Source organism: Schistocerca nitens, chromosome 11 (assembly GCF_023898315.1).
Source record: "Schistocerca nitens isolate TAMUIC-IGC-003100 chromosome 11, iqSchNite1.1, whole genome shotgun sequence".
NCBI classification, from domain to species: Eukaryota; Metazoa; Arthropoda; class Insecta; order Orthoptera; family Acrididae; genus Schistocerca; species Schistocerca nitens.
The window spans coordinates 69,650,875-69,889,554 of NC_064624.1; the positions used below are offsets into that span (position 1 = coordinate 69,650,875).

The 238,680-nt window shown below is 42.9% G+C and overlaps 1 protein-coding gene and 1 non-coding gene across 4 annotated transcripts; both read left to right on the forward strand.

Annotated features, from left to right (window-relative positions):
• Window positions 1-356: 356 nt before the first annotated feature.
• Window positions 357-115,232, forward strand: LOC126213138 (speckle-type POZ protein-like). 3 transcript variants are annotated; one of them, XM_049940757.1, is made up of 4 exons: window positions 357-446; window positions 82,681-83,254; window positions 87,099-87,245; window positions 115,117-115,194. In XM_049940757.1, exons 2-4 carry the CDS (start codon window positions 82,692-82,694, stop codon window positions 115,160-115,162), a joined length of 756 nt encoding a protein of 251 aa, XP_049796714.1. In that variant the 5' UTR covers window positions 357-446; window positions 82,681-82,691; the 3' UTR covers window positions 115,163-115,194. The 3 variants fall into 3 exon arrangements, with proteins under 3 accessions (XP_049796714.1, XP_049796715.1, XP_049796713.1); XM_049940758.1 differs by lacking the exon at window positions 357-446 and adding an exon at window positions 31,216-31,306 and having other exon boundaries at window positions 115,132-115,232; XM_049940756.1 differs by lacking the exon at window positions 357-446 and adding an exon at window positions 31,216-31,306.
• A 99,090-nt stretch (window positions 115,233-214,322) lies between these two features.
• Trnap-cgg (transfer RNA proline (anticodon CGG)) lies at window positions 214,323-214,397 on the forward strand. The gene has a single exon. It is a non-coding gene; the product is annotated as a tRNA-Pro (tRNA).
• The last annotated feature ends 24,283 nt before the right edge of the window (window positions 214,398-238,680 follow it).

Sequence of the window (238,680 nt, forward strand, 5' to 3'; positions counted from 1 at the left end):
ATAAGCAGTACTGTAGCGCGTCGGTATCCCAAAAACCCTGGTTCCCTCGACTCCGGTGCGGGAGGTAGCCTACTCCAGTGGTCACAGTCGTTTCACAGTGAGCGTAAAATTGGTTACATTACGTTAAAAGTAGTTTCAGAAACATGTTACTTTATTTTTTTCAGCTTGTCCGCAATAACAAAATTAGGACGCGACAGTCTTCGTATTACATTCGCACGTTCTGCGCGGGGTCACTGGAAGCGCTGCCCCCTGTGTGAGGCCCCCGTAGCAGACTGCAGTTGGTACCTGCCGGCCTCGCAGCCGTTGGCAGCACTAACTGCGTGCCACAGCCCAGGCGTCTGTCGCATTTGTAGCGAGTCGTATCCAGTGTGACGTTCTGCGTTGGGGTTTCGTGCTGCTGTTTCTGCGCCGAGAATTTCTTCTGCTATACCCACACCCTTAATAAGGTAAGGACGACTGTTTTCATGCGATCCCGCAGTGTTGAATTATTTTCTTTGTTTTCTTTTGGTTTGTTTTTGCAAAGTCACGGTAGCTGTAAGGTTTCATTTACGTTCACTATGGAGACTATCGCTTATAAAGCAAACCGCGTTCGTTTATTACCCTCTCAAAATACTAACGAATTTCGTATTACAAATCTTGTTATTTTAAAGTCCTGCCGACATTCCAATTAATTCAGCTGTTTTACGGACTTTAGGCATGAGTGAAAAGCATAGGCTCGCACGAGATTTCTACTCACATTGGAATTTTTTTTCCCGAAATATAGGTTCGTATTTGTACACATGTGATCCATAGAAGGATTATTCTGCGTGTTAGGATTAACAGAACAGAATGACGGAACAATGCTTCTGCAAGTAGATAAAATGCTATGCCAACTTTGACTATTAAGGAATTAAACAATTACTTTCCGTCAGGATAGTGCGTAGACCTTGGGACAGTCTGATCCTAATCCTAATGGTTTGAAATCAAACCAAGCTAGACGCATTTTGACAGTTCGATAGTGGAGCATTGAATCCGGTATTTCCTGAAGCAGTCAGCTCCACGAAAACTGCCGAATTTAGTACAACTAATCTGTTAGCTTGTTTCTCCCAGTCCTGCATTAGCAATCGTCAGCACGTTAAGTCACGCAAATGTGTTTCAATACAGAACGCTGTTCCATTGAATTTCGATATTTTCACTTTTCTAGATTAATGTTTTTGGTGACAAGGTAGTCTGTTGGGTAGTCAGTAACACAGATTGTTATCGTCCATTTCGTCTTTGTTCTATATCTGTAAGTGCGGAAATTAATGAATTATTACGTTGACCTAAAATTTTCCTCTTGCTAGAAATGTTGTCAAAATTCCCGGCGTTTAGTCTCCACTTCTGTTAATAATCGTGCATCTCCAGGCAGTGACTGTGCCGTACACTTACCAAAAAAGTAGTCTGTTTTCTGATAAGGGGGTATCTGGATGCGTGAAGCAGTGCCCCACGTAAAGGACCAGTACTGAAACACTTTGGCAGTAAAACCAGCCATCCTCAGAATCTTTTCTGATAAGTGTTTGTCAGTGCTCAGAACGATATCAAAATACAGAGTATCAGTTACAAATCTCACTGCAGAACTCAACTATTATATATATTCTTGATGGAACAGTCCATAGCTGTACTTTCGGTTCATAGCGTGCACAGGCAGTTCACCTGTGGACTGCTCCATCAAAAAATAAGTTGGAAGAAACTGAAGATTCATATACATGTTCTTGTCAAACCAAACGGGTGCTGCTGAGTAATACTTTATTAGGAGAAATAAAGAATTATTCAACTGTTGCGGCTTTAAGAAGAACGCATTGTTACATGTGTAGGTGCTTACAGTATAAAGTGTGTTGCTGTTGCGTAGTGGAAGGAATACAGTTTATATCACAGCAAGCGGATCTCTTGTCATTAATACGTTGGGAGTAATTTCATCGTCTTTAGTGTAAGTAAATGAAAAATAGCAATGCAGATGGTTGTAGACAAGCTTCCACAAAGAAGGGCTGATACGATAGCCACTTCCCTGAAATATGGGTTGTGTTGACAAATTGGTCTGCATCCATAGATACATACATTTATCCTTGTTGCATACAGCATTTATACATTTCGTAACGATGTGGGATGTGTCACTTGAACATAAGTTTTCCTTACACAAAATAGTAAATATTTTTATGGTTAATACTTCATGTCTAAAGATTCATTTATTTAGTTGGAGCTGCCCTTCAGGAGGGTCGACAGAAGCGTCCGATCCCACGCATCGGCTTTGACCCGTGACATAAGTGTGTTGTCGTGTGTGACGTCATGACGGCGCGGAGTTTGGTTTGAGTGTGGCGTGTTTGTAGATGTCGTCGTGTTGTGGTTTGTTGTGCTCTCTGGTGGTATGTTCAGGGTTTTCGTTCGTGTGGTGCAATGGGCTCATATTTTGACTAAAGTTCAGTAAAGTTCAGTCTTGATCACACCATTTATGTTTCAATGAAACCTATATCATTGAAACATAAATGGTGTGATCAAGACTGAACTTTAGTCAAAATATAATAATCTATTGATCACTGTATTCCAAAAATGTTTACCAAAATTGTAATGGGCTCAGTTTGCATTTGCTCATTATACAGAATTGTTAGTGTCAGCTGTGTTTGTAGTGGAATTCGTTTCAGTGAGTTAACGATTTTGTGTTAAGTTTAATTTAGTGTTCGCTGTACGTCGTGTGGTAATTTTAGTAAAATTAATCGGTTGTTTTTGTTCAGGAATGGATATGACGGATAAAATTAAGTGCGCAGGTCAAGGGAAGTGTTCGATCCCGATGTGTGGCTGTGTATCAGGAGATGTTTTTGAGCTATATAGGCCAAGGGAAGTGTTTGATCCTAATTTATGGGATCGGGAGCTCCTGTTTAGCTATACAGGTCAAGGGAAGTGTCAGATTCCAGACGATATTGTTGGGGAGTTTTGTGGTGTCGATTTTTTTCGTCTTTTTGTGCGGTTTTGTATGGGGGTGAGCGTCTAAATTTGTTTATATTTAGTTTGCCCCCACCCAAAAACACCCCATTTCCCGCGCTTGTCCCATTAGTGTCATTAGGCTTCTTGTGGAAAGTGTGTGTGTGTTTGTTTTTCGATGTATGTTCGTCCTCACAATGTGTACAAAACGACTTCATATGCGCCATATTGGAATCGTTGTTTATGGTCGTTTCCGCCATATCTGTGACGTCATGGGTCAAAGCAGATGGGCGGGATCGGACGCTTCCGCATTTCCATAATTTTCTTTTCTTTTAAATGTTGGTTAGATATCTGCTGGATTTTTAATGCTATTTGGCAAATGAACAAATATTTTTGTGGCTACATAATTCACACCTTTTTGTGACAAAGTGAGATTTAATCCAGAGTAGTGAAGATTGTTTCTTCTAGTGTTGCAGCTATGCACTTCGCTGTTACTTTCGAATTGGGGTGGGTCATTAATGACAAATTTCATAAATGAATATATGTACATCGAAGGTACTGTGAATATCTCAAGTTCATTAAATAAATGTCCACAAGGTGTTCTTCGGTGGGCTCCAGCTGTTAGCCTGGTCACACCCTTCTGTGCTATGAATACTTTTGCTCTTAGTGACGAATTGCCCCCAAATACGATACCATGTGTAAGCAGTGAATGAAAATAGGCATAGTAGGCAAATTTAATGATGTTCATCACCAATATTTTGCAATAACCGAAGTAGCGTAAGTAGCTCAACCTAACTATTTCAGCAGATCATCGATGTTTCTTCAAATTCAATTTCTCATCAGTGTACACATACAGAAATTTTGAATACCCTGCCTTAGCAAGAGACTTGCGTTCATAGCCTATATTTATCAATGTTGTTACGCCATTTACTGCACAGAACTATATTCACTGTTTTTTCTCAAAATTTAATAAGTGTCCACTTGCAGAGAACCACTTAGTAATTTTGTGAAAGACATGATTTACAATTTCCTTGGGTGTGATTACTGTACTTGTATCATTAGCAAAAAGAACTAGCTTTGCATCTTCATGAATATAGAGTGGCGAGTCATTAATGTATATTAAGACCAATAAGGAAACAGACTGAACTCTGTGGGACACCGTTCTTGATACCTCCCCAGTTAAAGGACTCTGCTGGTTTTGGCAGACTATTTGTAGTGTTAATTTCAGCCTTCTGATTTCTTCCAGTTAAATATGAATTAAACCATTTGTGCACTGTCCCACTCATGCCACAATACTTAAGCTTGTCTAAAAGAAATTAATGGTTCACACCATCAAAAGCCTTTGAGAGGTCACAAAATATTCCAATGGATGAAGTTCGGTTATTCAGTGCATTTAATATTTGATCAGTGAAAGCACATATATAGCATTTTCTGTTGAAAAGTCTTTCTGAAAACCAAATTGACATTTAATTAGTACATCATTTTTACAGATAAGAGGTTCTGCTCCTGAATACATGACTTTTTCAAGAATTTTGGATAAAGATGTCAGAACTAAGACTGGGTGGTAGTTGTTAGCATCAGACCTATCCCCTTCTTTATGCCGTTGTTGAACAACAGCGTATTTCAGTCCATCTGGAAAAATTCATATGTGGCTGAGAATCCTACTTATTTGTTGGGATCAAGCTTTCAGTACTCTGTAGCACAGCAAGAGGTGTAGGTTGGTGTGGAATAAGAAGATACAGTTGAGAGACGGATAAGAGAATAAACGTGAATGCGAAATAAAGGGTGGGGCTACGGGGTTCGTATGTAGCATGTACTTCATCATAAGAGCAAACCAGATGTAAACAAACGCAAGCGGGATGATTGGTCAGCAGCCGTAGCTCTCTTAAACTGGTGGTGCTCCGCTCTTGGAAGTAGGTCCAACTTAAGTGTTAGATAGCTTATTACTATGTCAGTGTGGAAGAACCTTTCAGACATTCTGACGTATTAACAGCCATCAACGTCTGTCTTAATCGTACTTTACCTACGTAACTTTTATCTTAAATTGTGTACAGTCACAGTCCGTGTAACCAGTACTTGTGCTCTGATTGTCTCGCTGTTCACACGTACCGCGAAAATGGACGACACTGCTTCCTGCTTCGTAGTGAAACACGCGCGTGGAACACCGTTAATGGCGAGAAACAAGTAGTTAATGTTCTTCACAAGATTACAGGCAAAAATCAGCTTTTGACTGTTTTTCGAGTAGGACTATGTATCAGAAATAAGGGAGATGTTAACTACATGCGTGGCGTGATAGACAGGGTCGTAGACTGACCATCATGTGTGCCGGCGGGCGGTGGTTCTACGCTCCACGTGGTGCGTAATTTTCTTTGTTTGGTTTGAATACCTAAAGCATTTAAATATGAAACTCATCACATCTACATATACATCTATATGGTTACTTTGCAATTCACACTTAAGTGTCTGGCAGAGGGTTCATCGAAACGTTTTAATACTACTACTACTACTACTACTACTCTACCATTCCACTTTCCGTTCGAGCTCTGATTTCTCTTATTTTATTATCATGATCATTTCTTCCTACGTAGTTGGGTGTCGACAAAATATTTACACATTCGGGAGAGAAAGTTGGACATTGAAATTTCGTAAATAGATCTCTCCTCAATCAAGACTGCCTTTGATTCAGTGACTCTCAGCCCAACTCGCGTCTCATATCAGTTACACTCTCACCCCTATTTCGCGATAACACGAAATGGGCTGCCCTTCCTTGAACTTTTTCGATGTCCTCCGTCAATCCTACCTGGTAAGGATCCCATACCGCGCAGCAATATTCCAGCAGAGGATGGACAAGTGTGATGTAGGCTGTCTATTTAGTGTTCTGAGAACAAAGCGCAGTCTTTGTTTCACCTTCCCTACAATATTATCTATGTGATCTTTCCAGTTGCTCGTAATTGTAATTCCTAGGTTTTTAGTCGAATAGACAGCCCTAAGATTTGTGCGATTTATCGTATACCCAAAATTACTCGGATTTCTTTTAGTACCCATGTGCATGACCTCGCACTTTCCTTTGCTTAGTGCCAGTTGCCACTTTTCGCACCATACAGAAATTCTCTAGGTCATTTTGTAGTTGGAATTGATCGTCTGATGACTTCACTAGACTGTAAATTACAGCGTCATCTTCAGACAATCTAAGGGGGCTGCTCAGATGTCTCCTAGATCGTGTAGGTAAATCAGGAACAGCAGAGGGCCTATGACACTACCTTGCGGAACGCCTGATATCACTTCTGTTCTACTCGATGATTTACCGTCTATCGCCACGAACTGTGACCTCTCTCGGAGAGGGAATCACGAATCCAATCACACAACTGAGACGATACTCCATATGCACGCAATTTGATTAATACTCGCTTGTGAGGAACGGTATCAAAAGCCTTCTGGAAATCTAGGAATATGGAATCGATCTGACATCCCCTGTCGACAGCACTCACTTACTTCATCGGAATAAAGAGCTAGCTGTGTTGCACAAGGATACTTCCTGAATCCGTGTTGGTTATGTATCAAAAACTCGTTTTCTTCAAGGTGATTTATTATGTTAAAGTACAGTATGTGCTCCAGAATCCTCCTGCAAATTGAGGTCAGTGATTTGGGTCTGTAATTAAATGGGTTACTCCTATTTCCTTTCTTGAATATTGGTGTGACCTTTGCTACTTTCCGGTCTTTAGGAACAGACCTTTCGTCAAGTGAGCAGTTGTATGTGATTGCCAAGAAAGGCGGTATTGTATCTGCATACTCTGAAAGGAACCTGAGTGGTATACCATCTGGACCGGAAGACTTGCCTTTCTTAAGTGATTAGAGTTGTATCGCAACACAAAATATACCTACTTTTGTCACTCATGCTAACAGCTGCTGTGGTTTTTCAGTGGCACCATCGTCGGTAACTTCTCCATCGCTATCGCGCAGTGACGGTGTTGACTGTTTTTTGCCACTGGTGTACTTTACATACGACCAGAATCTCTTTGGGTGTTCTACCGCGTTTTGAGACAATATTTCATTGTGGAAACTATTAAAAGCATCTCGCATAGACGTCCGCACTAAATTTCGAGCTTCAGTGAAACTTAGCCAGTCTTGGGGATTTTGCGTTCTTCTGAATTTGGCATGCTTTTTTCGTTGTTTCTGCAACAGTGTTCCAATGTTTTTTGTGTACCGTGATGGATCAGTCCCGTCTCTTATTAACTTAGATGGTATGAATCTATTGCTGTCGATACTGTATCTTTGAATTTGAGCCATATCTTCTCTACACTTACATAATTAGCTTGGGAGGAATGGAGACTCTCTCTTAGGAAGGCATCAAGCGAATTTTTATCTGCTGTTTTAAATAGATATATTTTGCGCTTATTTTTAGTGGTTTTGGTTGATATGGTTTTGAGCCATATATGGCAATTAACTTGTGCATCACCTATTTCAAGAAAAATACACATCTTGTAGTTCACAATTGCATATCACACAGAAAATTTCTGGTTTCATTGCAAGTATACATTCTTAATTACAGATATATTATAAAAGATTGCAAAAGATGGTTGAAGATAAAACATTACGTGATTAAATGTTTTGGAGAAAAATAAAATATTACTCTGTTCGAATATGCCCATTGTTTTGTAGGACAGACGTGGTCTCACATGAGCCAGAGTGATAAATGTCGCAGAAAGATGGAAGACAATTTTGATGGCGTCGAGCACGCTGTACAGATGGATTATATTTAGAGTTGTGGTCGTAACACTGCAGTCTGAACACGACAGAATTGATATGGAGCCAAGTTAAGGGATTTGTCGCGAGAAATAACAAGACATTACGCTGTCAAACGTACTGCAACTAATGCGCGAAGCTTTGTGACGCGCCACTGCCAAACGATGGCGAACTGCAGAACAGCACGTCACGAAAGAGGAGGAGGAGGAGGAAACGTGGACATTTTTCTGGCTTGGGGTTCTGTTTCTGATAGACTCGTTATCAACGTAGCTGCACTGAAATGTGTTCAGCGGTGTCCGATGTGGTAGGAGTTCAGAGATTACCAGACAACTGACTCCGATACCTTCAGTGGCTTACGTATTTGACTACATTGCGCTAATACAGTGCGCTTTTCCGCCACACACAGCTCATGTAGAAAAATTACCCTCGTTAGTCACGAATTTTCATCACTCCCCCTTTTAATTACGATAGTATGTTCGCTAATATCGATGGCGTTTTATACTTTCCGTCCGGTCACCTAAGGAGAAAATCACCCGAGTTTTGCCATACATTATTTCCTTCTGTTTAAAATTCACATCCAAAGCTGTGTTGTCCTCTGCTCGTCTCTTTCTACGCCTGAACTGCCACTGCTCACTTCAGTGCACGTTAGCTGGACCACTTGCCCGGCCAGCGCTGTCAAAGCTAAACGCGCCGGTAAAGCTGTTGCCCCGTATTACAGCACAAGTCGATACGCACAGCATAAAACGAAACCTCATTATCGTACTTGATTGCACTTGTGACCGCTTGGCATCTGCTCCACCTGAAACTAAATCCACAGAGGTTCCAGCAAACGCGGAAGAGTACATAGTGTAATGTTTACATGAAGTTTAATGTGATGAACGGAGTATATTCCGATGTCCAAATTAGCAATACATTCAACGCACTTTGCCGTATATATCATGCCTTCCAAATTAAAATCTTAAACTGCTAGGGCACAACCACGTACCGTAAAACAAGACTCCCCACCGAGTGTCCTAGCGATGCCACACAAGCTTTGACCTGTGCCGTAGTTTCACGGAGTCGTGTGAAGTTAGCACCCCTTTTTCGAGAAATATACATTTTTTTCATAGTTCTTGATAGATGTGCCATAGTTCTAGAGTTCTTTATACAAAATTTGCATAGTTCTGCAGAATGTAACGTAGAAAACAACAATACTGGAAAAAAGTTTCGTATCGAAAACATTCTTTGTCAATTTCCGCAAAATGTAAATAAGTACAAGAGTTCTGAGCACAGTTTTTAACAGAGCCTCAATAGTTCTATCGAAGATCCAAATAACATTTATTTGTGCAGCTAATAGTTTGCGAGATAATTGCAGTTTAAGGAGAAAATCTTTTCACTTACTGTGAAGTTGGCACCCTTTTTTCACAAATGTATATTTTTTCAGAGTTCTAGATAGATATGCCATAGTTCTAGAGTTCTTTGTAAAAAATTTCAATAGTTCTGCAGAATTTAACGAAGAAAACGACAATACTCGAAAAAATTTTCGTATAGCAAATATTTTTTGTTACTTTTCCCAAAAAGTAAATTCGTACAACAGTTCTGAGGACAGTTCTGAACAGAACCCCAATAGTTCTATCGAATATCGTAAAAACAGTTTTTTGTGCAGCTAATACGTTACGAGATAATTGCAATTTAAGGAGGAAACCTCTTCACTTACTGTGAAGTTGGTACCCTTTTTTTTCAGATATATATATATATATATATATATATATATATATATATATATATATTCAGATTTCTTGATAGAAATGCCATAGTTCTAGAGTTCTTTGTACAAAATTTGAATAGTCCTTCAGCATTTAGCGAAGAAAACAATAAACGAAGAAAACAACAATACCCGAAAAAATTTTCGTATCGAAAACATTCTCTGTCAATTTTCGCGAAAAGTAAATTCGTGCAACAGTTCTGAACAGAACACCACGAGCTCTATCGAAAATCATAATAACATCTTTTTGTGGCGATCATAGTTTATACGGTAACTGCTTTGATGTTAGACCCACTGTCTCCACAGAAAAAATAAATTCGTAGAACAGTTTTGACGAACAGTTCTAGATATCACCCCAAGACTTCTATCGATAATCATAACATTTTTTGTAGTTATAATAGATTGTAAGATAACTGATTAATTGTGGGGCTCAGTTACTCTACAATAAATTATGTCCAGTCGTACGTTCTGATGACAGCTCTGGATAGCATTGTAAGAGTTCTATCGAAAATACTAGTAACACATTCTGTGCAGGTAACTGTTACGTAGTAACTGCATTTAATAAGGAATGCTTACGAGCATTTCCCGTGAAGTTTGCACCCCTTTTACGAGAAATATACAGTTTTTCATAGTTCTTGACATGTATGCAATAGTTCTGGAATTCCCTGCTCGAAACACGAATATTTCTGCAGAATTTCGGGAAGAAAACAACTCGGCAAAATTTTGGTATAGTAAAAATTTATTTGTCAGTTTGGAAAAAATAAATTTGTATAACAGTTCTGTTGGCAGTTCTGGATAGCACCCGAAGAGTTGTATTGAAAATGATAAGAACATTTTTGTGGCGATAATAGTTTATACGATAATTGTTTTAATCTGATACTCACTTTCTGTACGAAAACAAAATTCGTAGAATAGTTCTGATGACAGTTCTGACTAGCACCCACAGAGTTCTACCAAAAACTATAACATTTTTTGTGACGATGACATTATATGAGATAATTAATGTGGGACTCACTTTTGTCATGTAAAAGTAATAAATTCGTACATAAGGCCTGATGGCATTTCTTAATAGGACCCTAAGAGTTCTACCGAAAACTGTAATAACGTTTTTTGTGGAGATAACAGTTAATGAGATAATATCATTTACGAGAGACCCACTTGGTCTACATTATAATAAATTGGCACAACCCTTTTGCTGACAGTTCTGGGTAGCACCGAAAGAGTTCTTTTAAAAACCCTCATAACATTTTTATGGTGCCAATAGATTATGAAATAGATAGTGTGTAAACTCTGCAGTGGGTGTGCGCCGATGTGAAACCTACTGGCAGATAAAAACAGTGTGCCGGACCGTGTCTCTAACCCCAGGCTGTGACGAAGGAATATCGTCACAATATCCTTAATTCCAGGAGTGCTACTTCTGCAATTTTCGTAGGACAACTTCTGCGAAATTGGGGACGCAGGAGATGAGGTACTGCTGGAAGCACAGCTATGACGACGGATCGTAAATTCTCACTTTTATTTTGGAATTAAGTGAGACATAAACAATGTTACAATGTGCAGTGCAGTACACAAGAAGCTCCTTTATCCGGACTAGGTGGGACCGGAAGTAATCCGGATAACCGAAAATCCGGATATATATTCTAATAAATACAAAAAGTTTAAATGTTCAGCACTGTACAAATGCCGGTACACCTTCTTAAGACTGACTGTAGTAACTGTAGGTGGAAGCGTGGGATGTGCACGCTTAGATGATTCAAAGAGAGAAGGCTAGTCAGTGCAAAACAAACAAACAGACAGCTGAGAGAGCAGATACATTCACACGCGCCACTAACCAGATGGTGTCACACCTGTCGAGAAGCGCACCAGAGGTACAATGAGCTGTGGTGGAGCGTTGTTGGCGTGGTTACTATGCAACTTACTTGATGGGCATCAATACACCGTTATATTAATGGACAATACTTGAGAAACAATGTCATTCACACACTCTGAGCTCCTTAATCACTCAGTACTAGACTAAATTACCGGCCTATTGACAAGCAGTCTATTTACCTCACCGACTACATATCATCGTGTCATAAGAAAAAAAAGAGAAAAATACCAAGGGACACAAAATATGAATCCGGATAAACCGGAAATCCGGATTAGTGAGGACCAAATAAACGAGGTTCTTGTTCACAATATTCGAACTCCTTATTAACGTTAATACTGTATCCCCTCAACATAATAACATCTCTATCAGTCATGTACTGAATTAGGATTTAAACATACTACTTAGTTCATTTGTACAATATATTCATTCAAATATACTTACATTTCTGTACATTGTAAAGACTTTTGACTCTCGCTGTAGTGTAACTCATCAAACTTCCACACTTCCTTTCTAACTAGAACAAATGTTTGCAACAATATTAATGATTGCAATTTCAAATTTATTCGTTACACACAGCACATGTTTTTATGTATCCTAGCGTCTGGTGCTGTTACCACCTAACTTTCATCCATGAGGGTATTGGGCATATTTTTAGCTGTTATTGGGCCCTGGATGTCATGAGAGTTCAAAACAATTACTGTTTTACGTAATAAAATTCTTCTGGTTCTTCCTGATTCTAAAAATATACATTTCATGTACAGTAGACTATCTCGTCATTCTCGTGCTTACATGTCATTTCGTTTAATTTAGGCGCCGCAGTTTCCGTAGAACCTCGTTTATGTAATATCTTTGAAGAACTTGTCGACTGTCGTATGTGCAGGAAAAATGTTTACATGGCATAAAATAAAATCAGAATGCGTTTCAGCAGTTGCAATATGTTTTAATGATGGAGTAAAAATGGTTCAAATGGCTCTGAGCACTATGGGACTTAACTTCTGAGGTCATAAGTCCCCTAGAACTTAGAACTACTTAAACCTAACTAACCTAAGGACATCACACTCATTCATGCCCAAGGCAGGATTCGAACCTGCGACCGGAGCGGTCGCGCGGTTCCAGACTGTAGCGCCTAGAATCGCTCAGCCACTCCGGCCGGCCTGATGGAGTAAAGATTAAAAACAATGAGCAGAACAGGCATTAAAACTAGAAACAACATGAAAATTGTGCTGGTATGGGCGCACAGGCAACATGTCACATAAACTGAAAAAGCTGCTGAAAGCATGAAAAAGGAGGCCAGAATAACAAAGAAAAGAAGTAAAACTAAAGAAAATGGAAAGAACACGAAAGGTATCAACATGATTATGGAGCAGGAATGGTTTGCAATGTCGTCATTGAGAAGAAAATGACATACAAATATTTAGTTTCAATTTTCTGTAATCAACGTGTTTCCTTACAGAGATACTGTTAAAGCTACATAAACAAGGCTGTGGGTGAATAATAATATAGTGCTTGCCTACACACTGGACCACATTATTTAACAATGGATTAAATATTTTAAACTGCAGTATGTCATGTTATGTTCTTAAATTATTAGGAGAAAAAATTGATTCTTAAAATACATTTTTTTTAAATAATCAAAACATGAAACTGGTAAATATTACTGGTTTGCTGTTTCAACAAGGTAATAATTCAGAGAATAAAATTCGTTTTTATCTTTTATTGGAATAGCGTTAAGTACATTGAACCTAAAATAACAATTACGTGTAATTCAGTATGTAAGAAAAACATCAATATTCACTGCACAATGTAGTCCACAGATTTACAATTTTTTTCACCTATAGCTCACAATCTACCAATTCTTTGATATCATTCGTGGATCTATTGACAGTCTTGCATTATTAAATTTCAAAGTACCAGTAAAAACTACAGGCCGTGATGTACAGGTCCCCTTAACAGCTCTTCTTCAGGATACACTAAAACTCAGAAGGAAATACATATGTAGGGAATTCAGTAATAAATAAGCATCGAATTTATGAGGTGTGAAACAACCAAGAAAAATAAGTAGAAAAATATGTACGTGAAGTTTAGCGCATAAAATGCTCTTATTCTAGTAACTAAAACAGGAGGGCTGTGGTTCCAGAAACAAAGAAACTAAGAATTAACATAAGAGATGTATTTATAATATTTAGATATCAACTTTTAGAAATTGCTTACCTTATACAGCAAAGTTCCTATGTAAAAACTACTTGTTTCGTCTCGTCGGTCTTGTAGCTGCCATTTGAAAATTTTCCTGTTTTGACATACATGAACAGGTGTGGAGAAATTATCGTTTCTTTTGAAACTCTCTGTACATCTTTATACAGGTCTCGTACTGCTTCCAGTAGGTTCCATCGAAGACATATGCCGTGTAGTGTTTGATGGAGCTATTACAATGAATGGCACCAACAAGAGTGTACTCTTGATTGTTGACTAAGATTTCTTTCGTGATCGTTTGCAACACACATTTATTCCTCTGATTCGGAGAAAACTGATCTTCAGTTAGCGGACAAGTTGTTATACTAGTATCCATCATCAAGTAGCATCCGAATTTCTTTTCTTCGACTGCTTCTCCTTTACATTTCTTGCATTTTATGATAGTCTTTAGACTTCCATTTGTGGCATCTACAGGCTCTTGCATGAAATTATAACCAAGTCTGAAAAGCACATACGTATCAACGGAAATATAATGTTGTTTCACATAGCGTGAATATAGGCACGTCAGACACGATATCTTTTTGTTGCAAATCGGGATATCTTCTAATATTTGTCTCATATAATTCCCCAACATATGACTCTGCATTCAGAGACAATATTTTTCGAGAGATTGCTCCTTTTTTTAGGAACGGTATCACATATAAAATATCAAATCTCTGCTTAAAATGCTGGGAGTTTATAATTTTTTTGTCCAAAACATCCAAAGCCAGATCCAAAAATGGATGGCTCGCCATTCGAATGGTACATTTGAAATCATCACTGAGTGATATTGCTTGCATGAAGAAGGTCATCAAAGAATCGAAACCGCACTTTCCCTTCAAGTTGTAGGAAGCAGATTTGAATTTGCTTGAGGACCCATTTGGGAAAAGTGACAAATTAATGTCTATGAATTTCTTAGTCGAATTCCAGTTTGGGCAATCATCTAAGTAGTTTTTCTTGCTCTTAGTTTGCATGCTCGATGTGACAATGATTTCATTTTGAAGCTTTTTCAGCATTGCACTCTCCTCCATTTTATTGTTACGGGTCTCTCGGTTTTCTTCTGTTTTCTAACCACAGGATGAAATTTCAGTGACATCCCTGGTGAAGTATGATTCTCGATAGTCTTTTGTGGAATGAAATATCTCTAGAGTCCAAATTCGGCAGTAAATTATTATCTGAAGAGCGCTGAAAACACACACTATCACTCTTGACTGAGAGACTTTTGTTCTCCGCATTCATAACAAGTGAGCTCGAAGTAGGAGAAAATCGTATTCAAAACTATTAAAAATTTTGTTTAACTCTGTCTCATTGCCATCTTTGTGTTGGGTCTCACATCATAAGGTATTGTTCAATGTGCTCCCAGAATTATCGAGTATATGATTGCTTTTGGGGTTTGTTATCTTCAGCTTCTTATTCTTTCCTCTCCAGTTTTTTTCTTCATGGTAAGGCAATGATGCTTCAGTTGGTTTGTGCTTCACAGCTTGCTTTCAATCTTGTTTTTCCATCATAAGTGGCGCTAACAGTTTTGTTTCCTCACGCAGCCACTTCAAATGTTGAAAAATGAATTTGTCTACTCGTAAAGGCAGCATGTCAAAGCCCATTGTCTTTAATTTTGAAAACTGTCTTTCAGTCGCTGCTGACGGACGAATAGATAAAGGAATATGGAAAGAAGGATACATAACAGCTGTCTACAGTGGTATATAGTACATCAACTCTTTCAGCATCTCTGAGCATTAGGAATGTTGTACGGATTCACATAAGAGATTGTCATCCGTAGTCTGATTCACGATGACTTCAGCTTCATTGTAGATACGTTTTGCCCTATCAATCCACGCGTTTGCAGTAGATTCCTGAGTTCAAAATTGACTCCAAAAGACAGTCATCATTCCAGAATGAGATTTTCACTCTGCAGCGGAGTGTGCGCTGATATGAAACTTCCTGGCAGATTAAAACTGTGTGCCCGACGGAGACTCGAACTCGGGACCTTTGCCTTTCGCGGGCAAGTGCTCTACCATCTGAGCTACCGAAGCACGACTCACGCCCGGTCCTCACAGCGTGAGTCGTGCTTCGGTAGCTCAGATGGTAGAGCACTTGCCCGCGAAAGGCAAAGGTCCCGAGTTCGAGTCTCGGTCGGGCACACAGTTTTAATCTGCCAGGAAGTTTCATATCAGCGCACACTCCGCTGCAGAGTGAAAATCTCATTCTGGAAACATCCCCCAGGCTGTGGCTAAGCCATGTCTCCGCAATATCCTTTCTTTCAGGAGTGCTAGTTCTGCATGGTTCGCAGGAGAGCTTCTGTAAAGTTTGGAAGGTAGGAGACGAGATACTGGCAGAAGTAAAGCTGTGAGGACCGGGCGTGAGTCGTGCTTCGGTAGCTCAGATGGTAGAGCACTTGCCCGCGAAAGGCAAAGGTCCCGAGTTCGAGTCTCGGTCGGGCACACAGTTTTAATCTGCCAGGAAGTTTCATATCAGCGCACCCTCCGCTGCAGAGTGAAAATCTCATTCTGGAAACATCCCCCAGGCTGTGGCTAAGCCATGTCCCCGCAATATCCTTTCTTTCAGGAGTGCTAGTTCTGCATGGTTCGCAGGAGAGCTTCTGTAAAGTTTGGAAGGTAGGAGACGAGATACTGGCAGAAGTAAAGCTGTGAGGACCGGGCGTGAGTCGTGCTTCGGTAGCTCAGATGGTAGAGCACTTGCCCGCGAAAGGCAAAGGTCCCGAGTTCGAGTCTCGGTCGGGCACACAGTTTTAATCTGCCAGGAAGTTTCACAGTCATCATTGTTTCAACATCATCACTTTTCTTGTCATCTCTTTTCGTCAATATAGGAACGACGTGGACCACCTCTGATAATGTTATCAAAGTGGCGCTGATGTTCCATTGATGAATATTCTTGACTGCACTCATCAATACCAAGATGTTCACTCAACGCAACAACCAAAAGTGAGTGCAAAGCACTTTCAATATCACGAAAATCTGTCATCATGTAAATATGGGCCAAAACTTGAAGATAAAGTTGTTTGACTTGTGATTTACCTCTTGAGAAGCATTTACACCTCGAAATCATGACCCTAAAATTGTTTAAATCTATTCTCAAACAACACAAGGGTAGAATTACTCTTTCATGCAAAACAATATGACTATAACACCTATTCAAGTACTCTGTTAAGTCCGAGCAATCGGCTATTGGTCTAGAAATGGCAACCAACAAAGCCTTACCAAAATCAGTTACCATGACGTTTGGTCTGGGAGCTCCAGATCTGACGATTTCCATAAAGAAAAATGACAAGAATGATGCATCATGCGTAGAGGATATCATCTGATAAGTTGGGCAACTGATTGATGAACTATTGATGATATTTGGATCTTTAGTAGTGACCTTTACTTCGGAGATGCACATGTACTGATACAGGATATTTCCACACAGTCAGCCCTGTCTGACAGATCCCCAAATCGTGAAATAACTCGAAATGCAACGCCACCTGCAACAATAAAATTCACAGTCCCCCAAAATACAAGCAAAGCTGGGAAGCCAAGCAATTTAAATGTGATTCCCAACTGACACATACCAGGAAAAACCTTGAGAATGACGCTTAAATAAACAGTTGCCCCAAATGGAAGATCAGCTGGAAGAACATGCAATTTAAATGTGACTCCCAGCTGGTACACATCATCTGAAACATGAATCGTGTACACTGCTATTGATTTGATGACAATATTTGTGCAACTGACTTTGACCTTTCAACCAATATATACAGAAGAATGGATCCAATCCAACTGCGTGAATTTCATCCCGATGGGTTGTATGCTTTGCGATTTGCAGCTTTTCAACAGGCTTAATAGTTGTTATACCAAATCGTTTGTCCCTTTCCTCCTCTTTAGCCTTTCTCAAGACATCAGCATTTGGTAAATTTGGAGGAATCACGTTTCCGAAATACATATTTTTCGCTTCATCATTTCGCCAAAGAGCTGCAGGCATCCTGTTATCAACCAATTTAGCAACTACCTGTTGTCTTCTCGTGCCACGAAGTTGTCTTCTTTTCAGGTGATTACTATCGTCTGAAAAGTTTGAAAGTCTGCAGTTCAGAATAATATCGTTGTCCTTTTTTGGCTTCTTCAGAGCAATCCCTTCGAAAGTGGCTCCGCATTCTGTACATCTACCTTTGATCTTCAAGAAGTACTTTGAACTTGAACTTTCACACCTTTCGCGTATATGAAAGAAAATGCACATGGAATTTTGTGATGTTCATAAATTTTATCAGCCATCAAATCGGTCCATTTCCCTATTTCCAGTCTTGAAGGCTTTCCAACTTTCCTCTTTGTTGGTTTTATGGTAGACCACTTTTCTGCTGACAGTAGTAAGTCAAATTGTTTTATCATGTCCTTGTTGCACAAAGAACCAAAAACATTCCACGTCTCATCTTTGGTGTCGTCGTCTTTTTCTTCAACGAAACATTCCAGCCTGAAGGTGTTTCTAACAAAAGTAAGCAGATAATGACGATCTTCTTTAATTGTTGTGTAAATATGTTTTGAAGACATTTTCGAGCCGATGTCGGTCATGGCATCGGACCGTTTTTTGGAAGACCGGATGAGACGAAGTGAATTGAATGCCTCTATCATTGATTACATTCCTCCATGATGAGAAGACGTTTCAATTCTGGTAGATTGTACATTTTTATGGGTATTATGGTCCATAAATATCACTTACGCAACAGCACCGACTGCGCAACAGGCACCGACTGCAGAAGAGCTCTGACTGAACGAGCATAATGATTATTCGCATGAGAGTGAGTAGTATTGTTACGTTTAGTCATTAGGGGCAGATCAAGGAGCGAAATGCAGCGCTGGCGGGCGCCTTCACACGACGCGGCACACGCCACCCAAAAAGTGCAGCTGTTTTTGTCATTAGCTTTGATGCTACCGCGAGAAGCTTTGATGCTACCTCTATCGTAACTGCTATGCTGTCGTCATTTGCCGATTGCTTAGAAGACGTAGTTCACGTGTTAATTGTTTCCAGATGTAGTGCCACGACTTTTGCATTGTTGCTGTGCTTTGTTTATTATTTTTTGGTCTTGAGAGGTCTCAGGGACGTATCATAGTTTTTATTATCCTTCCATCGGGCGCAGCTGTTCAGATTCATACATGTCGAAATTTTCTGTAAATTAATTTTCAACAATTTGCAGTATTGGCGCCTTCTCGTTAATAGCTTCCCTTCTCCGCATGCTTTTCATTGTTGTGTGATTCTGAAAATTACTTGCCAACAATTGGCAGCACTGGCGCCTTCTCGTTATAGCTTCCTTTCTCTGTATGCCTCTCATTGTTGTATGATTCAGTATCGACGCTAATGCTCTCTTGACGAGATATGAGCCGATTGCTCGTTTTTATCCACTGTGTCCATTCGTATTTCATTTCAGCAATTAATTTATTTGTTTATCAACGTAGTAAGTAGTAAAAAGCTAATCCAGAATGTAAAATGCTCTTAAATTCTGTTTGAACTATTTAATCGCCAGTGTCCGCTGTCTGAACGTCAAATATCGAATTAATACACTGCACCTGGTTGCGTTATTTTATAGGAATTTTATTATTGTAAGTGGGATGTACAAGATCATGTTGAAGAAATCCAAAGCATATTGTTCGAAGAGGATAATATTATTCGAAATTTACCTGGACCAATAGGCGCAGCCAAAGCAGCCTTTGTGATGCTGTAATTGCCTCATAGATAACGATATTTGTCTATTGTAGTTTTGTATTTCAATCAGCATTTTGAGAGCGTCAAAGCTTCATTTCAGCGTGAGAGAGGGGTAAAATCAATAGATGTTATTGGAAGATCTGTGTGGAACTGATGGGGATGGCATTGAAAAATTTCACCTCGCAAATGAACATAAAACGTTTCAAATTTATTGTGGAGTGCCTTAGATTTTACAGTCGCGCTGTTCGTGATGAAAGGAGACAATTAGACAAGCTAACAGCAATTCGAGAAATATTTACTGTGTTTGTACGCAAATAGCAGAAATCTTATACCCTCGGAGAAAATGTTACAGTAGACAAAAAGCTGGAAGGATTCTGTGGAAGGTGCAGTTTTCGCCAATATGTACCTATCAAAACAAACAAGTATGGATTTAAAGTTTATGCTTTTGCGGATTCTTAAGTATTTTACCTGTACAGTTTGGAAATATACGCTGTGTTGCAACCAGAGGGATTTACTAACTGAGCAATAAACATTTTGATGTTGTTCTGTGACTGTGTAAACCTATACATCAGTCAGGTCGAAATGTGAAAACGGACAACTGGTTTGCTAGTACTGGAATGGTAAGAGCTATGAAGGGACTATTTTTCTTTTGTAGGCACGATGAAGAAAAACAAGCGCGAGATTTCTCTAGAGTTTGCTATCAGTAAAAGAAGGACTGCCCAAAGTTCCTGTTTTGGCTTCCACAAGACTTAACTCTAAGTTTCCTCTGTACCTACAAAGGGGAAGTGTGTGATCCTGGCACTACGTTTGCATGAAGATAATTCAATAAATGCTGACACTGCAGAAAACTGAAGCCATCCACCGTAAATTTTACAATAGCGTCAAGTGTGGTATTTTCACAACGGATAAGCTGAATGCTTTGTACAATGCTGCAAGAAATGTGCGCCGTTGGTCAATGGTTATATTTTTGTAATGATCAATACGGTTGGAACATATGTAGAAGCGATTTATTGTGGCAACAGTAAGAATTGTATCAGAAGGAAAGGGTTCCTGAATCAGCTATGTTATACGTTGTTGTTTTCTTCGCTGTATTCTGCAGAACTATTGAAATTTTGTACAAAGAACTCTTGAACTATAGCATATCTATCAAGAAATCTGAAAAAATATACATTTCTAAAAAAAAAGGTACCAACTTCACAGTAAGTGAAAAGATTTTCTCCTTAAATTGCAATTATCTCGCAAACTATTACCTGCACAAAAAAATGTTATGTTTATTTTCGATAGAACTATTGGGGCTCTGTTCAGAACTGTCCTCAGAACTGTTGTACGAGTTTAATTTTTGCGAAAATTGACAAAGAATGTTTTCGATACGAAAATTTTTTCGATTATTGTTGTTTTCTTCCGTAAATTCTGCAGAACTATTGAAATTTTGTACAAAGAACTCTAGAATTATGGCTTATATATGAAGAACTCTGAGAAAAGATACATTTCTGAAAAAAAGGGTGCCAGCTTCACAGTAGGAGCTTTTACGGAGTTCTTAATTAAGTTGCAATTACCTCTTAAACTATTACCTGCACAAAAAAATGCTACTAGGATGTTCGATAGAACTCTTCGTGTGGTGTCCAGAACTGTCATCAGAACTGTTGTACGAATATATTTATATTTTCTGTAGAGAAAGTGTGTCCCACATTAAATCAATTTATCTCGTAAACTATTACCGCCATAGAAAAATGTTATTGGAATTTTCGATAGAGCTCTTGGGGTTCTGTTCAGAACTGTCCTCAGAACTGTTGTACGAGTTTAATTTTTGCTAAAATTGACAAAGAACGTTTTAGATACGAAAATTTTTTAGAGTATTGTTTTCTTCGCTAAATTCTGCAGAACTATTGAAATTTTTGTACAAGGAACTCTAGAACTATGGCATATCTAACAAGAACTCTGAAAAAAATGTACATTTATGAAAAAAAGGGTGCCAACTTCACAGTCAGTGAAAAGATTTTCTCCTTAAATTATAATTATCTCGTAAACTATTAGCTGCACAAAATAATGTTACTTGGATTTTCGATAGAACTCCTGGAGTTCTGTTCAGAGCTATGCTTAGAACTGTTGTACTTATTTACAATTTGCGAAAACTGAGTATTTTCAGTACGAAAATTTTTTCGAATATTGTTGATATCTTCGCTTAATTCTCCAGAACTATTCAAATTTTGTACAAAGAACTCTAGAACTATTTCATATCTATCAAGAACTCTGAAAAAAATATACATTTCTGAAAAAAAGGGTGCCAACTTCACAGTAATTGAAAAGATTTTCTCCTTAAATTGCAATTATCTCGTAAACTATTAACTGCACAAAAAATTGTCACTTGGATTTTCGATAGAACTCTTGGAGTTCTGTTCAGAACTGTGCCCAGAACTCTTGTACTTATTTACATTATGCGGAAATTGACAAGGAATGTTTTCGATATGAAAATTTTTTCCAGTATTGTTGTTTTTTTCGTTACATTCTGCAGAACTATTGAAATTTTGTGCAAAGAACTCTAGAACTATGGCACACCTAACAAGAACTGTGAAAAAATGTATATTTCTCGAAAAAAGGGGTGCTAACTTCACACGACTGTTTCACGGGACTCTCTCTCTACTCCCAGTGCAGAGGCAGAACACAACACTGACGTTTGTTTCCCTCCCACATTGTTGCTTGGAAGGCAGGGTGTGCTGACACGTTTCTGCAGCTGAGACTGAAAGGGCAGTTTGTGATTTGGTGAAGTGATGGGAACAAATTAAATAATTACGCATACTGCATTTTGGTGAGTGGTTTATCCGGCATTTTCGTCGTCGGTCAAACATGGGCAGTGGTACCAACACGAACGGTATTTTCTTACTGGTAGTGTGGACACATTTTGTAGGGTACTGGTCCATATTTCCTTTCACGAAATTCGTACAGCAAAAATCGTCATGCGCTGTTAAATGTGCATTCAGTCTGCGTCGGAAAACAATATCTTTACTATTCACTCTTTAGGTGTCTCTGATCATGTGATCTTCTGATGCAAACCTGTTAAGTGTTATACGGAACCCAGAATTCAAATGGTGGTTCACTCATCAGTATGCAAATGTACAGACAGTAATAAATTTGTCATCGGAATGGAAGTTTCATTTTTAGCCACGTAATGCATACGAAGTTGTACGGAGAATTTTCCCGTCATCTACAACTAGCGGGAAGTCAGTGAATTCTCCCATGACTTCAGTTGTGTCGTGTTGTGGTTGGTGGGATACAGCAGTCGCAGTAGACGCCAGGTTACATTCAGTTTCCGCGAAGCTTAACTGGTGCATTTCGTAGTCCTTACTTACTAAATTGCACCCCACGAAACTCTTAGTGACACGTTTTAGGGTACATAGATATTGGAAAACGGAAACATCCTTCGCAATTGTGCAGTCCAGGCATGCAGTGCGGAGCATTGGACAGCGTTTCCAGTACCTGGAGCTGGAACAACGGTTCTGCTCGCTTGGTCGTCTGTGTTCCTGTGAAGACAAACAAAGGAAATGGCGGAAGACCAGACTTGATGTGGGCCGTCAAGAATGGTTTAAAAAAAAAAAGAAACTTATCACACTGTTACTCCGTGAGTTGACGACATTTGCACGTGACCGTTATAATTATTTATCCATCAAAAAAGTAGTCATTTGTCATGGCTGCTACTGGATATGAGGTCCTAAATTCCGTATTATGAAACAGCACCGTTTCAAGGCAACAGTACATGGAAGATATGTAAAAACACGTCACTTTCTTTCGGAGGTGTTATAATCAGACGTCATATGAGGTGACTCGCGTCCTACCATCTCACCTTCACGTTTGCAAAGGTTCTGGGACTTCTTTATTACGTTGATTGCAGTTAGTTCGTAAATATTCGATATTGTGTACACATAGTAGTTCCCTTTCTCTGCCGGCCGGAGTGGCCGTGCGGTTCTAGGCGCTTCAGTCTGGAACCGCGTGACCGCTGTGGTCGCAGGTTCGAATCCTGCCTCGGGCATGGATGTCTGTGATGTCCTTAGGTTAGTTAGGTTTAAGTAGTTCTAAGTTATAGGGAACTGATGACCACAGATGTTAAGTCCCATAGTGCTCAGAGCAATTTGAATCATTCCCCTCTCTCTCCGGGCGTGTGCGTATCAGGTCTGCGTTGTCATTGTCAATAATTTACAAATCTACATATTAAGTGTGAAAGTCGCAAATGCGAATAAATATTCACACGTTGATCATCTGGCAAAGCTAATTACCATTCAAAATAAAAAGCATAGAACTGACTGACACATTTGCAACAGAATAAAAAGATGGCGTAGTCTCAGCTATACATAAAATTTAGCCACATGTAAAGTGAACAAAATACAATTTACGGGCTAGTTTTTCTAGGCCACTTCTTTCCCAGACAAATATCTCCCATTGAATTACCTCTTCAACCACCTGTATTACGCTTTTCTTGATTTTATTACACCAAATGCTACAGATAGTGACGTGTTTTCGAGAGATGCTAGCTGTGTTGTTTCGAAACGGCTTTACTTACTGGACACAAGGTAAGTGAGCTGATGGTTTACCTCACTTGTTAGAATGGCTGCCCCCCCCCCCCCCCCCCCGCTTTTTTTCTGACTACGGACCAACTCCACACATCAGTTTTCAGATGTTTTAAAAATTTTATTTTCTTGAAAAACTTGAATGAGCAGGATATTGGAATCTGTGCAGGCTGGCTTAAGATTCTTTTTGCTTGTAAATCAGTTATTGGTCTCACTTTTGGTGTTGATGTCGGCGTACTAGCAAAAGCAAATTGGCACAACTTTTTCAGTAAGTTTCGGAGCTAATTCTTGCCAACATTATAATTTCTCCCTTATCCACAGCCCGGTCCACATGAATGCAAAACTTACGGCGTCAAAATAACGTCACGTTTGCAGAAACTCCTGTGAACTGTAGGTTGCCCTTAACACAGCTGCAAGATCACACCGCAAATGGTTCAAATGGCTCTGAGCACTATGGGACTCAACTGCTGTGGTCATAAGTCCCCTAGAACTTAGAACTACTTAAACCTAACTAACCTAAGGACAGCACACAACACCCAGCCATCACGAGGCAGAGAAAATCCCTGACCCCGCCGGGAATCGAACCCGGGAACCCGGGCGTGGGAAGCGAGAACGCTACCGCACGACCACGAGATGCGGGCGATCACACCGCAGCGCTAACTCTACGGAAGAAGAAATACACTACTGGCTATTAAAATTGCTACACCAAGAAGAAATGCAGATGATAAACGGTTATTCATTGGACAAATATATTATACTAGAACTGATATGTGCTTATATTTTCACGCAATTTGGGTGCATAGATTCTGAGAAACCAGTACCCAGAACAACCACCTCTGGCCGTAATAACGGCCTTGATACCCCTGGGCATTGCATCAAACAGAGCGTGGATGGCGTGTACAGGTACAGCTGCCCGTGCAGCTTCAACACGATATCACAGTTCATCAAGAGTAGTGACTGGCGTATTGTGACGAGCCAGTTGCTCGGCCACCGTTGACCAGACGTTTTCAATTCGTGACAGGTCTGGAGAATGTGCTGGCCAGTGCAGCAGTGGAACATTTTCTGTATGCAGAAAGGCCCGTACAGGACCTGCTGCTGCGGTCGTGCAGTATCATGCTGAAATGTAGGGTTTCACAGGGATCGAATGAAGGGTAGAGCCACGGGTCATAACACATCTGAAATGTAACGTCCACTGTTCAAAGTGCCGTCAATGCGAACAAGAGGTGACCGACACATGTAACCGATGGCACCCCATACCGTCACGCCGGGTGATACGACAGTATGGCGATGACGAATACACGCTTCCAATGTGTGTTCACCGCTATGTCGCCAAACACGGATGCTGTAAACACAACCTGGATTCATCCGAAAAAATGTTTTGCCATTTGTGCATCCAGATTCGTCGTTGAGTACACCATCGCAGGCGCTCCTGTCTGTGATGCAGCATCAAGGGTAACCGCAGCCATTGTCTTAGAGCGGATAGTCCATGCTGCTGCAAACGTCGTCGAACTGTTCCTGCAGATGGTTGTTGTCTTGCAGACGTCCCCATCTGTTTACTCAGGAATCGAGACGTGGCTGCACGATCCTTTACAGCCATGCGGATAAGATGCCTGTCATCTCGACTGCTAGTGATACGCGGCCGTTGGGATCCAGCACGGCGTTCCGTATTACCCTCCTGAACCCACCGATTCCATATTCTGCTAACAGTCATTGGATCTCGACCAACGCGAGCAGCAATGTCGCGATAGAATAAACCGCAATCGCGATAGGCTGCAATCCGACCTTCATCAAAGTCGGAAACGTGATGGTACGCATTTCTCCTCCTTACACGAGGCATCAGAACAACGTTTCACCAGGCAACGCCGGTCAACTGCTGTTTTTGTATGAGAAATCTGTTGGAAACTTCCCTCATGTGAGCACGTTGTAGGTGTCGCCACCGGCGCCAACGTTGTGTGAATGCTCTGAAAAGCTAATCGTTTGCATATCACGGCATCTTCTTCCTGTCGGTTAAATTTCGCATCTGTAGCACGTCATCTTCGTGGTGTAGCAATTTTAATGGCCAGTAGTGTATTAATAGTAATAGTAACCTCAGAGTTTTTCAGATGATCCAGTTATCTGTAATGTATTGTGTGCAAGAAGCTGCATAAATATTCAGTCAGATCTTGATAAGATTTCAAAGCGGTAGAAAAACGGCAACTTGATTTAAATGTTCATAAATGTAAGACTGTGCCTGCACAAAAAATGGTATTCTATGACTATAATATCAACGAGTCACTGTTGGAATCGGCCGACACATAAGAAGTACCTGGTATGAAATGGAATGACGACATTTGCTTAGTTGTGGGTAAAGCTGGTGACAGACTTCCGTTTACTGGAAGAATACTCGCGGAGATCAGTCAGCCTACAAAGGACTTTGCTTACAAACCACTCGTACCACCGGTTCTAGAATGTTGCTAAAGTATGTGGGACCCGCACCAAATAAGACTAACAAGGGATACTGAACTTATACAGAGAAGGGCAGCATGAATTGTCATGGATTTGTTTGATCCGTGGGAGTGTAACGGAAGTACGCAAGTTACTGAATTTCCAGACTCAGACAGACCCAAACTATCCCGAGAAAGTCTATTAACAAAGTTTCAAGAACCGCCTTTAGATGGTGATGCTAGGAATATACTTACAACCCTCTGCGTACCGCTCACATAGGGATCGTGAGGATAAGATTACAATAACTTCTAAGCGTACAAAGGCATTCAGTCATTCTTCCCGCGCTCCATACGTGAATGGAACAGGAACAAACCCTGACAACTGGTACTGTGGGACGCACTCTCTGCCACGGTCGTTTGCAGAGCATGTAGATGTAGATGCAAATGTAGATGCTGTTTAGCATCGTATTATCACAGCGTCATCCGTAGTTTCGGGCAATTCTCGTTCTCATTTTCTTTTCTTTTTTCATCGCAGTGCATCTTAGTTATCGTTACATCACAGACGCAGGGTTTCTGCTGCAGATTCCTTCTGCACTTTCTCGAGCCGGCCTATTCATCCACAGTTGTTCCTACTTGTACTTCGGTCGATTCCAAGTTGAGCTCCCATTTTCTCTTTCTCAAAATTACCTAATGTTGTTTCTCATTTCAGCTCGCAAGTACTGTGGATTTCTATAAAATGTTAAAGATTCCAGTTTAAGTGGACTGCTTGTAGGTATTTGTTATGATTTCCTAAGGCTTCTGTGCATGTACTGTATCTCTGCAACATCGAGCGTTTCCTTAACTGTACTTTCCAGTTGGAAAACTCCTGCTGTTTATTCGCTCCCAAGTGTCTCTATAATGTCCGTACTTGGCTTACATACAGGGTGGCGCACGAAATGTGTTAACATTTTGTTTTTGAATATAAACTTTGTCAATACAATATGAAAGGAACATATACTACAATGAGGAGCCGTCTATGGAGATTTGTTCTAACTGAGCACATGCTCAATATGTCCGCCATTGGGGAGCCAATTTTGTCCGTCATTGAAGCAACCTGGAGGACTGAGTGAAATGATCTGCACGTTGAAATGCTCGTGTAAAAACTCAGTCCAGACCTCAATCCATGTGACTTTCTTCTTTGGGGGTACCTAAAGGAAAAAACTTCCCCAAAACGTCCACTTGATTTAATGGAGCTCAGAAAACTTATTTTTCAAGCTTGCACTGAAATTACGGAAGACGTGTGCCGTAGGGTAATCACTAACTTCAGTATTCGTTTGAAGGAAGGTCGGAAACGAAATGGTGGCCATATTGAGTATGCGCTGAGTTGGAACAAATCTCCATGGACGACTCTTCATTATAGTATATGTTCCTGTCAGATTGTATTGACAGTAAAGTTCATATTCAAAAACAAAATGGTAACACATTTCGTGAGCCACCCTGTATGTTGCCACTGAACATGGGCATTTGTTTTAGTAGATTAAAGAATCCCCTATGATCACCATCAGTCACATCCCCCATGCTCCTGTTCTAGCCACCTGGCAACCAGCCTTTCCCGCTCACTCTTTCCTGTTCTCCTTCTATCCCACTTAACCTGTTTCCTGCCTCTCCAAGTGCCGCGAGGTTTGAGGCGCCGTGTCACGGATTGCGCGGCCCCTCCCGCCGGAGGTTCGAGTCCTCTTTCGGGCATGGGTGTATGTGTTGTTATTTGCATAAATTAGTTTACATTAGTTTAAGTAGTGTGTAAGTCTAGAGACTGATGACCTTAGTAGTTTGGTCTCTCACGAATCAACACGCACACACGCACACACGAACGCGCGCGCCTCTTCAAATTTCGCAGTAACTTCAACAGCGATATCGTCCTTGATTTTGATTGCTAAGTTCTGAACGTTTCTTCCATATCATCAGTTTCTGAGCTCAGTGATTCTACTGTAGTCGTTAAGGTGCCATATTCGGCAACTAAATCTCAGTTCAGCTCCTCCTTTGACGCCAGCAAGTCTGCAGTCTGCCTTTAACTCTTCGCTATGTGCTTATTCTTTTTATCGGCGTGGCCAAATTGGCCAATCATGTTCTGCTCAGAGCTACATGCACTGCTGCCCTCTGTTCACTTATCGTTGCTTCAGCCTCGCCCGCACTCACACTTAGTAAATTGTGCACTCGTCCCCAAACACTGCTAGCTGTGAGTGGAATAGGCTGTGCATGTCCTAAATCTAAACATCTCCGCTGCACCACTGAAGTCTGGCTCACTCATTTGCCTCGCATCGGAGGAACCTACTGTTTCATTTTGCACATTTTCGTGGCTAAAAGTGGGGAGAATCTATCTCCTACACGTCTCTGTACCTTCGCAGTCTCTTTTTTGGGCATTTCGTCTACTGACTCCTCACCACCTTTCTTCTTTTCTCCTCGTACTGCTTTTCGAGCGACTACACGTAACTATTTTCGAATAACGCAAATGAAAATCTTATACAAAAAAAAAACACTACCTGAAACAGTCACTTAAATAACATGCGAAATTTTTACTAAGTTCATCACACTGGCTAAACAAGAGTATTCATCACAAGCAACCTAGTAGAATGAAAATGAGCTTCACACGCAATTCCCAGCGCAAAATCATCGTCACACGAGCATTAATTACATTTAAAAAACTCCCCAATCAAAAGGATTACAACGAAAAGCTCCCAAACTACCATAAACACACTTCACACAAAAGTCAAAACAGACATCAAAGACGACACTGTTTCATAAAGCAAGCAACAACGCTGATCAACCACAATGAAGTAATTGTGTGAGATCTGTAGAAAATAAAATTTACGTGTTAGTACACCCTAACAATGTCACAGCATCAACATAAGATCCCTGGGGTGACCGAAATCCTGTGCAAAAGGGTCTCGCCATTATGAAGGCTACCTTTTGTCCGCAAAATTCAGATTTAATGGCAAAGTCGGTGTTCCGAATGAAACCTGTTGCTGACTTCAAATACCAACAGCCACCAGGCAAACAGAGGTTATTTTCGTTTTCGTTTCATTGAGCACGCACCAAACACACAAACTTAGATTGTGGCTGAAATTCGTTCAACTACTAGAAAAATAGCCGAGAAAACCACCACCTGTCAGGCTGTTGTATGAGCTAAGGAATGAAATATCCTCGTACTGGATACACAAGACAACATATTACAATTTTATTGATCGCTATTAAGGGAGAGGATAAGAACTGAATGATTTTAGGGATCTTGACTAGGAAGCAGAGTGGTGCTGTGAGGTGGTATGTAAAGAGCCACTCGACGTTTACGTCTGAATTAAAACACACGAAAATATTAAATGGTGCTTAAACTTCGACATATGGTACGTGTCTCTCGAATGCAGCCTCCAAATGTGGAACCCAATCTGCCAAATATGGGGTAGGATTTACTTGATGCAGACACTGACCATATCCATACATTATATAGTTTTGAAGAATGTTTGCTTATTCTGCTTTTAAGTACACTGAGACAGAGAGCAACTACTTTAGACAGTCAACTTCTGAGGACAAAGGCCCGTTGCAAGAATTCACTATAAATCCAATAATTAGACAGTACAGTTACCGAGTAAGAGCACCTCTACTCTGTACTTGACAAAGAATTTTAAGTTCGGTTTTGGCCTCTAATATGAGACACACTAACACCTGTGGGGAATGAAGTGGTTCTAGCACTACACATTCCACCCTCCAAAGGGACTTCACAATTGAAAATATTCTTTCCACAACAATATTTATGTCTGGTACAGCAGGAGCAAAACTCCCAAGCGTGTCTATATTTTTACATGAAGTACCTGTACTTTTAAGTGTATTGAATACATCGCACAGTCTCTCATCTGTTTCCAAATTAGCTTTTTCCAATTCCTCAAGTTCCTGGGATACAATGTTGTTCACGCATCCTATCTCGTCTGAAATGTTGCACATGAGTCTACTGCCTTAAGAATTATCAGAAAATTTAAAAGTTCAGCCCAAGAAACAGTATTTTTTTTTTGGTGTTATCCAGTGAAATGATTTCAGAGGTTGAAGTGGAGAACTCTACTTTTCCAAACAAGTCACAAAAGTGTCTTAGAATTGGTAAAAGGCTCGTATTTTGACTGAGTGAAAGTACCTTCTTTTCCAAGTTAATTAAAACGGTATTGATTATTTCTTGAAGCAAGCTGAAACCGTGGTTATTTCCAACTTTTGGATTGAATTTAAAAACATTTTCAATTGGCATTGTGTGAAATGAAGCCAAAGAAGTGACTGTTGGTTTTCGAAAATTTGTTTCAGCAACGTGGGACACCTATTCTGAGATAGAAAACAAGATTTCAAAGGTTCAATAACTTTCGTAACTCCTGGCAACAATGACAACCATCTAGTTTTAATACTGCCAAGAACTTTGCTGTATCCAGTATCAACGAAATCACAGAATGATTTCAGTTGGTCCGCACGTTGAGGGTAAATGTGTGTCGTCCTCAGTGTAACTTATTTTAAGTTAAAGTAGTACGTGAGCCCAGGCACCGATGATCTCAGCATTGATATACCTGTAACCTCCTTTAACGAAAACTTGTCACACTCGTCCGTCATTTCTGGAGTAGCAAATGATCGACACGAATCGCGAAGCTCGCGCGTAAGTGACTGGCACTCAGCACGATGACGCAAGATGTTGTGTTCACACCTCTCCTCATCCCGTGACCAAAATGCAGCGTCTTTGCTCCATCTTTGCGTTCACCAAAAGCGGTAATGGGAAATCGGTTTACGAAATCCGGTTTTTGGGGCGCCAGGCGAAGGGGGTGTGTGTTGCCAGCTGTATAGCGCGGCTCGAGATAACTGACTGTGGCGTGGATGGGACGCAGGCGGTCCGGCAGTGCCGACACAGACGTAGACGCCCTGCTGCAGCCGTTCGCTCGCCTGCCGCGCGAGCTGGCAACGCCGCCCCGTGACGTCAGCGCTGGGGGGGGGGGGAGGAGGGGGCAGCCTGCTGTCTGTGCGGCCCAGTTGTGACGCAGCAGCCTGGAGGGAAGCAGCGTGCGACAGTCCTGCCTACCCAGACAGAGCTTGTGATTTTGCGTGCTCACGGGAATACGACAGAAAGGTAAGGCAGGAATTTATGGGAGCGGCGGATGTTCTGCACCCTTCTGTGTGGTTTTTGTCGCGTAACTCAGTGCTCTTGTCTAATACTTTGTCTTACTTTAAAAAATTACGACCGCTACGAACAAAGGGGGTGGCTAACAGTGTGTTAAATTACCGTTTTGAGTGTTCAGTGATTTATTGGTCGTTACTTACGGCCTTGCTCCAGTCTATGAAAACTTGAGCGAGAATAACGTGGAACGAATGGAAAATAACGCCACATTCAGTCGGCTAGTGTTTCGATGTGCCAGTGTAGATTTCCACGGAATTCACGTACAAGAGGCATTTAAAATGAAAATCTCGCGTTCTTGATTATGTTCGTAGGACGCAAGTTTACGAAAACGATCAAACGCAGAACTTTGTAGTAAGCCAGTTTTAGTGCGACAAGGCGTGTAGCGGCTTGCAGACGTGGCAGAAATTTATTTTTTTAATGTTTCGCGTAATGTGGCCAAATTCAGACATCTAAAATGTTGTCGTGATGTACTCATTCAGAAGTATAATCTTAAATTACGGCTTTCACACAGTAAGAGAAGTACCGCAGTTGGAAACATTGCGCGTCGCGAGGTAACGTGACTAAGGGCGCCGAAATACGCGGACGTTAGTCAGACAGTATTTCACAATGAGGGCAGTTACCGACTTCCAAGAAACTGCACGCTGTTCATGGAGTCAACTTAGGCATCAGACGTATCGTTGTAATTTATCAGTACCTACCTATTCGCGACGCAGTTTGCAGACAGTATCCCCACACCCCGTAGGGTATCTGCAAAAATTACATCGTCGTACGGCCCACACATCAGTAGACATGACGTGTCAAAAATTTAGACGCGCGATAAACGGGCTTTTCTTTAAAAAGGAGCGCAAATTAAGCAGACTGTGTTTACCCAGTATTTCAGAAAGAGCACTTGCTTTCGAACACACGTTAAGAACAATTTCAAACCGTTTCTAAACTTTATCTCGCTTACATGCTTAACGTCAGATGTTACACACGTAAACTCGTCTGCAAAGTAATGAGACGTAGCAAGCTGTTTCGTGCGTGGGCGTTGCGGATCCTGAAATCCGTTCGCGAATCACAACTCGTGGCGTCACGCCGACACGCTTGTGGCGATGAGACACAGCACTCGCGTTCATTTCCGTATTTTCACAATTTTCTGAAATTAAGGTTATGCTCAACGAGCAATCTGTAGCTTTCCCCAACACCCTCATTACACAGAGGCGACCATTTGCGTAGTAGTTGGCGAATTCTTGAGAATTTATCGTAATGTTTGTGCTTCACGAAATAAACATTTCGTATTTTTTATCGCTCTGTCACGTCTCCTCGTCTGTGATTTGCTGATGAAATATTTTTTAGCACTCTACAACGCTGCATCGCTTTGTTTGGCTGTTCTCGTGTTACTATTTGCCTGATGAGAGAGCCCGGTGTGTCGACAAAGCAACGCGTCAGCGATCTGTGAGCCGCGCCGTGTTCTGTGCGGCCTGCGCTTCAGTCGTGTATTATGTGAGGGAGGAATGAATGTCGGTGATTCTGACGCCGTCACTTACCAGCTTCTTTGTTTGACGTTGAAACGACACGATTAAAGTGCAGTGTAGATTTCTATGTGCAGCCTGTAACGGCGGCAGAATCTAGATTTAATTTGTGCCATTTCCAGTGCAACAATTGCGAGAGTCGAGGTAGATTTGTTCTTAGTTTCCGTCAGAGGGCTGAATCACGTCAAAATTATAACATTTGTGGGGGCATTTGCTAATTATGTTTGACAGAAACCTACAGTAAACATTATTTCGTTTAGCCAGATACTGTTACAGAAGCCTTACCCGTTATTTATGGTAAGTCACAGTTTCGGAATCGTGGGTGGCCACTGACGTCGCATTTACAGACACTTCGGCATGACAAAGTACTGAAGACGACCCGTCTTGAAGAGTTCAAAAATGCCATGTGTCAGTTAGACTGCACATCGTCGTAAAACGCAAATTTGAATACCAAAACCATACATCGTCGTAAAACGCAAATTTGAATACCAAAGCAATAAAATTGACAATTTTTTCTTCGCAAACAGGTAGATCAACACGACGACTGTTCAGTGTGCTCCCCTCATCCACTGCCAGCAAAGAACGCGTGACGTCACGGAAAAGTGACTGTCGTCACACGTGAGGGACAGGATGATTTGATAAAAGTTGCACGAATTTTATGTATAATAAGTAACCTGGAATCGGTGCTCTAAATGCCCTTCACTTTCGTGACGTGGAACTATGTGTGGTGGTTTTCGTATTTATACTCGCCTATCACAAAATATACAACGCAATTGATGCACGCCGTATTAAAGACCTGTGCAAAACGTATCGTGTGTAGCGAGATAAGATTTGCTGAACTGTAGAAAATTGTGGCGTTCACGGATGGACAGTAGCGGCAGCCAAAACAGTTTCCTAAAAAGGCCTCCATTTAATCGCGATTGTGTGGAATCAGCTGTTTAGGTCACACATAGCTATCCAATAATAAGGGAGTAAGGTCACTCGTGACTTGGGAATGTGTACAGTGTTTCCGGGTGCTTTCAATTCATTAGGTGTTCTGTCCACCAGTAAAATATGTGATAGCTGCATAAAATTTCAAACCGTGGTGTCTCACATGATACTTGGGCTGGCAGTAAACGTGACTCAGCGTGGAGACGGTGGCGAGGTGTCGCCCTGACACGTGGCTGAGGGTAACCTGCGTGCAAGAGTAACCGTGCTGTACCGGTGTGCGGACATTTGCCACGATTTTAGCTGCTCCGAAGGGTTGGTTCCCTTGTCTCCCCCCCCCCCTCCTCACCCGCCGCGTAGTAAAGCTACTTACTGAGCCTTTCCGCTGATTTACTTAACATAGGACCAGAATTTCTTTGGATTTTCCGCCACATTTCTAGAGAGACTTTCGTTGTGGAAACTATTAAATGTATCTCGCATTGAAATTCGCACCAAATTTCGAGCCTCAGTAAAACTTCGCCAATCTCGGAGATTTTGCGTTCTTGCCTTTTTCGGTGCTCCGGCGGCAGCTTTCTGTCGTTTTGTGTACCATGGGGTATCAGTTCCGTCTCTTATTAATTTATTTGGTACGAATCTCTAGAGTGCTGTCGATAACATTTCTTTGAACTTTAAGCCTCATATGGTCTTCACTTACATAGTTTGGAAGGACTGGGGAGTGTCTCTTAGAAAGAAGTCTACCGAATTTTTAGCAGCTTTTATAAATAGATATATTTCGCGTTTAGTTTTGGTGAAATTTTTTACGAAATTGAGCCTCGCCACGACTGTGTCTTCACTAATCCCTGTATCCGTCGTGATGCTCAGGATTATTTGTGGCTAAGAGGTCAAGTGTGTTTTCGTAACCATTTCCAATGTGGTCTCGTGAACTAATTGTTCAAAATAATTTAAAGAGACCATTTAGAACAATTACAGAAGTTGTTTTGTATAGGGTCTGAAAATGAACTTTTGACAACATGGAAGGTAGATTGAAGTCGCTACCAACTATAATTGTATGAGTAGCGTACCTATTTGAGATGAGGCTCAAGTTGTCTTTGAACTGTCCAGCAGCTGTTTCATATGAGACCGGGGGTCGGTAAAAGGAGCCAGTTATTAATTTATTCAGGTTGTCGAATAAAACCGCTGCTCACCCTAAGTCACAGGAACTATCTGCTTCAATGTCACTTGTGAGTTTATGGAGTATGTCGTTCTTCTTTTCAAACGTTCACATACCCATTTCTTCTTTCCTTATTGTCTTTTGGGCATGCAGTTGTAGTAATTAAAGTAGGCACAAATGCAGTGACCTAAAACAAATGGCCGGCCGAAGTGGCCGCGCGGTTCTGGCGCTGCAGTCTGGAACCGCGAGACCGCTACGGTCGCAGGTTCGACTCCTGCCTCGGGCATGGATGTGTGCGATGTCCTTAGGTTAGTTAGGTTTAACTAGTTCTAAGTTCTAGGGGACTAATGACCTCAGCAGTTGAGTCCCATAGTGCTCAGAGCCATTTGAACCCATAAAACAAATGATTAGCGTACATTCGCACTCTTTTTACATCTTTCCGTTCTTGTTGTTCCCATGGCGATAGACTGTTTCTATCTCAATAAGTAAGCGTGAAAGGAAGCTACCGTACAGACAGAGGGATCTGTATTTATACTTGGCACAACTAATCACATACTGACTTAGTCGTCGGTATTGCTTTAGTTTCCCAAAAGTTATAAATGTTTCGATTTCGGAGAAGCAGCTCTGTATTTCCCCAAGATGTCGATGAAGGAGGTCCCTTAGTACTGGTTGCATCGAGTAAGATGTGGAGACGGCGGTTCGAAAGCGGACAGAGGTAGTGTGAGGAAGGGCGGGATCGCTAGTCAAGCTACCTGGCGAAGGGGCAAGTGTGGCAAATGTCCGTCCTTCGCTGTACCACTGTGTGCTTGTAGTCTGAAGTTGAGCCACTCACAGAGGTCCATCGTGGGCTGTAACTGCTGCATGGCAGCGGAACTTGCTATGCTAATGCGCCCTTGCGGAACCGATTTACACTGGAAGAAATGTTCCCATATGTAATGGATTGAGAACGGAACGTGCACAGGAAGGGACAAACAAGTGAGAAAGGCAGAATGTCGATATTATTAACCGCCACTTTGCAGAACTTGTTCAGTATGAGCACCGGAGACTTCCGCGAGATGTTGCGCAGTGACAGATTCGCACCTGCTAACCAACATTGGAATTGATTTCCTCCGGCGCGAACTTGTTTCGCGTTAACGCATTAGCATGTCTACATACTCAGACATTTCTTCAGTGGACTTCGGTCAGTAGCTGCATTTTACTTGCAAGCACCCGGTACTTGAATGTCTCAGATGGAGAAAAAAACTGTTCGTAAAAATTTCGCTGTCGCCTTGGTGGCCCATGTGGTCATAAACCATTTAGTAGTTAATCAGTGAAAAAAATCTGCAGTTTTCTCAGACTTCCGTCTTGTGTTTAACTTTTCTCAAAGCAACAAGGCTCTGCAAGTACCCGTATTTCCAGTACAGGCGGCTGCCTAAACTGGAGCAGCTCGCAGCTGCTGATAGCGGCCGTCGACATTGACCCGTGGCGTAATGGTGCGCTGCGTGACGTCACACACACTCACGGATACAACAGAACGCGTGGCTGCTATATTATTATTTTTTTTTGTAAAGTGTGTTGTAGAGAAGTGATCTGTTGCTTAGCCAGAGTTCTGGTACAGGTTGTCAGGTTACAGTATGGTCGTTACTCAGCGAGCCAAAGAAATGGAATGTTACAGTAACAATTTTTGTGTGGCACGTATTTCACGCATGTTAGCTTTCGAAGAGTGTTCTATGTCCGTTTTGGTGATGCACAGTTGGAATCGGCAGGTTCAGTGCTGGGCACCGCTTGTCCCTTGTGTGGAGGTAGGTTTACACTTGTGCAACTTTGCGTGTGCGAGAGACGCACGCAGCCTCTGCAGTCTGTGCAGCCGGCCGGCCAGCCGCGCACGCCCCCGACACGTGAGCACGGCGCCCTGCGGGAGCCCCCACTCTCCGGACGAGTACAGACCGCGCTCTCCCGTCCACCGTTTTTTTTTGTCTGTTTTTTGTACTGCGTCTCACTGTTACGTTCCTGTGTTTCGCGCCCTTTCAAAGTTTCGCAAGCCCATTGGCCGAGTGGTCTAAACAGAAACAAAATGGCTCTGAAGATCATCGTGCATACATACCTGTGACGCGAGTTCTCGGTAACATCCATTATGGCCTCTATTTTGTGTAACCAGTGATAGAGTGGCCTTCTGCTAATATTTCAAGTTCATTTGAGACAGCCACAGCGCAATGAAACCCTATATTAATCGCTAGATTTTCGGAAATAAACAATGAGAGAAAGAGGCCTGTAGTAGAATTATAAACATTATAACTTAAATATAGTAGCCAACCGCAGTTACGACACAGTTTAATTACACAAACCTGTGCCCAGTTTCAGATTTTCAAAAATCCGTTGTTAAGTGCTTTTACAAGCTGATCAGTACTTGCGTTAACCGCAATTTAAATGAATATTCGTTTCTGTACAAAATATCAAATTTGCGCGATTGGTTTTTCTGTGGAGATGCGAACCACTTTTTGGAGCTTTGTTTTCGGAGACCACACTGCTAGATGGAAGGCAACAGTGACCTCGACTACGGATTCAGTGTGCTTTCAATGAAAAATGAAACTTGGGATTTAATCCGTATATTTCAACCTTTTTCAACCATCTCACTCAAGAAAAAGATAATCGCCCCATCAGAATTGTATTCAAATTTTATGACTTCTCGCATTGTTCTTCTGAAGATCTCATCGTTTCACAAAATAAGGAATACTTCGCAAAGGGTAATTTAAGCTCAATTAATGCTTAAAGTTGTCATTCTGTTACCAGCAATTCGAAATAAAAGCTGCAAAAGTTTGAGACTTTTTCTTCTGACTGAAAGGATAGTTGCTGATCCGTTTTGGTCTGAGGTGCACTGATGAATCCACTATTGGCCTTCATCAAAAAGTCTCTTCGCAAACAAAATTTAAATGTCTGGAATAATCGTCTTGTAATCCATTTCTAAAGCATTATAACATTTGAAAACACTGACAGGTTACTGAAACATTGATTGTAGAACACGGAGCACCAAAATCGTGATTTGGATGTGCAATGCTACTCCATGATTTAGTTGTTAAGCACACGAGGTAATGAGCATTGTCGGCAGAGGATCTCAAATTGATTCCATATTTATAAATTTCGAGAAGGCTCTTTACGGCGGTGAAGCGATAGCTTCTCACTTGTGCGACTGGATTCGTGGTTTCCTCTCAGAAAGGTCGCAGTTCGTATTAATTGACAGAAAGTCATACAGTAAAACAGAAGGAACCTCTATCTTACTCCGAGCAAGTGTTCAAGGCCCTCTGCTGTTACTGATCTACGTAAATGCTGCTCTCATTTACCGTCTGGTAAGGTCAGCAGAACATTGAAACCAAATGCAGAATGATTTGGAGACGATAACTTGTTGGTGAAAAGTGGCAACTGCTCCTAGGTAATGAGAAGTGAGGCCAAATAGAGAACCGACTGAAATTACCATTACGAACAATTTAAATTGGAAAGAACACAAAGAAAATGTTGTGGGGAAGCCGAACCGAAGACTGTGTTTATTCGATGAACAGTTAGGTGCAACAGGTCTACTAAAGGGACTGCCTGCGCTACGCTTGTCCTGCGTCGCTGGGAGTGTTTGCTGTGCGGGAATGGATGGTGACCAGGTGCGACTGACTGAGGACATCGAGAGTGTCCAAAGAAGGGCAGCTCGTTTTGTTTTATTGCCAAATGTGGGAGAAAGTGTCACGGATATGATACGCGAGTTGGGCTGGCAATAAGTAAAAGGCCATTTCGTTGCGGTGTCGTCTGTTCACGAAATTTCAGTCACGAGGTTTGTCCTGCGAATGCGAGAATATTTAGCTGATTACCACCTGCATAGAGTCAGGTGGTCACCGTAATGAAGCAAAAGACACTAAAGTTATCGTGGAACATTCTGAAGGGTCCATTTTTCTCCTGCGCTGTTGGGAAGTGGAACGGGAAAGAATTAGTGGGAGTGTAATTGGATGAACCCTCTGCCGGGCTCTTAAGAGCAACTTGCGTGATACTCATATAGATGGAGAAAATGTGGTGTGGCATAAACTATATGAATACTTGATCTGGAAAACTTACTTGTATACTGGATGATGAAATATCCGTTTTTGTTACGAAATATCCTTATTGGTGCCAGAGCACACTCACTGATCTCGCCGTAAGACGAGAAGCGCATGTATATGTCAGGTGTATGTTTCGGAAATTAATGGTAAGCTTCTGTGAGAGAAACTGGTGAGCTGGTCTGTCCCTACATTTACCCACTATATAATCTAAATTAAACTATTTACGCTAAGGACCACCCCCCCCCCCCGCCCACACACACACACGACGGGGAGTGCCGCGCAAACTTTGAAAAGACGCCACAGACCGGGCGGGTAGCCCGCGCGGCGGGGTCACCTTTGGAACTACTCGATAAGCTTATAGTTGAAATTTCATATCGGTTGAGTTTACGGCAGCAGAGAAACGTCACCTGAAAGTCGTCCAAAACGACTACAAATAATGGAGCCGCTGTTTTCTTAATATTGGAAAACGTGGGGAATGCTCTGATTCCATAATAAATATTTACGGCTGCCGAATGATAACGCAGACTAATTCCTCACAGGAACTAGATAACTTTTCTGTACCGTTGTAAACTGGAACGACATAACACGACCAAATAGTACCAGGACAAGCGCTCCGCAAACCTATGCCCCTCCGTGAGCACGACTACTCCCACGCACGCCTGCCCGCCGTGTTCCGTGTGTCAGGCAGGCAGAGGCTCGGCTGCGGCCCGTGTGTTCGCCGGCGTGGCTGCCACACGGCCTTCAGAACGTCGACGCGGCGCGCAGATGGCCTGCAGGCCGTAGAGCGGAGCGGTGCCGGACACACACACACACACACACACACACACACACACACACACACACACTGCTCTGCTGCGCGTCCAGTTGCGTCCGGACTTCATCCGTTCGACGTGTCTTCCAACCGTTGTACGTTTTTAGGTGAATTTGTACTCCGCAACCACTTCACATCTGTCATTTGGGCGTTAGTGCGAAGACGGAGAGGAAGACCCGTATTACGATCTTCCACTATGCGGAAATTTCAGAAAATACTGCAAAATATTAATTCATTTTCAGAGATACGTATTTTGTGAAGTATCGCGTGTACAAATATGATCGATCCGCGAATGCAACCGTAAACTCGCAAAGTATACATTTTGCACTAAACAAACGTTCAGTGGGTGAGTCCTCTGCTGACATGAAACTCGCCCAACCGGTAGTACTGTTTCTTCCGTACTTCACGCAGCAACGTAATGCCAGCGGTCAGCACAGAAACATTGAGGCGTTCTCTGAGCTGTTCGCGTGTTCTTGGCACTGGGGGTACGAAAACACGGCCCCTAATGAACCCCTAAGGAGAAAGTCGTTAGATCAGTCGACATGGAGGTCCAAAGGAACAGAGCCACATCATGTTGCACCCCTACGGCCAATCCAGTGATGCTAAAGTTCGTCGTTTAGGTAGCGACAAACATCGATGCTCCCACAAGTGTAGGCTTGTCTTGCTGGAACATGAAATTCCTCGAATCCGGAATGAGTTGTCGAAACAACTGCAACATATCGAGATAAGATGTACCCGCCACAGTTGTCTCACAGTATTGAAACGGCCCATTCAGCTTCGCCTGTCACACTGCACAGGATACATTAACCCTCGGCGAATCTCCTTCATGCGCCGAAATTACGTGAGGTTTTTCAGTACTCCAGTCGCTCACATTGCGGAGATGAACTTTTTCAGAAAAGAGTTCGTTGCTTTGTCGCTGAATATCAGCGTGGGGGCGAAATGTCCATCCTCAATTGATCCCTGCAATGTGGCGCAAATCTGAAGGCGCCGGCCGTAACAGTCCGCTTTTAATTGTTGTAACGGATCCGGACGGTACGGTTTGGAGTGTAACCGCCGACGCACCGTCTTCCACACACTTTGCTGCGGTGTTCAGAGTTCGTGGCTTCTGCGTGCTGTTGACTTGTGTGGACTGCGTACAAAAATCTCGTTCACGCCCCTACACGGTTTTTTGCAGCTGCCACATTTCGTCAAATACCTCGCATGTTCCAACACACGGAGTGTGTGTTCCCTTGCCTCGTCGGCATTTTGGCAAGGCGCTGAATTCGTAATGCCATCCAATCATATTCGTACATCTAATACTTCGGAAAAATTCGAATTGTGGAAACGAGTGAATCGTTGATGGTAGCCCTCTGTCTCGCCTTTTACCTGTCGTCTTTAGTTTCTGCACCAGTACGGTACTGAGCAGCCCAACTCATGATCTCGATCCCCTTGCTCATTTTACACAAGGCCAAGAAGTCTTTAAATTCTTAGTCAGTCTGGTTGACAACATTGCATTTACGAATTATTTCAATAACGTACGTAATATCCGTACACGTAATGTGCCGCCAAGAACACGTGCGAAATGTTAACCATCAAAGTACTTCTGTGCCCTTACAATTAATCACTGCAACGCCTAATATTTAATTCACAGAATCTGGTACTTTCTGAACACTCGTGGTTACACTTCACGTGCTGACTTTAATCCCAGTACATACACTGTGTACCTTAGTGTCGGGAATCTTTCCGTAAGCAATGAAAGATAATGTACGTAAATGATGAGTATATGCCTACTTCTATTGAACCCATATTACTCCTCTGTGGTACACAATTTAATTCTGTACGTACATGTAACCGATGCAGTCCCGCGTGTAACTGACGTATACAAAGACGCAGGTATCGTTAATACGTCGAGTGTAAGTGTTTGAATTCTAAAATTGGATGTAGAAGTTCGTTATGTAGAGAGCCAAGTACGGAAAACCACTGCACCAATGGCTTTATTCTTCTTTCAAAATAATGCTGAGAAATTTATACACAAGTGCTTTCTAACGCGTAAATACCTAGTGTATGGTGAGCTGTCAGTGTTGCTGTTCATTAACTTGTAATTCACGCCATACCTACCCTTAGTTCACTTACAGTATCACTGAAGCGTCGTTCCTTTCCGTACGTAAAATTGCGATTACAAGTTACGAAATGCCACAGTAGGTGAAGTAACGTCCTCTATAAAGCACTGCAGCACCTTTGCTTGTCTCTGAGTTGCACAGCTGATACAATGAATTTTCGTTACCACTCACGAATAATTCCGTCTCTCGTTTATTGGCGATTAAAATGCTTAATACTTGGGCAAATCTGCTGATAGCAAATGTCGTTCTCCTTACTGTTTATCAAAATATGTCCCCGACCTTCATGCCTTCTTTCTTTTGTCGTGTAAATTTTGCCAACTCCAAGGAAACAAGACGACGGGCAAGTCAGGGATTTCAGTCCCCTTATCTGTCAGTTTCAAACAGCTGTTTCTCTTTCTTTTTCTCTTACAGAAATTAGTATTGCATATTTCTTTACACTTATTGCGTGTACAAATTATTTCCTCTTTTTACTTATTTACATAAAAATATGCGAATAATAGTTACCACCTAGATGGACATAAAACATGAAAATTATATCTATGGACTGTTAGTCTCTAAATTGGCTAAAAGAGAATTACTACATCTTTGTAGCCTCTTTTATGTAGGTGCTTTAAAAATATATTCATTACATGATGAACGGTGCAGTTTTTTATAAACTCAAGCAAAGATTTATTAGCGTGACTTTTCTCGACCGAAATATTTGAGACAGGACTAAACAAAACAACGATGGCGTCAACTCTTGATAGTTTTTGTGTGGTGATCCACAGTTCGCACCTTACTGTAGTTTCTTACTGTGCTTAGTTTGAAGCGTCAGAAATTAAACTTGGTATCTGAACCTAAAGTAAGTGCAGCTTGCGGGGATGACGTCATATAGCGATATTCTGCGCAGTTATATTGTAAGAATTCGTACCTGTAACTACGAGATTTCGAGGGATTTTTTCCTTGCTCTTTGGTCAATACAAAGCCACAAAATGTGGCACCAGTGCCCCGGTAGTATAAAACCGAATACGGCGACCGGTCAGTCTGTTCTGCATCAACGAATCAGAGCGCAGACAACAGCCACTTACTGGGAACTGTCGAAAGTGACCAGCGCAAATATATAAGGGTTACTGCAAAAAAAAACAGCCGCCATAAAATAAGTTCTGGCCATCGTACTCGGCGCAGCACAAGGGAACAGACAGGAAAAATTTAGGTTCCTCTTCCGCCCACGAATGGCGCGTGGGTAGAGTGATCCTCGGTAAGGCGTCTGTATTGGCCGCAGTTTCTCGATTTTTCTCGTCGTCGTCGTCATTTCGCTGCAAGCCTGGAAGCTTCGAGTAGACGCGCTGGCGCTGCGGAACAGCGGTTTGTGGGCAGGAAGCGGGCGTCCGCGCAGTGCAGATAACTGCGAGTCGCCAGTCCAGGGTCAGCGGGTGACGTCACGCGGCGAGGCTGGTGGAAACCGGCTGCTGCGAGCACACTGCGGAGTGGGGTGGAGGGGGGGGGGCGACGGCGGCAGCAGCAACACTGACGTCACGGCGCAGCGAAGAACGGCTTCGGTGAACAAAGTACCCACCACCACATTCCGCAAAGTCGTCTCAGGTTTGGATCTGTAGGTGGTTACTTAGTTTTACTGCATGCCCCATCACGATATTAATTTTGTGGTGCTTTAGGTTTAGATTTGATTGATACACGAGAAGTGTGTTGGGAAGGAGCACTGTAACGTATTACGATAATGCACATGACGGTATACAGGTACATTCATGACGGTGCATTTTGTGTGCTTCATATCGTTCGAAAGCGATGTTTCACGCTGAGCCGGAAAACATTGGCGCGTAAAAAATGTGTACGCCACAGGAAGTTTTCAGGCAGAAGAACGTTTCCTTCAACTTGGCCGATCTGCTCGGCGGTGGAGATGACTCGAAGTTACGGCGGCGGCGCAAACACCGAGAGAAGGTAATTAGCGACTCGGCCGGGAATCGAACCTGGGACGCTAACCACGGACTGCGGACACTGCTGCACGGACCGTGAACATGAGTCGGTCTGGGAGACGCTGTGTGGGGCTCACCACCTCTCTTCCCTGCTAGGAGTAGTCAGTGTTTCGAAATTCTTCCGTTCATTACCGCCTTAACAACGTCGCGTTTTATCACTGTGGAGGGGGGGGGGCGGGGGGGCCAAGGGGGGGATGTGAAGATGTTCTACAAAACAAAAATCTACTCGCATTTTGACCTAGAACATGCGAATTTCTTCTCAGATGGGTCTCTGATAAGAGCCGTGCTGTCCGTTCAACGGAAAGAACGATTGTGTTTTGCGGCACGGAATATCCGCTGACAAACTTTGGGGTCACGTTATTCTGTTTACACTTGTTAATAAATGAAATGGCCATGCTAGTACTCGCAATTATGTAGGAAAATTATATTACAAATCGCCTACTTTCAAAAAGAAATTCATAGCTCAGATCCTCAATAACAGAATTGTGGTTGTGGAATTGCATACAAAGAAAGATTAATTAAACGAGAAAGCTTATTTGTTGTATCTTGAAATATTGATGCACTATTCGTAGTCTTCCAATTATCAAATAGATGATTTTTGGGCACAGGCCACTGATGTCATTGCCAAACAGAAAGAAGAAATCGCTGCAAGGCATGCGAGAAAACTGTCAAATCTGTCCAAGGGTGTTATCAGAGGTAACCAACAAGGATGTTCCAATAATACAGGTTTCACACCCACGTTCTGTGAACGTGTTATTAATAAAACTTCTATACTGTTTTCAACAGCTAAGACCCAGTTACTGTCCAAAGTGCTGAAATTCAATATCGCACCTGTGATTAAAGAACCACACGCGGTAGAGAATTTCATAGTATGCCTTAAATTAGGTTTGGGGTGTACCAAAACGCCGAAGAATGTTCAAACGCGGTTTGGCTAAGAATCCTGTAAAATCTTAGAAAATGAATGATCTGTCACTGAATCAAAGCATTACGTTATAGACCGGTGAAAAGTATTAACCGTAAACTGGAGAATAATGGCGCCCTAATTACGAAAGCCGATAACGGGATCTCGTTAATTATAGCTTCCAAAGCGGAATACATAGATAAAACAACCATTTTTCGATCAAAATGGCATTACTTCCATCAAATCAGATCCTACTCAAGCGTTACAGAAAGAGATAGGAACAGGTTTGCAGAACACTAATAAATTAATAGGAGTGTTTCTAAAGAAATGACTCCTGAATATGAACCCGAAGCCTCCCAGACTAACGAGTCAATTCAAAGTTCACAAAAACTTCCATCCGATACGTCCTATCGTGGACAGTACCAATAGTACGTACCACAAGCTGGCTGTCTGTTTACATTACAAAATTAAGGACAACTTCGCTTTCCAGAAAAATTACTTTCAGAAACTCTGTCGAATGGTAAATAAACTGAATAATGTAATCTGCCATGCCACATCCAAGCTGGCTTCCTTTGATGTTTCCAGCCTCCGTACCAACGTACCTGTAGATCGGGCTTACACTTCCATAAGTAATTATCAGATATTGAAATTGATGAGCTCATGAATCTCCTGCGCATTGTTTTGAAATACAATTACTTTTCTTTTAATGACAAAATATACTCACAACCGTACGGGTTAGCATTGGGTAGTCCTCTAGCAGGGATTCTTTCCGATATATTCATGGATACGATAGAATCTCAATTTTTTGTTAATAATATAGAGATGGCGGAGAAAATAAATTTGTATGCCGAGATACGTGGATGATATTCTCTTGGTGATTGACTCGTCCCAAGAAAACATAGATCAGATACTTCTACTGTTTAACGATCTCCACGAGAAAATTATTTTCTCTTGAAAGCGAGTCACCCAGTAGGACGTTGAACTACTTATATCTTACGTTATCTATAGTAGATGATCACATTGAATACGACATCTTCATCTCCAGGAAGCATAGGTTGAAAAAATGTCATACCTGCCGATTCTGCACCCCCGCTGGCGCATAAAATGGCACTTTTTCATTCTAGTATGCATAGAGCGATATCCATTCCCCTATCCGCAGAAGCCTTGGAACACGAACTGGCAACTCTTGAAACAACAGCCCGAAATAACGGTTACGAGCTTGAAATGAAGAGACGGCTCTATGACAGGAAAGTAAATAATTATAAAAGTTCCACGTTAGGTTATCGTGCTGGAAGTTAGTGCATTCCTAGGTAAAGTTTCATATTAAGTAGGGCGTCTTCTAAAGAACCAGGGGTTCAAGACAATTTTGCCTACTAAAAGTAGGCTGCAGAAGAACCTGATTCACACTTTAAAAAGCCTAAATTGTCGTTATCTGGAGTTTCCAAGATTGGATGTGGCAATTGTCCGAAATTTTACATCGGCCACACAGGAAGAGCCTTACTAACGAGATACAAGGAGCCTATCCCTACTAAAGTTGCGGATGGCACGCTTGGCTCGACATTCGCTGAACAGCAGGTGCAAACGGCTCACGCACTCAACCCTCCGAATAATACTCAGCTCTTGCATTGCGAAGTTCACGTACTACATGACAAAAAATAACCCTTCTTAACGACCAGCTGCAGCTGCGAAGCAAAAACTTTTTTGAAGATGTTCAACCGTTATTCCATCCGCCATAATCGTAGGGAGTAATCAACATGTTTTAGCACTCCCGTTTTGCCGAATAGCTGGGATTATCCGGTATTTCAAACCCGTAGTTATTCCCATGCGGTCAAGTTAGATGTTCAGCTCACATATGCTAGGTTGGCTTAAAACAGTAAACGCATTGGTCCCTTTACTTTTGACGTCCAACAAATTATTACAAATGTTAAGACAGTCGCTATATCTGTGCTCCTTACAGGACAACGTGTACGTCAATTTCGTTAGCCGCACCTGGTTGTTCATAAAATTTTAAGTTCAGGAGTGCACGTTGGTACGAGTGTCAACACACACTGTCGCGCATGCGCTCTCGAGGCTGTGGACAGTACCAGTACAACGTCCGTTGCTGCCGTACAGCGGTCGCGGAGTGGGGCCGTGGCTGTTTCCCGGATAAGTTATTACAACGTGGCGACGTATTTCTGTATTATAGTTTTAGTTTCTGACGTTGCCCAGTATGGACAAATCGTAGTTCCTTTTATTCTGAAGAAGGTTGGGTTATCCCAACTGAAACCTAGGTAAACATTGCAACTGAGGCTGTTGTTAATTTCACATTAATATTTATACAGCTGCTGACTGGGCCGCGAAATGTTGATGTTATAATAACCTCATCTCCTCTTCATTACTGCTCATACATAAGCAGCTTATTTTCTGGAGTTGGGGTTTCGGAGCGTCATTGGTGGCTGCTCTACGCGCCGTGCAGGGCGGCGTGAGGCACACACAGATTGTCCCTACAGCTGAAAGCAGAGTCGTGCCGTATTCGCGGTGCGCACTAAAGGCTGCCGACACCGACTGCCGCATATCGGCGGCCATATTTGTCTGCACGGCATGCAGCCCGTCTTGTTCTCTGGAGTGCGTTAGCTTTATTCACAAAAACGTGATACCTGGTTTTGGTAGATACATGCGGACATCAGTTTGAAGAGGTACGGGCACAGACAAATTTCGAAATTACCGATATCGGCTCTGTTTTACACATAAGGACGACGTCGTTTTGAGATCTCGTGATACCAGAAAACAGGAATGTGCTGCAGGAAACACTCGTGCCGACGTCACTCGCTATTGCAGTTCGCTGCTGAGCTCGGAATAGAAACGAAAGAAAACTATAGGTTCCCTTAGAAACGTCCTTTCGTGCAAGAAATATGACTACGTCTTTACAAAACAAAACGGTAGCTAACCCTACCGCTGATGAAGAAGAGAGCATACTTTAAAACTGGGCCAAGCCATAGATCCAATCTCGTATTTACGCCGTGACAACAGTATTGTGGGAAATAGTAACCCATTAGTCTCCGTCAATGCACGATAATTCCAATTGCATATTCGAGTGTACTCAACGAGATTCTAAATCGAAATACAGTGATACGTAGTTCTGAAATAAATTGAACCCCATGTTTGCAATGTACGTGTTAATTCAATCTCCGGATCACACTTCAGTGCCCTTGAGAGATGCAGACACTCTCTTCTCACGATTACAGCTGTGGTAAACATTACCAAATGGTTTCGCATTCTACGAACCCGGATTGACGTGAGCTGTGGAAGTTTGTGCGGCATTCGGGTTAGAGTTCAGAACCGGCCCAAATTTTCGTGTTTCGCAAACAGCGGCCGTGTGTCCGGGTTCGCGAAATTCGAATACATTACCCAATAAATGTAAAACTGTTTCCCATCTACACGAACCTACCGTTATATATAGGGACATGTTTGTCAAGCCCTAACAACTTGTATATCGGAAAAAAATCAGAATAAATGGCGATTTCGTAAGTTTTTCATTACTGTGTCAGATGTTACGCTTGGACATGTTCTGTATAAAGGAGATAACCTAAAGTGAATCGTTACCACTGCCTGGTTGCTTATACTGTTGTAAAACGTGCTGATTAGTTTTGTGAAGCACGATGGATGAAGCTTGCGTATCTAGACACGTTGAAATTTCTGCCGTAAGGCGTGGGCGGATACCTCAGCTGGCAATAGTGAAGCTTCCACGTTGGCAACCTCATGTGGGGCGTCAACGTCTCAACAGCCAGAATACGCGGGTGTGGTTGACGCTTTGCAGATAGGCGCGGAGGCAAATACTCTGCCTGCGAGGCTGAAACACTGAGGAGACACACAGCCACTGCGAGAGAGAGCGGTCTGCCACCGGGGAGCGGCCGCCCGCCGCGGCCAGCCCAGGCTCCACAGAGGCCGGGACTTCCCCGGGCAGCTGGCGCAGTGCGGCCACAACCGAGAAAAAAAGTACCTGTTGGTGTGTGGGAGAGGAGTGTGCGGCAGCGAGGCTGACGCGGCGACGGAGCGCAGAATGGCCTTCCTGCCCCAAGTACCCTCCGACACACACCGTAAAGTGGCCGGAAGTAGCTGTTCTTTTTATTTTTGGATCGCACTCCATCTCAGGACTCATTTTGTACTGCTAGATGTAGAATGTCGTATCAGAATCAAAGTTCATCGACGAAGCATGTTCGTCATAAACGATAGTGAAATTTAGATATAGCTCTGTCATTGCTTAAAAGAGCTATTTTTGTTTCAATTAAATCTTAAGGTAGCTTTAGTAGCTTGCTAACTGTTGACTTTGCTTTAAAGTGACCTCACATTTTTTTCAGTAATTACAAAAATGGTTCAAATGGCTCTGAGCACTATGTGACTTAGCTTCTGAGGTCATCAGTCCCCTAGAACTTAGAACTACTTAAACCTAACTAACCTAAGGACATCACACACATCCATGCCCGGGGCAGGATTCGAACTTGCGCGGTTCCAGACTGTAGCGCCTAGAATCCCTCGGCCACTCCGGCCGGCTTCAGTAATTACAGTTTTTACGTAATTACAGTAATTACGTAACCCAAAACCTCAAGGACGGTAGCCATTGTGCTGCACATTACTTTCTATCCATCTGGTCATTTTACACTTTGCCCATAATTCCTTCACGTCCATTATATCGAAAATAAACGATGCACATTCATTGTCTTTAGATACTAACACCTGCTTAGCTACTCTTTCCATCGTAAATATTCTCCTAGACTTGGTGAAGGATGTATTGGCTTCAGTAACCATCGCCCCTACGTTGAAATCGTGATCATTAATCCCTGTGTCTATAGTCTAATCAGTTCCCATTGTGTGTGGGTTCTCGAATTAGCGGTTCGAGACAGTTGTCGGAAAATGCGCAGTGGCGTTCTCTCCTGTGTGATTCCAGTTGCTTTTCTATCACATGGTCGCATCTTTCGATATCCGCCATTCTGATATTCCTCCGATGGTTAAAGCGGAACTAGGACTAACACCGTCAGTGAAACAGTTTTCGGAGAAGACGTTGCGACCTCTCTCTGTAATCGCCGTTTTTATGCCTTTGTGCTAGAATGTAATAACTCAGATTCCAAACAAAGTAGGTGCTGACAGGTGTGAATATTACCAAAATAGTATCAGTTTAATAAGTCATGGTGGCAAAATACTGATACGTAATATCTACAGAAGCTTGGAAAAACTCCAAGTCGTTGACCTCGGAAAAGATGAGTTTGTGCTGCAGAAAATTGTAGGGACGTGACAGTAGTGACCCTATGACTCCTCTTAGAAGATAAAATTAAGCAAAGACAAACCTGTTTTTATAATGTTCTTAGACTTAAGAACACTTGGCAATGACTGGAATATTCTTTGTGAAGGAAATTTCCCTATATCGCGCCCACAGGAATGAAATATTTAGAACGTGCCTCATATCTCTTAAACCGCTACAGACATGGAAACGAAGTATTGGCGACTGATGGCACACAAGGAGGAGATTACTTTACCTTTACCGGTTTGTAAACACATCGAACTTTATCTGTGGCGATTTATCTGAAGTTGTGGTTTTTATTTTAGTTTATAGATTCCAACGACTGTAAATCTGTAAGAGTTATCGCAGTTAGCGAAACAAGACTTTCCTAGTATGAAAATAAACAGGAAATTTCTTCTCTTATGCTAAAAAAGGTGTCGGCCGAGTTTAGGTTCGATCTGTGCATCTGACGTCACAAAACAGCCAGCCAATGAACAGAAAACATTGCCAGAGCTACACTGCAGTTCAGAGCACGGACGAGTGTCATCAGTTTTAGAAACGTTCAGTCATAAATAAAGTAATTGAACAGAAGCAATGTCTTGATAGCAGACTTTCTATAAAAGAAAGTTTGGAAAAAGCATTCTTTATACCAATTGCTTCATATTCTATTAATTAATTACACCAAACAAGCAATAAGCCTCCTAATTCAGGGAATAGCAAGGAAATTCTCACAACCGCTTTTTCACAATAAAGAACAGCAGTAATTGTTTATTTCCTATTGTTCAAAATGGTTCAAATGACTCTGAGCACTATGGGTCTTAACTTCTGAGGTTGTCAGTCCCCTAGAACTTAGAACTACTTAAACCTAACTAACCTAGGGACATCACACACATCCATGCCTGAGGCAGGATTCGAACCTGCGACCGTAGTGGTGGCGCGGTTCCAGGCTGTAGCGCCTATAACCGCTCGGCAACCAGGGCCGGTTATTTCCTATTGTACTTCGACGAAACGTGAATAATTCATAGTCATACCAACAGTGTTTGTCGGTATTTTGCGTGATACTTTCAAGTCCTCCAGGAATTATGTTGAATGACGAGCTGCTTAGCGTAATTGAGAAGGTGCTTGGCTGCTAAGCAACAGTTTCTGAGTTCAAACCTTGTGCGGTGTTTAATGTTTTCTTTATTTAAAAACAATATCGAAGTCTCTTCATCAATTTCATTCGTTTGAATGTAATTATCTGAAATTTCTAGTGGCAACTAAAATCGACCAAGTATACGCTATGGACTTTTACCTCTGCAAACTCTTCAAAATTTCGTGGAATGGTTTACTACACTTAATGCTGCACAAAAACTGCGTTGAACATCGAAACAAAATTATGTCATTTATGGGGGGGAAAGTATCAGTGAAGATGTGTTAAAATCAAATTTTTGGGCCAGATAGTTTATGTGAAATCGAATAAGTGTGTCAAAGCAGTCGGAACAACATGTGTCTGCACAGGCGAGCAGTGCAGTGATGACAAAATCGCGCACAGCACGGAATGCGGGGAGCACGTCTGTGTAGCAGCCTTGGTGGCTTTACTTCATGAACTGCGCGCTACCCCCTAAACGTAAGTTTGCGAACTATACTGTACTACGGCGCTGCTTCTCTTGGTGCGTGCAACTGGCAACGCAGCAATCTCCCGCGTCTGGGCGGGCATGCGCGAGCCGCCAAGATAAAAGAATTGAACTATGCCACAAATCAACACAATGAGGTTCTTGGTAAGCTATTGAGCTCTCTGGGCGCCAATTACTTGTTTGATGAGACACTCTTTCAGAATTCTGTCACAGTAGCTGTTCCAAAAATGAATGTTAAAATTATAGTGTGTTTTGGCAAGAAGTACAATTAAACTGGTCAACAAGAGAAATGTGACCGTTACTCACAAATAGTGATGCCTCATCGAATGAGAAAAGGTTAGCAATTCACACAAAAATAAACCGCCAATGCTGTTGGAATTTTGATTGAATCCCATAACCCATCGTATTTTTAACACTGAGCGACTGGAATGGAAACTTAACAAAGGATTTTATTCCTTTTCATCTGAGGAGTATTAAAATAATGACGAGCGTAGCCTTCGGGCAATACGAGACGCACATACCATATACTGGTTACTGACTTACGGCTTGCAAACTGACAAAATTTGATTCGCGAATAAAACGGTTGTTACTGAGAAAAGTAAACAGTTGATAGGCGACACAACACAACACATTGGTCAGTGAGCTGAGAATAATGCGCGCGACAGGAATACGGCAGCTGGCCGTGTGTGCCTTGAGAGAGGAAGAGAACACGTCGGTCGAAAGACATCGCCGTGTAATTAGATCTGCCTTCATTGGCAATACAGTTCAACAAGTTAAATACATCAAATCACCACAGACTTTCACGATACTCGTACTTTCGAAATAATACCGACCACTACTTCATTTGTGTAGACTGTTGTATAATTAGTGTGTGTGTGTGTGTGTGTGTGTGAGAGAGAGAGAGAGAGAGATTGCAGAAGCTTAAATGGTCATGAGTAAGCTATCGTTAAAAGAAATACGTCGTATGTCATATTCCCGCTTTCCTGTTTGACGATGACAATTACCTTTTATTTGTTTTTCCTAGTTCTTACGCTTGGAATTCACGTAATGCATGCGATCTACTGCGTAGGATTTGGGTCTAAGAATGTAGTCGCTGTCATGTTCACGCCAGGTACACTCAGCTGTGTAATGTCCCTGAGCTGTCGAAGTCATTTCTAAAGCTGAAGACAGCCTCGTGTTTTATTTCGAGGCTCGTCTAAATGCGCTCGGACCTGCAGCCACAGAACATCGCGTATCCAGTGACATACGTACTGTTCTATGAAGTGAGTAAGCTTTATTTTGCAGTTGTTGCCGCTAGTAATACCTTGAATTCAGTATAAAGAGCGGCAAAGTAGACTAGTAATACAATTAAATAGCTGCCCAGAACAAGGTTGTAACAGACAAAACTAATTTCCTTTTTCAGGAAGAAGGAAACATTCTGTTGCACACAGGTTTATACCGCGAAAGACAAAGTTACAATGAAACAAGTGTACTGACCTCGTTATTTGACTAACAAGCACTTGTAAGGGTCACATGCAGATTAAAAAAAAAGTACTTGAAAAATAATCTTGCTCTACATAACTCATCTGGTGATTCTGCCACTATTAACACCCCTTCTTTGATACTTCTGTACACTACTGGCCATTAAAATTGCTACACCACGAAGATGACGTGCTGCAGACGCGAAATTTAACAGACAGGAAGAAGATGCTGTAATATGCAAATGATAAGCTTTCCAGAGCATTCACACAAGGTTGACGCCGGTGGAGACACCTACAACGTGCTGACATGAGGAAAGTTTCCAACCGATTTCTCATACACAAACAGCAGTTGACCGGCGTTGCCTGGTGAAACGTTGTTGTGATGCCTCGTGTAAGGAGGAGAAATGCGTACCATCACGTTTCCGACTTTGATAAAGGTCGGATTGTAGCCTATCACATTGCGGTTTATCGTATCGCGACATTTCTGCTCGCGTTGGTCGAGATACAATGACTGTTAGCAGAATATGGAATCGCTGGGTTCAGGAGGGTAATACGGAACGCCGTGCTGGATCTCAACGGCCTCGTATCACTAGCAGTCGAGATGACAGGCATCTTATCCGCACGGCTGTAACGGATCGTGCAGCCACGTCTCGATCCCTCAGTCAACAGATGGGGACGTTTGCAAGACAACAACCATCTGCACGAACAGTTCGATGAAATTTGCAGCAGCACGGACTATCAGCTCGGAGACCGTGGCTGCGGTTACCTTTGACGCTGCATCACAGGCAGGAGCGCCTGCGATAGTGTACTCAACGACGAACCTGGGTGCACGAATGGCAAAACGTCACTTTTCGGATGAATCCAGGTTCTGTTTCAGCATCACGATGGTCGCATCCATGTTTGGCGACATCGCGGTGAACGCATATTGGAAGCGTGTATTGGTCATCGCCGTACTGTCGTATCACTCGGCGTGATGGTATGGGGTGCCATTTGTTACACGTCTCGGTCACCTCTTGCTCGCATTGACGGCACTTTGAACAGTGGACGTCACATTTCAGATGTGTTACGACCCGTGGCTCTTCCCTTCATTCGATCCATGTGAAACCCTACATTTCAGCAGGATACTGCACGACCCCTTGTTCCAGGTCCTGTACGGGCCTTTCTAGATACAGAAAATGTTCACTGCTGCCCTGGCCAGCACATTCTCCAGATCTGTCACCAATTGAAAACGTCTGGTCATTGGTGGCCGAGCAACTGACCTGTTACAATACGCCAGTCACTACTCTTGATGAACTGTGGTATCGTGTTGAAGCTGCATGGGCAGCTGTACCTGTACACACCATCCAAGCCCTGTTTGACTCAATGCCCAAGCGTATCAAGGCCCTTATTACGGCGACAAGCGGTTGTTCTGGGTACTGAATCCTCAGGATCTATGCACTCAAATTGTATGAAAACATAAGCACATGTCAGTTCTAGTATAATATATTTGTCCAATCAATATCATCTGCATTTCTTCTTTGTGTAGAAATTTTAATGGGCAGTAGTGTATTGTTTTCCAGCAGCCGTGAGTCGTTTACGCTTCACGTAACGCCACCCACTCACACGTTGTTTACACTGTTTACCTCTGTTCGTGTGTTCCTGACAGTGATCTCTGTACTTCCTCCATGTTGAACTTCAACTGTTAGGTCGTGCCAGCCGTAGGTGCTGGTATTTCGTTTCATGTCAAACTGTAACATGACTGCTAGGAAATGTCACTAGAACACGAAAAGACAATACTTCCGGAGTCCGCTCCCGCATCAGGCTATTACATCACATGTTTACATCAAGTTCAAAACAAGAAATGGGTCTGCAATTCTTTATCATGTACGGACCGATGGAAATCTGTTTGCCGAACTACAACATGGCGGACGATGCAAAGCACATGAATCGGCAGACACGCTACAGTTCCATACTCAAGAGACCAGACCTCTACAGGCATGTTGTATAGAGGTCACCGGTTTTTGAGCACTGACTGTAATAAGTGTACCGATACTTGTTGTGTCCGCCATCTTGCGTATTGATACACCCTCGTTCTGTGCAACGCAAACTTGGCAATCTGACGCCAACAAAAGAGTTGGTAGACAGTTCCAGTATCCCTACCTTGCGCCAATTACTGTTAACAACCTTTTTCCATGCAAAACCCAACTTCTGTAAAAATGAGGGTTGCAAACTTGTTTTGGGCGACTATTCTATGTGCTCAGTTTAATCTCAGAACGAACGAGTTTTCTCGTTGCTTTGGTGATACCACAAGGCAGCGACATGCGGCTTTGACCTTTATACAGGTCATGTAGGTAGGATAGATTCAGCTTGCTATTAAGTGGCAGAACAGAAACGAGAGAGAATTACGGGTTCCCTCAGAAATGGTTTTTTACGAAACGGATGTTATTGTACGTTAAGAAGTCGAACTATGACAGTGTTGACGATGAAATAGGTAACATAGTTTGGAGTACGTGCTGACCGAGTTAAATACCCTCGTATTTCTGGTCCATCCGTGCCCTAGAATGCAGCCGATGTAATACTGCAATAATTACCAACGGAGAGGGAACCCTGTCGCTTTCGGATAGTATCACAGCGGGCATTAGTGCCAACTAAAATACTGATCTCGACAAGATTTCTCTTGGTATTGTCTTTTCACTCCTGTTGCGCTCGCGAATGGCGCGTGGGTACGGTGATCCTCGGTAGGGCGTCTTTATTGGCCGCAGTTTCTCGATTGTTGTCGTCGTCGTCATTTCGCTGCAAGCCTGGAAGCTTCGAGGAGACGCGCTGGCCCGGCGGAACAGCGGTTTGTGGGCAGGAAGCGGGCGTCCGCGCAGTGCAGATAACCGCGGGTCGCCAGTCCAGGGTCAGCGGGTGACGTCACGCGGCGAGGCTGGTGGAACCCGGCTGCTGCGAGCACAGCGAAGAGTGGGGGTGGGGGGGGGGGGGCAGCAGCGAGACTGACATCACGGCGCAGCGAAGAACGGCTTCGGTGAACAAAGTACCCACCACCACATTCCGCAAAGTCGTCTCAGGTTTGGATCTGCAGGTGTTTACTTAGTTTTACTGCATGCCCCATCACGATATTAATTGTGTGGTACTTTAGGTTTAGATTTGATTGATACACGAGAAGTGTGTTGGAAAGGAGCACTGTAACGTATTACGGTTATGCACATGAGGGTATACAGTTACATTCATGACGGTGCATTTTGTGTGCTTCATATCGTTTGAAAGCAATGTTTCACGCTGAGTCGGAAAACATTGGGGGCGTAAAAAATGTGTACACCATAGGAAGTTTTCAGGCAGAAGAACGTTTCCTTCAGCCTGTTAAAATGATACAGAAGTTGACATGTTGGCGTAATTTGACAACAGTAATTGTATAAATTTTGCGTTCCGGTATAGATATCGTAAAAGTTGATTGTCGATTGACGCGGACACACACACATACATATTAGAGTAGTCCTACAAGGGTTTAGTTTTTACCGACTGAGCTGCAGAACCATGGAAACAGACTGAGGTGGCGGTGTCGGCCGGGAGGTTTGCACCCGGGGTTGCTCGGCCGGTAGGAGAAAGCCGTCCCGTTTCACGCGACTCGGCCGATCTGCTCGGCGGTGGAGATGAGCTGAAGTTATGGGGGCGGCGCAAACACCCAGACCACGAGAGAAGGAAATTAGCGACTCCGTCGGGAATCGAACCTGGGACGCTAACCACAGACTGCGGACACTGCTGCACCGACCGTGAACGTGAGTCGCTGTAGGATGTGCTGTGTGGGACGCTCCTGGCCTCTTCCCTGCTAGACGGGGTCAGGTCAGATAAGGTGAGGAACTCGAAGTCTCCAGGGGGTGCGGACCTTACACTGTACGCGTCGTCTAGGAAGGTATTGCCCCAAATTTCAACCCGAAAGGGGTGGAAAGGGGAATGAAGGATATTCTGAAAACTGGAATCTGCTTTCTCAGTCAGAAAATAATAAAAAAATACGTATTTCTGTTTTGCTGAAAATGCAGCCCCAAAGGGAGTCAGATTGTTGTTGTTGTTGTGGTCTTCAGTCCTGAGACTGGTTTGATGCAGCTCTCGATGCTACCCTATCCTGTGCAAGCTTCATCTCCCAGTACTTACTGCAACCCACATCCTTCTGAATCTGCTTATTGTATTCATCTCTTGGTCTCCCTCTACCATTTTTACCCTCCACACTGCCCTCCAGTACTAAATTGGTGATCCCTTGATGCCTCAGAACATGTCCTACCAACCGATCCCTTCTTCTAGTCAAGTTGTGCTACAAACTTCTCTTCTCCCCAATCCTATTCAACACCTCATTAGTTATGCGATATACCCATCTAATCTTCAGCATTCTTCTGTAGCACCACATTTCGAAAGCTTCTATTCTCTTCTTGTCTATTTACCGTCCATGTTTCACTTCCATACATGGCCACACTCCATACAAATACTTTCAGAAACGACTTCCTGACACTTAAATCTATACTCAATGTTAACAAATTTCTCTTCTTCAGTAACGCTTTCCTTGCTATTGCTAGTCTACATTTTATATCCTCTCTACTTCGTCCACCAGGTATTCTGCTCCCAAATAGCAAAACTCCTTTACTACTTTAAGTGTCACCTTTACTAGTTTAAGTGTCTCATTTCCTAATCTAATTCCCTCAGCATCACCCGATTTAATTTGACTACATTCCATTATCCTCGTTTCGCTTTTGTTGATGTTCATCTTATATCCTCCTCTCGACCCCCCTGCGGGTCCGGGGTAAGAATAGGCCCGAGGTATTCCTGCCTGTCGTAAGAGGCGACTAAAAGGAGTCCCTCCCCCTCAAGGGGGTAGTTAGCGCCTGCGTCCGGAGACGGACGGTTCCACGACCTCTATTTGCGGTCATTTTGCTTTTTCACTTCTCGTTTCTTCCTTCCTTTGGTTGGTTCCTTTCTTTGCTCTTCTCCACCTCACTGTCTTCCTTACACTTTCCCCTGCATAATCTCCTTGCCTTCTCATTGCCTTCTTCTCCTTGCCTTCTCATTGCCTTCTTCTCCTTGCCTTCTCTGGTCTCCACCTCGGCGTTTGAGACACTGTCCTCTCTCTCTATCTCTCTCTCTCTCTCTCCCTCTCTCTCTCTCTCCCTCTCTCTCTCTCCTTTTTCCTCTTCTTCCTTCCTCCCTGTGCGCGCCTGAAGGCCGACCCACGCGTTCGCACGCGTAGCCGGTAACGGGGTAACGCGTAATTCCCCTCCCTGGGTAGACATGTAAGGCACGCGCGTACCCCCTGGTAAAGGCCAGGCCCGGGGAGGGGTGATTGCCTGAGCTGATACCTTCTGACCATGCCGATTGGTCCCTCCGTCTGTTTCTCGGGAGGTGTGACCTGAGGTGTAAACATTCACCTGAGGCGGCAGTGCCCTCTGAGAGGGTCCGCACAAGGAAGGAGCGCGCCATCGGAGACGCTGGCAATCATGGGGGATTCCTCCGCAATGGATTTCACTCCATCTCTCTCGACTTCTGCCCAAAAACGGAAACGTGACCAGCTACCAGTGACAAAAGTACTACCGCCTGCCCCACAGTTCCTCGTCGTTTCTCGATCTGAGGACGGAAAGGATTTTTCCTCTGTCAACCCTTTCGTTATCCAGAAGGGCGTCGATGCCATAGCCGGATCTGTCAAATCTTGTACCAGGTTGCGTAACGGTACCTTATTACTCGAAACTGAGAGCGCCTTTCAGGCACAAAAACTGCTTTGGGCCACACTCTTGTACACATTCCCTGTCCGGGTGGAGGCTCACCGAACTTTGAATTCGTCTCGTGGTGTGGTCTATACTAGATCCCTCGACGGCTTGACTGACGAGGAGATTCAATCTTTCCTCGCTGAGCAGGGCGTGACGGCTGTCCATAGGGTCATGAAAAAGGTCAACAATGACCTTGTACCGACCCGGACACTTTTCTTGACCTTCGATAGTGTTCAGCTGCCATCGCGCATCAAAGCGGGCTACGAGGTTATTTCTGTTCGCCCCTATGTCCCGACACCTACGCGCTGCTACCAGTGTCAGCGTTTCAATCACACTCGCCAGTCTTGTTCCAATGCGGCTAAATGTGTCACTTGTGGCAGGGATGCCCATGAGGGTGACTGTCCACCTCCGTCTCCTCGTTGTGTGAACTGTCAGGGTGACCATGCCGCATCCTCCCGCGACTGTCCTGTCTATAAGGAAGAACGCTGTATCCAAGAAATTCGGGTCAAAGAGAAAGTGTCCACCTCGGCTGCTCGCAAGCTATTGGCTAGTAGGAAGCCCACGCTGCTCCCAGCGGGGAAATACAGTACTGTCCTCGCCTCTCCTCGGACTACCTGGGAGGTGGCAACCCAGACATGCGATCTGACCTTCAGCAACACGGTCGTCCGTTCGGCCAGTGCTAAGATCGCGCGGTCGACGTCTCCTCTTCCTCCCATCACCCCACAGACATCAGCCCCTTCATCAGCTTCTGCTAAGACGAAGACCCAGAAGTCAGATGCACGGGCCTTCAAGAAGGAACCATCCCGTGCAGACTTCCTACGTACCTCGACCTCCCAGCCTTCGACCGGTACTTCCACCAAACGACCTTCCAAGAAGGCTAATAGGAAGCACAGTTCTCCTTCTCCGCCACGGCGCATTTCTTCTCCTGCGCCACCCAGCGGTTGCCGCCCCAGGCCGTCATCCGTTTCGCCTGGCCGCACCGCTGGTAGCCGAACATCTGGCCGTTCACCGGCGGAGGAAGCTCCCCCTCCCGGCCATCTTCCCAAGATGGCCGATGAACCTATAGACCCAATGGACGCTGACTGTCCGCCTACTGATAGCGGCGGCAGTGCTCGCTCGAAGCCAGGCCCTCAGCGGCCTTCGAGGTGACCCCTTCTTTCATCTTCCCCCTTTTTTTTTTCTTACGATGGCACTTATTCACTGGAATATTCGCAGCATTCGCTCCAACCGAGAGGACTTGAAGTTGCTGCTCCGCTTGCACCGTCCGCTCGTCGTAGCCCTCCAGGAAACGAAGCTACGCCCATGCGATCAAATTGCCTTGGCACACTACACCTCTGTGCGTTTTGACCTACCCCCTGTGGTAGGTATCCCAGCTCATGGAGGGGTTATGTTGCTGGTCCGGGATGATATTTACTACGATCCCATCACGTTGCACACCGGCCTGCAGGCAGTTGCCATCCGCATTACTCTCCCCACTTTTACATTTTCCATTTGTACCGTTTACACTCCATCGTCGTCTGCCGTTACCAGGGCAGACATGATGCAACTTATTGCTCAGCTACCTGCACCGTTTTTGATAACTGGAGACTTCAATGCCCACCATCCCGTTTGGGGCTCTCCAGCATCTTGCCCGAGGGGCTCCCTGTTAGCATACCTTTTCAACCAGCTCAATCTTGTCTGCCTCAATACTGGCGCCTCTACTTTTCTTTCGGACACATCTCACACCTATTCCCATTTAGATCTCTCTATATGTACTCCCCAACTTGCACGCCGGTTCGAGTGGTATGCACTTTCTGATACATATTCGAGCGACCAATTCCCGTGTGTTATCCATCTCCTGCAGCATACCCCCTCTCCGTGCTCATCTAGTTGGAACATCTCCAAAGCAGACTGGGGGCTCTACTCTTCCAGGGCGACCTTTCAGGATCAAACATTCCCAAGCTGCGATAGTCAGGTCGCACACCTGACGGAAGTCATTCTCACTGCTGCTGAATATTCCATCCCTCACCCTACTTCTTCTCCACGTCGCGTACCGGTCCCCTGGTGGACCGCAGCATGTAGAGACGCTTTACGTGCTCGTCGACGTGCTTTACGCACCTTTAAACGCCACCCTACAGTGGCGAATTGTATCAGTTATAAACGATTACGTGCACAGTGTCGTCGTATTATTAAAGAAAGCAAGAAAGCCAGCTGGGCTGCTTTCACAAGCACCTTCAACAGTTTTACTCCTTCTTCTGTTGTCTGGGGTAGCCTGCGCCGGCTATCTGGCACTAAGGTCCACTCACCAGTTTCTGGCTTGACGGTCGCGAATGACGTCCTTGTGGCCCCTGAGGCTGTCTCCAATGCCTTCGGCCGCTTTTTCGCAGAGGTTTCGAGCTCCGCTCATTACCACCCTGCCTTCCTCCCCCGCAAACAGGCAGAGGAGGCTAGGCCACCTAACTTCCGCTCCTCGAATCGTGAAAGTTATAATGCCCCGTTCACCATGCGGGAACTCGAAAACGCACTTGGCCGATCACGGTCCTCCGCTCCAGGGCCTGATTCTATTCATATTCAGATACTGAAGAACCTTTCTCCTGCGGGTAAAGGTTTTCTTCTTCGTACTTACAATCGCATCTGGATTGAGGGACATGTTCCCGCATGCTGGCGCGAGTCTATTGTTGTCCCGATTCCTAAGCCGGGGAAGGACAAGCACTTGCCTTCCAGTTATCGACCCATCTCGCTTACCAGCTGTGTCTGTAAAGTGATGGAGCGAATGGTTAACTCTCGATTGGTTTGGCTGCTCGAGTCTCGACGCCTCCTTACCAATGTACAATGTGGATTTCGAGGCGCCGGTCTGCTGTTGACCATCTGGTTACCTTGTTGACCTTCATTATGAATAACTTCTTGCGGAAGCGCCCGACCGCGGCTGTGTTCTTTGATTTGGAGAAGGCTTACGACACCTGTTGGAGGGCGGGCATTCTCCGCACCATGCATACATGGAGCCTTCGCGGTCGCCTCCCTCTTTTTATTCGTTCCTTTTTAATGGATCGACAGTTCAGGGTACGTGTGGGTTCTGTCCTGTCAGACACCTTCCGCCAGGAGAATGGGGTGCCACAGGGCTCAGTTTTGAGCGTCGCTCTCTTCGCCATAGCGATCAATCCAATAATGGATTGCCTCCCAGCTGATGTATCAGGCTCCCCTTTCGTGGACGATCTTACCATCTATTGCAGCGCGCAGCGTACGTGTTTCCTGGAGCGCTGTCTTCAGCGTTCTCTTGACCGTCTTTACTCCTGGAGTGTCGCCAATGGCTTCCGTTTTTCTGCCGAGAAGACGGTCTGTATTAACTTCTGGCGCTACAAAGAGTTTCTCCCACCGTCCTTACGACTCGGTCCCGTTGCTCTCCCATTCGTGGAGACAAAAAAATTTTTAGGTCTTACATTTGACAGGAATCTTAGTTGGTCTCCACATGTGTCTCATTTGGCTGCCCGTTGTACCCGTTCTCTCAATGTCCTCCGTGTTCTCAGTGGTATGTCGTGGGGAGCGGATCGAACCGTCCTACTTCGCCTATATCGGTCGATTGTCCGCTCCAAGCTGGATTATGGGAGCTTCGTATACTCCTCTGCACGGCCATCCATCTTACGCCGCCTCAACTCCATACAACATCGGGGTTTACGACTTGCGATCGGAGCGTTTTATACTAGTCCCGTCGAGAGTCTTCATGCTGACGCTGGTGAGTTGCCACTCACCTACCGGCGCGATATACTGCTTTGTCGGTATGCCTGTCGGCTACTGGCAATGCCCGACCACCCGTCTTATCGTTCCTTTTTTGATGACTCTCTCGACAGTCAATACGGGTTGTATGTCTCCGCCCTGCTACCCCCTGGAGTTCGCTTTCGTCGCCTCCTTCAACACCTTAATTTTTCACTCCCTGCCACCTTTCCAGTGGGCGAGAGCCACACGCCACCTTGGCTCCAGGCTCAGGTTCGCGTCCACCTTGACCTCTGCTCGCTCCCGAAGGAGGTTACCCCCGGTTCAGTCTACCACTCCCGTTTTGTCGAACGTCGTTCGAAGTTCATTAATATGACCTTCATTTATACAGATGGCTCTAAGACCAATGACGGGGTCGGGTGTTCTTTTATTATCGGGGCACAAAGTTTCCAATATCGGCTCCATGGCCATTGTTCGGTCTTCACAGCTGAGCTCTTTGCCCTCTACCAGGCTGTCCTTTACATCTGCCGCCACCGACATTCTGCATATGTCATCTGCTCCGATTCCCTGAGCGCTATCCAGAGCCTCGGTGATCCGTACCCGGTTCACCCTTTCGTGCACCGGATCCAACGCTCTCTTCAGCAGCTGGTGGACGTCGGTTCTCCGATTAGCTTTATGTGGGTTCCCGGCCATGTCGGTATCCCTGGGAACGAAGCTGCAGATGCCGCGGCCAAGGCTGCGGTCCTCCAGCCTCGGACAGCTTCTTGTTGTGTCCCTTCGTCAGATTGTAGCAGGGTAACTTGTCGGCGCATTGTATCGCTGTGGCATGCCGATTGGGCTGCACTTCCAGACAGCAAGCTTCGGGCCTTCAAAGCTCTTCCCGTGGCTTGGACGTCCTCCTCACGCCCTTCTCGGCAGGAGGAGGTAGTTTTGGCCCGGTTGCGAATTGGCCACTGCCGGTTCAGCCATCGCCATCTGCTGACGGCTGCGCCGGCGCCATTCTGCCCATGTGGGCAATTGCTGACGGTCCGCCACATTTTAACGTCGTGTCCGGATTTTAACACCCTGCGTCTCGATCTTGGCCTGCCATGTACTGTAGAAGCCATTTTAGCGGATGACCCCCGAGCAGCTGCTCGCGTTCTTCATTTTATCAATTTGACAACCCTCTCAAAGGACATTTGATTATGCTGTTTTCTTTTTTAATCCTATGCCTGTCAGTATGTCTTTCATCGTGTTTTCCGTTTCGTTGCTGTTTTAAACTTGTGACTCGCGGTGCATTCCTCAAGTAGTCTGGGCGCTAATGACCGTTGACGTTGTGCGCCCTAAAACCACAAAAACAAAAAACAAAACAAAAAATCCTCCTCTCGAGACACTGTCAATTCCGTTAAACTGCTCTTCCAAGTCCTTTGCTGTCTCTGACAGAATAACAGTGTAATCGGCGAACCTCAAAGTTTTTATTTCTTCTCCATGGATTTTAATACCTACTCCGAACTTTTCTTTTGTTTCCTTTACTGCTTGGTCAATATACAGATTGAATAGCATCAGGGAGACGCTGCAACCCTGACTCACTCCCTTCCCAACTACTGCTTCCCTTTCATGACCCTCGACTCTTATAACTGCCATCTGCTTTCTATACAAATTGTAAATAGCCTTTCGCTCCCCGTATTTTACTCATGCCACCTTCAGAATTTGAAAGAGAGTATTCCACTCAACATTGTCAACAGCTTTCTCTAAGTCTTCAAATGCTAGAAACGTAGGTTTGTCTTTCCTTATTCTTTGTTCTAAGTCATAGGGTCAGTATTGCCTCACGTGTTCCAACATTTCTACGGAATCCAAACTGATATTCCCCGAGGTCGGCTTCTACCAGTTTTTCCATTCGTCTGTAAAGAATTCGCGTTAATATTTTGCAGCTGTGACTTATTAAACTGATAGTTCGGTAATTTTCACATCTGTCAACTCCTGCTTTCTTTGGGATTGGAATTATTATATTCTTCTTGAAGTCTGAGGGAATTTCGCCTGTTTCATACATCTTGCTCACCAGATGGTAGAGTTTTGTCAGGAATGGCTCTCCCAAGGCTGTCAGTAGTTCTAATGGAATGTTGTCTACTCCCAGGGCCTTGTTTTACAGTGCTCTGTCAAACTCTTCACGCAGTATCATATCCCCATTTCAGCTCCATTTACATCCTCTTCCATTTCCATAATACTGTCCTCCAGAACATCGCCCCTGTATAGTCCCTCTATATACTCCTTCCACCTTTCTGCTTTCCCTTCTTTCCTTAGAACTGCTTTTCCATCTGAGCTCTTGATATTCATACAAGTGGCTCTTTTTCTCCAAAGCTCTCTTTAATTTTCCTGTAGGCAGTATCTATCTTACCCATAGTGAGATAAGCCTCTACATCCTTAAATTTGTCCTCTAGGCATCCCTGCTTCGCCATTTTGCGCTTCCTGTCGATCTCATTTTTGAGACGTTTGTATTCCTTTTTGCCTGCTTCATTTACTGCATTTTTATATTTTCTCCTTTCATCAATTAAATTCAATATTTCTTCTGTTACCCAAGGATTTCTACTAGCCCTCGTCTTTTTACCTACTTGATCCTCTGCTGCCTTCACTATTTCATCCCTCAAAGCTACCTATTCGTCTTCTACTGTATTTCTTTCCCCCATTCTTGTCAATTGTTCCCTTATGCTCTCCCTGAAACTCTGTACAACCTCTTGTTCTTTCAGTTTATCCAGGTCCCATCTCCTTAAATTCCCACCTTTTTGCTGTTTCTTCAGTTTTAATCTACAGTTCATAACCAATAGATTGAGATCAGAGTCCACATGTGCCCCCTGGAAATGTCTTACAATTTGAAACCTGGTTCCTAAATCTCTGTCTTACCATTATATAATCTATCTGATACCTTTTAGTATCTCCAGGGTTCTTCCGTGTATACAGCGTTCTTTCATGATTCCTGAACCAAGTGTTAGCTATGTTTAAGTTGCGCTCTGTGCAAAATTCTACCAGACGGATTCCTCTTTCATTTCTTACCCCCAATCCATATTCACCTGCTATGTTTCCTTCTCTCTCTTTTCCTACTCTCGAATTCCAGTCACCCATGACTATTAAATTTTCATCTCCCTTCACTAGCTGAATAATTTCTTTGATCTCATCATACAATTGATCAATTTCGTCATCATGTGCAGAGCTAGTTGGCATATAAACTTGTACTACTGTAGTAGGCATGGACTTCGTGTCTATCTTGGCCACAATAATGCGTTCACTATGCTGTTTGTAGTGTCCTACAAACACTCCTTTTTTTATTCATGATTAAACCTACTCCTGCATTACCCCTATTTGATTTTGTATTTATAACCCAGTATTCACCTGACCAAAAGTCTTGTTCCTCCTGCCACCGAACTTCACGGATTCCCACTATATCTATCTTTAACGTATCCATTTCCCTTTTTAAGTTTTCTCACCCACCTGCCCGATTAAGGGATCTTGACATTCCACGCTGCAATCCGTAGAACGCCAGTTTTCTTTCTCCTGATAACGCCGTCCTCTCGAGTCGTCCCCACCCGGAGATCCGAATGGGGGACTATTGTACCTCCGGAATATTTTACCCAAGAGGACGCCATCATTTACCCATACAGTATAGCTGCATGCCCTCGGGACAAATTACAGCTGTTGTTTCCCTTGCTTTCAGCCGTTCACAGTACCACAACATCAAGGCCGTTTTGGTTAGCGTCAGAAGGCCAGATCAGTCAATCATCCAGACTGTTGCCCCTGCAACTACCAAAGGCTGCTGCCCCTCTTCAGGAACCACACGTTTGTCTGGCCTCTCAACAGATACCCCTCCATTGTGGTTGCACCTACGGTACGGCTATCTGTATCGCTGAGGTGTACGCAAGCCTCCTCACCAACGGCAAGGTCAATGGTTCCCCCCCAGGGGGTCCACAACTCTTTTGTGGACACGTGCGTAGCGAGCACGGGACCCCGAGCTAATGTGGCCCTCCTTCCTTTCCGGGCTGCATACCTTCCCTTTCCGTATCCTTCCCCGTCCCCCATCTTCGCCCACCCCCCCCCCCCTCACCTCTGGCTCTTTCCTTTCCTTTCTCCCCCTCTGGGAGTATGGTTTGTGCCTACGTCCGGAGACGGACGCTCGAAACTGTTCCAAATTTCTTGCTTTCTACACTCTCAAGTCCTTGTCCTTCCTCTGTCCTTCTCTTTTCCTTCCCTCTTCTCTTTGCCCTTTTCTCCGCTGCGGCGTTTGAGACCCCCTCTTCTTTCCTTTCCCTTTCTCCTTTTTCCTCCCTGTGCGTGTCTGAAGGCCGACCCACGCACTTCCATGCGTAGCCGGTGACGGGGTAACGCGTAATTCCCCGCCCCGGGTAGACAGGTAGGACATGTACGTACCCCCTGGTAACGGCCAGGCCCAGGGAGGGGTGATTACCCGAGCTGATACCTTCCGAAAGTGCCGATTGGTCCCTCCGTCCGTTTGTCGGGAGGTGTGACCTGAGGTGTGAACAATCACCTAAGGCGGGAGTGCCCTCTGAGAGGGTCCCCATAAGGAACGAGCGCGCCGTCGGAGACGCCGGTAATCATGGGGGATTCTTCCGCAATGGTTTCCTCACCTTCCACTATGTCTGCTCACAAACGTAAGTTAACTGAGTCTCAGCCACAGACGGTTCTTCTATCGTTGCCACAGTTCCTTGTTGTTTCTCGGTCTGACGAAGGTCACGACTTCTCCACGGTCAACCCTTTCATTATTCAGAAAGGTGTCGACGCAATTGCAGGTCCTGTAAAGTCTTGTTCCCGATTACGGAATGGCACCCTGTTGTTAGAAACACACAGTGCCCTCCAGGCACAAAAATTGCTGCGTACTTCTCTGCTCCACACCTTCCCTGTCCGGGTGGAACCGCACCGTACCTTAAATTCCTCGCGTGGAGTCATTTATACACGCTCCCTCGATGGATTGTCTGACGAAGAAATTCAGCACTACCTGTCTGACCAGGGCGTAACGGCTGTTCATAGAGTTATGAAAAGGGTTGACACGAACATCATTCCAACCCGCACTGTCTTCTTGACATTTGACAAAGTTCAACTCCCATCGAAAATCAAAGCAGGCTATGAGATAATTTCCGTTCGCCCTTACGTCCCAAACCCTACGCGTTGCTATCGATGTCAGCGGTTCAATCACACCAGCCAGTCCTGTTCCAATCCGGCCAAATGTGTTACATGTGGCAAGGATGCCCATGAGGGTGCTTGTCCACCTCCATCCCCTCGCTGCATCAACTGTATGGGTGACCACCCTGCTTCCTCTCGAGATTGCCCCGTTTTTAAGAACGAAAAGCTCATCCAGGAAATAAGAGTGAAGGAAAAGGTGTCGACCTTTGCTGCTCGCAAATTATTCGCCAGTCGACAGCCCACCGTGCCTCAGACAGGAAAATACAGCACTGTCCTTGCTTCTCCTCGGCCAACAAAGGAGGCGGCCACGCAGACTTGCGACCTCACCTTTAGTACCACGGTCATCAGATCGGCCAGCGCAAAGATCGCCCGTTCAACCTCACCACTTTCGCCTGCCCACTCTATGGCTCACCCTTCGTCGGGTTCTGCTAAATCTCGAGCCCAAAAGTCAGACGCCAAGTCTTCGAAAAAAGAGCATACTCGTGAAGAGTTTTTATGTACCGCAACTTCACAACCATCGGTTCCTCCTTCATCTAAACATCATACTTCCAAGAAGGCTACAAAGAAACCCAGTTCCTCTCCTTCTCCGCCAAGGCGTGTCCCATCTACAGCACCACCTGGCGGAAATCGCCCTCGGCCGTCTTCTGTGTCGCCGAGGCGCACTGCTGGCGGCCGGTCAACCGGCCGATCGCTGGTGGCAGGGGCTGCTCCTGACCAACCTATGGATCAGGATCTTCTGCCTTCGGCTGAATGCCATTCCATGCTGTCGGTCGCAAGCTCTGAGCAGTCGTTGAGTTGACAGCACCCATGGTCACATTCCTCCATTTTCTGTTCACCCTATGTCCATTATCCACTGGAATATCCGCGGCATTCGAGCCAATCGGGATGAATTGTCGGTCCTCTTACGATCCTACTCGCCGGTCATCTTCTGTCTTCAGGAAACAAAGCTGCATCCCCATGACCGCTTTGTTCTCCCTCATTTTCAGTCCGTCCGATATGACCTCCCCTCTGTTGAAGGCACTCCAGCCCATGGAGGACTCATGATTCTTCTCCATGATACTCTCCATTATCACCCAATCCCCTTAAACAGTTCCTTCCAAGCTGTCGCCGTCCGTCTTTCCCTTTCTGGATACACGTTCTCTCTTTGTACTCTATACATTTCATCATCCACACCAATGGCATGAGCTGATCTCCTTCATCTTCTTGGTCAGCTTCCACCCCCCTATTTGCTGGTTGGGGACTTCAATGCCCACCACCCGCTTTGGGGATCTCCACATCCTTGTCCACGTGGCTCTCTATTGCTAGACGTCTTCCACCAAGCGGATCTAGTTTGCCTCAACACTGGGGTCCCCACATTTTTGTCTGCCTCCACGACAAATTTATCTCATTTGGACCTTGCGGTCGGTACTGTTCCGCTAGCTCGGCGCTTCGAATGGTTCGCCCTTGATGATACACACTCGAGTGACCACTTTCCATGTGTCCTTAGACTGCAGCCTCAACTGCCATATATGCGCTCGCGACGCTGGAAGTTTGCCCAAGCCGATTGGACACTTTTTTCGTCTCTAGCGACATTCGATGACCGTCGCTTTCCCAGCGTCGATGATGAGGTCACACATATTACCGACGTTATTCTTACAGCTGCGGAAAGTTCAATACCACGCACCTCCGAATTGCCCCGGCGCCCCCCAGTTCCTTGGTGGAACGGGGCATGCCGTGACGCAATACGTGAGTGGCGACGTGCTCTTCGCATTTTCCGTCACCATCCTACTTTGGCCACCTGTATCCGCTATAAGCAGCTCCGTGCGCGATGCCGTCGCGTCATCCGCGATAGCAAGAAGACAAGCTGGAAATTCTTTATTAGCTCATTTAACACCTTCACTCCCTCCTCGGAAGTTTGGAGTCGGCTTCGACGGTTCTCCGGCGCGCCTAGTTTCTCCCCGGTCTCTGGGCTCACTGTCGCGCATGATACCTTAGTGGACCCCGTCGCAATTTCTAATTCATTGGGTCAGCACTTTGCTGAGATTTCGAGCTCTTCAAATTACCCGCCAGCGTTTCTCCCGAAGAAACGTGCAGCGGAAGTGCGACATCTTGCTTTCTCCTCTCAAAATCACGAAAGCTACAATACTGTTTTCTCCATGCGGGAACTCCAACATGCACTCTCTTCTTCTCGCTCCTCCGCCCCAGGACCGGATGGTATCCATGTCCAAATGTTGCTGCATTTATCAACCCATAGTCTGCGTTACCTCCTTCGCCTTTATAATCGAATTTGGACCGACAGTACCTTTCCGAGACGGTGGCGGGAAACTATTGTCGTTCCCGTTCCGAAACCTGGAAAGGACAAACATCTCCCCTCTAGCTATCGCCCCATTTCTCTCACGAGTAGTGTCTGTAAGGTTTTGGAGCGTATGGTGAATTACCGTTTAACTTGGTGGCTGGAATTCCGCAGTCTTTTAACACCAGCCCAATGCGGATTCCGGAAGCATCGTTCTGCAGTTGACCATCTTGTTGCTCTCTCCACTTATATCATGAACAATTTTCTCCGGAAACGCCAAACGGTAGCAATATTTTTTGATCTGGAGAGAGCATACGATACCTGTTGGAGGACAGGCATCCTCCGCACACTGTTCTCTTGGGGCTTTCGAGGCCGGCTGCCCCTTTTTCTTCGAGAATTTATGGCAGAGCGCACTTTTAGGGTGCGGGTGAACACTACTCTCTCCCGTACTTTCTCCCAAGAAAACGGGGTACCCCAGGGCTCCGTGCTGAGTGTTGTACTGTTTGCCATCGCCATAAATCCAATTATGGATTGTCTCCTTCCTGATGTCTCGGGCTCCCTCTTTGTGGACGATTCTGCGATCTACTACAGCTCTCAACGGACCAGCCTTCTTGAACGACGTCTTCAAGGATGTCTCGATCGCCTCCGCTCGTGGAGCATCGAAACCGGCTTCCGTTTCTCACCCAGTAAGACCGTTTGTGTCAATTTTTGGCGACGTAAGGAGTTTCTTCCGCCCTCCTTACATCTAGGTCCTGTCAACCTTCCGTTTTCAGACGTCGCTAAATTCTTGGGTCTTATGTTTGACAGAAAACTGTGCTGGTCCTCCCACGTTTCCTATCTTTCGGTTCGCTGTCTGCGATCGCTTAACACCCTCCGTGTCCTGAATGGTACCTCCTGGGGAGCGGACCGAGTGGTCCTTCTCCGCCTCTATCGCGCCTTAGTGCGCTCGAAATTGGATTATGGAAGCATAGTCTACTCCTCTGCTCGGCCGTCTATTCTTCGGCGTCTCGACTCTATCCACCACCGTGGATTACGTTTAGTGTCTGGAGCTTTTTACACTAGCCCTGTGGAAAGCCTTTATGCTGAGACTGCTGAACCTCCGCTGTCCAATCAGCGAGCAGTCCTTCTTAGTCGTTATGCTAGCCATCTGTCTTCCATGCCTGCTAATCCAGCCCATGACCTTTTTTTCGACGCTTCCTTTGATGTAGGGTATGCAGGCCGCTCCTCCTCCCTACTACCCCCGGGAGTCCGCTTCCGTCAACTGCTCCATTCTCTTTCCTTCCGCTTTCCTAAAACCTTCTTGACAACTTGGGGTACAGCACCGCCTTGGCTCCGTCCCCGGATCTGTCTGCTCCGTGACCTTTGTCAATTTCCCAAGGATGGTACCCCTACACTTGTTTATCATCGGGCTTTTGCTGCTCTATGTGCACAAATGACGGACGCCACATTTATTTACACCGACGGCTCGAAAACATCGTTAGGTGTAGGGAGTGCCTATATTGTTGGCGACACCCCAAATCGCTTTCGGCTTCCCGACCAGTGTTCGGTTTATACTGCGGAGCTTTACGCTGTTCTCCAGGCTGTCCACTACATCCGCCGCCATCAGCGGATACAGTACGTAATCTGCTCAGATTCTCTCAGCTCTCTCCTCAGTCTCCAAGCTCTTTACCCTGTGCACCCTCTGGTCCACCGGATTCAGGACTGTCTGCGCTTGCTCCACCTGGGGGGCGTCTCGGTGGCGTTCCTCTGGCTCCCGGGACACGCTGGTATCTGTGGGAATGAGGCGGCCGATATAGCGGCCAAGGCTGCAGTCTCTCTTCCTCGGCCAGCTATTCAGTCGCTTCCCTCACCGATCTACGGAGCGGTTTATGTCGCAACGTTGCTCATTTATGGCATGCGCATTGGTCAACACTTCCCCGTAATAAATTGCGGGAAGTGAAAGCCCTTCCTTGCGCTAGGACCTCTTCCTCCCGAACGCGTCGTCGGGAGGAGGTAATTTTAGCTAGACTCCGGATAGGGCACTGTCTTTTTAGCCATCGACATCTTTTAAGCGGCGATCCTCCCCCACTCTGTCCCCACTGCTCTCAGCTGTGGACGGTAAGACACCTTTTAATTGAATGCCCCTATTTTAATCCGTTACGCTCCCGTCTACAGCTATCGCCTGATCTATCGTCAATTTTAGCAGATGGCACGCGCTCAGCCGACCGCGTTCTCCAGTTTATTAGTGAAAGTGAAATGACGTCAGTCATTTGAAGCTTTTTTTGGGGACAACCAACCCCTTTCTGTAGTGTATTTTTAAGCATTCCTTCTGCTTTTAGTTTCTCCAATTTTATGACTTTGTTCCCATTGCTGCTGATTTTCAATTTCGGTTTTTTACTGTCTTAAGTCACGGGCTGGGCGCTAATGACCATAGAAGTTTTGCGCCCTAAAACAAAAAAAAAGACCAAAACAAAAAAAAAACAAGGTCAATGGTTCATGGGCGGGGGGGGGGGGGGGGAGAACTCGGGATAGACTAGATATAGCTAGGTGTTTTAGATAGAAGTTATATGTGTCAAAGGGGGCCACGCATTGCTACTAATGGCCGTAACTTTGAACGTCATTTGGTGGTTAAAGTGATTTTTTAAAATGAAATCCTAATATTGGAGTTAAGATTAGAAACGTTTTACGTGGAAAATAAATTATTGGTCATGGCAAGGTTCAGTGCAGGTCGAACAAGCAAATACGTCTTCAGATCTAGCATGGATTAACTCTGAATATAGGAGGGATACAGCAGATTACAATGTTAGATACAAATCAGAAGAGGTGTGTTGAGGGAAGACAGGCGAGGGACTCGCTCAGCGACTTGCAAACCAGTGATCTCAGGTTTATTTATACATGTTCTGTCTCCCAAACGTCCAAATCACATTTATACTTGATGATACGTTTATTATTTCCAATAAACACGTTAACTGAAACATAAAGGCCAAATCTCTTCTGGATTTTCAATATCCAACGTCACTAATTGGAATTTCCATGAAACAAAACACAACTTGAGAATGATCTATAATTATGTTTAATACCTTCATTATAGGCAATGCTACATGATTCTTTATGCGCCTTCCAGTTTGTATCTAACATTGAATTTTGCTGCATCTTCCGTATTGTGAATTAATCCATACTAGAACGAAAAACATGATTATTTTATCTTCATTGAACCTAGCCACGACCTTGAATTATGTGCCATTTCATTCCTGGAATTTGTTGCTCCTTTAAATTTTGAATGAAAAACTTGGCTTCCCATTCTAAACCACTGTGACCTCCAAATCACCTTCAAAATCACGTTCAAGGTTGTGTCAATTAGTAGCAATGGTCGACCCTTTTTGGCACCTACAACTTCAATCTAAAACACCTTGCCATATCTCATCTCTATCCCGATCCGTTCCCCATAGTGAATTAAACATGGATCTGCACAAGGTGAGCACGGGAAGATGTTTTCTCGATGCTTCAGCAGTAGTGGTGCTCCTCTTCGCGAGTATCGAAGCATTAACGGAACACAGAGAGGTCTTCTCTCCGCATCGTTGTTGGCCAAAGTGGTTCCAGTAATGGCGACTTGGGAACTGCTCCTGAGAAAGGCCGACAGCCGATTGCGCCCCAGACTGTTGAAGAAGCTGCTGCTGCCGTGGCTGAGAATGCTGGCCGCGATGTGCGACTCCCACGCAGTGCACGAGCTGTGTCGCGGCAGCCGGACACCCCACGGCCCGCCGTTCGCGAAGCGCCGTGAACAGCCGTGGAATGGTACCTCTAGGGCGGTTCCAGGCTGTCGTGGATGCAGATGGTCTTCACACTGACGGAAGTTCGTAACGTGGAATGTAAACACTGAACGCAATTAACAACGTTTACCCTCTCATGTGGAAATTAAAATGAGATTTTTAATGGTTTGTTTACTGTTACTCTTCCCCATGTCCTCACAACCTCACAAACGTTTAAACATTTTCATTGCCCTACCATGGCTCACTTTTCATGGGAGCCCTCTCGTGCAGTGTGTGTAACTACAAAAACCCCTACAAACACACACACACACACACACACACACACACAAACCAAAAGTTTGTATCAGCCTAGTTCCCAGAACTAAAGATAGACGATGAGTGTGGATATTGTATCACACACAGTCCCTTTAACTGTTCAGAGACGTCACCAAACCCACCCAAAAACGTAAACAACGATGCATGGGCAGCGCCTATTAGACGGAGCGGGTCCGACAGCCGATAAGTTCCAGCCATTCCACCTCGAAGGAGGTACACGGCTCGTGTTCTATGTAGTTCAGCCATGCCTAGACGGTAAATACCGCGGTTCGATCGCGTCCGTATTGTCCCTTTGTGCCAGGAAGGGCTCTCAACAAGGGAAGTGTCCAGGCATCTCGGAGTGAACCAAAGCGATGTTGTTCGGACATGGAGGAGATACAGAGAGACAGGAACTGTCGATGACGTGCCTCGCTCAGCCCGCAGTGGGTGACCGCTGCCTACGGATTATGCGTCGCAATAACTCTTGACAGCAACGCCACCATATTGAACAACGCTTTTCGTGCAGCCACAGGACGTCGTGTTACGACTCACTGTGCGCAATAGACTGCATGATGCGCAACTTCACTCCCGACGTCCATGCCGAGGTCTATCTTGGCAACCACGAGACCGTGCAGCGTGGAACATATCGGCCCAACAACATGCCAAATGGACCACTCAGGATTGGCATCACGTTCTCTTCACCGACGAGTGTCGCATATGCCTTCAACCAGACTGTCGCCTGAGACGTGTTTGAAGACAACCCGGTCAGTCTGAACGACGTACGCCGCTGGTGGTCACGGAAGGCGCTGTAACGGCTGTACGATACGTGACTGCCATCCTCCGACCGATAGTGCAACCATATCGGTAGCATATTGGCGAGGCATTCGTCTTGATGGACGACTATTCGCGCCCCCATCGTGCAGATATTGTGAATGACTTCCATCAGGATTACGACATCGCTCGACTAGTGGCGAGCACGTTCTCCAGACATGAACCCTACCAAACATGTTTGGGAGAGATTGAAAAGGGCTGTTTATGGACGACGTGACCCCCCAACCACTCTGACGGAGCTACGCCGAATCTCCATAGAGGAGTGGGACAATCTGGGCCAACAGTGCCTTGATGAACTTGTGGATGGTATGCTACGACGAATACAGGCATGCATCAATGCAAGAAGACGTCCTACTGGGTATTGGAGGTACTACAATCTGGACCACCACCTCTGAAGATCTCGCTGTGTCGTGGTACAACATCCAATGTGTGGCTTTAATGAGCAATAAAAAGGATGGAAATGATGTTCACGTTGCTGTCTATACCATTTTTCTGTACAGGTTCCAGAACTCGCGGAACCCAGGTGAGGCAAGACTACTTTTGGTGTGTGTGTGTGTGTGTGTGTGTGTGTGTCCACTTTAAATAACTGACATCGGCAGTTGAAAAAAGATTATTTCGTGAGATTAACGATTCTTCCCTTTGACTTTTATTGGAGTTAGAATTTTGCCTCGTGTAGGTTTTTCAGAGGCATTTATTATGCAGAGAAACTTACGACCAAAAAGTCTGTGGCAAAAAAACAGTTAGTAGAATGGTAAACCAGTCAGAGTACCAAATTTTTACTTTTTATTTATTTGATGACTAATTTCGAGCCGAGACCCATTTTCAAATCATAGCATTTACGAACATGTCAATGTTCGTCGAACGTTTTTGAAACGTTCGGAAATCCCATTTCCGATAATGTTACGATGATTTCAAAATGGGTGTCGGCCCGAAAGTGGTCATCGAATGAATAAAAAGTAAAAATTTGAAACTTGGACTGGTTTTTTATGCTACTGATGAATAGTAGTTGTTGCCCTAAGGTACTGCAACATGCTGGAAGTTCGCAGAAGAAAATGTGTCCGTAAGGTGCAGTAGCTGCTGTTAATTTTTTCCAGAGGAAATCTGTTTCTCACATGTATAACACTCCAGAATGATTGCAGCTTGCCGTACTTCAGACATTTGGTGGGTGATTTGGTAAATGTATTCGATACCTCTTGACTAGCTTTTTCCACTCAACTGCTTAGTCATTCGACGTCTCTTCACTGATATGGGTTCTGACTTTGAGACACGAACAGGTTTTAAGCAGTCCTTTAAGGACTGCATGGTTTTCGGAGGTTGGTGGTTAGAGTGGGGAAGCAGAGCCACTTTGCCGGAGGACAGGAGAATCTCGCGTGTGTCTTTTTCAGCAGGAAGGCCGTCCTGGTTTTTAGCCGGGCGAAGTCTCTCATATGTTACCTACAATGCAATAGTGTTGCACAATCGCAGATCCCCGACTAAGTGCATAATGAAATGCATCGTATGTGTCAGTATGAGAACTGACTGTTGTGAGCGGTTCTGCCCATTAATCACTTCACGATGTCTGCATACAGCGAAAAAAAATAAACAAACCAAATGACGAAAACTGACGTTTGATAGACACACAGCCGTCCATTTATGTAGCCTCACAGTTGCATTTGTGTGCGCTGGTGACGACGTTCAGAGGGAGCACATGGTCGTAATAAGGACTGAATAAGCCACACACTATGGGTTTCTTCCAGTATTTAACGACCGTTAAGTTCTAAATGTTCCTTTCAGCTCTGCAGGAAGTTTCAGTACAGTAATGCAAAGTCTATAGTTACCGCGGATGGATGATGTATTGCTCATAATTACGGACTCGTTATGTATTACCCGAGTTGTTTATGTGCGAGAGCAGCAAGGCCCTTATGTTTACTGGAGGAACCAATCAGCTACAGTCCCTTAAGAGATGAAGTGTGATTCTTCCTCCTCCCAAACTGAGCCTCACTTATCTACACCCTTGAAACGACTGAAGTGCATGGCAGTGGGTACATCCGTCGTATCACTTAGTAAGAGTTTCTCGTGGTCCATTCACGTTCAGGGGTGTGTGAAGAATCATTAAAGTGCCTCTGTGTGTGTGTGTGTGTGTGTGTGTGTGTGTGTGTGTGTGCAGTAATCAGTCTAAACTTGTCTTCGTGATCTGTGCGAGAGCAATACGAATGGAGTTGTGATGTATTCGCACAGTCAGGATTTGACGTTGGTTCTACAGACTTTCTAAATGTGTTTTTATGGAATATTGTCTCCTCCAGAAATAACCTGCACTCAGTGCAGTACTCAGCTCCTCGAAAAGCACGCAGAATGGCAAATTTTTTGGGCTGATGTAACAATTGCGGCATTCCAATAAACCTTGAAAACATGTCAGTGAAATCACTAACCCAGACTCAGTATAGAAACATTCCTATAATGCATATAATGTCTCGTAATCTGCTCGAAACACGCCGCGCAGTGTTTGTGTACGAAATAAAATGTTCACCTGCAAATATCTCCTAAAATAAATCACTCACAAATCTCAAGCTCTCACAAAATATTCAGTACTGTAGCCGCTCTTTGTCAACGGCAAGAGAAGCAATAAAACGCGCAATTTTTTTATTTTGGAATAAATTTGATCAGCGCGATTTAACATAGGCGTTTACCACAAGATGGTTCCCGAACGACTTAATCGACTCCTAGATCGGAGGCACAAAGCCATACTCGTACGCACGAGATATGCTTAATTCCTATTGGCTAATATGTTAAACAGCCAATCAGATCATTTCGAGCACTTGTATACTTCAGGTATTTTCAATGTCAGCCAATCAGATTACTGCAGGTAATTTAGACGAGAAATCACGTAATTCCGAAGCTAAATAAAAATTTAATGAACACAAAATTAGATTCCATTACGCAACATAAATTACTTACAAATTTAATACTCAACTCCCCTTCTGGCTGCCTTTTACAAAACCAAATCAAGTCGGGCATACGCCACAAATTCCACTATTATTCAAGAAACGTTCTCACACATACATTTACTTAATTTCCATAAAATTTCAACGAATGTCCTAAGACCCTGCAAAACACTTAAATAACCAAAACACGATGAAATAATAATTTTCCGAAGTACTTTTTATTTAGTCAGAAATCTGTGGTAATGAAATGAAAGAAAATTCCAGACAATTAGATCTTATGGACCTGTACTTCTGGTTGTAGTTTCAATTGATGCTATAGATGAATCCATCAGTCGTGCCTTAGGTAAAAATTTATATCTCCGAAAGTACTGAAGTTATTCACTTGAAATCAGCTGTGCCAGCGTGAGAACCAAAGTTCTGCTCTCCTCCCAGCTCCGCGGTAAGCTACGCTTTCGATGTAAGATGGCAATTCGTAATAATTAGCTTCATTGCAAACCCATAGAGTGGTTGAAAAAGTGTTCATATAGCTGACATGGCCAGTTTCATCTGGTTGTTTCGTTCAACTGATAAAACTGACAGAGTGAGCAAACAGTTGATCAGCCACTCACGTCTTGCTGCATCAGTGACCGGCCGTCATCCGTGTACTGCTTGCCGTGGAGTGCATCCTTCGTTGGACCAGACAGACGGAAGTCGGAAGGTGCGAGATGCGGGTTGTTCAGCTCTGAGTGATCCACCGGTCACCTTGAGTGAGAGCACGTCCCCACATCGCAGGAGTCACAGCCGTCTGCAGCTGACCGACACGTGGGCGGTCGGCCAGATATGCACAACCTTGCTGCGACGATGGCGCTGCTAGGCCAGGCGTTCATCACCAGTAAGCTCTTCTGACGATGACAGACACCTCGCACTAAGACTCACGATGCTTCTGTTCACTGCCAAATCTCCTGAGACATTCTGCAAGCGGATATGAAGATCTGCGATGCTCTGGTTTTCATCCGAAAGAAACTCAGTGACAGCTCTCTGCTTGGGTCGCACCTCCTTTACGGACGCCATTTTGGAGGCTACATATGGTGCTGTCAGCTGTTGGAATTCCATGAAGCTGTAGGGGCTGAAGTGGGAATATTCCACGATGTCTCACAAATTTCGCATTTTTCCAACAGAAAGTGGCCGAGAAAAAAGTGTAGCGTTGCGGATCGAATGCCCCCGTAAATTTATAAGTAGCTCAGTTGGACGATGATTGTGCTTATGTACTTTAATCTGGGTTCTTGGTCTTGATGTGGCTAGATTCTTCACAATGCCTGTCTTCTTCTCAGCATCTGGTGCCAAGAAATGCGTGTTTGAGAATAGCTCTTCCTTAGATTTCTCCCCGAGGTCACTGGAAATTTGTTTAATATCGTTCTGGGCCGAAAACACTAACATCTAATTGATATCTGAGCTGCTATCAATTGCACAGTGAAGTCGTTACCACAGCCAGGACAGACACACAGCCAAACCAGTTACAGAAGTACTGGCTTGCACGTAAACTAGTTACGAAAATGGCCGAAGAGATTAAGGAAATGCTTTTTGAGAGAAAAGAAATTGGTCAGATCGTTAAGCGAGATCAAAACTTGATTGTGATGGGGCACTCGAAATAGATAGTCGGAATACGAAGTGGAAGAAAAGTTGGAGGAGAAAAGAACTGAAGTAAGGGAATGAAAGGGGAAGCTGCCTGGCAGAATTTTGCACAGAGCACAATTTAACCACTGCTAACAGTTGGTTTGAATCATGAAAGACAATTGCGTACATGACAAGAGTCAAAATGCACCTCACTATGAGACTATATAGTATGTCCTAATATTTATTATTACTTAACAAATGAAAATAATGTGCTCGGATCGAACCTTATTCTCTCATAATGACTCTGGAAGTTGCTAATGTCCATTCCAATCAGCTGGAAATTTATTTCCTGAACCAGATATTACGAGTTGCAATTTTAATTTTAATCAACAACGTGGAAAGAAGTCCCCTCTTAAGACAAACTGAGAAAGACATTGTTATCTAACAATCTATCCGGATTACGATATATTGTCTTAGAAATATTGGATCATGGTTGGCTGTCTATTCAGAAAATACTGTCTGAAAAACTAGTTTCGTCGATCATTGGACTATTTCTGGACTAGTTGGTTGATAAAGACCAGATGCCATCAGATATGTAGAATTACAGTGGAAGGCCCCATCACATCGAAAACACCTCTGAGGGGTGGAAGAAATTGATACCTTAATACCAAAAGCTCAGCCAAATGTTTTCTCATTAATAAAAAACCTTCGAGAGGGCGTCGAGTGCTGTTGCTGATCAATTTCGAATTTGGATGGAAAAAGGAAAAAGAAGTCTGCAATTAATACTGATGAGACGACTGTAATGATTCCAAATTGATGGCACTGTGAAATCGTTTCTGACTTGTGACCCACACACGGAATTTGCACTGAAGAAGAAAACATCATCACCATTGGAAATCATATAACTATTGAAAAGTAGTTTAATGCACGTCGTACTCATTAGAAAGCTTGTAAACAACTTTAATGATGGACAAAATGAGACCACTTCCTCATGGTTTTCCTGGGAAACAACACACAGACATCTAAATACCTGTTGCAATTTGTGGAACATCCGGTAATGAAGACCGGTAGGGCTGCCTTAAAGGTCATGCCTCTCCTAGGGCACCATCACGGCACTCCTATTGAGAGAGACTCTATGAAGAAAAGCCTGTGTGGGTGGACAGCAAACAGAAAACCGGTGCAGAAGACACAAATGACAAGCAGCCACATCCACTGATTCACCCTCTGTCTGAAGACCTGCTGCAGACCACTGTACGGTGTGTGGTCGAACCACTGTCCTCCCGAATGTGAGTCCAGAGTGTCTCACCGCCGCGCCCTGCATATCCAGTCCACTACTTTCACACACGTTTCTCTGTCGGTTACATGGCGCAGACACGCACGAAGATTGTGTCTCCAAAATATGCTGAAGGTGATCGGGACCATGGCTCTCTGTCTAAATTCAGACACGATCCCGCTCAGTATCTTGGCAAGTTTGTGATTACCTAGAAAACCGTTTGAGTCAAAGAATCTGCGAAAGCTCAGTGTAAACTACAGTCGCATTGCGAGTGTCAGAATAAAGTAGAATACTACACCACTGATCTCAGGATACATTAAAGATTTATAAGACAATGTCTGTTTCTTAGACGAGGAACATGTCGATGCTCGAAGACTGTATGGAAATGTGAACGGCTTTAAAGCTTTTACCACTTCGTTTATTGACATGCAGCACCACTTGGGTGTAGGAAAATACGGTAACAATACCTTTAAACAACAATAAAAAGTCGTTCATTATGCGATTACAACGCCAGTGTTCAAAGTTTTGAGCCTATAACATTGAGTGCATACTTTGTATGGGGAGGCGAAAAAACGACATAGCGATATAAAACGGAAGCAAATGTACAATTAACTGACGAGGGATGGGAAAGGAAGACTTCGGTTCGTTGGGTGGCTTCCAGAAGCCTGCAGTGTACGTGTTGGCCTGCGACCCTGCGCTGACCTCCGGCGCTACGCTCTGTACAGCACTGCCTCGGCGTCTCGATCCACGTCGAGCGGGCGCGACAGAAGCCTTGGGACGAATTCTTAGGCGCTCTGCTAGCACCATAACGATCCGGCAGACCTCTTACGCTGGTGGAATGGAGGTGCTGATTCAGCACGTTTCGAAAAAAGTGGACGCCGTTCTCGCGATACCCACTTGTCTGAATTTAGGAAACCAGTTTACACTGTAGGGTGTCGAACTATTTCACTGACTCCATCGTTTGCCCCCTCATACGACCAGCAGAGTCAAGAGTGATGTCGGAGCTGTGATAGAGCTTACTTTGGTTTAGCCATGACGTATCTGTCGTGTAATAAGTATCCGAACGTTCTGTGGGCCAAAGATGCTATACAAACACGTCCACGGCAAAAGGAGGTACAAATATATATTTGTGCGGAAGTTCCACAACACACGTTCTGGAAATGGAGGCAACGAGTTTCATTCCTAAACTGCTCAACCTGGAAATACCTGGGTACACCATAGCTTGCAACATTCGGATAAAATGGCGACAGGATTTATGATTGTATTATGCAGCATTTTTTACGACGGAGGTGGCCGCTGCATCTTTTTCTGAAGAAAGAAGATGCAGATATCGATCTGTTCAAAGGAGAGTTAAAGATACCAATGAATTTAGACTCTTACAGTGGTTCAAAACGGTTCAAATGGCTCTGAGGACCATGGGACTTAACATCAGAGGTCATCAGTCGAATAGAACCTAGAACTACTTAAACCTAACCTAAGGACATCACACACTTCGATGCCCGAGGCAGGATTCTAATCTGCGACCGTAGCAGGCGCACGGTTCCGGATTGAAGCGAGTAGAACCGCTCGGCCACCATGGCTGGTCAAGTTTAATCGTGCCTACCCTGAGACATTCACCGAGGAAACTGATTTCTGCATTACATGTACCCCGCTTCTGATCAGGTGTCACGGATCTGAGGAACCTGAGATAAGGAGGAAGAAAATAGTTCTCAGCGGTGCCACGAGCTAGGATTTAAATATAAGTCCTGTAACTTTAGTGCTGAAAGAAGTTTGTTGCTTTCCCATTATTTTGCTATGACATCAATAAACCATCTTTTGACTGAGAACGATGACATTTTTAGAAGGTGAAAGCAGTCAATCGTAGTACCGCGCTGGTAGTTACAAACCTTAGGTGATCACGAAGCAGAACAGACCCCTGTCATTTTAAGGAAACTGGTGACGTTCCAATTGATTCAGGGTGGACAACACTTTCACAGCTGCTGTTTCATACAGGTCTGCATGCACCTCGTACAAGTGTTGAGGGTGCAGTGCGAGGGCTGCTCAGTGGCACTGTGTTTCAGGACCACCCACCATGTCGGCAGTTACGGAGGTTCAGAACAACACAACCGAGGCCCTGGCCGCCCTGCTAGACGCAGGTGAAGGCGCCCTGGTGACGCTGGTGGCGGGCGAGACGAGGGTGGCGGCTCACAGGGCCGTGTTGGCAGCCGCGAGCCCCGTGTTCGCAGCGATGTTAGCGCACGACGTGCTGGAGGCCAGCTGCGGCCAGGTGAGCATCGACGACGTGGAGGGCCCGGTGCTGAGGCTCCTGGTGGCCTACACGTATACCCTGCAGGTCCCCCAGCTGCCCGACACGGCCCTCCAGCTGCTCTCGGCGGCCGAGAAGTACGGCTTGTCGGCCCTGAAGGTTGCCTGCGAGCGGCAGCTGATCTCGCAGTTGGCCGTCGAGACCGCAGCGGCGACGGCCGTCAGGGCAGTGAGGCACTCGTGCCCGGACGCCACGAGGGCTGCCGTCGCCTTCATAAAGGACCACCTGCAGGTGATGGCCACGCGGGGCTGGGCGGACGCTCTGCTCGAGTACCCGCAAGAAGTCAACGAAGTCATCCGTCTACTCAGTGAGCCACCAGCAGAAGCCAGGTAAGCACAATTCCCTTTTTGGCAGTGCTACTGTGAATTTGACGTCGTCCTTGCTTTGTTCGTCATGGGTTACTTTGCTGCCTACGTTGCGTAACACCTTAACTTGATCTACTTACTGATCATCAGTCACGATGCTCTCACTGTTTTCACTTCTGCTTCTTATCAATTTCGCCTTTCTCTGATTTACTCTGATTCCATATTCTGTACTCATTAGACTGTTCATTCCATTCAGCAAACCCTGTAATTCTTCTTCACTGTCACTGAGGGAATCAGTCATCAGCAAATCTTACATCATTTCACCCTGATATTTAATTCCACTCTTCAATCTTTCCATTATTTCTGTCATCGCTTCTTCGGTATATAGATTGAGCAGTAGAGGCGAAAGATTACATCTGTCTGACACCCTTTTTAACCCGAATACTTCGCTCTTGGTCTTCCACTGTTATTTTACCTTCTTGCGTCTTGTACATATTGCAAATTACTCGACTTCTCCTATGGCTTACCCGTATTTTTCTCAGAATTCCAAACATCTTGTAACATTTGATATTGCCGAACGCTTTCGCCAGGACCACAAATCCTATGAACGTTACGCAACTTCAGTTTTCTTTTCCATTCTCCTGTGTATTATCCTTCTTAGCAACTGGGATGCTTGAGTTGTTAAGCTGATTGTGCGATAATTCTCACGCTTCTCTGCTCTTGCAGTCTCCCAAATCGTGATGATTGTATTTCTCTCAAAGTCAGATTGTATATTGCCAGACTCATACATTCTACACACCAGTGAGAATAGACCTTTTGCCACCTCCCCCAATGATTTTAGAACTTCTGATTGAATGTTGTCTATACCTTATGCCTTCTTTGATCTTAAATTTTCCAAAGCACTTTTAAATTCTGATTCTAATCACCAATAGTTTCCATACCGACTCCTGCTTGTTCTTCTGTCACGCCATCGGACAAGTTGCTCCAGTCAGAGAGGCCTTCAGTGATCTCTTTCCAACTATCCGATCTCGCCTCTGTATTTAACACTCGAATTCCCATTGTGCTCTTAATGTTACGACGCTTGCCTCTAATTCCGTGGAAGACTGCTTTGACTTTTCTATATGCTGCGTCATTTCTTCTTTGATTTCTTCACATTTTTCGTTCAGCCAATTCACCTTAGCTTCTCTGCACTTCCTATTCATTTCATCCTTAAGTGACATATTTCTCTATTACTGAATTTTCCTGAATATTTTTGAACTTATATCTTCGATTGATCAACTGAAGGATTTCTTATGTTTTCCATGGTTTCTTCGCAGTTAGCTTCTTTGTACCTACGTTTTTCTTTCCAACTTCTGTTAATGTCGTTGTTAAAGATATCTATTCCTCTTCAACTGAACTACCTATTGGGCTGCTTATTATTGCAGTATCTGTAGCCTCAGAGAACATAAATCTCATCTCTTCTTTCCTTAGTACTACTGTATTCCACTTCTTTGTACATAGATTGCTACTGACGAGTCTCGTAAAATTGAGCCTACTCTTAATCACTGCTAAATTGTTATGACTCTATATCTACTCCTGGGTATGCTTTACAGTCCAGTATCTGATTTCAAAATGTTTGCCTGACAATAATATTGTGTGACTTTAAACCTCCCATATTTCTGTCCTTTTCCAAGTATACCTCCTCGTCTAGTGATTTTTGAACAGACTATACCAGCTATTACTACGATAAATTTACTATAGAACTTAACTAGCCTTTCTTCTCTCCTATTCCTATTATCAAGTACATATTCTCGTGTAACCCTTTCTTCTACTCCTTTCCCTACGATCGTGTTTCAGTCCCTCCATGACTATTACATAGTACTGAATTACCTGTTCAATATCCTCACTTTTTCTCTCTCTCCACCTTCAACTTGCGACGTCATCATGTATACCTGAACTATGCATGTTGTTCGTTTGCTTTTGATTCTCACGAGAACATATCTATACTCACTTTCTGCCCTGCCTTTCTATTGATACTGAATCCTACTGCTGTTGCTACTACCCTATTCTCATGTGACCAGAAATCCGTTTCTTATTTTCTGGCTCCCAACCACATTCGAACTCCTCACTTTCCAGCTCCCGAATCATAGAATGGTATCCTTTCGTTGGTTACTCAACCTTTTTCTCGTGGTCACCTCCCTCTTGGGCCACCTCGCCTGGAGTTTGAATGGGGGACTAGTCTTTTGCCAATGGAGAGACCGTTATGGCTCTTATTGAATCACATACCACATGTCGTGTTGATGCACGTTATGTATCTTTATGCAGTGGTTTACATTGCCTTCTGTATCCTCACATTGTTGATCATTGCCAATTCTTCCTCATTTAGGAGCAGTTTCAGACCTCAAGGGAAAGAGAGTGCCCTGAACCTCTGTCGGCCCCTCCGCCCTCTTTGGAAAGGCTGTTGGCTGAAAGAGGGTAACACCTTACGCTGGAAGTCTTCAGACACCGATGCTGATGATTCTTATTCAAAATTCAAGTGATGGTGAGGTTCAAACCTGGGACTGAGGATTTTCCTGATTACTAAAAAAGACGCTACCCCTAGGTGACTGGCCCCAAAGAGCAGGGTATGACTCCCTGAGATATCCAGTAAAGCAGGAGCTATGAGCACCGGGGCTACTCATGCACACTGGGGGCAAACAAGAAGAGAATACTCCAGCCAGCACAGTAACATTGTCACACTCAATGCAGTGCCTTACAATCACATTTCCTTCTCGTCTCTGTTCAGCTATCGCCCTGAATATTTTCCGTGCATTCCCTTTAACAAAACAGACAGGAAATCTCTGCCCCCCTGTCTTTCTTGAAGTTCCTTGTGGCGTTACCAGAGGTTGTCCAGGGATTCCTATCAGGTTCCCTGCTACGGGCATACAGCAGATTATATTCGCTGTCCACCTACAGGTGTACGACATATCTCCCACAACGTCAGTATTGATATGACGTTTTCATCCGGCTATCATTTGTTGCCTCTGTCTCTCGGATACATATGCTCCATACAAGTCTATTTTGTTTCTTTTTAAATAAAAAAAAAATCCATATTCAATAGACTACGGGTTACTTCGCAAGTTGTAAACGTCGTCCATCAGATAAAATTGCATACACTGCGTAATCCATTTTTTTCTTTTAATGGTGGCCTCTACTGCAAACTGCTCAACACGAAAATTGTTGTTTATGAAACACATCACCACTGCTGTCTTTTCAATGAATCGAATTGTGGAGACATTACATGCATATATACAGTTCTATTTGCTTTACTGAAATGCAAATTTTGAATATACTCTTGATAACTTTTATAGCATAGCTCTTGTAATTCTTGTCCATCTTCTTCATTCCCTCGGGCTTCACATCAGAGTGCCTGCATATCCATGACCGTATAGTTTCAACAGTAAGTTGATACCCCAACTTATCAGTTTCTCTCTCTCTCTCTCTCTCTCTCTCTCTCTCTCTTCCTCCAGTGATATAATTCAGCATCCATATATCAGTTTTCAAATTACCTCACAACCAAAAGTAGCAGCCAGTTGACTTTAACTGCTTCTAAATTCTGTCTAAAAGTTGTTTTGTCAGGGCAGCAAAATTGTTGGCCCTTATGTTTGGAATTTGGTTTGTGCTTCATTGTGAACAATTTGTTGTTTTGCATCTTAAGCTACGCCATTGGGGTATATAGCAGAAGTAGTGCAGAAAAAGACCAGTTAATTGGTGGTACAGTCACGTTAAGTGACAGGCGGGTGTTGTTGGCACTGAGTGTTCTGTTGCCCGGTGGACAGTCCCTCAACTGTACCGCCTGCAGTGAGCCCCTGTGTGAACACGCCCACCCACACAGTGTTTCTCTGTGCAGCTCGCCGACCGCCACAGGGGGCGGGTCCACCCCCAACTCTGACCGTCAACACCACAGCGGCCACAGCCGGACTCCTGCTGCAGCTGCGCCTCCCACGTCTGCCCGACACACCCCTCCACCTGATGACGCAGCCGTCTCTCGCTTCCGGTGAGTTGTGTTGCCACACGTGCCCAAGTCTTACCCTCAGAGTACTGCTTATTTTGGCATTAACCAGCCGATATAGTAAATAAAATAAAAAACAGATTCCTTCAGTTTTTGGATAGAGGTTACAGTTGCCATTAAACATTACTTATTTCTCACTTTTTTGGCTACGATATTTTGAAGATTGAGCACATGTGCCGAAGATTTCTCGCTCTCTGTATTTGCCGTGAGAATTAAGTTCAGTTCAGAGTCACTCAACTTTAGTTACGTAGGAAGTTGACACATACAAATCATACCCATTTCCAAAGATTCTTTATACACTCCTGGAAATTGAAATAAGAACACCGTGAATTCATTGTCCCAGGAAGGGGAAACTTTATTGACACATTCCTGGGGTCAGATACATCACATGATCACACTGACAGAACCACAGGCACATAGACACAGGCAACAGAGCATCCACAATGTCGGCACTAGTACAGTTTATATCCACCTTTCGCAGCAATGCAGGCTGCTATTCTCCCATGGAGACGATCGTAGAGATGCTGGATGTAGTCCTGTGGAACGGCTTGCCATGCCATTTCCACCTGGCGCCTCAGTTGGACCAGCGTTCGTGCTGGACGTGCAGACCGCGTGAGACGACGCTTCATCCAGTCCCAAACATGCTCAATGGGGGACAGATCCGGAGATCTTGTTGGCCAGGGTAGTTGACTTACACCTTCTAGAGCACGTTGGGTGGCACGGGATACATGCGGACGTGCATTGTCCTGTTGGAACAGCACGTTCCCTTGCCGGTCTAGCAATGGTAGAACGATGGGTTCGATGACGGTTTGGATGTACCGTGCACTATTCAGTGTCCCCTCGACGATCACCAGTGGTGTACGGCCAGTGTAGGAGATCGCTCCCCACACCATGATGCCGGGTGTTGGCCCTGTGTGCCTCGGTCGTATGCAGTCCTGATTGTGGCGCTCACCTGCACGGCGCCAAACACGCATACGACCATCATTGGCACCAAGGCAGAAGCGACTCTCATCGCTGAAGACGACACGTCTCCATTCGTCCCTCCATTCACGCCTGTCGCGACACCACTGGAGGCGGGCTGCACGATGTTGGGGCGTGAGCGGAAGACTGCCTAACGGTGTGCGGGACCGTAGCCCAGCTTCATGGAGACGGTTGCGAATGGTCCTCGCCGATACCCCAGGATCAACAGTGTCCCCAATTTGCTGGGAAGTGGCGGCGCGGTCCCCTACGGCACTGCGTAGGATCCTACGGTCTTGGCGTGCATCCGTGCGTCGCTGCGGTCCGGTCCCAGGTCGACCGGCACGTGCACCTTCCGCCGACCACTGGCGACATCGATGTACTGTGGAGACCTCACGCCCCACGTGTTGAGCAATTCGGCAGTACGTCCACCCGGCCTCCCGCATGCCCACTATACGCCCTCGCTCAAAGTCCGTCAACTGCACATACGGTTCACGTCCACGCTGTCGCGGCATGCTACCAGTGTTAAAGACTGCGATGGAGCTCCGTATGCCACGGCAAACTGGCTGACACTGACGGCGGCGGTGCACAAATGCTGCGCAGCTAGCGCCATTCGACGGCCAACACCGCGGTTCCTGGTGTGTCCGCTGTGCCGTGCGTGTGATCATTGCTTGTACAGCCCTCTCGCAGTGTCCGGAGCAAGTATGGTGGGTCTGACACACCGGTGTCAATGTGTTCTTTTTTCCATTTCCAGGAGTGTATATTGATGTGTTGAATCTAGATTTTGTTTTTAGTGATGATTGTGTGTCTTACAAATTGATTCTGAATTAAATGGGTATGAAAACGGGATGTTTCACAGAATTCCACTCAACAAAACTTATGTGAATGGTTGTAGATATAAGTTATTGAAGACACTCAGGAAGAAATGACGAAAGAAAGGTAAACAGAAATAAAAGTAATAATTACAAAGTTAATATTTAGTACCAGTATGAGGATACAGCTTGTTTTGGGTATGTCTTAAAATGTTATTCGAATATTCCTTAAATGGTTCCCTAGTGAGTTACATCTGTAGTGACTATTGGAAATCTGTGCCGCACTGGAACAGGAACCCAGATTTGCCACTTATTGCAGGCAGTCTCCTTGACCAGTAGGCTGCCTGAGTACACCTCCACTTCTGACTCAGTGTCTCATCGACACTTCCACTAGAGTTTATCCCGGGGGACTTGTGGGAAGAGTATCAAAAGGGAAATCGAATCCGTGGATGTTACCCTACTGCAGAGGATGTACATGAGAACCTCTGGTGGTAGTGTTAGCAAATCATGGGTAAAAAACATCATCCACAATGGTAATTCCATCTACACCAGCAAACGCATCAGCTGGTCTAATGGTTGAGGTATCTGCTCTCGAGAAGTGAGAAATGCAGTTGGTGTGGCTGAGGGGAGATGCGTACAGCACTGTATGGATCGTCACTTGTAAAAAAACTGATGGATGATGGAGGTCACAAGGTGTCATGAGTAGTGGGTTTGGTTCACCGAGGAGAAGTTTTGCATAATTCCATGGCATAGTTAACTTCTAGTTTCAGAAATGAGCAACTGACGTGGGCAAAGATAGTTGGTCCTACTAAAAAATATATTGACATCTCACAGTGAACTGATACATTTGCAAGATGACTTCATAGCCTGTGGATTTCAGTATCAAGTATCGACCATTTTATACTTCAGTTTTATATATATCCAACAGCAGTTTCCTCAATGATGATGGTGCCACTAAACCGGAGTTACTAAATACAGTTTTCCTTAATTCCTTCACGAAAAATTATATATTTTAGGTGTTGTGAAACAACTCAAATCACTTAAGAAAGGCAAGTCTTCTCGTCCAGATGGAATACGAATCAGGTTCCTTTCAGAGTATGCAGACACAATAGTGCCTTTCTTAGCAATCGTATTCAACCGTTCACTTGACGAAAGGTCTGTTCCTAAAGACTGGAAAGTAGCACAGGTCACACCAATACTCAAGAAAGGAAATAGGAGTAACCTATTGAATTACAGAAGCATATTACTGACCTCAATTTGCTGTAGGATTTTGGAGCATATACTGTACTCGAACATTATGACTCACCTTGAAGAAAATGACTTATTGATAGATAACCAACACGGATTCAGAAAATATCGTTCTTGTGCAACACAGCTAGCTATTTATGCCCATGAAGTAATGAGTGCTGTCGACAAGGGATCTAAGATCGATTCCATATTGCTAGATTTCCAGAAGGGTTTTGATACCATTCCTAACCAGAGACTATTACATGGTGTATACGGCCCGGAAGATCCCGGAAAGACCCAGGAATTTTTTCATCCGCAAGAAAACTGGGAAAAACGGGAATTTTCTAGAATCCCGGGAGTTTTTCATTGCTTTTGTTTTCAGTTAATTTTTTGTCATTTTGACTGGTAATAACCGATACTCTAACAAAGGACATTACTGTATCCCGCTACTGCAGAATAATGCTGCAGCAACAAAATATGAACGAGGGAATGAAATTTAAATTCCAAAGGAAATGGTTCATATATAAACAAAAAAACGCAGTGCTCATACAAGCGTCTGCCAACAGCAAAATGTGAGAAAGGCTGTAGGAAGACTATGCAATGCTTCGTAACAACAAATTACCTCCGATGAGCGTTAAGTCACAACTGTTTACATTAGATTCATTTAAGCAGTTACGAGCGGAATCACGCGCATGCGCAGTTGAGTCGCTTCTGAGTAGTACCTTCTCCCGCTTCTGGAAACAAATGTCGCTGTTGGTTCTGCACGCAGCAAACCAGAGTATCTGAACCGGGCGCCAATTTCTGTGGCGAGGGGGGGGGGGGGGGAAATTCGTATTGTTGAGGAAAAATAACCTTGTTTCACAAAGCACCTAGCATCCAGCGCACATTGGTCTTTCGATTATTCAAAAGAGTTTGAAGCTCATAGCTGTTGATTTTTGAACATTTTGGATCACATTCTAAGTTGATTTCTGAATGAATCGTAAGTTGATTTTTGAATGCGTGCCTAGTGTACGTGATGTACCTGCCAGGGGAATCCTCGTCGCATTTGGAAATAAACTTTCCTGCAGACAAAAGGGGACGGGGCTACACGAGCTGAGTGGAGTAAAGCCGCACGGGTGAATGTAGTATGTGTGTGTGACTGACTGGTATGCAGATGATGAGCGAATAGCTACGTCCATAGATTCAGACTACCAGAGTGGTAATGAACGACCAACAGGAATAACAGATACGAAATATTAACGTATTATCCAGATACGAAATATTAATGTATTATCTTGTCGCTGTATCAAAGAAAATGAAAGTTTGACAGAAAGTTTTTGACCAGGTCGCTACACTAGAGAGGGCAAGTTGTACATTTCCTGGTTAGCAGCCGCTTAAGTTCCATTCTGGGAGTAGCGCGGAAAACGCGTTGTACGAACACGTAATAACGCCTAACCGGAGAATAATCGCTGGATAATTACTAAACCGGTGATTCTGGCAGAGTTAGTAGAGTTAACTGGAGAATGAGCTTTGACAATGATAGGAATAGTTACAGAATTAGGGATGAGAAGATTTTGTTAGAACGAGGAAGGAGAAGAAACGGGGCGGTTCCAAATTTATACAAAAATTTCGTACTACTACTTTTCTACTTTTCGAGCTGATGCTTAAGAAACTGGAGCTTATGAATGAAACATGAAACTATTTCCTAACACAAAGCCTTTTGCTTGTAGTAGGCCAAACAGGCATTTCATATTGGTACTTGGCGAGTTATATTCTGCCGTATTATAAAAATGACCGTTATTACCAAAACAATCTCGCTTTTTTGGTGTGTGTTACAGTTGCTGCAATATTAGAAAGGCCTATTTTCTTTCGTCCTGCAAACAGTGACAATAGACGTAATGAGATCGAGAAACCACACCAGTCTTTGGTACTATTTGTATTAAAAGCTTTTTGAGTATTAGACGACATTTCGATTTTTCATGTAGCAAAACATTTGACGAATTTTGATGAGGTAACAGATTCTTTCGCAGAAAGGAAAGCACGGCATGTAAAGGTGGAGCAAGATTAGTGAGAAAAGAACGCAAGGATTGAAGAAATATGTACTGTGTTGCTTGTGTCTTGTCTTATCTGGTTTTGTGTATCCTATACTTCATTTTATGTCACCGAACAGAAAGTTATTAGTTATTAGGCAATAAAGAATCCAAATTTTCTGAAGATGTTGCTGCACATCAAAGGTATTTCCAAAACATGTCTTTTTCCCTGAGTTTCGTTTTCTAAAGTGCCAGGAAATTCTACGCCCATGTCCAAAACCATAACCATTCAAAGGATTGATAAGTTTTCCACTTCCGAGGGAAAATATACCGTCACTTAAGACGGAAAAAGTGTTTTCACGTGGGAGAGTGTATTTTTAAGCGGGAAATCCGGGAAAAATCCGGGAATTTTTTCCTTGTCCACGTATACATCCAGTATTAATCAAATTTGATACATATGAAGTATCGTCTCTGTTGTGTGACTGGATTCTTGATTTCCTCGCAGAGATGTCACAGTTCATACTGATAGACAGCAAATCATCGAGTAGAATAGAAGTCATATACGGCGTTCCACAAGGTAGTGTCATAGGCCCTCTGCTGTTCCTGATTTACATAAAGGGTCTAGGTGATAATCTGAGCTGCCCCTTAGACTGTTTGCAGAAGATGCTGTAATTTCCAGTAAAATCATCAGACGATCAATTCCAATTACAAAATGTTCTAGAGAGAATTTCTTTATAATGCGAGAAGTGGCAATTGGCAGCAAACAAAGAAAAGTGCGAGGTCATCGACGTGGGTACTAACAGAAATCTGCTTAATTTTGGGTATACGATAAATTGCACAAATTTAAGGGCTGTCAATTCGACTAAATACCTAGGAATTACAATTATGAGCAACTTAAATTGGAATGACCACATAGATAATATTGTGGGAAAGGCGAAACAAAGACTGTGCTTTGTTGGCAGAAACTTAGAAGATGCGACAAACCTACCAAAGAGAGCCTACATTACACTTGTACGTCCTCTGCTGGGATATTGCTGTGCAGTGTGGGATCCTTACCAGGTACGATTGGCGGAGGACAGCGAGAAAGTGCAAAGAAGGGCAGTTTGTTTCGTGTTATGGCGCAATATGGGTGAGTGTCACTGACATGATTCGCGAGTTGGTGTGGCAGTCACTGAAACAAAGGCGGTTTTCTTTGCGACGAGATCTGTTTACGAAATTTCAATTGCCAGCTTTCTCTTCCGATAAAAAATATTTTGTTGACATCCACCTATGCAGGGCGAAATGATAAACATAATAAAATAAGAGAAATCAGAGCTCCAATGGAAAGATTGAGGTGTTCTTTTTCCCACGCGCCATTCGACAGTGGAATGGTTGAGCAGTAGTATGAAAATGGTTCATTGAACCCTCTGCCAGGCACTTCAGTGTGAATTGCAGAGTAACCATGTAGATGTTGATTCCCTCCTGTATAGAGATTCAAGTACTTCCTGCTTTGATTGACCAAGATAATCAGCTGCAGATATCGACTTTGGAATCCACTGAACATTTAAAACACTCCTGCAACTCAGGCAGGCAACAGAAGCACACCCATTTTGACTGGCAGTCATGGAAGACACAGAGAATTAGTGTTGAAATTATATCAGGAGCAGGCAACAAACATAAATTTTTCAATTTTCGTGCATACAAATCATGCGGGTAATAACGCGTAATTTGGCACAGGAAGTACATAGCTACAAGTAAAAAAATTTTAAAAACGCTCAATATAAGATGACACACACCTACATGTATTACACGTACACTGAAAACATCATTGATAGTGTCGAATTGTATACTTAGTGTCCAGGATAATAGTATTAATTATGCAGCACATGCTGATATCAAAATCAGTATGCTCCGTAGAGAATGTGAAACAAAGCAGAAAAAAATAGAACGCCAGGATGAGATGCAAGACTTGGAAAGGTAAGAAGTGGGGAAATGTTTAGGATGCAAACACAACAGGTTATGTTACAACGAAAAAAGTGAGAAACTTACTGTTAGAGAAGGAAGCAATGGACTTACAGCACACACAATAACAAACTAGGACAATGAAAAACAAAGAATAAAGTTTTCGGGGATGAATCGGTAGCTTTCAGAGAAGGTAGAAAAAGATCAAATAGGTAAATAACAGGGCCAAATAGAAATCCTTGGTTAATGCAGGAGATACTGAGTTCAACTGTTAAAAGAAGAAACTATAAAAATTCAGCAAATAAAGCAGGCAAAAGGGAATATGAATGTTTAACAAATTATTGACGAGAAGTGGAAAATGGCTAAGGAGGACTGTGTAGAAATTGTGTGTGTGTGTGTGTGTGTGTGTGTGTGTGTGTGTGTGTGTGTGTGTGTGTTCTCAGAGCTACTGACAGTTTTGGGAGAGCAAGGTATGGCAAAACTCTCCCATCTGGTACGACACAAATCTCCCATCTAGTGTGCAAGATGTATGAGGGAGGCGAAATACCCTCACATTTCAAAAATAATATGAGATTTCAGTTCCAAAGAAAGCAGTTGCTGAGATGTGAGCACTAATGAAATACCAGTTAAGTCATTGGGTTGCAAAGTATGAACATCAGCTCCTTGCAGAATAATGGAAAAACTCGTAGAAGCTGATGTCGGGGAATATCAGTTTGGATTTTGTTGATGTCTAGGAATATATGAGGCAATACTGACCCTACGATTTCCGTTGGAAGATACACTACTGACCATTAAAATTGCTACACCAAGAAGAAATGCAGATAATAAACGTGTATTGATTGGACAAATATATTATACTAGAACTGACATGTGATTACATTTTCACTCAATTTGGGTGCATAGTTCCTGAGAAATCAGTACCCAGAACAACCACCTCTGGCCGTAATAACGGCGTTGATACGCTTGGGCATTGAGTCAAACAGAGCTTGGATGGCGTGTACAGGTACAGCTGCCCGTGCAGCTTCAACACGATGCCACAGTTCATCAAGAGTAGTGACTGGTGTATTGTGAAGAGCCAGTTGCTCGGCCACCATTGACCAGACGTTTTCAATTGGTGAGAGATCTGGAGAATGTGCTGGCCAGGGCAGCAGTCGAACATTTTCTGTATCCAGAAAGGCCCGTACAAGACCTGCAACATGCGGTCATGCATTATCCTGCTGAAATGTACAGTTTTGCGTGGATTGAATGAAGGGTATAGCCACGTGTCTGAAATGTAACGTCCACTGTTGAAAGTGATGTCAACGCGAACTGGAGGTGACAGACATGTAACCAGTGGCACTCCGTACCATCACGCCGGGTGATACGCCAGTATGGCGGTAACGAATACACGCTTCCAGTGTGCGTTCACTGCGATGTCGCAAAACACGGATGCGACGATCATGATACTGTAAACAGAACCTGGAGTCATCCGAAAAAATGACGTTTTGCCATTCGTGCACCCAGGTTCATCGTTGAGTACACCATCGCATGTGGTCCTGTCTGTGACGCAGCGCCAGCCGGTGTGCACATGCGGTTCTAGGCGCTACAGTCTGGAGCAGAGCGACTGCTGCGGTCGCAGGTTCGAATCCTGCCTCAGGCATGGATGTGTGCGATGTCCTTAGGTGATTTAGGTATACTTAGTTGTAAGTTCTAGGCGACTGATGACCTCAGAAGTTAGGTCGCATAGTGCTCAGAGCCATTTTGTGATGAAGCATCAAGGGTAACAGCAGCCATGTCTCCGAGCTGATAGTCCGTGCTGCTGGAAACGACGTCGAACTGTTCGTGCAGATGGTCGTTGTCTTGGAAACGTCCCCATCTGTTGACGCAGGGATCGAGACGTGGCTGCACGATCCGTTACGGCCGTGCGGATAAGATGCCTGTGATCTCGACTGTTAGTGATACGAGGCTGTTGGGATCCAGCACGGCGTTCCGTATTACCCTCCTGAACCCACCGATTCCATATTCTCCTAACAGTCATTGGATCTCGATCAACGCGAGCAGCAATGTTGCGATACGATAAATCGCAATCGCGATAGGCTGCAATCCAACCTTTTTCAAAGTCTGAAACGTGATGGTTCGCATTTCTCCTCCTTATACGGGGCATCACAAAGTTTCACCAGGCAACGCCGGTCAACTGCTGCTTGTGTATGAGAAATCGGTTGGAAACTTTCCTCATGTGAGCACGTTGTAGGTGTCTCCACCGGCGCCAACCTTGTGCGAATGCTCTGAAAAGCTAATCATTTGCATGTCACTGCATCTTCTTCCTGTCGGTTAAATTTCGCGTCTGTAGAACTTCATCTTCGTGGTTTATCAATTTTAATGTCCAGTAGTGTATTATTCAGACAACATACTGCATCACTAGAAATACGTCTTCTCGCCACGCGAACTAAAGACAGTCTCTCTAATTTAGATTTTTTCACAGTTTTCGGAAAATATTGAAGTTGCTTTTTTGAATTTGTACTGAGGCATAATTTTACTTTCATTGTGTAAACGAGTGTTGTCGCTTTTTGAACTTTCATCAGGTCCAATGTTTAATTTTGACTATGTGAGGCAAGTATATGTGGCACCCATTGCCCCGGGGGGAGGGGCGGTTTGAACGGAATAAGATGATTTCAAATGCGAAGAAACAGGACACCTGTTGCGTTACACAATTTTTATCGAAACTAGTGTGCTCTTTCTTCACATTGACATTCTTCAAAAACAGACGTTGAAAATGAATAAAAATCTAAACGACAATACTGGTCGCTGCAGGGGACTGAGGGAACTGCTGACGTAATCGGCGCCCAGCGCTACCAACAGAAACGGCAAACTTTTAGATTCGCCTCAGTTTTGGCGCTACAGCTGCAGGGTCGCTGGCGCAGAAACGAAAAAGCAGGGAAGTCGACATGAAGTGTTGCGGACAAATCGGATACGTGACGATACCGAACGATGGACCCACGAGATACCTTTCAGTGTGTCACCTACATGCAGTTACCGTAGCTAGCACGGTGGTTATCGGGAGGCGTGAATGTGCGTCGTTTCCCTTTCAGATCTTGCTCTGAGGGGGATAGCTTGTTGATGTACAGAGTATCCAATAATAAATCAGTGCTCCAACGTACAGCTCTAAAACCGGCAGTGTACTTACAACGTGCAGCCCATATTTTTATAGGCAGGCACGTTGATGATTTTGCGCTGATATATCAATCCTTTTCTCGATACATGGGGAGCAGATAACGGTATTTTATTTTATGTCGATACATCGGATACTGCACATTTTAAAAATATCAAGTCGTAGGCAAGCTCTATCATTCCGCAATCGAAGTCTGTTAAAACCCGTTGTGCGGCCCATCAAGACGTCGGAAACCCTTTCCCAGGAGTCACCTCAGTACAGGTGACAGCGGCGCCAACACACTGCCCTTTTATACCTTGCGTACGTGGCACTGCTGCCATCTGTATGTGTAGATATCGGTACCCCATGACCTTCTGGCCGGCCGAAGTGGCCGTGCGGTTAAAGGCGCTGCAGTCTGGAACCGCAAGATCGCTACGGTCGCAGGTTCGAATCCTGCCTCGGGCATGGATGTTTGTGATGTCCTTAGGTTAGTTAGGTTTAACTAGTTCTAAGTTCTAGGGGACTAATGACCTCAGCAGTTGAGTCCCATAGTGCTCAGAGCCAGCCATGACCTTCTGTCACCTCAGCCTGTCTCTGCCTGGAAGCACCCGGGTGGTTCTACAACGCGAAAGACCTGCTGTCAGTTAGAAATTAGAAACTACTCGAAATTGTACGTAGACGGAATAGATTTTAAATAACCTAAACATTTATTCAAAATAACTGATGCCTTGTCATCCACAAACTAAATAAATTCCTTAGTGAAGTGTGTTTTTACAGTTTAATTAACAATATAGTCAAATTGCACACCATCGACTGCTAGGCACATTTGGAATGCCTGTTTGAGAGAGAGGGAGATGAACTGGACAAGCTACATTGGATGATACGTCGTCGTGTGGTCTGACGCGTATCATCTGACATACTTGGGGTTCATGACACTCTATCTTTCAGTGCTCAGGCGAAAACACTTGCTATTGGGTGGAGCGCCGTGACGTCACGACGAGGACCCTGGCGCGGCGCAGCTGTATGCTTACACGGCAAATGCGCCGCACCACAGACTCGGTGCCATGTTACTCGTTCATTTTACTTTTGCTTTCATTCGATACGCATCTGTAAAAGTCAAAACCAGGGGCATGACAGGTTTTGTACACATTAACAGTAAATAAATGATAAGTTGAAAAATAACTCGCTCGTTTGATGAAGAAGCAAATACGAATGCAGTCTGTTTCTACTGCCGTTTACCAGACGACGATGCAATTCATAACTGCTTCCTCTTTGCGGCACATTTCTTCATCGCTTCCAACTTTGCTTCTTGATTGAGATGCATATCCTTACAAATGTTCTCGTTTTTACATACAGAGTAATAACTGGTTCATGAACCTCAGGAAACTTTTGTTTTGTAATAGAGCACAGAGACTTGTACGATTTTTTTTACACACTCCATTTCCATGAAAAGCAGCAAATTCTTCTTCAAACAGCAACACACTTGTTTTTCCATGCTGGCGTTGGAGTGTAAAGACCACCACGAGATGTAATTGATATCCAGTCTGCAGCATGATCTCCTTCACTTTTTGCTGCTGGAAAGCCTAGTGATTTATCAATGTTGTGGCACTTAAATGCAATATAGCCTGAAATGTGTTTTACCGCATCTGGAAGAACATCTGAGATTACAGAGTTATTCCCCATTGTTACCACATGTCACTCAATTTTCTTCTACATTCACAGTTTCTGGGTTTTCTCATAGTGGCGCTTCGTCAGCAACATACACACAGAGCTCACTGGTAATGAAACTTAGGGATGCAGGATCCGGGTCGACGTCACACTGGGAAGACTCCGTGTTTAATTCTTTAGTAACTGGCGTGTTCCCAGAGAGAGAGAAAGAGAGAGAGAGAGAGAGAGAGAGAGAGAGAGAGAGAGAGAGAGCACTTGCATTACCTGTCAGTATAAGGAGACTTACCCTGTTCTTTACTTCAAAAGGTGTAGGATTGTTATGAAATATACCTAATCTTCCTACCCTAGGAAAAAAGCTTTCCAGGCAATCTTGATTCAGCCTACAAGTTAATATATAGCTAACTTTCATACTTTTCAGACTTTCAAAAAGACCAAAGGGAGATTTTATTGAAGCTATAAAACCTTTTTGGAAAGGCAATATTCTTTCTTTGTCACCAACGCACATTGCTGGACAGATATCAAAGAATCTGTTAAGCATTTTCTCGAAGTCAGAGATTCATTCTAAAGCCTTTATGCAGGGGGAGCATTCATATTTTGGAACTCTAGAGTTCAAGACATCAAAGACGTTGTTAACGATTTCAATAAAATTGCTTTCAACGTCTTCATGAAGAACATACTTCAAAGCCTGAGCTGTTTGTCGTGAAAATAGTCGCGCTGCCCTCTGTACATTCTGCCTTGCTTGTCGAGTTACGTTTAAGTGCGCTTCAGTAATGTGGTGTGTTATCGTTAAGTCACTCTTCTGATGCTTTAAAAGTTCCTGTATAGCTACCTTAGATATTTTGGGTCCATCAGGTAGCGTAATGCCTGTATCCAAGAAATGGTTCCGTAATAACTTTAACAGGTGTGGTACACCGAAGAAAACCCATACATTCGTGGTGTCGTCTGCTTCATTTACGAAATAAGTTCTCTCTGTATCGACAGACAATTCCTTCCAAACTTTTATATTTTTTCCGCCCATATCATACGTCACAGCAACAACACCGATTCCTGATTCCTCAACTACCTTAATGATGCTCTGAAGCAAATTACTGGTCATCACAGTGTCGAAGTCTTAATAAACTGGTTGTTTCCACTGCTTACACAATCCACGTATCATGCAAATTTGTACATTGGAATGTGGTCCGACTACTAAGTCTTCAGACGAATCGTAACATGTGCGGCCATCAAAATTGATTTCCTCAAATGTCAGAACAGCTTGTCTCTCTCGAGTAGTAAAGGTGTGTGACTTGGCTTTCAATAAACACAGGATATCTTCAAGAATACCCGGTCTGCGTTTAAATTCCTTCGTCCATTTCTGAAGGGTTGGCCTGCACGGCAAAGGAATTTTTCGCTTTCGAAAATAAGTGTATGCTTTAGGTGACAGAGCTCTGAAAGTAAATGCATGGACAATTTCCTCTGAATTTCACTTTACCCTTTTATTTTCGTTTAATAGGCATCTTATTTGCGCCGGTGTAAAACAATTTGACAATACACTATTTACACTTTTGTGCAATTTGACTTTTTCTTTCACGTCAGATGACTTTTCTGCCCTTTTCAACGAAAGAACACTTCGGAGATCGTATGTTGTACTTCGTAAGGCTGCATCACATTTTAGTGCCGCTTCTTTCTGTGGATTAAGTTTTTTTTTAGAAGTTCAATCTCGGCCCTCAGTTCCTTAATTTCCAAATCCTTATTCACTACTTCAGTGGGTTCATAAACGCAGTCTGTAAATGTGGTTCGGTCAACTTTTTTTTGTTTTTTTTTTTTTGTTTTTTTTTTTTCGGTGACACAGTTTCTAAAGCCGTCAAAGCTCGCTTTTGCAAACTACTTGCTCCACAGCATTGTGCACGACTTCCAGATCTCTAAGAAATGAATTTAATTTTAATTTTATTATTCCTAAAATTATTTACCGAGTATGCCTACTATTCCTAAATTTTTTTACTAAGTACTATGCAACTGCATTAATTTCTCACTAAAAATCAGCTAAATTGACAAAAGCGGTTAAATATCAGTGGCATAAGCGGCTACAATAGCTTAATTTGATAAAATGTAAAAATAAAAGTTTAAGAAGAAATAGAGGTATAACCTCCAACATGGCAGTCAGAAACCATACCACTACGCTATGAAGTCAACTGGTTAGTGTCAGCTGTTCGTACAGAAGTAAAGGTAAACAAATTACGCGAAATATGCTGATTTTGTCATTTGAATTATATACTAGCTTTAAAATAGTCAACATATCGAGAATACTTAAAGAAACGGCTATTTCTAAGACAAATGTAGCTATTATATCCAGGAGGAAATGCAAATACACTTGAGCAACATTATTTATTGCCTGTACAATATAGCGAGTCATTCACTCCCGTAAAGCAATATAGTAATGCGTCAAAAAGCATTGCATTTATGTGAATTCGTTTGTATTACGGTAATTTTTCAGTTTGTTATTGAAAGTGTTATGTATGTGCAGACGTCTTACCCTTTCGTTTGCATCACCGCTTCCCACAGTTTCTTGTCCACGCCAGTTCTGAATGTTTATGCAGGGGATTGCTGCTGGTGATAACTTCTTTCTTGAAGGTAACCCTAGAAGCTCATTTCTCAAATCCCATTCAAAATCTTCTGGCCGATAGTGACCTGACCACACACTTGCAGTTTTCACATTCACTTTGTCCTTGCGTTTGCACCGAACTATCCATTCACGTCGCAAGTGCTCATCCTTGGGAAAAACGTGATACGTAACGTCCGTCGTAGTTCGAGCAATATTAATGCAATGTGCCACGGCACACTTACAGCGAGCCTTGCTCGTGGCTGTCTCAAAACTGAATGCTCGGCGCTGCAGCCTCCTGTCAGCGGCGTAAAGGCGCGCAAGGGCGTCTGCGAGTCTTTTTACTTGCTTGGGGCCGGAATGGCCTGCCTGCTTTCTCTATATGCCTCGGTTCCGAAATTCCGTGCCGGCGTTTCCGCGGCGCGCGCCTTAAATCGGTGGCGACGCACTGAGCAGGCCCATCCGGGCAGCGTTCACTTTTAGGTAAATGAGTTGGCACCACTGCGAGACAGCAGACGATAGCCCTCTCCCGAAACACGACATTGTGGAGTAAATTACATCAACACAGGAACAGAAATCAAAAGCCAAGGTTGCTACACAAATTACGAATATACGTCAGAACCGAATACCTGTTCATCTAAAGGCATTTTCATCTACAATTCCCTCCTAAATGGATGGATATATTCCAAAGCGATTATAAACGAAATTTGGTGCAATTATACCGGACAACTGAAGACTTGGTCTTCCATTGTGTTTCCTCTAAGAGGTAAAAGTTCCCTTTGATTGGGTGGATTGAAACGCAACCATTCTTGTGATACGGGAAACCCGTCATTTCACGCGTTTTATTACTCAGATTCGTACTTGCTTTTTGTCATTGTGTGTACAACATTATGTGTATCGGTTATTTAGTGTGTTGTCAGATGTTAAAAAGGTTACTGGTATTCTAAGAGTATCAGCGATTATTTGTTTACTGTAAAAACGGATTACCGCATTTGTATTAAAATTTGCTGTGAGAACCGATTGAAATGCATCATGGTTTTAGAAATATTATATACTGCTTTTGGTGAGTATACTATGAGTGAAACGGCCGGTATAAACATTTCGAAGATGAGGATGACGAGAAGGTCATAATAGAAGACGAACTGAGATTTAAACCAAACGATGCGTAAACCAACACTCGATCGTCTCGGTGACAGATGGCCAAGACCACTGAAATGTGAATGTTACGTTTCTGACAGTAATCTTCGGTTTTAACAGTAGAGTGCACCACGACTCCTTGTCCCAAGATGAAACGGCCAGTGGGCAGATCTTCTCACCAGCTCAACCCCGATGGCTTGAAGCAACACGGAAAGGTGTCCGGCTTTGTGGCGGAACAATTCATTGTTTCTGCACAGCGATAATGCACCTGCTCACAGTTCGTTGCGTGCTTGTGCATGTTTGGCTAGAAACAATACTGTAGTGATGTCCTTGGCCCCACGTTCGCTCCATGTGTGACATTTTGTTCTCAAAAATAAAGACAAACCTTAAAGAGCTGTCTTTTACATAAGCGATGAGATTCAAACTGCACATCGGAGAGAACTAAACGCTACCGTAAGGATTGTTCCAGAATAGTTTTAAGCATTTTAAGAAGCACTGGAATAAATGTATAATATGTAATGGCAAATATTTTGGTGAAGACGACATTGATGTAGACCAATAAATAAACCCAGTGTTGGATACAACATTCACCGCTGTTGCTTCCACTATCATATTTTCCATTTTGGTGCCAACGTTACGACCCTGTCATCGTCTTCTAAGCGGAATGTCGTTGGTTCACCACCCAAGTTTCGTCGACATAAGAGTTGTGTTAACTTCCTGACTTGTATCAAGTATTTGCATCGCCAGTCAGTAATGACTTCTCTCTAGAGAGGCCTTTCCTTTACTTAGAGGTCTGTTGCAAGTAAATCGCATTTCATGCAGTGTCTTACGCTAAACAGCTTTCTTGCAAGGAAAATAATTTTTTTGTTTTTACGGCAACAACTAATTTGTTTAATGTCAGCACTATTTTGTAGCCATACAAAGGTCCCTATGGATGATCAAATTACCTATTTTGAGAAACTGCTTGCGATGATGGATTTATTCCCCGAATTTCTTAGTGGTGTTTCTTGGCGGTTCTGCCAAACCGTGTGGATTATTTTAGGTGGCCTTTGTGATGTGTCCAATAGCGGCAAGGCTGACTTTTGTGTAAACTATCCTTTTATTGTGACAGGCAACATTAGCCCCTAGTTCTTTCTGTGCCGACTCTTTAATACAATCCGTGATTGCAATAGAGGTGACTGAGCAATTTTTACCCCAAAGATCGCAATTCTTTGCATTGTGCAGATTTTCCTGTGATGTGTGGTGCGCTTGTCGATCACCTCTGAATAACATAATCGTACATGTCCGCAGAGCATTTCACACGGTGGATTACAGTCGAATGCTGAAGGAGATCGAAGCGTATGGAATAGGTTCCCATATATGTGAGTGGACCTCAGCTCTTACGTGACAGCACCCAGTATGTTGTCCTCAGTGGCGAGCGTTCGGCAGAGGCAGGAGTTCTCCAGAAAAGGGTGGTGGGGCCGCTGTTACTGTCTGTATACATAAATGGTCTGGTGGACAGGTATCTGCAGCTGTTTGCTGATGGTCCCCTAGTGTACAGTAAGATGTCGTCGTTGAGTGAGTGTAGGAGGACACAAGGCGAGTTGGACAAAATTTCTAGTTGGTGTGACGGATGGCAGCCATCTGTAAATGTAAGGAAATGTAAGTTGCTGCAGGTGAGTAGGAAAAACAGACAGGTAATGTTGAGGTACAGCAGTCGAGGTGTTCCGCTAGACACAGAGGCGTCGTTTAAATGTCTGAGCGAAAGTTCGCAAAGCGATACGAAGTGGAACGAGGTTGAGAGGACTGTGGAAGGGAAGGCGGGAGGTCGACTTTAGTTTGTTGGGAGAATTTTAGGAAAGTGTGGTTGGCCAGTAGATGAGGCTGTGCATGTAGGCCGCTGGTGCGACCTATTCTCGAGTACTGCTCGAGTGTTTGGTATCGGCAACAGGTAGAATTAAAGGAAGACAGCTAAAGGATTGAGAGCTGAGCTGCTACATTTGCTGCCGGTAGTTTCGAGTGACACAGAGGTATTGTGCAGAAGCTTCAGGAGCTCAAATCGGAATCACTGGAGGGGAGGCAAAATTCTTTTCGAGGAATTCTGTTGAGAAAGTTTAGAGAACTGTTTTTTTTGACGCTGACTGCAGAACAATCCTAGTTCTGGCAATGTACACTTGAGACAAGGCGTGTGAAGATAGGGTGGGAGGCATTGTCGCTCGTACAGAGGCACACAGGGAGTCGTTTCTCCCTTGCTCTACTTGGGAGCGGAACGGAAAAAGCAGATGACTGCAGTGGCTCAAATGGCTCTGAGCACTATGGGACTCAACTGCTGAGGTCATTAGTCCCCTAGAACTTAGAACTAGTTAAACCTAACTAACCTAAGGACATCACAAACATCCATGCCCGAGGCAGGATTCGAACCTGCGACCGTAGCGGTCTTGCGGTTCCAGACTGCAGCGCCTTTAACCGCACGGCCACTTCGGCCGGCGATGACTGCAGTCAGTTAGGATAACTTTTTATGTGTACCAGTTACTACTATTGTTTCATATGGTTGCTGCTCCACCTACAATGATTATTTTGTACTGAATGCAGCAGTTTTATTACCTCTGTAGTTTCTAGTTAGTATTTCAATTGTCTTGAAGCTTCTTACTGGCTGTCTCACTTGGGATTAGCCTTTAACTTGCATCAACTGTGGGGAGAGATTCTCGCTACATTGGTTAAAGTTCAGCAATGCCAGATCCATACAAGTATTTTGATATTTGTAAGTGAACATGCAATAATCAATCAACACTGTGTGTTTCTATTTCTTACAAACACCTGATTTCTTTCTGGCATGATCTAAATTTATGCACAGCATCAGATATAGGAAAAATTTTACATTTTTTGTTACGGTAAGTGACAGTGTAACTTCCTACTACTACTGAAACAGAAATTTTACTCAAAATGGTTCAAATGGCTCTGAGCACTATGGGACTCAACTGCTGAGGTCATTAGTCCCCTAGAACTTAGAACTAGTTAAAACTAACTAACCTAAGGACATCACAAACATCCATGCCTGAGGCAGGATTCGAACCTGCGACCGTAGCGGTCTTGCAGTTCCAGACTGCAGCGCCTTTAACCGCACGGCCACTTCGGCCGGCGATGACTGCAGTCAGTCAGGATAACTTTTTATGTGTACCAGTTACTACTATTGTTTCATATGGTTGCTGCTCCACCTACAATGATTATTTTGTACTGAATGCAGCAGTTTTATTACCTCTGTAGTTTCTAGTTAGTATTTCAATTGTCTTGAAGCTTCTTACTGGCTGTCTCACTTGGGATTAGCCTTTAACTTGCATCAACTGTGGGGAGAGATTCTCGCTACATTGGTTAAAGTTCAGCAATGCCAGATCCATACAAGTATTTTGATATTTGTAAGTGAACATGCAATAATCAATCAACACTGTGTGTTTCTATTTCTTACAAACACCTGATTTCTTTCTGGCATGATCTAAATTTATGCACAGCATCAGATATAGGAAAAATTTTACATTTTTTGTTACGGTAAGTGACAGTGTAACTTCCTACTACTACTGAAACAGAAATTTTACTCAAAATGGTTCAAATGGCTCTGAGCACTATGGGACTCAACTGCTGAGGTCATTAGTCCCCTAGAACTTAGAACTAGTTAAACCTAACTAACCTAAGGACATCACAAACATCCATGCCTGAGGCAGGATTCGAACCTGCGACCGTAGCGGTCTTGCGGTTCCAGACTGCAGCGCCTTTAACCGCACGGCCACTTCGGCCGGCAAATTTTACTCGAAAGCAGTGTAGTTGGTGTACATTTTGAGTTTACTAAGACCTTTTTAAGTATAAATGTAAAGTTTTACGCCGTCTGTAGCGATGTGTAACTTATTTTGTGAGCAGAATTTCAGAAAATGAAAAAAGTTGCACAAAGTTAACATGACTGAGTATAGTAGTTGTGCAGGACACCGCCTGCCACAGACCATATGGTGGCTTGCAAAGTGTGTAAGTAGATGGAGATGAATGTTCCAGTGGATGTATCTCATGTTGCATGCATAATTACGTGAGCACATGTGACGATTATTATGCAGCGGGTAGTATGTGTGTGTGTGTGTGTGTGTGTGTGTGTGTGTGTGTGTGTGTGTGTGTGTGCGTGTTTTTGTGTGTGTGTGTCAGGGAGAGTTGACTTGGTGCCCTTCTTGTATTTCAAATATGTTGACCAACTTATTGTGTGCGAAGCAGTGACTTTTATATTTTTTGTCGGTATGTCAGAAAATTTCCATGTTACTGGTCTGAATCACTTAGCTGTCTGGTGAGAAAATTGTATTTCAGTACTTACAGATGCGTCTAGTTTCTACTGTTTTCTTCCTAAGTGACAGATGGAATTGGTACCCAGAGAAGGTAGTTTCAGGGGTGTGTTTGAATGTAGATGAAGGATTGGGTAGCAACTGCATGCCGAGGTGAAAGGAGGCGGATCTGTGCAGTGAATTATGAGGAAAACCAAATGAATTTGTTAGGAGATGGAGTGCACCTATTTTTAATGGCAGAGGGCCGAAGTTTTTGATTATGGGCTAGTGCTGTGGATCTGTCTGTAATACGCAGGTTAACCCGTATTGCAGAAGCGAGTAACTAGATTTGTGACTTGTCGCTCGGAAGAAGTGTTTTCAGAATTGTTGGCAGTTTTGCGGCTGTGACAGTTTCTTTCATTTGGTGTGTGTGTCTCGATAGTAGAGAGTAAGTGTGTCGATGTTTTGCGCAGGAGCCTTTCTGGGGCAGAGCGAGGCAGGAGGCTCATAGAGGCGGCTAAGCAGGGGGCGGTGGAGAAGGTGCGGCTGTTGTTGGCGGCTGGGACGGACGTGGGGGTGAGGGACGGGGTTGGGTTGACCACCCTGCACTGGGCTGCAGGGAGAGGCGACGCGGCTGTGGTGCGGCTGCTGCTCTCTGCGGCGTCCGACCCCAACGCCAGGACTCACTGGGGGCAGACGCCGCTGCACTTGGCGGCACTGAGTGGCCACGCAGAAGCGGCGGCTGCGTTGCTGCAGGCCGGAGCCAACAGGTGGGCGAGGACTGATGACGAGGAGACCCCCCTGGACTACGCCAGGCTGTACAACCAGCAGCAGCTCGTCGAGATGCTAACAGAGGGTTAATACAGGGTGTTTCAAAAATGACGGGTATATTTGGAACGGCAATAAAAACTAAACGAGCAGCGATAGAAATACACCGTTTGTACATTTTCAGGTGGCCAAACTTTCGAAATTACAGTAGTTACAATTTTCAACAACAGATGGCGCTGCAAGTGATGTGAAAGATATAGAAGTCAACGCAGTCTGTGGGTGCGCCATTCTGTACGTCGTCTTTCTGCTGTAAGCGTGTGCTGTTCACAACGTGCAAGTGTGCTGTAGACAACATGGTTCATTCCTTAGAAGAGAGGATTTTTCTGGTGTTGGAATTCCACCGCCTAGAACACAGTGTTGTTGCAACAAGACGAAGTTTTCAACGGAGGTTTAATGTAACCAAAGGACCGAAAAGCGATACAATAAAGGATCTGTTTGAAAAATTTCAACGGACTGGGAACGTGACGGATGAACGTGCTGGAAAGGTAGGGCGACCGCATACGGCAACCACAGAGGGCAACGCGCAGCTAGTGCAGCAGGTGATCCAACAGCGGCCTCGGGTTTCCGTTCGCCGTGTTGCAGCTGCGGTCCAAATGACGCCAACGTCCACGTATCGTCTCATGCGCCAGAGTTTGCACCTCTATCCATACAAAATTCAAACGCGGCAACCCCTCAGCGCCGCTGCCATTGCTGCACGAGAGACATTCGCTAACGATATAGTGCACAGGATTGATGACAGCGATATGCATGTGGGCAGCAGTTGGTTTACTGACGAAGCTTATTTTTACCAGGACGGCTTCGTCAATAAACAGAACTGGCGCATATGGGGAACCGAAAAGCCCCATGTTGCAGTCCCATCGTCCCTGCATCCTCAAAAAGTACCGGTCTGGGCCGCCATTTCTTCCAAAGGAATCATTGGCCCATTTTTCAGATCCGAAACGATTACTGCATCACGCTATCTGGACATTCTTCGTGAATTTTTGGCGGTACAAACTGCCTTAGACGACACTGCGAACACCTCGTGGTTTATGCAAGATGGTGCCCGGCCACATCGCACGGCCGACGTCTTTAATTTCCTGAATGAATATTTCGATGATCGTGTGATTGCTTTGGGTTATCCGAAACATACAGGAGGCGGCGTCGATTGGCCTTCCTATTCGCCAGACATGAACCCCTGTGACTTCTTTCTGTGGGGACACTTGAAAGACCAGGTGTACCGCCAGAATCCAGAAACAATTGAACAGCTGAAGCAGTACATTTCATCTGCATGTGAAGCCATTCCGCCAGACACGTTGTCAAAGGTTTCGGGTAATTTCATTCAGAGACTACGCCATATTATTGCTACGCATGGTGGATATGTGGAAAATATCGTACTATAGAGTTTCCCAGACCGCAGCGCCATCTGTTGTTGAAAACTGTAACTACTGTAATTTCGAAAGTTTGTCTGCCTGAAAATGTACTGTTGTCCCAAGCATATTGCAACAAACGGTGTATTTCTATCGCTGCTCGTTTAGTTTTTATTGCCGTTTCAAATATACCGGTCATTTTTGAAACACCCTGTACGTGCCAGTAGAGGAAATGACATGTACTTCATTGTACATAACAGTAAAATAAAAAATTGAAAAAAAAGATCGCTTTCTCTATTCATTTCTACCTTTTGCGGTCCACACAATTTCTCCAGTAACACCACAACTACTGCAACAACAGGAGATATCTGTAAACCAACGTGACAAACCTTCCTTTTGAGAATTCACTCTGTAAAACGTTTCACAAGCAATTTCTGCAAAAGCTCAGCAACAATTCACACACTCAATGATTAATAAACTCCACTTCTCTCTCCCTCTCTGTCTTGAGTTTCTCGTCCCACATACACCATTGAAACAGCTTACAAGAATACAGCTGACGTCTTTCACAACAGCCTGTATTTCGAAATGTAAACACCCAATCTCTTCCAAGAGACAAATCCAAGAATAGCGGTTCTTGTGCGTTAATGTTAGTTCTTTGCACCAGTCCACTGCATCACGTAATTACTGCAAACTATTTGCTAGCAGTGTCTATGGTGCTACATTACATCAGTGCAAACTGCACCATACTCAAATTACTGCCATATAAGCTGTTCAGTTACAATGTATCTTCACTTCCGATTTCACACTGAATTCACTTCTGTGCGTGCACTGCACAAGTAATTTTCGTGTTTAATTGTAATGTCACATTTGTAGCAGTGCTCATACCACATCATGCTCACACCATCTGCAGCCTTTTTGCCAGCTCACCTTCAAATAAAGACATTTGAAGATCCACCTAAAGTCATTTCTCTCCCACACACCTCACTTGCTGATCTTACACAACAAACTACTATCTCTCAGGGAATTATACTCAATCTTGTGAGACATGCAGCCAGTAGTGGAAATATACATCACTTTCAAAAAGTACACTTTTGCGTCTCTGTAGACGTTTTGAAAGCAGACCACGTTTGGAACATTCATTCCCCTCTCTGCTGTGATAGAATTAGACTTGGCATCCCCATGCGTGCATGTGTGACCAAAGTGGCAGACTGCATTCTGAACAAGAGCTTCTGTGGCCCTCATGTGGCGGCGTTACAGACGGAAGCTCCTCAACATTCTCTGTGAGGAAGCAGCGACGCCAGGAGACAGTATTGACTTGCTGAGTGACCTCCACGGCATTGAGGAATACTTCAGGCTCTGCCAGTTGATCCTCAACATAAATAAATGTAATATACTGTGCGTACACAGGAAAAGAAATCCACTACTGTACAATTACACTGCTGATCACAAATTGCTGGAAACAGTAAGTTACCGTAAAATATCTAGTGGTAACTATCCAGAGCCTCCCTGCGAGCAATGACCAAAAAATACCAATTGGTAAGAAACTGCGGCAGACCTTTTCTCAGCGATTCGATAATCATATGTTTTGGGCTCCTAAATCCAAATTTCGTGCTTCCTGCCCTGTAGTATGTCGGCTTCACAAAGAAAGCCTCAAAATTTTCCGACTTTTCTCAGATTTTCATTTATTACACAAAGACTACGTGTTTCTCAAAGTTGAAAACCCAACACAAAATTAAATTGGACAAACTCTCCTACAACATGCAGCAATCAGCAGTGATTTTCTGACGGCGAGTGGTGACCGCGCTAGAGCGTCCTAAAAAAACGGTGACTCCCCAAAATTCGGATCGCGCCTAACGCCATTCACCTGTTGCACTCTGCTATTACGCCACTTTGGAACGGTATGGCACGCGTCAGCAGACGGAAAACAGCCCATAACTCCACCTGCGTTCTTCGCATCGTCAAACACAATAGCACTCACGGCAGACATCCGCTGTCGAAAGGGACGTCATATATTTTGAAGTGTGTTCGCATTTATTTAAACTAGTGCTTCTAAGTGTGTGGTTGGTATCTGAGAAATGGCTAAAATTTATTTTGATATCGAAATACGTAAATCTCAGTCCAGTGTGACAGAAAAGTCTAGAAATTAAATTTTGAACGGAAGTATGCGAAGCACACGCTACACGATGCGAAATCCAGGCTAGGCGGTACATCAAACAATTCGCCTGCGAGAGAGGAGGTCGTTTTCAATGCAATTTATACATACCATTTGTCTGCAAAACAGATAACTAATTTAAAATATTTGTCCTGAATACTGTAAATCTTTATCTTCAGACTTGTAAACAATAACTGTACCAGATCTGCTACCGTATTTATAGTGCAAATGAAGATAAAATGTAACGCATCCTGTTTTGTGTCAAAACTGCTCCAAAATTCACAAGATAATGCCGTTCTGAAATAATTTACCGATTTGGAAAGTCTGAAATGATAATTTCACAGATACATTCTGGTGTGTGGCGGAGGGTAGTTTGAATACCGCAGCTGTTCCGGCCTTTTCCTGTTGCAGTCGCGATGCGAGAAATATCTTTGGACTACTCGTCTATTAAGAGCTCTGAATGGAAAGTAAGAAACCCAGAGAACATCTGGTGTGCATTTCCTCGCCATGTTACAGTTTTAGGTGGAACCTTTAACCGGCCATCTCTGCAGTGGGCGACATAGGTGGCTGAGACTGACGGCAGGGCCAGGCAATCGGGAGAAAGTGATCCAAGTGCTTCACTCAAAAACTACCTCGGGCCATTAATCTGAGAAACGAGTCTTGAAGACAGCATCTTAGGCTTGCAAGTGACAGATAGACCCGAACTTTTCGAATCTGTTAGGGTAGAACGGGGATTCAGCTATGACAAGAGCGTTACAGTGTCACTGAATACGACCGTAAAGAGAAATAGAAAATAAGTTGGGAATATTATTGTGCTTAGCAAGAGCGACGAGGAACAGGCTTCAGGTTACCTTTCCCCTGCTGCACCAACAGCGCGGGTATCAGTGGAAGCAGTTGAAGAGCATTGTGAAATACGCTTCAGACAGGTGTGTACCGACCAAATGCGTTTCAAGCCCGGTTTCACAGCGATGAGTTTACGGCACTTGTTTTCATTTAAGTGCGCGTCTGCGCACGCCAGATCACGAGATAACAAAGAAATTTCAGAGATCCGAATTTCATCGATAAAAATGACGCCAAAGAAACAGTTGTTTCTGGAAAGAGTAACACATCTGTAACATGTTGCATTACTCTCTACGTAACGAAAGCCTGTGTATACATTCGGTCTTGTCTGTAAGGCAGAAACGCTTACAGCACTGTTATTCACGTGCAAACAGCAACAGGTGGCGTCAGAGAGCCCGCGCAAACGGCCGGCGCAGTCGCCGAGGGGAAACTCGCAGGTGGGGGCGGGACGCAGAATGCGGGCAGCGAATCCGGCAGAGGGCCGCGCATGCGCAGAAGCAGCGGTGGCGCGGGAACAGGCGGTAGGGATGGTCCGACCATGGCGGCGGAGAAAAGAACAGCCACACGACAGGGGGCCGAAACTAAGTCAGGACGATCACTTCCCACATAAAATGTGTATTACTGTTTAGCGATTAGAGCTGCAGTTCTGATCAACAGTTTCAAAGTCGGTGATGATGGCAGACACCAGCGTCCGGCTGCCATTTAATGCCCCGGTGTTACAAAGATATTTTCACCCGCTCTCGCAGCAATTTCGCAGTTATTTCAGAGCACGCTATATCTATCTAATGAGAGCCCACGATGTACTAACACTAAACAATATTTCGATAACAACCTCTGTTAAAATTAGTGCGCTAGATGATTTAATACAAGATGTCACGTTTGATGTATTATTTTTGCAGCATTTCTCAACGGCAGCTGTAGGAACATCCACTGACTTTGAAGCTGTCATTACTATCGATGCAGAAATGAACAGCGCAACGGCAGTTCTTTTAAGGGATGGTTTTACACCTGAAAACGTCCAACTTTATCCTAGCAGACGTGCAATTGTATGTTCTGTCGCTGAGACAGTACGCTTAAATATTTACGCGCCATCCGGGACTGACGTTACACATGCACGATCGGACTATTTCTTAATCACGATGTCATCTTTTGGTAAATATGTACCTGTATATGTGAAGCACACGCTACACGATGCGAATTAGAGGCTAGTCAGTACATCGAACAATTCGCCTGCGAGAGAGCTGGCCGAGTTCAGTGTAATGTGTATATGTCATTTGTCTCCGAAACAAATGACTCTGATTAAAATGTTGGCCCTGAATATTGTTAAGCTTTGTGTTTAGACTTCATTCATCCGTTTGAAACATCTAAAATGATGTATTTTCACACATAGATTGTGACAATCATTGTACCTTACAGTGATGGTAATTAAATTTGTTGGCCTAGCTGTGCGAACGGAACGCTCGTCTGTTCTGGAACCAGTTACTATTAAGAGAGTGATGGAACTGTCAAAAACGTACGGTACAGGTGCAGCGCGACAGCCGTCTGGAGGCAGAAAGGGTGCCAGCATCACAGAACCAGCAGACGGATTGGCTACGCCCGCGCATGCGCAGAAGTACCCATTCTGCTTCTCGCTCGGGTGGCCACCGGCCAAGTGCAGAGTTTCGTAATGCAGATTTTGCGCCTTTTGCGGTGAGTAACTCTTCACGAACACAGTAAATAAAGGACGTAGAAAAAGAGCCGGGAGGACGAATTGTGACAGGCGTTGTGAATGTGGTCACCTCTCTAAACCTCTGCACTCCCTCCGCATCAAACAAGAGAGCTGCTAGGGAAAGATTTTTCAGCGATCGAGTCCCGTATTTTCTGAGACAGGCAAAAGGCGACTTCGTCAGCGCAGGACATTTTAATTGCATTTTAAGGGAGACAGACTCAGAAGGCATGACACCCTTCTGTTGTGCCCTGCAAAATCTGACTGCAGGTCTGGACACGGAAGCCGTAGCTGAGCGGCGCGCCGTCACACGCACTCACTGCACGCACGCCTCGCCAGTGTCAGCTTCGAGGCCTGACAGACTCCACATCACAGCGGGGTGTGACTAACTGTGCAGGATTACGACGCAGCCCCTGTCAACTTTTCCGACCGTGACACTGTAATTGTGAAAGCAAAAGGTCTACCTCGTCCCAAAATAAATCGCAGAGGACAATGGAAATTGAATTGTAACCTCCTCCACATAACATCGGTGAATATTGATTGCTCGGTACAAATCGTGGGTTAACCGCAAACGTTTCTTCCGTAACGCGAGTGGCGGCTGAATCTTGCAAAACCCGGTGTCCGGAAATTATTTACAAATGTCGCCTACAGGATTGAAGTAAAGCCTGAATTTCACTTTGAATTATTTGAAACTTGTAAGAATAATTAGTAATTCTCACTACATCATTGAAAATAATAATTCGTTGACGTGACATATCAGACTGTGAATAATACAAAACATGTTGGCAAGTCCTAGATACGACTTACTTATTTACAGAATTTTCGTTTGGGGGGGGTAGTAAGCAGTTATATTATGTATAAACTGCTGCACAGGCAACCACGTCCTCCAGATAAACTCATGTGTGTTACTGGAGAAACAGTGGCCACGATAGCAGGAAAGGAACAAGTAGCGGCGAAGCCTTCGACTGCAGGCGACAGACTAACTGGGCGACATTTTGGAAGAAAATTTCCTCCAACTGACAGCAAAGCGAGGCCGTGGAGATGGTGTAAAGTGTCTGGTAGCAAAGCTAAAAAAGAAAATGGAGTGTGGGAAAGGAAAGAAACAACATACTGTTTCCAGTGTGTGATGTTGCGCTGTGCATGCCAGAATGCTTTGAGCCATTTCACACGAAAGCCAATTACGTATACAAATTATTTATAAAAAATTGTAATTTAATTTAGTTGTGTATTAAGATATTTTTTAGTAAATGCCTTTCAGTTTGTTTGTTTCCAGACTTCAAAGTGTTGGTTTGTTGTTCCGGTGAGAGGCAACAAGGCCAGGCTCACTCGATTACGGGGCCAGCGTGTGTGGGCGGTGGTGTTGTGACGTCACCACAGTGAGAGCAAGAGGCGCATGCCGTGGTCTGTAGTTAACGATAGACTATCGCAAAGAAACAGCAGACACACCACCATGGTCTTGATAATACATTAAATAACAACCTTTTTCTTTTCCGTTATTATCACGAAATTTTAACGCTTTTAATGTAGTAAAAATTGTGGTATCGATAGCTACGCTGCCACGGCGTAGGTGCAAGTTCCCAAGGTGGCGGCACGCCGGACAGCGACGACAGCGGCCTCTAGGCGGCCGGCGCTGTGCTGCTCTGCGAGCTCCGTTTTATCAGGGGCAGACGGCCGACAGTGCAGATGAGTAATCAAAGACAAGGTTGGCAGCTTTGAAGCACCAACAGACGGTCCAAGCAACACACCGAATGGGACAGATTTTCCAGCACACCGTTTCATACACTTCCTACTGATTCAACTTTGCTCTCGCCACATTTAGTTTTGAAGAATAAAAATCCGCCGGTCAAAATAAAAGAACTTGTTTCTTTCCCCGAGTCACAGCGTCTACGTCATCGTGAACTCATTGACATTGCAATGGCTAATACAAAAGAGGCAGCTGAGAAGAGGAAATGCTACAAAAGAAGGCAAGTCACACTGGAAAATCTAAAGTTCGACAAACAGTTCTAGTTCGAGCAATCGATTATCTGGTAAAGCAAAGAACAGGTGTCAGAAATTTGTATTACTTTATAACGGACCATTTCGGACTCGACGAATCCCACTTCCGAACGCAGGACATCTTGAAACACTCACAACGAAAGCTTCGAGAGGTCTTCATCACATCACCAATACAAAACCGTTCACTAAATAATTGGTTGACTTCCTACTCCTTAATGATGACACCACCATACCGACATATAACAATTACGTTCTGACAACACGTATTTCATTTTCGTATGACATCAACCGTTTGTACACAATAGTCAAGCTGTTTGTATGGGTTTTCTTTCATTCGCACGTAAATGATGAAAATAATATTTTTCCTGATACAGTACTATAAGTACAAGCCATTTCGTACGTCTATTTTCACTGCCTTATGACTTTTATGTAACAGATACAATGATTGTTACAGAGCATATATCACGTCATGTTCTAACATAACTGACCCAGATGTTTAGAATACATCATTTTACAAGCAAAGGCTACGTAAAAGAAGAGAGCAATGAGTTTTTCGAAGAAGAAAGGGCTTCACAGAAGATACAAGCAACATGAGAAACAATAACATCGAATTTTGCTCGTCGTAATGCATTTTCTCTTACAGGATAACGTACAGAAGTATGCAGTAACGGATTCCAGATAGTACTGAGAAAACAGGTAGAGTACATTTATTTGCACAGGCATAACACGTACTCTCAACAATCGGAGGAGATATTTAATTTCAGCATCTTCCACTGAGATACTCTAACACGGAGGTACAATCAGGGTTTCATCACTGACTGTAAGAGATTTACTATAGATGTCGTATGTGAAGTGAAGACAAGGATTAATTATAGATGAAGTATGTGTAGCAATGAATTATGGAATTTTATATTGAAGATGTGATGAAATAATAGGAAGTGAGGATAGCGAACTTTTTATGACTATTATGCAGGCGTTTATGATTTATGATATGAAGTGTGGCATATTGATGCTAGGAGTTGTTACATGTTTTTAGCCTTGGTGCGTGATTTGTTGATTGTGTTTTGGTGCGTGTCTCTGACGACTGCTATTTCTAACGGCCTGTGACAAGGTGTTGCAAAACGATAATACAAGGCTATGAAGTTACGGGAAGATAAACACTTTCATTCAGCAGAATGTATCTTCTTGTGAACGGCAACGTGAAGGATTGAGGACCCTTATAGCCATGCCATGTACTTGCTTTGATCGATTTGTGACTTTGCTTGAGCTAATCGGTTTTCTTCTCATTCACAGGATAATATCATTTCTCATTGTTTTTCGCCTATGGTTAATCGACTTCATCGCAAAGAGAGAATTTCCTATTTTCATTCTGCACGTTGACTTTACTTGTTCACAGACATTAAGTACTCGTCTTGATACTACTTAAATTTTGCATTTGGGGTAATTATAAGTAATTGGCGTGTGCATAAGTTAAAGTTTTCGGAATACATTTTCATTTGCTTTGTTTTATGACTGACAGATGACAGACAAATGTGATAATTTCTTTTTTCCTCTACAGCAGTAAAATATTGTTCACATTTTTTTCCTGTCCTTCCCTTTAGGCTGTATCCTTCCACGAGTGTACTCAAGTATATAAAAACATACACTGTGCAGAAATAACTATTGTACTCGTGCATAACAACACGAGTGGTCGACTCATGCACGTGTAAAATGTAAGAAGACTGATAACAATGTTAGCCTATCGATATTTTCACAATGCATTGTACATGTAATGATTACTATATTTTAATGTTCCTTTTATCTCACACAGTATAAACGTCTTAACTTTATTTTCCTTCACTGTATTGTAACAGAATATACGTACTTTGTGAAAGCGGCACATTCGTGGACTCGAGTATAGTTATTGTCTGCGCTGTGAGAAATTGGAGGTATTATTAACGTTTTCTTTACCACGACATGCCGCATCGATTATCGTGATTTTTGGCGACTTCACAGACATTTTGTTAAAAGTGACATGGAGGTACCTTTTGTGAGCGGTCTGGCTCTGAGTTGTCACTGGATTTGTCACTGACACGTACTGAGTGCACCAAGTCTGCTCTCAGCCGCCTCCCAGACAGTCACGATACGACGCTTTCACCTGGTGAGGTATTACAACGGCATGAGTGCTGGAAGACACTTCCAACATGTGCTGCATAGCGTGCTGCGTACTCTCAGGCCAACAGCTGCGTGTGTGAAAACCACGAAAAGACATTGCTTCGATACATATTTGCTACGACTAAAAGACAATATAATCACAACAAGTCTCACGAGAGTTTGTGCAGCATAACGACAAAAAATAATGCCATCAATGTCACCATTTTCTTCATTTGTGCACACTTCTTTCAAACGAAATGTAACGTATTCTGAGTACACCTGAACACACATGTAAACAACATTTGTAACTTGACTTGGCGTTCACCTGAGCACGAAATGGACGAAGCTTTCTGCACAATAATTTATGAGCGAGCAGGCGACACTACTTACAAAACAATTACATTACGAGGTGAGATATTTTCATTCCAGGATCTGTTTGCTACGAAAATCGTCAATGGGCAGGGATCATTTCACCAACAGGAGCATTAACACACGAGGACCACTTTCTCTTTATTTAGTAGATCAATAGCTAAGTTGAGGATTTAATCAGTCTGCACACTTTTACAATATGAACACAGTAACAGAACGTATCATCACACTGGAAGATATAACAGACACGTTATTGCAGGGAAAAGAACAGCCACAAGAGAATGTGTGTTGTGCGATTATCAACATACCAATTGACTCACGTAATTTCACCGCGGTAACTGCCTATGGATCTCCAGTTACATTGATTATTTATGCAGCATGTAATAAACGCAATCCGAATAATTCTTGCCCTACAGTCGTATTAGATAACTCTAAAGCTAGAGGAGCAGTTTCAGGAAAAGGAGTAGATGTAAACCTACAGACACACACCTATAGTCTGCTGTTCAAGTCGACATATTTTATGCAGAAGTGCCGCAACACGGCGTGGTATGGACTCGCCTAATATCTGAAGTAGTGCTGGAGGGAACTGACACCATGAAACCTGCAGGGCTGTCCATAAATCCGGAAGAGTACGAGGGGCTGGAGATCTGCTCTGAACAGTAAGCTGCAAGTTTGACAGCCGTCGGAAGTGTTTAAAATCAGAAGAGTGTTCCTGGAGCCACTCTGTAGCATCTCCGGACGAGCGGGATGTCGCATTGTCCTGCTGGAATTCCCAAAATCCGTCGTTGTGCACAACGGGCGTGAATGGACGCAGGTGATCAGACAGTATGGTTACGTACTTGTCACCTGTCAGGGTCGTATCTAGACGTGTCACGGGTCCCACATCAGTCCAGCTACACCATTACAGCGCCTCCACCAGCTTGAACAGTCCCCTGCTGAAATTCAGGGTCCATAGATTCATGTGGTTGTATCCACACCCGTACACGTCCATTCATTCGATACAATGTGGAAGGAGATTCGTCCGACCAGCCAACGTGTTTCCAGTCATCAACAGTCCAGTGATGGTGTTGACGGGCGTAAAGCTTTGTGTCGTGCAGTCATCAAGGGTACACGAGTGGGCCTTCGGATCCGAAACCCCTTTTCGATGATTTTTCATTGGGTGGTTGGCACGCCGACACCTGCTGATGGCCCAGCATTGCAATCTGCAGCAATTTGCGGAAGGATTGCCCTTCTGTCACGTTCAACGATTGTCTTCAGTCGTTGATGCGCCTGTTCTTACAGGATGTTTTTTAGGCCGCAGCGATGTCGGAGATTTGATGTTTTCCTGTATCCTGATATCGTAGGTACACCAATGAAATGGTCGTCCCGGAAAATCCCCACTTCATCGCTACCTCGGAGTTGCTGTGTCCCATCGCTGGTGCGCCGACTATAACACCACGTTCAGACGCACTTAAATCTTGATAAGCTGCCATCGTAGCAGCAGTAACCCATCTGTGTAGATGAACTACATTTCGTATAGGAATTTGTAGATATCATTTTTATCAAGTTAAAGAAAGAAAGACACATCCCTACATCTCAAACGCAGCTTTCCAGCAGGGCATGTTCTGTTTGCAGATGAAAGGCAGTCGACTGCAGTGTTAATGGTGGCAGGCAGGCGGTACTTGTCATGCTGCTGATGAACAACAGGAGAATAAGCGTATTACTACATGACGTGTATGAATCTGTAATGAGTGTGTGAGATAATGGCATTTAATGTGTAAAAAATTAGTCATGTAATTACTTACCAAGTAACAGAAAGTGGTATTCAGTTATCCACATGTTAGAGGCAACGTTGGTGTAGTTTATCTTCTGTTCGCAGAATAGTAGTAGCGAGGTCTCTAGAGTTGTGGTACCCGTTGTGAATGTCCAGCAATGTAAGTCGGTGGGTGAACACACGGCATGGGTTCTCGACCATCTGAGTGCAGACCTAAGTGAACGAGACACGATGAGTGTGGAATTACTTGTAGAAGCACAGGCTGCTCCTGCAGGGGGACCGGAGGCAGAAATTAAATTTTGACTTTTGGTTTGTAAATAGAACCTGCGTGAAAGAATACGGCGAGATTTAAAAAAAAGGAAGTATCAGAAATATCTGAGTCCAATCCAAGAACTTAAATTATTGTATTGTTAAGCGAATGCATTCTTATGTTTAAAATGTTTATTGAAAGCAGTTTGTCGCCAGTTTTCTGTTTTCTCTATCAAGAAATGATGCCTGGTTTGCCTACTCCCAATTCTTTGCGAATAGTATGACCTGCCCCCTCCCGCCACAATTGCTCTAGTTTATGTCGTGGGTACTCCCTTCGATTTCGCATTCATGGGGAGAAATCGTGAGGATAAGGAGTCGTATACATAAAAAGACATCCTTCTCCGGAGAAGATTATCAGAGCAAAAGAATATTCTCTCAGAATCTAAAATTGGAAGCATATTCTCCGACGAGAGGGTTTCCTCCCCACTGCCTCCCCACCTCCCTGAGAAGGTTCTCTGTGTGTGTCGTCTGCCGCACGCACAGAACGCACGCGTAACGTCAGACTTCATTCAGCTCGCTCAAACAGGCAAACTGTTCAGTGTACAAAGATGGAACTAGCGTCAGTGTGTTCTGTAAAGAGTTGCACTACGTTTAGATTTCACTTTTATGTGCGGCAACAAATAGTTAAGACGATTAAAGACAATTTGGAAAAATGCATTTTCTGCGATCGTATTGAATATACGACTTGTACGAACCTTTTCTGTTACTGAAGTTAGGTCAACACGTTATGTGAATGAAATCTTAAAATTACATCATTTTTCATCTACTCCAAACCGGAACCGTGGCAGTGTTTTCTAAGACGAGATAATTTTCTCTTAATACGACGCAGAATGGTGTGCTTGCGTGTCAAGGACGTAAGCGATCGCTCGTGGAGTTCGTTACGAGAAGCAGATCGCTAGCTTTGTAATCAACCAGCTGTTAATTTTTTTGATCCGCCTATATTTCTAACGTAACAAACTGTAAGATTTACGGTGTGAGAAGACATGATGATGAATATCCGTAAATGTCAGTTTCACACTTGTTCTGTGTATACCAAAGTTTTCTCGTACATCAGTGTGAAAACTTGAGTCTGCTAAATAGCAACAAAAACATTGTAATTTTCACTTCGTTTGAAAGGTCGCTCATCTCTTCTTTCATGATTTTTTGGAAGGTAATTCGCCATGCAAATAATGTTTTTATTGTAAAACTCGTAGAAGTTTCTACGGTTTCTCTCTTCTGTATTTCTTCGGGTACGTATACCTTCTTGCCTCCCAGGCAATATAAACTCTGCCTCTACTACCAAAAAGTGTGTAAAAGCTAACGTCAACAGGACTTACTCAGCTCGATGTTATGCTACAGAGCACACTTCAAAAAACGGAGAATGTTCTCGGTTCGTGATTCGGTCCTCTAGTTTTATTCATACGAAATCAGAGGATGTTGTTTGCTTTTACCGCCTCCCCCCACTCATTTACTCAAGCTGAGAAATTTCTCCGGTGAAGTATATTCTCCGACTCGCTTTATTCGTGCGAACCTGGGAATATGTTCTCCACAATTTCGAGTATAAAGTACATTCTCCGTTTTATTCATACGATCGAAGGTTGCGATTCTGTAAGTTGCACCAAACCATGATGACGCGCTCTTAGAGAGGTAATTCGCCTCAGAAAGTTTTCGCTCTGGACGGCGGCAAGTACTGGGTGTCCAGCAGGCTGTTTCAGAAACTGTTACATTATTCACTCTGAAGCTGCAAATCGAAATGTACAATTCTATGCCAAATACAGCAACACTACTTGTGACGAACTTTTACTCCACAGGAGGCAATGTACTGTTTTTCTACGACGTTAATACCATATACCTGTCAATTTCTGCGGGCTTTCGGCAGAATCGGGTGGGGCCAAGAGTTATTTCGGTCCTTTCCAATTAATGGCGTCTAACACTGGGTTGCCAATCGCCAGAAACGTTGTATCAGATAGTGTTTCCGTGTTTATTTCTGTTTCCTTTCTCTTTAATCTTCACCCCTCCCACTTTGGAATTCCGAGATCGACCCCTTTTCCTCTTCCGTTTTCCTCATCAGCGACGTCCCTGCAACAGTGCCGCCCTCACTCCAGCCTGGAGAACTGAAGTCGGCGCCTGAGCGACATCTCTGTCGCTGCTGCAGTTTAGCGTGGAATACGACTCGGTAAGTGCTGCCAAGCTTAGCCCGAATTATGCACAACTTTCCTCCTGTTTTTTAATTTACGATTTCCCAAGACCATTTGAAATTTAATTTTGAAGGTTACTGCGACCTCATGAGGTGATTAAAGTACTTTAAAGAGATAGCGTGTAATCCATTTGGAGTTGTGGATGATAATAAATCGAACACCACATTGCATTCCAGCATTGCTGATGGGGGGCGCCACGAACTTGTAAGTCATTTTCAGCCAGGTATCGCGATACTTTTGACCACATAGTGTATGTGAAGGCATCGTCAAGATCTAAAATGGATGTTCCAGCACCAAGAAAGTTTTTAATGGTCTAAGTCAACGACAGACAGGTAGCAAATATGGTTTCCAGTCATTAAACAGTCGAGCCACAGAATGAACATCAGTACAGTAGTTACATGTGTAATGAATCTGATGTGAAATTATACTATGGAAGATACTGGTTGACACGGCCAAAGATGAATAACATGTCTATGTTGGACAATCCAAGTCCACAGGAAGATCATAGGTACATAAAATCAAACATCTTTGGAAGAACTATGTTATCTGTGAATACATTTATAAATACATCTGTGGAAGGGCAGTGTTATATATGAGCACAAGGTGTAAAAAGTATGTTTGTAGCACAAAAATATGACATCATGCCGAAAGAAATATCCACATCTTTACTGGTTTAAATGAGAAAAATGTCCATGTTTCATACATACCATGGTACAGAAAATTGCGAAAGTTTGCCATAAAAATAGTTTGCGTTGTAACCGATATGTGGCAGATCACTACAGTGTAAAGCCTATGGCCTGAATGCCAAAGATGACAGCGACATGAATCAACATACCGGCAGCTCAAATTCGCGCAGTCTCTACTAATTCAGTTCTAGGGAGATGAGGAGCCAAGATAACATGGGAGTACTGCATTGGTGTTAAGGATGCGAATTACATTGGCACAAGGATGATAAGGACGCCTCATTTAATGATAAACAGAAAAAAACAGTGAACATATTCTAGTGCCCGATTTCACCTTCCGCTTTGACCATAGAGTGAGGATTCACATGGACAGAATTTATTTTCTGTTGTCGACACACATTGCCACAGTGGTTGTGTATTCTTGGGGTGGCGTAGGTTTGTGCGTAAAACGTCCTATAAATTTTGAATGTCGCCAAATCGTTAGTTCAGATAGATTCCAATCGTATGTACTGTGTATTAGGGACAGTCGTTTTGCAGACACCATAACAACTTGCATTTGATACCTGGAATAAATTGATCTCACAGTTTTTATGAGCAAAATGAGCAGACATCACGTCACAGCACCGCCACGTCAGCGTGTATTCACACTGTCTGTCACGTCATGTGACGTCAATTCGCTTAGTCCGTGTCAGAGTATAGTATTTCAATTGAGGAACTAAGGTTATGAATGGCCAAAGCAAACCTCATAACTTGTGTTCTTGATCAGTCTTGTTTGCTGAAGTGCTGAGACGTGAAGCAACACCTCAAAACATCGACATTTCTGTGCTTTGGGAAAGTGGGCGTCTCTTCTGTTATTGCCAAACCTAAATAATTTTTCGCTTTCAGATATCTCACAAAGCTGTGCAAAAAACCTCCAAGTCGGCGTCGAACATTTACAATTTGCCACGAAATAAAAGCACAATAAGAAAATGAAGAGTAAAAAGTTACAAAAGCACAATATCCACTACTATAGAACGAGTTAACTTACGCTGATAGCAGATGATGATACCGTCGACACTTCATTCCCTGGAAACCTTGACCTGCCGTGACGTGAGGTGACGTGAGGTGACGTGACGTGACGGTCTGTTGACGACTTGTCTGAATGCCGCCATTTGAAATGCATTGTGGAATGTTTTCACATCACGAGACTTGACGGCATCCCGAGATCATGCGACAATTTCAGCTTAATGTTGACAACATGCACATCACGCAATGCTCACACCAGAGATTTTTCTACTCTATGGCTTTGATAGACGCCATATCTGACTCACAGATGCTACTTAGAGGCGACATCTAAAGGCAATGAGGTTCAATCCTAAACCAAAGAATGTATCACAAAAAAGACAGATAATAAATATACATACATACAATAAAATTCGATTGCAGCTCATGCGATTAATTACATAGCTATAAGCTATATTGCAAATAAATTGAGCTAACAAAAAAGAAAGTAACAATATAAAAAACATACATGCATGAAACAAATTATCACAGTTCACGCATGCAAGTGAAACTGCCATGCACTTTGTCCACTACAATATCACTCGTAGTAAACTCGTAATTTACATCTACATGGACAGTTTGCAAATCACGCTTACGTGCTTGGCAAAGTGTTCATCGAACCATTTTTCACAATAATCCTCTATTATTCCAGTCTGAAACAGAATGCGGAAGAAACGAACAGATGCATCTTTCTGAGCGGGACCTGATTTCCTTATTTTATGATGATGATCGTTTCTCCCTGTGGATGTCGGCGAAAAAAAAATGCTTTCGCATTCGGAGGAGAAAGTTAGCAATCGAAATTTCGTGGTAAGGTTCTGCCGCAACGAAACATCGAAACATGCCTTTGTTTTAAATATGGCCGCTCCAAATTCTGTATCATGTCAGTGACACTGCCTCCCCTATTTCTCGACAGTACAAAATGTGCTGCTTTTCCCTGAACATTCTCGATGAAGTCCGTTAATTCTACCTGGTAATGATCCCACACTGCACAGCAGTATTCTAGAAGAGGACGGACAACCGTAGTGTAGGCAGTCTCTCTAGTAGATCTGTTGCATCTTCAGGCAGTAAAACGCAGTCTTTGGTTCTCCTTCCCCACAATATTTCCTATGCGTTCTTCCCAATTTATGTTGTTCGTAACGGTGATTCCTAGGTATTTAGTTCAATTTCCGGCCTTTAGATTTGACTGATTTATCGTCTAACCGATTCCGTTTAGCACTCATGTGGATGACCTCACACTTTTCATTATTTAGGATCAATTGCCAATTAATACGAATTGTGAACTCTGTGACAGGAAATCACGAATAAAGTCACAGTCCAGCCTGTGACGATATTCCATAACCACGCAATTTGACTACAAGCCGCTTGTGAGGTACAGTGTCAGATGTCTTCTGGAACTCTAGAAAGACGAAATCAATCGGAAATCCCTTGTCAACAATACTCAATACTTCGTGTGAATAAAAGCTAGTTGTGTTGACTGTGCGTTAATAGACCGTTCTCTTCGAGATAATTCATAATGTTCGAACACAATATATGTTCCAAAATCCTGCTGCAAATAGACGTTCGTAATATGGCCCTGTAAACTGATGGATTACTCCTACTGCGTTTCGTAAGTATTGGTGTGACCTGTGCAAGTTTCCAGTCTTTGGGATACGAATCTTTCGTCAGGGAGTTTCAACACTCAGTTTCGCTACGACAATCCTGTGTTCACCAATCTCAGTATATGTTTTGGTGCTCGTTATTATGGGAAATTGGGTGTTTCGGGCAGGGAAAATTTAAAATCAAACACAACAATGGCAAAATGACATGATTAGGAACATATGGGAAACGGATAGATACAGAATTCAGACAGAACAACGCAAGGGAATTCTAAAAAGTTTTCAAAGCAGTAATAACAGGGTACAAGCAGTTGTACTTCAAAGATTCAAAAGGCAGAATGACTACCAACAACAAACACAACTCTGTATTACTAGCAAAATGCTTCAACAACCTTCTAAAGTGCGAGGAACCAACACAAAGACAATCTTTCAGACAGCCTCTAAAGGAAATCCCGCCTTGAGAGCCATAGAACTGCATTAGACTCAACAATACAGTGGCCAGCCGAAAAACAACAGGGTGCCAGAAGAAGACGGAGTATTGGCTGAGATGTGAAAACTAGGAGGGAGCGGGCAGCTGAAACCTTTTACGAGGTTACGAAATACTGCTGGGAGAAAGGAGGAGTACGGGACGACTGGAAGCAAGCCACAATCCATCCGCCACGTAAGAAGGAAGACAGGACGGGCACACACATGTATCCAACTTCATAGTAGGACCTCTGTTGGGTAAGGCAGAAGACCAATCAGAACGCACAACTGGCGTGTACCAAGCGGGATTGAGGAAAAATAGTTTTTGCCCAGAGGAAATTCCTAACTTGAAAAGAATTATCAGGATCAGAACAATATAGAACCACAACACAGTCGTTACATTCACTCATTTCAAAAAATAGCCTACGGTTCTGTAAACGGTCAGACAGTGTCCTTAACAGAGGACAATTAGTCAAACAGGTACTTACAGACGCAAGTTCAAAAGTTGAATCCGTAGGAGAAGTTTTTGAAGCCTTCACAACTGACACAGGGTTGGGCAGCGCGATGGGCTCTCACCGATTCTCTTCAGTTTGACCTCAGACAAGGACATGACAGGGAGGGACAGAGAACTACAAGAGGAAAACGTCGAAGGAATCCATCTAGAACAAGAAAGAGCATGATCTGAATTGAAATATCTGACAATATTTCTATGATTTCTAAGGACAATACAGATGAAAAGATAATGATAGAAACACGGTACAAAATTGCAGCTACAACCTGATTATAAATGTGGGAAGCGAAAACGGAATACGTTGAACATATACACAATAGAGGAAAATAGATACAAACACAAAATGGAAACGTCAAAAGAGTTGATAAGCTTATGTGGGAGAATGGGTACAATCAAATGGTTAGACAACATCACAAGTAAAGAAAGATCGAGGGAAATTGAATTAGCAAACAAACTCACCCAAAACCGATATAATAAAAAATCAGTATCATTCCAGGCAAAAATTTAACACCACGCAACAGTAATTACACCGAATGCACCACGCAGATCTAAATGCCTAACACCGAGTACAAGAGGTGAAGGAGAAGAACTGGAAATGCAGAAATACTTCAGGGCCACAAAAGAACTAAACTAATAGCTTGACGAAGAGGAGAAATGAAGAGCTATAGGGAAATATAGGAACAGTCGCAGACACAATAAGAAAGAGGAGGTGAAAGTTTTACGGTCATTGTACGAATGACTACAGGCTATTGGAGAAAAATTTTAATCTCGTATTTCCAAATTAAAAAACATCACGAGGTGGCTGGAACATCCAAGAAAGGATATGACAGAACCGAACGTCACAGAAGACACCAGACAAGACAGAGAAAATTTCAGGCTACAGATCAGTAGTGCAAAATTTCTTGTCCGACAACAAAACTCACAACCTAGGAGGCTGATGTCAAATGAACAGAGCCAGGCCGCCAGCCAATGCATAAAGAGATTCTGGGAAGAAGAGAAATGACGTACCATTGTCTTAGGTTCTAAGCTATCTATAGTTGATCAAATTCAATTATAAAAAGAGGTCATAAGCAGGAAATAAGGAGAAATAAACACAGAATTCCAAAAAGAAACACTGCAGAGGTAAGGAAAATTCACAAAAAGTGACAAATGTTCGAACCGGTCACGAGAATTGAGCTACATATTTCAGTTCAACATATCGAGTCCAAGTTTCATTATTTTCAGCGTTTTTGCAATTGGTTAGTGCTGTTCTGTGTCACTGTATTTCTGTTGCTACTGTCGCATTCTGTAGTACTCCGACAAATAAGAAATTCTGGAATCCATAACTAAACTTGATCTAGACAACTCAAGTACAAAGACAAAAACAAAACAAAAAGAATCCTAAAATGTAATAACTGTAGATACTTAATGAAATGTCAGCAAAAATAACGCACCGTGCAGCAGAGACCTACAATTTACCTGTATAGGCCTAGCTGTCCTCTTAGTCTCCTGCCTAACCTCATCCTTATAAATCGTGCAGTTTGCGGAAAAATACAGCCAAATATTCGTGGGAATCAAGATTATAAATATGCGTGCTAACCGTTCCATTAGCACCAATTATGCTGTTCTTTCGATTCCTGCCCGACCTCACATTCGGAAATCATATCTTATTGGGAAATAAATAGCTAAATATTTTATGAGAACCAAGTATGAAAAATACGATTGCTGCTTGATTCACGGGCATCAGTTTAAGCTGCGCGCTGAGGTTGCGGTGCTGCCTAACCATACTCTCGGAAATCGCGACATATTTACAACAATCGGCACAGTTTACTTCAGGCACTGAGACAACCACAGATAACATTTAATGAAGGGGCACTTTCATCTTTCGCATCGTAGACCGCTGATGTCACGACGTCGCTAGTGAAAGTTGACGGGTGGGATAGGACACTAGAATTGAACCAAAGTAGTACTTAATGCCTGAAATTCATATCTAGGCTGGTGGAAAATCTTGTAAAAATAAATTATGCCTTACGATAGGTCCATGGAGGACGCGTGTTTCAAGAAACCATGGCGATGTGCTAAAGTTGTCGAGCATTATCCAGTAGATCGAATGAAGAAAGCACTTGGCATGGTAGCTTTGTAGGAATATTTATAATCTGCAGACGCCCGATCTTCCTGTAATTAAAAGATACATAAAATTAATCTTTCTCCTACAGAGACTGCCTTAGATAGATTCGTAGGAATAAACCGCTCGACTGATTTGTAAAATTATATTATTCTTAATATAAGTGCTGTGTCTAAGATCTCCATATTTATTAAACATGCAGGAGTCGAGAATTAACGTTACGCATGCGCAGGAAGGTGCAGTCATTTCGGTGGCCGTGCTTTGGCAGACATCATACGCTGGTCGGTGACTCGGCACAGACCGCTGCCGCTGCTCCGTGCTGTTGCCACATTTCTCTGTTTCTGCAGACTCTGCTGGCAACGGGGACAGCAACAGCCGCCTTGCTCGCCTTTCGACTCAAACCGTTGCTGGGATACGGCGTGGGCCGATGACGAGAGCCGTGTATTGTTGACAACTGCGTCACGTCTTGAATTGTCTTGCTTACTCTAAGAGGGTACAGTTGATTGAGACAATCATTTTTGAAAGGGCCTTAGTCCAAATTTTGACAAAATGAGCTAAGAGCGGTAACGGATCCTACACACATAGATAGATATTTTTGTAAGAAAATGGCTTTATTGCCGATACCTCAAATGTGTTACTGTGACTCAGTTACAATGGCATCATTTATGAAAGGGCTTTACTCCTGGAATAGTGCCCTTTCAATGGTGATTGTATTAGCATGCCATCTACCGAATACTTAAAGCACTTTATCTTACCTTTCTCTTTCTGTAGTTGAACCGTTGCTATTTCTGAAGAAGTGTTGTGAAACGTAAAATGACTCCAAGTATTGTGTTGGAGAGTAGTGACAGTACCAAGAAAGAAATAAAGAAAGAAACAAAAACGTATTGTTGGAAAACATGAGCAGAACGCTATAAGAACAGCCACAGTGATTTGTCATGAGTGCACTAACCCTTTCAGCCATGTTCCTTTATACATTTTGAACACAGTAGTTACAATCAGATGTGGCTTCTAAACACACACATTCACGTCCGATTCCAAAGTTCAGGAATTTTAGAAGGCTGTCGCCCTGTTTCCTGTACCTTTTTGTTTTTCGCAATCTGTGCTGTACTCTACGATAATTCATCATTACTTGGACAGGAATCAGGGTTGCGCAGTCTCCTCAGACATGTAGATAGCGGTTGCACAGAATGTATTTTTACAGTAGAGCAATGCATGGCCGATGGGAGTCGACTACTTAAGTCGCATACGTGACGGCGCAGCAATAAATGCGCCGTGAGTGGCAGCGTTAGGCAAGGTGAGACGCGTACAGCGCGTGTCACGTGACACGGCGCTACAGCGCGACACGCACGAGCCGCGCGGGCGTCCAGCGCATACTGCGACGCGTACACCACACCTCGCACGCGCCGGCTGGCGACGCTCTGCGCTGACAGAGCCGAAGCGCGCGCAACCTGTTATCTTCCTCAAACGATTTTACAGAAACAATGGACTGAAAATATTTGATTTTTGCCTTACTTGTATCGTTATGTATCAGGTTCGTGGCGAAGTGCCCATCATCTCGCTAATGACCATTCTTATTGTGATGTACACGGCCGGCCGGTGTGGCCGTGCGGTTCTAGGCGCTTCAGTTTGGAACCGCGTGACCGCTACAGTCGCAGGTTCGAACCCTGCCTCGGGCATGGATGTGTGTGATGTCCTTAGGTTAGTTAGGTTTAAGTAGTTCTAAGTTCTAGGGGACTGATGACCACAGATGTTAAGTCCCATAGTGCTCAGAGCCGTTTGAACCATTTGTGATGTACACGTTTTAGTAAGACACTACGCAAAACTCAAAAAGTTTGCAACGGAAATTAGGGGTCGCTGTGATTTTGCGTTTGGTACGTATTACACCATATGTTGCTGCGTATGAAATTTAGCTAACATGCTGAATTTTTGTTTACACTTGGGAGGAGGACTCTATCTGCCTCCGATCTCGAGAAAATGAATCCCATGTAGCGCGCTCACTTCCGATCTCACGCCCGCGAGAATGAAATACTCGCAACATCTCTCATATCTCCTAAACTGCTCGAGACATCGAAACGAAAGTTTGGCAAATGATAGCACACAAGGAGGAGAGTGTTTTGCCAACTCTTAAGCACACGGAACTTTCTTATCTATGGCGATATATCAGTACTTATACTTCCCTTTCTATTTATTTCACTCCAGTGACTGTAATTTTTTAAGAGTTATTGACAGCTAGCGACACAAGAGCGTCCTAGTATGAAAATAAACATGAAATTTCTTCTTGTATGTTACTGCAAACCGACACTATGAAGTTTTTCGTAAGCTATTGTTGCTCTGTGATTCCCAATTACTTGTTTAATGAGGCACTCCGTTTCGGAATTCTGTCGCAATAGCTACTGTGAGATGAGTTTGGCAAATTACACTGAGACAAAGGACGTACAATTAAACCATTCACCAAGAGAACTGTGGCCGTTACTCACAAACGGTAATGCTTCTTCGAATGAGAAAAGGTTAACAATTAACACAAAAATAGATTGCCAATTCTTTTGAAATTTTGGTGGAATTCCAGTAACCCATCGTATTTTTAACACTGAGCCACTGGAATGGAAACTTACCAAAGGATTTTATTCCTTGTCTTCATCGGAGTAGTATTACGATAATGACGAGCGTTCCTTCAGGCGCATGCCAGATACTGGTTACTTACGTACGGCTTACCAAACTGAACTTGAAACACCCACAAATAATAAGAACAATCAATGGAGATGAAAAGAGACGAAACAGGACAAGAAAGACACAGACAGAGACCAGAAAAAAGGAATTACACTACTGGCCATTAAAATTGCTACACCACGAAGATGACGTCCTACAGACGCGAAATTTAACCGACAGGAAGAAGAGGCTGTGATATGCAAATGATTAGCTTTTCAGAGCATTCACACAAGGTTGGCGCCGGTGGCGACACCTACAACGTGCTGACATGAGGCAAGTTTCCAACCGATTTCTCATACACAAACAGCAGTTGACCGGCGTTGCCTGGTGAAACGTTATTGTGCCTCATGTAAGGAGGACTTTCATAAAGGTCGGATTGTAGCCTATCGAGATTGCACTTTATCGTATCGCGACATTGCTTCTCGCGTTGGTAGAGATCCAATGACTGTTGGCACAATATGGAATCGGTGGGTTCAGGATGGTAATAGGGAACGCCGGGCAGGATCCCAACGGCCTCGTATCACTAGCAGTCGAGATGACAGGCATTTTATCCGCATGGCTATAACGGATCGTGCAGCCACGCCTCGATCCATAAGTCAACAGATGGGGACGTTAGCAAGACAACAACCATCTGCACGAACAGTTCGACGACGTTTATCCTTGACGCTGCATCACAGTGCTGGTGTTCTCGACGACGAACATAGGTGCACGAATGCCAAAACGTCATTTTTTCGGATGAATGCAGGTTCTGTTTACAGCATGGTCACATCGTGTTTGGCGACATCGCGGTGAACGCACATTGGAAGCGTGTATTCGTCATCGCCATACTGGCGTATCACCTGGCGTAATGGTATGGGGTGCCATTGGTTACACTTCTCGGTCACCTCTTTTTCGCATTGACGGCACTTTGAACAGTGGACGTTACATTTCAGACGTGTTACGAGCCGTGGCTCTACCCTTCATTCGACCCCTGCGAATTCCTACTTTTCAGCAGGATAATGCACGACCGCATGTTGCAGGTCCTGTACAGGCCTTTCTGGATACAGAAAATGTTCGACTGCTGCCCTGGCCAGCACATTCTCCAGATCTCTCACCAACTGAAAACATCTGGTCAATGGTGGCCGAGCAACTGGCTCGTCACAATATTCCAGTCACTACTCTCGATGAACTGTGGTATCGTGTTGAAGCTGCATGGGCAGCTGTGCCTGTACACGCCATCCAAACACTGTTTGACTCAATGCCCAGGCATACGAGGGCCGCTTATTACGGCCAGAGGTGGTTGTTCTGGGTACTGGTTTCACAGGATCTATGCAACCAAATTGCGTGAAAATGTAATCACATGTCAGTTGTACTATAATATATTTGTCCAACGAATAGCCGTTTATCATCTGCATTTCTTCTTGGTGTAGCAATTCTAATAGCCAGTAGTGTAAAATCACACCGAGTGTAACATTGGACGGAAAGAAAAAGCCAACCACCAAGTAACGCACTAAAAAACCCAGTCTTAAACCGTAGGCCAAAGGTTCATATGGCTCTGAGCACTATGGGACTCAACTGCTGTGGTTATCAGTCCCCTAGAACTTAGAACTACTTAAACCTAACTAACCTAAGGACATCACACACATCCATGCCCGAGGCAGGATTCGAACCTGCGACCGTAGCAGCCGCAAGGTTCCGGACTGCGCGCCTAGAACCGCGAGACCACCGCGGCCGGCTAGGCCAAAGGCCAGACTCCACACAAAAAAAGGGACAAACGCTTAGATCGAGCGATAAAAAACCCTGCACGAATTAAAACTCAAAACTAAATCTGCCATTGCAACATCGTCCGATAAAAGTGCAGGAAGCGCACCCGGCAGCGCAAACGTCAGCCCGAGCGGAGTTAAAAGCGGGCAGTCCGACAAGATGTCGACCACCGCCGAAGCAGACCCGCAGAGACATAAAGGTGCATCCTCGCGGTTCAGTAAACAGCTGTGCTTCATCCTGGTGTGGCCCATGCACAGCCGGCAGAGGACAACAGAGTCCTCACTAGAGACCCGCGAGGAGAAGCGCCACGCACCGGCAGCCTCCTCGATGGCCGGAAGTTTGTCGGGTGAAGGAAGGGCGCGCCATTCTTCACCCCAGGTGTGAAGTACCTTCTGCCGCAAAACTGACCCGAGGTCACTCTCCGAGAGGCCGACCTCCGAGGCCGGTGCACCGACAGCCCGTTTGGCCGGCGCGTCGACACGTTCGTTTCAAGGGATGTCGACACGACGCGGGGTCCACACAGAGACCACACAGTGGCAGCAATGGACAAGAGAATGGAGGGTCTCCTGGATAGCCGTCACCAGTTGATAATGGCATCGTTCTCGCCTTAAAGGCACTCTCGACTAACATCAACTAGTCGTGTCCAGTCTCAAAGGTAACTAAGGCTCACGACCGTTACAGCGCGTATTTAAAGCAAACCTGATTTGCTGTCTCGTACTGGCGCAGCTATCGCCACTGCTATGCGACTCGCAAGAAATTGGAACCTACATCATTTTTCAGATGTATGAGACAGGCGAAATACTACAGCCTTCAAGAAGAATATAATAATTCCAGACCCAAAGAAATCAGGTGTTGACTGATGTGAAAATTACCGAACTATCAGTTTAATAAGCCACGGCTGCAAAATACTAACACGAATTCTTTACAGACGAATGGAAAAGGTGGAAGAAGCCGACCTCGGAGAAGATCAGTTTGGATTCCGTAGAAATGTTGGAACACCTGAGGCAATACTGACCCTACGACTAATATTAGAGAATAGATTAAGGAAAGGCAAGCCTACGTTTCTAGCATTTCTAGACTTAGAGAAAGCTTTTGACAATGTCGACTGGAATACTCTCTTTCATATTCTGAAGGTGGCAGGGGTAAAATATACGGAGCGAAAGGCTATTTACAATTTGTATAGAAACCAGATGGCAGTTATAAGAGTTGAGGGACATGAAAAGGAAGCAGTGGTTGGGAAGGAAGTGAGACAGGGTTGAAGCCTGTCCCCAATGTTATTTAATCTGTATATTGAGCAAGCAGTAAAGGAAACAAAAGAAAAATTTGGAGTAGGAATTAAAATCCATGGACAAGAAATAAAAACTTTGAGGTTCGCCAATGACATAGTAATTCTGTCGGAGACAGCAAAGGACCTGCAAGGGCAGTTGAACAGAATGGACAGTGTATTGAAAAGAGGATACAAGATGAACATCAACAAAAGCAAAACGAGAATAATGCAATGTAGTAGAATTAAATCGGGGGATGCTGAGGGTATTAGGCTCGGAAATGAGACGCTTACAGAAGTAAAGGAGTTTTGGTATTTGGGGAACAAAAAAACTGAGGATTGTGGAAGTAGAGAGGAAATAAAATGTAGACTGGCAATGGCAAGAAAAGCGTTTCTGAAGAAGAGAAATTTGTTAACATCGAGTATAGATTTAAGTGTCAGGAAGTCGTTTCTGAAAGTATTTGTATGGAGTGTAGTCAGGTATGGAAGTGAAACGTGGACGAAAAATAGTTTAGAAAAGAAGAGAATAGAAGCTTTAGAGATGTGGTGGTACAGAAGAATGCTGAAGATTAGGTGGGATATCACATAACTAATGACGAGGTATTGAATAGAATTGGGGAGAAGAGGAGTTTGTGGCACAACTTGACTAGAAGAACGGATCAGTTGGTAGGACATATTCTGAGCATCAAGGGATCACCAATTTAATACTGGAGGGCAGCGTGGAGGGTAAAAATCGTAGAGGGAGACCAAGATATGAATACACTAAGCAGATTCAGAAGGATTTAGGTTGCAGTAGGTACTGGGAGATGAAGAAGCTTGCACAGGATACAGTAGCATGGAGAGCTGCATCAAACCACTCTCAGGACTGAAGACCACAACAACAACGACCTTTTTTCAGATGTAGTGCGATTTTTTTCCGTCAGTATGTTTGCCTACATGAAGTTTGTGATATCGTGACTGTAATTTCGATCACGTATTCGTTGATTTCGCAGACATTGACTTAAGCGCCTTGGCTGCACAGAAAAGAAAAAGATGGTCTATGACCTTATCTGATGTAGGTGTGATCAACACAGAAACTCTGTTGCAATATTATTGCTGAATTATATTGGTGGATTAAATAGATAAATACGTCTCACTTTCGTCTGAAATGCTGTCGTTTAAGGTTCATTAGTCCCTGTCATAAATTTTCCCTTTCTCAGTAGAACGATGATCATAGTTAGTGATGCTGACATTACTCGTATTAAATGATCCTGACAGACTGCCCAAAATATGCGTGAATTCTGGCACTCAGACTTCTGGGTTGCCTTAGTCGAGGAGAAAACAAGTATATGATGTTTGTGCGCGAATTCAGCAATTTTGTGACTTGGAATGCACGCACATACGCTATGTCATCAAAAATATACGCACATACCCAAAACATACGTTTTTCATATTAGGTGCATTGTACTGTCACCTACTTCCAGCTACTCCGTGTCAGCGACCTCAGTAGTCATTAGACATCGTGAGAGACCAGAAAGGGGTGCTCCGTGGAACTCACTGACTTTGAACGTGGTCAGGTGATTGGGTGTCATTTGTGTCATACGTCTGTATGCGAGATCACCACACTCCTAAACATCCCTAGGTCCACTGTTTCCGATGTGATAGTGAAGTGGAAATGCGAAGGGACACGTACAGCATAAAAGCGTACAGGCCGACCTCGTCTGTTGACTGACAGGCACTGCCGACAGTCGAACAGTGTCGTAATGTGTAATAGGCAGGCATCTATTCAGACCATCACACAGGAATTCCAAACTCCATCAGGATTCACTGCAAGCGCTATGACAGTTAGGCGGGAGGTGAGAAAACTTCGATTTCATGGTCGACCAGCTGCTTGTGAGCCACACATCACGCCGGTAAATACTAAACAAAGCCTCGCTTGGTGTAAGGAGTGTAAACACTGATGGATCAAACAGTGGAAAAACTTTGTGTTGAGTGTCGGTACACAATGTGGCGATCTGATGGCAGGGTGTGGGTTTGGAGAATGCCAAGTGAATGATATCTGCCAGCGTGTTTAGTGCCAACAGTAAAATTCGGAGGCAGTGGTGTTGTGGTGTGTCGTGTTTTTCACGGAGGGGGTTTGCACCCTTTGTTGTTACGCGTGGCACTATCACAGTACAGGCCTACATTGATGTTTTAAGCACCTTCTTGCTCCCCACTGTTGAAGAGAAATTTGGGGATGGTGACTGTATCTTTCAACACGATCGAACTTCTGTTCATAATGCACGCCATGTGGCAGAGTGGTTCCACGACAATAACATCCCTGTAATGGACTGGCCTGCATAGAGTCCTGACCTGAATCCTACAGAACACCTTTGGGATGTTTTGGAACGCCGACTTCGTGTCAGGTCTTTCCAAATGATATCGATACCCCTCCTCAGTACAGCACTCCATGAAGAATGGGCTGCCATTCGCCAAGAAACCTTCCAGAACCTGATTGAACGTGTGCCTGCGAGAGTGGAAGCTGTCATCAGGGCTAAGGGTGAGCCAACACCATATTGAAATCCAGCATTACCGATGGAGGGTGCCACGTACTTGTAAGTCATTTTCAGCCAGGTGCCCAGATACTTTTGATCACATAGTGTACGTGGTGTAGAGACGTTTCGCCCCATGGGTACTTGTAGCACAAAGAGAAAATACGGCGGGTATTCCGTGATGACCTACACGAGACAGACGTTCGATTATCACCAAAGGCGTCGCACACCCGCCTCCTCAAAAGTGTTTGGAGGCCATCGAGCATCGGGTCCTCACTCTCTGGAACAGCTGCCACAACCCTGTTTCAAACAATTATCCCACGCACAGTAAACTAGATTTACAACTGTAGATGTTTACACAATGGCGTAAGTTCTTTGACTGTACTTCCAAGAGGACGTCGTACTCCTACCTGAAAGATCGCTGCTTCTTTCGCCGCCTGATTCTTTACTGTGATCTCGATTTTCTTTCCTGGTTTCCATAGGCCCCTGCTGCGTTTGTTGTAAATACGGGAGCTCCTAAGGTTTCTGATAACCTGTGGTTTAGAATTATCAAGAAGAAACTCTTCTACGTTCATCAGGTCACGTAAAGAAGATTTCGCTGCGACTGTGATCAGCAATTACTGTAGAGGGGCGCTTTGCATTGTGCAGTTAACAATGAGCGTATAGGCGCGCTCTGCACTTCTTGCCGAGATACGAACTCTGCTGTATCTGTATTGAAAGATTCCATCTGACCAACACAGATCGGGTGTATTTGAATATCCGTTCAGAATGGTTATACGCTTCAGTGGACAACTGCTGAGAAAAAACGGTCACTAAATCAGTATGATTAGAGTAGACAGTCTGGATGGAGATAAAGCAGAATTTTTGTCCCAATAGTTCTCATGATGTAATTTACAACTCGACAGAAAAACCTCAATTGCAGCCACACTTTAACAAATACCTTCTCAGAAATAATCACGAAACGTAAGACATCTACCATTTATTATATTATGACAAGAGACTACGTAACTGATAGAAACCCGCGTTATATTTGTGACCTGAAACTTGTAACAGAGGAATACGAATTTTTCATTTAAATGCCGTTGAAGTTGCATCTAATGTTACTCCGTGAAGAGGAGGCTGTGACTGTTTGTGTAGTGGGGAGGGGGTGTATGGGGGGAGGGGTGCGCAATATTCCCATCTTGAGAGACACACACACACGTCCGTGCGCGCACATGAGAGCATGTAGGTGTGAGCATGCGCGAGTTCACGCGCTCAAATGCACTATAAAAATTAACTCATGAAACTTTTACGCAACCTGCTAACAAATAATTTACATTATTGCACATAGTGCCAAGACTGACTAAACGCATTCTAGAGAAAACGCCTCACGGAACTATAGCACCAGCTGAGAGGTACTAAACGTACAAGGCAGTCATTGCCATCAACAGAATGTTTGTAAGTTTTGAAAAAAAAAAAAAATGGTTCAAATGGCTCTGAGCCCTATGCGACTTAACTTCTGAGGTCATCAGTCGCCTAGAACTTAGAACTACTTAAACCTATCTAACCTAAGGACAACACACACATCCATGCCCGAGGCAGGATTCGAACCTGCGACCGTAGTGGTCGCTCGGCTCCAGACTGTAGGGCCTAGAACCGCACGGCCACTCCGGCCGGCTGTAAGTTTTGAACATTAACTCGACAGGCAGTAGATCATGAACGTAAAACTGACCAGGAACTTACTACGGAGCAGCGACACTAAAGACACACGCAGCTAGTTTTTTACTATTCCAAGCCACTGACAACCAAAAGAAACACCATTTCAGTTATCGTAGCGATTTTGCTTGTGGGTGATCATGAAGGAAATGACTGTCCCAGAAGCTGCAGAACACGAGAAACTGCGTGCAGTTAGACCACGTATGTTTTTCATATATGTTGACATGTCTAATAAAGACGCAAAAACCTTAACATCCTAGAAGAACACAAACATCACACATTTTCGCAACTACCTATGAGCACAATCGCTATTGATTACGTGTCAGCCACATCTTGCGCTACAAAAGTTGAGTATCTCTTACCTTTTCGCAGAGAGAATTTTCTGCTGGACGCTGGAAACCGAAAATAAAAGCTTCTGTTACAGAAGTCTTTTATAGAATTCTGCAAGCTTCGAATTCGCGACGTATGTAAGTCTCGAGGGCAGTGCAACAAGACAAGCGTTGCAAACCGACACCTGCTCGTATAAATACGCCATTCAGAGAACAATTATTCGTCGCGGGAAAACGCTCAGAGAGTAAATAATACGCGGCGGGAAAAACAATCTCGCAGCGAATATTACTGAAAGATGCGCATTAGTCGTACAGAATTTTCACATGAGCTAAAAATAAAACATATTAACTGAAGTAATGTATAGTTTTGTAAATAGCACCGCCGATTGCACTAGCCCTCGGTCAACCTGTATGTTTACAGAGATAATCATCCAAATTTTTCCAGCCATTGATATGACGCTATTTATACACATCAAAAAAAGTTTTGCATCACCTCGGTTCCGAGAGTTTCGGAACCTGTACAGAAAACTGGAATAGAGATCAACATAAACACCACTTCCGCCCTTTTTATTGCTCATGAAAACCACACATTGCATGTTGTACCACCATACAGCGAGACCTTCAGAGGTGATGGTCCAGATTGCTGTGCACACCGGTACCCAGCAGCACGTCCTCTTGCATTGATGCATGCCTGTATTCGTTGTGGCAAACTATCCACATGTTCATCAAGCCACTGCCGGTCCAGATTGTCCCTCTCCTCAACGGTGATTCGGCGTAGATGCCTCTGGGTGGATCACGTCGTCCACAGACAGCCCTTTTCAATGTACCCCAGGCATGTTCGACAGAGTTCATATGTGGAGAACATGCTGGCCACTGTAGTCAAATGATGTAGTTATCCTGAAGGGAGTTATTCACAAGATGTGCACGACGGGGGCGCGAATTGTCGCACGTGAAGACGAATGCCTCGCCAATACGCTGCCGATATGGTTCCACTATCGGTCGGAGGATGGCATTCACGTATCGTACAGCCGTTACGGCGCCTTCCGTGACCACCAGTGGCGTAAGTCGGCCCCATATAATGCCACCTCAAAACATCAAGGAACCTCCACCTTGCTGCACTCGCTGAAGAGTGCGTCTAATTCGTTCAGCCTGACCGGGTTGCCTCCAAACACGTCTCCGACAATTGTGTGGTTGAATGCATATGCGACGCTCATCAGTGCAGAGAACGTGATACCAAACCTGAGCGGTCCATTCGGCGTGTTGTTGGGCCCATCTCTACCGCACTGCACGGTGTCGTGGTTGCAAAGATGGATCTCGCCATGGACATCGCGAGTGAAGTTGCGCATCATGCAGCCTATTGTGTACAGTTTGAGTGGAAACACGACGTCCTGTGGCTGCACGAAAAGCATTGTTCGACATGGTGGCGTTGCTGTCGGGGTTCCTCCGAGCCATAATCCGTAGGTAGCGGTCACCCACTGCAGTAGTAGCCCTTGGCCGGCCTGAGCGAGGCATGTCATCGACAGTCTCTCTGTATCTCCTCCATGTCCGAACAACATCGCTTTGGTTCATTCCGAGACGCCTGGACACTTCGCTTGTTGGGAGCGCTTCCTGGCACAAAGTAACAATGCGGACGCGATCGAACCGCGGTATTGACCGTCTAGGCATGGTTGAACTACAGACAACACGAGCCGTGTACCTTCTTCTTGATGGAATGTCTGGAACTGATCGGCTGTCGGCCCCCCGACGTCTAATAGGCATGGTTGTTTACACCTTTGGGCGGGTTTAGTCAAAAGGGCTGTGTCTGTGATACAATATCCACAGTCAACGTCTATCTTCAGGAGCTCTGGGGATCGGGGCATGAGTTAGCAGAAACACATATCTTGCATGAAGAGGTTTGACTTGTCGTTAGCACTTCGTTCCGGCAGTTTTGAGGAAAATTAACTAATGACAATCATCGCAGCACAGCATAAAATTCGTTGTAGGACAAATAAGTTGACAGAGATAATTAATCCTGCCACCTTATACCACTAACAGATTAATATACTGACCCTGTGAAGATATAGGACACAGGTCAGGAGAAAGGAGAGTAAATGACTTAAATCTGAATACCATCATAGTTGATATGTTACGGTTTCCAACCGGAGACATTCCAAAGCATGTCTAACCGACTTTTCTTTCCATCATGCGGGGCCACAGTCATAATATATTTCCTTAAAGTCAGTACCGCCATTAGACTGTCGTTCATTTGCAAAATGGTATACTCAGTGATGAAACAAAGCAGTAGGCCTTACCAGAAATATCGACCCTTAGACAATGTGTCTAATAGTGTATTTTAAATACGAGAGCATGCCATCTTAGGCACTGTATAACACTTAAAACACTTGATAATGGCACTTTGAAGCCAAAATTTATCGTGTAAGTGTAAATGTAACACCAGATAAACAACAGTCTAATATCGGTACTGACTTTAAAGAAAGGTTTAACAGATTTTAGCTCTCGTTTTTTTACAAGCAATGGTGGCTATGGCGTTTGGCACATGGTGCACAGTACGATCTAAATGCGAAATGAATCACTTATCAGCAGCTGGAATTTGAGCGAACGCTACCACTTCATTACAAAGGAGACGAGAAGCCAAGGAAATGTGGCAGCACTAAACTATTATTAAGGATGCGAACTGCACTAGCACAAAGGCGATAAAGCATTCCCACCTTATTTAACGACACTTAAAGGGTGGTTCAGGTCGAAAAAAATCGATTTTAGGTTTTCATCATATTTCGACGGCTTAAGGTTTTATTTAAGTAATCTGAAAAGGATTGTGCTGAAAAAAATTTTTTTCGAGCATTTTCCTACCACGTGTGTTCATGTGCCACGCCCACTTTTCTGTCACCCACTTTTCTGCATATATTTTAGATCTTTATATCCCCTACATTGCACGTTAGGATTTCTTTTTTACTTCCGAGTGTGTTGGCTATCCTTGGAATGCAACAGTCGGTGTTCTTTTGTTTCTGCTGTTTGTAAACAACACATTTTCAAAAACGCGGTTAGTTTTGTTCAAGTGTGATTGCGAGTAGTTGTTATAGAAAACTTGCAGGTATACTATGGGCAGGCAATTAGGAGAAATAAAGAAAATCTGGAGGCAATGAAGAGATATGTTTGGGCCATATTCTTCCATAAGTCCTCTACTGATGATAGGCCATGTCATGGATTGTGTCCATCAGGAGAAAGTTCATGGTGCAAATACAATAGGGCTCAGGCAACTGGAGAATCTTATTCTCACCACCATTTTCTTCCTGCTGCTGTTATTACAGCAATCAAACTTATTTTCAGAGACTTGGCTCATCCTGACCTAACGAAATGTCTGCAGGGGCAGACACAGAACCCAAATGAATGTTTCAACAGCATAACTTGGAACCACCTTCCTAAAACTGTATTTGTAGGCATGCATACAATGAAACTATGAGTTCATGATGCTGTTATTACATTCAGTTATGGTAATATTGGAAAGTGTTGAGTACTGAAAAAGCGGGCAATTAATCCTGGTAAAAATATGATCACTGGGCTGCAACACTGCGATAAAATGAGGATACCCTATGCAGACAGGTCTGCATCTAACACGGCCAAGAAAGCAAGACAAACATCCAGCAAGGTGATAAAGAAGCTGGAAGACCTGCTAGAGGCCAAAGAAGGGCCAGCATATGCAGAAGGACAGTTTTAATTAACTGTAAATAACAAATTTCAAAAGTTTTTTTCTTTAAAGTTAATTTTCCGCAAACTAAAATTTTCAGTACATATGCCCCTTATATCTGAAACTGTCACAGATAAATGAATGAAATTTTCAGAGACTCTGCATAACATAAAAAGCCACCTCTGGTACTACATTCACTAATATTCCTCCATTAGGAAGTTAACAAAAAATATTTTCTGCTGAAAAACTTAATATTTTTTGTTAATAAATTTAAAAAGTATTTCATAAAGACTATAAAATGGATAAAGTAGATTTCAGTACACTTCACTCTATTAGCATCATGTAACATACAGTAAAAATATTAACGTTTTGCATCAAATAATTTTTTTCAGAAATGGGTCAAATACTTGCCTAAATTAACATGGGTTAGCCGGCCGCGGTGGTCTAGCGGTTCTAGGCGCTCAGTCCGGAACCGCGCGACTGCTACGGTCGCAGGTTCGAATCCTGCCTCGGGCATGGATGTGTGTGATGCCCTTAGGTTAGTTAGGTTTAAGTAGTTCTAAGTTCTAGGGGCCTGATGACCATAGATGTTAAGTCCCATAGTGCTCAGAGCCATTTGAACCATTTTTTTAACATGGGCTAGATAGGCAGGGTGTGGTCCCCTTGAACAGAAAAACAATTTCGAAAGGCATTTCGCTCCATGAAGTAGACAGCTATGATTGAAATGGCAAATAAGCGTTCTGTCGAAAATAGAGGATAAATTCTCGCTTCCGTTTCCAACTGTCGGCTTCCACCAATGACGTCATACCTAAGTCACGGTCGCTACTTACAACGTTAAGTGCCCACCGCACCCCCGTCACATTTAGTGGTAAGATGGCCCATTGGAAAGCGCGTCAAAAACTGAACATAGACCAAGCATGAAAACAGGGAGAGGCTGTACTGAACTGTGAAAGAAAAAGCAAAATAGAAAGAGTGAACGGTTGAAGAACAAGAAGTGCAATATAGGGCAGCCTGAAACATTAGCGGCGCCGTGCGAAGTCATCATGGTGAATGACTGTATGGTGCGAAAACTGGGAATTGACCCTGAATAACGGAAAGTGTGACGTCATCCACATGGGTGCTAAAGGAAAACCGTTAAACTTCGGTTACACGATAGATCAGCCGAATCCAAGGGCCGTAAATTCAACAAAATACCTAGGAATTACAATTACAAACAACTTAAATTGGAAGGAATACACACAAAATGTTGTGGCGAAGGCTAACCGAAGACTGCGTTTAATTGGCAGGACACAAAATGTAACAGATCTACTAAAGAGACTGCCTACACTACGCTTGTCCGCCGTCTTTTAGAATAGTGTTGCCTGGTGAGGGATCCTTACCAGAGAGAATAGACGGAGTACAGGTAAGTCCTAAAAGAACTAGGGACTCACGCCTCCTGAAAATGACGTAATAAAGGAACGTGGAGTCAATAATTAGAGCGACACCAACTTGAAAATTCTAAAAGAGTGCATAGCAGGAGTGTGCAATGGTTTGTTATACGATACCAGTCTCTGGACTGTAGACCACAACAACATCTGTTTTGGTGTTGCTTTCGGTACTACTATTGTTGGTGTAGCTGTGTACTGTCCATTCTTTGAGTATTGCCATGTATGGTATCACTCCATTTGTTGATTCCACGTTCTATTATTTTTCATGATTTTTATTGGTTGTTAGTTATTTCGTCAAGGGTTTAACTTTTTCGCATCGCTTGCTATGCTCTTGCAAGCACGAAAAACATTACTAGCTTTGGAATCGACAAGTACACTTAACCTAGCGTATATCAGACAATAAAAAAGTAAATAATCCTAGAAGAAACAACAAACACTTTTGAAAAACCACGAAAAATAACGAACCGAGGGATGGAGAACTAGAATTGACCTATGTAACTGTCGTCTTTGGTTGCTGCCACACCTCACCCTCGGCAATCGTGGCACATTCGGAAAAAAACGGCCAAATATTTGTGAGAAGCAAGATTATAGATGCAACTGAGGATCGCCTCACACGCAGCAATTTCAGTTACACTCTTTAAATTCCTGTCTAACCCCGCCTTCGGAAATCATACCGTATTAGGAAAAAATAGCCATATATATTTACGAGAATACGATTATAAATACGATTACTACTTGATTGACACGCAGCAACTTAAGATGTGCACTTAGGTTCTTGACTAACCACAACCTGGTAAATAGAGATATGTTTGTAATAAACAGCGTAGTTTACGTCAGACACAAAGACAACCACAGATAAAATTTAATAACAAGCCACTTGAACATCGTAAACTCATGGCGCCCTTCACTCGGGATGTCATTGGTCAAAGCTGTCAGGTAGAAACGGACACTAGATTTGTTTCAACATATAACTTAATGCCTGAAATTCATTTAAAATGCGTGTTTCACGGCAGCACGGTGATGTACTGAACACGTCACGTTGTCTACGCGAGGGAATACAGCAAGCACTTCGGATGGGCATCTTCGTGGCACCATGTATAATTTGTAGTAATTCCGAGCTTACTCTAATTACAAGATGTATGAAGTTAACGGTTCTCCAACACAAACTGCTTTAGACGAACCGTAATAAAAAGTCTGGACGCCTGTTTTGCAAAACTAAATTACCTCGAATATAACTGCTGTGTCGAAGACCGTATTTACCCAACATACGTGATGTGAGAAGTAATGTTATGCGTCCGCGGAATCTTGGAGCGATTTAACGCCTGTGCTTTGGCTGCCAAGGATTGGCGGAAAACAGATGCTGGTTCAAGACTTACCAGAGACGGCTATTGGCGTTGCCCGTGCCGCTACAGCATTTCACGGTTTTTTAAGGTTTTGCTGAATGCGGACAGAACCATTCGTGATGCTCGCCATTCGACTCGTCTCAGACTGTTGCTAAGACACGACACGGGACGTCGAAGAGATTCCTGTATTGTTGAAAACTGCATCACGTCGCGATTGCTGTTGTTTACTCTAAGAGCGTATGAGGACAATTATCGCCATATAATTACAGGAGGCGTATATGGGCTGTGGTGTCCGGGGCAATTTCGCCGAAAACAACGCCCGCACAGCCTTACTTCCTGCCCCGTCTAACACTTTCCGAACATCACAGAGGCTCTCCAGCGAAACATGCAATGCCGGCAGTCCTGAAAGAAAGGATATTGTGGAGACACGGCATAGGTCCAGGCTGAAGCCAAGCAACGCCTCCGCAAGTTTCTTTCTTCCAGGAGCGCCGGTCTTGCACGTTTCGCAGGAGAGCCTCTGTGAAGTTTGTAAGGTAGGAGCCGAGGTACTGGCGGAAGTAAGGCTGTGAGGGCGGGGCGTGAGTCCTACTTGGGTAGCTCAGCTGGTAGACCACTCGCCCGCAAACGGGAAAGGTGCCGAGTTCGATACTCGGTCTGACACACAATTTTAATCTGTCAGGAATTTCACATCAACGCTCGCTCTGCTCAGAGTGAAAATTTCATTCTGGCAAGTAGTTTATTTTTTTTAATTTTTATTTTACACGTCTAGTTCATTAGGACCAAATTTACGAGGAAATGTCCGTGCTCATGGAACGAGACAGTACATGAAATTAACATCAGAAACGTAGACAACAGATAACATCTACACGAAGATGAGCAAAAAGTAGCATAATCAGCATTATAACACACGAATTTTCTTTCTCTTATCCGGGAACTCGCTGACACACTAGAAGGAGTGTGCTATTTTCTTCGCGGCAGCTTACTGAAAGTGGATGCACCGGAGTACAGCAGTAAATGAGGTGCGGGCCAAGTGCAGACTGGATTCCTGCCTGGTATTAACCGAGCGGAAAGCTGCTGCTTCTCGGGGGTAGGCTCATGTTGTTAACAGCGAACGGAACTGAAGGAAATGCCTGTTGAGAGGCCAGTGTCAGAATCCCAGGGGTCCACAAGAGGTTCGCGATCGTGTGCCACATTTTGCTCGAACTGCCCATTTCTGAGTCAAAAATACGCTTTGAGAACGGAAAGAGTTACCCCAGAGAAAGTGATATTACATGCCATAAAGGAATGAAAATAAACAAAGTAGACTAATTTCCACGTTCGACTACCACTTACTGCAGATACTGTGCTAATAGTAAATAAAGCAGCATCATGTTTTTGAACATGGGCTTTCCATGACCGCTTAGTTCTTAGGAATTTGGAGTGTTCAGATTCACTTATTATTTGCCCACGCTGTGTAATCAGAACGACAGTTTTTATTGAACTGTGTGATGTTGTTGTTGTTGTGGTCTTCAGTCCTGAGACTGGTTTGATGCAGCTCTCCATGCTACTCTATCCTGTGCAAGCTTCTTCATCTCCCAGTACCTACTGCAACCTACATCCTTCTGAATCTGCTTAGTGTATTGATCTCTTGGTCTCCCTCTACGATTTTTACCCTCCACGCTGCCCTCCAATGCTAAATTTGTGATCCCTTGATGCCTCAAAACATGTCCTACCAACCGATCCCTTCTTCTAGTCAAGTTGTGCCACAAACTTCTCTTCTCTCCAATCCTATTCAATACCTCCTCATTAGTTACGTGATCTACCCACCTTATCTTCAGCATTCTTCTGTAGCACCACATTTCGAAAGCTTCTATTCTCTTCTTGTCCAAACTAGTTATCGTCCATGTCTCACTTCCATACATGGCTACACTCCATACAAATACTTTCAGAAACGACTTCCTGACACCTAAATCTATACTCGATGTTAACAAATTTCTCTTCTTGAGAAACGCTTTCCTTGCCATTGCCAGTCTACATTTTATATCCTCTCTACTTCGACCATCATCGGTTATTTTACTCCCTAAATAGCAAAACTCCTTTACTACTTTAAGTGTCTCATTTCCTAATCTAATTCCCTCAGCATCACCCGACTTAATTTGACTACATTCCATTATCCTCGTTTTGCTTTTGTTGATGTTCATCTTATATCCTCCTTTCAAGACACTGTCCATTCCGTTCAACTGCTCTTCCAAGTCCTTTGCTGTCTCTGACAGAATTACAATGTCATCGGCGAACCTCAAAGTTTTTACTTCTTCTCCATGAATTTTAATACGTACTCCGAATTTTTCTTTTGTTTCCTTTACTGCTTGCTCAATATACAGATTGAATAACATCGGGGACAGGCTACAGCCCTGTCTCACTCCTTTCCCAACCACTGCTTCCCTTTCATGCCCCTCGACTCTTATAACTGCCATCTGGTTTCTGTACAAATTGTAAATAGCCTTTCGCTCCCTGTATTTTACCTCTGCCACCTTCAGAATTTGAAAGAGAGTATTCCAGTCAACATTGTCAAAAGCTTTCTCTAAGTCTACAAATGCTAGAAACGTAGGTTTGCCTTTTCTTAATCTTTCTTCCAAGATAAGTCGTAGGGTCAGTATTGCCTCACGTGTTCCAACATTCCTACGGAATCCAAACTGATCTTCCCCGAGGTCAGCTTCTACCAGTTTTTCCATTCGTCTGTAAAGAATTCGCGTTAGTATTTTGCAGCTGTGACTTATTAAACTGATAGTTCGGTAATTTTCACATTTGTCAACACCTGCTTTCTTTGGGATTGGAATTATTATATTCTTCTTGAAGTCTGAGGGTATTTCGCCTGTCTCATACATCGTGCTCACCAGATGGTAGAGTTTTGTCATGACTGGCTCTCCCGAGGCCATCAGTAGTTCTAGTGGAATGTTGTCTACTCCCGGGGCCTTGTTTCGACTCAGGTCTTTCAGTGCTCTGTCAAACTCTTCACGCAGTATCTTATCTCCCATTTCGTCTTCATCTACATCCTCTTCCATTTCCATAATATTGTCCTCAAGTACATCTCCCTTGTATAAACCCTCTATATACTCCTTCCACCTTTCTACCTTCCCTTCTTTGCTTAGAACTGGGTTTCCATCTGAGCTCTTGATATTCATACAAGTGGTTCTCTTCTCTCCAAAGGTCTCTTTAATTTTCCTGTAGGCAGTATCTATCTTACCCCTAGTGAGACAAGCCTCTACATCCTTACATTTGTCCTCTAGCCATCCCTGCTTAGCCATTTTGCACTTCCTGTCGATCTCATTTTTGAGACGTTTGTATTCCTTTTTGCCTGCTTCATTTACTGCATTTTTATATTTTCTCCTTTCATCAATTAAATTCAATATTTCTTCTGTTACCCAAGGATTTCTATTAGCCCTCGTCTTTTTACCTACTTGATCGTCTGCTGCCTTCACCACTTCATCCCTCAGAGCTACCCATTCTTCTTCTACTGTATTTCTTTCCCCCATTCCTGTCAATTGTTCCCTTATGCTCTCCCTGAAACTCTCTACAACCTCTGGTTCTTTCAGTTTATCCAGGTCCCATCTCCTTAAATTCCCACCTTTTTGCAGTTTCTTCAGTTTCAATCTGCAGTTCATAACCAATAGATTGTGGTCAGAATCCACATCTGCCCCAGGAAATGTCTTACAGTTTAAAACCTGGTTCCTAAATCTCTGTCTTACCATTATATAATCTATCTGAAACCTGTCAGTATCTCCTGGCTTCTTCCATGTATACAGCCTCCTTTCATGATTCTTGAACCAAGTGTTAGCTATGATTAAGTTATGCTCTGTGCAAAATTCTACAAGGCGGCTTCCTCTTTCATTCCTTCCCCCCAATCCATATTCACCTACTATGTTTCCTTCTCTCCCTTTTCCTACTGACGAATTCCAGTCACCCATGACTATTAAATTTTCGTCTCCCTTCACTACCTGAATAATTTCTTTTATCTCGTCATACATTTCATCTATTTCTTCATCATCTGCAGAGCTAGTTGGCATATAAACTTGTACTACTGTAGTAGGCATGGGCTTTGTGTCTATCTTGGCCACAATAATGCGTTCACTATGCTGTTTGTAGTAGCTAACCCGCACTCCTATTTTTTTTATTCATTATTAAACCCACTCCTGCATTACCCCTATTTGATTTTGTATTTATAACCCTATAATCACCTGACCAAAAGTCTTGTTCCTCCTGCCACCGAACTTCACTAATTCCCACTATATCTAACTTTAACCTATCCATTTCCCTTTTTAAATTTTCTAACCTACCTGCCCGATTAAGTGATCTGACATTCCACGCTCCGATCCGTAGAACGCCAGTTTTCTTTCTCCTGATAACGACGTCCTCTTGAGTAGTCCCCGCCCGGAGATCCGAATGGGGGACTATTTTACCTCCGGAATATTTTACCCAAGAGGACGCCATCATCATTTAATCATACAGTAGAGCTGCATGTCCTCGGGAAAAATTACGGCTGTAGTTTCCCCTTGCTTTCAGCCGTTCGCAGTACCAGCACAGCAAGGCCGTTTTGGTTAATGTTACAAGGCCAGATCAGTCAATCATCCAGACTGTTGCCCCTGCAACTACTGAAAAGGCTGCTGCCCCTCTTCAGGAACCACATGTTTGTCTGGCCTCTCAACAGATACCCCTCCGTTGTGGTTGCACCTACGGTACGGCCATCTGTATCGCTGAGGCACGCAAGCCTCCCCACCAACGGCAAGGTCCATGGTTCATGTGATAGAAAGTGTAAAATTTTAGTCTTATTGTGATTTAGCATCAGTTTTGTTTCTACAAGCTATGAACTTAATTCTTCAACTGCACCATTTCATATGTTGTTTATGTTGCACTCGACATCCTTCTCTATGAAGTTAGTGTCATCAGTAAACAGAAATATCTCATAATCACCTGTGATATAAACATACATCATTCACATATATAAGAAACAGGAACGGTCCCAGCACCGACCTCTCAGCACCCCCACCCCCCTCCGCCCCCGCTTTACATAACTGTCTCCCAGTCAGAGTCCGTGTTCTGCCCGTTCTTATTACTGTGGACACATCATCTTTCGCTGTACGTTCTTAAGATATGAGTGGAACCAGTTGTGTGTTACTGATCTTATTCCATAATGGCCCAACTTCTGTAATAACATTTTGTGACCAACACAATCAATCACCTTAGTTAAATCAAAGAACATCCCTGGTGTTCGCGAATTTTTGTTTATTGCGTTAAGTGAGTCACAGAGAAAAAAGAATACAGCATTTTTAGTTGTTAAAGCACTTCTAAAATAAAGCTGATCGCTTGACAGAAAATTATGTGAACTAAAATGATCAGTTAAGCTTATATGTACAGTCTTTCCGATAACTTCAACAAACATCGATGTCATAGAAAAAGGTCTCAAATTGTCGACATTATCCCATTCTCCTTCTTTATGAAGTGGTCTCACTTCTGAGTACTTAAATCGTTCAGGAAACTGACCATTACTAAAGGAAATATTACTAGTATAACATACGCATCACAGTGCTTTAGTATTCCGCTACGTACCACGTCATATCTACGAGAGCCCTTAGTCTGCAGCGATCTAAGTATTGACTCAGTGCCCCCTCTGTCAGTATTACTGAAGCGTGTTTCAGAAAGCAGTCTCCAAAAGCCGTTTTCTGTGAGAATTATGTGATTCCCCCTACAAACTAAATTTTTCTTTACTTCACCTTCTACATTGCTCAAATGGTTTTAATTTTATGCAGAGGATTAGGTATTGTATTTGCATATCACGCTTTTTGCCTCCATAATAACACTTTTAAGCAGTGTACAGTTCTGCTCGTAACGGGCTATTGCAACTCGATTGTGGCTGTTTCTAACATTATAAATTCCCACTAGTCAGCCACCTAGATTGCCTGTTAGTGCTAGTATCCTGTTTTCAGTGTTCTAATGGAAAGCGACTTACAAACGCCTTGAGAAATGTGATAAGGAAAGCGTTTATTTGTCAGTCGCATATGTTACCAGCAGTGTAAACGTCCTGCCACTCTTCTTCTTTAATGAGGTTCGAAAAAACGTCTGTTGGCGCTGGGTTAACTTTTCTAAATAGTTTGCAATTATATTTAACATTTGTGTACGCACAGATTCTTTTACCATTAACATTTGTGTGTCATGTTTTGAAGACAATTCACCCTTTCACAAACAGAATGCCTGTCTAGCAATGAAGAATGAACCAGAATGTTGTCTTTGGTTGTGCTACCGTTCCCCTGCACTCTTGTCACAAAGAATATATCTGCATTAGATGATGTGAATTTAGGATATCTTTCAGCATTCTTTTTATTGCACAGTCACTTGTAAAATTAATATTAAAGTCACGACGCAAACTACAAGGTGTACAACTTTTGTTTCCGCCGTCTTTTTCCCCAACATTTGAGGCTTTCATCAAACAAATTAGTCACGCAAGCATCATTCAAAGGATTTTCCATCGCTGGCCACTACTTTCTCCCATCTTTCGGGCAGTGTGCGAATCCCACGTTGAAAAAAATTGTTCATCTTTTGAAGCGATCCACGAACCGATCCAGTTTGTGACTTCTTCACGAGACCGGAAGTGTTGGTCAGCCAGGTCATGGGCCATGGGCCATTGATCTAAACAGGTGATAGTCAGAGGGAGCGATGTCTGGAGAATACGGCGGCTAGGGTAGGACTTCCCATTTTAACGTTTCCAAGTACGTTTTGACTTCTTTTGCAACGTGGGGTCGAGCGTTCTCCTGCTGCAAAATCACCTTATTGTGCCTCTCGCTGTATTGCGGCCGTTTGTCTTTTAATGCTCTGCTCAAACACATTGATTGCGTTCGATATCGAGCACCTGTCATTGATTCACTTGGTTTTGAAACCTCACAGTACACTACACCGAGCTGGTGCCACCAAATGCAGGGCATGATCTTGGAGCCGTGAATATTCGGTTTGGCCGTCGACGTGGAAGCATGGCCGGGATATGCCCATGATTTTTTGCCTTTGGTGTATCGTAATGAACCCATTTTTCGTTCCCGGTCACAATGCGATGCCGGCCGAAGTGGCCGTGCGGTTCTAGGCGCTACAGTCTGGAACCGAGCGACCGCTACGATCGCAGGTTCGAATCCTGCCTCGGGCATGGATGTGTGTGATGTCCTTAGGTTAGTTAGGTTTAATTAGTTCTCAGTTCTAGGCGACTGATGACCTCAGAAGTTAAGTCGCATAGTGCTCCGAGCCACAATGCGATGCAGAAATCCCTTCCGTTTTAGCCTCTCAAGCAACTGTTCACAAACACACAAACGCCGTTCAACGTCTCTCGGTTTCACCTCACACGGGACCAAACTTTCTTCTTTCTGGATCATGTCCATAGCTTTGAGACGTTTTGAAATGGCTTGCTGTGTCACTCCCACTAATTGTGCCAATTCCTCTTGAGTTTGACGTGAGTCTTCACTCAGCAATGTTCCCAATTCTGCATCTTCGAAAACATTCTCTCTTCCATCACTATGCCGGTCTACGACGTTAAAATCGCCCTTCTTGAACCGTTGAAACCACTCACGACACTTTCTTTCACTAATAGCGTCTCTCCCAGACGTACTTGAGACCAGTCGATGAGACTCAGCCGCTGTTTTCTTCATACTTTAACAAAACAGTAACGCCTCTCGCAAATGACGATGATTATGCTGGTAAACTGACATTTTCAATCGGGAACAACTTTATGATGCAGACACAAATAGACTAATGTTTGAATGAGGCTGTGCTGGCCGAGGTCCAAGCTAACTGCCTGGCGTCTGCGATCTGTTTCTTTCGACCGCTACTTACCGTTGTAGCCACCTATCGGCAAAGGGCGGAAGCAAAGTTGTACACGTTGTAATTTTTAGTGCTTTCTGTAAAGAGAACCAAGAGCTCTTCTTAGCTGGAACGAAAATGTCCTAAAATCAGAGTTAGGGGACCCATCAATAACTGTAATTAAAACTTAAATTTCACTAAATTCGACTGCTTCAGCAGAACACTCGTTGACATAATACGGTGCAGCGCTTTGCTGTGTTAACAGACTGAAATGGAATACCATTTTTCACGTACATGTCCATACCCCACTCTAAGAAGAGCTCCTTGAAAACTAGCCAGCTAATCTGTAAACTGGCAAAGGACGCCTATGAACTTTCACATTATTTAAGTGATGCTCTGATATTCCAGCAATGGCACTATCAACATCTATATGCATTTCACTTATTTTAACCCTATTACTTCTTATATTTGATGAAATGTGCTAATTCCTTCATTAGGTAGATACCTCACTTTTTCTAAAGGTGAATTCTTGATTAGAGAGACTTCCCTTAAGCAGAGATACCTATCAGCCGACTTCAAAAATGGTTCAAATGGCTCTGAGCACTATGGGACTTAACGACTAAGGTCATCAGTCCTCTAGAACTTAGAACTACGTGAACCTAAATAACCTAAGGACATCACACACATCCATGCCCGAGGCAGGATTCGAACCTGCGACCGTAGCAGTCGTGCGGTTCCAGACTGAAGCGCCTAGAACCGCTCGGCCACCCCAGCAGGCCAGCCGACTTCAATCCAAAAAAGGCACAGCTGTAGCACCAACAACTACGGAAATTTTCCCATAAGCGATCCCACCCTCCCCCACTACACTGTCACCTATAAGCTTTGCCAACTCCTCATCCCATACCTATCGACACGCAGGCTGTGCCTAGCAAAACCCGATCTATCGGTAGATTAGATTTGATGAGATTAACTTTCATTCCAATTAATCCGTAGTGAGGAGGTCCTCTAGGAAGTAGAACATCTCAGAAAAGCAATAACACATGACAAATATTTACAACTAAAACAAATAAGCTAGTATACCTTCCACAGGTCACAAGTGGAATGATTTTTTTTTTTTTTTTAGAAATGAAACTATATGAAACGAGCATTTTATAACACTCATTTAATAAGATCACATTAATGCACTGAATTTAAAATAAAAAAAAATGTTTTTATATATAAGGTAATTAACATATAATAGAACTACAACAATACTTATTTACAGTGAACACATTACTCCACCAAAATGATGCAGAAGTTAGATTGTACTTTATATATATATATATATATATATATATATATATATATATATATATATATATATATATATTACACTCAACTGGCAGCATTGTTTTGGAAATCTCTCAGCTGTTAAGGGGACCACATCCGGCCTATCTAATCCATGTTAATTTCGGCAAGTATTTGACCCATTTATGAAAAAACTAATTTCTGCAGGACCTTAATATTTTAACTGTATGTTACATGATTCTAATAGAGTCGACAGTACTAAAATCTACTATATCCATTTTATAGTTTTTAAGAAATACTTTTTTAAATTTATTAACAAAAATATTAAGTTTTTTCTGCAGAAAATATCTTTTTGTTAACTTCCTAATGGGGGAATATTAATGAATGTAGTACCAGAGGTGGCTTTTTATGTTATGCAGAGTCTCTGAAAACTTCATTCATTTATGATAGTTTCTGATATAATGCGGCATATGTGCTGAAAATTTTAGTTTGTGGGAAATTGACTTTAAAGAAAAAACTTTTGAAATATGTTACTTACAGTTAATTAAAACTGTCCTGCTGCATATGATGGTCCTTCTTTAGCCTCTAGCAGGTCTTCCAGCTTCTTTTTCACCTTGCTGGATGTCTGTCTAGCTTTCTTTGCCATATTAGATGCAGACCTGTCTGCATCGGGTGTCCTCATTTTATCGCAATGTTGCAGCCCAGTGATCATATTTTCACCAGGACTAATTCCCAGCATTTTCAGTACCCAACACTTTCCAATATTACCACAACTGAATGTAATAACAGCATTATGAACTCCTAGTTTCATTTTATGTATGCCTACAAATACAGTTTTAGGAAGGCAGTTTCAAATTATGCTGTTGAAACATTCATTTGGGTTCTGTGTCTGTTCCTGCAGACATTTCGTTAGAAGGTCAGGATGAGCCAAGTCTCTGAAAATAAGTTTAATTGCTGTAATAACAGCAGCAGGAAGAGAATGCTGGTGAGAATAAGATTCTCCAGTTGCCTGAGCCCTATTGTATTTGTGCCACAAATTTTCTCCTGATGAACACAATCCATGACGTGGCTTATCATCAGTAGAGGACTTATGGAAGAATATGGCCCAAACATCTCTCTTCATTGCCTCCAGATTTTTTTTGTTTCTCCTAATTGCCTGGCCATAGTATACCTGCAAGTTTTCTATTTCAGTTTTAGTTAACCAACCCTGTCCAGTGAACAGCTTTACAAACAATTTTACGAACTGCCGAAACAAAAGAATACCGGCCGTTGCATTCCAAGGGTAGCAAACACACTTGGGAGTAAAAAAAATCCCCAACGTGCAATGCAGGGGATATAAAGATCTGAAATATATGCAGAAAAGTGGGTGACAGGGAAGTGGGCGTGGCTCATAAACACACGTGGTAGGAAAATGCTCTTTAAATGCTGGGAAAAAAAATTTCCAGGGTACTTGAATAAAACCGTGATTATCGAAATATGATGAAAACCGAAAATCGATTTTTTTCTACTTGAACCACGGTGTGGTGTCCTTAAGATAGCAGAATCATTTACCTCTATTACCCAGGTCTGAAACCGATCTCGGACATCAGTTCATTGAATATATAGAACGAAAGGCGTCCAGACGTGGGCAAGTGTTTTGGCCAACACAATGATGATGATGTTTGGTTTGTGGGGCTCTCAAGCGCGCGGTCATCAGCGCCCGTACAAAGTCCCATTTTTACGCAATCCATTTTTTACGCAGTCCAATCTAGCCGCTGTCACGAATGATGATGATGAGGACGAAATGATGAAGACAGCACAAACAGCTAGACCTCGGGCAGAGAAAATCCCCAACCCGGCCGGGAATCTAACCCGCGATCCACATTCAGCAACGCTAGTGACTAGACAACGAGTTGCGGACTGGCCAACACTATAACGGAACATTTATCATGAGTGGTGTAGAATATCTACAAATTTTTTGGTCTAAACGTGATACAGAGACGAGAAACAATGTATGGGCGACGTTTTATTTAGTCGGCATTGGGGTGGACAAGCAGGAGACAGAGGGGTACTCACTGTGGGTATTCACCCCACGGTGCTCCAGACTGTACGTAGTTACGCTCCTGTACCAGGTCCAATCTTTGTTGAAATAGTTGTGTTTTTTACTATCAGGTATCAGCATTGTTCAGGCAACACCTATCCCAGTATAGTGTAGCGATTAAGCATTTCTTACCACATTTCCGTTTTTATGTATTTCTTTCACTGCAATATGAAACTGTGCTAGTTTTCCAATTAATAGTAATAATAATAATAATAATAATAATAATAATAACAATAAATAATAATAAATAATAATAATAAAAACCCCGTGGAGGCCCGGGAAAAGAATAGGCCTCCGGTATGTTCTGCCAGTCGTAAAAGGCGACGAAAAGAACAAACCACTAATAGGGCTAACCCCCCTTTTAGTGTGATTACTTGGTTCAGGACAGAACTAAAGAAGCCTCGGACAAGCGCCGTCATGGTCGGGGACGGCGCTTGAACCCTATGCCCGCCCACAATGGTAATGACACTGCTAGCCAACTGGAAAATGATTTAAATCCAAATAGAGGTGTTTTGCAGGATATGCTTCCTGCAACCACCCTAGAAGGAAAACAAAGACAGAGGATGAGATGGTCAGATGAAGTTAATCGACACCTCATGTTCTGTTATTACCAAGCAACAAACCTAGGAACCAACACAACTGGATACAGATCACAAGTATACACAACATTTATTACCAGATACCCAGAATTAAAATTTTTAACAGAACAACGTCTAGCTGATCAGATTCGTGTAATAATAAAAAATAACAGGATACCCCAGTCAGAATTAGAAAACATCAAACAACAAGTACAACAAATACTGGAACAAAATAATGTGGAATTGGAAGAAGAAGAAAATACAGTAATGGACTCAAACATCCCAGAGCAAACAAACAAAGAACAACACGCATCAGTTAAACAATCAGAGGAAAATGAAATTTTAAGACAGCCACCAGCACAAGCACAAATAGAACACGAAGTGACACACATGTTAGATATAGAAGAAAAATTTCAGTTGACATATATAGAATACAAAGACACAAATACAGACATTAGACCATTCTTGCATAGACCACCAAATAGCCCACAAGTCGAAACAACAATAAAAACTATCAACACAATCATACACAACAAAATAAATGAATACACAACTATGGAAGAGTTACAACTACTGGTTTATGTAGGAGCACTCACTACACTAAATATACACACTAGGCAGATATCAGAACCAACCAACACACAGAAGAAACCCACAAAACCAGCATGGCAACACAGGCTACAGATCAGAATAGAAAAACTGAGAAAAGACATCGGACAGTTAACACAATTTATAAGAAATGAAATATCAGACAAAAAACGAAAAAGGTTAGGTAAAATCTCACAACAAGAAGCAATAGAGCAATTAGATGAAAAGAAGCAAAAATTACAAGCTTTGGCGAAACGACTTAGAAGATACAAAAAAATTGAAAATAGAAGGAAACAAAACCAAACATTCAACACAAACCAAAAGAAATTTTACCAAACAATAGATAACACACACATAAAAATAGACAATCCACCAAACATAAGAGACATGGAACACTTCTGGAGCAGCATATGGTCAAACCCGGTACAACATAACAGGCATGCACGGTGGATACAAGCAGAAACAGACACATACAAGATGATACCACAAATGCCTGAAGTGATAATTTTGCAACATGAAGTCACCCGAGCAATTAATTCTACGCACAATTGGAAAGCCCCTGGAAATGATAAAATAGCAAATTTCTGGCTAAAGAAGTTCACCTCAACACATTCACATCTAACTAAATTATTTAACAGTTACATTGCTGACCCATACATATTCCCTGATACACTTACACATGGAATAACTTATCTGAAACCTAAAGATCAAGCAGACACAGCAAACCCAGCTAAATATCGCCCCATAACATGCCTACCAACAATCTACAAAATATTAACTTCAGTCATTACACAGAAATTAATGACACATACAACACAGAACAAAATTATAAATGAAGAACAAAAAGGCTGCTGCAAAGGAGCGCGAGGATGTAAAGAGCAACTGATAATAGATGCAGAGGTGACATATCAAGCTAAAACTAAACAAAGGTCTCTACACTATGCGTACATTGATTACCAAAAAGCTTTTGATAGTGTACCCCACTCATGGTTACTACAAATATTGGAAATATACAAAGTAGATCCTAAATTGATACAGTTCCTAAACATAGTAATGAAAAACTGGAAAACCACACTTAATATCCAAACAAATTCAGATAATATCACATCACAGCCAATACAGATTAAGCGTGGAATATACCAAGGAGACTCATTAAGTCCTTTCTGGTTCTGCCTTGCTCTGAACCCACTATCCAACATGCTAAATAATACAAATTATGGATACAATATTACTGGAACATACCCACACAAAATCACACATTTGCTATACATGGATGCTCTAAAACTACTGGCAGCAACAATTCAACAACTCAACCAATTACTAAAGATAACAGAAGTATTCAGCAATGATATAAGTATGGCGTTTGGAACAGACAAATGTAAGAAAAGTAGCATAGTCAAGGGAAAACACACTAAACAAGAAGATTACATATTGGATAACCACAGCGACTGCATAGAAGCGATGGAAAAAACGGATGCCTATAAATATCTAGGATACAGACAAAAAATAGGAATAGATAATACAAATATTAAAGAAGAACTAAAAGAAAAATATAGACAAAGACTAACAAAAATACTGAAAACAGAATTGACAGCAAGAAACAAGACCAAAGCTATAAATACTTATGCCATACCAATATTGACCTACTCATTTGGAGTAGTGAAATGGAGTAACACAGACCTAGAAGCACTCAATACACTTACACGATCACAATGCCATAAATATAGAATACATCACATACATTCAGCAACAGAAAGATTCACATTAAGCAGAAAGGAAGGAGGAAGGGGATTTATCGATATAAAAAAACCTACATTATGGACAGGTAGACAATTTAAGAAAATTCTTTATAGAACGAGCAGAAACTAGCAAAATACACAAAGCAATCACTCATATAAATACATCGGCTACACCACTACAATTTCATAACCACCTCTACAACCCGTTAGACCACATAACATCAACAGATACGAAGAAAGTAAATTGGAAAAAGAAAACACTTCATGGCAAGCACCCGTATCATCTAACACAGCCACACATCGATCAAGATGCATCCAACACATGGCTAAGAAAAGGCAATATATACAGTGAGACAGAAGGATTCATGATTGCAATACAGGATCAAACAATAAACACCAGGTATTACAGCAAGCATATTATTAAAGATCCCAATACCACAATAGATAAATGCAGACTTTGTAAACAACAAATAGAAACAGTAGATCACATCACAAGCGGATGTACAATACTAGCAAATACAGAATACCCCAGAAGACATGACAATGTCGCAAAAATAATACATCAACAGCTTGCCTTACAACATAAACTTTTAAAACAACAAGTTCCTACATACAAGTATGCACCACAAAATGTACTGGAGAATGATGAATACAAATTATACTGGAACAGAACCATTATAACAGATAAAACAACGCCACATAACAAACCTGACATCATACTCACCAATAAAAAGAAGAAATTAACACAACTAATCGAAATATCCATACCCAATACAACAAATATACAAAAGAAAACAGGAGAAAAAATTGAAAAATACATCCAACTGGCTGAGGAAGTCAAGGACATGTGGCATCAGGATAAAGTTGACCAATCATATTATCAACTACAGGAGTCATACCACACAATATCCACCAGTACATCAATGCAATACAGCTACATCCAAACTTCTATATACAACTACAGAAATCCGTAATTATTGATACATATTCAATTACCCGAAAGTTCCTAAATGCAATATAACATATACCGTACAGTTAAAAGGAAGTCACGCTTGATCAAGGTCCGCGTCACTTTCCATTTTTGACCAGACATAACGTCTGAGAAAAGAAAGAAATAATAATAATAATAATAATGGCAAACCGAAAAAATCCTGGATGACTGGAAGATTGCTCTATTCCTCCACTACATAAGAAAGTAATAAATCATATGTAAACAACTATAGGCGAATCTCTCTATTACCAGTCACCTACAAAATTCTATCAGCTTGTCTCTTGAATACAACACAACAGCAAATAGAACCCTAAGTAGCAGAATATCAAGCAGAATTCAGACTGAACAGATCATGTCTGGACAAATTTTCAACCTCAAAACCACACTCAAAATGCGAGCTCCTAGACAAAAACGGGTGTAGTATGCACATTTGTTGATTTCAAAAAATCATACGATTCAATAGACAGGCCCTCACTATTCCAAATTTTAGAAGAGAGGGGATTATATCCCAAAACACGAGAAATAATAAAACAAACACTAATTGGCACGAAATCCGAATAAAAATTTATGGGGGTCGTCTCAGAATCCTTCGACATTCAAACAGGTGTGAGACAAGGTGATGGAATCTCTCCTATTCTGTTCAACGTAGTTCTAGACAAAGTGATGGAAGAATTTGGGAAAGGGCTCAAGAAATGTGGGTTTTGGGAGCCAATCCGACTAGGCGTTGCCAAAAACAACCTCTACATACCATATCTTGCATTTGCGGACGGCCTGGCGATACTAACAGAGGATGAGCAGACTGCACTCAAACAGCTGGAAATACTCAAATCATGTGCAGAAAAAGTAGGTTTACAAATTTCATTTGAGAATACAGAATTTATTTGTTCAAAAACAGAAATTGCAAGCTTGAAAACAAAATATAGTAAACTTAACAGGGTCCCATAGTTTAAATACGTTGCAGAATTCATCGAACCGACAGGTATTGAAGACATCTCAGAATAACGCCTCCAAAAAATTAAAAAACGATTATGGTTAACGCAAAACCTCTACAACAAAATGTCAGTGTGAAGAGGGGCAAAAATTCGACACTACAATACTGTCATCAAACCAGCAATCCTCTATGCAAGTGAAACACTAACCCCTAACAGAAAACAATAACTTGAAGACATCAAAAAATAAGAGAGAAAGATCATCAGGAAAATTCTAGGAGGAAGACATACCCAAGACGGCTATAGGCTACAATCAATTAAAACAACAGAAAAGTTTTCAAACATCGAAAGTGATATTAGGAAAAGGATAATTAGATTCCTTGGGCATCTCAGCCGATTACCAGAAAATCGATTGACGATGAGAATAGTAGATTATGTAACCGAAGAGAATAATAGATTATGTAACCTCACTTAAGAATTCCACACTTGGCTAGATGAAATTCGAAAGGACATAAATAATGCAAACATAAGACCAGCCGACATTCTAGAAAGAGACACCTTCAGACACAAAGTAGACGAATGGAAAGTTATATCAGAACAACCAAAAGAAAAACAGTACAGACCTAAGTGGTAGGATGAGCCTAAACAAGCATTTTCGGAAAGAATGGAAGCCTATTGGAAGAATAAGAAGAACTCAAAGAAACATTGATCGAGTTATTTGCTTAACGTCAGCCATTTCTGGGGAGAATTCGTCAATAATAATAATAATAATAATAATGCTCACGATCGGAAGTGAACTCTTGGTTTACAAATTACCAACCATCATTGCTAATATATGGGAAAACAGCATAATACCAGCTTTGGAAAACTGCTTTGATCCAGACACTACACACAAAGGCGTGTGATACAGATTCAAACATTTACCGAGGCATTTCACTTCTACCAATTGTCTCACATGCTCTGCTTACCAGACTGGAGCAGCAGACCGACCATTTGACAGGCAGGCTTCCAACCTGGCCGACCAGATGCGCAACAGATCTGGAACCGCAAGACGATACTGCAAACTGCAAAGTTTCTACTTTTATAGACTTCAAAACAGCGTTGCGTTTCATTCGACCGAATCACCCTGTTTAATGTACTTCGTGAATGCGGTGTGCAGAACGAGACGACTATGTTAATCGAACAGGCCCTGACAGGTACAGCTCTAAAGTAACATTAATGGGCGAAATCTCCGAAACTTTTCAAATTAGATCTGGACTATCCCCATGTCTATTCAACAGCAGTCAATAAGATCACCAAACTCGGGAGAAATAAATACCTGCGATAAGTATGGGTTACGGAAGGTAAACGAATGAACATCGAGTGCCTTGCTTTTGCTGACGATCTAGCAAGGAAGCCAGCCACGCCACGAGACTGCCATCAACACGGGATTCCAAATCTCTTACGAAAAGGCGCAATACGTAGACTCCAAGAGCCCAAAATTCTCCCCACTAGCAACCAAGTGTGGTAACACCACACAAGTAGAACACTTGAAGTACCTAGAGGAAACTGCTGGAAACACTAGCAACGAAATAGTAGCTTACAGAACACGTGTACAGAAACTGCGCAAGACTGCGCAATTACGTGGTATGTGTACAACAAGAAGTCGCTGCCCATCAGGGCCAACCTTTGTCACCACCACACAGTCGGCCTCACAGAAGTGCTCCACGCGACGGAGGGGCCTACCGATGTCAAAGACACGGAGAAAATAGAACGGCAAAACAGAAAATATTTAGACCCAAAATTCAAATGATATCTGGGAGCGCAAACGCTCGGAAGAACTATATTCGCTGACGGAGTGGTTCACCTCACTTGCACGGAAAAGGCGCATGGAATTCTACGGTCATATAGCAAGAGTGGACGACTCTCGCTTGATCAAGAAAATCCTCCACATCGTCAACAGAATCCGACTGTCTAAAATACGTTGCCTAGTAGACACCCGAAGTGATTTTACAGGAAATCGGTATTGACCTACTGACAATTACTTGTGCAATATACAAGAAGAAAATCAGTGCACATAACTTCATGCCCAAGAACTCAATAGGAATGAATTTGAAATTTAAAAACATATGGACGCAAGGAAGAAGACAAGTCCAAAGTGAAAAGATGAGGAATTTTAATAATTATAACCTACACAAGTCCAAGGGGTGAATAATAGAGCTTTTTTTATTTTATCAAACAGTTTTGCTGCAAATGGCTGTGAAAAAATTGCCGTACGAGTAGATTCTCGACCGACTCTTTTGTGACGACGAAAGTGACGCTGGAGGACGAGACGAATGTGGATGCAACGAAGCAGACCAAGCTGACTGTAATTGTACAATCGCATTCGCAATTTGCAACTGCATTTCATTAATATTTAATTATTAACTGTTCCCCAGTTCAGGAGGATTGCGCATAAGTGTAGAACTGCACGGTTAAACAGTCTTGTTTGTATTAATGTTTGGCGGTCAGCTTTTGAGCCCCCTCTCTACGAGCGCCCTTGGCGGGTGCTTATCTCACCCCCCCTCCCCCCACCCTCCGCCCATCCCCACGCCACAGGTCCCAACGCATCCATATTGGGGTCGAAAACTGAATGATACAGCTGTCCAGTGTTTCGAACTTGTCTTTCCTGGATTTTCCCTTTTTTTGACACATTTTATTTGCAGTTCTTAGTAATATTAAAACACAACTAGCTCTTTACTCGCATGAAGTGCTGAGTGCTATTGACAAGGGATTTCAAATTGATATCGTATTTCTGGATTTCCAGAAGGCTTTTGACACTGCGTGCTTGTGGAATATCGTCTTAGTAATGTGACTGGATTCGTGATTTCCTGTCAGAGAGGTCACAGTTCCTAGTAATTGACGGAAAGTGATTGAGTAAATCAGAAGTGATTTCTGGCATTCCCCAAGGTAGTGCTATAGGCCATTTGCTGTTCCTTATACGTAAAAAGGATTTGGGAGACAATATGAGCAGCTGTCTTAGGTTGTTTTCAGATGACGCTGTCGTTTATCGACTAGTAAAGTCATCAGAAGATCAAAATAAATTGCAAAACGATTTAGAAAAGGTATTTGTATGGTGCGAAAATTGGCAATTGACCGTAAATAATGAAAAGTGTGAGGTCATCCACATGAGTGGTAAAAGGAATCTGTTAAACTTCGGTTACATGATAAATCAGTCGAATCTAAAGGTCGTAAATTCAACCAAATACCTAGTAATTAGTTACGAACAACTTAAATTGGAACACGTATAAAATACTGTAGGGGAGGCTAACGAAATGTAACAGATCTACTAAAGAGACTGCCTACAGTACGCTTGTCTGTCCCGTTTTAGAATACTGCTGTGCGGTGTGGGATCCTTACCAAATAGGACCGTCGAAGTACATCGGAAAAGTTCAAAGTAGGGCAGCACGTTTTGTATTATCCCGAAACAGGGGAGAGAGTGTCACTCAAATCATACAGGATTTGGGCGTTTTCGTTGTGGCGGAATCTTCTCACGAAATTTCAATCACCAACTATCCTCCTCCGAATGCGAAAATATTTTGCTGTCGCGGAGCTACATAGGGAGAAACAATCACCATAATGAAATAAGGGGAATCAGAGCTCATACGGAAAGAAATGGGTGTTCGTTCTTTCCGCACGATATATGAGATTGGAATAATAGAGAATTGTGAAGGTGGGTCGATGAATCCCACTGCCACACATTTAAATGTGATTTGCAGAGTATCCATATAGACGTAGATGTAGATATGTACCTACAACGTTTATGAAAGTACTTGTAGCTAAGAGATTGAGATTAGTAAATCGTATAGGACAAAAGAATGGCAAAAATTGAAACACTGGAATATGCTGCTGAGACGCATCAGGAAGAAGAATTGGTGCAGAATAACCAGAGAAAGAAGAGAGAAAAATATTGAGGAAAATAGAAGGCTCGAAGGCTACAGCCTCGCAAACGTGTTTTTCGCCCGCGTCTGTGACGTAATTCACGCAACACTCAAGACTGTTCAGTGGTAGCCGCAGGGCGCACTCCTCACGCAGTGTGAAGCCCGGGGAAATCCCGTCAGCAGTGCGCCGGTGCAAGCTGCGGAAACATCTCCTGGAACTGTGAGTGGGATTGAATAAGAATGCGGTTCTCGCATGATGTGCTGCGATAGTTGTCCACAAGGGCCAGAAACTACGATATGAGAAAAACCACCGGATTCATCCTATGCTAAGCGAGAGATCGACAAAGGGAAAATTTGTGCTTCTACACAGAAAACTGAAGGCAAATCCAGACAAATTTTTCGAATACTACAGCATGTCCGTTGACTGATTTGAAATGCTTCTGAGCATGGTCAGAGACGGAATTTAAAAGGAACACATCTACGTCTATGAGGCGGCGTATCAGTGCAGAAGAAAAACTCGCAGTTACTTTAAGGTACGTCTTATTTTTTATTTTCTATTCTTTGTGTCTATGATTGTTAAAAATTATTTTAATTAATATATAATGTTAAAGTCCATGAGCCCACAGAATTTACGGAATTTAATTAAAGGGCAATTAAAGCTCTAAAAGAGTAACAGAACATTCTTCTTCAACTTGTTCAGTACAATTTCATGCACTGCTTTCGTTGTGTCGTACTGCATGCTGTTTAACTGTGCTGCCACTTGGTGAAGATGATGGATGTTGTGTCTAGGAATCCTACATACTCGGTTTGGTAGACAAACAACCAAACAACTCGTATTAATGAGTTTTACTACAACAAAGCAAATACAAAACTTAACTTTGATAGATGTGCGGAAGCAAAGGGAGACATACAAAACAATCAATCTTCTTCGTCTGTGCTACATAAAGATTCCTAACGAAGTGGCTAACATAGAAGCTGCTACCGAAGTGGGCTCCCACCATTCGGGAGCGGCGCTTATGTCCCCTTCACGTAGGAGCCGCTGCTGTAGCGTTGTCGTCCTGGAGGGAGGTCGGTCAGTGTGCGATTGGCTGTCCTCTTCTCACAGCCTTCTCTTCCCTGATACTGCCGACTGGCGTGCTGGCGTTGACATTACACCATAACAGTGAAGAGGAAGGCGTGAGCACTAAATAAGATTTTAAAAGCTGAATAAAATTAAACTGGAAGTCACGTTTCTCGTGCAATTTCAGTATTCTAATCACAGGGATCTGCGATATGAAAAACATCCAATCCTTGTCACGTACAGGGGGTGTACATAGTATAAAATATCGTTTTAACACTTGTCTTACATTTTTGCCTGAGCGTACTTCCTCCAGATGGAGACTGAGTTATCACTGTAATCAGATCACCTGCAATGGTGTTCTTATTCCCACAAGTTCTGAAAAAATAACCCTTTTTATATAATTTAACAAATATTAAAAGGTGTACTACTTGGCTTCCGCCGTTTTTTCCCCAACATTTGAGGCTTTCATGAAACAAATTGGTTACACATCTATCATTCATTTTTCCATCGCTGGCCACTGCTTTCTCCCACTTTCGGGCAGTGTACGAATCCTGCGTCGAGAAAATATTTCATCTTTTGAAGCAATCCACGAACCGATCCAATTTGTGGCCTCTTCATGAGACCGGAAGTGTTTGTCAGCCAGGCCATGCGCCATTGATCTAAACAGGTGATAGTCAGAGGGAGCAATGTCTGGAGATTACGGCGGGTGGCGTTGGACTTCCAATTTTAACGTTTCCAAGTACGTTTTGACTTCTCTTGCAACGTGGGGTCGAGCGTTGTCCTGCTGTAAAATCACCTTATCGTGCCTCTCGCTGTATTGAGGCCGTTTGGCTTTTAATGCTCTGCTGAAACACATTGATTGCGTTCGATATCGAGCACCTGTCATTGTTTCACTTGGTCTTGAAACCTCACAGTACACGATGCCGAGCTGGTCCCACCAGATGCAGAGCATGATCTTGGAGCCGTGAATATTCAGTTTGGCCGTCGACGTGGAAGCATGGCCGGGATATCCCCGTGATTGTTTGCGTTTAGGGTTAACGTAATGAACTCATTTTTCGTCCCCGGTCACAATGCGATGGAGAAATCCCTTCCGTTTTTGCCTCTCAAGCAACTGTTCACCAACACACAAACGCCTTTCAACGTCTCTCGGTTTCAGCTCATACGGGACTCAAGTTCCTTCTTTCTGAATCGTGCCCATAACCATGAGACATTTGAAATGTCTTGCTGTGTCACTCCCACTAATCGTGCCAATTCTTCTTCAGTTTGACGCGAGTCTTCACTCAGCAACGCCTCCAATTCTGCATCTTCGAAAACATTCTCTCTTCCACCACTATGCCGGTCTACGACGTTACAATCGCCGTTCTTGAGGCGTTGAAACCACTCGCGACCCGTTCTTTCAGTAGTAGCGTCCTTACCATACGAACTTGAGAGCATTCGATGAGACTCGACCGCTGTTTCCTTCATATTGAAACAAAAGAGTAACACCTCCCACAAATGACGAGGATTAGGTTCGTAAACTGACATTTTCAATCAAGAACAACTTTATGATGCAGACACAAATCGACTAATGTATGAATGAGGTTATGTTGACCGAGGTCCAAGCTAACTGCCTGACGCCTGGGATCTGTTTCTTTCGACCGCTACTTACCGTTGTCGCCACCTATCGGCTAACGGCGGAAGCTAGGTTGTACACCTCGTATGTTAACTGAACGAGCTACTACAGCTCAACCAGTGGAGTTGTACATCCAACGACAATAATGTGTAATTCTCCCTTACGCCCTTTCTTGAAACACAATGTTATTATTTATATTTTCCACAACGCGTTTCGGGGAACGGTTCTTATTTTCAGTTGCTTTTTCTCTGTGATACGCCAGTGATTCGTGATGTTTCGCATGTGTGAAGTGCTCCATTGTTCTGTTGTCTTTACTGTAACGTATAAAAAAAGTGCAATTTTTAGTTGGTCTTTATATTCAGATCGATCATTAATTAAAAATTTCATGTGCTTTTATACATTACAGTAAAGACAACAAATCACTTAGCACATCACACATGTAAATCATCACAAATAAATGGCATAGCGCACAGAAAACACACTTTAAAATGGGGCTGATTTCCCGAAACTCAAAGTGCAAAAAATTAGTAAAAAGAAAATCCGCAGGCTTTCGCCAACCATTTATAATGCATCAAGTCAAATTTTACAGGTATCTAGGGCATGGGAATTCGAAGCGTTCTCTACAGTTTAAATTTCTGCTCGGCCGATTTACAGTTGCTGGCATTATTAGGCACACATGCACGATCATTTGGCAGATGTTAAAAGAGCAATACATGAAACAACTCACCACAGAAGAGTGGAAGAATATTAGCGACCAACATGAGAAGACAGCAATCTTCCCTCACTATATGGGATCCATACATGGACAACACGTCACAATCGTTAAACCGTGCAGATCAGGCAGCGATTATTACAACTGCCAGAAGTACTTTTCTGTTGTACTGACGGCCATATCAGACAGCAATTATTGTTTCAGATTCATAAACGCTGGGTCATTTGGTCATCAAGGAGACTCTAACATATTCAAAGCTACTGCATTAGCTAAAAAATTTAGAATCAAACTTTGAATTTGCCACTTCTCAGTGATCGTTGTGGCCGAAAATACGCCACGTGTTTGTAGCTTATGAGGTTCTCACAATGAGTAACAACTTAATGAGACCGTATCCCACAAAAAACCTGACTAATAAACAAAAAGTCTTCAGTTAGACGATGTCACGACCACATCGCTATGTAGGACGTGCATTTGGCACTTTAGTTAATAAATGGAGAATTTTTCGTCGTCCAACCGAAGTTAATGTGAATGTGGCAGATACTGTCATTCAGGCATGTTGCGCACTTCACAAACATGATGGCTACAGTTTCGGTGACACACTGACATGCAGTATGGAAAGTATTCGTGCACATGAGACAAAAGGGAAAAATAATGGGAAAAGTATCAGAGATCGTTTTGCTGATTACTTCTGTATCATGGCTTCGATCTGTACCGCTGCAAGATCGTTGCGGTAACATCCTCGAACAAAGACGTAGTTTTATTAGTGTAGCAATTCACTTGTTGGCATTTTATTCATGAATCTGTACACTGTTTATAGATACTAAAAAAAACATTTTACTGTTAGTACTCGCCATGATCTGATTTCTGCTTGTCATATAGACCATCCCTCTTTCTACCAAAACGGCTGCAGTAACTGCTCGCCACGACTCTCTCTTGTTGTCTTTGTTTTTATACTCTTCGTCCCGTGTGTCGCACAGACACGATGATGATGTTTGGTTTGGGGGGCGCTCAACTGCACGGCCATCAGCGCCCGTACACATTCCCAATCTGTACACAGTCCAGTCTATCCACTTTCACGAATGATGATGGAATGATGAGGAGAACACAAACACCCAGTCCCCGGGCAGAGAAAATCACCAACCCGACCTGGAATCGAACCCGGGGGCCCGTGATCCAGAGGTAGCAACGTCAGCTACTAGACCACGAGCTGCGGACGTCGTACAGGCGGTGTCGCAGGGTTTCCTGCCGTGGGGTTTCCTAGGAGCAGTTTCGCACTAAACCTGTCACAGGCCCGGGCCGGCAAAACAAACTGAGGCTCCCCTTGCTTTCCCCTCCCACCCTCCTCACCACACATGAGTTCTCTGAGAGTTTCAAACGCAAACGGAAGGAAGTCCCACATTGCTTATCATACATTGTAAATTATAATGAGACAAAATGAAGATAACGTTATTCTACGTAACACTGAAAGTGACTGCTCTCGTAATCTCGTTGCTATTATTTAATAGGTATGTTGCCCCTTATACCACAGAATTCATTACATGATTTCTGTTGTTCGAGTCTATTATTTATGTTTCGCAACTAAGTCGGCATAGAGCGAGCGGGGCGTATAAAAATGAATCCCTATTTCCCAAACCAAGAGGAAGGTCACTGTCTACATAAAACTTCGTTCAGTGCATAGTGGAGGGTACTTTACTTACGGATTTCAACAAAAACCACAGTATTGCTCCAATCTTGATGAAATTTTGTACATTTGATCTTCAAACCAAGAGGAACCTCACCGTCTACGTGAAATTTCATACGGTGTATGGTGTATAGAGGGTACCTTACAACACAATTACACACCGTTTGACCGATCAGCTTGGGAGTTGGCTCATGTAAGTACGTTTTCGTGGGGAAGGCATTTATAAAATCCAATGTATGCTGGATGGCGGAGGGTTGGCCTACCTTTACATAAATTCAACATCGTTTAGTCAAGCGCATGAAAGTTGGCAGATATACGCATTTTTTCATAGACAGGGAAAGAGGAGATGGCATGACAGGCGGAGGAGGAGATATACGGAGTGAGGAGAACGTGATGGGGGCGGGGAGGGGGAAGGAGGTGCATCCAGAGAAGTGAGAGAAGCAGATTAAATGAGAGAGGGAGCAGCAGGTAAACAGAGAAAGGGGGAAGGTGGTGAATGACTAATGGAACACTGTAACAAATACATAAATTAGGGGTGTTATTGTGAATTCGATGTATTATTAGAAAAAGCGGAAGAGGAGGTGGATAGAGACGGGAAGATGGATGGAAAAGGAGAGGAGGATGGAGAGGAGGAGGATGTGTTGTGAGAGAGGGGGTAGATGGAGGAGATGGAAAGGGCGACGGATGGGCGGAAGGAAGAGGTGGATATAGAGACGAGGCAGGACTAAGTGGACAAGAGAGATGAGGGAAGAGGGCATGAACTGATATAAAACTGGGATGAATAAATATCTGGGCAACGCCGGGTTTCTGTTAGTAATTAGATAAAGATTTACGCGACAATCGGCGTGTTCAACTGAAAGAAATTACAGAATATTTTCCTATGGTTCGATGAGGCGTTTAAAGTCTCGATAACTAGAGTGTTGTTCTTGATGTCTACAGATGATAAAATTCGTTGCTTAATACAGATGACTCCACCAAAGTTCATCTAGTTGGAATTTCATCTATATAAAATGAACTACATAATAATCAGCTGAAAAATGCTCCTGTTGGAGCACAATAAAGGCAAATATGTTCGTGTTTAAAAGACACTGACAGAAAAGTGGGCAACCAGCTGTCTGAGTCCTCATTCCGCCTTCCTCACCAAAAATTCTGTAAGTTTCACAGGACGAGTGACCATGTTATGTAAGAAATTTACCAAGTAAAATTTCAGTTTTGTTGAGTTAAAAATTCAATAAATAGCAGATTTTGTATTAGAACTTCAGAAATACCGTTAAAAGCGTACTTTTGTGAATGAAATCCACCAAATACAAATAATTAGTTTTGTATGACATATATGACGAAACTCCAGAATCGGCAAGTTAACTTTGCGAAATTATTGATGCTGGTAAAATGTGTGCTTTATTTACACATACCGTTTTGAAACAACAATATTTTTAAGGCCCACAGCAAGCTCCATAATTTTTCACACAGAACATCACGGTAAATTTTTTATCATCCAACTTTTCGAGTCTCTAGACCCCCTGCGTGGTGACGCTCGTATTTCCGACTGTAAATAAATATCGTAACAGTGAACTTACCGACTGACATCGAAATAAGAACATCCCTTCACATTTTATCCAAGCTTAGGACTGGCTATGCACGTAGTACATAGGCATGTTTAAATGTTTTTTTCATTTTATTTCTTCTTGTTTTTGTTGTTATTGTTGTTCAGAATTACAGCAGCAAATTAAAGACCTTTTTTTCTTATCAATCGTAATTTCTTATTCAATTTTTTGTAAAAAGGCTAGAGATTTTAAACGCCTTTTTAAATCTCCAGAGTCTTCATATGTTTTCATAATGTCTTTTAATCGTTTGTCAAGATCTATGTACCTTTTCTTTCTTTTTTGAAGAGGTAGGCCAATGGAATCTTTTTTCATTTCAAAAATAGCATTCACTGCCTCCTCCTTCAGCTTTTGAATCAGAAAGTATACATTTGGATGTTTCTGATTTATTGAGGAGTTCAGTTTTCTATGCCAACCTTTGACGGCATTCGTCGTTCTGTGATATATCAATAGATATATTAGGATTTTCCATCCACTGATCAACCATATAGTGTGCAAATGCTGTGATCTTCTCTCCACTGGGCATTTGTACCACTATTAAAATCCATGCTTCATCGACAGTGTTAAGTGGAAGATGTGCCATTGCAGCACACATGCCACGAAACAACCGGACTTCCTCCCTATCCCTGTAGTCTTCCATTAATCCCAGTTCCTGTATCTTTTTCCACAGACACTGGTTAAAGTGAAAATTACAACCGGAAAGTTGAGTTTCAGGGAGCACTGAATTCATTGCTTTAATTGTAGCCATTTCAAAATCTAGCACTGCAGTTTTTGGTGACCACCCAATCATCTTAGATTTCAATCCAGAAAAAAGTCTTTCGTATAAATTTTGACTTTTGTCTGGCAGCAAAGCAAATAATACAGGAAGTATCTTAGTTGCCTCTTCTGTACTTCCGATGTCGACATGGAGTGTGAACCATTGTTTGAACTGTTTCGAACAGCTGTCAAATGTCCCATCCATAAGCACAGTTCCATTGTCACAAAGGATTTTCTCTGCTTCTTCACAAGCAAATACTAGAAGTCTCTTGCCTGGAACAGAGCCATCATCAATCTTCAACAAACTATAACCTTCCAAACTAGAGCTAGGGTTCTGGGTTGTCCCAATAGCTCCTCTTCTCGCCTTACACAATTGAGTCTTGGAGCTGTCATAATTCGGAATATTTGCACACGAATTCTAACCCTTTATCTTTCAAATCTTGAAATTCCTGCTTAAAATTTGGGCTACAGGCACTGTCTTTTCTTCACGAATTCTTTTTCTGCAATTATGTAGTCTTTTCTTTATCTCCACATCTGTTTTGTCAGGTGGACAAGAATGTTGCAGTTGAACAACAATTTCACCATTTCCAATTTTTAAACGACCTTTTGCACCTACTCCGTTCATAGTTGATGCACATCCAGTTGGTATATTCTTCATTTTTCCTATGAATACGGTAGCGATGACTATCCTTGATAAGACACAGCCTCCCTTTAGTTGTTGTTATCACTTCCATCGTGTACACTGCGTAGAACAGAAGTCGTATAGGAAATCGCACGGAATGAAAGCTATCGACGGCGACACTGTCTGAGAAACGGTGACCACTCCTGCACTGAGGGTGAGCGACTGGGGTAGACAAGCAGTGGGGGAGGCTCAGTTCGCAAACACCTCGTTACGGAACCGGTTGCTCTGGACTGCTTCACTACCTGCTGCACCCTTGTAGGAAACCCCACGGTAGGGAACCCAACGTAGCCACGCAGACACAGGGCCAGCTGTCAGCTTTGTGTACGGAACTACGCTGAACGCCGACTCCTGGTGCGTCAGATGGGTCTTAAGTATACTGTTACAGACGTATGTACGTTTCCAGTTTTTAAGAAACAACTACAGCTGTGTCACGCAGTTTCCCATTGAAACCCTCCATAATGCTGCTCACTTATCAGTGCCGAAATAGAGATGCCACTCATACTTCACTGTGATAAATAGTCTGTTCACGGAAAAACGAATTCTCTAATCAAGAATGGCAAACAAAGAGAACTGGAAATACTTAAAAAAACAAAATTCAGATTTTAGCAATTCAAGAAACAAAGGTTCCTGGAAGAAAATGTAGTAGATTCTTGTAACTACAAAATCTTCAAAGGCAAACCAGCAATAAAAATTACGAATCCGATGCCATTATGGGGTACAGCTTTCTGTGTTCATAAAAACGTAATTAGAATAGTTACAGAATTTAGATCCACCTCAGACGCACAATCTTTCTCGTCAGTTAGACGCGAAAACAAGATATAGAATAAATGAAAACAACGAGAAAAATCCACAAAGAACAGAGGAATTCTGCTGTCTTTTAGAAACTGAAATATCTAAAATTCCAAAGATGAACATCGTATTACTATTCCCTGACATCAGTACACAAATACGCAGAGGAAAGAAATTTAGAAATGTAATAGGACACGGCCCAGCTCATAGAATAACCAACACAAATTGAAACGTCCCCTTTGAACAATTTTACAAGAGACTGTGCTTAAGCTGAAACACAATATTTTTTGTTAGCGCAACGCAATCTGACTTTCAAAAATCCCTACAAAAGAATGGCCCTGACTAATATTAAACTATACCTTTCACAAATCACTAAATCTCTTACCTCACAATAATCTTCGTTTCTCCCACTACTGCAATACAGCAAGCGCCACTACTGCCAGCTAAATAAAAGATTCAAACTATGGAAGGCACTAACTACTGATAGGGATAGTTAGCAAATGAAAGATATTAATAGAGAACAAACAATGTATTTACCTTGATATCATCATATATAAATATAGCAGTTCATGACAAATTTCAAAACTCTGCCATCTCTCTCCCCACATCCACCACTGCTGGCGGATCACCTCCCACTGCGCAACGCTACGCGCTGTTCACAGCCAGCTGCCTAACACTACAATGGCGAGTATTACAACAATGCAGAGCAGCCACAGACTGCACACAGCACAGCCAGTGATTTTCATACAGAGGTGGCGTTACCAATAAAAAAACCTAAACAGCCTACTTACATAGCCCCCATGCTACCCACAAAAAATTTTACAAATTTTTTTGGGCACTGGCCAATACATATTTGTGAAAATTTTTCATAATCGTAATTAGTATAACAAAGAAATCAAATGCACACACTTATTGATACAATGTTGGTCAAAAGCTAAAATTTTCTTACAGTCCATAAAGACAGTCCTGATCGTTCATCGTAAAACTGCCGTTTCTTTTCTCAAAGTCTGAGCAGTAAAAGAAAATGCACACAGAAGTAGTGGATTTCCATGCAGTCTTGAAGAAGTGGTGTTGTCCTTCCAACGGAAAGACAGTGCTGACTCTTGACATGCTGACAGGTAATGGGCCACAACAGAGCAAACCCACAGCAGAGTCAGTCGAAGTTTTGAAGAATGTTGGTAGATAGGTTATCACAGAGTAGACCCATTGTAGTCCTGGTAGAGATTATGGTATTGGTGGGCCACCAGAGGTGCTTACCCACTGTAGTCCTTGTCGAGATAATGGTATTGGTGGGCCATCAAAGATGCAGACCCACTATAGTCCTTGTAGAGACAGCCAGCAACCATCTGCTGCGACTGTGCAGGTGCACAATCACCATCGAAGAGTCTTGCGGACAATATAGCAAGTCCATAAACCACCACTTGTGCACTCACAAACTTTTTTTTGTTGATATGTCCTTAGAACCAGCAATGCTGTTATCCAGTCCCTTGCTGAATTATTAACACATGTGCAAACACTAACAGTCCCTACTTCTCACATATTGTGCATATACTGTGACCAACAGAAATGTGTGCAGTGAAATGGAACTTACAAGTTAATAATATGATGAACTGGTATCAATTACAATTTTATAGCATAAGAATACAATAACAACGGTACAAAATACATCATTAAAAACATAATAATACAGATAACATTTGTAGGAATAGGGGCTTTACAAAAGAATAGAAATAAACATATACATCAGTGTTACAGGAATTACGACATAAGTAAATACATAAAAGATCAGAAGAACTTTTGAAACATCACCTTCACATGTGAGCAACAAACCAGAATAAATAATGTCTAAACATCTTTACAAAGTAAATAACATATTATTAATGCAAATTGTATTTGAGAATAACAGTATTCCTCATCATAGTGAATATAACTTAGTATTAGAAGAGAAAAAAGTTCTATGAAACAGTACACAGAGACAGGAAGAAAACAAATACACAAGGGTACACAAACATGTAGCGGAATAGTACAAGGAAAGGACAGGGTTTGTTTTACTGCAGTATTTTGCAAACAAAACTTTCTTTACTTCTCGGAGATCTCCCTTCATTCATCATTATTCCCAAAAGTCCTGTTTATACCTGCTTTCTGTATTCTATTCATATTTCTTTCAAAATAATTATTTCTCAGTGTACAATACTCATTTTGGCCCAAATATTTTTTATATAACTTCTCAATGCATTTTTCCCTATTGTCCATAGTCACTTTCTTATGTAGTCTACCCCCTCTTAAGCTAACTTAAATCTACTGAGCTCAGATATTAAACTAAGGGACGAGGCAATGCAGCAGCACAAAAGAATTAACACAAACATCAATGAAAAAAAATGGAAAATTGCAAAGCAAGCTACAGGAAATCTAAATTACCAAGCAATGCAACGTTACAACTAATATGAGCCAATGTGCAGCAACAAGAAAAATAAATCAGTAGTAAAACTAGCTTAACAGAGTAATACAAAGTGAAATTTAGTAGCACTATGCCTGGCTAACAGCAGCTTATATCTAAACATGACACAGCTCAAGCAGAAAAAATATTACACTAAAAATGGCCATGTCTAATACCTATGTCACATCTTAACACTAGAGTGATGCATCACGAGAACTTACACTAGCAGATAAGTTACCAAATCGTAAAGAAATTATTTATGCAATTCCTCTGAAGGGAAATGTCTATTTATGTGCCCTCGTTTTCTTGGAATTATATCATAAATTTCTTATTGACTGGATCTGTAGGCATAAAATAACTATATTAGTACATATATTAAATTTTATTTTAACCAATGCTGCAGTGCAGCTAGAAACTAGATATTAAAGAAAATGAGCAAATATGTATAAAGGACAGCATGAAACATCATTCATTAGCTATATGGCATTTCATAAGGCAGTAAAAACTCTCTCAATTCTCGAGAAAGACGCTTGTCATAGTCAGGTGTGCAGATGTAAAAATATTTCTCGTCATTTCATTAGGCATTTCAGTAAATATCATAAATTAAGAGCTCCACAGTGTAATCATATGTTTTAAAGTTCGACCGTGTCGTTTTTGCGATGCTTTCTACAAAGGAATGTCAGAAGCGAGGTTAATGGCCTCTTTTTTTTCCTCCACCTACTGGCTTTTTCTACAGGTGGCTGGCACACCTGGCCGCTCACAATGAATTACATCACGGTCACTTACCTTTCATACCGAAATATTTACGACATCAGTTTCTGCTACAGTGACAGTCTCATATAAAAAATTTCACAGGCCAAGAATTTGCGTTACAAATCTGTAGGAACAAAATCCTATTGATATAAGAGTGTCCAAAAAATTTTCGTCGGCATTGTAATACATTCACGCATTTATATACACTTCATAACTCTTAAAGTACGATTCTTGGTTTCCAACAACCTTTTTCCACAAATCAGGGTTCCTAGCCACTACTCATTATGCCTTACCTTATTACACATATAAATATTCGTCGACGCTTCTTCAATATTTCACCATAACAGATAAGTAGCATAATCAGATTCCTCATATAGCATCAGCTTATTGACCATAAACATACCTCAGGAGCATAATACACATCGTCGTCGTAAAAATGTCATAACACCTCAGTCAACTCTCAAAATCGTCGTAGCTTCCTCCAATAATTTCAAAACCTAAAAAAATTCTCTGCTCATGTCAAAAGTGTCATCTGCCTCAAACACACTTTAAAAATCATAATCCCATACCAAATACATCATTCAAAGCTCTCATAGTATCACAATGGTTCCGAAAAACTATGAACAGTTCACAAAGTACAGACAAAATACAATTTCATAAGTGTGAAGGTATCCAACTGTGTAATTACGTAGACATCCGTCACTGCCGTAGTAGAAAAGTTTGTCTCTCTCAGTTAAATGATCAGATAGCTGTGTAATACTGTGTTGGAGAAATATGGTACCGATGTGTAAAGTTGTATAAGCAAATACCATATTAGCTAGGGCTCCTTGTGCCTGCCAAACACATGGTACACAAAGTAGGCGTGTACCCCCCTGAGGATTAATGTAATTATACCGTCAGGTGTTACAGATTACAGCAATGGAATGAAATATATCACAGAAAACCCTTGTATCATTGTACTTCAAATATCTTAAAAAAATAAATGTTTTAAGTGCGAAATTAATCAGTAAAATACGTGTACTGTAGCGCTAAACTGTGCGTCATGTTGTAAGATAATCTCTGTGGAAGTCTCGTAGTTATCGTCCTCCGAAAGCTAAGTTCTGCAGAAGTCAATGTACTTACCTCATGATAAACAAAAGTGAAATGCTTTGTGTATAGATATCGTAGTTATTATGCTTATTGGTGTGATGAAGAAAGTACTGTACAGTAACGTATTGTTGTGCCACGAAAAGGCTGTCTCATTGTAGCTATACCACAAAAGTTCAATACTAAAACATGTTTTACTTTCCAGAATAAAACAGAAAACTGTGCAGATATAAAACAGAAACACTGTAAAAGCAACATTGTAAACTGTCAATCATTAGTAGCGTCGTGATAAAATCGTGTAGCTGTCAAATAAACTAACCTCTGTGTCATCTGGTATCTCTCAGAAAGCACTTTAATTTCAGAATGTATTTTCAAGTAAACCAAAATGTTGCATTAAAATCTCAAGTTAAAAAAGCACATTATCTCTCAATAAACGGTTTTACATGTGAAATGTGGTGTAAACCTTTGCTCTTCCTAGTACGCAGTTTCAACTTTAACGCAATTATCAAGTGGTATACGTCGGTAAAGAATGCTAAAATTTTTCTCAAGGCTAGCGTCTTACATTATTTTTCTCGGAGCCAGCGGGCGCACGCGGCTACCTGCGGTGCGAGTCATTGTCTGTTCCTTTGTTGGCGCGTCGTTATTGGGATTAGGAGACCTAGCTTCTACAAATTCACGTTGTCGAAAGTGCCCTGCTCTGTTTGAATCCCGCCAATTCTGATGCAATTCAGGTCTGTCGTTACGATCACATCGTCTGTCGTCATGTCGGTAGTTCCTGTAGTTTCTTTCTTGTCGGTTAAATGGTGGAGAATTTCTCCCTGAGTCGTAACTGCGCGCTGGACCGTTGCGTCTAAAGTTATTCTGTCTCCCTTGATAATAATTGTTTTGGTTCCCATATTGTGTGTTTCTATGGTAATCTCTGTCATATTCGTTACTACAGAAATGCGATCTTTCTCTGTAACTATTGTTACTCTGCCAGTGGTTGTCATATGGGTGGTGTTTGTTTTGTTCACGCTTTGCGTTGTAAGAATAGCCTTGTCGTGTCCAGTTATTATTTCTTTCATCGCGGAATTGTGACAGATGTGACCTGTAATTGTTGTGCTCCTGTTTCCATGTTCCGCGATTGTCAGTGTCAATTTCCAATTCCTGTAACAGTCCCTGAAAAGCCTCAATGTCTTCTTTGCAACGTCCTGCCAAAATAATGTGTCGTAAATGTTTAGGCAGTTTGATTAAGCAAATGCGGATGAGTTCTGAGGGGCTGTATGGGTTTGAAAGATACTGATTCTTGTGTAACATGCCTTCAAAATATTTCACAAGACTGGAAAATTCAGATTGTTCGAAATGTTTCATCATTATGATGCTATGTTTTACTCGGTCTTGTGCAGCTTGAGACCAATATGCTGAGAGGAAGGCATGATAAAAATCTCCTTCATTGTGACAATCGTGAATGACCGATCGCATTCTTACAGCTGGTTCATTCTCCAAGTAGCCACACATAAATTCTAATCTGTGCTCTAATGACCAGTTGGGGGAAAACAATGAGAGAATTGATGGAGCCACGCTTGTGGATGAATGTCGTTGGCAGAATTCTTAAATGTTTTGAATTTACGTGTAGTAATGAACAGCTTATAGTCAAAGTCGTCATGTCGGCGGGTCGCATATCGGTCATTGTTACGTCGTTTCGGCGGTTCCATTTCAAAATTCGGTGCACCTTGCCAATTTCTTTCATAATTTCCGAAATTCGCTGTGTTATTATTTTGTGGCTGTTCCGTATTTCTATGTCCCTCTTCCTGTATTGGGGCGCGAGTGTCTTCTGAAATACGTAATTCTTGTATTACCTGTGTCAGCTGATCTTTTACTTCCCGGATTTCTCTTCGGTGTTGCGTATTAATTTGATTCTGATTTTGTTTGAATTTCCTAATTTGTTCGCACTCTTCTGTGTCATTCAGATTATCATCTACCTTCGTAGATAAATTATTTAGCTGATCCGAAAGTTCAACTACTTTCTCTGATAGTGTACTTATTTCCTCAGTGTGTTGTTCTGAACCAAGTTTCAGACTGTCCATATGTGTTGAAATCATATCTACTGTGTCCTTTTAAGTTTTCTTGAGTTTTTGCAAGTTGCGTAACCGAATCGGTAGATGCAACTGAATCAATTTTAGCTTGCAGGGTGTCGTGATTTTCATGAACAATAGTTTGCAGTTCTTTTATGGCTGCTTCATGATTCTGTAATGCATTTTCATGACGCGAAAAAATAGGTTGTAAATGCTCACAAATTTGTGTTTTTACGTCATTACAGACTTTTTGACATTTCGATTCGATTTTATGTAACTCAGTAGTTAAATCTTCACGTGTTTGTTCAAGTGTGGTGTCTAACTTTTGAAGATTTTGTTCCATTTCTTGCATTAATTGTAATAACAATGCACTGGTGTCTGAAACATGTTCCTCAGTGCTTTTCGGCAGTGAATTTGCACCGGCAACATTCACATTTTGACAAGTGGAAAATGTGTCTTGACTCATTTGAGAAAACGGTGAGAACCCAAAACCTGAGTCTACAATATTTGCAAAATTGTGTCCTGTCATTCCCGATTCCTGAGGCGAGCTGTTGCCGACCGATCGATCGATAATGCTTCCCTCTTCACTAATTGTTTCACTGTCCACGCCATTGTTTGCCGCCCGCTCCATTTCCCTATGCACAATTACCAAATTACTACTTTGAACATCAGTTAATTCATTGCTCGGTGGCGCTAACACACTGCTTTCGTTTTCACTGTCATTTCTCAGTTTATTTTGGAGCCTAGTATTACGTTTTTCACACGCCATTATTGTCACAATATTTCACACGACAACACAGAAAAGCACAATTTGAAGAGCAAAAATAAGAGAACACATTAACATAACACTGAAAATAATATCTAGTTAATTGTAGCTGCGAAATACTTGCTGCAAATCTACATGCATGCCACAACTGTTTTACTGTACAACAATGAAAGACTGCAACTACAAAGGAGATTCTCTCTACAATTACGCGCTAGCAATAAACAATAGCTACACTAATTACACAAACTACAAGAAAAAATCAGAAGATTCCAATGAGGTATCCTAGGCTAAGGGTCGACATATGAAACGTCCCCTTTGAACAATTTTACAGGAGACTGTGCTTAAGCTGAAACACATTATTTTTTGTTAGCGCAACGCAATCTGACTTTCAAAAATCCCTACAAAAGAATGGCCCTGACTAACATTAAACTATACCTTTTACAAATCACTAAATCACTTACCTCACAATAACCTTCGTTTCTCCCACTACTGCAATACAGCAAGCGCCACTGCTGCCAGCTAAATAAAAGATTCAAACTATGGAAGGCACTAACTACTGATAGGGATAGTTAGCAAATGAAAGATATTAATAGAGAACAAACAATGTATTTACCTTGATATCATCATATATAAATATAGCAGTTCATGACAAATTTCAAAACTCCGCCATCTCTCTCCCCACATCCACCACTGCTGGCGGATCACCTCCCACTGCGCAACGCTACGCGCTGTTCACAGCCAGCTGCCTAACACTACAATGGCGAGTATTACAGCAATGCAAAGCAGCCACAGACTGCACACAGCACAGCCAGTGATTTTCATACAGAGGTGGCGTTACCAATAAAAAAACCTAAACAGCCTACTTACAAAATGTTATCAGGCTAATCAGCTCGTGTTAAAGGTCTCATCAGAAACTAACACCAACCTTATTTAGGAAACTCCTAAGAAAAGGTGAAACGTGGATATATCCTAACCCAATGTTAGGACGATTTCAATTAGATCATGTGGCTATTTCGCAAAAAAGTGCAATGGAAACTGTGAATGTGAAAACAGTACCGAAGAGTGAATCTGATTCTGATCAGAACCTCTCCAAAATCAGGCAAACTCCTACCGAATTAAGAACATAGAAAGTCACAAAGATTAATAATATATAATACAGACAGGCTTACTATAACGAAAGAATCAATTAAAAACTGTTGTTGTTGTTCTTGTTGTTTTGTTCTTCAGTCCAGAGACTAGTTTCATGCAGCTCTCCATGCTACCCTATCCCATGCAAAGTTCTTAATCTCCCAGTACCTACTGCAGCTTACATCCTTCTGAATCTGCTTAGTGTATTCATCTCTTTGCCTTCCTCTACGATTTTCACCCACCACGTTGCCCTCCAATACAAAATTGGTGATTCCTTGATGCCTAAGAACATCTCCTACCAACTAATCCCTTCTTCTTGTCAAGTTGTGCCACAAATTCCTCTTCTCCCCAATTCTATTCAGTATCTCCTCATTAGTTATGTGATTTACCCATCTAATCTTCAGCATTCTTCTGTAGTAACACATTTCGAAAGCTTCTATTCTCTTCTTCTCTAAACTACTTATCGTCCATGTCTCACTTCCATACATGGTTAGACTCCATCCAAATACTTTCAGAAACGACTTCCTGACACTTAAATCTATACTCGATGTTAACAAGTTTCTCTTCTTCAGAAACGCTTTCCCTGCCATTGCTAGTATACATTTTATATCCTCTGTATTTCGACCATCATCAGTTATTTTGCTCCCCAAATAGCAAAACTCATTTACAGCATTAAGTGTCTCATTCCCTAATCTATTTCGCTCAACAACCCCTGATTTAATTCTACTACATTCCCTTATCCTCGCTTTGCTTTTGTTAATGTTCATCTTATATCCTCCTTTCAAGACACTGTCCATTTCATTCAACTGCTTTTCCAGGTCCTTTTCTCTAAGTCTACATATGCTAGAAACATAGGTTCGCCTTTCCTTAATCTAAGGTAAGTCGTAGGGTCAGTATAGCCTCACGTGTTCCAACACTTCTACGGAATCCAAACTGATCTTCTCCAAGGTCGGCTTCTACCAGTTTTTCCATTCGTCTGTAAAGAACTCGTGTTAGTATTTTGCACCTGTGACTTATTAAACTAATCCTTCGATAATTTTCATACATGTCAACACCTACCTTCTTTGGAATTATTATATTCTTCTTGAAGTCTGAGGGTATTTCGCCTGTCTCGTACATCCTGCTCACCAGATGGTAGAGTTTTGTCAGGGCTGGCTCTCCCAAGGCTATCAGTAGTTCTAATGGAATGTTTTTTACTCCTGGGGCCTTGTTTCAACTCAGATCTTTCAGTGCTCGGTCAAACTCATCACGCACTATCATATCTCCCATTTCATCCTCATCCACGTGCTCTCCCATTTCCATAATATTGCCTCCAGTATATCGCCCTTGTATAGACCCTCTACGTACTCTTTCCACCTTTCTGCTTTCCAATCTTTGCTTGGAACTGATTTTCCATCTGAGCTCTTGATATTCATACAAGTGGTTCTCTTTTCTTCAAAGGTCTCTTCCTGTAGGCAGTATCTATCTTACCCCTAGTGAGACAAGCCTCTACATCCTTACAGTTGTCCTATAGCCATGCTTGCTTAGCAAATTTGAACTTCCTGTCGATCTCATTTTTGAGACGTTTGTATTCCATTTTGCCTGCTTCATTTATTGCATTTTTATATTTTCTTCTGTCATCAGTTAAATTCAATGTATCTTCTGTTACCCAAGGATTTCTACTAGCCCTCGTCTTTTTACCTACTTGATCCTCTGCTGTCTTCACTATTTCATCCCTCAAAGCTGCCCATTCTTCTTCTACTGTATTCCCCCCCCCCCCATTCTTGTCAATCGTTCCCTAAAGCTCTCCCTGAAACTCTCTACAACCTCTGGTTCTTTCAGTTTATCCAGGTCCCATCTCCTTAAATTCCTACCTTTTTGCAGTTTCTTCAGTTTTAATCTACAGCTCATAACAAATAAATTGTGGTTAGAGTCCACATCTGCCACTAGAAATGTATTACAGTTTAAAACCTGGTTCCTAAATCTTTGTCTTACCATTATATAATGTACCTAAAACCTTCCCATATCTCCAGACCTCTACCATGTATACAACCTTCCTTCATGATTCTTGAACCGAAGTTATGCTCTGTGCAAAATTCCTCTTTCATTCCTTACTCCCCATTCCACATTCACCTACTACTTTTCCTTCTCTTCCTTTTACTACTACTGAATTCCAGTCCCCCATGACTGTTAAATTTTCGTTTCATTTCAATATCTGAACGATTTCCTTTATCTCATCATACATTTCTTCAACCTCTTCGTCATCTGCGGAGCTAGTTGGCATATAAACCTGTACTACTGTGGTAGGCAAAGGGCCTCATGTCTATCTTGGCTACAATAATGTGTTAAATATGCTGTTCATAGTAGCTTACTCGGACTCATACTTTTTATTCATTATTAAACCTACTCCTGCATTACCCCTACTTAATTTTGTACTTATAATCTTGTATTCACCTGACCCAAAATCTTGTTCCCCCTGTCACCGAACTTCACTAATGCCCACTATATCTAACTTTAACCTATCCATTTCCCTTTTTAAATTTTCTAACCTACCAGCCCGATTAAGGAATCTGACATTCCACACCCTGATCGGTAGAAAGCCGGTTTTCTTTCTCCTGATAACGGCTTCCTCTTTTGTAGGCCGGACAGGGGACTTTTTACCTCCAGAATATTTTACCCAAGAGGTCCGCATCACCATTTAACCATACAGTAACACTGCACGCCCTTGTGAAAAGTTACGGCTGTAGTTTCCCTTTGCTTTCAGCTGTTCACAGTACCAGCACAGCAAGGCCGTTTCGGTTAGTGTTACAAGGCCAGATGAGTCAATCATCCAGACTGTTGCCCCTTCAACTACCGAAAAGGCTGCTGCCCGTCTTCAGGAACCACACGTTTGTCTGGTCTCTCAACAGATACCCCTCAGTTGTGGTTGCACCTACGGTACACCTGTCTGTATCACTGAGGCACGCAAGCCTCCCCACCAACGGCAACAGCAAGCTCCATGGTTCATGGGGGGCGGTCCAGATTACTTAATTCAAAAGATATTGTAGGTATGTTCTTGGATTTCAAAAAGGCTTTTGATTCTCTTGACAGAGAAACTATAGATAAAATAATTCGGCGTTAAGTCTAAACTGGCAAACCTAATCCGTGAAACAATTAAAGATACAGTGTGTAAGGTAAAACTTATGGGAGAAATTTCACAGCCTTTCAAAATAAAAACAGGCGTACTCCAAGGTGGCGGCCTATCACCAATTCTTTTTAATAGTGTGTTAGGGAAAACAGTGACAATTTGGAACGAGAAACTTATTGAATTCAACACATCACCTATAAGGTTAGAAAGAGGAAGCAAATAGATCGATATCAACTGTCTAGCTTTTGCAGATGATTTTGTTATACTTTCCGAAAATGTGGCGCCTACTATAACACAAATAAATCTCTTGGAAGAAATAGCCAGCAGAACCGGCTTAAGAATTTCTGCAGAAAACACAAATTTTGTAACAGACGTCAAAGATGCTCCAAAATTTCTCAAAACAGATATTGGCCAAACAGAGAAGGTAAGAAAATTCAAATAGCTAGGGGAGATAATGCAACAAAATGTTTTGGAGGAATCTGCAACAGAGGAAAGGTTGCATGACATGGGGAAAGGGTATGGTATCGTCAAAGACATCTACAGTACGAAGCGTCTATCGAAAAATGCAAAAGTAAGGTATCAGAGCACAGTAGTGAAGCCACAATGCCTACATGCAAACGAATACCGGGCATTAAACTACAATGTAGATAAATTAGAAGTACCAGAAAGGCGAATTGCAAGGAAAATATTAGGACCACAAAACACAGCAGAAAGTTGGAAATTATGAATTAATGCTGAAGTATACCAAAGTATACCTAGAACATATTTCAAACGTAACGAGAAAAAGAAGACTCATGTTTTTTGGACATCTGCTTCGAATGCAAGACAGTAGATTAACTAATAAGATTTTCGGAAGCCCACAACAAGTTGGGTAAACGAAGTTAAACAGAATTTAGAAAGCAACAATACGAATTGGAAGATATAAACAACAGAGAAGCCTTTAGGGGGAAAGGATTGAAAATGGAAGGATCCTAAAACATAGTGAACAGATGAAGGCATACGTGAAGAAAAAAAAAGAGAAGAAGAACGAATAACTGAAATTGGAATGTGATCGCCAGATGGCCTATTCGGAATAATAATAATAAGACCTGACCGTCTTTCGCAGGAGACTCCTGAATGCTTCTTAAAGGCAAAACGCCTGCTGTTGCAAAATGTGTCTACAGATACTACGTGAAATTGTAATCAGTCGAAAGACAAAATAAACATTTTATACACTATGAGTGACGACATGCCACCAACAAAATAAATATGCTTCTTAACGAAACGTAGTTTTACACTTTACTTAACTGCGTGCACAAATTATTTAGTGTGGTGTGCGTACTGTAAGACCTTCGGTACCCACACCATCGGATTGTTTGACTTGTCGCTCTAACAAAGTAGGCGAGTGTCAGCAATATGTCTCGTGGTCTTATCGTGGCGTGTTTATCTTCTGTCGTTAGGTGACACGATAGAAATGCCACTTGCACGCTTAGAGTAGCAGATTGACGGTGTCCAACTTTAAACAGAACTTGATTAGTTTTCACACACATTTATTAAAAGTATAAAAAGCATAGATAGTACGTAACTTGATTCTGGATGCTGTTTACAATTGACAGTCTGAAGTTCCTTTGGTCTTGGTACGTTAATCTTATTCTCACATATCTCTGATACTTGACAAAGTGTCTATACATTTCTCTTCAAGGCTATGTACCGGAATATGCAGACTGAAACTTGACTACAGACTAATGCAGACTGATGCAGACTGACTAATCGGAGGTCTGTACACTCGTTATAATACCTCGAGCGTTCAGGTATCACTGCGCGAGTGTGATCCGCGAGGAGAAAAGGTTCTACGTTAGCAGCAATCTCATTGACTGCGTTACATATTAATACGCGGATCGGCGGAAGGAGAATTTGGTCCGTCTCTAAGACAGCGCCATCTCGAAGTGCGGAGACGGACGAGCGCTGCGCCTGCGCTGTTGTGCCTAGCGGGGTGCGCTCTAGTGGGTTCAAAATGGTTCAAATGGCTCTGAGCACTATGGGACTCAACTGCTGTGGTCATAAGTCCCCTAGAACTTAGAACTACTTAAACCTAACTAACCTAAGGACTCACACACATCCATGCCCGAGGCAGGATTCGAACCTGCGACCGTAGCGGTCGTGCGGTTCCAGACTGTAGCGCCTTTAACCGCTCGGCCACTCCGGCCGGCGCTCTAGTGGGAAAGTTGTGTACGTGCTGACTACGAGGAACTATGTACACAACATTTACCATCGACTGCAGACTTGCAATCGCCGTTCGAGAGAGAGATGAACAGATAAATGTAGACTGGATGTTACGTCGTAGCGTCCTGTGGGGATGCGACGGCACACACAGCCTGGTGTGACTGGGGCTTCGTGACAGGCTGCACCTTCCAGCGCTGCCCTCAGAGATGAGCAGTCGAGAGCGGCTGGCAACTGTAGTGCAGCACTGCTTCCTATCGAATGACCGAGCTGGGCAGCCGTCTTGTCGGAACCACGTACGCTGACTCTTACCCGGTGGTCCGTCTTCCAGGAGAAGAGACGGAGTGTTCGTAGAGAAGGGTGCTTATTTAGCACCCCTGCGATGACGTGAGAACTCACGTTGGAGTTTCCTATGGCGCCGCACCACGCGTTTACGCTCCACGGTCGTCGGTGCTGTGCGTGACGGGGGCCAGCGTGGGCTTTGAGCTGGCCAGCAGTGCACGTTACGTAAATCTACATTACTGCCGTTCGTGAGCGTCGCTTCCTCGGTGAAGGGGAAACACGTTGGAAAATCGCAGTGTCGCGTCCCAGGCGCCGCAGAGCAAAGCGGAAATTTGCCCACTTTGGAAAAGTATTTTAGTCGCACGTGATTCCGTTTTGAGCGATTTTTACTGTATATCTGTTGTCCTGGAAGAACCCTAAAAGTGAAGAAATGAAATAAAAGTGGTACAGTGACCAAGCTAATGGTGGGAAGTAAAGAGGTAATGTTCTTCTTTTGTTCGTTTGGAAAAGAGCCATCTTGTATGGGAAGCTTTGCGTTACATGATGTAAAATTATTTCTTGGTCAAAGAAGTTTGGCTTTCAGAGATTGATCTCAGAAAATTGGAGGTCCACATAATGGAAATTTCCTCGGAATATTAGTGTTCTTGAGTCACTACGATTCACTTATCGCAAATACATTAGCAGGTCAGAGACGCACAAGAAATGGCTCTGAGCACTATGCGACTTAACTTCTGAGGTCATCAGTCAGACGCACAAGAGCCGGAAAGCGCTACAAGTGCGTTATCTGTCAAATGATACTCAAAATGAATTTATTTCTAGTTGTGCCCATTGCGTCAGGACTGCCATCTTGAAACAGAGGGGAAATGAGAAGTATTACTCAATTATTGTCGATGCAGCTCCTGATTCAAATGATGGGGAACAGGTGACATTCATCCTGCGTTATATTTGTTTCAGTAAGGAAATTTACGAGTATATACAAGAAATAAATGAATGGCTTTGGAATTCGTAGATTGTAACCAGAAAACACGAGTTGCTATTGCAAGTGAGAGCTGTCACGAAGCATATACGTTTCTCGGAGTGGTTCAGCTTCTATACGAGCTGTTCAGTTGCTGTCCACAACGATGGGACACTCTGAAACAGCGTGCTGGGACTTGTTCACACTCCACGTCTGGCGTGCTCGGCTTGAAGCTGTGACGCCGGCTGCAGCTGACGTGGGTGAGGCTGCCGTTGCTGCTGAAACCCCCGGAAAGTCGAGTTGAATCTGTCAGCTGAAACACACTCTGTGGCAGACGGTTCTTTAGGTTACGGAAGGTCTTTCAAGTGATTAACCGTGACATCGGTTGGCTAAAGTTGATGGCACAAGCTGACTGCAGACTCAAATTACTACGAGCTCGAAATACTACCACGGACATTGAGACACGACGCCTTGACTGCTTATTACGTAACTTTTAATTGGGACGCCATTCTCCCCGAATCTAAAGTTGTTGCCAGCGCAATTAATACCGGTCCTAAATTTTCGGAGGTACGCACTAAGAACAGAAACTCATCTCGTGATGGAGCCAGGTACGAAGTGACAGGTGAAAATTCAGAAGATTTATTCAGGATAAAACGTTTTCATGTCGTAATTGACAGTCTAGTGTATAACTTGAAAATCCAATGTAAACCAGTGAAGATTACAGATGAAGCATTTGTTTTTTTATATATAAATACACAAAGGTGAGTGACTATCAGTTCGCCGAGGCATGCAAGTTATTTATCAGGAATACCATAATGATGTCAGGACAGATGTAGAGGAAGAAATTAAATATTTGAAAACTATCAGAGTGCCAACTGCTTATACTTCCTTTGAAACAATTAGACCTCTCGAATAAGTTGCACGAGCTTAAAATTCCTAGTTCATTTCCAAATGTATTTATAGCTATGCGCATCTTGTACCCTCTTCCATGGCTGTAGCTGAAGCATTAAGGTCTGTGAGCACTCTGGCTCGTGTTAAAAACTGTGTCAGACCCACCATACACCAGCAACGTCTCTCAGATCTGGGGACCTCGCCAACTGAACATACCGGGTGATCAAAAAGTCCGTATAAATTTGAAAACTGAATAAATCACGGAATAGTGTAGATAGAGAGGTACAAATTGACACACATGCTTGGAATGACATGGGGTTTTATTAGAACCAAAAAAAAATACAAACGTTCAAAAAATGACCGACAGATGGCGCTTCATCTGATCAGAATAGCAATAATTAGCATAACAAACTAAGACAAAGCAAAGATGATATTCTTTACATTTTTTTCTCAACAATAGCTGTAGTCGAGGAATAATGTTGTGAACAACACTGTGAAGCATGTCCGGCGTTATGGTGAGGCATTCGCGTCGGATGTTGTCTTTCAGCGTCCCCAGAGATGTCGGTCACGATACTCTTGCGACTTCAGGTAACCCCAAAGCCAATAATCGCATGGACTGAGGTCTGGGGACCTGGGAGGCCAAGCATAAAAACAATTGCTACAGAAATTGCGTGATGACCCCTCCAAAATACACATAAGCGCGAAAGAAACTGGTATACGGATGAGTATTCTAGTACAGTGATATGCTAAGAGGCAGAATACGGTGCAGCGGTCGGTAACGCCTATATGAGACAACAAATGCCTGGTGCAATTCTTAGAACGGTTACTGCTGCCACAAAGGCAGGTTATCAAGATTTAAGTGAGTATGAACATCATGTTATAGTCGGCGAACGATCGATGAGACACAGTATCTCGTAGCGATGAAGTGGGCATTTTCCCGTACGACCATTTCAAGAGTTTACCGTGATTATCAGGAATCCAGTAAAGCGTCAAATCTCCGACATGGATGAGTCCGGAAAAAAGATTCTGCAAGAACGGGACCAACGACGACTGAAGAGAATTGTTCAACGCGATAGAAATGCAACGCTTCCGGAAATTGCTGCAGATTTCAATGCTGGGCCAGGAACAACTGTCAACGTGCGAACCATTTAACGAAACATCATCGATGTCAGCTTTCGGAGTCGAAAGCCCACTCGAGTACCCCTGATGACACAATGCTTTACGCCTCGCCTGGGCCCGTCAACACCGATTTGGTCAATTCCAGCAGAACAATGCGGCACCCCACACGTCCAGAATTGCTACAGTGCGGCTCCAGGAGCACTCTCCTGAGTTCAAACACTCCCGCTGGCCACAAAATTCACCAGACACGAACATTTGAAACACGTATGTTGTGTGGCGGCGATGGCGAGGCATTGCAGAGTCTCTGACCAGAGAGCTATTAGCCGTTCCTAGTCTGCGCTTGACCACGCGAGAGTGCAGTTGCGGTCGAGTTGTGAGAGAGTTCAGTTGCATGTAGGGAGTCGGCAGTTGTGTGTGAGGAGTCGGCGGGGACTCGACATGGGACTCTGGTCAAGATTCAGGACAAGGTATAATTTTAAATAAGGTAATGAAGCAGCATTGCGCTCAGCTAATAATGTATTGTAATTGTAATTAATTTGTTCAAGAAATGCCACAATAATAATTCTGTCTACAAAGCAATCGTTAATGTTCATTTCTCAATTTTTGTGTCGAGTTTACATTGGGCCATTATTTTTCAATATTTTTGTAGCGAAGGTACAGTCGCTTTTATTTCAATTTAACGATGTTTTGTGGGAGCTCAACAACATTTGGGTCATTATTATTCAATAATCTTGTGGGGAAATAACTTTTGGCACGTTTTCATTATCTTAGGGCCTTTCTTTTTATTTTTGCTGGGAAATCACACTAGGCTCTATTCTCGTTAACATTTAAATATTCTTACATTTTTGTGGGGAGCTTATACCTGGCTCAGATTGCTATTTCTGATTTATTGTCGTTGTCATTAAAAATAATTACGGGGAGGTTACACTTAGCACGACATTCATATTGACATTTCAAATTTCTCTGGGGAGGTTACACATTACTGAGCATATGCTGGATGCCTTGCAACGTGCTGTTCAGAACTGGTCTCAACCCCTCGTACTGTTAAGGATTTATGGACAGCCCTGAAAGGTTCAGCTGGCCGGAGTGGCCGAGCGGTTCTAGGCGCTACAGTCTGGAACCGCGCGATCGCTACGGTCGCAGGTTCGAATCCTTCCTCGGGCATGGATGTGTGTGATGTCTTTAAGTTAGTTAGGTTTACGTAGTTCTAAGTTCTAGGGGACTGTTGACCTTAGCAGTTAAGTCCCATAGTGCTCAGAGCCATTTGAACCAACTCCGACATCGCTGCATCCGGAAAAAGATTCTGCAAGAACAGGACCGACGACGATTGGAGAGAATCGTTCAACGTGACAGAAGTGCAACCATCCCGTAAATTGCTGCAGATTTCAATACTGGGTCATCAGCAAATGTCAGTCTGCGAACCATTCAACGGAACATCATCAATATGGGCTTTTGGAGCCGAAGGACCACGCGTGTGCCCTTGATTGCACGACACGAAACTTTACGTCTCGCCTGGGCCCGTCAACACTGACTTTCGATTGTTTAAGGCTGGAAACATGTTGTCTCGTCCGACGAGTCGTTTGCACATGTCGGCAGAGACTGTGCAAGCTGGTGGAGGTTCTGTAATGCCGTGGGGGCGGTGCTGTTGGAGTAATATGGACCCCTGATACGTCTGGATACGACTGACACGTGTGTAAGCACCCTGTCTGATCACCTGCATCCATTCTTGTCCGTGGTGCATTCCAAAGGACTTGGTCAATTCCAAAAGGACAATGCGGCACAGCACACGACCAGAACTGCTACAGAGTGGCTCCAGGAACACTCTTATGAGTTTAAAAACTTCCGCTGGCCACCAAACTCCCCACACATGATTATTATTGAACCTGAACATGATTATTATCAGGGACACCTTGCGACGTGCTGTTCACAAGGGGTCGCCACCTCCTCGTACTCTTACGGATTGACGGACAGCCCTGCAGGATTCACGGCGTCAATTCCCTCCAGCACTACTTAGGACATTAGTCGAGTCCACGGCACGTCGTGTTGCGGCACTTCTGCGTGCTCTGAGCCACCCTAAACGATGTTAGGTGGGAATACAAGTTTCTTTGACTCTTCAGTGTAGGTGTGAGGAGAAAATTAAAACTAGGATCTTGACACAGGATACTAGAACGCCAGGTTCGACTCGCAGTCCTGCCGTAGCAACAAAACCGGCACGAAACTTCCTAGCAGATTACAACTATCTACCGGACGGAGACTCGAAATCGGGACCTTTGCCTTTCACGGGCAAGTGCTCTACCAACTGAGCTACCCAAGTACGACTCACGCCCCGTCCTCACAACTTTACTTCTGCCAGTACCTCGTCTCCTACCTTCCAAACTTTACAGAAGCTCTCCTGCGAACCTTGCAGAACTAGCACTCCTGGAAGAAAGGATATAGCGGAGACATGGCTTAGCCGCAGCCTTGGGGATGTTTCCAGAATGAGATTTTCACTTTGCAGCGGAGATACTGGCAGAAGTAAAGCTGTGAGGACGGGACGTGAGTCGTGCTTGGGTAGCTCAGTTGGCAGAGCACTTGCCCGCGAAAGGTCCCGAGTTCGAGTCTCGGTCCGGGACACAGTTTTAATCTGCCAGGAAGTTTCATATCAGCGCACATTCCGCTGCAGAGTGAAAATGTCATTCTGAAAACGGGCACGATTCGTGGCCCAGAAAGAGCCGTTCTGTGTTCCCTCCAAAACCGACAGGCGGGCCCCGACGTGGGCAGGCGTGGCAGGCCGCCAGCCGTTGTCGCCCTGGACGAGTGGGTCTGCGGATGCGCCTCCGGCGGGAGGTTTCTGCCAACTCTGGCACAGCCAGCAGCGCAGCCCGGCGCTCTGCTCCGCCGACACACACAGAGGCTGACAGCAACGCGGGGAGAGCCCTGTGAAGCGGTCTGGCCGTAGCGGAGCGGTGGAAACTTAAGAGGTGGACCGTGTGTGACCGTGGGGCCCTCTGCCGCTTTCACAGTCGTGTGAAGTTAGCACCCCTTTTTCGAGAAATATACATTTTTTTTCAGAGTTCTTGATAGATATGGCATAGTTCTAGAGTTCTTTGTACAAAATTTCAATAGGTCTGCAGAATTTAGCGACGAAAACAACAATATTCGAAAAAATTTTCGTATCGAAAACGTTCTTTGGCAATTTCCGCAAAATGTAAATAAGTACAAGAGCTCTGAGCACAGTTCTGAACAGAGCTCCAAGAGTTCTTTCGAAAATCCCAGTAACGTTTTTTTGTGCAGCTAATAGTTTACGAGATCATTGCATTTTAATGAGAAAATCTTTTCACTTACTGTGAAGTTGGCACCCTTTTTTTCAGAAATATATATTTTTTTCACAGTTCTTGATAGATATGGCATAGTTCCGGAGTTCTTTGTATAAAATTTCAATAGTTCTGCAGAATTTAGCGACGAAAACAACAATATTCGAAAAAATTTTCGTATCGAAAACGTTCTTTGGCAATTTCCGCAAAATGTAAATAAGTACAAGAGCTCTGAGCACAGTTCTGAACAGAGCTCCAAGAGTTCTTTCGAAAATCCCAGTAACGTTTTTTTGTGCAGCTAATAGTTTACGAGATCATTGCATTTTAATGAGAAAATCTTTTCACTTACTGTGAAGTTGGCACCCTTTTTTTCAGAAATATATATTTTTTTCACAGTTCTTGATAGATATGGCATAGTTCCAGAGTTCTTTGTATAAAATTTCAATAGTTCTGCAGAATTTAGCGACGAAAACAACAATATTCGAAAAAATTTTCGTATCGAAAACGTTCTTTGGCAATTTCCGCAAAATGTAAATAAGTACAAGAGCTCTGAGCACAGTTCTGAACAGAGCTCCAAGAGTTCTTTCGAAAATCCCAGTAACGTTTTTTTGTGCAGCTAATAGTTTACGAGATCATTGCATTTTAATGAGAAAATCTTTTCACTTACTGTGAAGTTGGCACCCTTTTTTTCAGAAATATATATTTTTTTTCACAGTTCTTGATAGATATGGCATAGTTCCGGAGTTCTTTGTATAAAATTTCAATAGTTCTGCAGAATTTAGCGACGAAAACAACAATATTCGAAAAAATTTTCGTATCGAAAACGTTCTTTGGCAATTTCCGCAAAATGTAAATAAGTACAAGAGCTCTGAGCACAGTTCTGAACAGAGCTCCAAGAGTTCTTTCGAAAATCCCAGTAACGTTTTTTTGTGCAGCTAATAGTTTACGAGATCATAGCATTTTAATGAGAAAATCTATTCACTTACTGTGAAGTTGGCACCCTTTTTTTCAGAAATATATATTTTTTTCAGAGTTCTTGATAGATATGGCATAGTTCTAGAGTTCTTTGTACAAAATTTCAATAGTTCTGCAGAATTTAGCGAAGAAAACAACAATATTCGAAAAATTTTTCGTATCGAAAACATTTTTTGTCAATTTTCGCAAAAATTAAACTTGTACAAGGTCCGGCAGAAAAACCTCCCCTTTAAGGAAAGCTAATAAAAACAAAACCAAATAAGGTAGAAAAATTTTATTTATACTAAATAAAAGTACATATTATGCCATTTTAGAAAATACTCTTATGGTCTTACTTTTTAAATAAAACATCCCTTAAATGGCTTCCTGCACTGTCGACACACTGATTGAGTCTTTCCCTGAAGTTATTCATTACTCTTTGAGTCATTTCAGGTGGAATAGCTTCAACCTCTTGTGTAATTGCTTCTTTCAGGGCTCGTAAAGATTGTGGACGTTGTTCATAAACTTTTGCTTTTAAATAGCCCCAAAGAAAGAAATCACAGGGCGTTAAGTCCGGCGATCGTGGGGGCCAGCCAATGTCTCCACGCAACGAGATCACATGTCCAGGAAACATTTCCTTCACCAATGCCAGTGACTGCCGCGCTGTGTGGGCTGTAGCACCATCTTGCTGGAACCACACGTTCTCTATTTCACCAAAAAGCTCCCTTAGTTGCGGTTGGAGAAAGTCGCGGAGCATGGCACAATAGCGTTCACTGTTGACGGTTAAATTCCTGTCATTTTCTTCGAAAAAGTAAGGACCGATCACTCCGGAATTGTAAACAGCACACCATACTGTTACTTTAGGGCTATGAAGTGGTCGTTGATGAAGTTCTTGGGGATTGTGTTCACACCAGTACCTGCAATTTTGGCTGTTCACTGTTCCGGCAAGGTGAAAGTGTGCTTCATCAGAAAAAATCACAATATCGTTGGGACGAATGTTCCGAAGAAGGTCTTGGCACAAACTTACACGGACACCACAGTCTCGTTCACTCAGTTCCTGCGTAGTTACAATTTTGTAAGGATGCATTTTAAGATCTCGATGCAAGATTCTTGTCACACTTCGATCAGATATCCGTAATGCTGCCGCATGCTTTTTAACGGATCGTCGAGGAGATTGTTGAACTGAAGCTCTAACTGCATCAACATTTTCGGGGCTGTTGCAGTCCGTGGTCGTCCAGGTGGTTTCCTTTTTAATGCGGAACCTGTCTCACGAAAGTTAGCAACCCAAGAATAAATTGTTTTCTTATCGGGAACAGGGTCCCGTTGTCCGAGCGCAAAGCGAACGCGAAAAGCACGTTGAGTATTAATAGGCGATTCGCCATTTTGAATAAAATCTTCCACTACGAAGGCACGATGTTCACCAGACCACGCCATGGCGTACACTGAAAACGGCACGTAGGCAGCTACTTAACGACGCGCCCTCCACCACTCTGCTCCTTCTACTGTCCGCTGCACGTTACTTTGTAATCGGGGAGTTTTCTATGCCGGACCCTGTACAACAGTTCTGAGGACAGTTCTGAACAGAACCCCAAGAGCTCTATCGAAAATCCCAAACAACATTTTTCTATGGCGATAATGGTTTGAGATAAATTGATTTAATATGGGACACACTTTCTTTACGGAAAATATAAATATATTCGCACAACAGTTCTCATGACAGTTCTGGACACCACGTGAAGAGTTCTATCGAAAATCCTATTGAAATTTTTTTGTGCAGGTAATAGTTTAAGAGGTAATTGCAACTTAATTAAGAATTCCATAAGAGCTCCTACTGTGAAGCTGGCACCCTTTCTTTCAGAAATATATATTTTTTTCAGAGTTCTTGATAGATATGGCATAGTTCTAGAGTTCTTTGTACCAAATTTCAATAGTTCTGCAGAATTTAGCGACGAAAACAATATTCGAAAAAATTTACGTATCGAAAACATTCTTCGTCAATTTTCGCAAATTGTAAATAAGTACAACAGTTCTGAGCACAGTTCTGAACAGAACTCCAAGAGTTCTATCGAAAACCCAAGTAACATTTGTTTGTGCAGCTAACAGCTTACTAGATAATTGCAATTTAAGGAGAAAATCATTTCACTTACTGTGAAGTTGGCACCCTTTTTTTCACAAATGTATACTTTTTTCAGATTTCTTGATAGATATGCCATAGTTCTAGAGTTCTTTCTACAAAATTTCAATAGTTCTACAGAATTTAGCGACGAAAACAATATTCGAAAAATTGTTCGTATCGAAAACATTCTTCGCCAATTTTCGCAAATTGTAAATAAGTACAACAGTTCTGAGCACAGTTCTGAACAGGACTCCAAGAGTTCTATCGAAAACCTGGGTATCATTTTTTTGTGCAGCTAATAGTTTACGAGATAATTGCAATTTAAGGAGAAAATATTTTCGCTTACTGTGAAGTTGGCACCCTTTTTTTCAGAAATGTATATTATTTTCGGAGTTCTTGATAGATATGCCATAGTTCTAGAGTTCTTTGTGCAAAATTTGGATAGTTCTGCAGAATTTAGCGACGAAAACAATATTCGAAAAAATGTTCGTATCGAAAACATTCTTTGTCAATTTTCGCAAATTGTAAATAAGTACAACAGTTCTGAGCACAGTTCTGAACAGAACTCCAAGACTTCTATCGAAAACCTAAGTAACATTTGTTTGTGCAGCTAATAGCTTACGAGATAATTGCCATTTAAGGAGAAAATCATTTCACTTACTGTGAAGTTGGCACCCTTTTTTTCACAAATGTATACTTTTTTCAGATTTCTTGATAGATATGCCATAGCTCTAGCGTTCTTTGTACAAAATTTCAATAGTTCTACAGAATTTAGCGACGAAAACAATATTCGAAAAAATGTTCGTATCGAAAACATTCTTCGTCAATTATCGCAAATTGTAAATAAGTACAACAGTTCTGAACACAGTTCTGAACAGAGCTTCAAGAGTTCTTTCGAAAATCCAAGTAACATCTTTTACTGCAGCTAATATATTACGAGATAATTGCATTTTAATGAGAAAATCTTTTCACTTACTGTGAAGTTGGCACCATTTTTTTTCAGAAATGTTTTTTTTCAGAGTTCTTGGTAGATATGGCATAGTTCTAGAGTTCTTTGTACAAAATTTCAATAGTTCTGCAGAATTTAACGAAGAAAACAACTATACTCAAAAAAATTCGAATAGCAAACATTCGTTACTAATTATCGCAAAAAGTAAATTCGGACAACAGTTCTGAGGGCAGTTCTGAACAGAACCCCAATGGTTCTATCTAATATCCTAATTACAACTTTTTGTGCAGCTAACAAGTTACGAGATAATTGAAATTTAAAGAGGGAACCTCTTCACTTACTGTGAAGTTGGAATCCTTTTCTTCAGAAATATATATTTTTTCAGAGTTATTGATAGAAATGTCATAGTTCTAGAGTTATTTGTACAAAATTGGAATAGTCTTGCAGAATTTAGCGAGAAAAACAACAATACTCGAAAAATTTTTCTTATCGAATACATTCTTTGTCAATTTTCGCAAAAAGAAAATTCGTACAACAGTTCTGAACAGAACACCAAGAGCTCTATCGAAAATCCTAATAATATCTTTTTGTGGCGATGATAGTTTATACGGTAACTGCTTTGATGTTAGACCCACTTTCTCCACAGAAAAAGTAAATTCGTTCAACAGTTTTGATGAACAGTTCTGGTTAACACCTCAAGACTTCTATCGATAATCATAATAACATTTTTTGTGGTTATAATAGTTTGTATGGTAATTGATTAATTGTGGGGCACTCTTACTAAAAAAAAATTATGTCTGTTCGTATGCTCTGATGCCAGCTCTGGATAGCATTGTAAGAGTTCTATCGAAAATACTAGTAACATATTCTGTGCAGGTAATTGTTTACGTAGTAACTGCCTTTATTAAGGAATGCTTATGAGCATTTCCCGTGAAGTTTGAACCCCTTTTACGATATATATAAATTTTTTTCACAGTTCTTGATTTATATGCAAAACACGAATAGTTCTACAGAATTTCGGGAAGAAAACATTAACTCGGCAAAATTTTGGTATGGTAAAAAATTATTTGTCAGTTTGGAAAAAATAAATTTGTATAACAGTTCTGTTGGCAGTTCTGGATAGCACCGGAAGAGTTGCATTGAAAATGATAAGAACATTTCTGTGGCGATAGTATTTTATATAATAATTGTTTTAATCTGATACTCACTTTATCTAATATAGCAAAATTCGTAGAATAGTTCTGATGACAGTTCTGAATATCACCCACAGAGTTCTACCACAAACTATAATAACATTATTTGTGACGATGACATTATATGAGATAATTAATGTGGAACTCACTTTTGTCATGTAAAAGTAATAAATTCGTACAAAAGATCTGATGGCATTTCTTAATACGACCCTAAGAGTTCTACCGACAACTGTAATAACATTTTTTGTGGGGATAACAGTTAATGAGATAATAGCATTTTCGAGAGACCCACTTGGTCTACATTATAATAAATTGGCACAACCCTTTTGCTGACAGTTCTGGATAGCACCGAAAGAGTTCTTTTAAAAACCCTCATAACATTTTTATGGTGCCAGTAGATTATGAAATAGATTGTGTGTTCACTCTGCAGTGGGTGTGCGCCGATGTGAAACTTACTGGCAGATAAAAACTGTGTGCCGGACCGGGTCTCTAACCCCAGGCTGTGACGAAAGAATATCGTCACAATATCCTTTCGTCCAGGACTGCTTCTTCTGCAATTTTCGTAGGACAACTTCTACGAAATTGGGAACGCAGGAGATAAAGTACTGCTGGAAGTACAGCTATGAGTACGATCGTAAAATCTCACTTTTATTTTGGAAAACCGAAAATCGAAAACCCGGATGTACACTCCTGGAAATGGAAAAAAGAACACATTGACACCGGTGTGTCAGACCCACCATACTTGTTCCGGACACTGCGAGAGGGCTGTACAAGCGATGATCACACGCACGGCATAGCGGACACACCAGGAACCGCGGTGTTGGCCGTCGAATGGCGCTAGCTGCGCAGCATTTGTGCACCGCCGCCGTCAGTGTCAGCCAGTTTGCCGTGGCATACGGAGCTCCATCGCTGTCTTTAACACTGGTAGCATGCCGCGACAGCGTGGACGTGAACCGTATGTGCAGTTGACGGACTTTGAGCGAGGGCGTATAGTGGGCATGCGGGAGGCCGGGTGGACGTACCGCCGAATTGCTCAACACGTGGGGCGTGAGGTCTCCACAGTACATCGATGTTGTCGCCAGTGGTCGGCGGAAGGTGCACGTGCCCGTCGACCTGGGACCGGACCGCAGCGACGCACGGATGCACGCCAAGACCGTAGGATCCTACGCAGTGCCGTAGGGGACCGCACCGCCACTTCCCAGCAAATTAGGGACACTGTTGCTCCTGGGGTATCGGCGAGAACCATTCGCAACCGTCTCCATGAAGCTGGGCTACGGTTCCGCACACCGTTAGGCCGTCTTCCGCTCACGCCCCAGCATCGTGCAGCCCGCCTCCAGTGGTGTCGCGACAGGCGTGAATGGAGGGACGAATGGAGACGTGTCGTCTTCAGCGATGAGAGTCGCTTCTGCCTCGGTGCCAATGATGGTCGTATGCGTGTTTGGCGCCGTGCAGGTGAGCGCCACAATCAGGACTGCATACGACCGAGGCACACAGGGCCAACACCCGGCATCATGGTGTGGGGAGCGATCTCCTACACTGGCCGTACACCACTGGTGATCGTCGAGGGGACACTGTATAGTGCACGGTACATCCAAACCGTCATCGAACCCATCGTTCTACCATTCCTAGACCGGCAAGGGAACTTGCTGTTCCAACAGGACAATGCACGTCCGCATGTATCCCGTGCCACCCAACGTGCTCTAGAAGGTGTAAGTCAACTACCCTGGCCAGCAAGATCTCCGGATCTGTCCCCCATTGAGCATGTTTGGGACTGGATGAAGCGTCGTCTCACGCGGTCTGCACGTCCAGCACGAACGCTGGTCCAACTGAGGCGCCAGGTGGAAATGGCATGGCAAGCCGTTCCACAGGACTACATCCAGCATCTGTACGATCGTCTCCATGGGAGAATAGCAGCCTGCATTGCTGCGAAAGGTGGATATACACTGTACTAGTGCCGACATTGTGCATGCTCTGTTGCCTGTGTCTATGTGCCTGTGGTTCTGTCAGTGTGATCATGTGATGTATCTGACCCCAGGAATGTGTCAATAAAGTTTCCCCTTCCTGGGACAATGAATTCACGGTGTTCTTATTTCAATTTCCAGGAGTGTATATTCTATTAAATACAAAACGTCTAAATGTTCAGCACTATACAAATGCCAGTACACCTTCTTAAGACTGACTGTAGTGACTGTAGGTGGAAGCGTGGGATGTGCACGCTTAGATGATTCAAGTAGAGAAGGCTCGTCAGTGCAAAAACAAACAGATGGCTGAGAGAGCAGATACATTCACACGCGCCACTAACCAGATGGTGTCACACCTGTCGAGAATCGCACCAGAGGTACAATGAGCTGTGGTGGAGTGCTGTTGGCGTGGTTACTATGCAACTTACTTGATGGGCATCAATACACCGTTATATTAACGTACAATACTTGAGAAACAATGTCATTCACACACTCCGAGTTCCTTATCACTCAGTACTAGACTAAATTACCGGCCTAGTGATAAGCAGCCTATGTACCTCACCGACTACACATCTTCGTGTTACAAGAAAAAAGAGAAATATACCAAGGGACACAAAATATGAATCCGGATAAACCGGAAATCCGGATTACTGAGGACCAAATAAACGAGGTTCTTATTTACAAATTTCGAACTTCTTATTAACTTTAATACTGTATCCCCTCAACATTATAACACCTTTATCAGTCATGTATTGAATTAGGATTTAAACATTCTACTTAGTTCGTTTGTACGATATATTCAGTAAATATACTTACATTTCTATACATTGTAAAGACTTTTAACTCTCGCTGTAGTGTAACTCATCAAACTTCCACACTTCCTTTCTAACTAGAACAAATGTTTGCAACAATATTAACGACAGCAATTTCAAATTTATTCGTTACTCACAGCACATGTTTTTATGTATCCTAGCGGCTGGTGATGTTGCCACATAACTGTCATCCATGAGGGTCCTGGGCATATTTTTAGCTGTTAGTGGGTCCTGGATGTCATGAGAGCTCAAAACAATTACTGTTTTACGTAATAAAATTCATCTGGTTCTTCCTGATTCTAAAAGTATACACTTCATGTGTGCCTTTCGTTGTTGTATGATTCAGTATCGACGCTAATGCTCTCTTGATGAGATATGAGCCGATTGCTCGTTTTTATCCACTGTGCCCTTTCGTATTTCATTTCAGCGATTAATTTATTTGTTTATCAACGTAGTAAGTAGTACAAAGCTAATCCAGAATCTAAACTGCACTTAAATTCTGTTTGAACTGTTTAATAGTCAGTGTCCGCTGTCTGAACGTCAAATTTCAGATTAACACACTGCGCGTGGTTGCGTTATTTTACAGGAATTTTATTATTGTGAGTGGGAAGTACTAGATAGTGTTGAAGAAATCCAAAGCATATTGTTCGAAGAGCATATTATTATTAGAAATTTACCTGTACCAATAGGTGCAGCCAAAGCAGCATTTGTGATGCTGTAATTAACTCATAGATAACGATATTTGTCTATTGTAGTTTTGTATTCCAATCAGAATTTTGAGAGCATCAAAGCCTCATTTCAGCGTGAGAGGGGTAAAATCAATAGATGATATTGAACTGAAAGCCTTCATGAGTCTCTTGTTTTTAATTGTTGTTAACAAAAGTAACAGATAAAGCCTGGAAGATCTGTGTGGAACTGATGGTGATGGCATTGAAAAATTTCACCTCGCAAATGAACATAAAACGTTTCAAATTTATTCTGGAGAGCCTTAGAATTTACAGTCGCGCTATTCGTGATGAAAGGAGACAATTAGACAAGCTAACAGCTATTCGGGAAATATTTACTGTGTTTGTACGCAACTACCACAAATCTTACACCCTTGGAGAAAATGTTACAGTAGACAAGAAGCTGGAAGGATTCTGTGGAAGGTACAGTTTTCGCCAATATGTATCAATCAAACCAAACGAGTATGGATTCTGAAGTGTGGATTCTTAAGTATTTTACTTGTACAATTTGGAAATATACGCCGTGTTGCAACCAGAAGGATTTACCAACTGAGCAATAAACATTTTGATGTTGTTCTGTGACTGTGTAAACCTATATATCAGTCAGGTCGAAATGTGAAAGCGGACAACTGGTTTACTAGTACTGGAATGATAATAGAGCTATGAAGGGAGAATTTTTCTTTGGTTGGCATGATGAAGAAAAACAAGCGTGGAGATTTCTCTAGAGTTTGCTATCAGTAAAAGAAGGGATGCCCACATTTCCTTTTTTGGCTTCCACAAGACTGAACTCTAGTTTCATCCGTACCTAAAAAGGGGACGTGTGTGATCCAGGCATCACGTTTGCATGAAGATAATTCGATAGATGCTGACATTGTAGATAAACGGAAGCCATCCACCGTAAATTTTACAATAGCGTTAAGTGTGGTATTTTCACAGCGGATAAGCCGAATGCTTTGTACAACGCTGCAAGAAATGTGCGCCGCTGGTCAATGGTTGTATTTTTGTAATGATCAGTACCGTTGGAATCTATGCACAAGTGATTTATTGTGGCAACAGTAAGAATTGTATCAGAAGGAAAGGGTTCCTGAATCAGCTATGTTATACAATGTTGTTTTCTTCGCTAAATTCTGCATAAATATTGAAATTTTTTACAAAGAACTCTAGAACTATGGCGTACCTGTCAAGAACTGTGCAAGAAATATACATTTCTGAAAAAAAGGGTGCCAACTTCACAGTAAGTGAAAAGTTTTTCTCTTTAAATTGCAATTATCTCGTAAACTATTAGCTGCACAAAAAAATGTTACTTAGGTTTTCGAAAGAACTCTTGGAGTTCTGTTCAGAACTGTGCTCAGAACTGTTGTAGTTATTTACAATTTGCGAAAATTGACGAAGAATGTTTTCGATACGTAAATTTTTTCGAATATTGTTTTCGTCGCTAAATTCTGCAGAACTATTGAAATTTTGTACAAAGAACTCTAGAACTATGCCATATCTATCAAGAACTCTGAAAAAAATATATATTTCTGAAAAAAAGGGTGCCAGCTTCACAGTAGGAGCTCTTATGGAATTCTTAATTAAGTTGCAATTACCTCTTAAACTATTACCTGCACAAAAAAATTTCGATAGGATTTTCGATAGAACTTTTCACGTGGTGTCCAGAACTGTCATGAGAACTGTTGTACGAATATATTTATATTTTCCGTAAAGAAAGTGTCTCCCATATTAAATCAATTTATCTCAAACCATTATCGCCATAGAAAAATGTTGTTTGGGATTTTCGATAGAGCTCTTGGGGTTCTGTTCAGAACTGTCCTCAGAACTGTTGTACAAGTTTAATTTTTGCGAAAATTGACAAAAAATATTTTCGATACGAAAAATTTTTCGAATATTGTTGTTTTCTTCGCTAAATGCTGCAGAACTATTGAAATTTTGTACAAAGAACTCTAGAACTATGCCATATCTATCAAGAACTCTGAAAAAAATGTATATTTCAGGAAAAAGGGGTGCTAACTTCACACGACTCGCTTTCACTCACTGCGCTCGCCTCCTTCCGGGAAGGTCCCAGACTCGCCCTGTCTCGGCCGAGTGCAGCCGCCGCTTAAAAGCGAGCGAAACGCAGGCTGAGGAGAAAACATCCGTCCCCTCACAGATGAAATTCCCCACACGTGCAGGTAATCCAAAGTACATCACCGATTCTTGCCTCGTATTCCGTAACGGAGCTAAAATAACAAATATAACACGGTGGTAATGTAGGAAGTGATCAGACGGATGTGTTAGCTGACACCAACTTTGTAAAATACTGCCAAAGACGCTTCTCGCAAAGAGGTCTAAATAATTGTTTCAAAAATATCCAACGATAATCTGTTGTAATTTATCGGGAAAGTACTTGCGGAACAACACTGGCTTACTTATGTCTCTACAAACCTTTGTTTATTGTGAATGGTCCAAATGTGTGCGAAATCTTATGGGACTTAACTGCTAAGGTCATCAGTCCCTAAGCTTACACACTACTTAAACTAAATTATCCTAAGGACAAACACACACACACCCATGCCCGAGGGAGGACTCGAACCTCCGCCGGGACCAGCCGCACAGTCCATGACTGTTTATTACATTTCTATATCGAATATTGTAGTAATATACACTGAAGAGCCAACCTGGAAACACGCAGAAGATACGCAGCACGACGTGGCATTGACACGAGTAATGTCTCAAGTAGTGCTGGAGGGAACTGAAATCATGAATCTGGCAAAAAATGGTTCAAATGGCTCTGAGGACTATGGGACTTAACTTCTGACGTCATCAGTCACCAAGAACTTAGAACTACCTAAACCTAACTAACCTAAGGACACCACACACCACACACGTTCATGCCCAAGGCAGGATTCGAACCTGCGACCATAGCGGTCGCGCGGTTCCAGACTGTAGCGCCTAGAACCGTTCGGCCACTCCGGCCGGCTGAATCTTGCAGGGCTGTCCATAAATCCTTAACAGTACGAGGGGTTGAGATCTCTTCTGAACAGCACGTTGCAAGGCATCCAGCATATGCTCAATAATGTTCGTGTCTGGTGCAATTTGGTGGCCAGCGGAAGTGTTTAAACTCAGAAGAGTGCTCCTGGAGCCGCTCTGTAGCAATTCTGGACGTGTGGGGTGCCGCATTGTGCTGCTGGAATTGACCAAGTCGGTGTTGACGGGCCCAGGCGAGGCGTGAAGCATTGTGTCGTGCAGTCATCAGGGGTACTCGAGTGGGCTTTCGACTCTGAAAGCTCACATCGATGATGTTTCGTTCAATGGTTCGCACATTGACAGTTGTTGCTGGCCCAGCATTGAAATCTGCAGCAATTTCCGGAAGCCTTGCAATTCTATCGCGTTGAACGATTCTTTTCAGTCGTCGTTGATCCCGTTCTTGCGAAGTCTTTTTTCCGGACTCATCCACGTCGGAGATTTGATGCTTTACTGGATTCCTGATTATCACAGTAAACTCGTGAAATGGTCGCACGGGAAAGCACCCTTTCGTCGCTACATCGGATATGCTGTGTCCCATCGCTCGTGCGCCATCTATAACGCCAAGTCCTAACTCACTTAAATCTTGATAACCTGCCGTTGTAGCGGCAGTAACCGATCTAACAACTCCGCCAGATACTTGTTTTCTTATACCGGCGTTGCCGACCGAAGCGCCGTATCGTACCCGTTTACATAACTCTATATTTGAATACACGCGACTATACCAGTTTCCTTTGCGCTTCAGTGTATTCCTTTGGTCCGGGAAGTGGCGAAGCTGAGTCAAATAATGATGTATTTTTGTACAGCTTTCAGCCAATCGAAGAGGGGACAGTTGCGCATCACTACGGGAGTCCAGTCGAGATCGGGGCATTTCGTGTGAAGAGCTTAAGGGATCGGGTTTTGGAAGGAGAGAGACCTGGATGTGGCAACGAGCGGTATTCGACGATGCAGGTGTTTGATTCTGGGCGCTGTATGGCCCCTCCCATACTTAAAACTTCTCAACGGACTGTATGTGTCGAGAGGTCTGAACGTGCTCCAGAGTAGGACTGCTGCTTCTTCCACTTGTTTTACGTAACTGAGGATAGACACAGTATGAGTTACTATTCTTTGAATCGTGTGATAATCTGTAAATCATCATCTTGGACTCTGAACTGTTTTGAGCTGGTGAGTATATCCTGTATTGCTTATCTTTGATTACAGTTTAGTTCGTGGATGTGGCTACCATTATCGTAACGCTCTCAAAAAAACATTACTGCATTTGATGAGGGTAATTTTTGTCTGTATTTCAAGTGCATATCGTTGGACCACTTCCCGTTTACTTGAGATGTTCTTTCTTGAATAACAATTATTCAGTACAATTCTGTCGTCTACGTCAATTACAGGCTTGAGAACAGAACCCTTGTTATTAAATTATTCGTTTAACTTTTATAAACGAGACGTGAATGTGTGAGTTTCTTGAGTTATCGTCAAAACAGTGCGTCGCACATATAGCATGTGCGTCTTCCGTCGTCTGTCTGTCAGCCAGCCCCCCCCCCCCCCCCCCCTCCCAAGAGAACGAGGCTTTGTAACCACGTCATACCGTAGGCGAAAGATTGTCTGCTGCATAAGAAACGACCAGACAGTAGCTGTAGTTTATTCAGCATCATCGAGGGAAGCGGATAAACTTGTGCCACGTAATAAGCTTTGCATAAAACGTATGTATCCAGTATTCGGACTTTCTGGAGCAGAGTAAGAGAACGCCTTTCATGCTCTAGTATCGCGCCCTGAATTTTTTCCGTATCACACTACAGGTTGAGCGTCGCCACTTTGAGTGGACAACGATCAATTATGATAACGAGAGACGTGTGCCGATCCACCGCAGTAGCCCATGGAACAACTGCGTCATCAAAACCTTGCAAAGTAAGAAGCCTGCATTTACCTTCATTAAGTAGTGCACCTGAACGCCGACAATAATCATCCCTTACAGCCTTCCGTCGAGGTATCTCCGCAGAATTGCGGAGTAGAACCATCACATCATCTACGTATGCACCAACAGCTATAGTCCCTCCGGAAATCGTCCAACCTTTCAACTGGGATGCTAAGCTCCGAAGTAGGGGCTCCAGAGACAACACCAAGTCATTGACAGCGGGCTTCCTTGGGGCACTTCCCGACGGATATTTATCGGGGGTGTCAGTTGGCCATTAACAACCACCGAAGCTGAAATACCTGTAAACAAAGTTGACAGCACTCGCCGTATGTCAGCAGTAAAACCAACTGCCTCCAGAATCCGAAGCAAGAGGTCGTGATTAACACTACCAAATGCCTTATCAATGCCTAGGAAAGCAAGGGCACAAGGGACGAACGTCACAGCAGCAACCGAAACCACTTCACGACACTCGACTATAGGAGTAAGAATGGTACGACCAGATACGCAGCTTGATGTTTGGCAACGATCATCTCCATCAGAGCCGACATCCTCACTTCAGTCTTATAATCAAAGTTTAACAAAGTAATTGGGCATAAACTATCAGGGGAAGCCACTCCAGAGCGTTTCTGGATTTAAACAATTTTTCGCATTTTGAACAAGGTCTGCACTACTCTACCCTGTAACACTTCATTCAAAAGAGACTTAAAAGTAGTATCCAACAGCGGCCAAAAGCGCACTGAAAAGTCCATCCAGACCTGGAAAACCACCGATCAGTGACATTTTAAGATACAAAAGTGGCATTCTGAAATCGTGGACTGGCAACGATGACCTCACCAGTAAGAGCGGATTCCCCAACACAGCAGACTTAAAAGTCGGCAGCCGAATGGTTCTGACGTGCTCGCAGCAATACCTCCACAGTTTGTGGACTTCTGATCCGCGAAAAAGCACTCGGAATCGCCAAGGAGTTGGGTCTTGATGATTTTAAGGCATCTGTAGGGTGGTTTGACAAATTTAGGAGTAGACACATCATCTCTTTTCTAACCGTGTGTGGCGAGTCCAGTCCAGTGGACGAAAACACCGCGTCAGACTGGCAAAAAAGGATAACAGGAATTTGTGAGGGTTATGAAGAAAGAGGTGTTTTCAACTGTGACGAGATTGGTCTTTCCTTCAGAACTCTTCCGAGCAAAACGTGGGCCCTAAAGGTGAAAACTGTTCAGGAAGTAAAATTTCAAAAGAACGACTCACTGCTCTACTGTGTGTTAATAAAACGGGCGAATGTGACGAGCCTTTAATTATTGGCGACACCGCGAAGGGTACTGACTTGAGTAAACTGAACATGCTCTCGGATGATTTGAGCAATAATTGACTGAATGGTTGCAGGCATTTGATGGGAGAATGGACAGACAAAGAAGGTAAGCAATTTTTTGGATAATGCCCTTCCCACTGAAATGCTGCACTAAAAAATATGAAAACAATCTTCTTGCCACCAAGTCCAAGTCCACGTAGCCAGCCACTGGACCAGGACATTATTCAGAACTTCAAAGCGTTTTGCAGGCACAAAGTGCTGAGACACATTTCGTCTCGAATGCATGGCGTTGAACCTGGATATGAACTTGGAAAATCTATAACCGTACTGGATGCAATTCTGTGAATTTCTTCAACCTTACAAACCAGTAACATCCACCACACTCAGCAGCTGTTTCAAGAAGGTGGGCTTCGTTTTTGATGGCCGTGCTTCAGCGACTGACGACGGTGTCCGAGAAAGCAACCTCAAGTGACACGAGCCTAGAGTTCACACTTTAGCAGAGGAATTTGGTGGACCAGAGGGACATGCCAATATCGATGATGCACTGTTCACAGAAAGTACATCAACTACCATAAATGAATTCGTACAAGAGCTTCAGTGACACTGTCGAGAACCGACACCAAAGTCAAGATGAAGATGTAATGCAATCGCACTTTACTCCACTAACAAGTAAGCAGGCGGTGGAAGATGTAAGAAAATTGAAACACCACTTTTTAGTGAGAAGTGATGAAAAGGACTCAGTTAACATTAATATTTGAAACACATATTGAAGATATTTATAAATAACTACCTGGTTCAGAAAAAAATATGCGATAGTTTCAAACCAACCTTCCAGAATGCATTAAAGAAATTTTAGTATGTCTGTGGCGATATGCTAATGTAGTACTGTACTTAAATAAAGGTCTTATTCAACTGTAGAGCCCTTTCCTGTCTACAAAACATTGAATGCACTGTATTCTATACTTTTTTTATCCTTTTCTCAATAGCGGACACTCCTTAAAGCGGATATTTTCGCCATAGGGATTTATTGCTATCAAATGAACAAATCATTGAGAAATTTGTAGATTGATTTCTATCAAATGAACAAAAATGTAGGCATCAAAAATGTGTAGACCATTTACGTACTGTATCACGCACATTGCTAGTAACTTTGTACATACCTGAACACATATCTTTCAAAAGCTTTGACTTGGTTAGTAGGGTTCTAGGCGCTACAGTCTGGAACCGCGCGACCGCTACGGTCGCAGGTTCGAATCCGGCCTAGGGCATGTATGTGTGTGATGTCCTTAGGTTAGTTAGGTTTAGGTAGTTCTAAGTTCTAGGGGACTGATGACCACAGCAGTTAAGTCCCATAGTGCTCAGAGCCATTTGAAACATTTTTTTGGTTAGTAGCAGACTGTATAACTCCTTGCAGATAAGGTCTTCAGAATGACGTTTAACTATTACAATTGCTCCAATAGTTTCAGCGGAAAAACGGTTCTTCTCATTAATCCAAAGGGAACTCACAACTGAAAATACTCTTTCCACAACAGCAGTTGTGACTGGTGTAGCAAGAGCAAAACTCACAAGCGTCTCTCTATTTTTACATGAAGTACCTGTACTTTTAAGGGGATGGAATACATCACACTATCTCTTAGCTGTTTCCAAATTAGCTTCTTCCCATTCCTCAAGTTTCTGCGACACAATGTTGTTCACACATCCTATCTGAAATGTTGCACATCAGTCTACTGTCTTCAGAATTATCAGAAAATTTAAAAATTCAGCCCAAGAAACAGAATTTTTTAGCGTTATACAATGAAATGATTTCAGAGGTTGAATGAAGAACTCCATTTTTCCAAATAAGTCAGTTGAGTGTCTTAAAATAAAGTAAAAATACTTCCTTTCCCAAGTTAAATAAAAATGAAAAAAATATTGAAGTTTGAAATTTACCAAACTTCCTGTTAATGGTTTTTTTCCTTAAGCACACTGAAATCGTGGTTATTTGCAACTTTTGGATTGAATTTAAAAACATTTTGAATTGACATTGTGTGAAATGAAGCCAAATAAGTGACTGTGGGTTTTCGAAAAATTGTTTCAGCAACGAAGGACACCTGCCCTGAGATAGAAAATAAGATTTCCAAGGTTCATACATATCAACTCCTCTTAAAAACTACTCTGAACAATGTCAACAATCTAGTTTTTATACTACCTATAACTTTTTTTGTATTCAGTGTCAACGAAATCACAGAATTATTTCAGTTCACCCATGTCACAATACTGAAGAAATTAATTCACTGTTGTTTCTGTGTCAGTGGGAAGATCTTATTTCTGCACTTGATCTCCAGCGTGTTCCACATGGACTGCACAACGGGTGCCTTCCATGCTCACCTCGAGAACACTGTTCAGTTAGGAACAGACAATGTTTGTTCCACCCATCTTGTGGCCACCAAAGGTGGTATTACAATTACCTGCACAAAACGTGACAATCGTGTCAACTATATTTTTAATTTTTAAAATATGAACGCTATATCCTAGCTAATAATCCTGCCATTTCTCCGCCGGTGTTCGGAAGACAGATTACTTTGCACTGAACACTTTTCGCAGGAACGAAATATGTAGCTAGGATCAGTAATAACTTTAAGCTTTCGTGATTTCGTGCATCAACCATGACAGACACACACTTAGCATTTTTAAAACGTTCACTAAAATCGACTCCTACATTGTCTTAGAACATTCAAATTTCTTCTCAAACTGCCCTCTGACGAGAACAGTGGTTCTGTCCATTGAACGGAAAGAACAATTGTGCTTTGTGGTATGGAAGCCAAACAGGACTTCTTCCGCAGCGATACGTTTCTGTTCCTCTATTTGTAGTATGTGACATAAATTTCAGTTTGATACGTCAAACTGTCCCACAGAAAAAGACTCTACAAAGAACGAAATGAAAAACGACTAACAGATAAAAGAAAAACCAAAGTACTTTATCGGGCTATGTAATTACAGATTAAAAACTCTCCGTTACTTTCCTTTAATGGCACCGTGACGCATTGTTTCTTTCCAAGTCTCATGTCTTCATTGTTATAGGTCAACACAAAGAACGCTACTTCTCTTGGCTGTGCGTCATTTCGACTGTCAAAACGTGTCACATAAGTGGCCGTAAGTTTTCCCTGGCTTCACCTACAAGCACAGAACTTCTCCACTGCTAACATTTTCAACTTGATACGCCAAAAGTCTACCTCTCTTTGTAGTTCATTCGCACTTAAAAAGAAAGTTATGCTGCTAGAAATTCTCGCAGAAACAGCGATCAGTCGCTTCTTTTTCTTTATGTGTTGCGTTTTGTCGACACGTCCCCCATGTTCAATGAAAAATACTGAACGACAGAGCGTACATTGTACCTTCTTATAGTCGTGGTTTACTTCGACAGGGAACTCTCCTTTCATGGTTTTAGAGGAAGAACACTTTCTTCTCCTCGTATTAACGGGCACGAGTTTCCCTCACATGCAACAAACAACAGACAATGGAGGGCACTAAAGCGAGCTTGCTGAACCCTGTGTTGCAACTGCCGGCTACTTCCAACTTTTGTCCCTAACAGTCTGAAGACATAGTGTCAGTTGCATCTGCGCGCCTCCCCCCGTCGGAGGTTCGAGTCCTGCCACGGGCATGGGTGTGTGTGTCGTCCTTGGCGTAACTTAGTGTAAGTTGGATTAAGTAGTGTGTAAGCTTAGGGACCGATGAGCTCAGCAGTTTGGTCCCATAGGAACTTAACACCACTACCTCGGTTGCATCTACTACAAATTTGTCAAACAACAGTGAATAGCTAATCCGTAACTATGAATACAATTGAACATTGATAGCACTTTAACGTTCTTTAACGACAACTTGTTACACCCGTCCTTCACTTCTGGGGTAGCAAATGATCGAGACGAATCACGAAGCTCGCGCATAAGTCACTGGCAGGGAGAACGAGGACGGAAAATCATCTGTACACACCCGTCCTCAACCCGTGACCAAAATACAGCAACTTCTTTCCCTCTTTGCGTTCACCGGAAGCGGTATTTGGTAATCGGTTCACGAAACCCGGTTTTGGGAGCCCCATGTAGGAGGGGGTTTGTGTCAGCAGCTGTATAGCGCGGGACGAGATGAACGGCCTGTGGCGTGGATGGGACGCTGGCTGTAGAGTGCTGCAACGGTCAGTGTTTGACCCGTCACGGGCTCGCCTGTTGACGGGGGGACCGAGCCGCTCGTGTCCGGCCCCACACGCCTCGGCTCGGCCACGTACTCGCCCCGTGTCTGTTGTCCGGATACCGGACACGCGGATAACCGAGCATGACCGATCACCGCTGACGTCTCACCTCGCCTCGCCCCGGCTCGCTACATTGCACTGTACAAATCCAACGCCTCTCTGTCTCTGTCTCTGTCTCTCTCTCTCTCTCTCTCTCTCACACACACACACACACACAATGTGTTTATCTCTATCTCTCTCTTTTAATACAAAAGTAACGCTTCCAAGAACGGGTACGTGGCACATCAACATTCATGCAGCACTTGTTAAGTTAAATGATATTTCAGTACGGTCGAGGATAGAAGACGAGTTTCATTTCCGAACAGAAGATATATTTTTCCTTTCATTAACAGGAAACATTCAAAAAGTGCTGTCCCTCTAATGTAGAAGACAACCATCATCATAAAGAAAGCATACAAAGAACATTAAACATTTACAGACGTAACTTGTCATACTTTTCATTTGTTTGTTACAGAAACAAAATTAAAGTTATTGCTGAAACTTACTGGCAGATTAAAACTGTGTGCCCGACCGAGACTCGAACTCGGGACCTTTGCTGTGAGTACCGGCCGTGAGTCGTGCTTCGGTAGCTCAGTTGGTAGAGCAGTTGCCCGCGGAAGGCAAAGGTCCCGAGTTCGAGTCTCGGTCGGGCACACAGTTTTAATCTGCCAGGAAGTTTTATATCAGTGCACACTCCGCTGCAGAGTGAAAATCTCATTCTCTATAGTTATTGTTGATCACCAGTAAATCACTAACGCGTTCCGGATTTAATTGGCGTGGCCATATTTTAGTAACATGCCAGCTTTACTAAAGCATCTTTCACTAGGTGCGCTTGTTGCTAGGATACATAAAATACGTCTTGCAACTGCAGCCAGGCCTGGCAGATCTGTTTCATGTCTGTTCCACCACTTTAAGATGTCATCATCATCATCTCCGGGGTGCATTAAAATGCAGAGGTCTACTTCATCTGCTGCGGATGATCTGTTGTTCCTCCATTCCTTGAAACGATATCTCTTTCTGGCTTGTGATGACAAAGTACTTGAAGGATCTATGATAATAAACAAAAGAAACAAGTAATACAGAACTGATGTGGAAATCATCGAAACGTTCCCGTAAAAACGAGGTGTTTTACGTACATTGCCACCCTGGTCGGAGACAAAAACAAAACTGTGCGACATGTCAGGCGAAATGTCCCAATCAGTCATCCTACCTTCAATTTCTTTCATAATATTTACTCCCGCCCTCTTAACGTCCGGGAATTTTGTTGCAAATGAAACATTGTTCACAAGAGACCAGTCTGTGTTAATGTAATGTGTTGTAAGCGTTAAATAGTGCACCTGATTACGCGAATCAGTCTACATAAGAACTGTCGTAGCACATGTCTTATTAATAACTTCCGCAATAACAGAAGGGATTATGCTGCTTCTTATTGCATCAGCTTGTTCTTTGACATGTCTGCTTATAGTAGAGGGATGTGGTATGACATCTGCCACGTTATCTTTTCCATAATGCGCACCTAGATGCATTAATTCTTGGCCTAGTTCTCTGAAACCTTCACCGGAAACAGCCTTAAAAGGACTGATATCTTTAGCACATATTGCAAGACACTTTGCTGTAGTACTATTTTTTATTATTGCTGGTGTCCCTCAGGGAGCTGTATCTTTCTGAGGTTTCTTACAACTATGTTTCTTTAGATGAGTGGTTCCCCACTCGAAACACAATAATGTTGAGCAGTTTATGCTTGATACGTACCCAGTAGATGCACTGTTTTCGTCTACAACCAACAGAAATGTACTCCATACTTGACTTTTTAGACCTTCCCGTTTCTTCAATGTGTAAACATTGGTTTCAATCTTATGTCTTACTGCACTGGCTTCCTCGCGCTGCATGATTACAGAGAGAGACACACTACAAATGAGAAGCCCGTACTGGCTGCAGTCTCACACGGATAATGACACGTGTAATGTGTTTGGAGTTACGTGCTACGTATCCGGTCACGGCTTCTATGCTCGGTCACTACAACTAGTGCGGGCAGCCCATCCAGTTAGGGTGTGCTCGCCCCATCTCTTATTTTGTGCTCGCCTACTCGGTCATGCAGGACTCTAGCAGGCTGCCCGGCCGTGCCGACACCGACGTAGACGCCTCGCCCGCGCTGCCGCAGCCGTTCCCTCGCCTGCCGCGGGCCGAGCTGGCAACGCCGCCCCGTGACGTCAGAGCTGGGTGGGGGCAGCCTCGCGCCCCGGCTGTCTGGCGGCCCAGTTGTGAGGGAGCGGCCGAGGCGAGAGGAGCGTGCGACCTGCCTTCAGAGCTTCTGCAAATCTCTCTTCTCGGCGAGAACACCAGAGAAAGGTAAGGCGGCCTGCTGCTGGTTACTGGAATTTCTGGACGCTGCCCATGTTCTGCACGCTTTTGGGTGGTTTGTCGCGTAACTCAATAAGGGCAACGTCAAGGAACTGCTCTTGTCTAATATATTGTCTTACTTTTAAAAATCACGATGGGTACGAACAAAGGGATGGCGAACAGGGTGTTAGGTTGCTTTGAGTGTTCAGTAATTTATTCCTGCTTATTTATCGCCTTCCCTTTTAACCGGTCAAAACTTGAGCGAGAATAAAGTAGAACGGATGAAAAATACCGCCACATTCAGTCGGGTAGTATTTCCATGCGCCAGTGTAGATTTCTCCAGAATTCTCGTACCAAAGGTATTTAATATGAAAACTTCGCATTCTTGGTTATGTTCGTAGGACGCAAGTTTTCGAAAACCATGAAGTTCGGCACTTGTGACTGGGTGAGTTCTATGGCGGCACGGCGTCTTCTGCCACTGGTTCCAGCAGCCGTGGTTCTCTGTCACACTGGACCGCCAGCCTGGAACCGGAGGTCGGCTACAGGTTGCCTAGCTAGCGGTTTGCACGGATGACAAAAATTTGTTTTTCAATATTTCGCTTACCTTTGCCGACTTTAAACATCTAAAATGTTGTCCTACCGTACTCATTTAGAGGTATAATCTGACATTACGGGTTTCACACAGGTAACTTGGTGTGTCTCGAGGTGACGTATTTCATGGCGGTGAAATACGCGGACGTTATTCAGCCAGTCTTTCAGAATGACGGCAGTTATTCACACACACACACACACACACGTGAAGTAGCACATATTCGCCGGTTATGCAGTCACCTTCGGCATCAGACTTAACGTTTTAGTTTATTACTTCATTGCAACTGACTCTATATTGCCAACAGTTTGCTGACATTATCCACGCACCCCATACGAAGTGTTGGCAAAATTACGTCGTTGTACAGATATTACGTCACACACGCTTAGCCGCGCGAAAAACTGGCTTTTGTTTTGGCGACTTGGAAAACACGTTAAGAATAATTTCAAACTATCCCTAAACTACTTCTCGCCTACAGGCTTAACATCAAGTCTTACACACGTTAATTCGTCTGCAAAGTAATCAGGCGTCGGAAGTTTTGCGCATGGGCATTCCGAATACTGTGTAATCCACTCGCGGATCACAACACGTGGCGGCGTGCCGACGTGCTTCTGGCTATGAAACGCAGCACTCGCGTTCATTTCACTACTTTTACGATTCTGAGCAGTTGAGGTTGTGATGCGCGAGCGATCTGTTTCTTTGCTTAATATCCGGGTTAGACTGAGGCGAAGATTTGATTAGTAGTTGGCGAATTCTTGAGAATTTATCGTAATGTTTGTGCCTCTTGAAGTAAACCTTTCGTATTGTTGTTTATCGTTCTGTGACGTCACGTCTCATAGTTTGAGATTACTAATGAAAGGGAAGCGATAACACACCACAATTTTTCTGCACTACACGACACTGCAGCGCTTCGTCTGTCCGTTCTCGTGTTAATATTTGTCTGATAAGAGGGCCTGGTGTGCCGACAAAGCAACGCATCGGCGATCTCTTTGAGACGCGTCGTGTTCTGCGTGGCTTGTCGTGCTTGCGCATCAATCGCATCGTAAGTGACGAAAGAATGAATATTACCGATTGTGAAACTGTCACCAACTTCTGTACTTGAGGTTCAAATGACACGATTAAAGTGCAGTGTAAATTTTTGTGTGCAGGCTATTGACGACGGTAGAGTAGAGATTTAATTTCTGATTTCCAGTGCAATAGTATCGAACGTGCAGGTAGATTTCTGTTGTGACTTTCCGTCAGAGGAGTGAATCACGTCAGAATGAGAACATTTGTAGAGAGATTTGCTTATTATATTTGACTGAAACTTATAGTAAATACTTCATTTAGCCACTTACTGTTAATGAAGCCTTACCCATTATCGATGTTAAGTCTCTGTTTCGGAATTACGGGCTGGCACTAACGTCTTACTGACGCAGTGCTGAAAATGTGTATCAGTTAGAGTGCACATCGTCATAGAACGCAAATTTCAGTACCACAACTATATAATTTTCAATTTGGACAATCGGTGTGTTGATGTACCGGTTTTCGAAGTTGTTTTCTTCCCTGTCGCAGGGACAGGATGATTTGATAAAAGTCGCACGAATTCTGTGAATAATAATTACCCAGATATCGGTGCTCTAAATTGCTTTCACTCTTTTGACGTTGAAGTTTGTGTGGTGGTTTTCGTATTTTGACTGGTCTATCAGAAAATATGCAACGCAATTGATGCACACCGTATTAAAGACCTCTCCATAACGTCTCGTGTGTAGCAAGATTAGTTGTGTCAAGTGTGGGGAAATGTGACGTTGACGGATGAACAGTAGCTGCAGCAAAAAAACAGTTCAATAAAAAGGCCGCCAGTTAATGACGAATGTGTGGAATCCACGCTTTGAATCACTCGTCGATTGTCCATAATAAGGGACTAAGATCACTTACGTCTTAAGAGAGTGTACAGTGTTTCTTGGTGCTTTTAATTCTTTAGGTGTTTTGTCCACGGGCAAAGTGTGTGACAGTTGCGTACATTTCCTCAGTGCGGTGCTTGACGCGGTACTTGGGCCGGCAGTAGCCGCGAGTCAGGTGGAGACGGTGGCGAGGCTGAGGTAGCAGGTGCTCCACCACTGGGTGGCCACACTCAGACGTTCAGACACCCTCGGAGGTGCGGCGTGGGCCGACAGCTGTCGTAGGGCCGCGAAGCTCGGTAGCTATACTGATGCGTCAATGGGGAACGGATTTACACTGGAAAGAAATTATTTCCAATTTTGGAAATGTTTCTACAAGTAATGGATTGGGAACGGAACGTGGGCAGCAAGGGCGAAACAAGCTGAGAAAGGCAGAATGTTGATTTTATTATTAACCGCCACTTGCACAATTTCCTTCAGTATGAGCACCGGAGACTTCGGCGAGGTGTTGCACAGCGACAGATTCGCACCTGGTAACCAAAATTGGAACAAATATTTTCCAGCGCAGACTGGTATCGCATTAACGCGTTAGCATATGTACCAAGTTGCGTTGCCATACGATAATTACAGACCACGGTGGACATCGGCGAGTAGGTGCATTTTACTTCCGACCAGCCGCCTCTGTCGAAGAAAAAAGCGATTGGCGAAAATTTCGCTGTCGCCTGTGTAGCCTGTTTGGTCATAAACCATTCAGTAGTCAGTCAGTTAAAAGGAATCTACAGTTGTCTGACTTCCGTCGTGTGTTTCATTTCTGTTAAAGCACCAACTCTCGGTACGTTCTGTAAATACCCGTATCTTCAGTACAGGCGGCTGTCTGAACTGGAGTAGGTCGCAGCTACCGACACCGGACTTCTTCATTGACTCGTGGCGTAATGATGTGCTGTGTGATGTCACACACACTTACGGACACAATAGAACGCAGTGATGTTCTCATAGCTGCCATATTTTTTGTAATGTATGCTGTGGTGGAAAAGTCTGCATAGCCCGAGGTCTAGGCTAGGCTGACAGGTTACAGTATCGTTGTAAGTTACTGGAGCCAAAGAAATGCAATGTTATAGTAACAAGAAATCTTGCTGCGGCACGTATTTTACGCATGTTAGATTTCGAAGAGTGTTCTATGTCCATTTTGTTGTCATGGGTCGAAATAAGTTGGAATCGACACTATTTTTCACTAGTGTGCACCGTTCGTCCCCAGTGTAAAGGCACGCCGGCCGGCGTGGCCGTGTGGTTCTGGGCGCATCAGTCTGGAACCGCGTGACCGCTACGGTCGCAGGTTCGAATCCTGCCTCGGGCACGGGCGTGTGTGATGTCCTTAGGTTAGTTAGGTTTAAGTAGTTCTAAGTTCTAGGGGACTGATGGCCTAAGCTGTCAAGTCCTACAGTGCTCAGAGCCATTTCATTTTGAACAAGACGCGCGCAGCGTGTGCACGAAGAGGCGTCGGTGCAGCCAGCCAGCCCCGCACGCCTCTGACACGTGAGCACGGCACCCCGGCGGAGTCCCCACGTCCCAGGCGAGTACAGTAGAGGTGGGCAAACGGAAGCACGTGCCTGTTTCGAAACAAATAAAACAATACAATGTAATGTTTCGATACGCAGTTTCGAAACAGTTTGTGTTTTGTAGTCGTGTAGACCTAACATTGTCATCTTGAATGTGTACTGTATAAATATTTCCATATAAACACAAATGAGATGTGAGAGTGCTAATTAAATCGCAGAAAGTATGAAACTTCCACTTAGGTGTCTTGACAGTTTTATATTTCCTGCAGCAAATGCGTTGCTTTCGTGTCGTGTGACTTTTATACATTCCAACTGGCTGAGGACAGAGTCGGTATCTTTGACATAGCAGATTTTCCCAAACTCGTTTCCCTGTATTGCAGCTCTTAATTTTGATAGTTTTAAGAGTGAAAATATCTATGGGCTCTTGAAAAGGCATATCATGAGATGTAATTTATTGAGATAGCGTTCTGGGAAGCGAGGCACTGAAACAACATTTATGAGTGTGCCACTCACTCTTTTCTTACAGTTAAATTTACCATTGTTTGTCTCACAGAGCAGGCCTGCGAAGTGACTGACCCACACAGATCAAAAAATTGCCATAACAGACCGGAGCATATAACGCAGTGGTCAAATATGGCAGTTTTTCATCAAACATTAGTCAGCTGGGTACAGCTCATAATATGTAACCTGATAGAACTGGAAAACATGTTAAAACATTTCAAGGTAACTGAAATGCAGAGATCGGTATGTTTCCTTGAAGTATAAAATCCAGACTAAGATTTAAATAATTCGTACAGGCAGGTACAGATTCCATCCTCAAGTTTAGCAGTTACTGTATTAATGGCCTCGTTGCTCTAATCGGAGTTTTTAAGTCTCAGACAATGACTGTGTAAACCTTTGCTTAATAAGACAACTTTTGGCAAGGTTACATTTCTTTCGCTGCTAATTTCTGTTGTGACTTGCACTAAAGGAAATAGTATTTCATAAGATTTTTCAATGCCTGACCGTTGGACGGTTTTGTTTGTAAATCCGCACTGAAGATGGCGAGGGTGTAAAGGCTATTTGATTTTCAAAAACGTTACATACAAGGAATTCCATCTCGTAGGGCAATCCTGTTTCGGCGTTAAAATAGGGACGCCCATTTCCTTCCGAATATTGTGTAATTTCTCAAATGCTTGAGGACTTCTTTTGAAAAATTCCGTTATTGACTTCACGTTTGCTCTTGTCTCAGTAATTGGTTCAAGGCTTACTTCCACAGTTAAATTCAGTGTATGTGCAAAACAAGCTACATGCCACCATTTGCACATCATCACTGCCTCCACCGTATTAGATGTATTATCTGTAGTGCAAGCTATAATTTTATTGGTAATACCCAAAGCTGATATCACATTTTGTAATTCACTGCAAATGTTTTTAGCTGTATGCTTGTTATGGAATTTAAAACTAGATATCAAATATGACTTAAGATTGCAGTTTTCATTAATGAAGTGAGCAGTCACTGCAATATAATTCTCATTGTTCACAGATGTCCATCCATCAGTCGTAATGCAGATGTAGGATGTAGCTTGCACTGCACATCGTACTCGTGTTAGGGTGTTGTCGAACACTTGAGAGAGTAAACTGTTGGAGACGGTTTTTCTACTGGGGGTAAATAGTTTTCATTTATAAATAAGTCACTTTTCTAAAGTCTTCACTCTCAACTATTCTTTAACAACACGTCTCAACATCTATTCGTCTATTTTGCCTCGTTTGGATGAAGGTACTGCTCTTATTGCAAATCCAGCCATCTCTGTGTACCACACCTACCCAGAACTGAATCGGCAGATTCCTGAACAATTGCTGTGGGAGTTTAACTGGCTTCGTCACTTTCCAGATTCATAAAAACTGGTTTCGACCGAGTTTCACTTAAATTGACTGTTTGATGCTAATGCCCCAAAAGTCTGTTTAAGCAAGAGGTTGAACTATTGAACGACAACACTGCCGAACGTTTCCTCAGGATTCATCCTCTTAAAATAATCCCACACAGTGCTTCATAACGCCATAGCTGAAGACAGCAGAACCACCACGAACGGAACTGGAGGTGGGAGCAAACTGCAGAAAAACGGATACGTTTCTGGGATTCCCACATTCCGTTAGTACGGGTAATATACCCATCCAGCTAGTTTCCATGCACATAAAGGAAATCATTGTGGAGAATAGGCACATTAACTATACTCACAAATAACGCCACGTAATTCGAATATATAACGTGAAAAATTTTCGTCCCTCAAGGTGTTTCGAACCATTACGATATAAATTCATCCCGCTTCCCAGCCCTTCCCGTTCACCAGAACACCACCAGTGATACATCAAGCAGCTTGCTTGCAATTATACCTACATATTATTTACGTATATGTCTTAAAACTGCCACTCCACGCCTTTTTTATTCAATATATTGTAGGCTTACTTGCGTTTTTCGATATCATTACTGTAAATGAACAGAGAAGCGTATGTTATAAAAGATGTGTAATTTAACTGAGTGATTTTCACACATTTATTATTTTGAATGTGAATAGTGTGCGTTATTTTATTGTTTGGTTAGTGTTTATAAAGTATATATTACGCCATTACGGAACCGGGCAGTCAGCTAGAAACGAAGTTTTACTGTCTGAAGTCTTACGCTTCATGCTCTTGTTCGTGAAAAAGATTTCGACACTCTTGAAAGTGTTTCATGAAGTGATATGCAATATGTGTTTCATTATCTGTGCCCGAATCTCATCCGACACAGAGCGGAATGAAACATCACTGTTTCTATAAAATTATTCCGTTCCACGCTTAAGTGGAGAGAAACAGCGTTATTTTGAAACAACGATACAGTTTTTGTGTCTGGCTCGAGATCGAATCTGGTTCCGTTATTCGAGACAGGGCAGAATGAAACACCACTGTTTCGAAACACAGAACCACAGCCGTTTCGAAACACTGAAACAGTTCCACGTATCGATACACTGTACCGAAACATAGAAACAGTGGCCAAGTCTAGAGTACAGATCGGGCTGTTCCGTCCACGGTTTTGTTTCGTCTCACTATTAAGTTACCCTTTTTCGTGTGCTTTCAAATTTTCGTTAGCTCATTGGCCGAGTGGTCTACAAAGAAACAAAATGCATCTGAAGAATATTCCCGTGCATATTTACGACGCGAGTAACAATCAGTATGGCTTCTGAATAATACATAAATAATAGAGTTGAACTTTTTATTGCTGATGTTACGACGAAACATGCTTTCCAATGCAGTGGCAACACATATTGATTACTAATGGCCTTCTGTATAATATTCATGTTGATTCTAGAAACAATGTAGTGGAAATAATAGTGCACTGATGAAGCCCTCTTTCTATCGTTACATTCCCGACAACAAACATCGTGAAAACTATAGTTCAGTTCTTTTATCTAGGCGGCTCGCGCATGCCCGCCCAGACGCGGGGGATTGCTGCGTTGCCAGTTGCAAACGACGCACGCGCTAAGAGAAGCAGCGCCATAGTATAGTGTAGTTCGCAAACTTACGTTTAGGGGGGAGCGCGCAGTTTACGAAGTAAAGCCACCACGGCCGCATGAAGCCTTTCGCTGCTACAGAGACGTGCTCCCCGCATTCCGTGCTGTGCGCCATTTTGTCATCACTGCACTGCTCGCCTGTGCTGACACATGGTGTTCCCACTGATTTGACACACTTATCATTAGATTTCACAAAAACTATTGGGCCCAAAAATTTGATTTTTACACATGTTCTTGACTGATACCTTCCCCCCATAAATGACTTAATTTTGTTTCGATGTTCAACGCAGTTACTGTGCAGCATTAAATGTAGTAAACCATTGCACAAAATTTTGAACAGTTTGCAGAGGTAAAAAAAAAGTCCATAGCGTATACTTTCCGTATGGTATTTTAGTTGCCACAATGTTGAGAATGAAATCTGGAAAAGATACCTAAATTTCGTATAAAATTTACTGTATAACAATATCTCATTTAAGTACCAGATAGGTGTCGTATGTAATATTGAGAAATATTCCGTCTTTCGCGACTGTAATAAATCTTTTATTTACACCGGGCGTTTGGCTTTATTTTAAATCACTTCAATCTATCAAAAGGAAGTAGAGAAAATACATTAAACAAAACTTTGGACTTACAAAACCACTAGGACTTATCAGTGAAGTGCTCTGAGCTATGTCAAATATAATTTTTGTGTGTGGCACACACAAACAGCATTTATTTGCTAAAACACTGATCAGCTGACACAAACGTTGAATATTGTATAACCGCAGCACAAAACTACGAAAGGTGACCTTGCAATGGAGGAGACAAAATACTGTCCACTGAAGATGCTTCAAAAGAGAAAAATGCGTCTGGTCTAAATAAGACGCTTATTACAGTTGCAGAAGAGGATTATGTTTCAATACCATTGTAAAACAGCGACTGTGTAACAAAAACAAGAAAGAACGTATTATTCTGTATGTGCCTTACCTTTCATTGTTGTCAATCGCTGCGATTGTCATCTGCATGGCTGTAGTCAGTGTCGCATTCCAAATCATCAGGTCTTAAGAGTGATGGCGATGCGTTCAAGCAGATTGTCAGTTACAATTTCCCTTTCCATGTCCTCCTGTAGCCTTTATGCATGCCGAACACATTCAGCCCACGCTGAAGGAGTAACTCTAAGTGCTTCGTGCAAAAGCCTTTCTGTATCGGCAATTTTAAACGTCACTTTTCGTTCTGCGAAATTGTATTGACAATTACACGGTGGCAAACGCAAAACTATATGTCCATGTTCCTGAACAATACAATCGATTTCATAAACTTTTGTGTGAGGCTTATGGAGCGCTGCAAGTTTCAACATTTCGGCGCGAGTTTGGTTTGCAGTATGTGGTATATTTTTACTTGCAAGCCACAACATGATATCGGCTTTTTTTGGTACTTGTTGTGGGTGTCTCGTGAACAACAGCGGAGTGATAACTCGCATTGTCCATTGCAATCTCAGAGTTTGCAGGCAAGTAACGGAGAAACTGATTCCTGAACCACAATTTAAATGTCTCTGAGTTCATTTCGGAATGTCAATCCCCCGAACTGTTGTTTTTTGCCCGGAACACTAATTTGCTTTCTGGAATGAATCCGGAAGCAGAACCAGCGTGCAGCACAATTATTCGTCCACCTTTACCAACAGGTACATTAAACCCACCCGAACCATCACTCATTTTCCAACACGCTTTTCTTGTGTGATATTGGTTTACCAATGTTTCGTCGAAGAAAAAAAAAATGTTCTTATTCCCTGATTTTCTTACTTCAATAATACGTGTTAAAAACTGTGCCCTTGAAGCTGCGATATCACTACATTGCATTAAAATCTTTCTTTCGTCATTTGTATGTACATCTTTGAATCCAATATTTTTAAGTATCTAGTCATCGAAGTCATGCTACCTTTAAAATTTATGGTTTCACGCATTTCTACAGTGATGTTTTTTTACAGTAGGAAATTCGCCTGTGTTGTACATTGAACCGCGAATTTAAATTTCAAAACCTTTTCTTAAGAATTTACTTTATTTACTAGCGACTCAAGAACAAGAACATTAACACATTTAATCACAGTATGTGAGTGTGGAAGTAGTTATCGATTAAATTTTTCCATGCAAACTGGTACTTCGGAGCTTCGTGTTCGGACACCACACCTCTAGATGGAAGCTAACAGTGAACTAAACTACAGATTCAGTATGTTTTCAGTGAAGAATAAATAAACGAGGGGCAGAATCATTCGTGATTGGTAACGAAAATTATGTATATAATGTGTACAAGTCTGCACTATTGTAGAGGTCCATCTGCTCTTAAAAGAACTTCGGATCAGTTACTGCGGCACTTCGTATGTCGTAATCGAAATTTCAGATAAGGAAAGGAGCCATCCGTCACTGATACTATAAGGAAACTCAAGTGTCAGTAGGACGTGAACAACAATTACTGAATAGCGACAATGATAGGTCACCATACGTGCTAGAAAACACTGATATATAAACTACTGAGCTTTATTTTGCAGGAAGAGTAAAGCCATTGGTGTATTTATTTTTCGTACTTTGCACTGAATGAAGTTCTAGACATTAATTTTAGTATTCAAACACACGCTACCTATTAATGATACCTGCGTCTTTGTCTAAGAGTACGTTAGTCAGGAGCGAAATTGCGTTGAGTTGGATGTACGTACGCAATAAATAGTTTTCTGAAAAGGAGTAATATAGTTGCGATACATTCACGTACGTAATCGTTGATTGCTTACGGCAAGATGGCAGATGGTAATGTACGCAGTATAGGTACGAGCATTGAAGTCAGTACGTAGTTTTGGCGCTGTGTGGTCAGTTAGTACAGAAGTGCTAGTACATTCTGTGAATGGAAATATTAGGCGCTGCAGTGATTAATTGGAGACGCACAGAAGTACTTTGATAACATTGTCACGTGCATCCTTGGACGCAGGTTATGTGTGCAATTATTATCTATATTAGTCTAAGGACTTGTAAATACAGTATTGCCAACCTAACTAATAGTTAAGAGAAGTTTTGGCCGTACATAAAATTAGCAAGTGGATCGAAATCATGAGTTGAGTCGCTTAGTGACCACACCGGTACGGAAACGGAAGACGACAAACAGAAGGCGAAATACAGGACTACCATAAATGATTTCACTCGTTTCCAGAATTCTAAATTTCCAAAGTATGACAACTACAGATACGACTGATGGGTGGATGTAAACTCAGACTCAGCCAGTTTAAACTGTACCCACCACCCCACTGTACGAATGCAGTGCTTTTACTAAATGTCGACAAGGCGACGGAAGAGTTTTCCTTTGCTGGAATACACGAGATATTTGAACAAATGTGGCAGCTACAACCGTGAACGGGGGTGAAGGAGATTTTTGTACGCAGTCAAAATAAGTCAACAGCAGGCACAAGCCGCGAACTCTAAATACAGCAGCAAAGTGTTGGGAAGATCATGCGTCGGCGGTTACACTTCGCACGACAATTAAAAGCGGAAGGTTGCGGCCGGAGCCTTCAGATTCGCGCCACAATGGAGGGAGCACTGGAGGATGAACATGTCGCCCTCGTGCTGAACTTCAGTGACGAAGCAACCTTGCCTTTATATGGAAAGGTGGCTTCCTCCTTAGGGGGTCCATCAAGGGACCGCGTTTTCCCACCCCTACTGCCAGAGCTCAGACAAGGCTTCAGTGTTTCTGTGCTGGCCACTGACAGCGTGTTGCTACGCGAGGTGCGGAACGAACTTTACTACTGCTTTTGTGTTTCGTGTCAGAAGTCCCTCACAGAAGATTTGTAGTGTGCAAAATGTAAACTTGGTGGGTTTATGCTTCTATTCAAGCACGGATCCTATGTGTACACGCGGTACTTCGTAAAATATGGATCTCTGATAATGAATTAATCGTTTATACTGTTTTCCGAAGTTACTTCACGGTCGAAGATCATCTGCGGGCCGAAGTGGCCGTGCGGTTAAAGGCGCTGCAGTCTGGAGTCGCAAGACCGCTACGGTCGCAGGTTCGAATCCTGCCTCGGGCATGGATGTTTGTGGTGTCCTTGGGTTAGTTAGGTTTAGCTAGTTCTAGGGGACTAATGACCTCAGCAATTGAGTCCCATAGTGCTCAGAGCCATTTGAACGATTTTTGCAAAACTTTATTAACGAAGTTTCTCTCGAACGAAACTTTCCAGATAGGACTAAACAAAACTATGATGTCAACAGTTGTGTGTGGTGACCCACAGTGTTGACCTTACGGTCGTTAATTTGAAGCGGCAGAAATCAAACTTGGTATTTGACCCTAAAGTTACTGCAGCTTGCAGGCGTGTGTGTACCGATATGTCGCCTTGTTATATTGTGAGAAACCGCACAGGTAACGGAGTGTTCGGTGGATTTTTTCTTTGCACTTAAGTTTAGATACAAAGCCACTAAATGTGGCACCAGTGCTCCGGTAGTAAAAAAACCGAATATGGCAGACTGCTCAGTCTGTTCGGCATCAGCCAATCACAGCCCAGATAACGCCCGCGCATTATGAACTGTTGAAAATAACTACCGATTGCTACAAAAACTGCTGCCACAGAATAGCCGTTCAAGCCATCGTACTTGGCGCAGCCCTAATGAGCAGAAAGAAAAATTCGAGCACTCGGAGAAATACCAGGGCAGCCAACAGTCAACGGGATCGATAAAATGTTCTGAATGGGCAGCTCATACGAATTAATTACGTTAAAAACTTGAGACATATAAGCTTCTCTGTAAGACTGAAATCAAAATAACTTTGGAAAATACAAGCGGAGACGATTTAGAGTTAAAAGCGCTTGTAATGCTGGAAATGACAGTAAAGTGTTTGTAAGGATACATTCTGAACCTATAATTTGCTCGAGTCTTGACGATCGTATCCCGTCTACACGTATGGCGTGGTGCAGGTAAAATCTGTACTGTCCAGATATAAGGTGGACTGCGCAAAGTATTGTTTGCGTTAAACTGCAAAGTAGGGCCTCAGGTACTAAGACGGGGCTTACAATCCCAGCCGTGTCGTTACTCAACAATGCTGAACGGACGTAGAGGCAAGTGGAGGACGGAGTTGTTTACTCGGAATGCAGCGTTTTGTAGCAGGAAGCGTTGACCGTACTCGCTTCTTGGAAAAAATTAAATACGAAACTTACACGAAGCAGTACACAATGGCCACGGCTTGCAGCGTTCACGAAAGGGGAAGGGGGGGGGGGGGTGTCACGTGACGTGCCCCCCACTTTTGGGACATTTGCTTTCCTACAGCAGGGCGTGTGTGTGTGTGTATGTATGTGTGTGTGTGTGTGTGTGTGTGTGTGTGTGTGTGTGTGTGATTGTCCGCAATGGCACTGATAATGTCGTACTTGGTTGTCAGTAATGTATTGTTAAGTAACTTCGTATGTCGCAATCTCACTTTCATGTTGTCCGCGGCTCGTGGTCTTACGGTAGCGTTCTCGCTTCCTGCACGCGGGGTCCCGGGTTCGATTACCGGCGGTGTCAGGGATTTTCTCTGCCTCGACATGACTGGGTGTTGTGTGTCTTTCATCACCATTTCATCCTCAGTAGGTCGCCGTAGTGGCTTTAAAGAACTTGTGGAGCGGCGGCCGAACCGCCCCAGCCACCAGTGCCATACGCTCATTATTTATTGCGTTCATGTTTCACAATGACAGTTATCTTTCAGTTATTTTTCTTTGATGTTGCGGTGGGAATTGTCTTAATGCATGCAATCTAAATGTGCCGCTGCCCTATCGAAATGATTTTTAAAGCTGAATACAGTCGTGTTGGCTTCCCAGTCTCGCCCAGACAGAATATCGCGTATCCAGTGACGTACTTACCTGTACGACACGTATCACGTTCTACTGTCTGAAGTGTGGAAGCTTTGTTCACAAAAAAAATGTTAAAACTGTTGCCGGTAGTAATGTCAGATTCTACATAGAGAGCGGCAAAGTACAGACTAGTATTCTGTCAGTATGTTCTGAGCTTTAATCTCAGAACAAAGCAGTTTTCTCATTGTTCTAGTCATGTCAGAAGGCAGCAACATGCAGCTCACACTTTTATCTAGCTCTCTCTTTTTCTTTCCTTTTATTTTTTTTCCTTTTCCTTTTCTTTTTTTTTTTCCTTTCCGTTTTTTTTTTTTTTTTTTTTTTTGGTTGCATTTAGGTAGCTTGGTACTAAGTGGCAGAATAGAAATTAAAGAAAATTACGGATTCCCTCAGAATTGATAGCTTCGGAAACAGACGTTATTCCATGTTTAGTAGTGAAGCTATGACACGGTACTCCCGATGAAATAGGCAGGATACTTCGGAGTACGTCGTGACTGAATAAAAATTCCCTCGTATTTAATGCATGGGTGTCTGCTCATCCAAGCCCTGAAAACCAACCAGTGTAATTCTTCCGTAATTACCGACGGTATAGGGGTCCTGTTTGTTTCGGTTATCATCACAGAGGGCATTAGTACCTACTAAAACACTGTTCTCAATAAGATTTCTCTTCAAAATATTATCTGTTTACACCTACTCCGCTCGCGAATGCCGCGTGGGTGGGGAAATCGTCGATTTTTCTCGTCGTGGTCATTTCACTGCAAGCCTGAAAGCTTCGAGGAGGCGCTTTGGCACGCCACTTTTTCAATTACAGGCCACACGTCCTGTGGGTACATTCAGTCGAAACCGTTTGTAGCGACATCACTTTCAACAGCTTGTTGCCTATAACACCGAAATCCAATGGTTCCATCTACACCTTATGTGAATCCTATATTTCGGAAATAACACCGACCTGGTAGATAGTGTCGGAAGTTCCAAGCGGCTTTTCGCGGAGGATGCTGCCGTATACAGAGAAGCTGCCGCATTAAAAAATTGCAGCGAAATGCGGGAAGATCTGTAGCGGATAGGCACTTGGTGCAGGGAGTGGCAACTGACCCTTAACGCAGACAGATGTAATGTATTGCGAATACATAGAAAGGATTCTTTATTGTATGATTATATGATAGCAGAACAAACACTGGTAGTACTTACTTCTGTGAAATATCTGGGAGTATGCGTACGGAACGATTTGAAGTGGAATGATTATATAAAATTAATTGTTGGTAAGGCGGGTACCAGGTTGAGATTCATTGGGAGAGTCCTTAGAAAATGTAGTCCATCAACAAAGGAGGTGGCTTACAAAACATGAGTATTGCTCATCAGTGTGGGATCCGTACCAGATAGGGTTGACGGAGGAGATAGCGAAGATCCAAAGAAGAGCGGCGCGTTTCGTCACAGGGTTATTTGGTACGCGTGATTAGCGTTACGGAGATGTTCAGCAAACTCAAGTGGCAGACTGCAAGAGAGGCGCTCTGCATCGCGGTGTAGCTTGCTCGCCAGGTTTCGAGAGGGTGCGTTTCTGGATGAGGTATCGAATATATTGCTTCCCCCTACTTATACCTCCCGAGGAGATCACGAATGTAAAATTAGAGAGATTCGAGCGCGCACGGAGGCTTTCCGGCAGTCGTTCTTCCCGCGAACCGTACGCGACTGGAACAGGAAAGGGAGGTAATAACAGTGGCACGTAAAGTGCCCTCCGCCACACACCGTTGGGTGGCTTGCGGAGTATAAATGTAGATGTAGATGAATCTAATGGTCCCATCTAATCCCTATGTGAACGCTATAATTGAAAAGTCCCTTAGTACGTCTTTCTTCCGACTTATCGAATAAAACTAAGTATTTTTATTCCATTTTGGGAGAATTGCATAGGCTGTAAGATCCAATATTCGTTTTTTTCTGCCTTTTTGTTGCTTTTTTGGGGAGTTAACGCTTATTTTCAAACTGTTTTTGCAGGTTGTTGGTTTCAAATCAGGCGTCACAACGAAGACATCGTCAGATGCAAAATGAGTACCCACATCTTAGATGCGAAAAGCAAACAAATGTAACAGATTACGTTAAGTGGGACAATGTATTGTAGTAAACTTTTACTGTACAGCATATACTTCAGAATCTCTAACAAGAGATTAATTTTTTGCATTCAGATGATACAATTGTACGGTCAGTAATTTTCGTAACTTTTTCAAGAGCGAAAAATTTTTTGAATGTTTCTAACATATTTCTTTCCCAGCGGCAGTTATTCGCTGATTTTTGTAGACTTCATGGCGCAACCACTTTTACATATTCTTGGAGCTTCTTCTGGACGCACTCTGCTAGATCTTGTAGCATATTTGGAGTGTTACCTGTGTGGATTGTTTCTTCATTGCCCTCCACATCTTCTTTGCACGATTTCTCTTCAACTTCTATGTAATTGTACTCTGAATCACTTAACACTGATAATTTTTTGTCCACTGAAAGTTACTCAAGAACTTATGCTTCATTCAGGTCTCTGTAACTCATAGCAGAAAACCTTTAGAAGAAACGCGTTTTCTCTATCGTGACAAAGGGCTAATAATAGTCTTAGCTTATTAATAGACCACCAACTGAAGCTAAACTAGACACTCCCAATGCGCCATGAAGCTTACATTCCAAGTTGGCAAATGAAATGTTGAGCCAGTTAACAGTTGGCGCCAACCCAGTGCAAAATATACCCTTCAGCATTAAAGTTACATTTTTCGCTGTTCTATGTTAAAATGTGTCGATAAAAATCGTAGTTCAAGATCGCTGAAACTCCATTACTGATTAATAGTTTCAGATCATTGACGAGTCATCTACCAATCTAAATATACAAAAAGCAGCATAAGAGGTGAACAATAGCATAATACGTTTTGTTCTAAATTACATTCTACGATACATTCATAAGTAAGTAGTAATATATATTGGTATGAATCAGCAACCAGGCATTACACAGCGCCATAATCTGTTGAGATGAATCGCTCTTGCTGTCACGCACACACACTGAAAAAATTTTATAGACCGTGGCAAAAATAATTCACGTACGAAGAGCATTTGGTAAGTGGTATACAGCTTTAATCTCAGGTAGTACATGATTTGTGTAAAAATGTTTCCGATACTGACTTTCCAGGGTGGGAGTAAGGGGTGTGTTTCTGAAATTTAGACGTCTTAATACGTCATTTTAACGCTTTCCTGTGCATTTTAAGCGTGCCAGTTCAACATTTGCACTTGTATAAAAATAAAGTTCCATCATACGATTTCTCAAAATCTGAGGTTCTGATTTTTTTTTTTTTTTGCTACAGAGACACAAGTAGGGAGTACCTATGTGTCACGTCAGAAATCAAGCACGTGTCTTGCCGAAAGTAGGTCATACTGGATACATAACGTACAACTGTTGGCATATAGGTGCTCATATTTGCACTCGTGTATTTCAATGCAAGGAGACTGACAGCGGTGTCACACAGTCCATGTGCGGATGTAGATACGGCCCGTCACTGGCAACGCTGCAGGAACCAGGGAGTCGCTGCACTGCGGCCTTCAGAGAACTGGCCGCATATGTGTATGTACGTATGTATGTACGTATGTGCGTTATTACTACACGAAAACGCAGACTGCCAGACTGCGCCGCTAACCAACGAAGTCGTGTCGCGATAATAATATAAAGAACTGCAACGTAACAAACACTCTACTAGATTTGCGTTATGAGAAATGTAGGAAACTATGTTAAGTTTCCACAGCCTGTAGTAACCAGTACACCGAACGTAAGCTGTTCGTCAACCTGTACAAAACGAGGACATACAAGAAAAGAAGGAACTTAATGTGGCCACAGCCGAAAGCAGTGCAGTATTTTAAGGTACAGGAAGGTATGTGCAGTACTGGTGAGCACGTGCAGTACGTAAGGCTGGGCGCAGATTCAGGTGCGTATAGCGCGTGTGGCGCAGCGCAGCGCGCCTTTCTGTACATTCACAGGTTCAAATGGGTCCGCCGCGCTAATGCCGGTGGGGAGGGGGGGGGGGGGGGGGTTAAGGGCAGTGCAAGTATTGCCCATCCGAAAATATATGGCCCATCTCTTTCCGTTGCTACACCATAGTTTTCAGTTACATATATCTGTATTCTTTTTTTCTTTTGTTTATTCTTTTGTCAAGAACAATGCACAGTTCAGTAACTAGAGCCAAAGTTTTAAACATGGCTGCTTGGTTCAGTGACGGTTTACAAATTAAAGTTGAAACAAATGAACCCTCGGTCACAATTTTGTCTCATTAACCAGGTTACAATACTTCTAAGAGTGCCTTCTTGCGAATTTAAATGTTTAAAGTGGTATATAACATAATTACAGATTTATGGGAAAAGGAATTTGTTTGTAAATTTTTATATAAAAGTAGAAGTTCTGACTAACAATACAAGACAGACAGTACTTAGAGGTCAAGTATAAAATGAATAACAGGCCAAAAGGACTTTAGTCACAATTTTTTTTAAAATAATGCATGAAGGCGAGCCACTATGACTATGGGCTGCTCACACCTGTAAAGTCACAGGTGGCAACAGACGGAGGCGCCCGCGTTAACAAGTGCGGGCAGGCGAACACGACACCACGAGTGCGATCTGGTAGCCGTAAGTACAAGTAGCTACTTGGCATTTAAAATGCACACAGCTGAATGTTGGAAGGAACAGTATTTAGTACTTGAACTCACAGGCAAAGTTTTATGACAACAGCAGGCATGGTATCATTTTGCTAATGTGAAAGCATAGAAATACAGTTTGAAAACTGAAAACTGATTAACAGTACAGAAAGAAACAGTACTTACACGTCACGTATAAAATAAAGAACACCTTTTAAGAAAAATGGCACTTGCACCCAAAACTCGTCTTTTGCTGGGCAATCTTCTGATTATAAAAAAATGGCTCTGAGCACTATGGGACTTAGCTTCTGAGGTCATCAGTCCCCTAGAACTTAGAACTACTTAAACCTAACTAACCTAAGGACATCACACACATCCATGCCTGAAGCAGGATTCGAACTTGCGACCATAGCGGTCTCGCGGTTCCAGACTGTAGCGCCTAGAACCGCTCGGCCACTCTGTCCGGCTCATGATTGCAGGTCACGTGCCTAAAGCTATTTATGAAACCAAAATATTTCAAATTCAAATGAGATAACGTAATAATTTTAGGTACTGCGCAGTTCCGCTTCTCGGTAGCTTTCGTGCAGATTGTTATGACCAATTGTAGTGAGCAGTCATTGTTGCGAGCAGCTGTTATTTTGACTTGGGAGGTAGAACAACTTGCTGTCGTCGGCTGGCGAGATCACGTGACATTAGGTATGACAGGCTTACGAACGCGCATCGCAATCACGATTTCAATGTTTTGGCAAGTAACATGCGGTGTTTGGTGGAATTCGAATTTATACTTTCGTAATAAGAAAATATGTAGTGTACATGTTGCTGCACGTCAGACATCTTCCCAAAACTTGTTTTGTTCCCTGAGTTTCGTTGTCTAAACTGCCGGGAAATTCTACGCCGTTGTATAAAACCATAACCATTCAAAAGTCTGGTAAGTTGTACAGTTCCGAGGAAAAGTATACTCTCACTTAACACGGAAAAACGGTATTCTCACCCGGGAGGAAGTGTGCCTTTAACGGGGAATCGCGGGAAAAATTGGGGAATTTTATTTTCCTCGTCCACGTATACACCCTGCACTTTCCTTTGGCACTGCATCTGTAATTCCATCACTGACGCAAAATTTCCGCTCTAGCTGTCTATTGCGCTTTCACGGGCTCGCTCATTTGCGAGTTTGCCTCCTAACTCATTCGCAGGACGGCCTACTTTTACTTGCGAACATTCCTAGATGAGGTGCCACTTCCCTCTGCGCAGTTCTCGTGTATACCCTTATTTATCTAAGATTGCTGGAATTTTTCGGGGAATCCAACGTAACTGGACTGCCTATGCGTATCTGTCGTGAGTCGTCCTAAGTTTCTTTGCCGACAACTGGAACACACAGCATTTTCTAAACTTTATTTTCCATTTCCAAAACTTCTTCTGTGTTCCATGCCTCGAAATGCCTTCCTAATGCTCACACATAGCTGATACACGATGTCAACAGTTACTTGTTCTAATCGTTTCCAACGGAAATAGCGGTATATTTGCAGGCGTGTGTGCGCAAACAGAGGAAGTAACTTAATGAACGATGATCGTTGCACCTCAGAATTCTCACGATGCCGAATTGTCGTTCAGGTGGAGGATGATTAAACTTTGCCGCCAGGACACAAGTGACTCCTCCACTGGTACAGACGTGTTCGTGAGGTACAAACAACGAAATACAAAACGACTAACACATTGGAAAGAGTGATACAAAAACTATTTACTGCTAGTTACACGGTGTTGACCATCAAAAAGTGTTCATAGCTCATAACGTACGTGTTTTAGGACTTTGGTTTACTTGACCTTTTCCTGTCACCGCCCTTTTTAGAGATGTCCATTCTAAGTGGCTAATGAGCTATACATTACTGCAGTATCTGTAGCCTCACAGACCTTTAAGCGTATCTCTTCATTCCTTAGTGCTTTCCACTTCTTTGCACATTGCTTCTTCCCGACTAGTCTCCTAAACTTTAGCCTGCTCTTCACCACTACTAAATTGTGATCTAAGTCGATATCTACTCCTGGGTACACCTGACAATCCAATACCTGATTTAGGAATCTCTGCCTGACAATACTGTAACCTAACTGGAATCCTCCTGAACGGAGTATTTGCTATTACTATCTGAATTTTATTGCTGAACTCAATTCGTGTTTCTTCTTCCTCGTTCCTATACCAAGCCCATATTCTCCTGCTACCCTTGCTTCTCCCCACTCCCCCTACCACCGCAATCCAGTCCGCCATTACTACTATAATCCGTTCATCATAAGAATAAACATGATGTAAACATTGCACTATGTATTCTTCCGCGTTTGCTGGAACAAGCATTTCACTTTGACAGCACTGGCCGGTCAGCTGGTACAGCTAGCCTGCAGTGGCGTGGTCAGCTGCAGTTCACACGTAAAAGGAGACGAGCAGAGGAGCAATACAGCTTCGAATGTCATTTAATTCTTAAGCGGGTTGAAATAATACACTGCAAATTTCCCACAACACGCTCCTTTGGCGACTAGACGAAAACCGCACCACGTTATCGTTTTTAGCTTACGTACGATTGTAATTGAAAACACGAATGATGAAAATTCCTAACCGCACGATAATTTTTCTGCATAAGCTGTGTGTAACGTAAGAGAGTATCGAAGGATTTCACCGTATAGTTAAATATTGTAGCCAATGCCTATCATCAGAATCCACAAAGCCAACCAGGCGCAGCATTTTCTCTTGTTTTATGACTAGCCGTTCTACATCCCGCCAGCGTTCGGCAGTGACGTGCGAAAAAGATGGGTGCGTTTAGTTCCAGTACGTCCGGCAGCTTAGCAGTCTCGTTACTTCTCGCGCCAAATCGCGCAGCTTGGCTCCACATCAGTTCTGTTGGGTTCATACTGTAATGGTGCAGTAGCAAGTGTAATTGTGCAGCATTTGTATTATGTGCTCGATGCTGTGAAAATGACTGTTTTTCTCATTTCTGTGATACTACGACTGTGGTATAAAACGATGGACCTAGTCCAAATATAGAGGATTTGGTTTTTATTTTTGCCTTAAAAATTAAATTGTTATGATTTCTTAATTTAAACAACTTGTATGAACAGTCTTTGATGAAACATCGATAATTAAGAATTTGTATTTGAAATGGAAAGAGGAATTTCGAGTCCATTATGTAATTAGAAACAAGAAGACGTGCATTATTCATGGAAAAAAATGTGAGTTTTATAATTAGGAGGTGTAGGTATTTCAAATTGAACGAGAGATTTTAACTAGCGAATAACCGCATTTGGTTCATATTCCATTATGCTACGAGCCGCCGGCCGCTGTGGCCGCGCGGTTCTACGCGCTTCAGTCCGGTATCGCGCTGCTGCTACAGTCGCAGGTTTGAACCCTGCCTTGGGCATGCATGTGTGTGATGCCCTTAGGTTAGTTAGGTTTAAGTAGTTTTAAGTCTAGGCTACTGCTGACCTCAGATGTTAAGTCCTATAGTGCCTAAGAGCCATTTGAACCATTTTCCATTACGCCACCGACTGCGCTATACGTTCAATAAACATTCGTTCGTGACCTGCGTTATATATAACGCTGGAGAAACTTCAAAGCCGATAATCTCCGTAAATTTATGAAAAACATTACCAACAGCCTATTTCTCGGCACTTTTTATCCGTGTTCCACACGCGTGTTTCACCACGGAACAGAAAGTAGCCTCAGCCATTTTCATACTGCGCATTAAGAGCGCAACAATCAGATCACAACGCTCCAGAGACAGCGACTGTACACGATTTTTGAAATAAAAACCACGTAGCTAAAGCATGATTACGAAAAACGTTGATGGCTGTTAATATATTAGAATATCTTACTTTCATTTAACTCAACTTAGTAATAAGATATCTAATACATAAGTAGAACCTACTTCTAAGAGTGTTAACAACACCAGTGTACGTGTGCTACGGCTTCTGACCAATCATCGCCTTTATTCTTATGATGAATGGATTATACATTTTCATCTCCCTTTATATACTGAATCGCCGCTTCAGCCATGAAAACTGCCCTGTCACCGAACGGTTCACAGTAATTCACTCTGTCCTACCTTCCTTTTCATAACGAATCCCACTCCCGTTGTACCATTTTCTGCCGTTGTTGATACTGCCGTATACCTGTGTGACCGAAACCCATGTCTTCTTCCCATTTCGCTTCACTGAACCCCACTGTATCTATATTGAGCCTTTACCATTTGCCATTTCAGATTTTGCACCTTCCCTACCACAAGTTCAAACTTGAGACATTTCATGTCCCAGGTCATACAACGGAAACCTTTCGATCGTTTTCCCCCTTTTCCTTTGGTCACCTCCCCCTAGACAGTCCCCTGAAAGGGATCCGAATGGCTGACCAATCCGGAATCCTTTGCCAATGGAGAAATCATCTGGCCACTTTCTCGATTACAGGTCACACGACCTTGCGTATACATACGTTCGAGACTGTTTATAGCGACATCACTTTTAACGACTTGTTGGCCGTGACACGGAAATCTAATGGTTCCATCTAAAGCCTGTGTCAACGCTATATTTAAAAAGTCGCTTAGT

Coding starts and splice junctions, on each gene's coding strand:
- LOC126213138 (XM_049940757.1), top strand. CDS start 82,692: ATGTCGGCAGTTACGGAGGTTCAGAACAACACAACCGAGGCCCTGGCC. Junction 83,255..87,098: donor GAGCCACCAGCAGAAGCCAG/GTAAGCACAATT, acceptor TTCTCTGTGCAG/CTCGCCGACCGCCACAGGGG. Junction 87,246..115,116: donor GCAGCCGTCTCTCGCTTCCG/GTGAGTTGTGTT, acceptor AATGCCTTTCAG/TTTGTTTGTTTCCAGACTTC.